Source organism: Parasteatoda tepidariorum, chromosome 3 (assembly GCF_043381705.1).
Source record: "Parasteatoda tepidariorum isolate YZ-2023 chromosome 3, CAS_Ptep_4.0, whole genome shotgun sequence".
NCBI classification, from domain to species: Eukaryota; Metazoa; Arthropoda; class Arachnida; order Araneae; family Theridiidae; genus Parasteatoda; species Parasteatoda tepidariorum.
In genome coordinates, this window is record NC_092206.1 from 78,143,405 (window position 1) to 78,374,196 (window position 230,792).

At 28.5% G+C, this 230,792-nt stretch overlaps 4 protein-coding genes and 1 long non-coding RNA gene across 9 annotated transcripts in view; 3 read left to right on the plus strand and 2 right to left on the minus strand.

The window, feature by feature from the left end:
• Positions 1-24,904: 24,904 nt before the first annotated feature.
• Positions 24,905-27,213, minus strand: LOC107443241 (probable E3 ubiquitin-protein ligase makorin-1). Its single transcript, XM_043057004.2, has one exon. It carries the CDS (start codon positions 26,986-26,988, stop codon positions 25,915-25,917), a length of 1,074 nt encoding a protein of 357 aa, XP_042912938.2. The 5' UTR covers positions 26,989-27,213; the 3' UTR covers positions 24,905-25,914.
• A 7,162-nt stretch (positions 27,214-34,375) lies between these two features.
• LOC110283501 (probable E3 ubiquitin-protein ligase makorin-1) lies at positions 34,376-35,325 on the plus strand. Its single transcript, XM_021148753.3, has one exon. The coding sequence runs from the start codon at positions 34,456-34,458 to the stop codon at positions 35,323-35,325; it is 870 nt and encodes a 289-aa protein (XP_021004412.2). The 5' UTR covers positions 34,376-34,455.
• A 14,527-nt stretch (positions 35,326-49,852) lies between these two features.
• On the plus strand, positions 49,853-177,270 carry LOC107441233 (uro-adherence factor A). Of its 5 annotated transcripts, XM_071178875.1 has the most exons (6): positions 49,932-50,086; positions 84,566-84,724; positions 98,679-98,802; positions 143,120-143,190; positions 155,932-156,040; positions 175,183-177,270. In XM_071178875.1, the coding sequence occupies exons 5-6, from the start codon at positions 155,945-155,947 to the stop codon at positions 177,217-177,219; spliced, it is 2,133 nt and encodes a 710-aa protein (XP_071034976.1). In that variant the 5' UTR covers positions 49,932-50,086; positions 84,566-84,724; positions 98,679-98,802; positions 143,120-143,190; positions 155,932-155,944; the 3' UTR covers positions 177,220-177,270. The 5 variants fall into 5 exon arrangements, with proteins under 5 accessions (XP_015909902.1, XP_071034976.1, XP_015909904.1 ...); XM_016054416.4 differs by lacking the exon at positions 84,566-84,724 and having other exon boundaries at positions 49,853-50,086; XM_016054418.4 differs by lacking the exons at positions 49,932-50,086; positions 84,566-84,724; positions 98,679-98,802 and adding an exon at positions 108,739-109,092.
• A 28,190-nt stretch (positions 177,271-205,460) lies between these two features.
• Positions 205,461-206,000, plus strand: LOC107441234 (uncharacterized). Its single transcript, XM_016054420.1, has one exon. It carries the CDS (start codon positions 205,461-205,463, stop codon positions 205,998-206,000), a length of 540 nt encoding a protein of 179 aa, XP_015909906.1.
• Positions 206,001-225,152: 19,152 nt separating this feature from the next.
• The window catches only part of LOC107446723 (uncharacterized), a 25,237-nt gene continuing 19,597 nt past the window's right edge, over positions 225,153-230,792 (minus strand). Inside the window, exons 6-8 of the long non-coding RNA XR_001584424.4 lie at positions 230,267-230,284; positions 226,480-226,527; positions 225,153-225,255 (exon numbers count right to left, since the gene is read on the minus strand). This is a non-coding gene — a long non-coding RNA (uncharacterized lncRNA). The remainder of the gene's footprint in view (positions 225,256-226,479; positions 226,528-230,266; positions 230,285-230,792) is intronic.

Below are 230,792 nucleotides of genomic sequence, written 5' to 3' on the forward strand. Positions count from 1 at the left end.
TTATTAAAAAAAAATTTAAACTGATAATGTCTACAAGTTTTATGTGCTTCATCGAGTTCACGAATGAGGAGCATGCTAATATTACATGCTAATTTCATCATACACAATGATCAAGCTTCAAAAGTTGAGCTATAAATTATATACCGATGTGAGAATGTGCGATTTCGTTCCTTTATTTCCTTCAAGAAAATGTTTTAATACGCTTCATTTTTTTTTCTAATGGAATTTATAAAATTATAACCGAAACTTATATTTTACGGATTATGTACTCTGTGTTTATTATTGTGAAATTAATAACTTTTTAAATGTTCTTAACTTGTAATACAGTTGATTCTCATGAAAACGCTCAATGTTTTTCATATGCCTTCCAAATTTAAAAAAAAAAAAAAAGAAAAAGAAAGGCGGAGTGCAGAAATATACAGCGAGTATTTATTCACAACAAAAATATTAGGCTAATTTCGGCAGCACTATGCTACATACTCGTGAAAATTTGAAAAGTATCAAAATTGATTTATAATTCAACTTGTATACGTGACGTAAATGTACCATAACATATACGCAAATGTACCATTTAAAAATATAATTCAGGAAGAATTCCTTGAAATTAATATTGCTGGTTTCGCGTAGCTATTTTCGTGAAAGCACATACTTTAGATAACAGCCAAGGTTACATGTTTTCTAAAAATGAACCATTCAAAAGGAATAATATTTGACAAAATGAGTAATAAAATTTTTAAACAAGAAGTATGATTGATGAACTTATTGTGCCCGTTGAAAAGAAAGTGTACAATTTTATGAATGCATTCTCTTAACCTATAGAATTCATAAACAACCGATTTCAGCTGAATGGTGGCAATACACGCTTTTACTGACTGATATGAAATAATCCATATTTCACTAACTTTTTAACACCAGATAACGATCACCTTGGATAAGAGTCTAATAAGCAGAAAGATTTTTTAATGAAGGGACTTTTGAGTGAATGAAGAACACCGCGATTCTAGGATATCATGTCATTCTTCTTTCATTCAAAAAAGAGTTTAATGTACTGTCACATTTAAGGAAATAAGATTTAAATAGTTTCTTTGAAACTTATAGTAAATCAAATGACTCATTGTTAATGGAAACATTCTCAATCCCATTTAAGTGTTCTAGAACCAAGCAAAATACTGCCTACAGTCGTAGTATTTTTATTTATTACCTGAGGTCTTATAAGAACTTAATCTAAATATCACTGATATTACATTTCTGGCCATCAGTACCTTTTTGGAAATCAGTAAATTGCATTATTGCTTTGTATTGAACAGCCATTTCTTTAATTTAAATTAGATTTTTTGAAGTATTAGATATAAAAATACGTTTGAAAATAATGTAGTTATATATCTTGAGACTTTAATAAAACCAATTATAAAGTATTGAAAATAAATTAAAAAATTCTAAAGAATAACTTGTTAGAAGGCAAAATTTTCTGTTATTTTCCCAGAGAGTCGACACTAACCCATTCTGCTGTGCTAGTGATACGTAAATACAATCGTGTTCCAGCTATCTCGGCACAAAACTTCTCCCCCTCTTCAGTGGGCGTAATCTTTAATCAATTTTCAACTGTCAAAATCAGAGAAGGAAAATCGGAGGGGTGAAGAACTAAGATGAAGCTTGGAGAGGGGTGCTGGAGGAGTATCCCTTATCGCCCACGCAGAGTTTTTTTTTTTTAATTGCAGAATAATTTTTAATTTATAAGTTATTTACTTAATATTTTAAAAAGTTATTCTTGATTTATGCAAAAATTATTTAATTTCAGACAATTTATCAAAAATTAAATGAAGGAATTCTATATGTAAACGGTGTTTTAAAACCCATAAATGCCTTTTAATTATAGCTTAATTTAGTTAATAATTTTAGTTAGAAGTTATTTACTTAAATTTATGTTATGTTATGAATGTTAAGTTATTAATTATTTATTAATTATTATAAATTTTTTATAAACATTGTGTCATGATTTTTAAAGAAATGTTTTCAGAGTGTGTAACTGGCATTATTTTTAGTATCATTTCAACTCATTTTTGTTTCATACTATTAAACGATTAAGTGCTTGTTTTGAACTCTAAGCTTATATTCTAATTTGCTAAAATTATAAATGTTTAATTAAAAATTTAATAAAATTATTTAATATACACTATAAATTGTTTAATATTCTTATGATTTTTAACTAATAAATTCTCGATGGTTTTAATGTTGGTTTACATTTTTAGTTTGATTTATGCGCATTTTAATTTTTCATTTTAACTTACGATAACAGTTCATTTTAATTTACGATACTCAAATTATACCAGCCAAAATACTACCTGTTCCAAAATAACAGCCTGTAATAAAATACTATCTGTTCCAAAATACTAACCTGTGACGAAATAACAGGCTGTTCCAAACTACTAGCCTGTGACAAAATACCAGCTGTTCCGAAATACTCGGCTGTGACAAAATAACAGGCTGTTCCGATGTAACATGCCTAAAATATTAGGTGATTTTTTATTAGTAATAGGTTGTTAAAACATAGAAATAGAGCCACAAAGGCAATAATAATTTTCAAAAATTTTAAACATTTTAATTTTTTTACTCTAGAAAGGCTATTTTTTATTGAGAAATTTAAGATACCTTATATGTATTTTAACGATATAATTGCATAATAATCATTTTCATACGTCTGAAATTTTAAAAAACCATTTAATGATTTAATTCGAACGCAGTCATTTAAACGAAACGAAATTTGAGTACTATTATGAATTTATAATTGGAATTAGCTATTAAATTGAAGTTTATGGAGCAACATTTGTTTTTATTGGAATTAAATTTTATAAATTTTATTACCGCTCTTTTATTTTTAGAACTATGAAAACACAGAAATTGAGACTTACCATAATTTCACATACGTTACAAAACTTATCATATCCCACTCAAGCGAGAAGTTTTTAGTTCCTGCTGATACAAGTAAACAGTTTTTTAAAATTCATGAATTTCTTTTAAGTTTAAGAGTATCATATTTTCATCAACAAGGAGGAAAAAGCAATTTTGAAAAAATTTTGTTCTCATGATCGGATTTTCACGTTTTTAGTTAATAAACTGAATTCTTCTACTAGACCGATAGTTTGTTCGATAAATTTGAATTATTTGTTTTTGTTTTTTTATGCTTGATAAATTTACTTTTTACGTATTTCTTGATATTTCGAAAATTTTTTAAGCGAATTAGAAAAGTTTTCATTCATAATTATAAAATTTGTTTAGCTAAAGGAAATGCAATGTAATATTATTTTTCATAATTTGTTATTAATTTATACTAATTTGTTTAATAATGATCAAAACAATTGTGAATACTAAGACGCATAAACTAATGTATAATTTTAAACTATGTGATTTTAAATAACACAATGCAAAATTCGAATGAAATCGGTTGAAGTGTTCTTGAGAAATGCAAATTTAAAAGTATGGCTTTTTGAAATTTTTTAACTCAACTGTGTAATCAATGATATTCAAATTTTGCAATTTAAAATGATGCAAAATTCACATATTTTACATTTTAGTCTTCTTCTAATTATAAATAACAAACAATAAGAGATAATCAATGAAAATTAATTTTTACACTCAGTGTTCTTTGGATAAACAAATTGTACAATTGTGTGAGATAATGTTTCCGATTAGATTTAAAATTTCTTGAAAAATGGCGAACAACTCAAAAGAAAAAGAATAATAATACTAACAAATGCTTAAAACGACCGCTTTCTTGCCTAAACTGTTGGGATCATACTTTCCAGATTGTGGCTAACCCCCCCTCCCCAAATCAAAATTTGTTAATGCCTGATTCTGTATAATATTTAATAGTTAATACCCGCTAATTATCATAATTAAGATTAACCTTCGGAATTATTAATATATATTCACTTATGTAATACTAGTGTAAATAATTAAGAGAATTTGCAGACTTGATCGATTATCTCTAGAACTACTGGACCGATTTTAATTAAATTTGATATGTACATACATTGATACAATACAAAATCGATAACCATTCAGCAATTGTAATACACACGTATGATCGTGCGTAACGCTCGTTTGAGTCGGAAGGTATGAAATTATTACAGAACAATTCAGGACAATTGAAACACGAAATGATAAACCTTATGCCTTATTTCAAGAATGCGTTATTATGTGTTATGAATGCCTTATTATGAATTATGAATGTCTTATTTCAAGTATAAAATCACGTTGCAAGGCCTGCATATCAGTAAGAGGGGACCATATCCCTTATTAACCCTTTTATTATTTTTTAGTTTATTCTGCAACCGCTGTTCATACCTTCCAACTCCAACGAGTATTACACATGATCACGCGTAGTATTTTAGAACAGGCCTTTGGAAGTAACCCGTTTTTTTTTATAACAGGTATGATTAAATAATAGGTACAAAATACCTAATACGTAATAGGTACAAAATATTAGCCATCTCTACCGCATTCTAACTTCTAACGTATCATCGTGCATGTAATACGTCGATGTATATGCTTCTATCTGCTTAGTTCTGCTTCGTCTGATAGTAATTAAAAATTTTGGCAAAATTTGTAAAATGGCTGAAAGCTCAAGAATAAATGCTGGAAACGTGGTGTGCCCTTTTTATTATTATTCTACTTGTCGAGATGGAATGAGTTGTAAATATATACTCGATGCCACGTGTGATAATATCGGAAATATTGCCTGTGAATACTTTTTGAAAGGCATCTGTAAAAATGGTGATGAATGCTTGTTTAATCATACAATAATTACAGAGGATGTTACATCGAAAAATGAGCAAACTTCTGAACCATCAGCTAAACTGGATATGGAATTGTGTCCGCATTTCTTTGACGGTGTGTGTCCATACGACGAATGTCCATGCCTTCATGGAGAAATCTGTGAACTGTGTCGCAAGTATTGTTTGAATCCGTTCGATGAGAAGCAACGGAGTCTTCATATCGAAGTCTGTGGACATGAGCAAAGCAAAAATCTTCGTGATTTTGATAAAACATGTGGTATATGTTTAGATGTTGTAATAGATAAAAATCCAGTTGCAGAGCGTCGCTTTGGTATTAGAATTGCAATCACCTGTTTTGCTTATCCTGTATCATAAAATGGAGAAAAGTGGGAATTTCTCGTCATGAAGAAGATTCAATAGATCCTGCTGTTACTCGTGCTTGTCCCGAATGTAGAGTGCCGTCTAGTTTTTACATACCCAGTAAGAATTGGGTTCATTCTAAAGAGGAGAAGGAGATATTAATTGCTGATTATAAAAAATCTCTGCTCACGAAACATTGTAAATATTTCAAAAATGGTAAAGGGATTTGTCCCTTTGGTGTTGAGTGTTTTCATCTTCACGCAATGCCTGTTGTTCCATCAGTAACTGCTCAGAGACATCACTTTAATAATAGAGTGTCATGGAACTCAAGCATATGGTAAAATTTTTTGATTCTGTAATGTGAAATCTAGATGATTAAATAAATGTGGTAAAATAATACTTCAAAGATATTTTGAAAATATTTCAAAAGTGATAGAGGTTGGCGTGTCCCTTTGTTGCAACATGCTTCTATCTTCATGCACTACCAGATAGTGTGAAAGTAAATTACAACATATTTAATTATAATACATACTCTCGCTTAAATATTTTAAAATTAACGTTTTAATGAGTACAGAGTTTAATACGAAGAAAAGCAAAAACGCATAATAACCTGTGTTTTAAACATTATCTAGCTTAATTATTTTGAAATTATTGTTCTAATGAGTGCAATTTTTAACGCATATTGTTCTGTGTTTAACATAAACACTCGCTTAAATAATTTTAAATTAAAGTTTTAATGGGTACAGTTTTTAACATGAAAAAAATTTATATAAAGCAGTGTTTATATACATCCCATCTAATCCAAAATAATATTCTCACTTAAATATTTTGAAATTAACGTTCTAATGAGTGCAATAAGTCTTTTTCTTAGTACAATTTTTTATTTAGGAGAAGCGTTATTAGAAATTTTGAAAAGCGGGCAGTTAGAGATAATTTTTAGCAGTTAAAATTCACACTTAATATAAAAACACGATGTTAAGAGCAAATAAAAACAGGGTTACGAAAAAGTCAGTCTTTTCTGAAAAAATATTTTATTCAGTAAAATAATGTAAGTAAAATATATTATTATATTAGTCTTTCATTCTCTTAAGGAAATTTATTCCATAAATAGATGAAATTATTAATTTGAATTAGCTAAAACTATTAATTTTGTTATTAATTTGAATGATGTTATTGTTGTTTCATATCCACTTCAAAACCAGACAATTTTTCACTGGAATTGTTCTAAGCCTATTTCAATCATGTTCTCATTCATCCTAATTGTGGTTTATAATTCGGAACAATTACTTTTAACATATGTAGTTCTAAATTTTCGATAAATTAGGTACTGATTATGGTTGGTTTTGGTATGGACTGATTATGGTATAAATTAGGTACTGTACATGATTTGATCGACATAATCATAATATTTTTTATGAGAAGTAGAACAAATAGTAATTACAGTTAATTTTGTATCATTTACGTGCCTATGCTGTGTTAAATAAGTTGATTTCTAATTGCTGTTCTAAGTAGTTTAAAATGGTTGTTCTTGAAGCTTCCAAGGTTAAGCCTATTGCTTCAAATAGTTTTGAAAGGGCTAAGTTGCTACTCCAAATTGTTTCTAACATACAATCTCATCAATGTAGTAATTAATTAAAAATTTTTATGACCATTTTATATTATTACAGTTCTTAAATTTTATTAGTTCTAATAAAAACTGGCTTTTTTTAATTTTAACCGGTCTTTTTTTATGTGGTTTATACCAAAAATATCCTTGTTTTTTTTTAGAGTGGTTAAAATCCGGTAACCCCTCTATAAACATAGGTAAAGACTAATATTGTAATATGTTATAAATAGTATTATACATAGTATACATAAATATTGCAAATAAAGTCAGTCGAAAACCATACTCCGATGGAAAAACTCTTAAGGGTAAAATTAAAATTATTATTATTTACTATTGGTTATAAAGAAAATATTCTTAACTTTTTAAAAAAGAAAATAACATTTAAGTAATAGCTAATAACAGTAATTTTATTTTATCAGAATGATAACATTTAAGTAGAGGAACATTAAAGCCGAATATTTAAATAAATAGTATAACTCATTAGGTTGAAATTACTTCTAGAATGGAAATATTTCAGTAATTGTTGCCTTTTCCAATTGACATTTCCCATGTAATTTGTAACTTCCTCTACCTGGTGGTCTAATTCTTATCTTAACTTTTTATAACGTGTTCTAGCAATCTCGCCACAAAACTTCTCCCCCTCTTCAGTGGGGCCAGCCACTAATTCATACTGAAAAGGTCAGCCACACCTGTTCAGTATACTGAGATCCGAATATATTTAACAATGCAAAAAAAGAACAGACTCATGCTTTTAAATGATTGTGGCTATCAATCAATTCTATTCTCTTTTTATCTAGATGTATTCTGATCTTGTTGTGACAGAGTGTAAATGAATTTGAAATAATCTCCCCCCCCCCTTCAAAAAATGAGATCATACTGTAACATTTTACTATCTTTCTAAGGAAAGTAAATGAAATCTTAGAACTTGGATTTGACTATCTCTATTTATGATGTAGTTTCAATTGTCGTGTACCACTAACTTATTTGTAATTTTTGTGGGTTATTCAGAAATTAAAAAAAAAGTTTATTTAATGATTGTATAAAATCAGTAAGGATACGTTGTTAATTGCGGAATCGATGAAATAGCCTTTACAATAATAAATGCATTTGCAATATCTAGCATTTACTTAAGACTGGGTAGCTAAACGAAACACTATCGTTTGGCAATTATCGTTGGGATGTTGCCGTAACATGAAAAGTATTGCAACAAAATTAAAGAACATTGCCTTTACACAGTGCAGATTTGCAACGAAGTAAAATATCTTGCTACAAAATAACATAATAAAGAAAATATAAAATTAACACGTGTTTAATGGATTTCATGAGTCAAATGATTAATATAGAGCAACATCAATTATTTAGCTATCTAACATAATATATTTTAATAAATTAAGAGCATTAAAGCAGTGTTTCCTAAATGTATGACTTTTGCGTACCCTTTCTAAATTTTTCGTAACGCTGTGTACCACTAATAAAAAATAAAAATAACATGTAGAAACAGNTTACTATAAAAAAATTGCACAAAATTTAAAAATCGCAACTGGCTGTTGACACCACTAATTATTAACTGTTAACTCTGCTAAAAATAGTCAATAGAAAAATACGTAATCGTAAATTTTCATGGCTAGCTTTGTTTTTAAATATTTTTCTTTTTGAAATTTTCGTTTGTTGCAAGATATTTTGAATCCCAGCTAATCTGTTGTACCCCTGGGGGTACGCGTACTACACCTTGGGAAACACTGCCTTAGAGAGTATTACGTATTTTTATCTGTTTCGTAAAGAAAAAAAAGGAGAAAAAAATCATAATAATAATAATTTTTAATAAAAACCAAAATATACAGTATTTAAGCCATTCATTTGGTAATTTTCCTTTCGTATGGTAATAGTTTACCGGCTATTCTAGTTTTTAAAATTATAGTTCTTGCCGCTTTGCCCCACGCTTAGTAAAAAATAGAAAAAACTGAAGTAAGTTAAATCGAGTAGATGGCTTGTATGCTATGCTCTAAGGCAGCATTCCCCAACCTTTTTATCACCACGGACCTGTCAACGTTTGATAATTTTACCTCGGCTCACTGGGGGGGAGGGGGNCCCGGGGGGGGGGGGGAGCGTTGATTGTTTATATTTTAGATTATAATTAATTATTAATTTTATTTAATTGTATTTGAACATGCGTCAAAATAAAATACAGTTACACCAAAAAATAAATATAAAGTGGTTTAACATTTACTTACTAAAACGTTAAATCAATGAGAACCCTGAGCTTGTTTCTTTGCAATGAGACGGTTCCATCTGGGGGTAATCGGAGACAATGATACATTACAAACTCCAAAAAGTTTATGTCACCACCTACGGGGGCCCCTTTTTTCTAAATAAATAAAATTTTAATGGAACACGGATATTTTTAATTTGGGGTATAAACCTAGGAATTTAAATTCGGTTTCAATGAAATGGACTGCCCGGTACAAATTTATCCATGGACCGGTACCGGTCCGCGGACCGGGGGTTGAGGAACACTGCTATCATGAAAGGTATCATGAAAAAGTATAAGGTATCATGAAAAAATAACCTTATTTTATCCCGTATTATAAAACCATATCACCGAGTTTTTTAGTGTTATACACGGTAAATTTTACCATTTTCTAGTTGCAGGTATTCTAGAAAACGAAAATTATCTGAACGCCCTAAATATTGAAAATGTTTTCCAATTAACTAATTCCCTCACGGATAGAAGTACAGCGAGTTTTATCTGGACTGAACATTAAAGTTTTTTGCTTGTCGAAAATTTTAACAAAGAATAAAATTATTTGATCACCTCTTAAAAGCACATGTCATGATAACTAATAACGTTTTATTCCACTACTTTTAGAATTATAATACTAAAAATTTTTCAACTTCGAACTCCACGCTGTTTTTTACCAAATAAGTAAATAAATAAAAAAGATAATAAAGAAAAATATAATTAAAAAAATAAATAAATAAATTAAGATAAGAAAAATAAAAATATAATTTTTTTTTAAAATAAAGAAGGAAAGTTTTCAACATTTGATATTTCGTACAGCAATATACTTAACCAGTGGTTTCTATGAAAATGCAATTAAATATTCATTTTAAATAAGAAATGATTTTTAAGAGTATTTCATCTCTAATTTTTGTTTATAAATAAATTTCAATATTAAATATTTTTAGTTTTTATACATTTCATACAGGAAAAGAGTAAATTAATTTCAGTATTTGCAAATTTTTGCTATGATATGAAATTATGAAAATATAAAATTTTCTTTTACTAAATGTGTGTGTGAGTGTTTTTTTTCTGTATTACGTTTTGGACAGGAAAATTAATACAGAAAAAAAAAATTTTTTTTTTAAATTTTGAAAATGATTTTTTTTATTTAACGTTTTGTTTAAGAGATATTTTAAACAAATATTTTAAACTAAGCGTTTGGAACCCAGGTTTTTATTAATCAATACTTTATCACAACAATAATGTGAACTGTCTCCTTTCCTTGACAGGGTTACTTTGTTAATAAAAATTAACAGTTATCTGTTACAAATAATATTTAATAAATAATTTAAGTAAAAAGCGCTATTGCATAATACCTAATTGATTCTTTTGATACTGTGTCATTATATGAAGTAAAATTTAATAATTATGTTAAACCATCGGTTCCCAATTTTTTTAGTTACAGAACCCTAAACGATCCAACTAATTTTGACTGAACCCTGATTGTTTAAAAGAAGTTCATGAAAAAGCGTGTATATGCTAGGCATTGTTCCATCATTAACTGTCCTAAAATTCATTTTTATGGTAGGCAGCTGAATTTTCAAGTCTACAGCGACTTTTAGTCGCCTAGTTATTCACATACGCATAAATTAAACTGAATAAAATAGAGTTATCGTTTCTGAAAAAAAAAACTCTTATTAACCTAATCAGTTATAGGAGAAAATAATTCTTTATTCTTGAAATAGGTTTTTATTTTGAATTTTAAAGTTCTATGAGAAGTACTGATGTAATCGTTTGTGAATACGCATCATTTTAGTAGTTCATTCAATTCTTATTGGTTAAAAAAAAAGGGAAAAAAAACTATTTTTAAATGTACTATTTCTTTCTTATAGGCATTTTGCTTAATTCATAAAATTTCATACAAATAGTATTATTTCATGATTAATTGCATCATAAAATTTCATAAAAATATCATAAATAATGAATGAAAAATCGATTATTGGTTGGATACAAAACTGTTGCAGTTTTTAAAAATAATTACCGATTGCTTTCAATTTTAAATCAAAAGGCTTGTCTTTGCCATATGAATTTTGTCACATGAATTCTTCAAATTAAGACTCTAGAACAGTGATTCTCAACTACTGGGCCACCAAATTCTTAAAATGTGCAGCCAAATATTAGAAATGATACAATAAAAATTATAATGCTTTTTTTTTATTATGAGTAAAGTTTAAATTAAAGAAAAGATATATATATATATATATATATATATATATTCTTTTTATAATTTTTCCACGCTGTAACAGCGTGAACATCTTTGTCGGCGAATGTATTGTCTCTGACAATCTTAAAAAAGATGGAAGTGTTTAAATTGTATATGATACACAATCTTAAAAAATGTTGTAAGAGCTAATCATTAAAGTAAGCTATGCAATTAATAAGCAATTAACAAAGGATAACTAACAAAAATTAAGCTAACAATTAATAATTTGCAAAAAAAACTAGTTAACAAGAAATCACAAAAAAATAATAGTTAATAACTATAGAAAACAGGCTAACAATTAATAACTAGCAAAAAAATAAATAACTGTTACTAGCTAATAAAAAATCGGTCGAAAGAAATAATTAATCCCTTAATAAATGTGCTTTTGTAGTACATATTATTTTATTTCACATTCAAAATTATTATCACAAACTATTTAGCACAGTGTAAAATAGGTAATTAAACAACTTTTAATATAATTTTTTTCAATGCGTGCGGTCAAATTTCGAAATCGTTGAAAGTGCTTGCAGCAACAAAAAAAAAAAAAAAAAAAAAAAAAAAAAAAAAAAAAAAAAAAANAAAAAAAAAAAAAAGGTAGAGGATCACTGCTCTAGAAGATGACGAGCCGTGCCTCTTTGCCTTTTCTTCCTAACATAAAAAAGGCTCTTTTTTTGTTGACAACATTGCACCTCTACAAACTTTCCCTTAGATAGAGTTTTATTTCTTGTACATGTACGCATACTCGATAAAAAGAAAGTACCTCTTTATCCTGGAAAAACAAAACGACATCTTTCTTACTTTTCGATAAATTAAAAATCGTCAGCATTTTTTTCCCCAATGTTTAAATGGGAGAAAAAATAATAAATTACCAAATCACACGGTTTGAATATGAAGCTTAAATGGAATCGAAAATAAAGGTATGTATGGTTACTCTTAGTTTGGCTACTTTTGGCTGGTGTTTTTGCATGATTTGGGTCGTTTTGAAAATCAAGTAGTACCAAGTTAAAGTAAATTGTTTTCTAAATTTTTTAAATATCTTTCTTTATGAATTTTTTTTATTTAGTTCTTTTAATTTTTATTACAATTGATTTCTCATTAAACTGAAATATAATTCAAGATTTTAGGCTGTAGATAGATTCTAACCGTGTAGATAAATAACTAAATATCAGCAAATAAATATCAATAACTAAATGTCTGTAACTAAGCAACTAAATTTAATGAGCAGACTAACACTTATTTTTTTTTTAAAATTACAGTTTTTGAATGTAATGATAATGATAATATTATTTCACAAGATACTCATTTTTAATAATAATTTTATATTAAAATTTTTCTTTTTTATTACCAATTAGTTATTATGTATAACTTTCTAAAACTATTTCTTAGAAACTGTATTTTAAATTTATAGTTTTGTTGTTCTATACGTGACTGTACAAATTATATTATCCATTATGATGGTTGTGCTGCCATCTATCAATAATAAAGAGAAGCACCGATTAAAAGAAAGTGAATATAAATTGGACTAATAAAGACTGACCTTCAATAAGTTATGACTGGGAATCATATTGCCATATTTCTAACAATCAGTTTCAAAGTTTTAAATTATAGTTTCTAATTCACTTCAAAAATATACTTTTTGTTCTTTCAAAATATTACATGTCCTACGTGCATTTTATGTTTTAAAAAAACACCTTTTTGAAAGTGAAGTAGTGACGAAATCTCTGAAGTAAATTTAGAACTATTCATTATTAACAAATTCAAATATTTTTTATTTTAACATGCTTTTTTTTTATAAATGGATTTTTTCTGAGATAATGGGAGGTATCAGATGGATTCACCCAAAATATAGGAGGCAGCCGATATCTAGGAAATATGGTCCTGATAGTTCGGTCATATATCTTGTAAGCTTTTTAAACGAATGGAAAAGCTCTAGTCATACTAGTTCTAGTTAATTGCCCCTGCCCGGTATACATTTGCCTGGTATACCAGACACTGATGTTTTTTTAAGGTCAAGTGTCACTGCCTGGTATACATTTGCCCGGTATGCCAGACACTGATGCTTTTTTAAGGTTAAGTGCCACTACCCGGTATACCCTACACTGATGTTTTTTTAAAGTCAAGTGCCATTGCCCGATATATATTAGCCCGATACTCCAAACACTGATGTTTCTTCTAATCTATCGTCAGTAAGTATTAAAATATGTAAAGGACTAATAATGGTAGAAAACAGCTGTTGAAAGCCATCCAATATTTTTTAGCATGTTTTGTTCGCATGGTAGGTAATAACATGCGAACAAAACATGCTTAAAAATAAAAACCTAGAGTAAATACATTTTATAATAAANATACTTTGCCGGTAACATATATAAGAAAACAAAAATAATCATAGTAGCAGTATTTGGTGGTAAATGTAGCTGTAATCGTATTTGAAGAATATGCTGTGCTACATTTTATGGTGAATTTGCGAATGTAAGTTTCAGAATGTATCGAAAGATGAGGATGGTATTTGCTAATCATCTTTATCCAAAGAAAGCCTTGTAACCTAAATATCTAGTAAAATGAAGCGATTTTTTAAACAATGAATTTTACAATACGCAATATATTATTTCAATATCTTATTCTTAAACATAACTTATTTCAGCGTTTTTAAAATACCACTAAACATTCAGCAATTCCTTGAGTTATAGAAAAAAGAAATATCGTAAATTATAGAAAACCTTGTGAATGCGCATTAGAATTACTATACAATATACATTTTATTTTTCAAGCACTTTTTTTCCTTCAAACTTTCTTGCCTAGAACACTCGATTAAAGCTGTAAAAATGATTATCCCTAAAAATTTTTATATAGCCATAATAAGTTATGTTAATTTGATTTTAGTATGAAATCCTCGAATTTTTATAAAAAAACAACATAATCTAAATAATATCAGATAAAAAGTTCATGTATTTAAATTCTAAAAACTTAGAAAATCATAAATAATTTATAAATCGATTCAAATTTTTTTTTTCAGAGGAGATTAAAATAAAATAAAAATTGCTTTTTGGACCGAAATTAGCTTAAAAATTTTCTATATCCTAGAAACTTTGAGATATTTCTATTAAACCTCTCCGAGCAATCACAGAGCATTATTTAAAAAAAAAAAATTTTACAGTCAGAAATTGGTTGCTTAGCAACCTAGGGAAATTAAGTCTTCTTCTTTTGAATTAGTCAATGGGTTACCTTAAAATATTAATTTGCGCTGGCGACTTTTTCTGGCGGCTTTCTGAACTATCGCCAAATGTATAAACCTTTATTGTGACCCAATTTAAGACCCAATTTTTTAAACTTTTATCTACCCCCCCCCCTAATTCAAGAGTCTGGATTCCAAATTTGTAAAAAAAAATACGTGTTTATTCAAAGAAAGTGCGTTTTTGTGTCTGATTTCGTAACTTAATTAATAATTAGCACAAATTAATTAGCATTTTGAGGTCACCCCCCGGAACCATTAAGATTGACACTTAGTTCGTGAAAATGCGATCATTAGAACGAAAGTTATTTAGGGTGATATCTTTTTTTTTTTTGCGAACTGTACAGTAATTTTTAGAGTGATATTTACCGTAAAATTACTGAATCACTCTAAATAAATATTACTGTTAAAATTGTGTTATAATATTTTACGGTAAAATGGTTTTTATGTATGACACAAGTGCTGGTATTTTATACTGTAATTTGGTCCGCAATTTTTTACAGTGTTGTACTTTTGTTTGAGCTTCTCATATTTATGAAGAACCTATTTAAGAATAAAATGAAAAGAAATGCTAGTTGAATGAAATAATCTTTCTATGAAACAAGAGTAGCATGCTTTAATTTTGGGAAGTCTTTCTAACAAACTTTTGATGATGAAACGTCATTAGACAGTTAGATTTAGCAGTTAGAATTCGCTTTGTTAGATTAACAAAACTAGCTCTTAATAATTTTCTAATTCTTCTATTCATTTTTCTCAAAATTGTGAAACAATAAACTTATGCGGTTTATGGTTATGAGTAAGTAAATTATAATTAGATATTTGTCGGTTTTTAAATTTTAATTTTGTTAGTTTAAATTTATGAAAGCGAGTTTGGATAATGCTTAATTTTTTTAACGTAAATTTCGTAAAAATAAATGTGTTTATCAAAAATCTAAAAATTTATAATACTGTTATTGTTGTTGCTTATCCCCCTTAGCTTAGTGAAACTAAACCAAATTCAAAAGACCATGTCGCACAATTAAATCCAAAATTACATCCCCATCATTCAACAGCTGCCTAACAGAGGTACCAGTGCAATCTAAGATATGAGAGGGAAAAGCGATGGCAGAACAGCATAACTCTTCTAGCTTCCGTTAAAAATTAGGCCTTTAATGTCACAGAAACATTTCTGTGACATCCCGTTTGAAATATTTCGAAGCAAGAACAATTCCGCAACTACTTTTCTTATAAGCTTCCTCTGTGCGTGTGCAACACGTAAAATGATGTCTTATCCCTCTTTTGGTAGGCAATAGGTGAAATGGGATGGAACTTAATTAAAAAACAAGGGCAATTAATTTCTTTTAATTCACTAGTTTGTAAATTTTTTACATTGAACTAGATTATATCAGAACTCAGTTGATAGTACTGATTATTTCGTAGTTAGAAGGATGTTATGCATTAAACAATCAAAAAGTTTATTGATTTGAAATTGAGAAAAATTCATTTAAATTTATTCACTACAATAAACTTCCAGGTAACTTCTAATATTAATTGCTGAAAAATTTCTATGTTTATCTAGGTCATCTTCAATTGTAAAATATAATATTTTTATTTAATTATTCACAAGTAAAAAGTTGCCTATCTTTAGATATAAAATTTTGCATATTTTTTTTTACTCTCTCCAATAATGTTTTTACTTATATTCTTTGAAAAGTTAAAGTCATTCCTTTAAATATTATCTGCTATTTAACAAGCATGAGTACAAAGGGATTTCAAATTCTTATTTTCTTGTTTAATCCTGCCTCTGTAACATGTAGATCAAGTAATTTTTAATAGTTTAGGTAGTCAATTGTCATTTTTGATGGATAATCCCATCAGGTTGCTCACCATGTGCTATTGATAACCTAAGAAAGAATGTTTGAGACTATTCATTATCTCCAACAATGCTTAAAAGTGTCACTTGACAATACTTGCCCAGAAGATAAGCAGCAATTCTCTTTTGAGTGACAAATTTTTTATTATCTATTGAGAAGTTATTATTAACATTTATAAATTTTCAAGGAATGAAAACACAATTCAAAAATATTCTATTAGACGTTCTGACATTTCTATTGAAAATCTTCTTTATTCTTCAAGAGATGTTATCACTTTCTGAGAACATCAGAACCCCATTCTTTATGCATCATTGATGATATAAGATTGAATACCCTTCAGAATCGAATATTTTCGCAAAAGCAGATTTTCAAGACCCCATTAGATGAATGCATCTGGTGAAATCTTAAGAGGATGCCACACCCCAAGGAAGAATCTTTTCGTTTTAAATTCTCTTTTACCTCTCTTTTACCTCTTCAGTACTTATTTAAAATTTAAAGGAACGAAAAAGTAAGTTCAGGCAAACCTAGAATAAGTCATGAAGTTTCAATAGCTGAAAAAAATACTTCAAAATATTAAAATGCAAACAAATTATTAGAAGAGAACTTCTCCGTTGCGTTATCCTTAGTTATCGTCTCATAATTTATTTTCACTTGCATATTTCAAAATTTTCTTTTCATTATTTGAAACTTAATGGTTTACTCTAGGTTTGTCTGAACTCAGTTTTTCTCATTTTAAATGAGTAATGAAGAAAAAATAGAATTTTCGACGACAATTTTCTTCCGAAAATTTTCTTTCCTTCTCTTAAGAGGATGCCACACCGAGGGTCAATCTTTTCGTTTCAAATTCTTTTTCACCTCCATTTAAAATTTTAAGCGCAGAAAAAGTGAGTTCAGACGAACTTAATGTGAGCTATAAAGTTTTAATTGCTGAAATTGTTTTAAAAAAATGTCAAGATGCAAACAAATTATTGAAGAAGAACTTCTCCATTGCGTAATCCTAAAATATCTTCTCATGATTTTCATTCTGATATCTTCAAAATTTCTTTTCAGTACTTGAAACTTCATGGCTTTACCTAGGTTTATCTGAACTCATTTTTCCATCGCTTTAATTTTAATTTAGTTATGAAGGTGAAAGAGAATTTAAGACGAAAAGTACTTGTAACTTCATGGCATTATCTAGGTTTGTCTGAACTCAATTTTTCCATCGCTTTAATTTTAATTTAGTTATGAAGGTGAAAGAGAATTTAAGACGAAAAGTTTCATCCAGAGTTAGGCGCCCTCATAAGTTCTCGCCCAATTTTAAATAAAACGGTACACATAATTTTTTTTCGAGCTAAGTATCACAAGCTTTAGTTTTTAAATGTTCTCTCTCGGAAATAACATTTTGATATAATTTATACTAAATTAGTATAATAGGAGTAAAAATTACTGCTTAGTAAAAAAATAAACAAGTTATTATAAAACGATTATCAAGTTATTTACACAGACGATTACTGATGCCTATTTATTAGATGGAGTAATATTATAAGAATGTATATAACAGCTAAAATGTTACCAAGAATTAATGGGATTTCTTTTAGAATAGAAGGCAAAAGGGTAAAGGGAACTCTCACATTATTTCGGAATTTCCTTCTTTTAAATATAGTATATATATACTTTTGCCATTTTTTTATTTTTTACATTTTTGCAGATGCTGGAGTAAAGGCACATTACCAAACTTTTTGTACAAAATAAACTTTTATTTAATAGATTAATGAAGAAAAGGATCTGATACTGACAATTGGATTTCTCAATGAGATAAATCTAGGAAAGTTTGCCCATAATTCAACAAAATAATTAAAAGAATAAACAATTAAAAATTACAAAAATTAAAAGCAATCTAAGAATTAATTTCTGCTAATTCAAGTCAAATCAAACACAATTCAACGGGAATAATAAGAATTTATTAGATTGTTAATGCACTTTGATTTTTTATTCTGCAGGAAAATTTTAATTTAACAAAATAGCTCAAATAAATCCAAGAAAGCTCTGTTGCTTAATTCTTCCCTACAGGGTAAAAAAGATAACGCTTATAAGGAGAGATTGATATTGGTAATGTCTACAATTACATCATAAGCAATGATAATTGCCATCAAGAGACAATGTTGAAATTTTTTTCGTAAACCGTAAACAAAGAGTATGCTCTTCAGCCTAAATCAAAGAATCAGGGAAATAAAGGAATTTTAATTATAGAAAGAAAGAAATGATCGCAGAAAGTATATTGCGCTGAAATTGAATGGTAATCCTTGATTGGAAGTCATGCTTTTGCCAGCCTATCTCTTTGTCTATTATCTTCTATGGAGAGAAATGAAGATGCATTAACCACCTGAGGAAGTTTTTTTTTTTTTTTTTTTTTTTTTTTTTTTTTTTTTTTTTTTTNTTTTTTTTTTAAATTTCTGAACTGAAAAGTTTATTTTTATTTAAACCATTTTTTGAAATTTGGCCCTATCTAAATTTGAAATACAATCGAAAGTTGTTTATGTGAGCATTCTTAATATGATATATGCTTTTTAAGGAAAACTTAAATGTAATTGCCTTTGAAATTTTTATTCTGTCAACATGAATGAAAAATTTATTTTAAAGCCGGTATGAAAGAAAACTGATGATTCACAATTTTATGTCAAGATGAATGGGTATTTCTAGAAAATATTCGACATCCTTTGTTGTAGTTTGGATTATTTCAGTCTCACATCTGTCGAGTGAAAGAGATAAATTGGAATCAGTTTGGTGCTATTAGTGGTAAGAAAAACTACATTAGTTTTTAGTTTACTACAACTACAACTAGGTTGCAAATGTAGTTACTTACAAACACAACTACTGTTTTTTAAATGCAGTGACTACAAACTACCATCAAAATGAAGTCATTACTTTAAGGAACCGATCATTGCTCTAGAATTTAATTTACACCAATGTTCAAAATGGTTTTGAATAAAAAATTGGCTCATGAAGAATTATTACATGAAGAACTAACAATTTAGAAATATTTATATTTACATGAGTTAGTTTGTTATTTTAAAACAGATTTTTTTGAATTTGTTCAGTTAATTCAACATTCAACTTTTTGTGCCCTTCTCGACAGCAAATATTAATTAAGGAAATGATAGGATCTTTGATGATCTTTTATTTCTTTTATGAAATTAAGTACCAATTCCTCCCCTTTTAGCATCACTTCATTTATAGCAATTTCCAACTGCTAATTAAGTTTTTATTTGCCATTTTAGCATTTATTTATTTTCTGAAAACATAGAAGGGATCTACACTACTGTAGATCGTGTCTTGAAGAAATTTAGTAGTCATTAAAAAAAAAAAAAAAAGATTGATCATTGTAAATTCGTCTCAAACTGATGTATACCTGAGACTTCTAAATATAGAAAATTCAAGGGAAAAGAACAGTGTAGAATAACTACTATTATTTTTAGCGGAGAAGTTTGACGGAGAGTTTTGAAATCTGAAGTATTTTTTTAAGGAACAAACCTGTAATATATCACCTGTAGAAAAAATATATTGCCTTTAAATAAAAAATTCAATTCTTCCCCTCAAATCACTCGCGGTTCCTTGAAAATAGGGAAAGCGTACGCAGGGACACTTTGAACTTATATTTTTAGAAGGGGAGAAGTTGTCATTTTGACGAATGGGATTCCAGGTTTGATCGAATCATAAATAAGCGACACTTATTCTTACATATAATAAAGAAACATCAAGAATGGCTCTAAAGTATGAGCTGAGTACAGCTTTGACACTTCATTTCTTATTTAATAAATTTGATACAAAATGTTCTTGCTTATCATTATACCTAATTATTTTAAACATAAACAATATGATAATCATTGATGTGGATTTAGGTGCTGATGAAGTTTCAGAAATTTCGGCTTACAGTTATAGTTGCAATTTTTATTTCACTATCTCAAAAAAAATTTTTAAAAAAAATTTCATGATATATATATATATATATATATAATACAAAAATTAAATACTTTCGTATTAATAAAAGCATTAAAACTTCATTCGTTTTCGTAAAATATCTTTGGTAAAGAATGAGGGTAGAAATTCTATTTTGGGACTTCAAGGCTAGAAACATGCCAATGAATAATAATTAGATTTATATTTCAAAAGAGAAGTTATTTAAAGATCTTTCACTTCCATATAAGGAAAGATTAAACGATTTGCTATGAGTAATAAATAATTTTGATGAGGCGTAAGAATACAGAAAAAGGCAATAATGACTGGCCTCCTCACAACTTTTACTCATCCTATAAAATGCAGGAGCAATGTTTTTGCGTGGCTTTTTGGTATTTCATGCTTACAAATTAAACTCAGTCAGATCTGACTGAAACTGTCCCTCTCCGGCTGGAGTGGGGTGAAACTGCTCTTTCACCATTGTTTAATAAAATAAAAGATTATGCCGAAACTGGACTCCTTAATCATGCTGTTTTGTCTACTAATTAACTAAAAATATCGGTGTGGATACACCGTTATTACACACACACACACATATATATATATTTCATATATAATTGTTTAAAATAAGGAACCCANACCGATATATATATATATATATATATATCATGATGTGATCTGATGAAGAGATTATATCTTTTCATTATTTTGCTTTCCAGCTTTTTAAATTTTCTTTAAATATTTTTAAAAAATATTTATTTTTACATTTTTCCTTCTTCACTTTTCATTAATCTTGCTTTCCCTTAACCATGTTATGTTATATATTTATTAACCTTTATATTTTTAACTTTTTTATGAGTTCTATACACTTGCAGATTATGCGCAGTAAGTAAAACTTATCAATTTTCTTCCCTTTTCTCTTTATTGTGGTATATATATATATACATACACTTTGGACATTTAGTTTATTCTGCACATTTAATCTATTTTTAATATTATGCAAATTTTTGAATATCCCTAAGGAAAGAGGTGGGCTGTTATAACAATATATAGTGCACCTGCTAAAAAAAAAAGCGGATCATCCAGAGTAATTTTTAATCTAGTGATCGATTCTTCACGTTTTAGGACTCAATATTAAAGGCTCGAGGATATGACTTCAAATTTGTTAATTTATTATTCACCCTATCTAACCTTTAAAATGAGTCCAACAATATGAATAACTCATCATTACATAAAAAGTTATTCAGGGAAATCCGTTTTTTATTTTGTTCATTGTGCATCTTGATATGCATTATGCTAATCTAATCTACCTAAAAACTATTGATGAAATTTTTCATTACATATAAAATTATACTATTTTATACCAAATTATACCATTTTATACCAAAATTATACCATTTTTTTTTCATTTTTATCATGATGTAAATTATACCATCATTTTCTATACCATTTTATATTGGTTTAAAAGGTAGACTTTGAGGTAGGAAAAAGATAGTAAATCTTACCTTGTAAAGGCGATGAGTACGATGAATGGCTGAAAATAAGTTCTTTGAAATTGATTAATTTGTGAATGAGTTAAACTAGCATCATTGAAGAATCATCCTCTTAAGCAATATAGAAATTTAATGATGCATTTTGACAAAACCTTTTTACAAGCAGTGAGGAAGGAAAAAGAATTCTCCCTCAGTTGACGATACACAAAGAGAAAGTGAGAACAGTGTTGCCAGAACTTAAGATTAAAAAGTAGCGAATGGGAGCTCCAAAAGTAGCGGATTCGAACATTTTGTAGCCCAAAAAACTACGTCATATATCTATATAATTATATATATATACTAAATTTAAAAAATAAGTTAAATTTCAATGCATTGCGTTAAAAATTTCGTCGAATTCAATAGTTCGTTTTAACTCAGATTAAAGGTCACGTGATTTTTTCAGAAGATAAACGATTAATAATGGTAGGAATTAAAGCTTTTTTCCCCATCATACTCGCCGTGCATTTTTCCATATATATCTTTGAAATTTTCACAAGTATATGACTTTAAGAATAGATATTGGAGAGATTTACACTCAGCGCAGCAAAACAAATCAAGAATCCAAAACTAAAGCTGATGAGTTTTCAGGAAGAAAAAAAAATTTTTTTTCATAAAAGATAAAGAAACTGCAGAATTTTCAGAATCATTTTATAATAGGAAAGGGAAAAAATTTTAAAAAAGTATTTCTGCAAGAAAAATATCATAAAATTCTGTAAGAAAGTAGCGCATTTTCAAGATTTGTAGCGTTTGAAAAATAATGAGTAGCCCAAATTCGATTTTGAGTAGCGTTGACTTTTACAAGTAGCCCAATTCGCTACTTGTAGCCCAATCTGGCAACACTGAGTGAGAACTGAAAATCAAAGAGTAATGAAACATTAAAATATAACATTAGTATTGAATTAATATTTAGACCTTGAAAAACATGCGATGAGAGGCACATGACTTAAAAGTTTCAGTTCCCAAAAAACTACACTTCCTGGTTGTAAATTTATAGCTTCAGAGATCATTTAATCCAACACTTTGAAGGTGTAAATTAATTACTATTTGCATGTAAATAAGTTAAGTAATCAAACACAAACACGTAGTTTTTTTGAATACTTAAAGCTCTTTTTTAATGGAGTGGGATTATTGACCACCAAAACATGGATGGTTACTGCAATCTGAAAAGCATGGCCTTGATAGTTTTGTCAGAAGAGCAGTCCAAAGTTCTTGTTCCTTATTGTTATTAATTTTTAATATTGGACTTTTCTTAGAAAATCACTAACTTTTTGCACATATCTAATTTGTTTATCAGAAAATATATCCATACAAAAAAGATAAATATTTATTTTTCACATTTTTTTCTTATAATTACCAATTTTGAATTAAAACATAAAAAAATTTTCTCATCATTTTAACTAACATAATATAAAGTAACAAAATGTGAACAAAATGTTTTTGAGAAATAAATAATTTAAAATATTTAACTCGGAATCTATACCATCAAATTTTGTCACTTAAAATTACGTTGATAAAAATGCTGTATTTTTTCTGTCCATTATTAAACTTCACTTCAGGAATAGTTATTAATTATGTTTAATATTTAAAATAAAAAATAATTTTGGCTATTAAAATTATTTTTTCTTGGAATCTTTAAATAAGTAAGTTCAATAACTGTCTATTGATATTGTTCAATTCTCATCGATAAGAGTTTTGCCTCTTAATGTTAATTTCACTATTGAAGTATTTATTAGAAAATTAACATTATTTTAGAAAATACATTTCGTATTTTCCAGATTCCTACTATCCATATTTTGGAGGAAAATTTTTTAATCAGTTGAAAAACATTTAAGGGTATGGGACGAAAATATGTTTTTTACTGATATTGCAACTTAACCTTACTTGGCACCATTTAAACTTTTTAAGAATAGTGTTCAGTACGAGAAAATTCGCTCATTAAACCAAGTTATTCAATGTTTTTTTTCTGCTCACTGTACAGGTGGTGCAATTTGGCCGAAAACAACTCCCTGAAACGCAACTTATAATATTTTTTCCGGAACTGTACTAATTGAATTTTAATCCATGTACACGAGTTAATTTAAGATGTTTTATTTATTGTCCATAATTCCTTTGAAAATGCAGTTAGTAAAGTGATTAAAATTAAAAAATATTTCTTAAAATATTTTTTGAAATGTTACCTGAATACATATTTATAAACCTGAATTTAATATTTATAAAAAATAATAAAATTATTTGCTAAAAATACTATGCATTGTTTTGATTATGAGAAAGAATTAGCATATTTTTATAAAATACATCGGAAAGTAATTATTAAAAATCAATGCATTTCTTAATGAAAATTAATTTAGCTTTTATTAAGAAAATTATTATACATATTCCTAAGTTTCATCTTTCTTTACAGAATAAAATAATATTTACTTTTTCAATTAATCATTTAAAAAAACGAGAATAATTCAGCTCTTAAACTGCAAAAAGTTAAGTGAAAAATACAAACATAAGAATTTTTGTAGTTATACCAATCTATATATATATTTTTTTGGCAAATTTTATTAATTGGTAAATGATATTTCAAACAATGTCTTAATGCAAATATCTTTTGCAAAATAGTATATTTTACAAACAAAAAATTAAGGATTTATTTAATGACCCATTTTTGAAAATCAAGATTTACGCTATATGACCGCTAAAGCTTTTCCATTATACAATTATTCTAATTAAATTAAATGATTCTAATTGAAACTGTTAATACGAAAGTAATTTTTTCAAGATCACGAATCTATCACATTATTATTGTGTGAAAATATTATCTAAACAAAATGAAAAAAATGCGTTTTATGAGGTGATAAAGTATGAAACTACTGCCCTGAAAAAAAAGGAGAAAAATTTCGCTATTAATGTTTGCATGCTAAGCTTAATCAAGCAAAATTCAAAAGAACTACAAAAAAATCGCTAAATTGTCTTGCTTTTTAGTTAACAGAACAGAAGCAGTACCATACTGTAACATCTCATAAAATTCTAACTTAAACATCATTACTTGACTTTACGAAACAAAATAAATGAAGGGTAATAAAAATTAAGACATTAACGCAAAATAGAAAAATGAGAACATACTTTATTTTTTAAAAAAAATCATCAAATATGGCTGCACTTTATTTTTTAAAAGCAAGTATATTTATAGATAACTAGAAATTCAAACCTACGGATTAGAGCAAAATATATACAGCTTCAAATATAATTCAAAAATTAGCATTCATCCATAGATTAACCATAACATTTATATATATATTTTAATCACGAAAACATATTTATAGAAAAACTTAAATTCAAAGCATGTGTTGTGGAATCGAAGAATAAGGTTGAAAAAAGGCATAATTGAAAAAAAATGTTGTTAATAACTCACATTAACAGTTATTAAATGCAATAAGCAGGAATTATATCATCACACTAATAGAGAATCTTAGCTGAACATAATAAAAAAATTCTTGCACAGTTAAAGCTAAACAAATATTGCACTTTTTACAAAAGCTTTGTCTGTAGTACATTAACATATATATTCATTTGTATGTCACATTGAAGATTCAAAAATTTTCATCATATACCATGTTTAATAATCCAGAAATTTTTTTTAGTTTTACTTTCATAAAAATATAATAATAATAAAATACTCAGAAATTTAATTATTACTTAATTAAAAGTTACACTTATATAACACTAAAATTTAAGTCTTTTAGAAACATATTGATAGAAAAAATTTTAGAAACTACTATTTAGGCTGAAATACGTCAAATTAATATAGATTATTTCCAAAATTAACTATTATCATTTATTAAATAAGACTCGCTTTAAGTTTTACACTCAAAATAACTTAAAAAAAGTATGTATAAAAAAAACATAAATTACAAATATGTGCAGTAGAATCGACGAATAAGATTAAAACAAAGGAAGCAATTTTAAAATAATTAAAAAAAAATCGCAGTTACCATTGTCAAATGCACTAAACATGAATAAAATCAGCACGCAGAACATAATAAAAAATTCTTGCATAATTAAATCTAAACAAATTGTGCACTTTCTACACACGCATTGTCAGTACTTTCATATACCATCATTTCGATGGCACATATTAGATTCGAAATTGTTCACCATCTTCTTGAGTTCCTAAACATTCGATTATTAAAGCGACGTTTCTGAGCAATTACTGATGGAATAACAGGCAATGCGTGAAGATGAAAACATTCCTCACCAAAGGGGCAAATTCCTTTACCGTTTTTGAAATATTTACAACGTTTCGTGCTCAAAGACTTTCTATAGTCAGCAATTAACATCTCCTTTTCCCCTTCAGAATGAACCCATTTCTTACTGGGTATGTAAAATCTAGACGGCACTCTACATTCAGGACAAGCACGAGTAACAGCAGGATCTATTAGATCTTCTTCATGAGAATTTCGCACACTTCTCCACTTAATGATGCAGGATAAACAAAACACGTGATTGCAATTCTCGAGAATACCAAATCGACGCTCTGCAACTTGATCTTTTTCCATTACGATATCCAAGCATATACCACAAGACAAATCACGTCGAATATCCGTATCTCGCTCATGCCTACAGACTTCAATATGAAGTCCTCGCTGCTTCTCATCAAAAGGATCCAAGCAATATCTTTGACACAGTTCGCATAACTCTCCATGGATGCATGGGCAATCGTCGAATGGGCAAACACCATCAAAGAAATGCGGGCAGAATTCCATATCCAACTTTTGTGGCTTTGAACTATCAACACCGTCATTTGAATTCGAAGCAGTGGCTAAATATTTGCTGCTTGTCGGCACGAATTCAGGTGCATTTATCCAGTCGTGTAAATCTGATTCACGACAAAGAGATGCCTCACCATTTAAACTAGTGTTGAAATTTTGAAAATTTCTTTCGGCGGGAAAAATATCCATATTCCCTGTCTGTTGCTGTAAATGACCAGTATTCTGCTCTTCACTGCAAGGTTGAGATATATAATAAACATCATCTTCAGCTTTTGGATGAGAATACCAACAGTTATCTCCAAACATGCAAATGCCTTTCAAAGAAAAACGGCAGACGATATTTTCACGAAATCTAGGCGTCTGTCTAAAATTGCACCTATTACCTTCTTGGCAAGAAGAATTTAAATAAAACGGGCCCACTAATTTCGTCATATCTAGTGGTGCGCTTTCAGCCATTTTATATAATACTTAATTCACTTTCACCTCTGCTAGTGATAACAACCAACTATGGAGTAATAAAGTATAGTGCACTGGGGGAGATAGTGTACAACAGAGGGCGTGTCGATTCTGATGAAGTGAATATAATCATTTCTGAGCAAGGCGTATGATTGGTTATCTACAAACTCTTCCACTTATGGTAGGAGGCCATCATTGCGCATGCGCAAAGTGAACCCTTTTCGATCGTCTCAGTTGCCATTTGTGAAATAAAAAAAATCTTGCTATCGTTTTAATTTTATTTAACCTTTTTTCTATTTTATTTAATGCTTATATTTCATACTTGGTTTATGCAAGTGCTAATATAAAAAGAAAAAATATTTTGAATTTTTGAATCAAAGCAAATTGCGCTTAATAAAATTCACATAAATATTATAAATAAGTAGTTTACATCATCTATAAAAGTGTTTTTTAAAGATGGCAATTTTGCCATTTTTTCTAAAAATATTTAAAATCTTTTTTTTTTTTTTTTTTTTGCTAATTGAATTCAAATGATCTATTATGAATAAACTGTCATTGATGTTGAAATAAAGCATAACCCATTTGTGCCAAGAGTCAATTTAAATCTGCTTTTTTATAAAATAGAAAGAAGTAGTAGCACAAATGATTCATTGCTAAGATTTATTTTGCGAAAACAAGGAAGTTTTGCCTACCACACTGTATAATATAATATAAACAGATCTGAAGTAAGCCACATTACTTTTTTTAAGTTAAAGTGGAAATCAACAGAAAGAAATATGCACTTAGTACAAACAAATATGCATTATTCCTTATTTCAGATAGTAGTTTTACTTACATTCATCGGTCTCCATAGGTTTTTCATACATAGTTTGCGCATAAATGGCTGAATTACTCACATTTGAAAGTATACACTTTAGCATTTGCAGACACTCACCAAGGAATTAGATAATTTTGATTAATATTTTATAAATAGGGAATAACCGTGCATTGTCTATAAAGACTTTAAGATCCTTTAAGTGATCCTTTGAGAAGTCTTTCTAACAAACTTTTGATGATAAAACGTCATTCGACAGTTATATTAACAGTTAGAATTCGCTTTGTTAGATTAGCAAAACCAACTCATAATAATTTTCTAATTCTTGTAGTGATTTTTCTCAAAATTGTGAAACAATAAAATTATGCGGTTTATGGTTATGAGTAAGTAAATTAAAATTACACACTTGTCTGTTTTCAGATTTTTTTTATTTTAATTTTATTAGTTTAAATTTATGAAAACCAGTTCGGATAATGCTTAATTTTTAATGTAAATTAATTAAAAATAAATATGTTTACCAAAAATCAAAAAATATATAATACTGTTATTGTTGTTGCTTATCCCCTTGGCCTAGACAAACTAAACCAAATTCAAAAGACCATGTCTCACAATTAAATCCAAAACTATATCCCCTCCATTCAACAGCTGCCCCACAGAGGTACCAATGCAGTCTTAGATATGAGAGGGAAAGGCGATGGCAGAGCAGCATAAGTCTTCTCATTTCCGTTAAAAATTAGGCTCTTAATGTGACTGACTAGTCCTTAATGTGACTGGACTAGATATAGTTTGTCTACGGTAAGAACACCCCCCCCTCCGAANTAAGAACCCCCCTCCCGAAACAAAGTTTGAGGCCGTCTGCTGCTATTGAAAAAAGAATAGCTCATTTTAGGGAGGGTACCTTCTCTTCATTCTATGACTAACATTATGGAACGAAGAAAGAGATTCCCTTTCTATCACAAACCCGAACCAAAGCCTCTAAAACGAGAGCCAAAGCGGTGGAGCTTTTTAACATTGTGTTAACCCGTACAGCATATGAACTCGCAGAAATGTAACAAATACATAACAGTTAGGAAGATACGTAGCGAAATTCTGAAAATGATAATAAACATGTTTCTGAAACATCGAGAATGAAATATTATAAAAAAGTGCTTAGAGAAACATTTCTGTGACATCCCGTTTGAAATATTTCGAAGCAAAAACAATTCCGCAACTACTTTTCTTATAAGCTTCCTCTGTGCGTGTGCAACACGTAAAATGATGTCTTATCCCTCTTTTGTTGGGCAATAAGTGACACAGGATGGAAAGGAACTTAATTAAAAACAAGGGCAATTAATTTCTTTTAATTCACTAGTTCGTAAATTTTTTACTTTGAACTAGAATATCAGAACTCAGTTGATAGTCCTGATTATTTCGTAGTTAGAAGGATGTTATACATAAAACAATCAAAAAGTTTATTGATTTGAAATTGTAAAAAAAAAAAAAAATTCATTTAGATTTATTCATTACATTAAACTTTCAGATTATTTCCAATATTAATTCCCGAACAATTTCTATGTTTAACAAGGTCATATTCAATTGTGAAATATAATATTTTTATTTTATTCTTCACAGTTAAAAAGTTACCTATCTTTAGGTTTATAATTTAGCAAAACATTTTTTTTTCTCCCACCAATGATACTGATACTCTTGGAAAAGTTAGTCGCTCATTAAAATATTTTCTGCTATTTAACAAGCATGGGTGATTTCAAATTCTTATTTTCTTGCTTAATCCTGTCTCTGTAACATGCAAATCAAGCAATTTTTAATAGTTTAGGTTGCCAATTGTCACTTTTGATGGATAATCCGATTAGGTTGTTCACCATGTGCTACTGATACCCTAAGAAAGAATTTTTGAGACTATTCATTATCTCCAACAATGCTTAAAAGTGTCACTTGACAATACTTCCCCAGAAGATAAGCAGCAAATTTCTTTTAAGTGACAAATTCTTTATTATCTATTGAAAAGTTATTATTAACAAATTTTCAAGGAATGAAAATACAATTCAAAAATATTCTATTAGACGTTCTGACATTTCTATTGAATGTCCTCTTTATTCTCTAAGAAATGTTATCACTTTCTGAGAACACCGATGGTACCAGTTTGAATACCCTTCAGAATTGAATATTTTCAAAAAAGCAGATTTTCAAGATCCCATTAGATGAAGGCATCCGGTGAAATCTTAAGAGGATGCCACACCCCACGGGAGAATCTTTTCATTTCAAATTATCTTTCACCTTCAGTACTTACTTAAAATTTAAAAGAACGAAAAAGTAAGTTCAGACAAACCTAGAGTAAGTCGTGAAGTTTCAATAGCTGAAAAAAATATATCAAAATATTAAAATGTAAACAAAATATTAGACGTGAGCTTCTCCGTTGCGTAATCTTTAGTTATCATCTCATAATTTATTTTCATTTGCATATTTTAAAATTTTCTTTTCAGTATTTGAAACTTCATGGTTTACTCTAGGTTTGTCTGAACTCACTTTTTTTACATTTTAAATTAGTAATGAAGTAGAAATAGAATTTGCGACGAAAATTTTCTTCTGAGATATGGCGTTCTCTTAAGAGGATGCCACATCGAAGGACAATCTTTTCGTTTCAAATTCCATTTCACCACCATTACTTATTTCAAGTGCAGAAAAAGTGAGTTCAGGCGAACCTAGAGTAAACCATGAAGTTTCTATTGCTAAAAATTTTTTTAAAAGAATATTAAAATGCAAACAAATTCTTGAAAGAGAACTTCTCCATTGCGTGGTCCTAAAATATCCTCATGATTTTCATTTTGATATCTTAAAAATTTCTTTTCAGTACTTGAAACTTCACGGCTTTATCTAGGTTTGTCTGAACTCACTTTTTCTATCGCTTTAATTTTAAATTAGTTATGAAGGTGAAAGAGAATTTAAGACGAAAAGTACTTGCAACTTCATGGCTGAACTCACTTTTTCTATTGCTTTAATTTTAAATTAGTTATGAACGTGAAAGAGAATTTAAGACGAAAAGTACTTGTAACTTAAGTTCTCTCTTGGAAATAACATAGGATATCGTGAATTTGATTATTGGCAAGCAGTCTTTTTTGTTTTCTGGGTTAGGTTTAAAATTAGAATGTTACAAACTTGAACATTGACTTGGTCGCTAATCCAATATAGATATACCGTTTACTGCGTTATTGATTTTTATAAGAATGCTTGAAGGAATATTACGATATTTATAAAAAAAAAATTTAAACTGATAATGTGTACAAATTTTATGTGCTTCCTCGAGTTCACGAATGAGGAGCATGCTGATATTACATGCTAATTTCATCATACACAATGATCAAGCTTCAAAAGTTGAGCTATAAGTTTTATACCGATGTGAGAATGTTCGATTTCATTCTATTTTTTGCTTCAGGAAAATGTTTTAATACGTTTCATTGTTTTTTTCTCTCTCTTTTTTTTTTTTTTTTTTTTTTTTTTTTTTTTTTTTTTTTTTTTTTNTTTTTTTTTTTTTTTTTTTGCTAACAGAATTTATAAGATTATAGCCGAAACTTATATTTTATGGACTCTGTACATATTATTATGAAATATTATTGTGAAGTTAATGACTTCTTAAATGTTCTTAATTTGCAATACAGTTGACGCTCGTGAAATCGCTCGTTTGCATTTGCTTTATCTGCCTTCGAATTTTTTTTAAGTATTTTAAAAAGATGGTAATATAAGTGCAAAAACACTGCGAATATTTACCCACAACAAAATTTTTGGCTAGTTTCGACAGCACTATGCTACATACTCTTGGAAATTTGAAAAGTAACATAATTGATTTATAATTCAACTTATTAATATATACGTAAAATATTCAAATCAAAATTAGGAAAAATATTTAAATGCTTCTTTGTATCACAGAAAGAAATAAAAATAAGGAAAATACAATTAGTATAAACAACCTGCTCCCCACCCCATATTCCCGAGAAGTTCCCGAGCATGAAAAGAGCAGAGGGACAGGTCTGCGCGCGCGAGGCATTCCCGCAAATAAACTTAACCTGCAAAATAGTAGGCAAGGCTGTCACAAAATTCTAGCCTATTCCTAAATACAAATTTGTTCAAAAATACTAACCTGTTTCACCTGTTCTAAAATACTAGCCTGTGACAAAATACCATCTGTTCCGAAATACTGAGCTGTGACAAAATAACAGGCTGTTCCAAAATACTAGCCTGTGATAAAATAACAGGCTGTTCCGATATAACATGTTTAAAATATTAGGTGATTGTTTTATTTGTAATAGGTTGTTAAGACATACAAGTAGAGCCACAAGAGGGGGAAGGGGCTAGCATCAATAATTTTCAAAAATTTTAAACATTTTAATGTTTTTTTTTACTCTAGAAAGGCTATTTTTTATTAAGAAATTTAAGATACTTTATATGCATTTTAACTTTATAATTGCATAATTATCATTTTCATAGGACTGAAATTTTAAAAAACGCATTTTAAGGAACGGAAATTTAAGTACTATTATTAATTTATAATTGGAATTAGTTATTAAATTTAAGTTTATGGAACAACATTTGTTTTTATTACAATTAAATTTAATAAGTTCTATTACCGCTCTTTTATTTTTAAAACTATGAAAACACAGAAAGTGAGACTTACCATAATTTCACGTACGTTACCAAACTTATCATATCCCACTCACGCGAGAAGTTTTTAGTTCTTGCTGATACGAGTAAACAGTTTTTTAAAATTCATGAATTGCTTTTAAGTTTAAAAGCATCATATTTTCACCAACAGGGAGAAGAAAAAACAATTTTGACAAAATTTGGTCTAATGATCGGATTTTCGCGTTTTAAGTGCCATCCTTAATAAATCGAATTCTTCGATCAAACCGATCGTTTTTTCGATGAATTTGGATTATTTGTTTTTATTTTTCCTATTAATTTATTTAGGCTTGATAATTTTGCTTTTTACGTATTTCATGCTATCTCGAAATTTTTTTAAGCGAATTAAGAAAGTTTTCATTTATTATTATAAGATTTGTTTAGCTAAAGGAAATGCAATGTAATATTATTTTTTATAATTTGTTACTAATTTATACTAATTTGTTTAATAATGATCAAAACAATTTCGAATACCAGGACAGATAAACTCATGCATCATTTTAAACTATGTAATTTTAAATGACACAATGCAAAATTCGAATGAATTTCTGTCGAATGAATCACAAACATTTTTAGGAAATAAGCTAGATAAAAACATTTGATTTTAGCAAAGTAGCTCGTTAAATTATTATTATTGATTGAATTATTAAAACAGCTCTAAAAAATTATGATAATGGAATAAAAACTTTATTTTGTCCATTTTTAGGAAATAAATTGAAAAAAAAACACATCTATTAGAATTATTTAAATAAAAATCTCACTAGTTTCAGAGCTATCTATTTTCTTAGAGATTTTGCGGAAATAGAAAACTTGTAGGGCCTCTCGCAATGTCTGGCGACGGCCCTGTGTCAATCAAGTAAATAAAACCTGATCTTTTCTTATTTTAATCGGTACAAAGATGGCTAAAAACAATTTAAACATTATAAAAAAAGGTAGAAAAATAAATTTTTTGAAGATAATTGAATTACAATTTCTGCCTAGTATTTTAGAGCAGGACTTTGGAAGTAACCTGTTATTTTAATAACAGGTATGAATAAATAATAGGTACAAAGTACCTAATACTGGGTACAAAATATTAGCCATCTCTGCCGCATTCTAACGTATCATCAGAAAAAGAATAATAATACTAACAAATGCTTAAAACGACCGCTTTCTTGCCTAAACTGTTGGGATCATACTTTCCAGATTGTGGCTAACCCCCCCTCCCCAAATCAAAATTTGTTAATGCCTGATTCTGTATAATATTTAATAGTTAATACCCGCTAATTATCATAATTAAGATTAACCTTCGGAATTATTAATATATATTCACTTATGTAATACTAGTGTAAATAATTAAGAGAATTTGCAGACTTGATCGATTATCTCTAGAACTACTGGACCGATTTTAATGAAGTTTGATATGTACATACATTGATACAATACAAAACAAATAACCATTCAATAATTGTAATACGCACGCATGATCGTGCGTAACACTCGTTTGAGTCGGAAGGTATGAAATTATTACAGAACAATTCAGGACAATTGAAACACGAAATGATAAACCTTATGCCTTATTTCAAGAATGCGCTATTATGTGTTATGAATGCCTTATTATGAATTATGAATGTCTTATTTCAAGTATAAAATCACGCTGCAAGGCCTGCATATCAGTAAGAGAGGACCATATCCCTTATTAACCCTTTTATTATTTCTTAGTTTATTCTGCAACCGCTGCTCATACCTTCCAACTCCAACGAGTATTACACATGATCACACGTAGTATTTTAGAACAGGCCTTTGGAAGTAACCCGTTATTTTTTATAACAGGTATGATTAAATAATAGGTACAAAATACCTAATACGTAATAGGTACAAAATATTAGCCATCTCTACCGCATTCTAACTTCTAGCGTATCATCGTGCATGTAATACGTCGACGTATATGCTTCTATCTGCTTAGTTCTGCTTCTTCTGATAGTAATTAAAAAATTTGTAAAATGGCTGAAAGCTCAAGAATAAATGCTGGAAATGCGGTGTGCCCTTTTTATTACTATTCTTCTTGTCGAGATGGAATAAATTGTAAATATATACATGATGCCACGTGTGATAATATCGGAAATATTGCCTGTGAATACTTTTTGAAAGGCATCTGTAAATATGGCGATGAATGCTTGTTTAATCATACAATAATTACAGAGGGTGTTACAGCAAAAGATGAGCAGACTTCTAAACCATCAGCTAAACTGGATATGGAATTGTGTCCGCATTTCTTTGACGGTGTGTGTCCATACGACGAATGTCCATGCTTTCATGGAGAGATATGTGAACTGTGTCGCAAGTATTGTTTGAATCCTTTTGATGAGAAGCAACGAAGTTTTCATATTGAAATCTGTGGACAGGAGCAAAGCAAAAATCTTCCTGATTTTGATAAAAAATGTGGTATATGTTTAGATGTTGTAATGGAAAAAAATCCAGTTGCAGAGCGTCGCTTTGGTATTCTTGAGAATTGCAACCACGTGTTTTGCTTATCCTGCATCATAAAATGGAGAAAAGTGGGAATTTCTCGTCATGAAGAAGATTCAATAGATCCTGCTGTTACTCGTGCTTGTCCCGAATGTAGAGTGCCGTCTAGTTTTTACATACCCAGTAAGAATTGGGTGCATTCAAAAGGAGAGAAAAAGATATTAATAGCTGATTATAAGAAATCTCTGCTGACGAAACATTGTAAATATTTCAAAAATGGTAAAGGGATTTGTCCCTTTGGTGTTGAGTGTTTTCATCTTCACGCAATGCCTGTTGTTCCATCAGTAACTGCTCAGAGACATCACTTTATTAATAGAGTGTCATGGAACTCAAGCATATGGTAAAATTTTTTGATTCTGTAATGTGAAATCTAGATGATTAAATAAATGTGGTAAAATAATACTTCAAAGATATTTTGAAAATATTTCAAAAGTGATAGAGGTTGGCGTGTCCCTTTATGGCAACATGCTTCTATCTTCATGCACTACCAGATGGTGTGAAAGTAAATTACAACATATTTAATTATTAAGTGTTTAATACATACTCTCGCTTAAATATTTTGAAATTAACGTTTTAATGAGTACAGAGTTTAACACGAAGAAAAGCAAAAACGCATAATAACCTGTGTTTTAAACATTATCTAGCTTAATTATTTTGAAATTAATGTTCTAATGAGTGCAATTTTTAACGCATATTGTTCTGTGTTTAACATAAACACTCGCTTAAGTATTTTTAAAGTAAAGTTTTAATGGGTACAGTTTTTAACATGAAAAAAATGTATATAAAGTAGTGTTTTTATACATCCCATCTAATCCAAAACAATATTCTCACGTAAATATTTTGAAATTAACGTTCTAATGAGTGCAATAAGTCTTTTTCTTAGTACAATTTATTATTTAGGAGAAGCGTTATTAGAAATTTTGAAAAGCGGGCAGTTAGAGATAATTTTTAGCAGTTAAAATTTACATTTAATATAAAAACACGATGTTAAGAGCAAATAAAAACAGGGTTACGAAAAAGCCAGTCTTTTCTGAAAAAATATTTTATTCAGTAAAATAATGTAAGTAAAATATATTATTATATTAGTCTTGCATTCTCTTAAGGAAATTTATTCCATAAATAGATAAAATTATTAATTTGAATTAGCTAAAACTATTAATTTTGTTATTAATTTGAATGATATGTTATTGTTGTTTCATATCTGCTTCAAAACCAGACAATTTTTCTCTGGAATTGTTCTAAGCCTATTTCAATCATGTTCTCATTCATCCAAATTGTGGTTTATAATTCGGAACAATTATTTTTAACATATGTAGCTCTAAATTTTCGATAAATTAGGTACTGTACATGATTTGATCGAAATAATCATAATATTTTTTATGAAAAGTAGAACAAATAGTAATAACAGTTAATTTTGTATCATTTACGTGCCTATGCTGTGTTAAATAAGTTGATTTCTAATTGCTGTTCTAAGTAGTTTAAAATGGTTGTTCTTGAAGCTTCCAAGGTTAAACCTGTTGCTTCAAATAGTTTTGAAAGGGCTAAGTTGCTACTGCAAATTGTTTCTAACATACAATCTCATCAATGTAGTAATTAACTAACAATTTTTATAACCATTTTATATTATTACAGTTCTTAAATTTTATTAGTTCTAATAAAAACCGGCTTTTTTTAATTTTAACCGGTCTTTTTTTATGTGGTTTATACCAAAAATATCCTTGTTTTTTTTAGAGTGGTTAAAATCCGGTAACCCCTCTATAAACATAGGTAAAGACTAATATTGTAATATGTTATAAATAGTATTATACATAGTATACATAAATATTGCAAATAAAGTCAGTCAAAAACCATACCCCGATGGAAAAACTCTTAAGGGTAAAATTAAAATTATTATTATTGGTATACTATTGGTTATAAAGAAAATATTCTTAACTTTTTAAAAAAGAAAATAACATTTAAGTAATAGCTAATAACTGTAATTTTATTTTTTCAGAATGATAACACTTAAGTAGAGGAACATTAAAGCCGAATATTTAAATAAATAGTATAACTCATTAGGTAGAAATTACTTCTAGAATGGAAATATTTCAGTAATTGTTGCCTTTTCCAATTGACATTTCCCATGTAATTTGTAACTTCCTCTACCTAGTGGTCTAATTCTTATCTTAACTTTTTATAACGTGTTCCAGCAATCTCGCCACAAAACTTCTCCCCCTCTTCAGTGGGGCCAGCCACTAATTCATACTGAAAAGGTCAGCCACACCTGTTCAGTATACAGAATATATTCGATCCGAATATATTTAACAATGCAAAGAAAGAACAGACTCATGCTTTTAAATGATTGTGGCTATCAATCAATTCTATTCTCTTTTTATCTAGATGTATTCTGATCTTGTTGTGACAGAGTGTAAATGAATTTGAAATACTCCCCCCCCCCTTCAAAAAATGAGATCATACTGTAACATTTTACTATCTTTCTAAGGAAAGTAAATGAAATCTTAGAACTTGGATTTGACTATCTCTATTTATGATGTGGTTTCAATTGTCGTGTACCACTAACTTATTTGTAATTTTTGTAGGTTATTCAGAAATTAAAAAAAAAAATTTATTTAATGATTGTATAAAATCAGTAAGGATACGTTGTTAATTGCGGAATCGATGAAATAGCTTTTACAATAATAAATGCATTTGCAATGTCTAGCATTTACTTAAGACTGGGTAGCTAAACAAAACACTATCGTTTGGCAATTATCGTTGGGATGTTACCGTAACATGAAAAGTATTGCAACAAAATTAAAGAATATTGCCTTTTCACTGTGCAGATTTGCAACGAAGTAAAATAGCTTGCTACAAAATAACATAATAAAGAAAATATAAAATTAACACGTGTTTAATGGATTTCATGAGTCAAATGATTAATATAGAGCAACATCAATTACTTAGCTATCTAAGATAATATATTTTAATAAATTAAGAGCATTAAAGCAGTGTTTCCTAAACTTATGACTTTTGCGTACCCTTTCTAAATTTTTCGTAACGCTGTGTATCACTAATAAAAAAATGAATGTATTTTTTACTATAAAAAAATTGCACAAAATTTAAAAATCGCAACTGACTGTTGACACCACTAATCATTAACTGTAAACTCTGCTAAAAATAGTCAATAGAAAAATACGTAATCGTAAATTTTCATGGCTAGCTTTGTTTTTAAATATTTTTTTTTTTTTGAAATTTTCGTTTGTTGCAAGATATTTTGCATAAGAACTCGCACCCAGCAAATCTGTTGTACCCCTGGGGGTACGCGTACTGCACCTTGGGAAACACTGCCTTAGAGAGTATTACCTATTTTTATCTGTTTCGTAAAAAGAAAGGGGGAAAAAATCATAATAATAATAATTTTTAATGAAAACCAAAATATACAATATTTAAGCCATTCATTTCCTTTCGTATGGTAATAGTTCACCGGCTATTCTAGTTTTTAAAATTATAGTTCTTGCCGCTTGCCCCACGCTTAGTAAAAAATAGAAAAAACTGAAGTAAGTTTAATGGAGTAGATGGTTTATAAGCTATGCTCTAAGGCAGCGGTTCTTAACCTATGGGTCGCAACCCAAAATTGGGTCGCGAAGCATTTTTCTTGGGTCGCGCTGAGTCGATTACTAATTGATAATAACTTGATAATTAGTTAAATTTTCCTTGGATCGAAAAGTACTTTTGTTTATTATTATTATTAAAAAAATAAATAAAAAATTTGTAAGTTAAAAAAAATCATGATCGTAGGATTGAAGATTTTTTAAAAATACGATCTAAAATAAAGCAATGAAAAAATTGTGACTTTTTTTTGGGTCGCGACATGAACATATTTCTCAAATTTGGGACGCAGCTTAAAAAGGTTAAGAACCACTGCTCTAAGGCAGCGTTCCCCAACCTTTTTATCACCACGGACCTGTCAACGTTTGATAATTTTACCTCGGACCACTGGGGGGGGAGCGTTGATTTTTTATATTTATGAACAGTCNAATTGTATTTGAACATGCGTCAAAATAAAATACAGTTACACCAAAAAATAAATATAAAGTGGTTTAACACTTACTTACTAAAACGTTAAATCAATGAGAACCCTGAGCTTGTTTCTTTGCAATGAGACGGTTCCATCTGGAGGTAATCGGAGACAATGATACATTAGAAACTCTAAAAAGTTTATGTTACCACCTACGGGGGCCCCTTTTTTTTAAATAAATAAAATTTTAATGGAACACGTATATTTTTAATTTGGGGTATAAATCTAGGAATTTAAAATCAGTTTCAATGAAATGGGCTGCCCGGTACCAATTTATCCATGGACCGGGGGTTGAGGAACACTGCTCTAAGGTATCATGAAAAAATAACCAAATTTTATCCCGTATTATAAAACCATATCACCGAGTTTTTTAGTGTTATACACGGTAAATTTTACCATTTTCTAGTTGCGGGTATTCTAGAAAACGAAAATTTCCTGAACGCCCTAAATATTGAAAATGTTTTCGAATAAACTAATTCTCTCACGGATAGAAGTACAGTGAGTTTTATCTGGACTGAACATTAAAGTTTTTTGCTTGTCGAAAATTTTAACAAAGAATAAAATTATTTGATCACCTCTTAAAAGCACATGTCATGATAATAAATAACGTTTTAATCCACTACTTTTAGAATTATAATACTAAAAATTTTTCAACTTCGAACTCCACGCTGTTTTTTACCAAATAAATAAATAAATAAAAAAGATAATAAAAAAATATAATTAAAAAAATAAATAAAGTAAGATAAGAAAAATAAAAATATAATTTTTTTTTTAAATAAAGAAGGAAAGTTTTCAACATTTGATACTTCGTACAGCAATATACTTAACCAGTGGTTTCCATGAAAATGCAATTAAATATTCATTTTAAATAAGAAATGATTTTTAGGAGTATTTCATCTCTAATTTTTGTTTATAAATAAATTTCAATATTAAATATTTTTAGTTTTTATACATTTCATACAGGAAAAATAGTAAATTAATTTCAGTATTTGCACATTTTTGCTCTGATATGAAATTATGAAAATATAAAATTTTTTTTTACTAAATATGTGTGAGTGTTTTTTTTCTCTCTGTATTACGTTTTGGACAGGAAAATTAATACAGAAAAAGTAAAATTTTTATTTTTTCGAATTTTGAAAATGATTTTTTTTTATTTAACGTTTTTTTTTAAAACATATTTTAAACAAATGTTTTAAACCAAGCGTTTGGAACCCAAGTTTTGGTTAATCAATACTTTATCACAACAATAATGTGAATTGTCTCCTTTCCTTGGCAGGGCTACTTTGTTAATAAAAATTAACAGTTATCTGTTACAAATAATATTTAATAAATAATTTAAGTAAAAAACATTATTGCATAATAGCTAATTGATTATTTAGATACTGTGTCATTATATGAAGTAAGATTTAATAATTACGTTAAACCATCGGTTCCCAATTTTTTTAGTTACAGAACCCTAAACGATCTAATTAATTTTGACTGAACTCTGATTGTTCAAAAGAAGTTCATGAAAAAGCGTGTATATGTCAGGCATAGTTTCACCAATAACTGCCCTAAAATTTGTTTTTATAGTAGGCAGTTGAATTCTCAAGTCTACAGCGGCTTTCAGTCGACTAGCTATACACATATGCATAAATTAAACTGAATAAAATAAGCTGAGGTATCGTTTCTGAAAAAGAACTCTTATTAACTTAATCGGCTATAAGAGAAAATAATTCTTCATTCTTGAAATTGGTTATTTTATTTGAATTTTACAGTTCGATGAGAAATACTGATATTATCGTTTCTGAATAGCATTTCAGTAGTTCTTTCAATTCTTATCGGTTAAAAAAGAAAAAAAAGAAAAAAGAAAAAAAAAAAAGACCTAACTATATAGAATATCCTAACTATAAGAAATAGCACATTTTCATATGTGCTATTTCTTTCTTATAGACATTTTACTTAATTCATAAAATTTCAAACAAATAGTATTATTTCATAATTAATTGCATCATAAAATTTTATAAAAATATCATAAATAATGAATGAAAAATAGATTATTGGTTAGATACAAAACTGCTGCAGTTTTCAAAAATAATTACCAATTGCCTTCAATTTTAAATCAAAAGGCTTGTCTTAACCATAGGATTTTTGCCACATGAATTCCTCAAGATAAGACTCCAGAAGATGACGAGCTGTGCCTCTTTGTTTTTAGTTCCTAAGTTAAATAAGGCTCTTTTTTTGTTGAGAACATTGCACCTCTACAAACTTTCCTTTAGATAGAGTTTTATTTCGTGTACATGTACGCATACTCAATAAAAAGGTAGTACCTCTTTATCCTGGAAAGATAAAATGGTATCTTCCTTACAGAAGTAAAAGAGATGCCGTTTTGTTAAATTAAAAATCATCAGAAAAATTTTTTCTTCAATGTTTAAATTGGAGAAAAATAATTAATTACCAAATCACACGGTTTGAATATGAAGCTTAAATGGAACCGAAAATAAAAGTATGTATGGTTACTTTTAGTTTGACTACTTTTGGCTGGTAATTTTACGTGATTTGGGTCTTCGTGAAAATCAAGTAGCACCAAGTTAAATAAAAATTTTTTAAATTTTAAATATCTTTCTTTATGAATTTTTTTATTATTTAGTTCTTTTAATTTTTATTACAATTGATTTTTCATTAAATGAAATATAATTCAAGATTTTAGGCTGCAGATAGATTCTTACCGTGTAGATAAATAACTAAATATCAATATCAAAGTATCAACAAATAGGTAACTAAATTTAATAAGCAGAGTAATAACTATTTTTTTTTTTTAATTGCAGTTTTTGAATTAATGAGTAACTTTAAAATGATAGTATTATTTCACAAAATACTCATCTTTCTTGCATTTTTATATTAAAATTTTTCTTTGCAATTACAAATTAGGTATTATGTATCACTTTCTAAAATTATTTCCTGGAAACTTTATTTTAAATTTCTCGTTTTCTTGTTCTATGCGTGACTGTTCAAATTAAATTATTCCTTATGCTGATTGTGCTGCCATCTATCAATAATAAAAAGAAGCACCGATAAAAAGAAAGTGAATATAAATTAGACTAATAAATACTGACTTTCAATAAGTAATGAGTGGAAATAATAGATTCAGATTGTCATATTTCTAACAATCAGCTTCAAAGTTTTAAATTAGAATTTCTAATTCACTTCAAAAATATACTTTTTGTTCTTTCAAAATATTACAAGTCCTACGTGCATTTTATGTTTTTAAAAAACACCATTTTGAAAGAGAAGTAGTGGTGACATCTCTGAAGTAAATTTAGAACTATTCATTATTAACATTTTTAATTTGTACAGAGGACGTTTTAAGTCATGAGATCAGACACAAAATAGCAGAAAGACGTACTTTCTTTCAATAAACATGCCTTTTTTTTAATAAATGGATTTGCTCTGGGAAAAGTATCAGATGGATTCACCCAAAATATCGGAGGCAGCTGCTATCTAGGAAATATGGTCCCGATAGTTTGGTCGTATATCTCGTAAACTTTTTAAACGAATGGAATTTCTTTTTTAACGTATAATAATAAAATTCCATTTTCCTAGGATAATTCTTTGAAAAAAATTTCTTTAATTTTTCTTTTATTATTTTATTTAATAAAAGTCGAAAAATTTGGATTGAAAAATTTACATTATTTTTACATCATTTTAGAATGTGGGAAAAAAAACCTGTCAGAATGAGATTTATGTTGCAAAATGCAAATTTGAGCGGTATGGGTCGAGTAGTTTCCGGAAAAATCGAATTGGAAATGTTTGTACAACTTTCATTAAAATTCAATTTCTCAGATACTATTCGAGCGATTTCGTTTAAATTTTGTAATTTGTTTCGTAAATTTAAATTTTTTTAAATTATGTAAAAATTTGAATGCCTTACAATGTGAACTTGCTTTCTGACTATTATTTAATAAAATAATGAAAAAAAATTCGAAAGTAATTTTTCAAAATTATTTTTTTTAAGAAATTATCTTTGGATAAAGTATTATTTGGATTATAGAATTTTATCTATTTTTTTACTGAGCACAAAAATTTTTTAATTCGCTTAATTTCGAGAGTCATAGCAAAATAAATAAAAAGTAAAATTGATGAGTTCCAAACTTAGAACAGCTCTTCTGATATTTCTCAAAATTGCTGCAACCCCCTATATTTTGAGGTCAAAAAATCCAAATCTATCGAAAAAAATATATTTGTTAATAGAGAGAAAGTACGGTTTTGTGTCAAATTTCGTAACTTAAAATATCGTCTTCACTAATTAATTAACAAATTTAAAGTTCATATTATGAAAAAAAACCAGATCAATACATCAAAAATCAGAGTGTTTTTTTTTTTTTTTTTTTTTGTTGTTTCTCTGTGCTCTGTACATTTATTTTTTGAAACTAGTGTGGTTTGTAATAATTTTTTTAAATTTTTTTTTTAAATATGATACATTAGTTTATACAAGAAACACCAAAGAACAAAATTATGACATAAGCGAGTTCATATTTATCATCGGTTTAAAGTTTAGCCAATCAGTGGATCTTTCAAATTCTGTTTTAGGAGAAGTTTCCAGGGAAGCATTGTAAAAATATTGTGTCATAATTTAATAATTAAGCATCAAATTTATTATTAATGTTTAAATGAATTAATGTTCTGAAATAATTTCAGAAGGAAGAGCCATAAATTATTATTTTAATCATCTGTTGATTGTTTGCTGTGCTTCATACTTTTTTTGTAGAGCAATGGACGGTTATAATTAAGGATTAAATTCTACATAAATCCACATTTTACCACACTAGTAATAATGATAAGACAAATAAAGCAAGTAAATTACAGCTTTCAGTTTTTCTTCTTCTTTTGTTTAGCAAAATAAAATAAGCAATCGACTGTACCAACTGACAACATTTTCATAGGCGCCTCAGGTATTCAATTTTTGACGGAAATGATATTAAAATACAAAAAATAATACAGCTTTCGAAATTTCACGCCTGAAGAAAAAAGTATTTTTTCTGCTAAATGTCTGAAAATTTTTTAAATCGATGAAATTTTTTTTCTTCATTTGTCTAAAATATTTAGAGGTGACTTCTTAAGATTTATAATTATTTTGGGAGACAATACTCACCGTCGCTCGTGCCAATGATGTCATGAATATTGTTACTCACATAAAATTACTAATTCTATGTAGTCATGCACAAAGAAGTTCTTTTTCTACATTTTTTTATGCTGTACTGTTGAATTATGACAGCATATTATATTAAAATTGAGAATAATAATAATAAAAATTATAAAACTATGATCGTTGTAACAGAAAAAGTATGACACAGCAGGTGTAGCCCTAATTGTCAAAATTAACTATTTTTATTCACTGTTGATTGGTTGTTGTTCTTGCTACAATTTGTATTGTTGTTTTCTGTAATAATTAGGGATTAATTTCTTAATACATTCCTATTTTACCACAATATTAATAATGAAAAGACTAACAGAAGAAAGAAATTACAATTTTCAGTTTTTTCTCCTTTGCTTACAAAAATTAAATAAGCAACCAACTATAATCAGCACACTACATTATCATAGGCCTTTCAGGTAAGGAAATGAAACTAAAATCTACATCTTCAGTTGCTTTTGAAATTTCACGCCTGAAAAAAAGTGTCTTTTTTCTGCTAAATATCTGAAAAAATTTTGAATCGGTGAAAGTTCTTTTCTTTTTCATTTCTTTTTCATTTGTCTAAAATATTTAGGGGTGACTTTTTAAGATTTATAATTATTGAGGGATATGTCATGAATATTCTTACTCACTTAAAATTACTGATTTGATGTAGTCATGCTGCTCAAAGAAGTTTTTTATTTTCATTTTTTTTTAACCCGTTACCGCTGAATTATGACAGCATATTATATTAAATTTGCAAATAATAATAATAAAAATAATAAACTTTGTGCGCGTTAAAAAAATAAAAAATAAAAACTATTCATGTTTTTATGTATTTGCAATCTTTAGATTGCAAACTTATATTTAAGTTAAAACAAAGTGAAAATGTTTACTAGCTTCAAACTTTGACCAACCATTAAGCCGTGATTAGTCATCGGTTTTTATGAGTCTAAGAATAAATGACTCACAAAAATGGATAGCCCCACTTCTTTGTTTATGTTTTCGAAGGGTTTTCCGATTTTTTGAGGCAGGGTTTAATTTATTAATGGCTTCTGTTCCTCCTCTTGGCGATTCAAATTCTAAAGTCAAGAATATCAGTGAAAATAAATTTAATTTTTCTGAAATCTCAATAATTAAGTTAATTTATTACTGGGCTCTAATATAACAAGTAATTATTTTACTAAAAATATATAGAATGATTAAAATTTTAACGAGTCTGCTGTATTTAATGAATAGTTATTCTTACTACTAATTTTTTTTTGATACACTGTGACCATAAAAGTTAAAACGAGGATCATTAAAAAAAAAAAAAAAAAAAAAAAATAAATTTGCTATGTGCANTTGTTTTTAGGCGTAGCATCGAGGGGGCACAAAGGGGCATCCTCCACCCAATATTTTGCGAATATACGAATTTTTCCGCAATTGATTGCAGAATTAAAAAACAACTTTTTTTTAAAAAATATCTGAGTAAAAATTAAGATTGTTACATCCACTTGCCCATTTCCCACTTAGTTAGGTTTATTCTAATGTGTTTGTTCATCAAAGATAAAAGGAAAAGGTCACACTTTTAAAAAGAGAAAAAGAATTTAAATTATTGATTTAATAATCGTCTGCTTCAAGAAACTATTTGAGTATTTTTGTTCCTCATGAGTGCTAGTAAAAGCAGATGTATCAAAAAGCAGGTGAAGTGAATATCGGTCTATTTTAGTAAAAGGGTAAAAAGGGTCGCTGGTTACTAATTAAGACTTAGGTAACGCACCTATTTTCTGGAATGTACTCGTCCATAAGTTTGGTCTTTTAAAACAAAATCGTTCGTTTAATTTAAAATTTGAATTTTAACGCTCGTAAGAAAAAGAAGTTCTTTTAAAAAGTTGCAATTTTTTTCTATTTTTTAAAAAAATTACATTTCTTTTGAGGTAAGTGAAATGTTTTAATTTTAAACTTACAGAAAATTATTTATTTAAATTGTATTAACTACATTAATATCTAGTAATAAAATATAATTTTATTTTGCAAATAAATTTAATAAAATATAATTTTGTATTACATACTTTATTCAAATGGTTCATATTTTTACATGCTTGGGAATTTTATGCATTCTGGTTTTAGCGTAAAAAATTGTGTTCAGTTTTAGTTGTTACTTTATTTAAGTTCTAAGACATTTTTAGTACTTTTCTTTTTACGAATTTTGCATAAGAAAAATTATTGTTCTAAAAGTTACATAAATATACATTGAGATTAAACTTTTTTTATTTGTCTTAGTTAACATGCTGCCATTTTTCTCCAGTAGGTACTCTAAATGTATTTTCAGTGTTTAATATAGGCAAAATTGACTTTATAATTCCTTTAAAACTCAGAATTTTCTTCGAATAAGACCTGAAATAACTCCCTTTATTTTTTTTACATACTTTATTCAAACGGTTAATATTATTATATGCTTGCGAATTTCATGCATTTTGGTTTCAGTGTAAATAATTGTGTTCACATATTGGCTACAGTTTTAGTTGTTACTTTCATTTAAGTTAAGATACATTTTCAGTAGTTTTTTTAAATGAGCTTTGCAGTAAGAAATAGTTTTGTTCTAAAAGTTCAGAAAATATACTTTAGATTAAATGTTTTTCATCTTAACTTTGTAAATATGTTTCTTTAATGCTGTCATTTCTCTATGTTTTTTAAATGCAGTAGAAGTTAAAAAGGCATGTTTAGAGTTTAATATTAACGAAATTAGTTTAATAATTCCTTTAAAATCTCACGATTTTTTTTCAAACGTGAACTGAAATAACTCCCTTCATTTCTTTTCTTTCACATACTTTATACAAACGGTTCGTATTTCTACATGCTTGGAAATTTTATGCATTTTGGTTTCCGTGCAATATATTAACTACAATTTTAATTGTTACTTTAATTCGAAGACATTTTTAGCAGTTTTTTTTCTCACGAAATTTGCAGTAAGAAATAGCTTTGCTCTAAAAAATAAATCAATATACATTTAGATTAAATGCATCAAATCATTGATTTTGTAAATATGTTTTGAAGTTTTGAAATCATTTCTTTCCGGTGAGTATTATAAATTTTATAATTTAATAGGTATAATACCTTCATTAAAAAAATTTAGGATATGCTGAATATTTGCTTAATTATCATATTTTCTGATTCATTATTTAATTCATAATAAAATTTTGATAAAAAAAAAAAAGAAAATGTTCAAGGTTTATTTTGTTTTTGAAGTTTTTTTTTCCTTCTTTTTATAAATTTATCATTGTGAAATAAAAATGTTATGGAAATCAAAAAGCGACCTATTAATATCAGCCCTTTTCTTTTCTTCGTTTTAAAAAAAAAAAAAATATATATATATAGCAGATTCCAAAAATGAATTCTCGTTTCCCTCAAAAAAAAATTTATTTTCTTCCGTCACGCTAAGCTTATGGTGGTGCGTCGAGAGTTAAAAAGCATAAATTTTAAATTAATTTTTATAGGCTGCAGGCTAAGTGAAATTTCAGGGTATAAAAGTAAAAGGGCAGAGTGTAGTAGAGGGAGTAGACGGAGGAACGGCGCACCCTACTGGTTTTTTAATCGAACTCCCCCCCCCCTTTTTTTTTAAATCAATTTTGTAGTTCTTTTCTAATTGTAAAATTTTTTCATTTTCTGTAAAGTTTGTTTATCACTGTTACTTTTTTTCAGTAAAAAAAAAAGAGAAATAATTTTTTTTCGTCAAATTTGGTTGGAAAGCAAAAATTCTGTGTAGGAAAAAATGCGGAATAAATAATAATCAATGGCTCAAAGAGTTAACTTCAACTTTGCTGATTAATTAGCTGATAAGGAAATAAGTAACGAAATCAGGCACAAAAAAGTAATTTGTCTGAATAAGCATTTCTTTTTTCCGAAGGATTTGGATTTTTGACGATCAAAACATGCAGTGCGGACCTATTAACTTTAATTTAACTTTTTGCGTATTTCGCAATCTAACGAGAACTTTTAAAGCGAATCAATACCTTTTTGCACATAATTATAAAAATCATTTATTTAAAAGTATCAGGAGGCAAAGGTAATTTTTAATAAGTGTTCATATATTTTTATTTTAATTTTTATTTACTGGTGGAAATTTTTTAAAACTGAAACACATGCTGATTTTTATGTTATTTTAAATTATGTAATTCTAAATGAAAAAAAATTAAAATTTCATCGAAATTAGCCATATAATTCTTGAGATATGATTTTTATTTTTTTAGAAAAGAAAATGGAAATTAAAGGAAAAAAGGACTTTTTTTGCAATTTTATAATTTATAAATTATTCCACCGATATTCAAATTTCGTATGTTGTCAAGCAAAATTACATAAATTAAATTTATGAAAAAATTTGCATAGGTTGCATTTTTTTACCATTATGAAATGAAGAATTAAAAAATAATAAACAAGGTTTTTTCATTGTTATTTATTTATTTTCTGCTTTCTGTTGGATGAAATTTTTTAAGACCTTGAATATCGATGATTTCAAACCTGCATTAAGTTTCTCGCTCCAAGCTAGTTTCTTTAATGATATTCTTAGTCTATTTTTTTTTGTTTTGTTGAAATGTACTAGTTTAAAAACGTTATACATAACATGGGGGTGCATAAATACTTCGACTGACTTCTAGGGGAGTCAAGCGCATCACCAGGATTAAAATTGATCAGGCATACACCCGGAAATGTCGCCATACGTGGCTTTATCTCTTATAAACTGCTGCTTTTTGTTTTTTCTGAACTGGGTCATAATAGGTATCATGTCGTCCTACGCGCCCCTAACGGCGTGCGTTGATATTTCCGGTCGTGAGTTCCTTTGAAACTTTAACTCTGATGATCTTCCCTAACTTAGTGAATAGTTTGCCTTAGCATTTATGTGTCCCTTTGTTACATACAACGTTTTTAAACTATGTGAACATTACGACAAAAATAGACTAAAAATGCCCGTTAAAAAAATCTGTTGCTTTAGGAGCAAAACTAATTTCAGATTTGAAACCCTCACACCCGAATCAGGTAAGATCAAAAATTTTTATGAATGCGACAAAAATTTGTTCCCCAGAAGAATTATTGAAAATTATTTGAATCTCTAGATAGACAAATTTTATAAGTGTGTGGAAAATTATTTCGCTTGATATCAGCTACCCTCATACTTTGATGGTCAGGAACCCAAATTCTTCATTAAAAAGGTAGGTTTATTTAGAAAAACTACGTTTTTATGTCTAATTCCGTAAATTGATTAACAGCTAGCATTACATAATTAACCTTTCTGTGATCAAACCCTAGAAACCATTAAGATCGGCGCTGAAAACTCTGCTCGTCAGAACAAAGTTATTCAAGGTGATATCTTATTTTTAATACTAATAACCATAATAAGTATTATGAGGTGATAAAAATGATCTCGTCGTTATCAGTAATTATTGTTGAGAAACGTCTTTTAACTCAACGATATGTATATTTAATACGCCAGAGAAACAAATTTATGAACGCTAAAATATAAGAGAAAATTTTAATATTGTTTCTATGAAGGAAAATAAATTAAATCGAACGAATAAACTAGATATAGCTTGTAGTCAGTACAATTCAAAATAGATGTCAGCATCATCGCCTTTGTCTCGATTGAGTAATAAAACTTTTGGACAAATGAGATAGAGGAAAGGGGGGGTGGGAGAACAGGAAACATAGACATACGGTCTGCACGCACAGCTGTTCTGACTCACGAATGGAAAAAAGTAAGGATAACAGTTGAACTCATGTCAGTCAAACGTGATAGACATATGGGGAATTTTCTCCTCACTTAAAAAGTGTGAACTATTCTTTTATTTTTGTGACTATAAGGATTTAAGTGTATATTTTATCAGTGGAATATGGGATACTAATTTTTTATTTTCTCATGGTAAGTGTTTATTTTTTCTATATTACTTGTTTATATTAATTAATAAATGGTATTAAAATGCTCTATCGCGCGTAAAAAAGCTATTTCCCGAAAATAAATGAAAAGCTAAAAATGCTTTAAAAACACATTAAATGGTTTATTGCTTATAATTTGATGCGTAACATACAATAATTTCATAAAGTAAATATTATTCATTATACTTAAAGTTTAAGAATGTAAATTAAATCAATAATGGAATAGTTTAATTTTAATTGCAGATATAATGAAATTTTATAAAAACAAGTTAAGACATGTAAAGAAAAGTGAAGGAAATGAATAATTATTTTTCGGAAAAATATTTATTATAATAATTATTTTAACAAGAAATTGTTTATTAATGTTGTTGAATTGTTTATTGATGTTGTTAGAATTGAATTATTTACAAGAAATTGTTCTACTTTTTTACCCTAAGGAGTACAGAAAAATATGACGTTTAGGTAAAATTGACAAGTCATAAGTGAGGACATTCAAAATGGAATTAAAAATACACATAATTTATAGTTATATTTAAAAATTATTATCTCGAATGTTTAAAAGTAATTTTTTTTCGCTTATAGTTTTTTTGATCTACACTTTTTTCCCATCTCAGATTTTTGTTTTCGAAAGTTTTTTAATACGCGTATTAAGTGTACCGTGCGCAAAGCAGATAAATAAATAACTCTTGATTTAGGGATTGGATTTCCATGTACTGAGATACAATCAGAATGCTTTGGAAGATAGAGGTAATCTTAAATAGTTTAATTAATTAGCGCAAACTATATTTTAAGTATAACACGGAGCAACAATACTCCGAATTAAGTTTCATTTTTCTTTATTCTCAGAATATGAGAATTAGTCGCAATCTGAAGGATATGTTACCCACACTTTATTCTAGATAGCGATCGAAAGTTTAGATTCTTTAATTTTCATTTCCCTTTTTAAGTATTTTAACATATTTATAGAAATCTCGGAAACTATTTTTTTTAACTTATGAAATGTAGAATTCATTAATAATTTTCGATCCAATAATCGAGTTTTCATGTACTAAGACGCCACTTTAATGATTTGAAAAGTTGATCTTAAATTTAAAATTGGTTAAATAATGATATCATTACGATGCTTTACGGTACGAAATTAGACATAAAAATATAGCTTTTATGTACATAGTAACCTTTTTTTCGATGGATTCGAATTTTCGTTCTTCAAAATAAGAGCGTAAAACAGGTGATAGGAAGTTTGTGTTCCTTTTTGAAAATCTGAGAGCGGAGCGAAAAATTTAGATATACAATTATAAAACTCTTCTTTTTTTAAGAAAAAATATCAATAATTCTTATAATTATTTGATTTGACAATGATCGGAAAAAATGAAATTTATGGTACATAAATTTCAAAATACTTTTAAATTAAATTTAATCCTAAATTAAATTAAGTTTGCACCCTTTATTAATTTGAGTGTTAGTATGTTAGCAATTATATATGCAAATAAAAAAAAAGTATTACCCTGAATTATAAGACACGCTTAACCAAAATTGTTAATGCAATAAATGATTTTTATGATAATTTATTATTTAATTTGATAATGATCGGAAAAATGAAATTTGTTATATAAAATCTTAAATAATTTTAAATTTAATTTAATCTTAAATCAAATTATGTTTGTATCCCTTCTTATTAGTTTTAGTGTTCGCGTAGTAATAATTATTCATGTGAATTAAATAAAAAAAGTATCTCTCAACTATAAAACTCGTTTGAAGAAACGTAATAAATGATTTTTATAATAATTAGTTATTTTTTATCATTTAATTTGATTATGATCTTAAAAAGCTGATCTTTAAATTTACATAACATTTAACATAATTTTAAATGACAAAATTTAAAATTTGAACAGAATCTTTCAAATAGTTTAAAAAAACAAAGCAAAAAAAAAAAAATTTTTTTTTTGTAAAGCTTACAGACTGTTAAAACAAAAATATAAGGGATTAAAAAGTAATAAAAAATTTAGTTTTGATTTAGTAATAACTTACAAAAACGTTTCAATTTGTTCCATTTACCTTAAACAAAAAACTTTAAACATCCAAATCCACAAGCACACCGAATTGTTTGTCCGAATGCTATATACAGGAGTTACCTTGTTTTCTGGATTGGGCTCAAAAATCATTGTTAGAAGTTTTTGTCGTAACAGTCAACCGACAAGCAACATCAAATCTTAAACATTAATTGTATCATAAACATTAATCATAATCATCATGTATCGTAAACATTAATTAATCGTAACATATATTTTCTCATATATCTGCATATATTTACATTTATATATTTTTACATTGTATTGTTTACATATTTACAATGCAAATATTTAAAAGTCAAAATTTTTTCTTCAGTCGCATTTGATGGGGGGGGGGGGTTACTAAAAGTAATTGATTAAAAAAACTTGTAATTCAAGAAATTATTAATTATTACACTTTTTATCATTATTTCTTACGGGATTATAACTTATAATAATTTATAAACTGTTCAATAGGCTAAATTAAAATATTGTGTATATTTTCTGCAACTTTATTATTACGACGCCAAATTGCATATCGTACAAATTAAATAATCTTCAACACAATTGCACCAAACTATGGCTTGAATTAAACAGGAGAATGATTTAATTTAAAACCTTAATAAAGTTTCAGTAAATTCCGTCGATATTACGATTCTAAGTTATTCTAATATGATTGAATAGCAAGCTAATTTTTTGAGAGGGTAGACTGACTTTCTTCTTAATTTTCATAATATTTTTTTCTTCTCATTATTCAAAAAATTACTGATAGTTAAATTTAAAACTGTTACTACTTATTACTGATTAACTTACCCACTTTTTTGAAATAATATAACTTTGTAACGATAGTTATCCGACAGCACTCTAGACTACTGGCGAGGGGAGTTTTTAGTTAGATAGACAGTACATTCTTAGAGGAGTAATTGGGGTTCTATTCCCTATTCCTACTCTAAGAGTACATTTCATTTACTGTTGATTATCAAAGTTTTTTTTTTCAGGCGTTTTCAAAAAATTACTATTTATTATTCTATTATTCCTTCGAATTATTACTCATGGTAAATCATAGAATGGATTTCAATTACTTGCTTCTCATTTATTCTTTTTATAAGTCATACTTTAAAATTATTTGTTCCGCATTTTATTTCATTGCCTGATTGAATTGTTTTCATTCAATATTGTTTATTTATTTTTTCAATTAAATAAAAATTACAGCTTTAAATAACGCTGATGATTTATTTGTGTAGTTCTAATGACATTCTAATTTATTGTTCTATTGTTCAATAAAAAATATCCAAACACCTTTTAATTGAACGTTACTGTTATCATTGTGAAAGAGTTTAAAAAAATATTTTTATTGCTCATACAATAAATGTTTAAATAGACTATTGTAGGATATAATAAATTATTGTACACTTGTATATTTTTATTGCACGCTTTTTAGTAACTCGCTTTCGAGTGTGAAAGGGTGGGATCTTGTAATCGAAATTCTGAACAATTTCCAACTAGCTTGGGGGCTCTAATTTCAACTGGAGCTCTATGCCTGATAAAAATGCAAGTTACAATTATGTTTTAAATATTGCAAGCCCAATATAAATTATCATCAGTCGAAATTTTGACAGATCTGCGACGGAAGCAAATTAATGGCCACAAAACTAAGAAGAAACACTAATTAAAGTAAAAAAATAAAATAAAACTAGTTTTTTTTTTAAAGTGGACTAAAAAGAAAACTATAATTTGATTTTTGTCACTTTTAAATCGAAAGCGTGAGGAATATCACCTCCGTAATAAACTTATTCTATCTCTGTCACAAATTATTCTTTAAAAGTACTGAGTCTTGAGTTTTTTTTTGTTTTAGAAGTCACAAAATTGGTCAACTTAAAAAACATAGTCCACAATAAAAAATGCCGTTTAAAAAACGTAGCCCGCTTAAAAAATTTACACTTAAAAGAGGCAGTTTTTAAAATTTTTGATTTACTTTATTTATAAACTAATTTAAAAATCTATCTCGACGAAGCTAATCTATATTACACTAAATTACTATCAGTGGTATCTCTAGATATTTTCCGAAAAAATTAAGGCTATTTTTGTTAGGCTTTGTAGTCATATAAAATAAGTAAGGATTTTTCATCAAATAAAAATTATCAAAACGATAGAATAATTTTTAATTTTTGAAACTTTTTAATTACTTTTATAATGTAAAATTTTTTTATTAAAAGTAATTTTTTAAATGTTGAAAAGTTTGATCACAAACGCTTTTTATTTTCACAAAACAGTGGATTTTCTTGATATTGCCATTTTCGGGCCATTTTTGAACTTCGCGTAGAGAGCTTTGGCTACAGATTGTCTAAACTTGACCATCAACGACTGTTGCAAACTTGCATCTGTTATAGAAGTATCTCTTTTGCGAATAGTGTAACATTTTTAAACTTGCAGCAGTTCTAAAAATATTTCTTTTGCGAAAAATATAACATTGTCATAACTGCAGTGAGTTTACAAACAGTTTTTCATGCATGGTCAAGTTTAGACAATATTTAGACAGAGCTCTCTACCTGAATTTTCAAAAATGGCAGTATCAAGAAAAGCCCCTGTATTGTAAAAATAAAAAGTGTTTGTGATCAAGATTTGTAGCATTTAAAAGTTATTCCAATGCTGCATTATTTGAGCTCATAAAAATTTAGAAAAATTGAAAATTATTCATCTAGGTGGAAAAATCTCGCCAAATCTGCGACTTTCAAAAATGTTTAAAAACTTTTAAAAAGCTTAAGTTATTTGTCCGGTCTAAGGCTTAAACAATTCTTTACGGCAAAGTGGTATATATAGCTTATAATTATAGCTTTGCCTCAAGTGTGGCACACTTAAACTGTGGCTTTTTTTTTTTCTTTGCGAAAGAGCTTTGAAAGACGTCTACGTTTGAAACGCCCTTTGACGCAAATGGGATATCGGTGCCCTTTTTGTACATATTTTTTCTGACGCTCTTACTAATAAAAATAAATTTTGGTATTTTTTAATGATTAAAAACAGTCAAAAAGTGACTAATAAAATCTATTAGATTATCGGAATTATATTTGTACTTATATATAAAATCCAAAAAAAGTAAAAAAATTTCATAATCAAAAAATCTATCAATGATCGATTTTGTAAATAAAAGAAGTTTCAATGATGAATAATTGTTTCTTTTAGATCTAAATAACTACGAACAAGTGCAACTTTGAAAAATTATTGCTCTGAAGTGATGCCGTGTTTGGAAGATTTTAACCTTTAAAGCAGAAAATACACAGGTGTTTCATGCTGTATTTCATAACCAGGGGTCAGTTTAGAAGAAATTTCGGTCCGTTAACGGACTCTTCACAAAATATCTTTTCATAAAAACCGACCCTTCCCAAAATGATTTTTCTTTTAATCGGACGCTTCACAAATTTGTTTATTTTCATAATTGTTTTGTTAATAGAATAAACCCTTCTCATTGGCGAAAACAAGAAAGACAGCTGTAAAAGAATTAAGTTTTGTCTTCGGCTGACGCTTCTTCCTTTATTCGTCCGATGAATATGAAATTCGTCCGATGAAAATGAATATTCTGCGCTCAGCAGTATAGGCTGTTGTATCTCTAATTATGAAGCAGCAATTGCTGTTTATTTTTTAAAATTTAATTTTTTTAATTATAATTTTACAGTGCTGAGCATAATCTTGTATCTATTTACAATTTAAAAACTCTTTGAAAAAGTGTTTTGCAATAAACGGACCCTATTTGCACAAATTCATAAAAGGTTCACCCTGGTTGAAAGAATGTAACTTAACGCTTATTTTATATCCACAAATTATGAGTAATTTTTTTTTACTATTTTTCAAAAACCGAACCTTTTACAAAATGCCTGGACGGACCCCTGATAACCATAGATTATTAAAACGCTAAATATAATATTTTCCCCATATTTTGACTTAATTGAATACAAAATAAGGAAGAAAAAAAAGTGTGAAAAACATGTTTAATAAAAATTCTGCGTCACAGGGTTAACGGTGAGGATTACAATAAGGTGTTACGCATTTATTTTGTTAATTTTTATAATTAAATTGTACCTCGTGAAAAAGCATATAATTTTTCTAATGGAAAGGGGGACAAGCATTCCCAATTGGGAGGGCAGGTGCCCTCTTCCTACCACTAGCGTCACCTACTTGAAGTTCATACTTAAAATTAAACATTCTTGCATTATCATTTTAATCGTGGGAATTTAATTGCATTTCTTTTTGCAAAAACCAACTGTAAAAGTCATTTCAATTTTAGTTTATTACATTGTTTTTCGTTTGTTACTTGATTGCTGAACAGTTTCAAGGTTGGCAAAATCTTTTTAAGCCATCTCCTTAACGACAATTTCTGTTTAATGTTTTTGGCAGAAATTGTTCTTAACTTTCTTGGCGGAACTAACTATCAAAGTAATGATTATTATCCAACTTGAAGATTGGGGTTCTTTTTTTAGTTTTATCAGATATCTTTGCTTGAATTACATAATCCTTCGGGTAATATATATTTATACTCCAGAGTAATGATTTCCCAAAGGACAAGTTTTTGGTAATTACTTTATCTTCTGTTATTTTTCAGTGAAAATTCTTAACATGCAGAAAGACTCTAAATATAAATTACTAAATATAAGTTCTAAATGTAATTAGACGTAATGTAGTATGTAATATACTGAGTTAGCAAGCTTATTTTAGTTTATTACTATTTAAGAAGGTCAAAACCAAATTAAAATCAATGATAATTGATTCTTTCAGGTCAGGAAATTAATGTAATATGACAGTTTTAGTTTAATAAATATTGCCCAAGACAAAAATATAATTTTCTAAACTTAATAAGGAACTGCTTTTTTTTTAATAGATCATTTTTTTAAAAAAACTTTTGATTGATTCACGTTTTAAGAACGATTTATCAAAAATTATTTCGTTGAAATTCAAATCAAATATTTTTATTTCGATTCAGCGATACAAGCAATTGATATGAAAATTATAGTTTCTGTATATTATTTTATTCATGGGTAATTTTCAGAAATTTTCTATGATTTCCAATTTGATGCACCACTAAGGAAACTGCTTGTCCAAGACAAAAATATAATTTTCTAAACTTAATAAGGAACTGCATTTTTTTTTTTAATATAACTGCTTTTTTTAAATAGAACAACTTTTTTTTAACATTTTATTAATTCACAATTAAGGAACAATTTATCAAAAATTATTTCGTTGAAATTCATATCAAATACTGTTATTTCGATTCAACGATACAATGCAATTGATATGAAAACCACCGTTTTTGTACCTTATTTTATTAATGGGTAATTTTCAAAAATATTCTATGATTTCCAACTTGATGCACCATTATAACGTTCAAGACAAAAAAATAATTTTTAAACTTAATAAGGAACTGCTTTTTATTTCAAATAGAAAAACTTTTCTTTTGACATTTGATTGATTCACATCTACACAAGTTTTGAAAATGGATGCATAATTTTTGAGAGCTTGAAACATGTCAACTGTTATTTCCAATTAGTAATTTTTTTGAAGCGATTGAAGTTTTTAATCAAGTAATATCTTACCACTTCAGTTTATTTGTTTAAATCTCTCCACATTCAAACACTTCTGGATTAATTTGTAATAACTTGAATTATTTCTAATAATTAAGTTCTCTGTAACTTGAAAATTTTTATGAATTTTTATGTTTTCAAGTAAATCTTCCTATAATAAATGCTCCTGAAAAAAACATTTTACATTTTTATTTTATTTTATTTTTTAAGTGACCTTTGTTTACGTTATAATTTGTAACAGATGAAATTTTTTCTTGTTCGTTAAGTTTTTGAGTTATTACTTAAATTTATTTCGTGCGCCACTTGCATTAGGATTACGAAGACATCCTTCATTGTTTATTTTTATCTGTTTTTTGGGGATAAACAAAGGTGATTTAGGATAGAAAAAAGTAAATTATGTAAAGCTTTAAAGCCGCGATTGTTTATTTGGACCGCCCTGTAAACAATGCTGTTATACAAACTCATCCACCATTGCCAACGGATATTGCAAAAAAGTTGTAGGTTGGCTGACGATAATTAGGGACACATAAAAATTTTGACTCTCTTTTTTTCCAAAGTTGATTCTTTTCAAAACTGTGACTTTGTTTTCACGGTTATAATTATAATGGTTTTCCTGTATTTGCTATGCTCCAATTTTTTTTTTCTATCTTTTTTTTGATGGTCTGTCTACCATGGAAGTTTTCTTTCGAAACAAATGAGTGATTGCCCCGTTGCCTTCCTTTTTGGAATTTTATTGTTGCAGAATTTTTGAATGCGTCGTGTGGTGAAACTATAGAGAACATATCCTCTATGGGCAGAGCTGAGACTATAGGACTGGACATGCAAATAAATTGGTATCCTCAATATGCAGAATTTTTGGAGCACGATTTTGAACGACCTATTTAAATTCTAATTGCTGATTGCTTTATTTAGACATAAACGTAATCCATTTATTTACTAATCGGCAGTTAGCTTAAGAAGATGTATAACGATGTGAATGAAAGGGGCACCATTTTGAATTTTTTAATGCATCGTTTAGTGAAACTATAAAGAACATATCTTCTACGTGAAGAATTGAGGGTATTAGGAATTGACATTGTGGTATTTCATTCAAATAATTTAGCATCACAAACATACAATGCTGGGGCATTTAAATGACCTATTTATATTTCATTAATTGCAGATAGTTTATTTTAGATATAAACGTAATCCATTCATTTACTAATCGGCAGTTAGCTTAAGAAGATGTATAAAGATGTGACTGAAAGGGGTGCCTTTTTGAATTTTTTAAGGCATCGTTTAGTGAAACTATAAAGAACATATCTTCTATGTGAAGAATTGAGAGTATTAGGACTATATATAGTGCTATTTCATTCGAATAATTTGGTATCGCAAACATACTATGTTGGGGCATTTAAATGACCTATTTATATTTCATTAATTGCAGATAGTTTATTTTAGATATAAACGTAATCCATTTATTTACTAATCGGCAGTTAGCTTAAGGAGATGTAGAAAGATGTGAAAGAAAGGGGCACCATTTTGAATTTTTGAATGCATCGTGTAGTGAAACTATAAAGAACATATCTTCTATACTGGCTACAATGCTGGATTAAGGCTACAGGACTGAAAATTGTGGCATTTTGACCTATTTAAATTCAAAATGAAAAAGATAATTTGTATATGCAAGTAATTTTTTTATTTACTAATCCGTAGTTAGCTAACAATGATGTACAACGGTATACCTGAAGGGATAGCCAAGATAAATTTTTGAATGCGTCGTGCGATATAACTATGAAAATAACTGTAAATATATATTCTGTATTGGTTGCTATGCTTTGGGGATAATTTACAATTGGAAATTGTAGTATTTTATACAAATAAAATGATATCGCAAACATGCAGTATTTTAGCAATTGAAGGACCTTTTTAAATTTGAATTGAAAATGATAATTCAAATATAAACGTAATTTTTTAATTTACTTACGTAACTACGTATTAGTAAATAAAAAATTACGTTTACGTAAAAAGTTATGTTACGTTTACTTTTTATTTACTAATACGTAACTACGTATTAGTAAATAAAAAGCTTACGATGAGGTAAAAAGACATACATAAAGAGATGCCATTTTGAATTTTTGAATGCGTTATGTGGTGCAACGATAAAATAATTATAAATATTCTATATTAATAATGCTGGGGTGAGACTTTATAAGTGGAAATTGTGGTACTTTATACATATAAATTAGAAAATACATACAAACAATTAAGAAATACATACAAACAATTAAAAGTCACAAATTTCATCAGTAAAATAAAAATTGTACTTTCTATCCATAAAAATTGTACTCTAAGCGATAAAATATTGAATGAATATTAATTGACAAAATAAAAAATTGCGCAATTTGTCATTTTCTTACTATCAACTAAAGTGTGGTTTAGGGGTCGGGTTTCCAAGCAAGAATTTTATCAAAATCTCCGTTCGCCGTTAAATGAAAAAACGCTTCATGAGCAAAGAAAAAAAAGATTTAAAAAAAAAATTAATAAATAGGAACACAGGGTTTGATTATGTGTCTAATGTTTGATTTTCTCGCCATTTGTTATTTAATTAGCATTAATTTAATATTAATTGGCAAAATATAGAATTTTTACAATTTATCGTTTTCATATTATCAGCTAAGGTGTAGTTTGTGGTGGATTGTATTTAAAAGTTCGAATTTTATCAGTTGGAATTCTATCAAAAGCTTCATTTGCCGTTATATAAAAAGTGTTTCACGAGTAAAGAGAAAAAAGATTAAGCAAAAATATAGGAACACAGGTTTTGATTATGTGCCTAATGTTCGATTTTCTCGTCATTTGTAAAGATATCAGATTGATTAGCTTTTTTCTCTACCGACCTGTAATCCACTTCCCGATCACACTTAAGTGTTGATTAGAGAGTGCTTTACTTTCGGTTGTATCTGTGCCAAGTTCGATTGTGTGATGGTTGGCTGCTTTCTTAATTTTCTTCTGATAACACGTACATGTGCGAAATTACTTTGCAGGTTTGATTTTCATTTAGAAAAGTGGTCTTTCTGACCGCCGAAGAAATGTTCATACTTTACTAACATGTTGTGAAAACACATAACCTACTGCAGAGATTTATCTGTATATATTGAATTGAAAAACATGCTAGAGACTAATAAATTTGTTGGCATCTACTAATGTTTTAATATAAAACCTTATTCTTTTTTTTTTTTTTTTTGCATTAATAGCATATTCATTACATTTTAATTTTTCAGTATCTGCATTCATTTCAAAATTGAAAATATTTTTTATGCATAGTTTGACGGAATTAAAAAAAAAAAGTTATTGAAATATCGAGTTTCAGAAAGGTAACACTACTTTTTTAAAATTTATATTGTGTTTTTTGTAGCTTGAAATCTTTATGTAATTCTCTGATTTTAAATAAATCTGTCCATATCTGAATACTGAGTTGATTTGTAATAACTTGAATGATTTGTACTAATCAAGTTGTTTCTGTTGCTTAAAATCGCTATGAAATTCTCTGATTTCGAATAAATGTGGCTACATTTGAGTTCTAAGTTGATTTCTTTTAACTTGAATGGAATGATTTGTAGTAATTAAGTTGTTTCTGTACCTTAAAATCTTCATGAAATTCTCCGATTTTTTTCAAATCTCTGCACAATAAATATGTATTTTATTTAACATGAAAATAAATTTATGAATCAGAGTATAAGTGAAAAGTTCAAATAGTACCAAATAATTTAAGAATTTTTTTCTTCTTTTGTCTCGACTTCCTTTAAAAACTTACAAGCATTTTAAATGAAACAAACATAACTTAATAAATCAAGTGAGTTACATAAATTCAGTTAAAAATAAAGTCAGAAAAATATAAAATTATCGTCCAATGAGTTGTTAAGTTTATTACCGCAGAGGGGCACTGCATACATTAAAGTAATGCTCCACAACCTTTTTATCGCTGCGGACCGGTCAAAGTTTGATAATTTTATTGCAACCCGCCGAGGGATTGCAGGGACGTTCATTATTTATATTTTAGATTGCTTTGATTTAATAAATTTAATTCAATTGTATTTAAATATGTTTTGAAAATAAAACACAATTACATGCGTGATATTGGTGTATCTTTAAGTGACATTTCTTGGCTCTCGGTTTACCTCTTGTTTATTGAAAGTGATACAAAACCAAAACATGGCGTATTTCCCATTATACGCCATGGGAAATAAAATGGAAATAATTTAATGTTTCATGAGTGGTCTGGTACTATTTGATCCACGGAACGGTACCAGTCCGCTACTTTACCACTATTTTAAAGCAATAAGATTTACCCTTTTCCCGCGCTTTGAAAAAAAGTTTTAATGTTTATTTGGTTTTACAGTGGAGTAGAAATTCTTTAATATCTCTTTGTGCTATCAAACATATAAAAATCAACCAGTATGTAATTGAATGACTTCTAAGATTCTGAATAAATTGAAAAAACTTTGTTCACATAATACATGAATGTATACTTCATATTTCTTCACTTCTGTGTTGTATAAATATCATATTTAACAACTATTTCGTTTTGGAATAAGAACATTTGTGAAATTCAGAACCATTTCGTATGCGAAGAATATTCTTTGAACACCTGAAACATTTCATTCTTTGTGTCGTCAGTTTGTTAGGAATAATTCTCATTTAAAAGAAACTGCTACGTGTAGCGGGAATTACATACTGTTAAACTTTAAGGAGCATGCATTAAAATTAAGGATACTATAAATCCATCATCGAAGCATAATTTCAATAACTCCTAGCTCTAATGAAAAATATTGCAAAAACTAATAACAGTAGTTTTTATTTACTGTTTGATGACTAACTTAGAAAAACTTACATTAAAAAAAAAAGAATTTTTTTTAATAATAATTTTTTTTTAATAATAAAAAAAAAAGAATTTTTTTTAATAAACTTATTGTGGTGTATTCTTTTAAGTTATTTTGCAGAAAATACTATAAAGTAAATCGATTTATTTATTGGAAAATAAGAAATGTATTTTCATTTAAAGACAATTTCGAAGTAACGCTTTTTACAATTTAAAGACCTTTAATGGTGTGAGTAGTAGATCTATCTGGAAAAAGGACTTTTTTGAAGGTCTTTTAAGCATTATTCATTGTATTATTATGATCATTCAAATCGCATTAAGTCACGTTAATCTTTAACTTCATTTATCATTCATCCCCTTGAACCCTGTAGATGAAAACATTGACCTCCAAAGTATATGAATAGTCATGTCTGTTATATTTTAGGTCATTAACGCATTTACCGTTTGGGAAATTATTATAAAAAGAAACAAAAACAGTAAAAGTATAAAATGTAACTCTTTCATACCTGTTTTTAGAAATAAGAAAAAGGCACTTTTTCTGTTTTGTTTAAGTAAAAAAGGGCAGGATATATTTTTTTTTACCCGATTTTTATTTCATACTTCTTTCTTTTTTTATTTTATATAATTACAAGAAGTTTTTTTTGTATTTTTAGACAATTTTTCTTTTATTTTTTTCATAAGTAAAGCAGGAAAAAAAAATCAACTCGACACAAAATATATAATAAATCAACGGATAAAACTAATACTTACCTTTCTTTTCTAATGAAGGAAAGAAATACTTGGTACATGTATGAATAAATCAAAAGAGCTTAAATAAAGCACAAATTAAGGCGCATCAATGAACATACTATAGTTTCAGTTTTGTAAACAAAAACCTTTCTTAACGTCGAAACTCAAAATGACAGGAGAAAGTAAGGAGACAAGCACGTTGCAACGCATTTGCCCTGTTATTTCCTTCTGCAGTTTTGTGTTTCGGGTTGGACACTAAGGAAAGTTCCTGATTATAGATTTGAAATAGTATGTCCATCTTTTGCGCCTTTATTTGTACTTTATACACTCACTTTCTGGCTTTGCTTACTAACTAAATTTTAAATATTAAACCTCCAAAATATTTTAGCTCGAAAACCAGAATAAAAATAATATTTGATAAAACAACAGTGTTACAACCCCTCTCTAACGAAAAATATTATCTTTCGAAGTAACTCGTGGTTAAAGAGTTTTAAGATGTCCCAGACATGTTTATGACTTTAACGGGATGCATATTTATGAATTTAACGGGAAAGATGAGTCACTGTGCGTACGTTTCTAGGGCAGTCTTATAATAAACAAGCGAATGTACACCATTTGCTGAGACACCAGATTTCTTGCCAATTATAAATACTGTAAAAGTGATATAAAATATCCAAAACAGAAATACAGGTTTTATCATAATGTTACTAATGCTGTAAATTACGTTGAACTACATTAAATACGTAATCTAAACTGACGTCACTTCACTTCACATACCTGTTCACTGGAAATCCATCAATGATCAACCAGTTACAGATGGACCAATAGAATACGTTTCTATTAAAGTGGGAATACGAATCGTCCTATAGGAATAGTGCAAACAACTACATTGTCGAAAATTCCTGCTCAAATTCCAGCAAAAAGTATCGGCACTCTCTGAATGTCGGTACTTTTTAACGTAAAATATCTTTCTTACTGGAACAAGTCACTGAACAAAGCAATCTGATTTTTCGCAATTTTTACAGTATTACCGCAAATCTCTCTCGAATTAAATATTACCGAATCACTCTAATTAAATAAATATTACTGTAAAAATTATAGCATATTATTTTACGTTGAAAGTTTATTTGGCGGTAAAATGCATTTTATGGATGATGCTTCCATAATACCGGTATTTTATACGTAATTTGATCTGGAAATTTTTATATCCATTCACAATCATTTTTTTTCTAAATATTTTTTTATAGCATTATGATTTTATATTAGAATAAAGGACTTAAAGCTGTTGTATTTCCAAAGTCTCAAATTTACAATTCGCATGCATGGAAATTGTTTGTTTCAAATGAAATTTCGAATTGATATTGAAATATATATATATAAATCACACTTTAATGATTGAAATATTTATAAATTAAAGGTTTCACAGAATCTATAGGTTGTATATTTTTAGAGCTTAATTTTAAAAAGCGCTAGACTAAAATTCAAAAGTATCTAATGAATAATCGAAGCAAATTTCGAATTAAGAACCTAAGTGCGGAAACAATTCGAGGGAGTTACCAGGTGCAGTTTGCAGGTGGTAGGGCCCCAAACTAAAAGCTGTTTCTTTTATAAACTAAAGGTTGCCTACAGACAGACAGAAAAGAAAATTAAAGAATAAATGAAAAATTCTTTTCCCCTATATAAACCTAAAGAGAATTACATGAGCGCAATTTTCTTACTTATTTCATTGTAAGCAATAATCATTTTTGTCTATTCCACCCAATTGCTAATCGATGTTCAAATTTTTGTAATTGATTTTGTTCAGTTTATTCTATCTGCATTAGAAATTTTATGTATAAGAATTTTTGTCCATTGCTTAATAAATGCCAGATTTTGTCGGAATTCTACGAGATTAGTTGTCCCCTCGTTGCTTTAAATTTAATCTAGTCATGAAATTTAATTTTCAGCTAGTTAAAGAACTTCACCGTTCCGTTAAACTAAAATTTTCCGCAAATAAAAAAAAAAGAGAAATTCAAAATTTTTACAGAATTTGAAACAAAATAAAATAAAAAACAGAAAGCCTGTTCTTGGATTTTTTTACAATTATAATAGATATTCTTGTTTTCCGAATTAAATTTATAAATCCATTATTTAAAAAAGAAAAAAAAAGGAAAAAAAACTAATTGAACAGGTTTTAATATTTTATGATTAAATCGTGAAATTTATTTTCTATTTTAACAAAATTTTACTCTAATTCTAATATTGTAGGGTTAATGTACGATATGTGATCAAAATTAGAAACCACACATGGCGTCTTAATTATTTCCCCTTTTATACTAACACCGACAATCATGTCTACTGACAGATATATTCTAAAATAACATTCTTTTCATTAGAACAACAGGAAGTGGGGTTTTCTCATCACATAGATAGTGCGAGAGGGGTGTGTGAAGAAGGCATAGCGTGTTCGATAGTGGGGGAGCGGTCGAGCGTTTCGAACACACGCACCTCTCAGAACTTTTGAAATTACCTTTACCTCTACAGCAAATTCGAAAACGTGCTGTGGGTGTATAAAATGGCCGGAGTTTTTTGTTACCGAAAGACCGGAACTTTTTTGGTCTATTGGTCAATCTCTAAGGTGCGTGATTTGTTTCATTTAATTCTTTACCTTCTTGCTCATTATGATCTTCTGGCTTGATATTTTTTTAGGAGTGCCAGTTATGAATTTAAAGGTACGTAAAGAATGAAAAATCCTGTACCTAATGCTCTAGTTTTTTCTGCGATAACGATTAAAAAGGTGCCCGCTAATTCTTCTTAAATTTTTTTCTCACGTTATAAACCGATTGCTCTTGATCTTAATCAGTTTCGAAGTCTAAAAGTACTATCTTACATAACATTATGTCAGGTGCACAAAATGTTAGTTAACAGAAATCGGTCAGAAACGGGAAAAATGCCTAAAAAGACAATTGATTTTGAAATTTAGGAAATAGTGCAGCACGTAATGCATTGGGAATGGTGATTTTTCTATCCTATCTCACGTCAGAGATGATAATAATTTAAAAATTCTTGTTCCAACTGTTCTGAAATGTCCCGAACTCATATTAATATATTTCCAATGGTTTGTGCGATTTAATGTCTGCCCGGCAGATTTTAAAGTATTACTGAAATTCATGAAAAACTTTGAAAAACTTTGACAATGTCTTGAAAATAGTTCAAAATTAATCAAATAAAATCAAAATATCTCTACGCTGGTAAAGCCGTAGGTAACAACTTGACAAGGAAAAAGTTTGGTTACTATATTGTTTAAAACTAGTTTAATGTGTTAGGATTAGAGGAGAGGTTGAGGAATATTGAAATACAGTACATTCGGCTTGGTAATCAGTGAAGATTCTATGCTGTACAAAATAATTTTGAAAGGTGACTAAGCTGGAGGCCAAAGGAGGCTAGCAATAACTTCTCCATCAATAAGAGGAAGCAGAACCTTTCTATTCAATCAAACAAATATCTATGAATGGTATCTACTCGTGAGAGTGATGTGTTTCAAATAATCTGAACACTTATATGGTTACTTGTGAAAGATTTTATTCATGGTTGGATTAGAACAAATGATCAGGATACCAAGTTAAGTTTCCAATATAGACATATTTGAAACTTGGTATCCTGATATTCTTGGTACGTCTTTTTCAGTGTTCTTTTCCAAAGATTAAATATCTTTAGAGCCCTAAGCAAGGTATGAGCCAAATCGATTAATAAATAATGCAATCCGTATAAAAAAAAGTAATACTTATGAGATGAGATGAATTTACTTATCTCTCTAATAGCATCTTATTCATGCATAAGAGGAAGCAGAACCTTTTTATTCAAACAAACAAATACCTGTTATTTTTACCTGAATGGTACTTACTCGTGAGATTGATATATTTCAAATAATCTGAACACACATCTGGTTACTTGAAATTTTTTTATTCATAGTTAGATTAAGAAAGAATGATCAGGATACCAAGTTTCCAATATAGACATATTGGAAACTTGGTATCCTGATATTCTTGGTACGTTTTTTTCAATGTTCTTTTCCAAAGATTAAATATCTTCACACCCCTAAGCAAGGTTTGAACCAAATCGATTAATAAATAATACAATCCGTATTAAAAAAAGTAATACTTATGAGATGAGATGAATTTACTTATCTCTCTAATAGCATCTTATTCATGCATAAGAGGAAGCAGAACCTTTTTATTCAAACAAACAAATACCTGTTATTTTTACCTGAATGGTACCTACTTGAAAGAACAATGGGTTCCCTTTTTTTTGGTCTCACACTTCCTCCTTGTGAGTTTATATGAGATAAATATATGAAGGGAGAACTTAAGATTCACGAACTCTTACGAGGCGTAATAGCTGTTACGACCCATTTTTTCTTGCTCTCCAAGAACTATCGAATTTACGAAGCTGGCCTTGATTTTATCAGCCGGTGTTTCGGAAATGCTTATTACTTGCTGCATTTGAAGGAGAGAGTTTTATTCTTTCTTAATCAAGTTGTATGCAATTTAATCTCTTTTATGCTGGAGGCTTTGTTGTAAATCATTTTGTTCTTTTTTTTTCGATTGAAAGGGAACACGGGTGGATTTATTTTTATTTCCAAAAGAGCTACTCTTTTTCTTCAAGTTATTCAGGAACAGATTTTTTTTTTATGAGAAATTTAATGCTTGCATAATTAAAGTTTACCTTTTCAAAGCTGTCTATATCCGAAACTATTAATTAGGAAACTATGAAATTTAGATTTTTAGTGCTTCTGTAAAATGTATTATATTTGCAAACGTAAATCATGTGATCGGATAAGATAGTTGTGTAGCTCATTCATAGACCACCCACAATCACGGTGAGAGACATTATTATTATTATTATTATTTTTTTGGAAATCGCTAGTGTTTTATTTATATAGTGCTTACATAGTTAAAGTTCACCTCTTCAAAGTTGCTTTTATCCGTAAATTTTTACCAGGAAGCTATAAAATTACGAAATTTAGGTTTTGAGAGCTTCTGTGAAATGTTTTATTTTTAGGAACGTTCATAAATCACGTGATTTAAAGGGAAAGATAGATTGTTGAAAGACCAAGTACAAGCATGATGATTGGTTTCAATTAAAAACCAGCACCACTGTTCTTTGTGTTATTCTTGCATCATCTAATCCCACCTATTTAAAGTTGCCAAGATCTGTAACTATTAATTTGGAAGATACGAAATTCAAACGATGAGTGCTTCTGCGAAATGTACTTAAAGGAGACGTTCATAAATCGTGTGATTAAATTGCGAAGTTGGATTATTTGTTAAAAAAATCACGCTCAATCACGGTAAGAGTAGTTTTCACTAAACAAAAAACCCGCACTTTTTTTGTACTGTTTACGTAAAACTTGAATAAATGTTATCATTTTTTAATTGTTTACATAGTAATTTATCAGAAAGCTATGGAATTTAGATTTTGAGTGCTTTTGCGAAATGTATTATTTTTGAGAACGTCCTTCAACCACGAAATTATATTTTATGACCTAGACTAGTTCGTTAATCAATCACGATGATTTTTATTAAGAATCACCGGAAGTTTTGTTTGTAGAATTCATATGATTCTTTTACAGGTAAATTCCACCTGTTTAGAGCTGTCTCAATTTATAATAATTTTTTGGAAGACTCTAAAACTCAGATGCTGAGTGCTTCTGCGAAATGCATTACATTTAAAGGACATTCATAAATCACTTAATCGGACTAATAATTACCACGTGACTTCATTCGAATCCTAGTGATGACTGATCGATACGAATTCTGTCGACATAAAATATTTATATCTGGTGCTAATACAGATTTGTTTCGAAATTTTTTCTAGGAAAACTTTTTCCCATATAGTAAAAGTCTGTTGTCAAATAAAACGGACCATCCTGAATAACGTTTGATCTAATGATCGGATCTTCAAGTTTTAGGACTCAATCTTAATGGTTGAAAAAGGTGAATTCAAATATGCTTATTAATTAGTGCGGACGATATTTTAGGTTACGAAATCAGACACAAAAACTTACTTTCTCCGAATAAAAATGCCTTTGCTCCAACGGTTTCGGATTTCTGACCCCCAAAACATAAGGGAGTAGCTGCAATCAGGGGAATATTGTCCCTATATTTTGATCAGGAGAGCGATCCGAGTTTGGACCTCTTATTGTTAATTTTAGTTTTTGCGTATTTCGCCAGCTCTCGAGAAATTTTTAAGCGAATTGAAAAATTTTTGCACAGGATTATAAAAGTCGTATATCCAAAGATAATTCCATGCAAAATAAATAAATTTTAGTATATTTCGAAGTATTTATTATTTTGTATTATTTTAGTCAATAATAGTTTAAGAAATTTTGAAGTGTAAGGTATGCATTTTTTACATTATGCTAAAGAAGGTAATTTTACAATGGCAAAATACAAAATTTGAGCAAAATCAGTTGAATAGTTCTTGAGAAATTGAATTTTAAATATACAACTTATTTAAAATTCGAATTCTCAGGATCTATTCGACCGCTTGCGCTGAAATTTTGTATTTTGTCATGTAAATTTATATACTTTAAACTGAGGCAAAAATTTTGCATACCTTACAATTCGAAATTATTCCGACTATTATTAAGTAAAATAATAAATATTTACTAAAATAATAAATATTTACTAAAATTTATTTTTTGCAAGGAATTATATTTGATAAACAAATTTTATAATTGTGTGCAAAAGTGTTTAAATTTGCTTAAAAAGTTCTTGAAATATGGTGAAATAAGTTAAAAGTAAATTTAACATTAAGGGGTTCAAAATTTTTCTCCTGATCAAACTATGGAGACCATATTTCCAAAATTGCGGCTACCCCTTATATTTTGGGAACCAAAAGTCCGAATTCGTTAAAAAAAAAAGGTATGTTTGTTCAAAGAAAGTACGTTTTTGTGTCTGATTTTGTAGCTTAAAATATAGTCAGCTCTAGTTAATTAACATAATTGAGGTCACCTCTTCGAACCTTTAAAATCGACCCCTAGAACAAGAAGATCCGATCAGTAAATCAAACGTTTTTCAGGGTTGTCTTTTTTTGCGCATTGTACGTTTAAATGCCAAAAAAGTCGATTTTCATCTTCTTTTTTTTTCAAATAGTCGCTATTTAGGGGAAAAAAAAGGACTTTTTTTTATTATCACTCGTACATAGTTGTTAATGTTCGGTCTCTTGTGTTTTAGATTCTATCAAAATAAGGCTTGCTTAGTCATCTTCGCTCTCATTTTTATAAGTTACTTCACAAATTTTTCGATCTAGAAAAAAATAAAAATTTATCAGAGGGGAACGAATTAAAGCCCTGAAATCATTATATAACTTATCCTTTCAATTCATTGGAGAAAAAAAAAAGTTAATAATGAGCTTAAATCGGTGTTCTAGACCAGAAACCCCTTAAAAAGATTATCAAAAATTGAAATTAAAATTTAGTCAAGATCTAGCTTGAGAACTAGAACTTAAGCAACACATCAACTTAAACAATGTGCAGTTATTTCACTTAAGAAAATAATTTATTCCTTAACAACTACATTAGCATAGAAATGTAAATACTAGACTCTTTCAAGGAAAAATAATTTTCATTCAGTTGTTTATTTTATTTTAGAAGTAAACCAAGCAAATCGTTTTGCTTTCCTGAATCAGCTTATTTTGATTGATTTCAAGCTAGATATAGTACGTAATTAAGCGTATAATCGGATTTAGGAAGAAATTGAAATTAAACTTTATATTTCTTTTATTCAATAATTAGATTTATTTCATTTAAATGAGCTAAATTCTTGTGAAAGTAAACAGATATGCAGATTTAATCACACATGATAGGCTTCTTTATTATTTATTGAGTTTCATCTATTGGTATAAGGTTCTTAAAAACGGATTTTGCTATTTATCAGCATTAAAAGGAGAATAAGAATATGACTTTCGTTAGTAAGTCACGGGAAAAACGAAATCAAATAAAGGCTTAACTGTTGAAGTAACATTTTAATAAATTTGAGAAAATTAGTTTTGAAATATATAGAAACGTCAGAAAACTATGTACTAATATGAAAACTTGTATAACTAATATAAAAACTTGACTGAATTAGTTAATTTTCTTTATTTTTAAAAATTACCTGTTTCCGAAGGGACATGCAGCAAAATTATTTTAAAACGGAAGTTATGTTCACATATTTTTTCAAAAATAACGCGCATTTGTAATTTAATCTATAAGTGTGCTTTCCGCAATTGTTTGAGCTTAGATTGATATTTGGTTCTTGATAGAGGATTATACGATTTATCAACATTCAGATGAAAGTTTTTGCTAAAAAAAAATCGTATTTTTTGGAGGAAAGTTATATATATGCTTTGTTAGTTAGAAGTGAGAAAAGCAACAATAAATAAGGCTTTTGTAAAAATAATAACAGTTTAATGTATTTAAGAAAACTAGTTTTGGAATGTATAGGAACTTGTTTATATAAAAAACAGTTAAATTGTTATTACTTTTTTTCTGAATATTTCTACTAAAATTTTTAATAATAATATATATATATATATAAATTAGAATTTTGGAAATCTATTTGCATCCGAAAGGGTATGCAGCCAATTTATTGAAAAACGAAGTTGTGTTATGCGTTTTTTCATAAATAACATGTGTATGAATATGGTTTCATGTGATATGTTTTTTTATTATTTTTCTATATTTCATTTGTTGGTATTCAGTTCTTGATAGTGGATTACGTGATATATCGACAATGAAAGGAATGTTTTTGCAAAAAAAAATATCGTATTTTTGTGAAAAATTGTGAAGTTTAGAGTCTAAAAACCTGTTATACTCAGTTGTAGGTATTGAATTTAATTTTTTTTATGAAAAAAATATGTTTCATAAACTGTCTCTAGCTTTTGCAATATTTTCATGTTCTTAATTTCACAAATACACTGAAGTACCTCTCGATTGACAATTCTATGGAAATTGTGTTGCACTGACCATCATTCATGCATAAGTAAGGGCGCTTTGGTATATGCAATTACAGGTAGTACTGTTGGTTGTTAATCAGTCGATTCAACTGCTTGTATGGATAACGTTTCTGATATTGGTACTTTCGACCGATGGCCAATAGCAGGCGCTGATTCCATGGATTAATTTAATTACAAGCGTCAGAGAATTCTGGATTTTTATGTTTGACTGTATCAAGAATATACCGAAAATACTTGGGCTGTGAGGAAAAAGAACTAGTGATTTGGATTAGTCTTGAACGAGCTTGGTGTGAGATGGCTCAACCATATAATAGGTAGCCAGCAAAGTTAGCCGAAACTACTATCCCTTTATTAACAACCACAGTACTAATTATATAAGCAGTTACTACAGCTCCATAACGTGTGCATAAATAAAGCTCAGTTACATAGCACAATTGCAAATAATTTGACACAATTTACACAGCATTGTTCATCCCTAATTCAATGGCACTTCAGTGTATGCCTCTTTAAACGTTTGGCAGATACGAACGAGTTTTGTATGGGATAGCTCAACCATATCGTAATTAGCCACCAAAGTCTATGTCAGTTGAAACTACTACCCATGTATCCATTTATTAATAACCACAATATATATGCAGTTACTGCAGCACCATTACGTGCTTTTAAATTCCGCACAATTGCATAAAATTTTACTCAATTTGCATAGCATTGTTTATCTTTAACTCAATGGCACTTCCGTGTATGTCCCAATGAATCTTCATCATCTAAGCTCTTAAGAGTTTTTAGTGCAGCTGGGATTCAAGCTGACAGTATATGTTTGGAAATCTTGGTTTGAAAAGGAGTTACTCATACTTTTAGGTGTTCGTGGTTTTTGCCAAAATAAGATGTTTTTTTCTGTGTTATAAATATAGCAAGTCAAGCATATAAATCAGCAAAATGTCTTTCAAATTTTTTTTATTACTTGATTCAAAAAATATTTTTTAAGGAAAAGTTAATTTCGAATTTTTGGATTTCAAAAGTGAAATTAATATTAGCAATGGTACTCTGCACTTTTCAAACATCTTTTACTAAAGCGGTAAATGATTTAGATTGTAAAATTCATGATCGTGACGAGACATTTCTGTGGGATACGGTAAATCATTTTACTTGTTATATCTACATACATAATATTCTTTCTTCAAAGATCACTATTTAAAATTTTTTTTTGTCTGATTGTTATTTTTGTGAAAAAACTCTTTTATATCATTTTCCAACGTATCAATTTTTTCAGTATTTCTCACGAATCTCGAGATATCAGTGAAACTTCATGGTCATTTTCTATTTCTTTTAATTTTACCATCAACTTTTCCTTTGTTCCCACACAAGCAGATTCACGCTTTCACCTTATTTCTTGAATAAATAAACAGAAGCAAACGGAACAAATCGTCATAAAATACAGTCAAAGTAACATTTCTACATACGCATCACATAAACACAATGATTAATATACCTCAACGAGTTCTATTCTTACATCTCTGTTTGAATCTTTAATTTCAGTGACCTTTATTTTAAGCAACTTTCGCCACTTTATCATTCCCCTAAACAAGACACTGTTATCATTACCTTTTCAGTCCATTTGTTATCTCAATATCACTATAAAAACACTACCATATGGGTGTGGTGGCTTATCACATGGAGTCGATAGCTATGACTTTCACCCTTCATTAAAAAAGAAGATATCACCTTTCTTTTGGCCTATAAAAGAATTTGCGCATTGTTTTAATGAGTTAGTGTTGCACCTTCGTTTGCTGGGTAACGATTTTGTGCTATATATAGTTACTGGGAGTCTTATTTTTATAGTTGAAGGAAATACGAAGTTCACGAGTTGCTAGGGCCAGTAAGAAATGAGTGGTCATAGTAGAATTTGTGATGATCCTTGTTGGGTTTTATTGGATTGTAAAAATAGTTTTCACAGTGAGTTACTCTATAAAAGTTGAAGAATTCGTATTTGATGTGGGTGATAAATATTGATTTTCGATATTTCGTATTTATAATTATGCTCAGGTTTATGTTATTATAATTTTCTGTTTTGTTTTAGTTTATAAGTATGATAAGTAAAGTTAGGAAAACAGAACTCTTTTTGTTGCCTCAAAAATTGAATTAATCTAGGCTATACTAAAATATAGGAATTAAATTTACTGAAATAAATCAAGTTGAATTATATTTCATTCCTTAGTTGAATCGTATGTCATATTTTTATTTATAAATGCTTGAAATTATGAATTAAAATAAAATGATTTGTTTTTTAGAACTGAAGTGAGTTGGATAGGGAGAAGATTGATTTTATTTTGCTCAATCTGTTCCTTTATGTACAATTCCATTCAATTTAGTGTCATTCAATAATAATTGGTTAATTTCATTTGTCCGTTCCTTTATTAATTTTTCATTTAACTCTGTTCTGTTTCACGTGGTTTGATATTCCATCCCCTATTCTATTTGGTTGTTTTCTATGGTTCAAATCCATTATTTTGGGTTGAACCTATTCAATTTAGTTCGGTATTATTCCAATTTATTCACTTCCATTTTCTTATATTTGGTTTTGTATCATTTCATTGCATTATATTTGAATCCATTCAATTCTAATCTATTTCATTCGAAACGCAAGGGAATGAAGAAGAAATCAGTTTGATAACTCATTTGCCTTCTACCCGAAAATATAAGTGAAACGCGGGCTACCTGGTCTCCCAAAGGAGCTTGCTTGTTTAAAATAAATTGATTGCGCAAAATGTTAAGGAATCGTTATTGTTATAAAATTATTATTTACAGTTCATTTAGTTCACGTGCGTCTCATTATCTTGATGTATTATCTTATGACTGATTTTTTTAAATCGAAATTGTGCAAACGATTTAATTTTGTTACCGTTCAGACGATTTTTTACTTATCGTGCAAAACATTTTCTATCATTTTCTTTTTATAAAAATCACGCTGACGATTTTGTATGATAATTGCACTTCTATTCTATTCTCTTTGCTCAGCAAAAACAAAACATATCTAATTTTAAACCTTTATTCCCTGTTAAGTAATAGTTAAATTCCTATTTTTTCTCTTTACATCGAGACTTTAAATAAGTGTAAGTGAAGCACAGAAAATCCGCAAACCGGATAATTCTTACGTGAATAATCGAGAGTAGACTGTGTGTCTTTTCGTCAGGCGACTTTTTTTTCTTTTCTTCCCATTAAGAAACGCATCAGCAGCATCCTGAATGAATCAATATTATTCATAAATATAACTAGATAATTAATATAAATAAGAACTCATCATTTTACATTGAAAACAAAAGCTTCCATGTAATTTGATATCCCGGAGTTTAATGACCTCCAATGATATATCAATTCCGTATCATTTTGAGGTTCATTATTTTCTGATGTTGCATAGATTTATGTGGCCTACTTTTATTGAGATTTCAGTGGGCATTCACAATGATCACTTTATTTTGCGAAATGGAGCAAAACTTTGAGAATTCCGTTTTAATAGAGATGTTAGGGAGATACTTTTTATAGCATTTTTAAAACTTGAGTTTGTATTTTAATGTGGAAAAAAGTTACATCAGTACTGTTCTAACTTACATTAAAATATTTCCGCGGGAAAGTATTTTGTGAGAGATCCGTTTTTTATTTTAAAGCTTTTTTTTAGACTCTACATAAAAGTTATTTAAACAAGTATAATACTGCAGTTCATAGCGTTAAGTAAAGAATAGCATTAAGAAATTTGAAGAATTAAATTTTCCGGAAAAATGAAGTATTTTAAAGGTAATATACAGCAAATGTTTCTCAGGCTATTGGAAAGTTGTAATTTCTTCATTACATTAAAAAAAACTTTGTAATGTTTTTAGAGTTATCTGCGTTCAATGAGTTCTGTGCGCCTACCTTTTAACAAAATAAACGCATAGGCCAGAACTAGTTAATAATCGTTCTCAAACTAATTTTGGTAATCTTAAATAATTATACGACATTTTTAAAATGATTGTTTTGAACAAATAAATATTGTTCTAAGTTATTGTTCAATGATATAAATATGAACTCCTTACGAACCTCAAAAGATTAACTTATTTTTCTTGTAACCATCCGAAAAAATATTATAGAGCCATATTTTAGATATTAAAATATCTCCTCTAAACGTGAATTGAATTTGTATTGATTCTGAGCGTATTTTGACAATTTTAAAAGAATGTTTATACCTGTTTATATTACACAGCGATATAAATTCTGGTAAAATTAGTGCTTTGCATGTAATGACATTTCTGGTAAAAAAAAAAAACACTCAATTTTGGTTAATAAAATTAAAATATACCGTATTTCATCAATTCATTTGGTAATTTTTCCGTTCATATGGTTACGCTTTACCGGAAATTCTGGTCTTCATATTATTGTTCCTATTACCATACATGTAGTAAGGAACACAAAAGTGAAAAGTATATCGAACCGAAGAAATGGTATCGCGGTGAAATTACCAAAATTCACCACACTTATCAAAGTTTATCACAAATTATAAAACTATATTTTATTTTTAATTTTACAAAAATCATCACCATCATTAATCATCACGTTTCGGTAAAAATAATCAAGAAACACGATGCATTTTAACATATTTTGGCAGTTTTGTTAATACTTTTTTTTCTCAGCATAAGTAGTTTGCTTGTGGCTGGGTGGCGCAGTTGGTTTGTCGTCGGCCTTCTGAGCCCAAGTCTGCGGGTTCGATCCCCCGGCCCAGACACCGGATTTTCGGGATGCAGAAAATCCTCAGCGGCCATGTCGTATGATTATGCGGCATGTAAAAGATCCCTGGAGTGCCTCATTGGCTCTTGGCATTTCCGGCAAAATTAAATTCCTAGTGCACTTTAGCATCCAAATAGAGTCTCGGTGCTGCCATCTAGTGTGGCAGAAACTAGACGTCCAAATTAACATGACCAACGGTATCTCACCCATTGTGGTGGTCCTGAAAGAGTGGATACCAACTCTGGAGAACGCACTAGGTCTGCTCATCGGCAAGACCAATTGCGCAGCTCATTGGAAATAAAAAAAAAGTAGTTTGCAAAGTTTACGTTTACTTTTGTAAAATTTGTTGTTGTTATTATTAGGCATTTTTAAATTATACTCCACAAATATCAGTTGAAAAAAAGGATCCGTGAAATATTTATAAAAATACCTATTTCGACCACACACAAAAAAGGGTTTTCTTAGAAAAAATTTTTTTAGTCACAATTTCTCAAAATTTTTTATTTTTTTGAAAAATCAATGCAACGAATAATGTAAATATTCTTTTAACCGGCACTGTACGCATTTAAAATTACTTTTCTTTCTTCTATTTTAAATTTTTACATGAATAAGAGTTAATATAAAGAATAACGCTGCTATTTAGAAATATGAAGTGAAGCTGATTAACAGATAATAGGTTTTCTTATGACTGCAATGAGCTTGTAACAGTTTTTTAAAGCTGTTATATTCTGCCCATTTCTAACAATAGTGTCCTCTGATCTGATCAACAATTCTCGCTGATGGAGAAAAGCTGCAGTTTAATGAAAATAAAAAGAGTATGTGACCTAATGTTTTTTTTAATATTTCAAATATTAATCCAACACTTTGATTTTAAGTTTAAAAATATACAAAAAATCACACAAATTATGCTTTAATTTTTAATGATTTTTATTTTGGCTGAAAAATCTCCCTGAACTAACGATAATAAATTTAAAATAGTCCGTTTTAAAGGCCAGGCAATTATTTTATACAAAAATTCTATAAATAAGTTCACTAAGAAAAAAAAATTAATCAAAACTATCTGAACATGGCAAAATGTACCGTTTTTCTGCCTCTATGAGAACTTCAAAAAACGCCGTAATTTTTGCCGAAGCGCTTTAGGAATGATTATGATAAAATAAAAAATAAAATATGGTTTTATAATATGAGATAAAATTTGGTAAATGAAGTTAAATTTGCTAATTTAATCATCAAATCTTACAGCATGGCGTTATAACCATCAGTTTGATTCAGTTTACTTTTCAATTTTGTATTTCATAGCAAATATATGGTAATATGAACTACAGTTTTGAATACCAGAATTCCCGGTAAATACTTACCAAATGAATGGTTTAAATACCGTATTATTTTGTTTAAATACCTTATATTTTGTTTAAATACCTTATATTTTGTTTAAATACCTTATATTTTATTTTTATTATCAGAATTCTTTTGTCATTAGCATACAGTACGGTAATTTTACCAGAATTCTTTTCTGCGTGTTTGAGGTTAAAGCTTAACTTCGAGCTTAAGGCTCTAAAACTGTGTTTTATTTATTTGCTTTATTTTTTCTTTCTTTATTATCTTTTACGAAAGACACCTTTGGAAGGATAAGTTCGATTTCGAGAATTTAAATAAACACATATACACCAGCTTAATTTACGTTTAGTGTTACAAAAAATGACATATTTATTTGGTTTGGCTAGTTAAGAATTTTTATAAGCTTACTTCACTTATTTACATTCAAATATATTCTTTGCTTGTAAAATAATATTGTAATTGGCGGTTGTCTCATTTCTGAAGAAGTTATATTGCATCATTTGGCAATAGGGATTTTTTTTTTACTGGCTGCAGTAAGTTAAACGAGGTTATTGTACAAAGCCAAAGGGTGCTGCTATCCTTAATAAGCTTTTTTTTTCATTGGTGGGTGTGTGGTACAAAACAATACTTCCGCCTAGCAATAAGAACATTATTTCTAAGTCAGTATACAATTTGCATAATTGCTTTCTTTCTTTTATAAATATTTGAATAGAAAGAGTAATTTCTGATTTAAAAGAAAAGAATGATTTGAATGCTGGGAGAAAAAGTGATGCAAAAAAAGTGAGCGTGAATCATTCTAGTTTTAAAGAAAGCCGCCTAATAGCCTCAGCTGACCTATTTAGATAAGTAAAACTTAGTAGAATGGTAAGAATTCTAAATTAGGAAAACTCACCTTAAAACCGAATAAAGATAATTCTTTGTGAGAAATTGTTAAATAATGTTTTAAGTTGCATTTTTATTTGTATTTCTAAAAGTTTTTGTATTATTTAAAACCTTTACTTTCCTCAATTCACAGTAATGTTATTTTTTGTTCCTTAAATAAAAGGTCTGCAAGTTTTCATAATTAAATTTTAAACCTGAAAAGTATATTTTTTCCTCTCAAATAATTGATTTCGAGATATTATAGAAACAGGACCTTTCACTTTCTGTGGTAAAAGTACATTAATCCAATATTATACTATTTTTAAAGTTCAAAAAATACTAACCCTACGTGAAAGTATAGCAGCTCTAGGCTACTGATTCTAATGTAATCATAACAGAATACCTACTGCAAAGGCTACAATGGTCCCCTGGACTTAGTTTAGTTTGTCTAAGCCAAAAGTAATAAACAACCACAACAACAACAAAAAAATTATGACAAGTAATTAGATGTTGCGTAACGATTAAATCAAAATAGTAAATTAGTTTAAATATAGTAAAAACAGACTGCAGAGCTCAAAAATAAAGGAAGATTGCTAAATCGACCAACAGTCAATAACTTTTTGAGTTTGTTTGTTCAAATACTGATCCTAAATCCGAAGTTCTGATAGTAAAATTAGGACAAATAGCTAGATAATTTCAATTCGTAAATTTTTTAAGAAAGGAATTTTATTTGATGTATTTATTAGTAATATCAAAATAATAGTTTGATATTAATTAGTAAATCGTTTTACAAAAACCTAATTAAGTTTAAAATAATAAAAAGGTACAAAGCAGCAAGTTTATAAAAAATAATTTAAAAATTTTAATATGCTACATATTTTTAAGTGTATATTAGTTTTTATGTTCTTTATTGCTATTGCTTTATTCAAATTTATAAAAAGTTATCATAGTTTATAGACACAGTCTGATATTTATTCATACAGTGCTCGCAGAAAAAAAAAATTGATGAAGGACTTAGTGTATACAACTACAAGTGTAAATATTTTGTGCTGGCACAAGAAAATCTTGATGAAGTGTATACAACCACAAGTATTAAAGTGTGAAACTCTTATGTTGGAAAAAAAGTAAAGAAAGAAAGAGAAATCTTGAAAAGGTCAAAACAGCAACGATTAAACATTTTTTTTTTTTGCCAGTAGTGTGAATATTTTATAAAAAATGACAAAAGAGCATAAAAAAGGATGAATAGTTTCTGAGAAAAAATGTAGAATTTTAAAATGTACAATGTAAATAATGGCAGTTTTTTTTTCTTATCATGGGGAAATTATAAAATATTATGGCAAAATTATAAAATATTATGGCAAAATTATAAAATATTATAAAGGGTGAAACTATAAAATATTATGAATGGTGAAATTATAAAATATTATAATTGGTAAAATTGTAAAATATTATAAATGGTGAAATTATAAAGTATTATTATAAATGGTGAAATTAAAAAATATAAATGGTGAAATTTTAAAATATTATAATATAAAATATTATAAATGGTGAAAATATAAAATATTAAAAATGGTGAAATTTTAAAATATTATAAATGGTGAAATTATAAAATATTATAAATGGGGAAATTATAAAATATTATAAATGATGAAATTATAAAATATTATTCATTCATAAAACATTCATTTAAGCATTTTGGCACAGCTTTCACTCGATATTATCGATAAAGACAATTTTATGAAAACAGAAGGGCGTTTTCTCTAATCAAAGGTTTCAAGAGCAAGGTTTTCTTAATTACTAAACGTAAATCTCTCCAATAATAGCTGTCGGTAAATAGGAACTATGCTCGTTGCCGCATCAAAAATTTATAAAGAGAGCCAAACCTTTTCGATCTGCGAAGCTTTCGATCTATAAATAAATCCCACCACACCCAAGATGTAAGGTGGTTATTTGTGGGAGGATGATCGTTTCGTAGTGGGCGATAGTTCACAGTAAAAGGTCAATTTTGTTTGGGAACTTCTGAACTTAGTTTTCATCTGAAAACGTGTGTGGGCTTTGAATCGATTTAGAAGAAAAAATATTCTTTTCATTCCGTTTCCTCGAATTCTAAAAATTGATCTTACTTTTTGATATCTGTTTTGGTTTTCATCTTTTATATTAGAATGTGGGAAGGTTTTATTTCTTTTTTTTTAAATGGCTGCTATATTTAGATCGTATTAAAAGATTAGAAATTGTATTAATAAGTTTAAAATATTTTTCTACTTCTTCAAATATTAATTCTTTAAAATATAATTCGATATTCTATTAATTTTTGCTAAAATGATTTTTTAAAATTTTTTTTAACATTTTTTTACATTACACCTTAAAGAATTAGGTTACAATTAGCAAATTGTTCCTGCAAACTTGGTATAAAGTAAAAATTGTTTTATAATATGGAAAACAAGATGTTCTCTAATCAGATCTTTAACCATATATTTGTAGAATCTTATGAATTTAAAATCAGAAAAAATTCAAAGAAGGGTTTAAAAGCTAATTTTAATAATGGGTTTAAAAATGGAATAATGTTTGCAAAAAATCAGATTGAATTAAGATTCCAGCCAATTAAAACTTCCCTTCATATTTTCAACCAGAAAAAAAAATTATTATGGTTTTCGTTTATCGTAATACTAAACAATCAATTAGCTGATGCAAAATTTGTTACATGTATTAACTTATTTATTGTCAAGTTCATTGACTTATTGACAATTTGTATTATAATAGTTATAAGATTTCCAATAAAGGTTTAAAAAAGCAATAACTTTTTTTATCTGTGCTATATTTCTTAAATATCTAATAGCGGAAAACTGATATTTTATTATTCTGTTCTATACAGGGTGATTAGAAAATAAGTGTGCAATGATACTTTTTCCTGGAAAGTATACTGTTTAATAGCACGAAATAAAATATGTTTAGGTGCTATAGAGCATGTGCTTAAAAATACAGTAAAAAACGATTACTCACTTTTCACGGTTACAAAATAATGAAATTTTCAAATAACAGAAACGTAATACTCCTAATAAAAGTATTAAAATGTAGTTGGAATGGTATGTTTCCCATAAAAAAGGGCAACGGTTGGCAGAGTTGAAAAAAATAATATTTTATAAATTTCTCTGCGTGAAACTGATTCATCTCTATGATAAAAGAAGGAAAAACGCATATTGATTTGCCTGATTCATCTTGCTCTCTTCATTTATGTCTAGTCTCGCTACTATTAGTGCTAATATTATAGTTCCAACACCATTTTAAAAATTCTTACTGTGAGAATCACGTTTCAATTTAGAAAAAAAAAGCTTTGTCAATTAAAAATTTCGGAACACTGCAACTAAAACCGTGAGAGCTGAACTCTTGTTTTTGAGTTATTTTTGTGTGGTCATTTTAAAATACCTTCTACACAAAANTATTATAAACAAACTTATTGCTGGTCCAAAAACACTAATTTACTTGAATATTAATAGTATTATATTTTTTCACATTTAAAATTTATATGTAACCTGTATCGGCTAAAATACACGTAACATTGGTTTAGACAAACAAAGCAATAGGATTAAAGAAATAGCTAGCATAATTATATAAATATTCAGTCAATCAAGTATAACAAATATTCTGTTACGAATGTATTTATAAATTAAAAAATATTAGTCTTAAAAAAGACTTTTTATAAATAAAAATTTAGTAAAAACACAACTTTAGAACGCATCCATCAAACACCGAACATAAATAAACAACAATGCTTCTAGAAGTGAAAGTGAAATTTGATAACTTTTGGAGAAAGTGAAAATTAATAATCATCGAAATAAAATAAGTCTTTTTTTGAAAAAAAAAGTTTTAAAATTAGATTTAAAAGAAAACGAAACTAACCACGCCCCCTCGCTTGTCAAATTGTGAGTCTGACACAACTCGGAAAAATCCTAATATCTCTAAAACTAATTAGATCTCAGATGCAAAATTTTTCAATTTGCTTCCCAACCACATTAGCCACCCAAAAATGCAAAAATATTTTTTTGCATATTTTTGCGAATTTTAGGGTACTGTGTAGCCTTAATAAGTTTAAAATATTTTTCTACTTCTTCAAATATTAATTCTTTAAAATATATTTCGATATTCTATGAATTCTTGCTGAAAAGATTTTTTTTATTTGTTTTTAATTTTTTTATATTACACCTTCAAGAATTAGGTTACAATTAGCAAATTGTTCATGCAAACTCGGTATAAAATAAAAATTGTTTTATAATATGGAAAACAAGATGTTTTATTATCAGATCTTTAACCTTATATTTGTAGAATCTTATGAATTTAAAATTACAAAAAATTCGAAACAGGGTTTAAAAACTAATTTTTATAATGGATTTAAAAATGGAATAATGTTTACAAAAAATCATATTGAATTAAGATTCCAGCCAGTTAAAACTTCCCTTCTTATTTTCAACCCAAAAAAATTATAATGGTTTCGTTCATCTAAATACTAAACAATCAATAAGCTGATTCAAAATTTGTTACATCTATTAGCTTATTGACTGCTAAGTTCAATAACATTTTGTATTACAATAGTAATAAGATTTTCAATAAAAGTTTAAAAAAGCAATAACTTTTTTTATAACAACTCTGTGCCATATATCTCAAATACCTGAATATCACAATAATAAAACATCAGCGAAAAACTGATATTTTATTATTGTGTTCCATACAGGGTAATTAGAAAATAAGTTAGCAATGATATTTTTTCTTGGAAAGTATACTGTTCAATAGCACGAAATAAAATATGTTTAGGTTCTATAAAGCATGTGCTCAAAAATACAGTAAAAAACGATTACTCACTTTTCACGGTTACAACATTTCGAAATTTTCAAATAACTTTTCTTTGGAAACGTAATCCTCCCTATAAAAACATTAAAATGGAGTTTGAATGGCATGTTTAGCACAAAAAATGGCAACGCTTGGCAGAGTTGAAAAAGAAGAATATTTTATAAATTTCTCTGTGTGAAAAATGATTCATCTCTACTGGCGATAAAAGATAGAAAACCGCACTTTGATTTGCTTGATTCTTCTTGCTCTCTTCATTCATGTCTAGTCTCGCTACTATTAGTTCCAATATTATAGTTCCAGCACCATTTTAAAACTTTTTACTGTGAGAATCACGTTTCAATTTAGAAAAAAAAAAAAAGCTTTGTCAATTAAAAATTTTGAAACACTGCAACTAAAACCGTGAGAGCTGAACTCTTGTTTTTGAGTTATTTTTGTGTGGTCATTTTAAAATACCTTCTACACAAAAATTTTATTCCTTTTTCTAGAGCGGTTTCTGGCCAGTTGTTCATAGGTTGAATTAGCAAACCAAGCTCCCAATGAGGTCACCCACGTTTTATACGAATTCCTCACTCGGATCACACGGACCACAGTGGACATAAAATATCCTCAGAGATAGACATATCTTGGGTTAGAGTCTCCTTGAGGTAAGCCTAACCGTAGGGAGATCTTAATGGTTTTCGTCTCCATGTAACGCAAATGCGGGTTAGTTCCATCAAAAAGTCGAGCACAAAGGCGAATTTCTCCTAATACATGATCCAGGAGTTCTCTTGGCTTCTGGATAGGGTTCAAAATTACAAGGCTACGGAGTAGTCGTAGACTTAAAATTGGGTCAGCTGCTCAACGATGGTCTTAAAAAAATAAAAAAATAAAAAAAAATATTAAAAACAATCCCGCAACCTAATCGCACTGACCACAATGCTGACGTAAAATGACCTCAATGGCAGACGAGATAATGGGTTAGAGTTCCCTTGCAGTCAGGCTAACCTTGGAAGGTTCTCGTAGATTTTCCTCGTCGTGTAACTCAAATGTTGGTCAGTTTCATTAAAAAAAGTCCTCCACGAAGGTAAATATCTCCCAATACTTGATCTAAGAGTTCCCTTGTCTGCTGGATTGTGTTCAAAATTGTAAAGTTATGGAGTTGAACATTGGCAGTCTTTAACTCATAATTGGGTCTGCTGTTCATTGAAGGTGATCGATAAATAAATAAATATAACAAAGCCGAATATAGTTGAGGTTACTCAATGGTCCTCTTCTTAATTTGTAACGGTTAAAAAAGGAGAACAGTTAAAAATATCACGTTCTTAATTATCTTTTAATGCAAGAAATAATTGATCCAATCCCCTAAATTTAAGACTATTTTGCAATATAAGTACGAAGATATATTTTGTAAATATATTTATTTAATGTAGATGCTGATTTATATCTTTAAATGTAGAACAACTTTTTTTCGTGAAGCATTGTCTCATTGTTTATTTGTACCAATCACTAATTAGTAAGAGTTTCTAAAACATATCATTTAGAATAATATCTATATTTTATATTAGATGTATTATTTGATTGCATTTGCGGTTTATTCCAACATATTTCTTAAAACAAATAAGTATTATATGTTGCCAAAGATAAGCGGATGTTATTTCAAAAATATTGCTGTAAAAAGATAATGATATGAAACTTTAAAATTAGTTTGAACGATTGTTCGATAAGAATAATTTAAGTATTACGATATAAGTGAGTAAATGTCAGATAATTATTTTTTATTGCAATAATTTTTAAAATTTTATTAGAAAACTATTTTTAAGTATTTTTAAACATAAGAGCTTTTATCCTATTAATTATGATTATTACTAGCTTTAGAACGATGCGAAAGTTATGAAAAATAAAATTGCCCCCTTTAAAAATAATTGCCCCTCTTTTTAGAATTATTGAGTTGAAAATATTTAACAGTTCAACTAAATACATTTTTCCTTAATCATCATTAAATAAAAAGGAAATTATTGTTAAACGTAGAGAATAAACTATTTTTTAGCTAAGTATTTTATCATTGGATATTATTTTGCTGGTAGAAAAAAAATTACACATGCAGTTATAATTGACTTGTAAGGATTGTTTTCTTTCTATTTTCTTATATACCTAAGTTTTTACAAACTTAAAAAATATTTACATTTGTAGTTGTATTGGGGGGATTGTTTTAACTACTATAAAAATTATTTTAAATTCTAATTACACTTTTGTATTGATCTTATTATTTTTTTTTCTCACTATAAAATTTATTTACGATTGTAATTGTATTGACCTATTCATGATTTATCCGTCAGCAAAAAAAAAAAAAAAAAAAAAAAAAAAAAAAAAAAAAAAAAAAAAAAAAAAAAAAAAAAANAAAAAAAAAAAAAAAAGAAGAAGAAAAAAATTTCAATTTAGTTGCATTGGCTTAGCCGAATTTCTTGTCTTTCTTTCCATTTTTTTTATGTCGCTATAAAATACTTTTACACTTGTTATTGTGTAGAATTTGGGCAAGAATTTTTTACATACATAAAAATTAAATATTTTTACTTGCCCTTATAAATTTGATCTTATATAATAGTTGAATTTCTAATTTTTTTTTGCTAGTCTTCGGTTCATCCTCAGGGATGTTTCCCAGACAGTCGCCAATAGCCCATTGTGCAGCTCTAGTGCGACGTAAATGAACTACAACAACAACAGCCAGGTAGAAAAGTATTTATTTTTGTCTCTGTTTTAATCACATACAAAAATAAATATTTTTTATGTGATTATTTGAGCGCATATAATCACATTTCTGAATAATCTTAAGTTTTTTGTAATAGTTGTTAAAATTATATGCATTTAAAATCTGTATTAAATTTATAAAAGTTATTAATAATTGATTATTTAACAAAAAGGATTAAACAATAAATAAAGTGATAACACCATTAAATTCGACTTTGAGTTTCTCTGTTTTTTAAGTTAATTTTTTTAAGCATTTGTTTCAAGGTTGAGTTATGCTGCAACAATATCGGAAATAAAATACTCAAAAATGAAACAGAAGAATAATTTGGTCATTTATATCGCAAGTCCATCAATACTTCACCGCATTCCATCTGATGTTTTATGAAAAATTCTTCAACTGAAAAAGATACAAACTAAATCAGACAATGCAAAAATAGAAATTGAGTGGGAATTAGTTGACCGAATATTTCTCACAGCAAACCCTTCAAATTGCGAGCCTATTATCTTGTTTGATTTGTTGTTTCACGGCTACTGATTCCAATTTTAACTGAAAAGAAAGATGTGGGGGTGCTGACTGTTATTCAATTTGGCCAGCCACCGAATCTGAATATTAAGGAATGTGAAGCCCCGTGTTCTCTTGAGTTTTTAAGATCGTATTTAATCTCACGGTTTTCTTTTTTTTGTTTTGACACACATCACCGAGTTTGTATGGTTTCTTGTGACATTTAATCTTTAGGGTTGCGTCATTTAATAATCTAATATGGAATCAAAAACATGTGTTTAGGAGTTATAAAATTATTCGCAAAATCTTATGAAATTTTGTAAAAGTGTTGAAATGTGTTATATCTGTGCCATTATGAGTACACTGGAAAAAATTCCGAATCAAATTACATTACAAGGTACTGGCATTTTGGGTGCATCATCCGTCGGCATATTTTACCGTAAAATCCGTTTTTGCTGTGAAATATAATATCGTAATTTTTACTGTAATATTTTTTAAGATAGCGATTCGGTTATTTTATAGTAATTATTGCTGTAAAAATTACGGTATAGCAGATTTTTTTTGTTCCGTAACATGTTCCGGTAAAAATAGATTTTACAGTATGAAGTATAGACCGACACCCTGAGTGCCGGTGCCTTTTACCGGAATTTAACCTGAAGTGTTTACAGTATACAAAATTCCGAATCAAATTACGTTACAAGGTACTGGCATTTTGGGTGCATCATCCGTTCGCGTATTTTACCGTAAAATCAGTTTTTGCTGCAAAATATCATATCGTAATTTTTACTGTAATATTTTTTAAGGTAGTGATTCAGTGATTTTACAGTAATTATTACTGTAAAAATTACGGTATAGCAGATTTTTTTTTTGTTCCGTAACATGTTGAGTGTCGGTGCCTTTTACCGTAATTTAACCTGAAGTTTTTACAGTGTACTCATAATGGCAATACCAGAAGTATTTAATTAAACATTACTAGCGTTAATAATTGTTTGACGATTTTTTACGACTTTCGAAATATGTATCGGTATTAGTTCGTTCGTCAAAAATGATTATAAAGATATTAAATGTCATTACTAATTATTTTCGAAAATGACAATTAACTAATTTCGGTAATAGGTACAAATTGAAATAAAAAAAAATCAGTATTAAAATGATAATTTAACGGAGGAAAGGTATTTATTTTTTTCGTGCATATAAACCATAAAAAAGTACAATAGTATTATTGACGCCAATGACTTCTTAATTAATTTTGGTGATAAGTACAAATTGAATTAAAAAATAAGTTTTATTCTAAAAAGTTAAATTATTGGAGAAAAGGTGTTTCTTTATCTAGAAAAACCGCAAAAAATTCTTTATTATTGGCGCCAATGATGCTTAATTAATTTTAGTAATGGGCATACGTATGTATTAATTGTTTTTTTTTTAATAATTACTATGTACACTAATATTGGTAATAGCAATATAACGAAATAGCATTAAACAAATTATTTTTAATCATTAGAAATGACTGAAAAATATTTTCTTGAGTTTTCATGGTCATTTTTAATTTATTGTTTCATTTGGATATAATGGACAGTTAAATAGTACTATGTTATATACAATGCAAAACAGTATTGTATCTATGTATGATATGCGTCTTAATTTATTTTAAAGGATGTGTATAGTTCTGCTTTTTTCATTCTAATTTTCATTTTTGTAATATGACATATCATATATTTTCTCAACACCTTGTCTTTCATTTAAATGACGTTTTCCAAATGCGCAGTTGCTTTTTGTACTAAATCACAGAACAATGGTTGGATTGATTTTTTTTACTTATTATGTTTCGCAATTCCTTTTACAATAGATTCAAATACATTGTTTTTTCCTAATATGATTAAACCAACTTAAATGAACACATCATTTTATAGAATATAAGTTTATTTTTCTTGTCTAAATGAAGGTTTGTCACGTTTTTAAAACTATTGATATATTTTGTTAAAACATATAATTATTTTTCTTCTATTCAATAACAAATAACAATAGTGTTAAAATGACTCACATTAAAGTTAGTTAAAATGTAACTAGTATTACTTTATAAAAATAAACCGATTTAAATAACCATTTGTGGAAAATTAAATTGAGTTGCTACTGGCATTACAAGTCAAGGCTTATCGCATGTTTAAAATAACAAATATTTAGTCGTAAATAATGTTATGTAGCAACCGCATAACTAAGCTACAACAGCGCCACCATGTACAAGGCAGTGAATGCTCAGACTTCGAACTGAATGGACCTTATACTTATTTCTCCTTTTCTTAATTAATTAAATTTATATTTGTTTGTCCGTGTGCTATATGTATATTAATAAAATATTTGGCACTAAGCTTTTTCCCTTATTTTAAACCCCCCGAGATCTAGCAAGGGCCACAGTTATTTTTTTCCCTATTCAGTAGCAATAAAAATTCGTGTATGATTTGCGTTCTTATAGCAAATTTATTGAGTAAGGTATTTAAGAAGAATAGCTTATTTCGCAAAAATTAAATTGATTTGATGATGGTAGAAGAAATCAAATTTAATCATGTATTTCAAATGTTAGGCATTTAATCCTGTAATATGTGGTTATTTTCAATCTTTCAACAGCATGAAAAGAATAGCTTAAAATGATACGTGTTATTTTTAATTAACGAGTTAATATTTACTGGAAGGTTCGTATTTAATTTTATTCTATCTGGTAATTGACTTGGCTATTTTACTTAGGAATACTGTCATTATTTTCTATCGTATTCATTATTAATATGAAGTCCAAATGACTCGTATTCTTAAAAAACAGCAAGTTATCGATAATTTATAAAACAATACAATTGAATTAATCATGTTTTTTAAAAGTTAATAAATTATTTCCTGGTTGTCCTATGAAAACAATGTTCATATTTCTGGTTAAAATGTATCTGATGATATTTATACTTTTAACAAACTGAAGATCTTCCTTGATGTAATGTTTATATTTTTTATTCGTGAGCATGTTACATAGCATTACAGTCTACTAACTGATTAGATAGTCATTTGCAAAGTTTGGCAATTAAATTATATTTTACCTAAATTGTTTTTTTAAGATTATAACTTAATGAGTAAAACTTTTTCTAAATTATTTTAAATTGATTTAATGGAACAATGCGCTTAACATGTACAAAATATTATGATATGGGGATAGGATTATGTTAGTCTTAATAATGAATTATTATAATATTTATTAAATATAATAAATATTAACGATAATAATTATTACAAAAGTGATTTGAAATATACAAAGCAAAGTTGCCTACGAAAAATGGAAAAATGAAGGAGATTATTTTGTTTTCCATTTTTCGTTGGCAGCTTTGCGTTTTATATTTCAAATCATTTTTGTTTCTTCTCATGTCCAAAGAATGAGAACCTATTTTCGAGCGCTTGAAACATATCGACTTTTATTTCCATCTGCATATTTTTGAAACCAATATCGTTTTTTAATAAATAATATCTCACCTCTTCATTTTCTTGGGATTATTCATTTAATACCTAAACCGTCATTTACATTTACAACTGATTTTTATGAAAATGTGAAATTGAAATAAAGTATTTTCTTTTAATTTTTTTATTATTGAAAAACCTGCCCAATATTTTTGTTATCTGAAGTCTTCTTGATAAATAAATATTCTAAGAAACGAGAAAAAGAGAAAAGAAATAGGATTTGAGAATTATGAAACAAGAATTTGTAGCTAGAAGACATTTTGTGATAGATACATCAATTCGAAATGCATCCGTAATAGTAAAATGTATAAAATAAAACGGAAAATAATGATTGATTGAGAAAACTACTGAATCGCAAGTCATCTCTTCAGGTAAATTTATAGAGCGGATCAGTATCCTCTCACCTGTTAGTAGACATATGAAAGTTTATTTTCTTATCAATCTTCATTAACGGTTTCATCATTTTCTCTTTAAATCAGCGAAGTTAAAGTTCCTTTTTTGTTATGTTTGGTGGAAGAAAAAAAAAAAAGCAAAATCACTATTTTCAGTATTTAAAGTTAGTTATACTCGATAATATATTTGTATTTATTTATATTTTTTTAGTTTCAAAATGAAAATTTCTAACTTTTTTTTAATTCTGTTTTGCGAAATGTCACATTACATTAGCGTTAAAATGAGTAAATTTGATGTCAACATTCTGTATTACAACATGGCCCAATATCTCACCTTAATATTGACTCATAATATTCAAATTGGACCACGTATTATGTTACCGGCTACTGGTCTACCAGAGGAAATAACTATAGGCCTTATAGGGGGCCCACAATGTGGCCCTATTTTTTACTATGTATGTATATATACAATAGCGATAAAATGAGGACATTCGCTGTCATTATTATGTATTACAACATGGCCCAATATCTCTATAAAGAAAATTAATAAGTTTTAATTACTGCGCATAAGCTGCAAGTATATAGAACTCATAAAATAAATTCAAAATCTAGAAAAAACGTGGAAGAAATTACAGAATGGCGAAAAGAGAAGAAGAAAAGTATTGAAATAATATAAAATAAAATAACATAATAAATAAAAAAAATGTGGATAAAATTTTTGCGGATATAATCGTGTGAGCTGATAAATAGATTATATCTTCTTTTTTTTTCCTGAATTTTTATTGAAATTTGCTTATAATTTTTTTTGTTTTATTTATAATGTTATTTTATTTTAATAATTTTCTTCTTCTATTTTCATTATTCTGTAAGTAATTTTTTCCGTGTTTTCTCTATATTTTGAACTTTAATGACAGAAAAAATAATATTGAAAAAGTATTGAATGTTTCTGGTTATAAAATGGTTAAGAACCACTGGCTTATATTCCGTCGTCAGAAAGCATACTGTGACCATAATTCTGGGAATTTTAGAGGAAACCTTTATATCCGCTGCAGTGCTATTCAGAGCTAAAGATATCCGTAAATAACTGTGAGAATTTAGGTTTACCTTCTATTTTTTACTAGTAGGTGTATAAAGTCAATGTAAGTAACCATGCGTGAATTTTTTGGAAAGTTGTCTGATTAAAGTGACCTTTGTTTTAAGATGTTTTATGAGTATTAATTTTTTTAGTTGTAAACTTTTTCTTGAGAAAAGTTTACTATAGTAAAAAATAAAGATAAAGTTCATATATGAGATGCATCATGTGAACCGGTTTTCTCAACGAACTTTTTTCGGTTTCAGGCGAAACCTTTGATATTTTTGAAATTTTTTTTCAGAAATTACAGCGAAAGCAACTCTTTTCCCGTTTTTCACTTTACTCTTTATTATTTTTTTAAAAATCATATCATTGCTTATAGTCTTTAAAGTATTCTATTATTCAAAAAATAAATTGATACAAAAATAAAGAAAAATAAAAATTTCTAAGATATTTGAAATATTTTCTTAAATTGTTTGCAATTTTGAAAAAAATACAGATCATCATGTTTACAAGTAAAGTAATAAGCGTTATTGGTTTTTCCTTTCAAAATGATCAAAATTGCTAGATAATCTTTTTGAAACGAGTGATAATCTTAATAAACAATTTTCCCAAAATCAAATGCCAGATTAAAATTTATTTTTTATTTTCGAATCTTTTTAAATTAAATAAAGATGGATTTGGTTTCGTATTCTCATTTATCATTTTCACTTTTTCCTCCCTTCTCTCTCTGCTAATTCTATTATAATAAAATTTCCCACCATTTTTTTAGGCTCGTAATCCATAATTATGTATTATGAACTATAATGAACAAGTAGTTTATTAAATAATTATTTATTTTAAGTTATCACACACTACAAAAGATTTTACTTACTATATTTTTATTAATGCCATTTAATAAGGTTCAACGCTCTTTCTATCAAAAAACCCACACAAGAAGTCAAATCATAAACTGTATAGGTGGGTGGACTTATAATTTAGACTCCACGTGGGAATACTTTTTCGGAGAAAGCAAATAAGACTTTCATTAAATTTTTTAATAAGTCTTATTAATTAGGGTGCTAAAATAAATAATGTAATGCAGTAAATATTTATTGACATTAATTCAGGATTATGCTTCAACGACTGACTGACATTTTAATGAAAACCTTTTCTTTTTTGGGGGGATTTTTTTAGGCACTTAAATTTTTTTAGTTGAGTGTGGGCATAACATTGAGTAGGTGCATGCTACACGTGTAAATTTAAATATAAGTGTATAAAAAACTTTAACACACCTGATTAATATTTTGAAAGAGTTGAATATCCCTTCTTCTATTTGTCGGAAATATTCAAAAATTCAAACAAAAAACTATGCGTGAACACCAGAGGCCTGATATCAGAAAATGTTGTTGTTTCTAATTACGCTTTGACAAGCAGCCATTATCCTTTTACGATTTAAGTCTGGAAGGTGCGCCTTTCGTTTAACGAGAGAGCACCGCGAGGGTGAAAGTACGTCTAAGCACAGAACACCAACGCATGTACTCGGTGGATCTTAGTGCAGTCGAGGATCAGAAGCCCGATTCAGAAAATGTTTATCTGTTATGTGAGATTATTTAAATCGGAGAATAAGCATATTTCACTAAAAATATATTTAAATGTGGGACAGTTTTAAAATATATTTTTACTGAAATACGCTTATTCTCCGATTAAATTATCTTAAATTAATTCGGTGAAAATTGATAATTTTTTTCTATGGTCTCAATTGTGTTTATGTGGTACGTTCTATTAAATAAAATGACGCTGAAAAAAAGTATTATTGAAACGTTAATGAGTATAACCCAGATAAAATGCATTTTTAATCAAAATAAACGAGCAACTAAAATAAAAATAGAAATGTATATTATCGTATATGCGCAGTAAGAAAAGTATATACTGAGTTTAGAGATTTCTGTACTGGTTATCATAAATAAAACAGCATCGCTGATTTTGGTGACCAATTTGACGATAATCAAAGGGACACTTCAAATTATAGTCTTACCCCCATTTCACCTGTACACGAAGATTAAGAAGTCATAAAAATAATTCATTTCTATAGTTCAATTATATGAACGTTTATTGGCCAATTTATCAAATATTTATAGTAAGATGCAGTAGTGATAATTTAATTAAAGGACAGCGTTTTTCTGATGAATTGTGAAATTATAAAAATGCTAATGAAAAATACATTATATATTTCTCATAACCTTAATTTATAGCAACAAGAATATGTAGTAAAAAATACATTTATTGTTTTGTTTTTATATTGAAAATAATTTATTTTCAAAGTATCTGATATTTTACTTCAAATATCTATAAGGCTAAGAACAGGGAACAGAAGTGATAATTTTCACATTCATTTTGATCTGTTACGAATAATATTTATGAAGTAAGAAATGTGTTGCTTTTATAAAATGTAATTGGAAGGTTTTAATATTTAACTCGTCTGTAAAAGGCTATTTCCAATTGTTCTATATGACAGGTAATCTAGAAACCACAGGCTCACCCTCACAAAACCAAATGTGGTTTAACAAAGGATATCCGCTTGCCCTCGAGGAGGAAAAAAAAACATAATTGCGGGACAATTATGAGCTACCCGACATCTTAGTGTTTTAACGAGAACATTAAGTCTTTTCTATAAATTAAAGGAGATTTAATATTTTAATGGAATTCTTGTTGATAAATTTCGGAATTAAGGATAATTTTGAAAAAAAAACTATATGAAAAGAAATTTGTTACAAATACATTTTTTTTTAAAAAAAAAAGAAATTAATCATTATAACTTTTAATAGGTAGCAGGGCCCGCTCTCAGGGTTTCTAATTATTAGCCAGTAAATTAGCCAAATATCAAAAGTATTCGCCAATTTTCGAAAGTCTTCGCCAAATTCAAATCTTAAAATTTTTTTATGATTAATTTTTTTCTCCATTGAAAACTATTCTCCGGTAGTTTCTTTCAGGCTTATATTATTTGGATTCAATTCTAATAGGTTATGAGGCGCATCTACCGAAAATTACTCTACTCGAATAAAAAAAAAATACCGATATGTTCAGAAAAATTCATTTTGATGTAATTTTGAGGATCGAGTTAAATATATTTTTCTTTCCTCTGTAAAAATTCTTTCGCCAAGAACGCAATTTTATTCCCTAAATTTACAATTTTATCGAATCTGGTGAGATGGCGAACGCTTAGTGCGGGTCCTGTATAAGCAGATAATAGAAACACAGGATTTTTTTAAATCGATTTTTCGATTTTTTTTTTTATTTACGAATGTATTTTTAAAGAATAAAAATCAATGAATAAAATATTAGAAGTGCATCGAAAAATTAACTAATTAGTTGCAATAATAAAGTTTTTCTAGGAAATTCAAAACAAAATTAATTTTTTAAATTTAAAAAAAATTAAATCATTTCGAATTTGATTGTTAAGTACATTCAACTCTAGCGAAATGAAAATCGATAGCAAAGCAAATATCCTGTTTCAGGGTTCATTTAGATTTGCTAAAAGTTTGTTGCAGTGCAAAAGTTGGAGAAAACACAGACGCAGGTGAAATAATAGTTCCCATTAAATGAATGGAATGAAATGGATCATTAACCCCTAACGCCTATGATGGAAGACCGAACAAGACATCCAATAAAATTTCTAACTATGTTGGCTTTATTATAGAATTTTTTTCTTCTAACTATTAACACTGTGTTTCCTCTGCTTCTGATTCCATTTTAGCATTGAAGCATAAAATATCGTTCTTTATTTTTACAATTAAAGACTTACATGCGACATTGTTTTAGTTTGTACAACTTTTTTTACGCATGAAGCATATGGCATCGTTACTTATTTTACAAATAAAAACTTAATTGCGAAATACTTGTTTTAATTTGTATAATTTTTCTTACAACAAGCATATAATAGTATCGTTATATATAATATCGTTACCTAATTTTATAAATAAAAACTTACACGCGTCATTAGTTTGTATAACTTTTCTCACACATGAAGGGTACACTACCGTTCCTTATTTTTTACAAATAAAGACTTAGATGTGTCATTGTTTTATTAGTTCGTATAACTTTTCTTACACACGATTTACTAGCAGAAAATTAGCTCAGTGTTGAAAAATACCGTAATTGAACAATTGATTTTGTGCATATTTTATCAAACTTCTAAAAAGTTATTGATTGAAGCATGTTTATATTTAAATTTAACCACATAATTGTTTTTTTATTTATTTTTTATGTAACCGTGGTTGAACATCCGACCCAATTTTATGAGTTTACCGACTACTAATGTTCAACTCCACAACCTTGTAATTTTGAACTCAACCCAGAAGACAAGGGAACTCCTGGATCGAATCTTGGAAGAAATTTGCCTTCGTGGAGACCTTTTTATGGAGTTAATCCGCATTTGCGTTACATGGAGAGGAAGAACCTCCCACGGTTAGCCTGATGGCAAGGGGACTTTAACCCATGATCCGTCTACCACTGAGGATATTTCACGTCAGCACTGTGGTCGGTGCAAGCCGGATGCGGAAATCGTATCGACTGAGATTCGAACCCAGTTCGCCTCATGGAGGGCTAGCGCTCTGTCCCCTGAGCCATTGCGGCTCACAGAATCGTTTTATAAAAATAAAATAAAAATATTAAGTAGTTCGGGAATCTGGTTCATTGAGCTATCATTCTGAAAGATTGGTGATCAATACTGGCGGCTTGAAGCTACGTATCCATGGAAAGTATGAGCAACGTAAATAATATTGTCACAATCATGCCATTAGTCACGAAATTGTGAAACCGTAACCTCCATAACCTCTCTGGTCCATAGCGGGCTGTTGCGGGAATGCTTTTTTTTTTGTTACTTTAATACAGTTCGAAAAGTTGCAGCAAAGTTGACTGGTTTATGCATAATAAATGTATTCCAACCCATTAAACCATGGTTCTACGTGCTTTAACATTTTAACAGTGAGCAGTGGTGTCCTAGGGTAGTACCTCTCCATATAACGCTGGTTGGTTTCATCAATAAGTCCTTCCCGAGGGTAAATTTCTTCCAATACTTGATCCAAGAATTACCTTGTCTTCTGGATTGGGTTCAAAATTACAAGGCTACAGAGATGAACATTGGTAGTTGTAAACTCAAAATTGGGTCGACTGTTCAACGACGGCTATAAAATATTTAAAAAAAAAATTAGTGTAGTCTAAAAGTAAAATATTGGTTACAAAAAAAGACCAGCTCTTAAAAAAATCAAGTGATTGAATTCACAGATTTCTCATGGTAATGTGATTGGATACTTGTACTTTCGATCGGCAAGTTAAAAAAAAAAAGTAAATTTGTTTTGGGTGTTGAGGTTTTGTACTTTAAACACAGGTTGCGTCTACATTTTCGCGGTTTTGAAGCAATTCGGAACAATAATTTTCTATTGGAGTGCATTTATGAGCACAATACCTTGAAAACGCTTCCGAAAAATAAATTTCCTCGACTATTTCATTACTGTGAAGTAATTAATTTGCATTATCTGAAAGATACTAGAAACCAATAATTTTAAGTTGCATGAAAGACGTTTGGGAGTACGAAGAGCATATGTTATTTCTGTAACTGTCAAAACGGAATATAAAAATTGCAAATTATGGTTGAGTTTTATAATTGCTCTTTTTGTTTAAAAAGTTATTAAATTCATTGATATTTATTACACGTACTTCATGGTGAATTATTTGGTTCTATTTACTATTGCTAGTAATATAAATAATAAACCGGTTATGGGTCTTGGATGTTAAGGCTCTACAATGTCATGACTAATGGTATGATTGAATTAATATTTCAGTATTAAGTACAAACCACCTTCAATTCTCTTACAAGCTCTTTGATCTGAAGCTGATAAAGCTTCAAGCTGCCGCCAGAAATCGAATAAGTATGGTCTTATCAGCTCTTTTAAACGCTGAGCAATTTGGGGTATTTTAAAGTGATTCAAATTGTGATGTAAGCATCATCTATTACTTTTTCAGACATTAAAGTGATCACTTCGATTGATTCTGTATCTATTTTAATAAAAAATAACTAATTTGTTTGAAATAGAATTTAAAAAATTTTATTTTAACTTGTGTGTCACCGAAAAATCAATAAATTGTTTTTTTTTTTTTTTTTTTTTTACAAAACAAGCAAATTTAAACTAAAACAAAATCAAACAATGTTTACGGCAGAATAAATATGTAAGTGGAAACTTCGACGAAGTTTTAGATTTGGAGGTTTACTCCTATTAAACCATTTCTTTATTAAGGAAATATTTACATTGTATTGACCTATTACGTGTTCTTAAAACTGTCCAGTAGACTAATAACTAATATTTTTTTATAAAATTATGTATATTACCTTTTTGATGATTTCCTTAATTTAATAAAGTAATTCTTTCTTTTCATTTCAGGTGCGAAACTTTCATCTTGTTTTGCGCATTTAACCAATAGTAGTGTTGTCGTATTGTTTTAATAAGGAAAAACAACTCAAAATGTGGGCTAATACCTGCTTTAAAAGAAGAAACAATAGACACGGTAAGTGAAATATTTTACTCAATGGCCTTGTACAAGGGTATAAAATATAAGCTTTATTGTCAACTACAATTCCCACTGACGAATATTGTATTGCCCAGTAATGAGACCAAGTCCTGAATTAATTTGTAATTTGAGACTGTTGCCATATTCGTTTTATTAATAGGTAATTTTATTCCTTTTAGCTGGTGGGCTGTGTTTGAAAGCGAGAAAAAAAAATGAAAGTCTTTCTGTTATTGTTTAAAAATGAGGAAGTTGTTAAAGTCATATATGAAAAAATCTCAATTCGGTTATTATTAGTGTTTTTTTTTAACTTTTATTTAGTTTTTTTTTTTATAATACTTAAATTAAGACTCCACATTGCTGGAAATATTGTTACGCATTGAACCATACTATAGTTCAAATTTGCAACATCTTTTATGCTTGCAATATCAATTAAAATCTTAAATGAAAGCATCATTTGTTAAAACAAATCAAAGTTTCTTAGCTCAATAATAAAAGTTTTTAATTATCAAGCTTGTTTTGCAAAATATAATAATGCTACGTCGAGATTAACTTTTATATCAATCGGTCGTCATTGTAATGCTTGTCATGCCATGTCAACGTTTCATTCTTGACTAAAAGATATTAAGTGATAGTCATTTAAGTCCCAATTAACGCTTCCCAGTCTTACATATGTTTAAAAACAAACGTAAAAAATTTGATTCGCTGAATTGAAAATTTGCTTGACTTCGTTGCATTCTGTACAGCTACAATCTGCTAACATTCAAAATTGAATTGTTCAACACTCAACATATATTCATTAAGTGTATTTTACAAATAGATTCTGAGAAATATCCAAATTTTTCCTCTGACCGCATTTGTTAAAAAAATAATTAAAAGTAATTGGTAATAGAAATTGATTAAAAGTACTTAATACAAAATTAATTAAAAGTAATTGATAAAAATTAATGAAAAATAATTGATAAAAAATTAAATAAAAGTAATTAATTAAAAGTAATTGATAAAAAAAATAATTAAAAGTAATTGATAAAAAAATTGAATAAAAGTAGTTGATAAAAAATAATTAAAAATGATTGATAAAAAATTAATTAAAAGTATTTGAGAAAAAATTAACCGTGATTTAAGATATTACTGCTTATTACTTTTTATGATTATTACTTCTTACTCATTGTAACTCATAATGAATCATAAACTGTTTAAAATTCTGTCCGGAGTGTATTTTATCATGATATCGTTCGAGTTTGCTGTCAAGTTTAACCATGTTATCGTGCAAATTAATCCTACATGAACTTGATTACAGATACATTAAAAGCATACCCGTAACTATTATTTTAACACCTTATCAACAGCTTGTTGACTTTTGGAAGAAAATATGGTTCAAAAAACGAATATTATGATTCGAGGTTAAACCAATTGTTTTGAGACTGTATTGTTGCAATGCGTGAAAAAAGAGCCTCTGTGTCTCAGGCAATAGAGCCCTCGGTACTCAATGATGTATCCTAGTGATCCTAAGCGATGTATCCTAGCGAATGTTCGTATCCTAGCGATCTTCGAATCAACTAAAAAAAATTTTTTTAAATTCAAAAAAAATTTCTGAATTAAGTTTGAAATAGTTAATTTTTAATTTAAAAATTACATTATATACAAACCTTAATGTTCTCTCTAAATATATCTAGGAATGATCTTTAGTAATGAAGTAAATTACTGAGAGATTTATAAAATAAAAGATATATATATTTTTAAAATTATTCAACAATTTGTCTATTTTTTATTTTAATTTAATAAATAAACACTTATATGGTAAAAGGAAGTAATTTTAAATGAGTTGTCAAAACTATTACCTTTTTTTCATTGATCAAAAAATGAGTCACAATTAGGACTGGGCGATATTAGAAATTATATATCGTGATACATCGTCAGTTTTGCATCGCGATATAGCGATGTATCGCGATATAGTATTTTNATGGGTTCGAAGTTTCTTGTGACCAAACCTAAGTTTTGTATATTTTGGCTTCTTATTTTACTGAATTAAATTTCTGTATTGAATTATTAACGACCTAATTTAATGTATTTTTATCCACAAACATTTCTTTTTTAGAAAATTTTTTTTTAACAATTTATTTTTCTTTGATTTCCCTATTAATAGTAATAATCTAGTGGTTGATCCCAATAATAGTGAGTTTTTTAATGGTAACTAGTATATAAGCATTTAATTATGCATTAAAAGTATCGATTTAATAATTTCAGCTTCATTAATTTCTGGAACTATAAATGTCTTAGTATTTTTTCGCTTTAATACTCAGTATTGTCTTTTCATTATTTTTTTTAAATTGATAAATAAACTTTTATATGGTAAAAGGAAGTAATTTTAAATGATTTTTTACTTTTAGTTCTTATTTCACTGAATTAAATTTCTTGTATTGAATTATGAACGACCTAATTTATTGTATTTTTATCCACAAACATTTTATTTCTAGAAAAGACTCATTTATTTTTATTTTATTTACTTTCCCGATAAATAGTGGCTGATTACAAAACTTTTTAATGGTAACTAATATATAAGCATTTCATTATGCATTAAAAGTATTGATTTAATAATTTTCGGTTATCACAACAGTATCAAATTCACTATTTGTGGATAGATATTCTGTCGTTCTAATTTTCCTTTCTTTCTTTTTTTATAAAAATAAAAGAAGCTTTGTTGCTTATTTAGGTTATATTAAGGTAGTTCGGGAACAATTTTTTAAAGTGGGTAATTAGGTGAATAATTTTATAAGAATTTTAATCATGTTGAATTTTTCCTTATAAACAACCAAACATTTAATTCGTATTTCAGCATTGTTCAGAACATTTCAGAATTTTTTTTGTCATTTAAAAAGAATTGAAGATGTCAAAGATTGCAATATATTATTTTGCAATTACTTTTTAACTTCTTTAGTTTCTAGAACTCTAAATATCCTACATTTTTTCCTCACAATATGACTCATTATTGTCTTTCCATTGTAAGACTTTTCATGAGTGCTTTTATAAAAACTCATTACCGAATTTTAAAATCATAACGTAGCATTTGGTAATAATATATAATGTAACATTCATTAAAAAGGTTTCGCGACACTATAATTTATCATTAATGAAAAAAGCATGGGCGATAATATATAAATTACCCTGAGGAACAAATTTTCTGTTGCATTTATACAAATACTTGATGTTGCCTAATTGGGTGTGAGGATTTTAAATCTGAAATTAGTTTTATACCTAAAGTTACATATTATTTTAGACGACATACAAGCTACATATTATTATACGACATTTTCAGTCGATTTTTTGTCGAAACAAGTTTTAAAACGTCATATGTAACAGGAGGTCACGTGAATGTTGTGATAAACTTCTAGGGGAGTAAGGGAACATTATCAGGATTGAAAATGCACTGTAATCCATGCACGGAAATGTCGTCGTACGCATATAGGGGGCTCTTGTCTATCGCAATATGCTCCGAGGCACACGACGAAACAGTTCAAAGTAGAAGTTTGTCACGCATTTATGCGACCTTCTGTTATATATAACGTTTTTAAACTTGTACGGTTCGCAAAAAATTGACCAGAAATGGCATTAAAAAAAAAAAAACAGTAGCTTGGAGAGGGAAACCGATTGCAGATTTGCAATCAGTGATGAAGAAATATCAAAGACTCGTTGAAAATTCTCATGCAATGAAAAAAATATTGTTTCCCAATATTATCAATTACAAAGAAGCTCTGGTAACAATGCCTAACTTCTTAAATCAACATTGGTAACAAGTATAACTAATTCATAATGAGGAATTAACGACAATATAAAACCTATTATTAATAAAGAGGAATCAGTTACAACGTATAACTTATTACTTCCTCGAAATCATTGACACCAAAGTATAACTTATCATTACATTAACCAAATGACTGATTTCTTCAGCAAAAACAAAAGTTGAGAGTTCTAGGTAACTTCTGAAGTTTTATTGTTTTTTTAAATAAAGATTTATGTTGTCGTGCTTCGCTTTTTTTTATTTTTTCTTATCATAGTCACGAAATAGAGGATTGAGCTAGTAAGGTCGCCCACCCTCTGTTTGAACCATCCCACATATGATGAGAGAAAAGAATTAAATAACAAATGACTTTTTCTTGCATTAATAACTTTTCAAAACTTTTAAAATTGTGAAAAATGTTTTAGTTTCTTTCTGCTTAAAATATCCGTGAATTCATTTAAAAACAGCACTTTTTTTTAAAAAAAAATGGTAATCCTTTTTGCATAAATTTCAATATATTTTCTTGAATTCGATTATTTTTTTTTTATGATAGTGTAATTTTTTAATCTTTCTTAATTGTAATATAAAGATCAAAGAAGTACAAACATATTCTATAAATCAATAAAATATGTAACTATTGACTGATTTTAAAGGTATATGTATCCCTCACAATATTTTCTTATGCCTTAGCTGTATTTCTGTATTGTAAAAATTTCAATGGTTAATTTAAATGAGAACTAACGTAGCAAAAATTAAATAAATAAATTACTTTAAATTTAGGTTAATGCATTTCTATTACTCTTACATTTATCCTTATTGGAGTTAAGCAAATCTTTAAAAAAAGTCTTACGAACTAGTAATGAAACTTAGTTAAGTTTTCTTATCCTAGAATTCACTTTATTTTATTAAAGTAGATAAAAAAGGATTTTGATTTTAGTGTTTATTCTTAACGTTATCGTCAAGTTGCGGTAGTCACGAATGTGTTATTAAACCTTGAAATAGACTATTAACAAAACATATACACTATCATTTTCACTTTTTATGAGTATTTCTGCTCAATCGCTTGTAGATTAAATTGTTTTCAATAAAAAAAAAACATTTATGCAATGAATTTATTGCATTAACTTCATTGGCTTTAAAGTTATTGTCCTAAATAGCTCAAATAATTTTTTTTTAAGTAGCTCAAATAAAGTATCAAAATTAAGCTGTAAAAAAAAACCTTTATAAATCAATGCAACCTTTATCTCTTCGACTTTGTATGGATTTTGAAATAGTATTCCTACTTAAAACAATTTTTCTTTTGCAAAAAGTAAATAAATAAATTTACGAAATAAAAGAATAATTGTAAAAGTAAGAAAGGAAGACTTACATCATTTAGTAGTTAAAAATAATAGTATTGATTGGTTTTTCTGTAAAATAATTTTTTTATTTTCCCTACATTTTGCTGTTGATTAAAATATTTATTAACATAATATTTTTATACTGTGAGTACTTTACAAATTAATTTTGTGAAAATTATTTTCATCAATGCAATTTAACATTTTTATAAACCTTTTATCCAGAAGAATTCTGTTATCGATAGTAAGTATTAATTATTTGTATTTATGTATTAACTACTTCCGATATTTTTTTTTTAATAAAATCCTTTATCAATTGCCAGTCCCTTAGTGCAGTGCTCCCCAACCTTTTTATCACCACGGACCTGTCAACGTTTGATAATTTTACCGCGGCCCGCTTGGGGGGGGGACGTTGATTGTTTGTATTTTAAATTATTTCGATTTATTAATTTTAATTTAATTTTATTTAAACATGCCTTCAAAATAAAATACAGTTACATTAAAAAATAAATTTAGAGTGATTTAACATTTTAACTAACAAGAACGATGAGAACCCTGAACTTGTTTCTTTGTAATAAGACGGTTCCATCTGGGGTAATCGTTTTAAAACGTTAAAAAATTTATGTCACTACCTTCGGGAGCCCCTTTTTTTAAATAAATAAAATTTTAATGGAACACAGTTATTTTTAATTTTTGATATAAACCTAGGAATTTAAATTCAGTTTCAATGAAATGGGCGGCCCGGTACCATTTGATTCACGGACCGGTACCGGTCCACGGACCTGGGGTTGGGGAACACTGCCTTAGTGGACTAATCGCCAGTTTCGACTTCCAGTAGATCACCAAAGTTAAGTATCACTGACAGCGGCCAGTGAGCATGCGGATGATCATTTTGATCATCCTGCGAAGTGACCGAGGATGCGCGATATTGACCTTCGTTCTATAATTGAGTGCACAAATTCGCGAAAAGATCGTAAAGCTACCAAACCGAGGGAGCCATCCCCTCTGCCGAGCACCCAAATTTTGATTGCATTTCTTCGGTTTACTCTCATTGTTGTTTCCCAGACCGTTGCCAATAGCGCTTTGTGCAGCTCTAATGCGACATAAATAAAATACTACTACTATTTCAACTACGAATACTTCAAAATCTCTATATAAAGAACTTAATCATAATAACATGTTTATGTTATAATCTTATGAATGGCAAAATTATATTATTCTTATTGCCTTTTTAAGCAATTTCAAATGTCTCAAAGTGATGTAAAATGCGTTTTTCTATTAAAATTGATTTCGGAAGGCTGCGTCGTAATACAAAATGATGTTTTTTTCTTTGAATAATATGCTATTTTTATAACTGCTGTGAATCTGCAACTGTTACTCATGATTGTTAGGTTAAGTTTAGCCTATCTAAATCCAGAGTTGTCTACGCTTATTTGGAAAATGGCGCAAAACGTCAATATTGAGAAAAGCCACAGTTGCGTAAAAACAAATTTCGTTTGTGTTCTAATTTTTTAACATTTAAGAACTTATTACAGTGCTGTATTTCTTGAGCTCATAAAAATTTGCAAAAACTGTAGATAAGGCAGTGATTTTGATAATTTTTATCCAGGTGAAAAAATTGGCGATTTTTAAAAAAGTTTATTAACTTTTAAAATATTTAAGTTATTTGTCTCTTATAAAGCTCAGATAATTTTTCACTGCAAGATTATATATCTAGTTTTAAATCATCGCATTGCTTCAAGTGAAAGGCACTTAAACTAAAGCTTTTTTTTTATATTCCTTGGCGACAGAGCATCGAAAAACAGGATAAAAAAAACTACAAAAAATTAGGAAGTAAAGAAGAAGATATTACCAATTTGCTTTAAAAATTGTATTCGTTGCTTTTCTTCCAAAACAAACCATGCTTCCCTTTTTCTTTTTGCTAGAACTGTATTTAACGTATTTATTTTAGCATTTTCACTAATTATCTTTTGTAAAATTAATTAGTCAATTTCTATTTTTGTAAAAATATTTTTCATTTGCGCACTTAATTCATGAAGTATTATGTTAAAAAAAGTTTGTCTATCAAATTGGATTTATGTCTTAAAGTTACTGTCAATAATTTTAATTCAATTCATTCCAAAGCGATTGCAAATATCGAAAAAGCTCTATAATGAGTGTAGAATGAGATTTCCATTGAAAGTATTTAAGTGACGTATTCCGTTCCACGTGCGAAAACAAAAAGATTAACACTCGTGTAAAAATAGTATTGATTACTTTTTCTTCTATCTGTAAAAAAAGCGATATTGATTATTTTCCTATTCATCTTTGTTTTTAACATCACCTGGATATTGATCTTTACATAATGAACTCGAAAAGTATCTTCCTTTATTTATAATCATATTTGCAAAATGATAAATAAAGCTACACTACAGCAACTGTGTTAGATGGCAATGATATTGGAGACACCAATTATGGTTGTCATAGCAACTCAACTTCGTGGTTTAAAAAACACAATTATTCTGGACCTAAAGTACCGTTACGGTTGCTTTAGTATTCTATGCCTTTTTCCCCCCATCTATTTACCAGTGTTATGCTAGTGTTTTATTTCTTACAGTTTATTGTTAATATGTTATAAAATACTTTGTGCGAATCAAATCAGGATGATGTTTAATTATTTTAGATGTTGTTCATATTTTAAACAGCACGAGTTAACGATTTTTTCTTTCTTTTTGAAAATCTGTAGCCTAATGAAAATTGAATTGGATGCCTGCAAGTGACGTCATCGTATGTAAATCATTAAATCTGATTTAAATAACATGGTTAGGCATAGTTACTTCACTTCTGCATGTACCTAGTTGTCTCATTTTTTTGATTTAATTAAATTTAAAGGAGAATTAAAAATTATTCTAAAAAACACTGCTATCATTGAAATAAATTTGCTTTCTGAATTAAAAAATAATAATTTAGTGTGTTTTCTAATTTAAAAGAGTTTTCAAATAAAACTTTATTTTTTTTAATTCATTTTCATTTATACTAATTTTTTAGTATGAAGTCACAGATAATTGTAATTAATTAATATCGTTTTCGTTAAATTTGTTAAAATACACATAAAAGTCTTTGACTAAACAACACACAATGTATACTATAGAACTTGCATATACATTGCGCACTCTACAACGTACAAACTTATATTGTTAGAAATTTTAAAACGTGTTTAAGCATATATCGTTTATGCTAAGTACAACTTTAATACGGAGCTGAGTTGTACTACACTATAGTGCAAATTAATCGTTCTTGAATTAATAACACTTGTTTAACTTGAAGTAGATATAAGATTACGATATCTTCTTTGTAGAAAAAGACAAGTATTTTTTTTAGATGACTCACATATTAGTTTCTTTAATTTTTATGCAGCATTTTAGTGTTAATTCTTATAATGAAAAGGTTCTTCAATCAGGATGTTGGGCTTTGGCCATTAGGGTCGCAGTTCTACACGCAATAACGTGATGCAAATGTCACACATTTTCGGTGAATGAAAAGGAATCGGTTGTCAGATTTTCTTTTATGTAATTGAATCGATCTTTTATGAATCATAAGGTAAAATTTAAACAACTTGATTCTTTTTAACAGATGACGCCATATAGACTCCAGAGTACTTTTGGGTTTTTCTTAATAAGTATATTCCCAAGAATGTTTATCTGTTAACTTCAGAAAATAATCTTAATTGGAATTTTGAATTTCAATGGATCTTTGTGAAAAACCGATTTATGTCTTTGTCTAAAATTCTTAAAATTATCAAGGGAATCCATTATAAGCTATGACTTTCATTTTAATTACATTATATTTTGAGCAACAATTTAAACTTTCTCAATTTCTACATTTGTGTATAGTTTCCACATTAAAGAGAGAGAGACAGTTCGTCACAAATTTTACTGGGGAAATTTTAATCAAATTCCTTCAAAAATTCTTTGATTTTTCTCGTCGATATCTGATTTTCATGTTTTATGGAAATTGTTTTTGAGATTCAAGGTTCTGTAATAATTTTCCCGACAGATGGTAGAGTGTTTCTTTTTTTTAGTTTCAATCTTAACAGCTTTCAATTTCCGCAAGATGCTTTCTACTTCAATTAAACGGATTTCACTATCTCGATTTGGTTAGAAACTTTTTCCTCCTCTTTTTAAAAAAAAATTTAATTTTACGTCAAAGTTGGTTTATAATGGCATTAAATTTATATATCTTCAGCATAATATCATGCACAGCGAAACCGTTCTTTACTTTTGTACCATTGAACTTTTACATTTAATTCAATTCAATGATAGGTCTTGATGTCTATCTTCGAATTTGCCATACTGATAATTATTTTACTTATTATTTGCTTATTACTACTCATTATTTTACTTATTATTTGCTTATTACTACTTATTATTTTACTTATTATTTGCTTATTACTACTTATTATTTTACTTATAATTATCTTTAAAGTATTTTTTATACATTCTTCTTTATATTTCTCAGTTAAATTTGTTAGTTTACAATTTTCAATTATTTAGTTAAATTTTACTGCGCATTTATATTCGCGTATCTCGTAATCCGAACTAACAAAAGAAATGAACTGAGTGAAAATTTCGAACTTGGAGGCTACCTGACCTTTCCGAAAATAACACAAGATTTGAACGCACGTTTCAACTTTCGTTTTTCACAATCACCGACCGGCCCATCACGTAATATCTTTTCAAAACGGACTTTCGGTATAAGACGTTTTAAGGCAGGTGGTAAGGATTTTAGATGGAGCTATAATTATATCTAAAAAGCTGGGACGCACCAAACAATGAAAAATCCAATGCAGCGGAAGTTCTTGGAATCTTCTGTTTTCAGTTATGCATGAAGACGTGTTTTGAAAATCCTTTTACGGTATTGTCGATGTTTATGTGCGTGTGGTTTTTTGTGCTTTTGAGAGCAAGAATGTGTTTATTCTTACGATTGAAGGTTCATTAGAGGCGTGATGAATCGAATTTGGGCAAATAACTTTGTGATGAATATCTGGAAATATTGCCATAGGCCACAATAGAAGTTGATTTTGGAAGAAATCAACGAATATTGAGGCTCTGTGTTATTGGTATGGGAGAAAATGCTGTCTTTTAACTTGTGTGGATTTTAATTCACTTGTAATCTTACACTAGGATTTATTTAAAGGTAAGACTCATTAACGAAGTTTTATAATTAATTAGTGTGCGATTGTTGTAAAATTTTTAAAGCATCCTTGCTTGTCAATTCTTTTTTTTTTTTTTTGTAAACATAAATTGAAGGCCGTAGGTATAATGTCATCTCTGAAGGGATTACTTTAACCACATTAAATAGCAAAAAAATTTGATACTGTAAACTTTGATGAAGATATTATAAAATCAAGGTGATAATGAAGCATTTTACTATTGCAAAGCACAGTGTCTTAATAATTTAACTAATTATTGTGGACAAGGAAGATGTTTTTTTTCTTTAATTAAATAAATAAATTTAGTTGTGGGTTGTGAAAACAATTTTCCCCTTAAATATAAAATGGGGAAGATATGGTAATTAAATACTTATTTCCTTATTCAGTAGTTTATGGTTTGAAAATTTATTGTAAATTATAATATTACGCTTAATATTGCATGAAGGAATAATACGAAATAATACAGATTTAAAAAAGAAACTGCATTAGATAATTTATTTGCACAGTAATATTTCTTCCTAGTACTGCTCATGCATGTAAACGTTTCGTTTAAAAAGTAACATGCAAAATTAAAAACGCTTAAGAGCTAAAGTTTCGAGTAAGAAGTACAGATTTTGTTAAGTAACAAATAATAAGTAGTATTAAAAAAATCATTTTTAAGTGCTTTCATTAAAGAACATTAAAAATTAAAACTAAAATAAAAAATTAAAACTAAAAACCTGAAATTTGTTTTAGATATTATTAAAGAGTGTTATTTTTTTTTTTTTGAAAAGTAATTGCATTTTAAACGCTGTGCTATTTAGGTTGCCAAGCGAGCGTATGAGTTTGTGACACGAGAAAAACAGGAGTACTAGATGGCAGAGTAGAATTATAATCGATGTATATAAATATTTAATCATTAAATAGCCATGTAAAATTTTTATGATTTCGATGTTAACATTAGTGCTGGTATTTGCTCTAGTAGTTCAGTGGCTTCCAAAATCAATAAATGTAAAAATTTAATGAGAATTATTCATAAAAATAGTTTGGCTTAATTTTCAAAAAAAGTAATAGATTCTTTCAAAATTATTGTTGTAAGTTGTAATTTTTTCTTAAACAGTAACGAAAATGCATGTAAAAATAGTAAAATGTTAGTTGCCATGTATATACCCATAGACAATATTTATCGGATATATTATTTGACTATGTCTAAAATTATTTCATTAATAATTTATTAATAATTAAAATGACTATGTCTAAAAATATTATTTGACTATATCTAAAAGTTCATGAATAGCGTAAAAATTTTATCCATTTTTTAAAAGTATTTTATGAGTCTTAATTTTTTGTTATTTCGTTAAATAAATAAATGGAAAAATAATAAATAAATGAACAAATGAAAAATGATAAATGAATAAAGAATAAAAATAAACCAAGAATTAATAAAACCCAATTCATTATATACTAAAAACATTCTCTTCATGAGTTTTAATATTTGTAAGAATAAATGTTCCGTGAGAACAAAGTGCTGATATTCTTGAAGCTTTTATCTCTGACTCGTCAGTAAATAGACCCGTCACATTTTCATTTCCTGTCAAAAGACAGAAATAGAAATGATTATAATCTAAAAATAATCTAAATCGATTTTGACAGTAAATGTGTTGGGAAACAGTTTTCATTCCAATTTAATTGACAAACCTGGCATTACGAGTAGCCGATGTTAATTATTTTGTTGTAAGATGGTTGCAAAACAACATGCACAAATGAAACCTCTCTATTGCTTTCCGCCATTGTTGGTGTAATATGTTCCATCATACAAACCTAAATCACGAAAAAAGTTGTAATTCAAATGTGTCCCATTTCTTTTCTTTATGATATTCTGGTGGGAACAATCAGATACGATATCTAAATCCGTTGGTGTGAATCAGAAACGGACAACATAATATCAGATGCGTGTTATGAATGAAAAAAAGGTACGGAAATCATTGAATATTTACTTTTTACGCCAACTTTTTACTGTTGATGATTTGTTAAAGCGTGTGATAACTTCGAAAAGCTTTGGTGAGCAAAGGTTTTAAAGATCATTTGGCGACAATGAGGAAGTGTTAATGGAAGTTGAATGAACGTTTTGTTACTATAACCGTCGATTTTCGATTACTGCTATTCTTGGGATCATTGAAAAAAGCAGATCTTTTGGCGAAATCTTTTGAGAGAATTTTTTTGTTCTCTTCTAATCTAAACCGAGTACCCGTAGACAAAAATTACTTAAGCAAAGAAAGCCTTTTAAAGCATTAGATTCCGTCGAGCTGTGTTCTTTAATGACAGGGTTGTAAAAGCTTTTTGCCGTCTTTAGTAACGTGACCTACCCAAGTTATTAAAATCAAAATAATATTTAAAAACTATAAGGCGAGGCCACGTGTAAGAAATAATTTTAAATATGGGCAATCTTATATTACTTTTATCAATTTTCATTGATTGTAAAAAGAAAATAGTAATTTTATGAGATTATTTTCGACAAGGTTTGTAGAACTTTTTTCAATCTACATTCAATTACAAAAAAATATATCGTGTTGTAGTTGTTTAAATGAAACTCATGAGACAATGACAGGATATGGTTTTATGATATGTGTGATAAAATTTATGATATGTGTGATAAAATTGCTTTTAAGTTTGCATAGCAGTTTTAAGTATTGCAGCTAACTGTGTTCAGGATTCATTTTAATTTTCAATTATATTCAAGGACTTTTCCAAGCATGTTTACATAGACTTTTTGTGATTGATTTTGCTTTTGTATTTAATAAGAAAAGACAGTTCCTCTTTTTTTTAAAAAAAAGAAAACTTAATTTTATCGAAACTTTTTTCGATTTTTTTTAGTTATTTATTTTTGGCGTATGACTGCATTGTAAACAATTCCTAATCAAATTATGGTAAAAAGTTCCGGCACTCGGGGTGTCTGTACTTTTATATCGGGAAATCCATTTTTACCGAAACATGTAACAAAACAAAAAATCTGATTTATAGTGATTTTTACGGAAATAATTACAGTAAAATCACTAGATCACTATTTAAATAAATATTACTACAAAAATTACGGTAAAAGGAATTTTTAAGAATGAAATATTTTTATGAATTTTTCAGGATGCACCTTAAGTTCCGGTACAATATAATTAATTTATTCCGAAATTTATTAGTGTGGTTTTTGAAAAATAATTTTGGAAATCATTTTTTTTTTTTTGCAAATGAACTTAGAACGAGACCAAATAAAGAATTAAACATTAAAATAACTTTTTATATTGTCAGATTGATCGAGTATTCTTTTTCAGTAAAGTTTCTTCAACGTTCGTATTTTGGTGTCCTTTAAATTTTTTTTTAAAAATACAATACATTGCGGTTCTAATTTTAAAAACGAATATTAATTTCATGTATTTCAGTAAAAATTTAAACAACTGTTAACTTTTTTAGTTAATATTTCATTGTATCCATTTAATAACGGCTTCTTGAAGTAACAATTTATAACATTTGTAAAACATGGTTTTCTATTGACTTTTACAAGTATTGTCTAGTCACAGTTATTAAGAACTATTAAAATAACTGATTTGAAAATATTTTCATGATACCTACTTGCCCTTTGTTTGGAAGAAAGTTTTTTTTAGAACAGCAATGAGCGATATTCATTTTATGGAGTGAAGTTTGATTAAAAAATTTTTTCTAATCATTTTTTTAAATGTCCATTTAATTTTTTTAGTGCATTTTCAACAGCACCTTTTCATTTTTGCGGAAATATTTAGAATTGACAAACATTTAACTCGTGAACTTCATGTTTACACACTTTCAATTTCTTTTAACTCAATTCCAAGTGACAGTTTTAAGCTTAAGAGCAGTAGCGAATTTTTTTCCGTCATTTTAAATCAGAACAGTATTTTTAGAAAGGGAAATTTATATCTGCAGTAAATTAAGCAATGTTTTGAAAATTCCAAATATTTTATTTTCGAACATGCAAGCGATTGTGTAAATAAATATCAATACAATGTTTAAATATTTCATTATCTTTTTTTTTTTTTAAGTGACTGTTTTATATATATGAACCAAAGTGTATTTAAAATAAATGGGATAAGCTTGAGTTCATAAAAAATGCTCAAATAGATTTTTTAATAGCTTAAATGTGTTAACCTCGAAATTTAAGGTGACAAAAAAAGATGAATAACTCGTTGCCAAAAAACAAGCTGCTTTGCTGTTTTTTGTACAATTTTTGATTCATAATTCTTAATAAATGGTATAAATTTTACAAGTTAGCTTTCTGATAATAAAAGGTCAATAATTATAGTGTTTTATTTAAAGACACATTTTAGACGTCCCTATAATTTAATTTGTCTTAATCAAAAATGCGCAGATTAATTTTTGATTTTCTAATTCAGTTTGAATAATAATTTTTTTGTTTTTAGCATATCAAACTGTAAAAATAATTATCGTTTCCTGAGTTTATAAAATTATTTGTTTAAGTACTTTTGTCTGTATTTGTTTAAGCAATTTATTTGAGCCTTAAAAATTTCAATAATTTACAAGTTTTTTTTTATTATTCCTACATTAAATGAAAAACTTATTTGTGCTTTCAAATTTTAATAGTTTTTTGTTTCTAAACTGAGTTATTAGTCGATATTCCATACAATGACAACTGTTGACCAAACGGAAATAGATGCAGCAACTTATGACTGCAATGCAGAGAAATATTTTAAATATTTACTCATAACTTATAAATATGGGATTAACTTTTGAAAAATTATATGCAATAACCTCTTTCGACTATCAATAATGTAAAGTTATCCATATTTAATCAATAAGACTTTGATCTAATGTCGCACCCACAATCACTTGTGATAAAATCTTCGACACTCGTGCGTCTTCCATCATTCAAAAGAAATTCAAGATACATAATTATTTTAATGTACAGCAGTATCCAAAGAAATAATTGAAACAAATATTTCTTTGAAACTTTTGCTACCAATTGACTCATTATTAATGGAAGTAAAAATTTTGTTTTTAAAAATGTAAAAAAAAATAAATAATTAAAAATTAAAAAATAATAATTAAAAATTGAAAAAATAATTTAAAAAAATTGGCTTTTTTATTAAAATGAATGGATTAGATTATGGAAATTATTATTGTGCATTAAAATAACTATGAATATATGGAGTAGACAATAGGTCATTGAGTATCGGTCCCTATGATGAGATGGTCGCTGTAATAGAAGTCCGTACTAAAGAGCGTTGGTTTGGGTTTAGATTTCAATATTGGAATGAGCGCTTCAGATTTTAAGTTGTAATGGGAGTTAAAATAATATTTTATCTATATAATAGCAAAAATAACATTCTTTATAGGTTGTTATAATGGAAAGGTTGCTATAGTGGTGGATTTTACTAAATAGCTTTCGTTGTTTTTTTGAGCTAGGACGTTAATTTGGAATGATCGGATAGATCAGACGTTGTAACGGGCTTTAAAATAACATTGAATTTCTGGAATAGCAGCGGAAAAATTAGCGGACATTATAATCGAACTGTCGCTGTAATAGAGAGAATCATACGAAAATGGTAGTTTGTTTGAGTTTTCTAATTTTAATAATTTACTAATTTTTTTTCTTTCTGGCTTTATAATAGCTGCTTCTTGTCAGTGGCAGATAAAGCAGCTCTTGACCTGGGTTGACACTTCCCTTTTCGCGTGAATTTAACAGAGGGTGACGCCTGCAGGGTTCACGCTCTAATTCACGAAAAACTCACGTCACGAAATTTTGCTATGCAATAACTCTTTCTCTCTTCCTTATGCTTAAAAAATTATGATTTTTTTGACAATTATGAATTAAAATAATTGATTTAAATGCTATAGTTGTTTTACCTTATAATTGGAAAGTACCTTTGTTTAAGGACTCTTAAGCTTGTAGTTTCATCCTTGCAATAAATTATCACTTGATTTTATTGTCTCTGGAATTGAAAAACATAGAATATATAGATAGTATATAACAAATAATACATATAAATAATATACTATAAATAATATATTAAAAATAATATATATAATGTGCACTCATGTCCATAAATTAAGGCTAATGTCAGCTCCGGCAAGTAAAGGTTCAGAAAAAGAAAAACGTGACTTATTCATGAAGTTCATTTATTAAGCATAAAATAATGATTAAAAAGGTGGCATATGAAAGGTATCATTCATAAAAATTACGATTTTTTCTCCCTGGAGCAATCATAAAAAATAGCACTTTCACAAAATGGTTGGTATATTTATTAATACATTGTAAGTCTCCAATACGATGAAATGCAGTCCGTGCAAGGCCTAGGTATTCTGAATATCAAATTATCGAGCTCATCTTGCGGAAGATTACTCCACTCAACAAATAATGCCCTCCGAAGTTCCAGTACACACGTAAGATGTGGACGATGGGCTGCCAAGCACTCTCGGTCAAGTATGTCCTACTCATGCTCTATCGGATTCAAGTCAAGTGAGAATGCTGGCCATTTCATACGGATGATATCCTTAGATTGAAGATATTTGTTTTCTATGTTTTCTCGGTGAGGACCGGCATTGTCATCCACAAACACTAATTCTGTGCCCATGAAAGACCTAATGTACATGTTCCAGAATAATGTCCCGATAAATTTGGTCTGTCATGGTTCTGATTTGAACATGCAGATCTGTTCTGGAGCCCAGTGTAATTCAACCCCAATCGATCAATCTTGCACCACCGCAACAGTTTCGTTCAATAAAGCTGTCTTGGTGCTAACGAGAACCTGGCCTTCTCCATACGAAGGACGTGAATCAGATAGTAAGTTAAACCTGGACTCGCTGGAAAACATCGCACAAATCCACTGTAACGATGTCCACATTGTATATAATCTCTGTTCCAGGTCAATCGCTGGTGACAGTGAGTTGCCGTGAGTGGAACACTCTCTGACAGGCACATCGATCAATATTTCCCAAAAGTCTGTACGCAGTTTGTACTGAAACTGTAGTATCCGTGTCTATACAGATAACTGTCGAGACGGGTTGGATGCTGTGCTCTGTTTGCTTGTAGTTACTGCCTAATACCGGTCTTCATTGGACTTAGAAACTCGGATGCGACCTGTACTGTAAAGTATCGCCATTTCTATCGTCTTGGACTCGTTGCTAAGTCTAGAGATGACTTGCTGGAAAAATCAAACTTCCTCGGATTCTTCCATTTGAGTATGCCCACATTCCAGACGACTGATGGTTCTACCTTGTAAAAAATATCACCAGCATGAGTTCTCTGTGTCATAACTATTCGACTAAGGCACTGAGTGGCTAACAGAACACTTGCGAGCAATTTTATTTCTTTGCAACCTTTTTCTACAATACCCCTATCTTACATTTTCATTATTGTGGCAATTATCGGCGTCATCTAGTGGCTTGGCTTCGTGTAGTGAATGAAAAAATATTTTGACCTTAAATATTGACTTAGTTATATCATTTCAACAAAAAAATATTTCTTCACAGTTTTTATTTTAGAAAAAAATTGTATAATTCTTAGAAAATTGGTTCTATGTTCTTAGAACCTTTTATCGTGATGTTGATCCCCATGAATAAAAGAATGCCTTGTCCTAAATTCTTGGCTCGTTAAAAGCTCAAATCTATATTAGATTGTCATTTGCTTATTATTTCATCGTTTTTTTTTCTATTACACAGATAAGTACTTTTTCTACTCATTTTAAATTTTAAAAAAAATTTATTTCGAGGAAAACTGTATCTGTTTTTATCCATATCTGTCATATCGAATAATAAAATCGATCAATTTATACTAACTTGATTGAAATAAATGAAAAGTATGTAAGTTTTTCAAACTTAACAACACACTATCACAAATGATTAGTAATAAGTTAAGTATGTTAATAAAACATTCGATTTTGAGGTAAAATCTCACAGTTAGAGACAAAATATCAAATTCTGTATCTTTATGATCGTCAACATCGACTAAAAATTGTTTTTAATTAATCTAAAAAAATGTTTCCCAGGGCTGGGATATTGCAAGATTTTTTTTAAAGAAATAAAATAAAGAGTTATATTTGGAAATAGTTTATATCGGTAGAATTTTTATTATTTTAATTTTAGGAAATAAAAAGAAATGTAAAGGTCTCTCGTGTTTTTTAAGTTTCATTATTAGTTATTAAAAGTATTTATTTTTTGGGTTTTAAAATAACTGAAGGAAATAAACACAAATATTCGCATAGGAAGAAAAAGCGGGAAAAGAAGAAGACCACCTACAATGTAGTTCTACTTCCTATTTCAAACGTGTTCAGCTGTAAAAAAAGAGCTATTAAACTCAAAATATATTGTTAAATGTTTAGAAAAAGCTGAATTGTTGACATTTATGGAGAAAAAAATTCGGATTTAGAATAAAGTATCCACATGGTTGTTCTAACTGAGTCTTTTGGACTTTTTTTATATTCCTTTTTTATTATTTGTGTCATTTTGAAAATCAGATTTATAGGTTTAATACATAAGTCATTTGGTAAATTCTGTCTCTTTCGACCTATTTTTTTCCAACAATTTTAAAAAATGGATATTCAAATTTGACGAAACTTACTTCGTTTTTGAAGAAACCATTTCCTGGTATATGCTCCGAATGAATAGTTTGTCAAAGTAACTATCGTCACTTTTTCGAGGAAATGAATTTCGTCCTAAGTTAAGAAATATCTCGTCATTCTATTAAAAGTTTCAAAAAAAGAAAACTATCTAACGGTCGGTAAGAACATAACGCAGAAGATAAATAAATCTATGCCCGTACCGGAATTCGAACCCGGTATCTTTCTAGTATGACGCCAACTCCTTGACTACCATACAGTCCGGTCAGTTTAAGTCGTCAGTCTAGTTCGATCGACTAGTCTTCATTCTAGTTTCATCATTATAGTTAACTATCTCCTGCAATGCATTGCAATGAGGTTCCGAGTTGAGTAAATACTTTCGTCATTTATTTGAGAGTTCGCATTTCGTCACTAAGTACGTAATTTCGTAACGAAATGATTCTCAAAATTAACGAAATACAGCTCCAGGATTGCTGAATCGTCAGAAGTGAGAGTTATCTTTCCGAGAGTGCAAATAGTTTTTATTATAGATCGTGACCTAAGCACTTTTTCTTATGCTCAAATCTCTCCATTCCTATTATCGTTAGTCTTCTATAGAATATCAAATATATTTGCTACTTCGCACAACATTCATTTGATCTCTCGCTTTTTGAAGGAGGGAGAGTTTTAGATATCTTATTAAATCAAATATTGGAATAAATTGATTCCAATAAGTTCGTCCCAATATCCGTGATATGCACCAGTAATATTAACTAGTAGTTTTGTTAGCGTAAATTCGAATGAAATTTGTTCTATTCTGAGATTAATTCAAACAAATGATTCTAAATTTGATTTAAATCAGTTGGATCATCATTCTGGATTCATGCTTCTCATTTGCATTACTCAAGTAAACTGATGAGCTTGATTCCGATAATTTTGATTACTTATATTTTTAAACATAAATAACAAAAATGTTATTTTATTATTTACTCATTTTAATCAAAGCATTACAGCAACATTCCCGTTTCAACAAAAGCATTCCCATTGTGACCTAGGGGGCCACGGAGAGTAAGGATCGACAACTTCATAACCATTGGCAAGATTGTGGCCTAGCGGTCAGTAATGTGCACAAACCACTTTCTAGACAATTGCAAGTTAAAACATTTATCAATTAAAAGTTTTAATAATTTAATTGGTTTAATTTTTAATAGTTCTGTCATTTTTCCTTTGTTGTTTACTACAAAAAATTCTTTCGATTTGATTGAAAGAAAACATGTTCTTAATGTTCCCATAAAGTAATATTTAAATTTGAATTTTTTATATGACACCGTAAGCATGATTTCAAATGAGTACATGTCTTGATTTGATAAATTTTATTACCTATTGTATTGAACTAAATATTTTCACCGTTATTAATATTTTTCAGAAAAAAAAACTTAAAGTAAACGTTTTTAAAAATTGACATTGAAAAAAAGATAATTGATACTGTTCGATAATCGATAGCCTGACCGCAAAGCCAATAGTCGCGGGTTCGAATCCCGCTCAGAGCCTAGATGTCTCGTCCTCTGTTTTGTGGTGTGTGAAACTACTCACTCCATTAGCGGTTGCGTGTGGCAATATGGCAAGGTTAATTCTGCTCGCCCATGTGACTGGGGGACGGTGGGGGTAAATGTAAATTAGTGTTCCTGCATTTTTTCGGTCAATTTTCATTTAATATTAATTTTTTATGTCTTGTAAATTTTTTTACTTCTGTAATTTTAAAATACTAATTATATTTAAACAACGAAAAAAAAATTTTTTTTTTCATTTTAAGGTGGCATTTTGTTTCAGTTGTAAATTTAATCCTGATTGCGAGATCTCAAATTTAATCCCGGTATAACTTATTGGCTTTATATATTTCGATGTATTATTCTTGGAACGATATATAGAAAACTTATCACCAATGTAGTGCTTGATTTTCATAAACTGCACCCCTCAGGTGTCAATGAGAAGAGAGACCCTTCTAGAAGCGCAATCCGCATATTGTTAGGAGTGGAGGTTATAATTGAGGCAATTACTGAGCGCAGTTCCCCCCTGTCCGGAAAAAAAATTTTCTGTGGTTTCTGAATACTAAGCCATCGACATTCCGTCTGCTTTTCTTAAAAATTTTAAAAGAGATTTTGGCAACATATTTTAAAACAGACTTCATGCGTAAAATTAACATAATGCTTGGAAAATTAACTGAGACTATATCAAATATCTAGATTCTTATAATTTTAACCCTAATATTTTATTTTTTACTTTTTCATGCAGAACCATAGAAAATCGTTTTCCTATTGAAATTATTTTATTTAGTCATTAAAATATTTATTTGACAGAATCGTAAAATACCAATAATTGTATGTTATTGCTTGTTTCCCATGCTCCCAACTATTCATTCTAAAGAAATTTATAAATTATTCCTTTAGGATTACCGAGAAAAAGATATATTCAGGATATGCCTCATAAAACTTAGAAAGGAAAATACTTCCGTGTGCATTTCTGTAATTCTTTGATTCGTTGGATTTGCCGCGCAGAACTGAATTACGAGAATTTCGGTACACTTAATAGTTGCACATTTATTTGACGATAAACATTTAAATACCGCTTTAGGAACTAAAGTAGATACTTATTATGGTGCGCGTAAGTTATTTAAAAAAAAGGAGCTCTCAGTGCCTCTAAACTGTAGAATTTAATCGGCACATTTGGCAAGTGATTGGCATATGGAACTAAATATGTCAAGCATTTAAACTAGATATAAACATTTGCGTGAAACGTTGATTGCTTAATTGTTTATTTGATTTTAATTTTCTTCAATACTTAGTTGGATATTATTAGGATAGTTCAACGCCTAAATTATTAAACTCAATAATCAATAGAAGCATTGAGAACGTTTTTAATAACATATTGGTGATTATTTTTGGCATCAATATTTGACTTGCGTTTGAAAATGAAGCTGTCTCGCCTCCTGAAAAGCGTAACGCTCCAATTAATGCTTTTAATTTATAGCTGTTGTGAAATTGGTCTCGTTTTTAAAATTTCGCAACTTACTAACTATTTATTTAACTATTTTCTTTTAAATCTGAAAGTGTGTTAATTTTGCTTCACTGTATTGTAAAAAAAGTACATGAATTAAAACTTAGATATTTAAAATTTATTTAAAGTATTTATATTTTATAATACATGAAATAAACGTTAAGCCTTTTAACTAATAATGACTTAACTCTAGCTATTGATTTAATAATATTAACTTGCTAATATTATATATTTATTAAAAAAATGACAAAAAAATTGTATTTAACTTTCCATGTTTATATAAAAGCGATGCTTTAAAATTAATTTTGTACAGTGTCTCCATAGCAAATGTAAGCTTCGAAAATAATTATGACAAATTAAAGAACAGATTAATGAAATTGTGCGAAATGTGCAGTTTAAGGCGAATAAAAATGAGATTTCATCGAAGCTTAACTTTCTAACATGAACATTGTTTCCAATAAAATATTTTAAATACACGTTCAAAAAAATCAGTTCAACCTTGAGCCATTATACAGTGCAAATTATCTGTAACTTTTATAGGGTTTCAAACTGAACCATGTATATTTTCAAGTTGAACCCCAATATCATGTAATCAATTTTTAGATGGTTTAGTTGGATCCATAATATACTTCAATGCACCATACTACGGTTACAGCACATTTGTATGATAATGCGGTTTAATGGTTCAATAATATGGTTTGTATTAAAATGTGAACCAAAATTTTATTTCGTACTTTGTAGTTTTAATTGTTTTGAAGTTTAAAAATCATAAAAAGTACTGCTATACAACAATTTAGATATCTTACACAACATTTTCATTATTACCAAATCTCCACTTCTGTTTTTCGGGTATAAGTTCAAGTTAATTATGCAATTAAGAGCGATGTAAATTTCTGCTCACGTTTTCTTTTCTCAATTTTAAAATTGCATAATTATCTTGTGAAACTTCTGAGCTGGGAGACAAGTAGATCCACTTTACGAAAATTAGTGGCACGATTACTTCTATTGAGTGAGAAACGTATTTCTCGTGTCAATATTCTTGTGAAACTTATCGATTTTAATATCAAAATCAAGGTTGGTAAATGCAAGAAAAAATTACTACAATTTATTACTATTATTATATAAAAGCAAATTGTATCTTGAGTACTGTTAACATTCGACTTATGATCATATCGGCACTCCCCTTTTTCAAGTACAAGTTCACACAATTTAGAAAATTTGAATAGAAATTTTGAGGCATTTTTTTCAGAATTGTTAAAAAAAATAAATAATAAAAAATCAGTATAATTTTTATTTAAATCGTATAATTTTCATCCGAAACTTCTGAGTAGGGATACAAGCAGATACACTTTATGAAATACTACTATTTACAGATGTACCATCAGATCCAATATGGAGCATCTACATTTTAATGATTATCATATGCCAACTTACGCTTTCCGGGTATGAATTCACACAATTTAAACTATTTAAAAAAGATTTAAATGCATTTATTTCAGTGTGAAAATTGTTACTTATTATACTCGTATACAAGCTTATCTTGAATACCATTAACATTCTACTTATAATCAAATCTGCACTCCCTTTTTTCGAGTACAAGTTCGCACAATTCAAAAAAATTTTAATAGAAATTTCGAGGCAGTTTCCTTCAGAACTGTTAAAAAACCGTATAATTTTCATTTAAACCGTATCTTCATGCAAAACTTCTGAGTGGAGATACAAGCAGATATACTTTATAATATACCACTATTTACAGTTGCACCATGATCCTATTAGGAGCATTTGCATTTTAATAATTATCATATGTTAACTTACGTTTCCCGGATATAAACTCATACAATTTTAACAAATATTTAAATACATTTATTTCAGTGTGAAAATTGTTACTCATTATACTCGTATACAAGCTTATCTTGAGTACATTAACATTCTACTTATAATCACATAAGAATATATCGAACATTCTACTTATAACTACACTCCCATTTTCAAATACAAGTTCGCACAATTTCGACGATTTTAATAGAAATTTCGAGGCATATCCTTCAGAACTGTTAAAAAAACCGTATAATTTTCATTTAAACCGTATAATTTGCATGCGAAACTTCTGAGTAGGAATACAAAGCAGATACGTTTTTTGAAAGTGTTAAAATGTATTCCTCATGTCAATACATCAATTCATGTTCATATCATATGCCATTCACGTCAAATTTATAAGTTTTAATCACAAATCAAACTTGAAAATTTGTAGAAAAGATTACTGCTATTTAGAAATATACCACCAGATCCAATCTGGATCATCTACATTTGAATTATTATCATATGTCGACTTTCGTTTTCCGGATGTAAGTTCACACAATTTAACAGTGAGTAAAATGCATTTATTTTAGTATGAAAATTGTTACTCATTCACGGCATTTAGTTTTGAAGTCATATAATTTTTGAGCAAAAATTCTGAGTACGATACAAGAAGTTACGCTTTACATATTTTAAATAATTTCCTCTTTTGTTTTCAAATTGTAGAAGACTTACTATTTGATACAGATGTACTAGCAGATCGAATCTTCACATGCCATCTAATTTACTATCGACTTCCGTTTTCCGCGTATAATTTCACACAATTTAGAAAAAAACTTAAGAGAGATTTGGACTCATTTTCTGCAGAATGAAAATTATTGCTCATTCGCGTCATTCAGTTTTAAAATCGTATAATTTTCATGTGAAATTTCTGAGCAGGGAATACAAGCAAAATACGATTTACGGAAATGAGTGGCAAGATTACTGCTATTGAGTAAGAAATGTATTTCTCATGTCAATTTTCATGTCAAACATAAAGATTTTAATGACATCCTTTGTCTTTCGTTTCAAATAATGTGACAGCGTTGTGAACCGTAAAAAAAAATACTTTTCGTTTATCATTAACTTGGTGTTGAGAAGAATTATTTCCAATTCTTACTGGAATTGAAAATAAACAATTTCGGTGTCTGAGTTTTCAGTACTTATTTATTGTTATGTCTCGCAATTTTTTTAATAGTCTAAGTGCTTCAGTTGCATAATCGACTTAACGATGCGTTAAAAATGCATTTATATTAGTGCTTTATAGTTGAACTACCGACGTACAGGAATGTCGTACAGTCCCTATACAATTTTAATTTATAAAACACTAATTATAATATAATTTCCCAATGTAGCTATTAATTTTTAAATTCGGGCTAAACAGGGTAAATAAATTATCATACGAAAACTTTTTTAAGATAGGCTCGTATCACGTTTTGCAAAATTTAACAATTCTTAATTACAAATGTTAGAATCATGATAAAAAAAGAAGGAAAAATAGCTAAGAGTCAATTTAAAAAATTTTAATTTTAGAAATAGTGAAATAATTGCAATACTAATTCTTTTAATAAGAAAAGGAGGTATACATCTAATCATAATATTTTATTTCATAACTGGCATTGAACAACTGATTGAGTTCTGATTTTACAGCTATCAATGTTCACGGTTGTAGCCTTGCAATTTTGAACCCTACCCAGAGGACAAGGAAACTTCTGGGTTAATTATTTGGACTCGCGTAAGACTTTTTTAATAGAACTAGCCAGCATAAAGAGGAAAACTACAAAAATCTCATACAGTTAACCTGACGGCAAGGGGATTTTAACCCATGATCCGTCTACCACTGAAGGTATTTTATGTTTGCACTGAGGTCGGATAATTTTTGTGTTAATTATATATGTTGTACTTTTTTTTACACAAAAGTCTTATGAGTGTACTCTAGATTTGGCGCCCGATACTTTTAATCCTATTTCTCAGAAAGTTTGCTACTGTATACTCGTATCTAACAAAAAGAAACTAAAATAAAAAGAAGTCGCTCTTGAATTTTTTTTTTATTTATCTTTCGAAAAATTACCATAATTTATTTTTCATTTCTTACACAATTTTAGATATAATGTCTGCTAAGGAATTTGATGCAATTTTCAAAATTCCAATGGCAACAAAAAACTTGTATGAAATTTGTAATATTGGGATTTATGTAATAACCGTAATAATGTGTGAATGTTACCTCTCCAATAAGCTATATATGAACTAAAACAAAATAAAGAAATAAATTAAAAACGCGAATAAAATACAAATGAAAGTATAGAAAATTCTATATCGTTTTTAGAAGCCATATGTAAGGTAATATCCATAGAATGTTATAATCCATATAATCAATGCTGCAAATGACTAACTTTGCTCGTTAAATGTCATAATGTAATTTTTGTAATCGACAGATAAGAAAATTGATTGCTATAACTTAAAAGATCTCAAACCAGTATCATCTTAGTATAATCAATGCTGCAAATGACAAACTTAGCTTGTTAAATGTCATAATGTAAGTTTTATAATCAACAGATGAAAAAAAATAATTGCTGTAACTTAAAAGATCTCAAACCAGTATCATCTTTGTGTAATCAATGCTGCAAATGACAAACTTTCCTCGTTAAATGTCATAATGTATGTTTGGTAATTGACAGATAAAAATATTAATTGTTGCTTTTTAAAATAACCCAATAATTCCTTTTTTGAATCTCTACTTTCTTCTGAAAAGAAGCAATTGCGTCTTAAAATGTGAAAATTTTAAACTAAGCCTACGAAGTTGATGAATGAGGATTATCAAGCCACGTTGTGACATCGCCATAATCGAAAAAGAACTTTTTATTTCAAAATTTTTTCTTCTTCTTAAACTCAAGAAGGGACGCCATTGGGTAACGGATTAAATCTCCCTCTCAATAATCCTCAAAATCTCAACTACCCCTACTTAAAAAATCTTCCATGCATTGCAATCCACCAGATATATTAGCGGCTATATTATTAACTGTTCTTACGGACTTCGAGCATGACTTTAAATTGGTATTTTTTCACAGTCGGCTTCCAATTGTTGCGCCTCATGTGATACCTCAGAGTTTGTCACCTTCGGGGGTATATTGATGATACCTTCTGCAAGGAAGATTTTGCACCGATATTTCTTTATCTGAACGAGAAAACGGTGATGTTAGTGTATGTTCCAAATCACCATTATTTTCTCAATAATGACGTAACAATGTAGATTATTGGCGTGAATATTGTGAGAGAATAGCGTAAATTTCCCTCATAAGAATTCATGGGATTAGTGTTGTTGATAATGGTTTGTTTTCTCAAGTTTGAAGAGATTATAACATTTTTTTAACATCCACAAAGCTGTTTCGTTTCTAACCTTTTCGTGTCGAGTTCTTTCAACTCTTGTTTTTTGTCGCACTCGAGTAGATTTAATGGGCAATAAAATGTTTTATAAACCGAAATTTATTAAATATTCATTTGATGTTTTGGAAACATTCTCGCTTGTTTCATAAATTATTCATCGATAAATGGTTTTGAAAAGTTTTGGAATATTATAAACATAAGAAAATGTTGAAATAAAATTCAAATTTCTGAGCATAAGATTATTGAGTCTTATCTGGTCTTATCTACTGTGACATTAGTTATTTTAGAAATATTTATATTCATGTCTTTCATAGAAAATTAGCTATGCTTTAGTCATGGGTCTCAGATGTTGTCACAGATCATCTTTCTTCTCTTTTACGATTTTCTGGATTCGAAAAAAATCTTCCTAAAATTGCCATAAATTGAATCATATCTTATTTATTATTTTATTTAATAACCGTCGTTGAACAGCCGACACAATTTTCGGGTTTACGACTACTAATGTTCAACTAACGTAGCCTTGTAATTTTGAACCCAATCCAGAAGACAAGAGGACTCCTGGATCAAGTATTGGGAAAAATTTGCCTTCGTGGAGGACTTTTTGAAGAAACTAACCCGCATTTGCGTTACACGGAGAGAAAGACCACAAGAACCTCCCACGGTTAACCTGACTGCAAACAGATTCAAACCCATGTCTAACTGAGGATATTTCACGTTAGTACTCTGGTCGGTACAGGCCGGATACGAAATTCGTATCGACCAACCATCGCTAGGATTCACCTGATTGGACCGCTTCACCTGATTGGAAAGCGATTGCTCTATCCTTTAAGCCATCGCGGGCATTATAAGTTATACTAATAAATCAAATCTTATCGTAATTTATTAGTTTAACTTATAATGCATTTACTGAATCGAAATTTTAAGTAATAAATAACCTTAAATTTGATCAAAAATTATTGCAATTAATTATTATAAAATTATTGGCTATCATACGGATTTTATGTGGGGAGAAACTTTAAAACTGAGAGTGAAATTTTAAATTTAACAATTTTTAAAGTGTCTGTTTTGTTACCCAACTTTTCCTTCTTTTAATGATTTTCTAGAGCAAACTCAATCTTCATACCGAAGAATGCATTTTGTTTGTTCGAAATTCATAATTACCATAAATGGAATCAAAGTGTATCTTAATAATTTACTTTAAATTGAATCGAATTTAAAGAAATTAGTTACCATAAATTGAATCGAAATTCATAGCAATTAGTTAACATAAATTAAATCAGAATTTATGGTAATTCTGAAAGAAAATTCTATATTTTTATAATAATTTTAAATGTTTGAGATTTACAATTATTTCAGCATAATTTATAATCGGTTTCTAATAGCATGATGTATTTTTATGAAATTTGAATTTCTTGATTTTGATGCTTTTGAAATTAATGAAACAAATAATTTTTGATAAATAACACTGAGGGAAATTTTTTTTCTTCTGTTACCGTGAGATTTTTTAAAAACAGATCTTAGATATTTTTTGCATCGCTGATTTCAACTTTTCAATCAATTTCTTTTTCCAAGCTGCAGTTTTTTAAACTAACATTTTTAGTCTATTTTTTGTTGAAACGTGCAAGTTTAAAAACATCATACATAACAGAGGGTCGCCTAATTGTTGCAACGGTTAGGATACATCATCGGGGTTAAAATTGTATAGAAACCCATGCCCGGATGTCACCACATGCCGCTAGGGACATTTCTCTGTTATGAACAGTTTCTTCGTGTGTTTCTGAATCTTTCTTTACCTAATTTATCTTAATTTTATGTTTTCTAATAATTATTGTCTAAAATTACGTTTTAAGCGCAATATTAATTATTTTATTGAAACTCAATGATTCGACAAGATAGCCAAGTTAGTTAATTTAATGATTTGACGAGATCGTCAAGTTAGTCGCTAAATCATTACGATTAAATAGTTCATACTAAATTTTTAAATGTAATTTAAATGAAAAAAAAATATTTAAATGTAATTTTTGACAATAATTGTTAGGAAATATAGAATTACGATAAATTAGTTAACTGAAAGTACCTGTTTAGATACACTTGAAGAAAGAGTTTATAACAGGGAAGGGAAGCACAGCTAGCTGCAAACAGACATTCCCTGGTTGAATCCAGTTTTAATCCTGATGACGCTCCCTAACTCCGCTAGAAGTTTGTCTCAATTTTTCACAATCCCTTTTTATATATAATGGTTTTAAACTTGCCCATTTCGACAAAAAATAGACTAAAAATGAGATTAAAAAACTAGCTTTAGATGTAAAACTAATTTCAGATATGATATCCCCACACCCAAATTAGGCAAAATCAAGAAGTATTTGTATAAATACAAAAAAATATTTGCTCCCAATACAATTAATAAAAATTAAAATCTATAAAATGAAAAGCAAGTATCTGTGAAGGGTTATCAACTCTCGATTGATAATGCCCTACCATTCAAATTCATAATCATGTGACACAACTTACTATTATAATTTATTTATGCAGTACACCCTATACTTAGTTCTAAGATTTGTTTTTCGAAACACATAGCTGCATATTATTTATTTCTCCCGCAAGTTTCGATGTCGAAATGCATGCGATTATTACTGAGCACTAGGTGGTTACTTGGAGTATTTTTTTTATCCTACCCAATTAGTTTAAGGCACGCCAAAACTAAAACACATTAAGTGATTAACTTGATTATATTTTACGTTTTCATTTTAATTTTATTGTCTCGTTTCTTTTTTTACCGATTAATATTATTATTCATTTGTATTTCTATAAACTATTTAAATGTTAAAAATATTCCATTTTTTACATAAATTAATTCAGTACTTAGTCAATTATTACATGAGAGATATAATTGGAATATAATCGTGCAAGTAATCCCAGATTCTTGGTTCCAATATTCGGTAACAATTATTTGTGCTATTTGACTTAATTCTTACCATATTTTTTAGTTGTAAGATTCCAAAACACTGATTGTATGTTATGCTTTCTCTATACATATATGTATATACAAATATAATATAATCTATCTCTGTATACCAATTAAAGCAGTTGTAAAAAATAATTATTAAAACATTTCTCTCTTAAAGAAATTAAATTTAGTTTATGATTTTTACAGTTCAAAGTTCAAATATATCATTATAAAATGAATTTTTGTAGCAATCATATTAATCCAAGCCATAGGACAAATTTTTTTAAAGTTTATTATTAATAAAGAGAGTTTATTATTAATAAGGGTAATTTTTAATTAATTTCTATAGAGAATTTTAAGTTGCGAAGTTCATTATTAAATTAGAAATAAAATATGTTTAAAAAATAGTTAGAAAATAGGTAGGAAAAAACTCTTTTATTTATTAATGTAATATTAAATTTAAATAATGATGACTTTGATATTGGAATAGCAATCCATAGACGTACCGCCAGATTTTAATAAAAATCGCAAATTTTGAGTTGCAGGTTATTAAATTAGGAAATTTTTCTCAACCTCATTTAGATATGTAATGCCCATTATTTGAATATAGTATTACTTTGCATAATTTATCACTGTGTAAAACATTCTGGTGTCTTTGTTCCTTCATGCAAATTAAGAGTGTTTGCAACCGTATAAATTATGAATGAAACTAGTTGGAGAGATGATAAAGATGATTTATTCTTTAGATCAGGCTGAACGATAAAGAAGAGGTCATTGCTAGTTCAGTTGGTGTAACTTACGTTACCCTGCAATTGTTTTATTCTCGCTGTTTGCTAGCGAGAAATAGCGCAAATGTTAAATGATACGAAGCGAAGATAACACACTTGTTTGTTTAATTACTATCTCCTTTTTAATTTGTACTCGTGTACTTTTTGTTTGAAGACATCAGAAATATTTTTCTGAAGAACGCTCTCTAGTTGAATAATCATCAAAAGAAAGTCACATTATGATTTTTTTTAAAAACATATCCTAATTAGGACTGTGTTGTACAAATCTTAAACTGTCTCCTCCCTCTCGATCAAACTCAACTGTCAAAGGAGTGAAGGCGAGGAGAATTATTCTAAATATGCTTTTAATCATTCTAGTTCGCTTTTTAACTAAATAATTTTATGATATGTAATCTACTCTGCCGTAAGTTTCAAATCATGTTAAATACAAGGTTGCCACCCAAATAGAATGTGAGAAATATAGCTGTCGTTATTAAAAAATTTTCGTAGTATTATAAGTATAGTACATGGTGAGTAGCGTTTTTAAAAAGTGCTTATTTTATCTTTTCGTTTTTTAAAAGCCCTTAACAGTGCTTTTTTTATTAGGTGTTTTTAAAAAGTGCCAATTTTCCATCTTCGAAAATAGGAAAATTAGATTTTCGCCACGTATTATGGAAAAGCATGGTTTTCACATTGTTCTATTCGACGCTTTCACAATTCATTCAAACGAATTGCGGCGTACTGGCTGTCCGTAGCATATGAAAGTGCCAATCATTTCACATGTTTGTTGAAATACTTGTGGTCTGCATGTGTTACTGAGCAAGGTTCCGTGAGATTCTTCCTCTCTCATGTGAAATTCTGCCGCATTTTGCAAGGCATTCTCAATTTCCGGCTTCATTTTCCACCCATCTTTTTATGATGGCTAATATAATTAAGAAAATAGTTCTTTGTCAGAAACTAGTTATTTTATCATGGTCATGTAAAGTTTTAGAATATTATTTTGCATTTTATTAAAAATATAATGTGCTTAAAAAGTACTTAAAAGTTGCCCATTTTTTGTTATTAGACTTGGCTACGCACCCTGTAGTACTTTACGTCGCTCTAAAGTTGCACAATTTGGTATTGGCGACAGTCTGAAAACATCCCTGAGGATGATCGGAAGATATGTCATTGCAAGTTTGATTCTCATCAGAGGGGATAGCTTCAAGCTTTGGTAGCCAGAAGAGCTTACCCACCCGTTCACTGACCACCCGTCCACTGACTGATGACCCGTTCACAGTTTAAATGACTCATTAAAATGTTAAATAATCGAAACGAAAGACGAGGAAATTAAAATGAAACATAAAAAAATAAATAAATAAAAAAACAAGTCGAGAGAAATTAAAGTTTAGTTCACTTTCAAATTTAATTCGAATTAAAACAGTTATGCATTTTATTGCTCTGTTATTCAGTTTTCAGAGGTTAATTCTCATGTTTATTTCTGATGGATAGTAATTTTAAAGCAAAAATTTGTAATTCATGTATGTTGGCAGTACAAAGTGGTTTTATTTTTAAACTTACGTCAATATTTCTTTCGAAGGCCATTCTAAAGCTAAAATCGCAAGGTATGTGTGACAAGGTTAAGATTTAAGTCTGGTAGTACGTCTGTAACCCTTTCTTGTATGATTAACAAGCTTGTGATTTTATCAGTTTAAATGCGTTATCAAGATTCGTACAAGTTCTTCAAGTCCTTAGAAAGATTTCAGTTATTTAAAGTGTAGTATATATTTACATACACATACATGTTCCTTTTCAATCCGAATCGGAATATAGGGCTTCGATCATAGCTCTCTCCATCTCACTCTATTTGTGGCCTGATATTTTGCCTCTCTCCATGTTTTTCCTAATATTTTCAATTCATTTACCATCGTCCTGCACCAAGTATTTTTAGGTCTTCCTCTTCTGTTGCCCCAAGGGTTCCAATCAGAAACTTGCTTTGCTTTAAATTTTTCAGGTTTACGTAGAACATACCCAATCCATTTCCATTAACTTTTTTTAATTTAAATTTATTATAAGGGCCATTAAAAATTATTATTTTTCATTTATAATTTTTTCTTACAAACTTCCAGAAATCTTCTATTTTCGGTTTTTAATTTTATTTCTTACAAAGGACATTAAGGTCTTATAAGACAGTTACTTTTATTGGCGACTTACATTAGAACTAATATCTTCTATTGTAGGCATGTTGATATAACGTCATTAAATTTTTTAAATTTTTTTTATAATTTTTTTTTTCATTTGACCCGAGCTAAGATTTTTCTTTGATGAATAATAACGTTCATTTAAAATTCTTGATAAATATTTTAAAATATTTCTTTTTGAAAATTACTACATATTTTAACCATTATATATACTCCCAAAATGAAAGCAATCATATTTATATTTTTCAAATTTAAAGTGGTTTAATATAAACCACGTAATTTAAAAGTTAAACACTTTTACGATTTTAGTGCGTTATATTATTGCCAAAAATAAATTTGACAGTTATCATACCACTGTTTCTGAAAGGGTCAAGTGCAAAGGATTAGATAATATAAGTTTTAACAAATTCTGTCCACTTTATGGTACTGGACAGTAATAGGCAGGGATCACTTGCTCCGATGTAGGACACACTGAGTTCTCAAGGCAAGAGAACTTTCAGGGCAATCACTTCTGTCATGTTTTCTCATCTCATGTACATACTTTTGTTTTTTCATCTTTTTGAATATTAGTACTTTTTGCCTTGCCATTGAAAATTGAAAGTTTCAACAAATTAAATTAGATGCGTGTGTTCTATTTCATTTATAAACAAAATAAAGCGGAACATTAATTTCATTAAAACCTTTATCACATACTTTTCAAATTGATATGATCAGCTAATTAGCATTATTTGTATCACTCTCACATTACTTAAAGCTTAATTTCATCAAGCTCTTCGTTTGATGTGCTCACAATAATCAAACAATAGAATTTCACAGTCAAAATTTATTAATGTCAGACACAATGCAAAGAAAACACGTTTTGCATACGTTTCTAACCTGAGGTGTTCAACCTTGACAATGTTAAGTTCAAAGGTATAACCTTTTGGTATCTCTGCGACATGATATTGTTCATTGTTGCGAAATGAATATAACCGGGTATTATTTGAATGGCACTTTACATTGAAGAAAGTCCAACGACTGAGAAAGTATCATTTCATCAGAATTCTTTCTTTATTTTCAATGAATTGGATGTTTTTTCTTTTCTTTTCTTGAATGTCATAAATCGATATAAATGTTACAATATTTCTGTATAATGTGCCATTGTGGAAATATTATTTCGATGGGGTTTTGACCTTTATCTTCGATTCTTACATATTGTTAAAAATGTGTCTAAACTATTTCTGAGTTTCTCAGAAAGGGAAGGTGACATAAAATAGATTGTTAAATATTGTAAAGAGAAAAATACAGTTCATCAGATCTTTTCAGACATGATTGAAAATTATCCTGTAAAAAATTCATAATTGTTAAATAAAAAATATTTTTTATGTTTACTAAAAGTGAAAACCAATTTTATTTTTGTCTAAACTGAGTCGAAAAAAAGGGTTTTTTGGTTAAGTGATATCCATCCTTTGGGAGATTCGTCGTTTAGATCACTCCGAATGATGACAAGGACTTTGCATAATATTATTTACAGAGTTATTTGCATAATATTATTTACAATTATTTACAGAGTATACATATACTAAATAAAATAAAAATTCTGGAACTCCATTGTTCCTATCTGCATCTATACTCTCTCCGCATGCAGTCTATACTGAAGATCTTTTTTCAGGAAAAAGTCCTCCTCTTCCACTCTTTCCATCCCCACTCTAGGTGAGCGACACTTCCCGTGTCCCTCACCCTCTGACCCTCAGGTCAGGGGTCATTCAAATGCGTGGGAGAGGAATCAGAATCCTGACCGGTAATGATGAAAGTTAATTTCGAAAGTGGTGCACCTCAGATTTTTCGGTTTAATTTAACACGGAAATAAGATTATTCTCAGTTGACATAGTTTTTAAACGCTCTTTATGTATCTCTTGTTTCTTTAATTTAGTTTTGTTTCTGTTATTCGCGACACGATAAATAACTTTGACGACAAAATATGGGCTTGCGTAGCGCTTAAAAAAAAAAAAAAAAAAAAAAAAAAAAAAAAAAAAAAAAAAAAATTCAACCACAATTCAACATGTATTTGTCATACACCACACAGCTCCAGTTAATTTAAGCACCTTTCTGGTAAGAAAAATGGATTAAAATATCGATCGATAATAATTTACAACAGCGATAACTGAGAAAAATTTTAGCGGAAAACAAATAATTTTATTATTTATTTGTTCAGTTGAATAAACTAGCTAATCGGAAAATGTTCTTTATTTTGATTGGCGAAAAGCTTAATTGGGTGACAAATTATGCTTCTTAAAGTTAGAAAATGACAAAACTTGTTTTTTCTTCCTGCGTAAAAGTCGAGTTGAAATTTGAGCACTCTGTTTAGTGAAAAAGTGGATGAAATTTCATGAAGATCCCACCTTCGCACGCAGGAAAACTATTTACTTGAAAGTTGATAAATAATTGTAAGAAAAGAATAGGGTTTATTTAAGTTTTAAATACCTCTTCAGTCAAAAACTATGAAAATATAATATTCAATTACGAATTTCATTTTTTAAAACCAATACACATTTATTTAAAATACAAGAGTTTGAATGAAACAAATTAGTAAACGATGCCTGTAATAAAATTAAAATTTTTTTTCCTAAAAAAATCCACAAAAAAAAAGAAGAAAAGAAATCCACATAGGATTATATGGGGGATCTGATTAAACGAGGAATCAAACTTACAAAATTTCTATTTTAACTTTTTTTTTGTTAACAGAACAAAAAGAACAATCCGGTCGTAACAAATTTACAGTTACCGGTGAAAGAAATGTCGAAACATTGTTTTAAATTCCATGTAATTGGTGTCATTTGATGTAAATTGTTTCATTAACATCTAAATTTATATAAAAAAGTAACTATTGACATTCTGTAAATAATAATCCACGTAACAAAAATGGAACTTTTCTGGACTTTTAAATAACACTGTATACATGATAGTTCTGTGAGCAAAATCTTTTGACATTTTCATTTACGTTTCGTTAACCGTTGCCATTTTTCTTTCAACAATTCAAACTGTTTCACTTGAAAGGCATGTAAATTGAACATCAAGAAGACATCAATTTTAATATGGCGTAACACGCGCATTTAAATGTTCAACTTCAAACGATTCAATCTAAGATTTAAATTACTTCTTCTTTTGTCTTGATGGTATTTATTCCGTGCTGGCGTGATTTAGTCCAATTTAACTTGGTTTGGCTTTGTCACTGGAAATTATAGCCGTGCATCGTTGCTTTTGTGAAAGTTCCGCCGACATATGAACCTTTTTTTTTATATATCAGAACGAGAAAGCTTGATTGCATCAGGTCAAATTAAACGTTCATTTGGCTGTTGTCTAAAAAATTGCCACCACGAGTCAATGACTTTGACTTTCCGCGTCCGATTCAATCAACCATGAATTGTTTAACTCCCACATCAATGAGGAAATTGACTTTAAAGGTTTCACTGGTCTACCTTGCCATTGTGTTGTATGTTTTTTAAGGAATATTTTTAATAAATATATTGATTTTTGATGGGTTTTAAATTCTTAACAATCGGTGTGAATTGAGTTGTGATTAAGGCGGGATTTTTTTTTGCACGCTTCATTTATGATGAAAATTAAAAATTTAATGATTGCCTTGTTTTTTACTGATGACTTTTATTTTTTAATTTAGTTATATGTTACCTCTACTGAAAAAAGTGGTGGAAAAAACAATGCTTTTGATAATTAAATAAATTTGATATTAAACTGAAGGAGGAATAATATTAACTTTGCATTTTAATCAGGTATGTTTAATGTAAGTTTTTTTTTTGTTTTTTTTTTTGTTACGGTATTATAATAGTTTAACATCCTTGAAACAAACACTTTCTTAACAGTTTAATATCCTTAAAATAAAAATTTTCTTAACAGTTTAGTATCCTTAAAATAAACACTTTCTTAATGTATATTAAACAAACGCTGAAATTTAGCTGAAAAAAAAATTAAATAAAATAGAAATAACTGAATAAATTTACAATGCTTACAGAAATAATCTTTATTCGATTATAATAGATTTTGTTTCACATTTTCCTGACCATACCAAAAATATTTTTTAAAATAATTCCCAGAACATCTGTAATAAATCGTATGTGTTATCAAAATTTGGAAAATTTGAAGTTGTTAAAAAATAGCTTCATTAAGGACATATTTAGTTACATAACTAATTACATTCATATTTAATTACGTAATTAATTACATTCATATTTAATTACATAATTAATTACATTCATATTTAATTACATACTTAATTACATTCACCAAAGTGTTTTAATATCTCATGAATTTCCAATATTTTTTTAATTAAACACTGGTAATTAAGGTATCGTGTATAGGTAGGGGAGAGTGGGGTCAATTGTAACAGGGTACGATTATAACAGAGCAAAAATTTCGTGTGTCGGGTTCTAGATTTGGCTCCTAGGTGGCGCACAAGGTGTATTTAATAAATCTACATGTACACCCCTGATGGCAACCATTTTTATGTNGCTGTTGTCTAAAAAATTGCCACCACGAGTCAATGACTTTGACTTTCCGCGTCCGATTCAATCAACCATGAATTGTTTAACTCCCACATCAATGAGGAAATTGACTTTAAAGGTTTCACTGGTCTACCTTGCCATTGTGTTGTATGTTTTTTAAGGAATATTTTTAATAAATATATTGATTTTTGATGGGTTTTAAATTCTTAACAATCGGTGTGAAATGAGTTGTGATTAAGGCGGGATTTTTTTTGCACACTTCATTTATGATGAAAATTAAAAATTTAATGATTGCCTTGTTTTTTAGTGATAGCTTTTATTTTTTAATTTATTTATATGTTACCTCTACTGAAAAAAAGTGGTGGAAAAAAAACAATGCTTTTGATAATTAAATAAATTTGATATTAAAATGAAGGAAGAATAATATTAACTTTGCATTTTAATCAGGTATGTTTAATTTAAGCTTTTTTTTGTTACGGTATCATAACAGTTTAACATCCTTAAAACAAACACTTTCTTAACAGTTTAACATCCTTAAAATAAACATTTTTTTTAACAGTTTAGTATCCTTAAAATAAACATTTTCTTAATGTATATTAAACAAACGCTGAAATTTAGCTGAAAAAAATTAAATAAAATAGAAATAACTGAATAAATTTACAATGCTTGCAAAAATAATCTTTATTCGATTATAATAGATTTTGTTTCACATTTTCCTGACCATGTCAAAATATATTTTTTAAAACATTTAACAGAACATCTGTAATAAATCGTATGTGTTATAAAAATTTGGAAAATTTGAAATTGTTAAAAAATAGCTTCATTAAGGGCATATTTAATTACATAATTAATTACATTCATATTAAATTACATATTTAATTACATTCACAAAAGTGTTTTAATATCTCATGAATTTCCAATATTTTTTAAATTAAACTTTGGTAATTAAGGTATCGTGTACAGGTAGGGGAGAGTGGGGTCAATTGTAACAGGGTACGATTGTAACAAAGCAAAAATTTCGAGTGTCGGGTTCTAGATTTGGCTCCTAGGTGGCACACAAGGTGTATTTAATAAATCTACATGTACACCCCTGCTGGCAACCATTTTTATGTACTTTTGAAAGAGTTACATCACAAAAGATATTTTCACGCTACGTAAGTACTTTTTTTGGTATTAGAATATTATATTGTAACAAAGTAATTTTGTTTAAGCAGATAAAAATTATTAACCGAATATGTTAGTGGACACCTTCATTAACATTTCAAAAAAAATATTAGTTTTGTTAATTAACTAGCATTGTTTTTAACAAATGAAGCTGAAATGGGGTCTTGGGGACGATTGTAACAATAAGTAAAGGGACGATATTAACAGTTGAAAATAAATAATCTTTTGTTTACAAACCATTACTTAACTCTTTAAGAACCACCAATAGTTTCCTATATCATTTATATTATGTTGCATGTGCATTATTTTATTTGTCTCCTTTCACAGCATAAATCAAAATTTTTTAACCCCTTAAAGTTAAAAGTTTAACCCTTTAGGTTTCTGCTCCTTATTACTTTTACTCCTAAAATATCACTACTATTTTGATCAATAAAAAAATATATCACAACTATGATAATATGTACACTTAACTATGCTTTAGTTGAATTTATGAACTGTTACAAATGACCCCGTAAGTGGGGACAATTGTAACAAGTGCACGACTGTCAAAAATTGTTAATAACTAATATAATAACATTTAAAATAAGTTTCCTTTTTTCTAGTAGAGGATAGTCTACTTTACTCGTCTGTCAATTAATACTAATAATATATTGGATTTTTTGTTGGTTAAAAATAGTTAAGTAAAAATGTTACAATTGATCCCACTCTCCACTTCATTATTTAAAACTTGTAAAAAACATTTATTAAGGGCTATTACGTACAAGATATTTAATAAATTAATCAAATATTAAAAAACTCCATCTAAACGAGAGCAGAGTTAAGTTTAATGCAACTATTATTAATTTATGAAATCCGCGACAACCTTGTAAAAAGAATTGCTGACTTTTTTCAAAAAAGGCTTTACTGAAAAAATTTGTTAAGTGATCAATTGAAATAAATGACATGACATTACGAACTTATTTGGATCCATTAGTTTATCTCCCTATATTAAAAAATCGTCATCTTAACGTTGTCTTTTGTTTTACTGCACAAAAACGGTAAGCCTTCCATGGGGATAAAGCGTTCGCCTTCCAATAAAGTGAACCGGGTTCGAATCCCAGCGATGGTTGGTCAAAAGAAATTCAGGACCCGGCTCGCACCGACCACTGTGCTTACGTAAAATATCCTCAGTAGTAGACGGATCATGGGTTAGGTTCCCCTGCCGTCAGGCAAAGGCGAATTTCTCCCAATACTTGATCCAAAAGTTCCCTTGTCTTCTGGATTGGGTTCAAAATTGCAAGGCTACAGATTTGAACATTTATTAGCCGTAAACGCAAAATTAGGTCGGCTGTTCAACGACAGTAATAAAATAAAATAAGAAAAAATAAGGCTTATAGAAATGTTTGACGGGATAAGGATGGAAAAAAAATTAACATTCGATGTTCGGTTCGAGAATTATTAACTGTTAAACTTATAATAAAAATTACCAAACAGGCCGCTACGAGCTGTGGGAATGCAACTAGGCAATTGAAATTTGGTATTCTCAAAGAGCCATAATTTTTATGAATTTAACCCGGGTTTTTTTTTCTTCTTCGAAACTTTAACATGCCCGAAAGTTATCGTAATTTTCAAAATCTGTAACATTTAGAAAGTTGAAATTACGAAGGTATGTAGAAAAAAGTAGCGGGGTATTTAAGTGAAAAAATGTAAGATTCGTCAAATAATTCGAGAATTCCGCTAAACTTCTAGGGAAAAATACCATCCTTGTTCGCTGTGTTGCCAGCTAAAATGCAACCACGGGATTAAAATTTGCCTTGCTTAGAGAGTCATTTTTATTTGTGAACTAAATGCGAATTTTGTTTTGAAATTCCATTTTGTTACTGGAATTGCAAACTTAAGTTATTGGGATTAAAAGTATTTTCGTGATTTTTTTTCCTGTTTTTTTCTTTGAATGTCGACTAATCATTCATAGTTGTATAATATTTATTTTCCCCACACCTGATTTTTATTCCTTTATGGTACAAGCTCGTTCTTTAGTCGACTTTAATTAAAGGAACAAAAAGGAAAAGAAAACAGAGAAAAAACGACTACATTAGTCACACAATCAGTATTTTTTAGGTTAATTTTTTCAGATGATTATTTTTCAAATCTAGGTAATCGTCTATTTCATTACGATTAGCATGTTATCAAAATGTACTTACATAAAGCTGTATTTAGTATAATTTGATAATTTAACAATATGTTCTGTGCTTTGTGGAAAATCTTGACGTTTAAGGGGAAAAAAGTAACGATGAATAAGAAGCAATTACGTGGGTAGGTGAGCGGAGCGAGCCGGGGTAGAGCTTCTTAGTGAGAGTAAAAAGTCTGAATCTCTCGGGGGAAAAATGTTTCCTTAGAGAAAGTGCATTTTTATGCCTGATTTTGAAACTTAAACAATGTCTGTACTAACTGGTCTACCTCCTAGCCCCTAAGGACCCTCTACAAATGATGTTATTTTTCGAGAGGGCTTGATGAAATTGTGAAGAGAGGGATAGAGGGGCTAACAAGAAGTGTCACAACACATATTTTTTGTTCAGATAAAAACATTTAAAATCATCAGTTATATATTTTTTTACATATTTTCATACTATTTTTCATCAACATAAGAAAACAAATGCAATCATTAATATAGCTATGCTTAAAAGCGTCAGTAAAATACATAGTTAAAAGTTAACAAACAATTAAAATATGATCTATAGCAAGTGGTTTAAGCCTGAACTTCTAGTATATATTTAAATATATGACATGTGAGAAGGAACGGTAAAGTGGGAGGGCTAATTGTGACACCTAGTCAAAAATATTTAGAAAAAAAAAAAGCGTGACACCTATTAGGTGCGGTCCTCTGGTACGTTAATGTGCTTAGATCCGATTGTTAAATTTTAAATTATCCAAGGTGCTCCGTTTTTATTTTTCGTGGGCAGAAAATTGTACCAAACTCGCGTATTGCTTTTTTCTTCCTTTCTAAAGTGATACTACGCTGTTAGAATTTTCATGCGGCCCTTTAGTACGGCCGTATGAAACTTCTAACTTGTTTTTTTAGTGCGATAATTTAGTGCGGTCCTTTAATATGTGTTAGATCCGATTATTAAATTTTAAATTATCCGGAATGTTCCTTTTTTTATTCTTCGTGGACAGAAAATGGTACTAAACAAGCTTATTACTTTTTTTTAAATTTTTTAAATTTTTTTTTAAAAGTTATACCACTCTGTTAAAATTTTCATTCTGAAGTTACGGTAAAATAACCGACAACAGACTGTCCATCTGATTAACCATAATGTTCACGGTTAGGAACATTTCTTCAACTTAACGGTTTTGAAACTATTTACAACTGCTACGGTTAAAAAATCGTGAATGCAAAACTATACAGTTTTGTAACAATTTACAACAAGCATAATTTCTAAACCATAAAAATAAAACCTGAACGGACATTGGAGCTTTGTGTGAGCGCCATTTATGCGTGGATGATAGTTTCACATTTTAATAGTGAAGTCACTGACTGGTGAGTGTAGGATACTAGAAACTATTCATGTATCGAAGGAATAAAAAAAATATTGTAGTATCAACTCTAGGATTCGAACCCCTGTTCAGCCAGTCATGAGATTGACCAATTCGCCCTCTACAGTATATACTCCGCTGCACGGACAAAATGGCTTCATAAAGTGGGCCTAGTTGGCGAGGATAGAGCACAGTGTTAGGTAAAAACAATTAATAAACGTTTTTAAACTGTATAGGTAAAAACAATCAGTACACGTTTTCCCCACTCTTAACAGTTTAAATATTATCTTTTTTTATAGTTATTTGACCGTTTTAGTAGAATATGGTATAATAACAATTAAATAAGTTGCTATTTAATAATTTTTACCGAGAAATTTGTAATAGTGTAGTGAATTATCTCATTTTAATTTTTACCCAATTATTAAAACACCTCAGACTACATTTTCATTCCAAAACAATATTTTCTTATGTCGAAGAATTTAGCTCCCTAAACCCAACTGAAGTCAATTTTCATGGAAGTTTAAAGTGTTTTATAAAAAAGAATGACCTTTCGTGCTGATCGGATTCTTTTCATGACTTGCATCATAGTTACGTGACTATACGTTACATCTGCTACATGCACCTTTTTGTTCTGGTAAAAATAGTTTGAAGTCATGGATTGTTAAGTTCAGGGTCTTACAGCGGTCTCATTATTCCATTTTATTTTTATCAGGAAGTAGAAGCCTTGAAATTAATCATCGTTATGAATAAAACTATGAGTAACATTAATGTACCATGGGTATGCTAACAATTTTATTAATATTTTAATTTGACTATGTATTTATTAATGACTGTTTTGTAATAGATATCTCAGCTCTCATAATTGATATCTGTCTCATATAATTCCCACTATTTACTTAACTTGGGAATTAAACTACTTTTAACGCTTTCATTCGAAAAATTTATCCGCTTGTGTATAAATCTTATGGTGTCTGAATCGTTTTTTAAAGTTCCCTCAAGTTTTTATTATTGCATAAAATGTATATTGCTGTAACATAACAGTATGCAAATATTTTAATAATATTCAGCAACTGTTTAAAAAGCGCAATTCATCAGCTGTTAAATTTCTGCGTATATCAATCACACGTTATATTTTTGTACCTGTGTTTCAGCAAATTTGTTTTTTTGACTGAATGCTTAGGATATTTAGTGCAGCATATTTTACTACAATTTTATTATATAATTTTAAAACCCAGATTTTCCGTTTATTTTTTGAGTGAGCATTTTTAATAAGTATATAAACTTTTGAGTGTTATTTAAAAATTAATATTTTTTAAAAATATTTTTTGTTTACAACTGGGTACTTGCAACTCAAGAAAAAGACGATCACTGATACCCAGACACGTGACTTATGATCTCAGCGCAAGCTGATTGTATATAAACAAGATGGCGTGTTAAGTCCAGCTAAGTTTCTCTACATAAGTTAGATTGTTAATTAACGTGAAGTTAACTAAATACAACGCCGTGACGCGCATCGAGTTTGTTAATATATATTTCTTTCTCATCTACGTCATTTACTTAATTTAGATTTATTATTTGTTTAAGTATTTTATCGTAACTGTGATATATTGTAGTTTGTGTACCTGGCAACTTCAATACATAATTAGTTTGTTTATGTTCTACAATTTCTACAAGGCTTCTTTGTGTGCCTGTCTTTGTGTTAAGAAAAAGATTGGAAAATAATTGAAATTTTTGTGAAAGCAATTAGAATGTGTCACTTAGGAGAATTTATACTTGTCGGGCGTGGCTTACTCGAAATAGAATTGGAAGAACAGCTGATAACATAAACAACTGCCACGTTTCATCAACCAATCAGGATCGAGATACCCACACTACGTCACTTGCTGGTATCCAATTTCCATACGTACACCGAGAGAGTATGATTTTTTTTATTTTTGTTGCTAGCGTAACTTAAGAATAATTTGGATTATTTTGCATTTAATAACTAGTTTGAAATCAAATTAAAAATCAAACTAAAATCCAAATACATAAAACGTTCTTAGGATTTCAAGTGTATCAATTTAGCATTTTTATAGTTAATGTTTCTCAACATTGCATATCTTTTTTTTGCAGATAAAAAGTGCTGGAAAAAGTGTTTGCGATGACATGAAAATGCTTATTATCAAGTGCGATATTCTTTAAAGGTAAGATTTTTCGTTTTATTTTCGTATTCCTCAAAAAAATTTGTTTCTGAAATCATGTCTTTTACTAGAAGAAATTAGTGAGACTTTTTTCTCAACGGTTTGTTAAAATATTTCTTACTGGAAAAAAGTGATCCATCTATTGATAAACCTAGATACTGGATGGTAAATTAAATTTTAAAAATTTATTCCACGAAGAACTTGATAAATTTGTGAGTAACCCGTCAATGTAATAGGTAAATTTTTTCTGTGGATCATTGGTGAAGAATGATTAAATGCAAGATTCACGGTTAGTTCACCCGTTTCTAAAATTCCTATTGCTAATTTCGATCTATCCATACTAATTTCGATTTATTCATTTTTAAACAATGCTTCGATTAAATTACTATTATGATAACAGTGTTTACTTATTACTGTGATAGTTACTGGGATCGTTACTGTGATAGTTTAATATCACCATTAAATTCAAAAATCAAAGCCCCAAATAATTATTTTCATTGTTACTGCGATAATGTGCTTAAACAACAAATATGACAGTATGCTTATCAGGTAGTTTTAATTATGTTAGACATTGTTTCGCATTATGGTTACTTTAATTCGAGTGTCAAAAAATATTAAAAACTCTTAAAAGATAGCCGTCCCTATTTTGGGGGTTTACTTTAATTTTGCATTTTGTTTTACTGCGCGAAAACTGTAAAACTAGAAAAAAAACTGTAAAACAAATATACTCTAAATTACTTAGGTGTTTAGGAAAGTGTGTAGGGATTAAGATGGAATAAAAAAACGAACATTCGAATAATTTATTAACTGCTAAACTTGTCTGGAAAAAATATCATATAGGTTGCTCTACAGACCGCAGAAATGCAATTTCAGAGTTTAACTTGCATGCTGAATGGGTCCATATTTGTTTATAAATCTAATTCATATTTTTTTTCTTCCTGGAAATTAAAATTTGTTCAAATGGTACCGTTAATTTATCCGTATACCGTAATTTTTTTTTTAAATGTTACCGATTATTTTCGCTGTTATTTTTGTTTTACGCAGAGAGGATTGTGCAACTGAAAAAAATCCGGATTTTCCGCTAACCGCCATCCGGAAATCCAAAGTCCAGAAGTTTCAAGAAATCATCGATCACATTTATGTATAAAAATTCTTACATATTTTATTTAAAAATATTAGAACTAGAATTTGCAGTTGGCATCTCATTCATTTGTAAATAGTTTTTCTGGTAGAATAATAAGGGTTATTCGAGATAAAAATAAACTTATATATAATTATTAATTTAAAATATGCTGCTTTTAATTTAATTAGAATTTCATGTTGTGAAAATATCAATGCTTTAAATTTATAAAGACATTAATTATTTGATATCCCTCATTAATGATTGTACTTAAGAAATTTTCAGGATTTTTGAGTTGGGCTCACAATCACCCCTGTTTTACGTTAAATTTTGATTTGCTGCTCAAAATTTAAGATTTAAAAACTTGTAATTACAGTGTGTTGAGAAAGATTCTAGGATTTAATAATAAAAGAAAAATTGGATTGGCAATTCAACCGTGGTAATAAAAAATAATATTTGACGTAGATCCGTCGTAACTCGGTATGGCACCTCCCAAGAGGTGATCCACGTTCCTATCCCAGCGACAGTTGGTTAATATGAGTTCTACTCCCAGCTTGCACCAACCAAAGTGATGTAAAATATCCTCAGCGACACACCGATCAGGGTTACAATTTCCTTGCCATCGGGCTAACCACAGTAAGTTTTCGTGGTTTTCTTCTCCATGTAACACAAACCCCAGCTAGTCCTAAGAGAACCAAAAAAGTCTTTTACAAAGGCTAGTTTTCCCTATTATTTGATCCAAGAGTTCCCTTGTCTTCTGGATTGGGTTGAAAATTACAGAGTTACGGAGTTGACCATTGAAGTCCAGGGTGCGTAACGTTTTTAAAAAGCTCTTAAATATACTTATTTTCGATTTTCGTTTTTTAAAAGTCACTTTTTTCATTGGGTGTTTTTAAAAATTGCTTAATTTTCTTTTTTTCAAACTGAGATTTTTCCTTCACCATGTTGATTTTCACTACAAATTATGTAAAAAGACACAGTTCACATTCAACGTTTTCACAATGAATTCAAACCCAATAAATCTACTTCTGCGTATTGTCAGTCCGTAGCGTATGAAAACGCCATTCGTTTAAATGATTTAAAATTTCATGATTTTTGACAATTGTCAAAAACAATGCCAAAATGTTTTTTTTTCTCGACATGACGGTTAAAACAAGATAAAACCGTCATTTGTCAAAAACTTTCCAACCTTGTCTAATTATGATATTTTTTTAAAGTGCTTAAAACTATTTTTTGAGTGCTTGGAAAGTGCTTAAAAGGTGCTTATTTTTTGTTGAATTATTTGGCTACGCACCCTGTAGTCGTAAACTCGAAAATTGAGTCGGCTGTTCGACGAAGGTTATAAAATAAAATAAAATACAATCTCGTCAAAAACGTGAAAGTACTTATAAAAAATTCTTTTGATTTTCAGTTCATAAACATCCTGTGTGAAACATTAAGTACAAACAAAAAATGGGTTGATTTTCCTTATCACGGTACTCTGTAATGCATTATATCATATATTCTCACATTCTCATTCTATTATTTAACAAAATCGTTATGTTATATTTAACATTTTGTTTCTTCCTAAATCATAAATGAATTATTCTATATACTAATTTCACAGTGAACACATAGACAATAAAATAATGTTACAATGTGAGTAATTGCATGCCATTCAATTTATTATCATTGCTAAAATAAATAAGCAAGTAAAAATTTAACGTAACGGATGAAGAATATAATTAAACGGAAATACGTTTTATCCATCACCGGAAATGAATTGAATGAGATTATTTCTGAGAGGAAAATTATTATTGTTTTTTATTATGTTACATTATTCCGAAGTCGAGTTACAAAATTGTTGTTTTGCAAAAGAGACAAAAAATACTTATTTGCGTATTTAATTCTTTTTTTGTGGATTTATATCTGATACTTTATAAGCTTTATCAAAGGCAAAATATATCTTTTGTATTTGTAAATATTTCTCACAGAGCATACCATTCACTTAGTTTTTTTTTCTATTAACAAATCGTTAAAAAGTTATTTTTGTTGATTTGTTTCAGATACGTAATAAACTTGATCAGGGCAAAATATATATGTTATAATGGTGATTAATTTTTATAGAGCATAACTTAAAACTCACTTTGATTTGTTCTTAAAATTAACAAATTGTTAAAAAGGTATTTTTGTTGATTTGTTTCTGATACGTAATAAACTTGATCAGGGCAAAATATATATGTTATAATAGTGATTAATTTTTATAGAGCATAACTTAAAACTCACTTTGATTTATTCTTAAAACTAACAAATCGTTAAAAAGGTACTTTTCATTAAATAAATAGTTTATTCTTTCAAAAAATTAACAAATAAATAAATTAGTTTGTTTTTTCAATAGTACATAAATAAATAAATTAATTAATTAATTAAATTTATATTTGTTTGNCAAACTTTAATGAGCGTAGAACAAGTATTGCATTGCTTTATATCTTTTAAATGACTCATAATAATTTTAAAGAGCAAAACATTTTTTTAATTCAATATTTTTACTTTATTTAAGGCATTTTTTGCGCAATTTTTGCATTTTTAAGGGCATTTTTTGCTCTTTTTAAGGGAATTTTTTGCACTTTTTAAGGGCATTTTTTGCACTTTTTAAGGGCATTAGTTGAGATTTTTTAGGTCATCAAAATCCGGGCTCTAGTTATAATGGTGATTAATTTTTATAGAGCATAACTTAAAACTCACTTTGATTTATTCTTAAAATTAACAAATCGTTAAAAAGGTACTTTTCATTAAATAAACAGTTTATTCTTTCAAAACATTAACAAATAAATAAATTAGTTTGTTTTTTCAAAAGTAAATAAATAAATAAATTAGTTTATTAATAAATAACTGTTAAAACGTCTTTAAACTAATGTTTTTGAAAAAAATTTCAATAGCCAAGCTGTAGGCGGTAATGCACACTTAATTACTTATTCAAATTTTTAAATGCCTTGTTAAAACGAGTGTAAGACAATCCGAGCGTAAGACAGTACAGACAAAACATCAATCAAAACAAGTAATCATTCATTGGATCTTGGAGGATAATTTTCGAATTAATCTGAATTAAACGAGTTTTTGGTATATCGGAAATAATCAATTGTTCTAAATGTAAAGTTTTTAGAAAAAAATCTTTTAAATTAAACAAAGGCAGATGCTGATGTGTAAATTAGAGTATGAAGGTACGAAAAGAAGGTAGAAAAAAATAACCTTGTGCATTATTTTTTTTCACCGTTATTCATTCCGCAATTTACTGGCGTGCACTGCATTATTATATAAAAAAAGCAAAATGTTCTCTATTACTTTACATATTATGAATATTTAGTGACTATGTAAATATATAAGGATAAATAAGATAGCTCAGGGGATAGAGCGTTCGCCTCCCAATGAGGTGAACCTTGTTCGAATCCCAGTGATGGTTGGTCGATACGAATTCCGCACCTGGCTCGTACCGACCACAGTGCCGACGTAAAATATCCTCAGTGGTAGAAGGATCATGGGTTAGAGTCCCCTTATCCTCATATTTTCTATCTTGAATTTTTCATTTAATACTAATTTAATCCACTAAATAGTATTTAAAATTTTTATGAATTTTTGTTATTTTTTTCTTTTTAAATAATATATAAATTTCTTTTTTTATTAAGAAGTCTTTTAAAATTTTCAGTTACTTTAAAGGCAAATAGAAATAAGAGATTTTATTCTTCAATAGCTCAAATAGTATTTTTATAATTACACCTACCTACAAGTGAAGGAGGGCAAAACAATATGTAATTCATATAAAAATATAATTATAAATATATATTCAACGAAGTTCATAAGAACTTCTGAAACTAGATAAAAACGTCCCAGAACTGAAATAATATTGTAAAATAATTGAATTATTGAAACTAGTTATGCTATAATCATACTTTCGCTTTTAGGACAATGTTACTGTTTTTAATTTAGGTTTTTTTTTTAGCAATCAAAGTAAATTTTTTATATTTTTTATTTTACTTATTTATTTATATATATTTTTAGTCAGAATTTTGAGTTCGATTTATTTTACGAACAGAGATTTCTAATTTCCAGGTTTTTAGCCGGAAATAACACAGACGATCAAAAAAATTTATTTAAGTATCTCAGCTTGTCTTTTGTTCGTAAAAAAGGATATGTCACAAAAATAGTGTAACCCTGTAAACGGTTAACCTAGATTTTTCTCATTTTTCAGCTGTCAACAAAGTTTAGGGACATTTAAACTGATTCACGCCATTCTAAAGAAATAGACATTTCAACAAATATTTTTTTATCAATTGAACAAGATTTTGTTTGCAATTCCAGAAAAAAACCTTTGTGAAATAGTTCAAATGCATTCTCGTAGTTTAGGCATATAATGAATAATATACTCCGTTCCGTAGTTTTTGCTTATAATGTAGGTTAAAAAGCAAATAAACCGGAGTAGGAAAATTCTATATTCTATAAAAGTCTTTATATAAAAATGGTAATAACACAAAATTTTAAAAATATTAATCACTTTATGTATTGTTGTAAGAATGAAACAATAATCATACTATGTAATCCTACTAGTAACTGTATCATGTTATATTTTACTGTGTATAACAATATGTTCTTATGGTTTATGATTATGTATGTAACGCCAGGATGAAAGATAATTTTTTCTTTTCCAGTAAAATTTATGGAAATTTAACAGACTTGAAACTAAAACGAAATAATAGCATAACAAAATAAAAATTAGAAAAATTCTCAAATTATCTAAAAAGGAGAAATTTATGACAAAATTAAAAACTGCAAAATCGTGTTAAAACTGACAAATTATCATCCAGTTCCGAGCTTCAGACAGAATTTTAGTGCTCTAGTTAATCTTAAAGATGTCCCTATTTCTATTAGCGATAAATTCAGATTGGCAGTAACATGTCATCAAAATAAATAAATTAATTAATGAATTAATTTATTTATTTTGATGATAATTACTGATCCATTAATAACTGAAATAAATTAGCTAGTTTTAAAGTGGTTGAAATTCCAACCACTTTGAGCTTAAGTCAGTCTTAAAGTGGTTAGAATTTTGATAACCACTTTAAGGCTAGCTAGAGCACTTTGGCAATAATATTGCGGTACTGTTTTTAGCAGTCAAACTGCATTCGGTCTAACATGAGGCTGTAGTAGTTTGGATGCACCATCCGTAAAATGTTGGGTAATTTTTACAGTAATATTTATTTAATTAGATTTATTTAGTGATTTTACTGTAATTATTATTTTAAAAATTACGGTTTATCAGATTCTTTTTTCGTAAAATATTTCGGTTAAAATGGATTTTATGATAAGAGTACCCTGAGTGCCGGTACTTTATGGGGTAATTTCATCTAAAAATTTTTACAGTGTAGTCGAAAAGTGCTCTATATTTTTGTTTTGGGATTCGGTTGTCTCAAACGTATAACCGAATTCATTAAAACACAGTGGAATAAAAATAAGTCGGGAGAGTTTCTGAACTTAATTCCTCAATTGTTACATGCAAATTAAAACCCTACATGCTTCTTTATAGGGCACTAATATATGTAATTGTAGAAACATAACGTCTTTAGAAGTATAATCTTAAGCACAATTTAGGGAAAAATACTTAATTAAATGTTGCTACTGTTGTTTAAATTGTTTCATTGTTGAAAGAACTATTACAGTTTGTCTTTAGACATTATAGCAGAGCCTACATGGATTTTTCAATAGAAGAATATTTAATGAGGCCTCATTTGTTAAAAGTCTTACCTATATGTCTTGTACGACCTAAATGATAACTTAATGAACTGTAATAGTGATCAATGTTTGTTCTCGGAAATACTAACTGTTCGACAATGTTTAAAATATGATATCTAAATAGTTTATGATTTATTTATACTTTTGTTAAAAAAAATTCAGTTTTAGAAATCTCTTTTATTTTCCTATTTTCAAGGAATAATTGATTTAAAAGGCGTGCGTTTTAATCTAAGTATCTGTTTACATAAAATTATTATTATTACAAATATCATTAAAAATTAAATATTATATGAAAAAGTAATATTATATTATTATATTAGAAAAAAATATATTATATTACAAATATTGTATAAAAAATTAAATATTATTTACAGGTGTATACCTTAAAATGAAGTTGTTTTTAAATTCTACTGCTATTTGTAATTTACCTAGTATATTTACAATTATAAATAGACTCCGAATACGGATAAAATTTGCCTTGAATGTTAATCTACCGAAAATTAGAATACAATTTTCCTATTAAATTTACTAATTAATGTTTCGAAATACTTTTTGTTTCATTTTTAATTCATTAAAGTTTATTTTATAGAACTTAATCACCAAGTTTTGCTTTCAAAAATCCTAAGAATTTTTATGGGTTTTGAAAATTTATTAAAACAATTATATTTGAATTTATTTTATAATCATCGTTGAACAGCCTATCCAATTTCGGGTTGGGTTTACGACTACTAATGCTCTACTCCGTACTCTTGTATTTTTGAACCAAATCCAGAAGACAATGGAACTCTTGGATCAAGAATTGGGAGAAACTTACCTTCGTGGAAGACTTTTTGATGGAGCTAACCCGCATTTGCGTTACATGGAGAAGAACGGTCCTCCTACGGTTAGCCTGACGGCAACGGGACTTTAACCCATAATCCGTCTACTACTCAGGATATTTTACGTTAGCACTGTGGTCGGTGCAAGCCAGATGCGGAATCCGTATCGACCGGCCATCGCTGGGATTTGAACCCGGTTCACCTCATTGGAAGGCTAATGATCTATCCCCTGAGCCATCAATAGCTAATATATTGCTATCCATGTAATTCTCCATATATTATCGTTGGAAAAAACGAAAATAGAATCTGAAAACAGATTACCTCGGTATAAAAACTTCATTCATATTTTTATTAAGCTATATTGATTTTGGAAATCTCAAAATTTGCGTATTTTAAAACGTGTTGCTAAAGAATAATTTTCTACTTAATAAAATGTCTTAAAATTAACTTTTAAAATTTACTCAATACGAAATCTAACATTTAAAAAATATACCAATTAGTTAAGCGTTTTAAAGTTTGGTTTAAAAATTTGCACTGTGTATATATATATGTATATATTATAGATCCATTACTAGTAGAATAAATTACTATTCAAAAAAGTATCGCCAATTGTGCTTTCAAAATTCACGCAACATAAAAATCTATTGCTGTCGAATAATTTGTTATCAAATAATTCGTTCTTATAAGGCTATTGGTTTAATTTTTTCTAATAAGAACTAAAAGATTAAGGAAAACGACATTGTATTTGACTACTTTTTGAAATCGTTTTCAGATTTGCGACTTTTTTTTGTTGCATAAAATATACGTAATTCAGGTTATGATTACCAGAAATTCAAGAGACAGAAAGAATATATTTTTATTTTTTCCGTCGAAAAAGTACTTTTACCCAGATATCTAATAGTTAGGTTAAAAGTAATAAAACTTAAGTTATGGTGGTAACCATAGCAACGCATCACAAATAATAGTCTTCCACTTTTTTTTTATTACCGATCAAAGATTGTTTATTACCGATCAAGATTTCCACCTTTACTAAATATGAATTTAAGTGTTAATTTCAATGCCAGTATCTTTTTTTCTTCTTTGTTCCTATCTCTGTAAGTTACTACTATCGAAGGATATATAAAGGTTTTTCACTCTAATTCTAGAGCTTGTAAAAAAGTGACGCGTATTTCTTTTCAAAGCGTGAAAATTGTTTAACTTTCTGACTCAAATGACTTCAGCGTACCGATACGGCAAAAAGCTTTACTACATGTCTTAGAAGATGGGTTTAGCGTTTACTTTCATTATTTTTTATGCAATTTATGAAAATCGATTTAATCTTAATTATTTATTTTGGGTAATAAAGTCAAATTACTTTTTGCCGTAACACCTAAAGTAAATTACAATTCGATTTGAATATTTTGAATTCTCTCTATATTTCTTGTTCTTAACCTTATTTGCATGTTGAATAAACTACATACTAATTTGATCGACATACATAATTAATTAATTTAAACTAGTTGAATAAATATGGATAAGCCTTATTATAATTTATAGCAGTATTCACCATAACAGCAAAACAAGTTTGATTCAATAATTTCTATTGAAATGAGGTTAAATCAAATCACATCTCGGAATTATAACTCAAAGAAAAAAAAAAAAATTATTCAGCTCGTTTGATGAAAAATGACCCATGAGAGAAACTGAAGAACGAGTTTTTCATGTCGCGAAAAGTGCCAAGTAAGCAAAATTTAAAAATTATCATTTACTTCACAAAATCGTTTATTAAGCGAGAAACAATATTTGAAAAAATATATTACACACGTGAGCTCTTTTAGTAAAAATGACCAATGAAAGAAACTGAAGAACGAGTTTTTTATGTCGTGAAAAGTGCCAAGTAAGCAAAATTTAAAAAGTATAATTTATTTCACAAAATCGTTTATTAAGCAAGGAACAATATTAGAAAAATACATTACACAGGTGAAAATCTTCTAATTAACTAATCTCTCCTATCTAACAAAAGAAAATCATCAACAACAAATCGCCAAGAAACCATACAAATCTTATCTTAAATATAACACTAATCCGTACAATAAACAATCAGAAAACAAGCATAATGCGTAAAAGAAATACTGTAAATCAATAGTTTAAATTGATTTTTAATTTATTTTGAAATGTCCGGAATAAGCCTTATAGCAAAATAAACACCGCCTTTTATCAAAACATATAAAAAACACTTAAATCATCTTTATAAGGGTGAGTCACTTTCTTCTCTTTCTCTGTTTCCTAGGTTTACCGAATTTATTGTTTCTGAGTCACCGAAAATTTTTTTTTAGACTTCGAGAGGGAAAAATTAGTTTTATCGATTTCAGATTAGTTAAAAGTTAAATACTAATAGGTTAAAAAAAAATTTTTGATCTTATGAGATCTTAAGAGAAATATTTACCATTTTATTAAAAAAAATATTACTCTAATGAATATTTGGACAATGCTGAAATTATATCTAGATTAATTTGTTACATCAACATCTTTTATTTTTCTTTCTTTAATTGAGTTATAGAATTAAGTATAGAAAACCATAGCGATGTCTAAGCTGACGTCACTTACGTATCCACTGAAAATCCATCAATGATCAATCAGTTAAAAAATGCAACAATAGGAAAACTTTTCTGTCGGAATAGGAATACCAATCGTTTAATAAGAACGGTGCGAACGGAAATTGATAGACTGATAGTGGAACACTGATCTAGTTCAGCCTCTCACATCTATTCAAACAATTGAAAAAGCTATTTTAATAAAAATTATTGTTACAAAATTATCTTTTGATTCAAAAATTCTAAAACAAAATTTATTTTTTAAGTTTCAAAATGAATTTAAAAGATTTTGCAAATGAATTTTATGTAACATTAATAGTAATTGTTTCGTAATTCCTAGATATACACTTAAGTACATTCTTATTAGATATTTACGTAAGGGCGAGGATCTATGCTTCTGACAACGATACTTCCTCTATATTATATTTATCTTCCAACTTCCTCTTATCTTACGGTTTGAAAAATTTCCCCATTTAAAAAAAAATTTTTTGTAAGTTCTTTCAGTTGTTATGTTATAATAGATAGTGTAGTTTCAAATAAAATAGTTTTTAAACCGAATTGTACTTTTAAATAACGAAAAAAATTGATGTGAAATTAACACACACGCAGTTAGGGTGGCAATACTTTGCTCGAATTTCGTGAAAATTTAGTATCAGTCTGAGTTATAAAAATCCAGAGTTGGAGTTAGAGTTCAACATTACGACTACCGACTTCACAACCTTGTCTCGAACTTCGGTCTTCCGAATATGTGGTCTTGCAAGAACTATAATTATGATAGACTTGAATTTAATTTAGTAAAAACCATAATAATTTATTTTCTCTTATTTTCCTTGAAATTATCCAAATTACTATCCACAATTAGTTGAAGATGAATTTTAAAGTTAAGTAAATAATTTAACTACCCTAATTTTTCTAAAAAACGAACGTTTTTACTTGTTCCAAATTACTCCAATCTATCATTGTAACTTCTACTTATTAATTTGATTTATCGGGATAAAACATGTAGCGAAGCAAAAAAATCTGAAATAGCGTGATTTTTACAGTATTAATTACCGTAAAATCACTGAATCACTCTAATTAAATAAATATTACTTTAAAAATTACGGTATTATATTTTACGGAAAAAATGGATTTTACGGATGATACACCCAAAGCACCGGTACTTTATACAGTAATTTTACATGGAATTTTTTACAGTATGTCCAGAAATGGTTGCTCAGTAAGAAATTACACTAACTTTTGTTCTTATTTTCATATGCCGAAAACTAATCTAATATTTCAAAGAGGTTGACTTCAAATAGACTAACTAATTAGTGGTAACTATTAATTAAGTTACAACATATATTTTATCCGACGTATTCTGATTTTTGACCACTGAAATATCAGTGGTAGCTGCAATCTGAAAAATATGGTCTCAATAGTTTAGCTATAAGAGCGAACGAAAGTTTTGACCACTTAATGTTAATTTAACTTTTTGTGTGTTATGTTATATCTCTTTAACTCTTTATGCGAATTGAACTGTTTTTTTCACACTATTATAAAGTATACTATATTATAAATTTTATAACACCCAACCTATACATTGATTTTTATCCTTTGAAATTGCTTGGTTCAAAACGATGTAAAACTTTTTATATCTTAAAATTTAAAAAATATTCGACTATTAATAAAAAAAATTCTTTAAATGGAATTATCTTTGGATAAACGAATTTTATAAGTGTTAGCTAAAATGTTTTGATTCTTTTAAATAGTTCTAGAGATATACAACGCGCGATAAGTGAAATTAATATTAAGTGATCAAAACTTTCAAACGTTGTCCTAACTTTACTATTGGGACCATATTTTCTTTACTGGTTGGTTTCCCATATATTTTGATTGTAAAAAATACGTTGGAAAAAATATGTTTATTCAGAGAAAGTAACCTGAAATACCGTCTGTCCTTATTAATTAGCATATTTAAAGCTATACTCTATTACCTGTTCTCTTTTTTTCACACTTTAAATCCCTTATTTATTAAAAAAGTAATAAATAAAGTAAAACTAATTATTTGTATTAATTTGTACTTCTTTGTTAGAACTGTTCCCAAAAATAGTAAAAAATATCAAATGGTTAATAAATGAGAAAACAATCGTGTATTAAATTTCGTATTTCGCTTTTATTCTTCCCTTTGCAAATTCTATTTTGTTTACATTAATCTATTCAAATGATATTAGATTATTTAAACGTTAAATAAGCTCGGGGATGTATTCAAATAAAAAATAAATTTTTGTAATCCCTCAAATATAAGCTTATAGTACTGATAATTTATTTTTACATGTAATGTAAATATCGAAAGTTGAATACTTTAGAAATACGAATTATTAAAATCTCGTAAAATCTCAATTTTCCATCAATAATTCTTTATTTTTACAAGACACTACGTTATATAATGTATTATTGCTTCTAATGTCAATTTTACGTGCTTTTTTAGATTAGATGATACCATGACGTCATCGACGAGTAAGGATGTCAAAATGGCGATTAATGGGCCTATCTTCTTTCTCATTCAAGAACAAGCTAAGTCCGTTGTTGCCATACAGGTGAGTGAAACTTCTGCCTCTGTTACTTATTTATCAGCTTCTTATTTCAAAACAATGAATCTTTATTGTTTGATCTGTTTGGTTTCTATACGTGTTTAGAAATTTTGGCGCGGGTTGAGTAAAAATAAAAATTCAAAATGACGTTCCCAATTCCAATAACGTTCTAAATTGCTGCAATTTTAATACGCTGCTCAGTTGAACCATATCATTGTAGTACATTATTAAACTTGATTTTACGGATATAATGCTTCAAGAAACCATGTCTCAATTATTGAAGCTGCGGCAAAGTTGAACGGTATTGTGGTTTGAGTTACCGATATTGTGGTTCAATATTGAACCGATTTTTTTAAAGAATTGATTGAACTGATTCACGTTATTAACTAAAATAAAGTTATTAATTATTTCGAAGGCATTCTATGTACTCTTAGAAATTTTGGAGTGTATTGAATCATAATAACGTTCAAAATCGCTGCAACTTTATGCAGTCAAGTTGAACTATTTTATTGTAATACTTTTTAACCGTGATTACTAGGGTATTATAATTCACCTTGCATGAAAGCATGGTTCAATTTAATACCTTATTGAGATTTCAGTAAGGAGTTTATGGTGAAAAACATCGATATTGTGGTTTAGTATTAAAATGATTTTTCTAAGAACTGATTGAACTGATTTAAATTATTATTTAAGCTAATTAATTGTTCATTAATTAGAAATTAATTATTTATTAATTTTTAATTAATTATTCCGTTTAGAGCATAGATTATTTAAAGGTGTAATTTGCTTTAGCGAAGTAGTAAGTATACCAAAATGTAGATATTTTTAAATTTCAAATCATTAGTAAAATTTTAAAAGCAGAACTCTAATTTTTTCACAACATAGAGGAATAGTTGTGTTCCATATTTTTTCTGAAATATTTTATTTACGCTAAGTCTCTAAAAGTAGAGATGATAGAGAAGAACTGTTTACACATATGGAATCAGCCTTTTAGATTCACTAAGTTATCTAGAATCTAATAAAGATATTACGCATATGAAACAAGCATAGATATTTCAATACATTTGTAACCACCACTAAAGATTATTTTTAAAGGAAATATATCTGGTTACTATGACCGATCTCTAAGCCACAAAGTAGTATCTTAAAAGAGGAAATTCTTATAAGCATTAACGCAAATTTACTACCACTATTACAAATTTCTCAGATCTAAAAAATTTTAATATAGATAAAATCTATTTAAAAACTATAGGTACCAATTTGCACATTGCCCTGTGTTGTGCTTCATGTTACTTAAAGAATAGCAATGCTCTTTAGTGTATTTTTCGTAACACTATTTTGTAAAACACTTGTCGCCTGCAGCAACTAGCTGGTTCGCCTATACGAACTCACCGCTTCGTGGTTCCACATAGTTTACCGCTTACACGCACTCATCTCTTCGCTGCTCCACATTGATCCTGTTACATTTTACAGCATTGTTCTGATTCTATGGCATTGATATTTTAGAAACGAATTAAAGGGATAGCTTGAAAATCAAACGCGAACTCAACACCTTGCGGTTCTTTCTTTATGTTCACTTGTACAAACTCATCGCCTCTAGATTCCGCATAGTTACCGCTTTCACTCCGTTGCATTCGACAACATTTTCTGATTCTATGACATTGGTATTTTAGAAACAATTTAATGGGATCGGTTGAAAATCATGCACGGACTCGTGGTCTTGGGGTTCCTTCTTTATATTCGCCTACACGAACTCACAGCTTCGAGGTTTTTCATTGATCCTGCTGCCTTCGGCAGCATTTACATTTGTATTTCAGTTGATACATTTATGTAAACAGAAAGTTGTAAGAATTTTTTTAAAGGTTAATTAAATTTCTACATGAGCGTCTTTTGCTTTAAAATGAGCATCAAACAAACACGGTTATCAAGGGGAGGTACAAGCTGAAACATATTCTCCACGACTCTCTAAAGTACAATTTCAGCTTAAAAAACCAAAATATTTTTCTTTTCACTCTGAATAAATGGTGCCATAATTAACATCTGCTGCGGAAAAAGAAATCTAACTTGATATCATATTCGGTCACCGCAGGTGGCCAGCCGACACGCGTAACGGGTTTACAACTTTGAGATTGCTCCTATGTAAAATCACTAGCCCCCAACTACAAAGCTCCAAAGAATTCAGGCCCATGGAACAGGGAAACCACCAGCTGCCACCCCGAAGCCATGCGTGCACCATAGTGCCCAACAACTCTACGGATCCACTAAAGCTTGTCTGTCTAGGCTTTCTATAAGGTGCCTAAAATAGGCAAACTCTCTTACTTGAAACAGAGAGTATACTCAAAATTCGCAATTTATGTGGAATTATTGTTTTGTCGTCGTTTGGAATTATCTCACCGATATGTAAAAAGCGTCTTTTACAAAGAGAAGAATAATACCGCATATTTCTCGGTAATAATTTTGGGAGTAGAAAAATACAGCCTATTACTTCTTCCCTAAAGATTTTTAATTAAATTTTTATTGCAATTTTTGAGTGTTGTGGTCAAGAAATCATATAATTATTTTATTTCCTACTGATTAGTGCGATTCAAACTAAAAATAATCTTTAATTTAAAAGTTTTTGTTAATAATTTAGTTAAAAAATTTTCCCGTTTTGAAATTTATTATATTTTTATAACCCTAAGCCTTTATAAACTTGTCGTTTTCAAAAATAATGGTTGATAACTAAAATAATGGTTGGCATAAAAAAGACAGTCCAGCTCAAAATATTGCACGCAAATATTGCAGCTCAAAATATTGCATGCACTACAGTAACCACTTTTTTCAAAATTATAGAAAGCGACATAAAAAGTGTTCTTTTTGCTCGAGTAAAAAATATATTTCTGTAAAAAAGTTACAATTACGATTTTCGGAAAAGTATATACTTTCCGCTGCATTGTTCCCTCTATTATGCTACAGAATTCCTTCGTGAATCAATTAAACGTAATTAACATATTTTTAGTGCCTACAGTAAACCCACAATTCGGTATGCAGACATACACAGCACATATAGATTTAATAAAAGATTTGATGGTTTATCAGAAATGGACTGAATAAAATATGAATCATTCAACTTTTCCGTAGATGGCTTTTAAAATTTCGACAAAATAGGTGCTAACCAATAAAAGTGACCTAATTCAATATTCAGTTTTGGATTATTGGAAATAAATCAGAATACCGTCGCCTCATTTTTCTCAATGACTACTATATCTGCATCCGGTGGGAAAGGTATTTTTAGGCCAAATATATCGTCAAAATCTGCTTGCTGAAATTTTGAATGAAGTTTTATAACGATAATGTCAAATATTTATCAGACTCGCCTACTGTATCCGCTCAGAATGCAAAGCTGTGAACTCAGTAAATAAAACATCCTAGTTGGAGAAAAACCTTTGTTGTCTCGATTATTGAAATGTTCCTATTGTTTATACAGACTGTTTGTTTTATAGAATTTGGATGGAATCAAGGTTACTGACGTTTATTAAAATTATACTTCCCATTTTTTTTAGTAAAATATAACTTAAGTTGCTATAAAAGATCTACTTTTCGCTGTAAGTATATGTTTTAAAGGACAAATAGCTATTGAAGAGCATAGTAATAATGATTAATGATTAAAATTATGAAAACAAATATCAGATTTCGGATAGTTCGTTTAAGAAATTTTAATGTTTGGACCTATTTAAGTTGAAATGCAAAAATAATTTTAAAATAAATATTTTTTAACTATATCTTAAAGCTGCATTATAATCTAATTTTAAGAACTATAACAATTGTGAAATTGAGAGTGACTTACAGTTGTCCAAAAAGTACATAACGTGTTTTTTTCTACTTGGAATTATTTTATAATATTATTTATTATTAATTAAAATTAAATTATTAATTTTAATTAATTAATTAATTAATAATTTATTAGTTATCATTTTTAATTATTTATTTTTAATTTTATTGTTTATTATTAGTTAAGATAACGATGTGTTATATCTGGCGTAAGTTAATTGGAAATTCCGCCTCCTCGCAACATGCCATGCTAATTTAAAATCTACAGTAGTTTTTAATCATCCTGAAACTTTCTTAGACTTATAACAATCAGCCCACCTTCTTTTTTGCTGATTAGTAATGTGTATATTTTTCATTGCTTCAAGAGCCTGATTTACGAAAACTGTTGATAACTATTTTTGTCAGACTACGACTGCTATTTTTGATAAAGTTGGGCATACTTACACATATATACTATAGCGAAACACAGGATATATTAAAAAAGCCTTACACAAAAATGTTGTTAATTAAATTTGAAATTTTCAAAAAAATACTAAAGAAAAATGAAATAAATGCTTAGTTGATACTTCTGTTTAGTATTTCAGATTATTCTAACTATTGAATCAAATCAGATCATCTCAGATTCAAAACTAGAAGAGAAGCGGCATTTTAAAATTTAAATAAGAAATTTAATTTCTTTAAAAAATATATAATTAAATATTTTTTCTTTCTTTTTTAAAATTTTAAATGCTTTTTCAACCCTTATGAATAATATTTTAGTGAATAAAATTGTACTAGAACCCATAGTCAATATTTTTAAGGAAAGTTTCTGCAACTGCGCTATTCTTAGCACATTTCAAAAATTGGGTAGTCCTATCGCTCTTAACCCTTAAATGCATGACTTTATTTTTAAGGAATAATGCTTTAAATATTGGAAATCAACCGAGATTCAGGTACGTTTAATGGGCTAAACACAAAAGAATTAAAAAAAGAACACTTTGATGTGTTTCTACATTATTATGAACAATCGCTCCTATAGTTCGACAAATCCACTTCGTGCAATAACATCTTATTTCAAACACAAAATTTTTATACAAATAATCGTAATTCGTAACACCCCTCGAAATGAAACTGTACTCAGATAGCGTGCCAACAATGAGAATTGTCACAGATAAAGATATAAACTGGCAAATATTCTAGTTACGTTCGGAAACGGTAAAATAGTTTCGGTAAAATTAAATAAATAAAAAAAAACTACGCAAAGGTATCTACGTGAAGAGATAAAAGGTTTTAAACATACGATACAAATACTACGATGTTTTTCACTATCAAATGAATACGATGGCACACTACGATGTTTTTCAGTATCAAATGAACAAAAAAGAAAAATCTTTACGCTTGATTTCTAATTTTTTCGCCAAATTTATTTACTTTAAAAAAATAAAATAAATAAAATTTAAAAAAACGCACGTTTCAACATTTCAACACACATTTAAAAAAACGCAAATGAAAAACAAAGGTGCGACTTTATTAAGTTATGAGAAAGATTTGAAATAATTCTTTATGGTTTTAATGTTTTTTTTCTTCTTTTCTTTCAAAAGATTTTTTCGGTGTGATAATTTAATGCGTGATAATTTGAGCTCACACTGCCGTGCTGGTGGTTTTCTGACACTGAGATCATGCTTAATAAATAAATTAGAACATAATATTAATTTTATGTATATTATAAATTTTTTGTGTTTTGTATATAACATTTTTTGTATATTTTGTATATTATTTTTTGTATATATGGATTTAAGGATGACCGCTTAGTGTTAATTTTTTTCTACTCAATAAAATGTTACAATTCAAGTAAAAGTATCTTTTTTTTTTGTCACGAGTTCATAGTGAACAATTTGTAGCCGAATAATGTTACATAGAAACTGCGTCGTGCAACTAGCTATTATTATGTAGTTGAATATGGAAGTAAAGTAAAATAATCTAAACATTGATTTCATGCCTAAACGTTATTGGCTGATCACGAGTTAGTCAACAACGACATTGCAAGTGCAATGACGAGTTAGATCAGATCATCAATCTGTCAACATCGTTTGGGCATAAAGAAACGAGCTAGCTCGTCAACGATCAACAATTTGTTAGTAATTAAATGATTGAATACTGTTTATTTAGTCACATCAAGAAATATGAATGTAATTAATTAATGGGATATTTTTCCGCAATAAGTTTTATAATATAGCACACCTTTGTAGGTTAACCGAAATTCATGTGAACTCATAAATCGTTCATTTAGAAGTGGAAGTTTATAGGTGGAAAATTTAAAGATTTCTAGTTTCAGAGCACACCCGATGTATATCAATAAGAAAAGGATGATTCACTGTAACTTAATAAGTTGGATATTGGTTAACTTTTGTGTAATTTATATGCTATAAAACGAATACATGGGCGTTTTTCCTCATAAAACCTGACTCTTGGTGCTTTTGGCACCTACGCTCTACGACGTTGTTTTGGGTTTTGTTCCTTTTCCGAGTAATATTAATAAAATGTACTCTCAACGTAATGACAATGTAAGGACAATGTAATGTCAATGACTTGTAAGAGGTTGAAATCTTCAAAATTAAAAAGAAAATTTAAATATTAAAGTGGTGTCACGTATACCTCTAAAAAGGCCTCTTACCTACTCCGAATTTCCATTTTCGAATAATATAAAATGTACTGTCAATGACTGACAATGCCAATGACAAGTAGGTGGTTAAAATTTTCAAAATTTAAAAAAAAAAAAAAAAAAAAAAAAAAAAAAAAAAACTAAATATTAAAGTTGTGTCACGTATACACCTAAAGAGGCCTCTTACGTGGCCATCTTGGGCTTTAGATTAAAATTTTCATAGTCTTTTTCCTGAGGTTTTTTTTCTTCTTTTAGATAATTTTTGATAACAGTTATCACTTTCCTACCCTTTACTTAAAAAATAATGAAAAACAAAGGCGTAACGTTATTGAGTTATAAGAAATAATTCTTGATAATTTTAATGTTTTTTTTTTTCTTCCGGAAATGTGAAACAAAAAAAATTATGCAATTAGTAATTTCGAATAGGTAATTTAAAATGATTTTTAATACTTTCGATTCTTTTTTCTAAAATGTGAAGCAACAAAATGATGCAGTTATTAGTATCGAATTTAATGCTGTACATTTGTCTATTTTTAAATAAATTTTTTGTTAAGTAATGTTTTGAAATTTATTTTAATAATGTTTCAGTTTACTTTTAATAGAATTCTAAATTAAAACATTATATTGCCTTTCAAATAAATGGAATTTCTAAATTAAAACATTAAATTGCCTCTCAAAAAAATGATGATTACAGAATTGTACTGATATAATTTTGTCAGGAAAAAATCAATTTAAGTTGTAGAATAACAAAGCTTTATTGTGTCATTTTAATTAGTTTATGAGCATGCAGTTTACGTGTTTCGAAAGATACTGCAAGTATAGTAATTATGTATCATCAGTTTATTTGTAAAAATTAAGTAAAGATGGTTAAATCATATTTAAAATTTTCCCTTTCTCCCCTGAAGTGAGATTGAGTTCAGTCTGGAGGAAAGTGACCTTTAAGACTTCTGTAGCCTGTTTTATGTATTTTATTATATGCAGCCAGCTATTTATTTATGTAGATATATAATTTGAAATTATGAAGTTTATGTCTAAAACAATACAAAAAGAATGATAAGAGATGCATTTTATTCCCGATATGCACACGCGAATAATCGTTTAGAGAATTATACAAAAAGTTGACTACTTGACCGGAACAAAGATTTTGGTTTCAAAAACAAATAAATTTTTTTGAGAAAAATTGTCGATCAAGGTAGTTGAGTATGTGTTTTAAAATTTGGATCGTATTTTAAGAAAAAATATTTTTTTTTTCTAAGTTAAAACATGCATCGTATTTATTGGGAAACTATGTATAAAATACATTAAGTAAAGCTGAATTTTAAATGAAGTTATGAAATTAAAACTATAATATAACAAAAATTTATATTAAATATGCTAATATTTCTGAGATATTAAATGCCCTACTGACAGAAGCATATTTGCAAAAGAGTCGAAGTTACTTACTTTGCTACTAGATGGCAGCATCACAATAAAACGAATTTTCGCAATGTCGTTTTCCTGGATCTTTTTTTATTGTTTTTTTTCTTTCTTTCTTTTCTTGTTTATTTACTTACTTTTTTTAAAAATTTCCTATTACAATATTTACTTTTATTTCTTAACTTTTGTTTTGCTTTTTGGTTAAATATACACATTTATTGAAATGGTTATATAATTGCAATTATAGCAAAGTATTGTTTGATATTTGTTTATTAACATAATTTATTTGCTGGGAAAAAATGTGTATATTTTTGAATTCTTTTTTACTGCAATAAGCGATATCAGAAAGCAGTTTCTTATGTTATTAGTTCAAGAAAGTATTTTTGTTCTATTATTTCTGAAATTTAAAATATTTAAAATTTAAAATATAAATGTTAGTACTTTTTTTTTTTCAATTTCTGAAATAAAGCGCTGTTAACCAAACTAAAGACATAAATGTTTAATACCATTTGTAATTTATCTGAATAAAACGAATAAAAATTTTGAAAACAATGCAATTAATAAAAGATAAATGATTTTTGGCTTTATGATTATTGTAATGTAAATAAAAGGGAAAAAACAAAACTGATTACGGATGTTTTTATTTATAAAATCTAGCCTGACAACTAAACCCATGTAGTCCTTATTTTTACAAATATTTATGTTTAACAAAGATATATGGATTCTCCTTGTTTGTTAATGAGCATGAGGTAAAAACTCAGGCCGCCGCTAGGGAAAAGAAATCGCCATTCTCCCGAAATTGAAAATCTTTTTTAAAAAAATTCTTTACATTTTGGAAAGATCATTTTACAATGAATTAAATTTTTTTGATGTACTGCCGCATTTTTATAACTTTTTTCATCATCATCTCATAGATGGGATGTTTTAAAAATTAGTATTAAGCCTGAGGATTTTACTTTAAAGTGCTTGAAGGACCCAAGATGGGTTAGTAATAATTAATGCTTTAAATGATGATGTGACGTCACGCGTGGGAAAATCTAGCAAATAAACAAACAAACAAAATAAATAAATAAAATAAAAATAACAAAATAAATCATCAACATATCAAGTCAATGACATTTGCCAAAATAATACGAAATAAAAAAAGATAAAATAAATGTCAAGTCAATTTCATCTTCTAAAACATATCCTAGTTAAAAACGAAATAAATAAATAAAAACAAAATCTAAAATATTAAAAAGTAGGATAGTAAGTTATTAATAAATGCTTTAATAAATTATTGGATAAAATAAAATAAATATTTAAATTAATATGCAAAAAAAATTAGTAAAACGCTACCCTTAGAATATGAAAAGCCCAGCAACATAAAATATATCAATCCATCACTGTTATCAAGAAAATATTAAAAAAAGAAACGAATCTTAACTAAAAATAAATAAATAAAAACGAAATCTAAAATATTAAAAAGTAGGATAGTAAGTTATTGATAAATGCTTTAATAAATTATTAGATAAAATAAGAAAATATTTAAATAAATATACAAAAAAAAATTAGTAAAACGCGACCCTTAGAATATGAATAGCCCAGCAACATAAAAGATATCAGTCCATTACTGTTATCAAGAAAATATTAAAAAAAGAAACGAATCTTGACTGAAAACACGTCATTCGTTAAAAATAAATAAATGAAGTGAAAGATTTTAATATGTAGTCTTAAAAACCTACATTTTTCAATTATGCAAAGTCGTTTATACACCTACGTTATTTCACCAACTTCACGGTTGACTCCGATGAACGAGGACATACATAATTGACTGTTGCCAACAACGAAAGTAAAATTCGTTCTCTTTTTTTTCTTCGTTTTCTACTTAAAACACATTTTCCCCTTATTTCATCTATTTTTTTTATTTTATTTTTTTTATCGAAAATACGGAATCGGCGAATTCAGTCAATTACAAATTGTTTCTCTGTGATGCATGACGCATGGCATGGTTTTTTTTTTTTTTTTTTTGCGCCTTGTTTGAGGTAATGCCGTTATCCTTGCGCTGTTTGCTAAGTTGTTTGTGTGCTGTGCTTGCGTATTACTAAATGAGCGAAAAAGACATTTGGATTTTATTTTTCTGTTGGAATAATATACTCATTTGATTGTTATGAGGTAAGAAAATATTATTTGTGCTTTAAATTTCTTTTAAAAAAAAAGTCTAAATATTTCTTAATGATCCACTCCTTTAACATTATGCATTGTGTTTTTAAAAAGTGCTTAAAGGTGCTTATTTTTGATTTTTGTTAAGGTGCTTTTTTCATTGGCGCTTAATTTTCCCTTTCCAAAAATGAGATTTTTTTTTCTTCGTTTCCATGCCGATTTCATGCCATGTATTATGCAAAAGCGTGCTTTTCACATTGTTCTATTCAACGTTTTCACAATTCACTTCGGCGTACCGTCGGTCTATAGCGTCTGAAAGCTCCAATTATTTTACGTGTTTGATGAAATACTTGCGAGCCCGTATGTGCGTCTACTGAGCTAGGATCGGTGAGATTATTGACTTCTCATGTGCAACTCTGCTGCGTTTTACAAGATATTATCAATTTCAGACTTCATTTTCCACCCTCTGATATCGAACCGAAATAATAAATCTCTCGATCATTTTATGACTGCTAATATAATCAAGAAAATAGTTCTTTGTAAGAAGCTAGTTATTTTATCATGATCATCTAAAGTCTTTGAAAATTAATTTGCATTTTGTTATTGTATATAGTGCTTAAAAATATTTTTAGTGCTTAAAAAGTACTTAAAAGGTGCTTATTTTTTTTGTTGAAAGATTTGGCTACGCACCCTGTTTAAAATCGTCAGTAATGTGCAGTTTATGCTCGGAAAAAATTCACCAATGCTGTATCACTTTCAATTCCTTTAAAAAAATAGCATTATACATCCTATAGATAGAACTTTTTCTTATAAAAACGTATTCCAACCTTTAAAATAAAATTATATAACGTAATATAACGTACTTTCACTCCATCTAAATGTTTGCAAACATAAATATTTCACGAACTTCTCCTTCCTTATAACTTTGGCAAATTGTTTTTTAAAATGTAATATTTTCCCTCTAATTTTAATTGTTTTCGCATTTTATGGTGGTTTTTCTTTCGATTAAGCGCATACAGTGTCTTACGTAAGCATTGTTCCTTCTCCTCCATCCCTCACCTCTTCGGCAAAAATTAGCAAATCACAAATCTCCATCCATTTAAGTGGCTTACATAATGAATGTTTGATTACATTCATGCTAAAAGTCATAAAATTCTAAAGACTTACGAAACTTTTTCAAGGATGAAGTTCTGTAAAAAGAATTGAAGAACATCGTTCAACTGAAGTTCGATATCTCTATAGATTTGGCTCTTAATGTAACATTAAATAACATTATAAAAGAGTTATCAATTGTGCGAGTAACCAAAACTTCGTAAATTTTAAAACAACTAATTTTTTTAAATTTTTTTTAAACAATTCATTCAAAGATGTAAGTTCTAAATAAAACGAAATAAGGGATACCTTGTCACTGAGGTTCTACAGAAGCCAAAAATAATAAGTCGCCATATAATATTTTTTTAAAAATTAATTGGAATGTTTATGGGTGTTATATAACGATCACTTTTAATATACATTTTTAAAAATTCTTTTTAAAAATCGAGTAACAAAAGCTAGGCTCATTAGAGGTCACAAATAGTAATGCTGTAAGAAACGTTTCCAATTTCTAACTAATCATTATTAATGTCGAGAAGAGCAAAAGTAGGATTGAAATCCTCAAAACCTAGTTATATTGCCTACTAGGATTGGAATGCATTGAATAAACTGAATTTAAATTATTTTAATCCATCCTTTGTTCTAATGAATCTCAATAGTGATAAGTTAGTTTTACAACTTTTTATTATTTATAACTTATACAATTTATAAGTGCCTAGTCTTTCGATTACCCTTCTTTATTTACACGATTCCAAAAAGTATGAAATAAGAGCGGTCACTAAAGAATACTCTTTATAAAGATTTAATAATGTAACGAATGCAAATTTTCATTAATGTAAATTTTTTGTGAAACTCTCAAAACATGAACGGACAACTGTGGCACACGTGCCGCAGAATAACTCAGCGGATTTTTAAAAGTAACACACAAAAACTTAAAAAAATAAAAAATAAAAAGGCAAATTAAAAAAATAATTATATTGCTTTCAGGAACGGAATTAAACTTCTTAAATTTTCTTATATATAATCAATTCTCTAAATTTACGCGATTTTTAAGTAAGATATTATTGTAAATTTGGATTAACTATTAATTGAGGACAAAAGTTTTCTATTTTGAACATGAAACTAAAATATTGTTTAAAGTTACCTGATATCCATCTAAAAGAGCCAATTTCATTAGCATCTTTAAAGATTAATCATTTTAAAAGATGATATGGCTAAAAAAAACTGCTTATTTGAATTACGCATAATTAAATAGAATTAAATGTCTCAGGTTATTCATTTTTATTTTATGCACTAACAAACTAAACTTTTAAAAATGACTTTTAACAATGAAACCTAAATTATTATTGTATTCATTATGCTAATTTATTAAATTTCACTTCACAGACTAACATGCACTGTAAAAATTTCTCAAAATTGAGAAGAAAAAAACTTAAAATAGCCCTGAAACAAATAATAGCAGGCCTGCCAAGTACGCTTTTTGCAAAACATTTTATTGAGTGGTAGGCATTTAAAAATCAAAGCTTTCAAAAGTTTTGGTAATTTTGCCAACATTTTAAAAGCCTTGCCACGAAAGAGCTGAAACAAAGAGGCGTTGCACATGAACTTTTATTTATATTCAGTGGAGGGGAAAATAAGTTTAAATGAATGAAAAATAATACATTTAAACACAGCTACCACTAGAATGAAAATTTTAAAAAACCTAGAAAGTTGTCTGACCTGTAATAGTTGAATTTGAAAGCACCTCGTATTCGAAATTTGGAACAGCATATACCGATTTTTGAGCGAAATGCTTAGTTTCAAAATTTATGTAAAAAGAGAAATGTGTGTGTAAAAGATGTTCTTTGGTTGCCGGCAGGATTCGAACCATGGACCTACCGGATTGTAGTAGGTTGCTCTAACTCCCACAGTTGTACATCCAATTTCAAGGTAAGTTAAGAAACTTTATATAGTGGCATCATGACATGCTAATTGAAGCCACTATATGAATACCACTATATGAAGCTTCCTCACTCACCTTTGGCTTGAGTTTACAACTATGGTGGTTAGAGCGTCCTTCAACGAATCCGGTGATTTTTGGTTTGAATCCTGCTAGCGACCAACGAACTATTTCTCTCTCGCATTTCTCCCTGCGAATGCATTTTGCTCAAAAATAAGGACATGCTGTTTCACGACTGTTATTTGTTTCGGAGCTATTTTTGGCACATTTTGGCTTAATTTTTTTACAGTGTGAGTAAAAAACGTTGTTTGCATAAAAATTCCATAAACAACTTACAAATAACAGTTTTTGCCTCCTTTATATATATTTTAGTTTGTTTGTAAAGTTAGAATTGGCACGCGTAGTTTTTTTTTCTTCTGAAAGTGTCACTTATATCAAATAGGTTGACCATCCCTTTCTTGAAATTTAAGAAAATGTATAAGAGAGACGCAATAATTTTTTTATTCATGGTCTGTAAAAAATGTAAAATAATGTTTCAGTTTTATCTTTTAAATGTTTAGCAATGATTATTCAAGTGGCCTTTCCAATTTAGTAAGGAGATTTACGAATCTCACAAATAACAAAAACTTAGGTAATCCTTAAAAAAATTCTAATTCACATGAACTTCTATAAATTTTAAACGGAAAGTGATTTTTTTATATCAATATATTGAGAAACAAACTAGCTTTTAAAAATGTTATTTATTTTTAAATGACAATGAGTTGTGTAGAAGTATATTATTAATATACAACTTCGAATCGAGCAATGGGATATAGGGCTGATTTTCCTGTAGTTTTCTCTTTTCTTTCTCTGCTTATTTGGTGGCTAGTCTGTCCTTTAAATATACATTTGAATCAAAGTCGTGCTAGCTTAAAATATATCAGATATTAAAAGCTTGAAATCGGTCATCGTCATTTTCTGACGTCATTTATTCTTCCATAGCGAAATTCAACTTACTGACATCATCGCTTCACCTTTTGGTGTAATTTATTATTGTCGGCCTTTTTCAAGTAAACTTCATTTACAAACTCTGTTTCTTTGTGCATTACATATTTTTGGATTGTGCGCCGCAATTAAATCAGGAGTGCGATTTTTCTTATTGAATTTTGTTTTATTTATTTAAATCCGGGTAGGGTATTAAAGGGTGAGTTTATATCAAAAACCATGTAGTAAATTGTCATTTAAAAAAAATATTTGTCATGAAAAAAATATATTTTCAGGTTAATAGTGATTCTATTATTAAAGCTTAGCATTATGTCTTAGGAGGCAATTAATGTTTCTTTGACATTATTCTATAATGTAATATTTTGTAAGCAATTTAAAATCTTTCAATAAACTAATAGTCTTTGATATTTTAAACAATTATTGTCTAATGGTCCCATCCAGCTTTTATTCTTATTATATTAAAATAAATAAGAGATATTTTAATGGCTTTTATTTTATAATCATTTTTATGTGATCATGCGTAAAGGATAATTCCGATATTTTTTTAGTTTATTGTAAAAAAGTTCAGAATTTTAGCGACTAAAAATATTTGTATAAATATATTTTTAAAAATATATTCGAAAAGCTAGCATCAAAGCTTCAAATCATTAGCAGAAAATAGCAAAATTCTATTTAAACTGTATTTGAATGTTTTAAAAATATTTTTATAAGGGATTTATTTCGTGATAATGGCACAAAGTAAGTTTCATAACCAAAAAATAAGAACTAATTATTGTTTTTTTAAAGATTTAATTAAAATATGTTAATTAAATAATGCATGCGATAAATTAATTCCCAAAACCAGGTACAACAACGTACTTTCTGTGAATAAATTATCTTCCCTCTCCCATAGTGTTATGACTTTTGACCCCCAAAATAATGAATGTAGCCGTAATCTAGAAACATGGTCAATAATTTATTCAGGACACCGGTTCAAAATTTTGATTCCTTAATACCATAATAACTTTTCGTATTTTTGGAACTTATTTTACGAATCTAAAAAGATTTTGCGTATGTTTATAAAAGTCATTTAAATGAAGTTAATTTTATACAAATAATCTGTAAAATATGAAAACTTTAACACATTTGTTCTGCTAAATTGTGTAGTTTTAAGTCATAAAATCCAAAATTTAAATAAATTTGAATCAGCATTTTTGAAATATACTCATATAAGAGAATCGTATTTTTTAATTTTAATTTTTTCTCTGGAACTACCTAACAAACTTTAATGAAATTTTAGATTTTGTTATTAAAATTTTTAGGTGGAAAATACTTAATTTAACATGCATTCATTGCCATGAAATACTTAATTTAACATTTTCCCCACAAACTCATTAATATTTTTAAAAAAAATTAAACTGAACTTTATTTTTTTTTATTATTATAAAATAAATAATACCTCAACTGCGATCAACTTTAAATTTGCAACGAAAAATCTATTGCTTTCAAGTTTTTGGCGGATTTGTAGAGTTTATTTATGGTGCTTAAATTAATTTTCATTATTTTTTTCAATAAAAATTCAAATATCTATAGTGGGTAAAAATATTTAGGCATGATACTTATTATAATTTAGGGTATATAACTTAACCTCCATATATTTTCTTCGGAAAACTGCTTCTAAAGTTATGACCGCTTTCAATATTTTTTTATCATTAAAATTAAACTGCGCCCAACTTTAAAATTTGTAGCGAAAAATTTATTATTTCTAAGTTTTCAGCGGGTTTGTAGAATTCTCTTATGGTGCTTTAATTCATTTTCATTATTTTTTTTCAATAAAAATTCAATTACCTCTACTGGGTAAAATTATTTAGGTATATTACTTATTATAACTTAGGGTATACAACTTAACCATCGGATATTTTCTTTGGAAAACTGCTTCTAAAGTTATGACTGCACAATGCTTACTTTGCTGAGAGTCAATTAAGAAGAAAAGAAAAATACTCGAGAAAAACTGAAGAAAAATTTCATTTGTATTTTTTTTTCTTCATAAAATTTTTTCATTCATTAGGGTTCAATTTATTTGACTGATTGTTGTAAAATTTTAGTTGATTCCGAATAATTCAAAAATAATGAAAGCACACGTACCAAACACGTATAAAAACGTATCATAAAACTGTCGAACTACGCTAAAGTGAACTCTCTGCGGGCCCAGTTAAAACAACTTTAAGCAGTGGTTCACTTTGTCCAAATTATTGAAAATTATTTTTTAAGCTACAATTATTCATTTTTTTCTTTCCAATTACTGAAAATTATTCTTTGTCTAAATTATTGAAAATTATTTACTACGTTTCAAACCAAGTATAATTAAAAGAAAAGAAAATGAAAAAATATTGCTGCTCATCAAATAGTGTATAAAGATTGTGTGAACAAGAAATGAATCAAATACATACTGTAGAATTAAATAATTTTCTCCTGTTTGATTATCTTTATAAAAGTATTTATTTCTAAACATATAAAGTTTCAAAATCATTTTTAACTGCGAAACAAGTGCAAAGAAAAGAAAACTATTACGAATAGTTAAAAAAAATTAAATTGATAATTCTGCAACGGCATATTCTTAATCTAAAGGGAATAATTCGATTGAAAAAAAAAATTAGAAAAAGAATGCATGACAGTTTTTTTTAAAAAAATAAACTCTAATTAATTTTCTACTTTTTGCACTAGGTTTAAAACGTGTCTAAATCATTTTATGTCATCATTAAAATCTTTTTAATCATCAACCACCTATAAAAACATTTCCTTTAAGCAATGTTTTCGAATACTAAATTACCTTTCTAGAAACAATTTAAATCACTTGAACTATTAATTTAAAACACTCCTTCCTGATTACTGGAAGATTAACAGGAAACTTTCAAATACATCCGATTTACTTTTCAAACACCCAACCGATTTAATATGCCAATATATGCCAAAATTAGGCGAAGTAATTCAGCTAGTTACAGTATTCAGTATTTTTCCTTTCAAAATATCTTGGCATCTAAATCTTTAAGTCTAAAGAAGAATTCACGTTTTAGATGCCAATTTTGTGCTTCACTTCGCCACAATTGAGTTGAATTCCCAGATTAAGTTGTTCTTTCGCCTAATTTATGTCTATCTGGAATTTCAGATTATGAGCTGCAGCGCAGGTCCCCGACTGATCAGTATTTTTTAATTGCAACTGTTTGAAAGATGTTCGATCCTCTGTTTCCTTGTACGCTTTGATTTTGAAAAAAGGTAGTCCTCAACGTAATCTTTGTCCTTCTCAATTCGAGCGTAACGAGGAATGTCGAAGTAGGACTAATCACTTCTTGATTTGTTCGAAAAACAGCGTGTTCCTTGTTTGGGGATGGGTTATGGATAGGTTTTGGTATTTATAGTTGAAAATCCTGTTTATGAGTTAATGTGTTTATTCTTTTTTTTTTCCTGTTGGCATTGCATTGTTTATATATTAAGAAATAAAAAAAGTAGATGTTTGTATTTTGAAATATAATCAATTGTATGGTAAATTAAACCCCAAAAAAAACTTCGTTTTATTTTAATTTTTTTTCATTCATAAGTTTACTTGATGATAATTTAAGCAATTTTAGATGAATTTAAGGTTGAAAATTCAAACGAAAAATACTACATAATTTAGGTGTAAGTGCAAGGACTCTAAGACGTTTAAGAGGAAATTTCTTCCAGAATAGTTTATTTTCTAGCAGCAACGGCAAAAAAGTCTGATATCAAAGAGAAAATTTAAAAATTTCTAACTATTTTGTACCATTTCTAGAAAGAATTTTCTTTACAATAGGTTATTTGAAACATTTCTCCCTAAACACCACACAGTGTTCTTTAGGGTAGATTTCTTTTCATTCAGATTCGTTCTTTAGCAACTATAGGTAAAATTCTGGTATTGACCGGAAAAATTGGGGAATTTTATCTAATTCTCAATTACAGCGTAACGGAGTAATATTCTCTAAAATATTCTTGAGCAGTGAGTTTTATTTGACTAATTTCATTTATTTATTTGACGAATTACTTTCCCTATGGTTATTTGGATTACGGTAATTTCGAGTTATTCGACCAATTTGTATTTAAAAAACTTTTCCGAGGCAGTGTCTCAAAGTAAGAGTTAAGGTACTATTTTTCACTTTTTTTTATCTACTTATTTTTAACTACTTTAAAGAAAATGCAGATCTGATTGTGTACCTTTTCTTTTGAGATTTTGGAGGAAAAAAACTGAAACTATTTAAATATTGCCACAAACTTCCATAGTTTTATGGCAGTATTCATTTATTAATGCATGTTTCAAAATCCTTATACATTTCAAACGTTATTATTAAATTTCTAAACTAAATTACATGCTGGTAGTGTATATCCACTTTGTGAGCCACTTTTTATCCTTACTCAGTGTATAACAGACATGCTAGATATAAAATGAATTTCAATTAAAAATTCATAAAACTGGTTTTTCTGTGGTAAAAGCTTACTGACCGAATTTCGTATTTTAATGTTTTATTTGCAACTAATATGGATATAATAGAGTATGCTTTTAAAATATGATAAGTAAAAAATATGGTTTTTGCTGCATTTCTTACAAAAAATAAACTTACATAATCTTATTAATTAATTCTCTGAAACATTATTATTTTAAATTAAATCTTTAAAACAATATTATTTTAACGTACAAAACGTTTTATGAAAGAGATAATTCAAAACTAAGGTATGGGAGCATGCCTGACTTCACAGCTTATATCAATGTAATAAAATGCTGTAATAATGTTTTAAACATTTGAACACGAATCATTGATTTTTTTCGTTGCATATATCACCCAAATCAGCTGCAAGTTGTGGAAGAGGGAGTGTAAACGATGCATATAATCATTACTGAAAAACATAGATCTATCTAAGATATATTCATTTCATTGGAAGTCAATATTAGAAAAGAACGAATTCGTAATTAAAATTTATTATTAAAAAAGGTTTTCAATGTTGAACGTAAATTTTTTTAAAAATAAATGTCAATATTTAACTCATCACAAAAACAAGTAAAGTTATAAATTTCAACGAATCTCTATTTTTTGTTAAGCTATATTTTGAAATACTTAAGTTCCATTTCTTTTTTAGGCCCTACAAACTCGAATGGCTGTGCTTGAAAGTCTCCAAGAACGTTTAATGCTGGCCATCGAAGATGTGAATCATCATTTAGCATCCCCCAGTGGAGCTGAAAGCCAAACCAGGTCGAAGACTGCTGGTCAGTCTCGTCTACAGAAGTCTGTATCTGATAGTACTGGAAGCGAAAAGAAACTTAGGTTTGCAGGCAATGCAGACAGTACTCATTCCAAGTCTGAGAACTATGGCTTAAAGACAGAACTTTCAAAAAGTGACAGTTTAAATAAGGACAGTGGTATAGGCGCCAGCGATAGTAGTTTATCTACAACAGACCACGCCGCCATTAGGAACGAAGAGGAAGACGAACTGTTGCAATTGCTTGATTTGATTGACCAGAAGAGTTTAGTCCTTCTGAAGGAAGTTGAAAACGCCAGTTCTCTTGACCATAACAAACCTACGAGTCAAATGGGTGACGGTTCGAGTGCAAGATTACTCGACAATCTTTTGTTTGAAAAGGTGGACACCCAAAGGCAACTATCCCAAGTGAAAGCTGAAAGAGATGACCTTAGTCGACGGTTAGCTAAGCTGGAACTTGCAACCGAAGCAGTGACCAAACAAAAAATCAAAGTCCAACAGCAGCTTAACGTAACTCTTCTTGAAAATCAATCACTGCAGCAAAGGATACAATCTAGTGATGTTAAATCAAAAGCTGAGTCCCTAGGGTACTTGGCGGATATTGAGCGATCAAATATCCGTAGAAAATACTTACAATATAGTGAAAAAAGCCGTAAAAAAGTATCCAGTATCTTGAAAGAAGGTAATGTGTTAGAGTTACAGAAACAACTTTTGACTTATGTTATGGAAAATGATGTTCTAAGAGCGAAACTTCAACAGGATGACTCTTCCAAATCTGCAACATGGTTGAAAATTGAGTCTCAGCTAAGAAAAGATTTAAAAGAAGCAAATGAGGAAAATCAGAGGCTACAAGAGTTGATGCAGTCAAAAGATTTAGAGATTGCTTCACTGAAAGACAAAATTAGGTGCTTAGAAGAAGGATCTGAAGCTGATTCCTGCGTCAGGAACTTTGGCATGGCTAGTACGGAAGACTGGAGAGAACCTGGCATTCAAAATGCTTACAATAAACGTTCAAATCTCAATGCCATTTCGCCATTTTCTCCTTTGGGCTATGGTGATTTTTCAAAGACTCAAAGTCTTCCTGCCATGCAGTTAGATGCGAGGGCAAAATTAAAAGAGCAGGAGGCTTCTCGCAATAATTATTGTCATGCTTATGATACCAGCAGCTTCACAGAAGTCCCTCTCGACCATAGCTTTCAATCCAGCCATCCAAATGACCCACCCAGTCACACTAGCGTTAAGAAATCAGACTTGGTTGATCTCACAAACCCTGCTGAACCAAATTTTTCTTCAACTTCCACTTTGGTGCAATCCCCATACATGTACCAGCCATCACTGCAATCAGGACTTTCAGCGCCAAACCTGAGTGGCCTCTGTAAACATGAGACCTTCCAGAATTGGGGATTCTCCACCCGTAAATCTTCAGCTCCAGAGGCCACTAAGAATAACGGTGGTAGTAGGTTGGTGAACGGCCATCTTTGCTGGAAAGGTGCAAACAGACTGTCAACATCACAAGACATTTCCAGTATTTGTACTGAATTCGATCCACTAACTGAGGACACGCCTTCTTGTGAAAATTTTGTAGACTCTTTAAATCTTTCCATACCATTAAAGCCAACTCCGGCAGCTATACCGCAGTTATCTTCCATTGGAGATAGTTTACATAGCGCGAGCCTTGAGATGGGCTGTTCGTCCAGTCCTGTTATGTACCAGGACACACCACGTAAAATTCTAAATGCAAGATCAGTTGATGGTATTAGAGACCTTTTAGTTGACAATGTTTATTGTAAAAGGCCACATTCTTCGCAATATGGTCGCACTAGTGTGGCACCTGCCTTATTCTCCAAACAAGCAAGACGATTGCCTGTTAATATAATGAACTGTATGCATGAGACATCAGATTATTCTTTAATGTGAAAGTTGAATGTGGACCAAAATTTAGATTTTATTAAAATATTTTATATAGTTTTTGGTGTTATTCTTTAAAAAATATTGCAATGTAAAGAGTGTTCACTAATATTAATTTATTAAATAAAATTTGGGAAAATAAGTGACTTAATAATGATAACAACAGGGTGACATTATTTACCGTCAGAAAAACAGATATATATATTNATATATCTATATATATATTCTCAGATTTTTGTAATTAGTCCAAAAACTTTTCAAAAGATAGTGCTGAGTTTCTTTTACTGCTTGTTCAGTTGCATTAACTGATTTCATCCTCCGATAATAACGAGTGATAGCGGCTAAAGATGGGAATTTCGAAACAATTGAAATTCATTTTCAAAATTGAAAGATCTTGAAACATTTTGATGTAATTTTTAATGAGATTTCTTTAATTGCATTGTTTATTATCTACAGCGTCATATGTTGGGAAAATTTTAATCAAAATTAACTGAGAAAATAAAATTAATTCCCGGTCACATGAATTAGCTGCTAGAAAGTTTTTTTCTTAACTTTTTTAAAAATTTTTTAAAACAATTAGGTAAATTTTGAGCCCCCGGTATTGATTCAAGTTTTACGAACAACATTTCAAATAACATTGTAATGCAATTAACTCAAATATGTAGAAATGTTTCGCTGTAGACTAGTTTCTATCAAATTCATAAAATTCAATATGATTAAGAAACCAAAGAATTTTCATGAGTTAATCGCTCCATAATGTTACACTAAATAATTGTTAATTATTTTTTGTGTTTATATATCTCAAGCATGTGGTTTGTGATAAATTTCGAGGTACGAATCTTTTTCAGTAGTTCGGGTGAAGACAAAATTCACTGTTGAATTTGTAAATAGTTCGTAATATATGTTAGAACTTTTCTAAATACTATCTATTGCATCGTGTCTGATATTTCATGCACGAATATAATATAAAGTATACATAAAGATCTCTATTTACTCTTGAGATTGAATCTTTATTGGAGGTCACGGGAGGGCACGTGTATCATCCGTTTAAAGGTCACCTGTTCAAAACCAATAATTGATATGATTATCTTAGCTTATTATTCTTTGTTAGAGATTTATCTCAATTTACTAAATCATTATAGTATATAGAAAAAATCTAGTTCCCAAAATGGAAACAGATGAACTAAGAGAATCTTAATTTCTCGTTAATTGAGCTTCCACAACTAAGAACTGCATGTCCGGTGGACTCATGACTGCTTGGACATGGGCCCAACGCCCTACCAACCAGACTATCTCGGCCTTTCAGAAACTTTTCATCCCAAATTTTGTTTCACTTCCATTTTTAAGTTAAGGTATAGAAAAAAGGAATTCAGGTAAGCCTAAAGTATGAAGTTTCAATTGCTGAAAAATAATATCAAAATGCAAATAATTTATTGGAAGAAAATTTTCCCGTTATGTAATCCTAAGTTATCCTCTCATAATTTGTTTTACTTTTGATATTGTGAAAGTTTTGTTTTCAGTGTTTGAAACTTCATAACTTACACTAGGTTTGCCTGAGCTTACTTTTTCTATACTTTAAATTTTAAATTACTTATGGAGGTGACAGAGAAATCGGGATGAAAAGTTTCTCTCCTGATATAGCATCCTTTTAACTTGTCGGACAAAGAAGTGTCTTCCACAGTAGGAGTCTTTTAAATGACTAATTAGCGCTTTTTTATATGTGAGCACGAAAAAAATTCTGTTTGCTTTTTTTTGGTGAAAGAAAAAGTGATGCTCACGAAAGATAAGTTGTCTTGGGGGGGGGGGGAAATGCCTTTTTAAATTTACAAAATTATATGAATTCAAGTCAAAAATTACATTAAAATTTTTTTTTCAAGTATGACTTGCTCTTTTCTCTTGACAGTTTGCACAGTGGGCCAGCATCCAAGGTTTCGTGGCCAAAATTAGTATTTCGATAAAATTTGTTTCAAAATTTGGGGGTTTTTATGTGCAGGTAAATTGAATTCATAGCAGAAATTTTGATATACACTAAAAATTCCGAAAAACAAACAAAGTGGCGGCTGAAATATGGCGAGCAAAAATAAAGTAAAAATAATATAGCACGTTTAAAAAATTAAATATAGCAATGAAAATAGAATAATTTTCGTAATTTTATATTAAAGATGAAAAGCAAATTATATTTCTGAAGTAATATTACAAAATAGCGTTAATTAATTACAAATTAAAGCGAAAACATGAAAAAAAACATAATTTTTGTTTTTTGGTATATTTAGTTCACCTTTGCAATATGGGCAAAATGGGGCAGGTTTTTTCGAAAGAAGAAACATCAAAGAAGACAACAAAAAAAAGTTTAGCTAATTACCTCGTGGAACTTTTTGGAGATAAGTTTCGAAAGTGATTCAAACATTGTAAAATGTCAAATGATAAGATATAAACTATAAATTTGTCTAGAGTATTACCTAATCCAACAAATTGAAAAATTGTACAGTAATTTCAGACTAATTACTCTTATAAAAATGCAACAGTAAGGTGAAATTCCTATATATATTTCCGAAATATAAATTTAAGAGTTACATTTAAAAAAAATGTTTTTAACATATCTTTCACTACATTGTACTCTCGTTGGTACAAAAAGTAAATTATAATGTTTGGAATGATTATGAATACTTAATTTGGGCGATATTTAAACTGCCTAGACATACTAACTGAAAATTTAATTTTGACTTTTAGCCAAAGATCATGGTCTTCTGCCCCACTGTGGTTTGGTGCAAAATCTCCAAAGTATGGGATGAGACAGTGATTAAGGCACTGATCTGTCATTGTATTGGGATTCTGTTTCTGAGACTTGAAATAAAACCTCCTAGAAGAGAGAAGGCCTTCGCACGAGTTAATATAAACGAGAAATCCGATTCTTAAATAGTTCGAACCTATCTTTTGTATTTTGTCCCACTGCGCAATTTAGTAGTCCGAACGTAGTGACATCTATCTTATCGCCCTCACTGCACAGTTTATGTCCGTTACGTCAGATTACTTAATTGATTCATGCAGAGGCCTTCTGTCTTCTAGGACGTGTTGCTTGAAGCCCACCCATTGTCAGTTCGATGGATAAATCGTGAATCAAAAAGATAAATCGTGATTACAGAATGATACACGAAATTTTGAAACGAATAAAATATTTAAATATGAAAAAAAAAAATTGGATGGCAAAAATACGTCTATTAAAAAAATAGATCGAACTGGTGACCATAGGCAGAGTCAGGAGGTTGTATAGTACAGCAATTGGTATGAAATGATGTGGTATGTCAAATAGTATCGAGCCATGCCATAAAGTATCATGACATGACATAAAAGATGTACTCGGTTCCTTGACTGTATTATACACTATTAATACTATTTATATTACGTCAATTATGGAGTACAACTTTAATTAAAAAGCACTTGGGATCGGTATTAAACACTGAATTTATTTGATATATTAAAAACCGCTTGTCACGTTGATAGAGTTTTGACCTACATTATCCCACTGGTCACTTGCAAGAATTATTTTATTTTATTCTTTTTTATTGAATAAGCTTTATGTTAAATAAACATTGGAAACTACATATGCAAAGCTGATGAATATATTAAGGTTAAAATATTAATCTCTCTATTTTAAAAAAAATCGTGTTTTGGATGTTTACCTTAACGTCTTGCGTCTTGTCTTACTGCGCAAAAACAATGACTTAGAAACTTAAAAGTACTAAGATGTATAGAAAAATGTGCAGGGATTAAGATGAAATAAAAAAAAATAAACATTCGACAATAACTGTTAAACTTGATCAAAAAAATATCATACGGGCACTCTACAGGCCGCAAAAATGCAACTACAGGTTGAAATTTGGCAGGCTGAAAGAGTCATATTTTTTAAGAACTTAATGCAGAGTTATTTCTGAAATTCAGGATTGTTCGAAAGTTTTTAAATTTTTTAAGAGATTTTTCTCAATTATCTTTGCTTTACGTTACGTCTTGCTGTGCTGCTCAAAACCTATAAGACTTAAAATTACGAATGTGTATAGAAAAATTTGCAAGGAATTCGATAAAATAAAATAAAAATTCTATGCAATTTTTATTTCTAGAATTATTAACTGTGAAACGTGTAGATAAAAGAAACCATGTTGGTCGTCGTACTGATCACTGAAATGTAACTATAGCGTCGGAATTTGAAACGCTGATAAGACTATTTTTAACTATAACTTTAACGAGAGTTTTTTTCACGAAATTCATATTTGTTCGAAAGTTAATACAATTTTAAGTGTTTTTTTTTGCAATTTTTTCTTTAAATAATAATAATTTATCCACTGTTGTCGAAAAATGTATCTCTCCGCAATCTTCATTTTATAAGATCGCTTTTCGGATCACAAATAACAACAAAAATATGAATGAATAAAAAAACAAGTGCGAGATTCGATTTTGCTCTGATACAAATACAAAAGTTTATTTCAAAAATTTTAAAATGTTTCTTATGCGAACTGTCTTATGATATAAGGTTATCGTTATATATTGTTAACAAGTAAAATTACTTCTCATCTATTTCCGCTAATTGTGCAACATGTTCTGTATTCCTAAGTTTCAATTACATTTGAATATTTTTCAAATACAGTTATCCCTTCATTTCGTTACGATTAACATATTAATAAAATGTACTTACATAAAACTACAGTAATTCTATATTTTCTAAACAAAATTATCTTTTCATAAGGATTTTGAAGAACAAAAAAACTTTAAAGAAGATTATAGAAGAGACGGTTTATGTCCATTAAGGCTGATTCTAAGAAAAAAATAAATTTGTGCACTGACAGGGACAGTTTTTCTACAGCACCACCCAACTTCACTAGGTAATAACTCTCGGAGAGTGGGTACCTATTCTTCATGTTACTGATTCCATAAGATTTAGTCATCCTCAAAATGCAATAGATAGCAATCTAGTCATAAATTTTGTAAAAAAATGGACATAAACTATTCTTTTTTTTTTTATTTTTATCTTTCATAATAAATGAAAAACAACCTCAAAAGTTGATGAGCGAAGTGAACAGAGAAGGGAACCTAGTACATAACTAAATCGGAAATAACTAAAATCGCACTTTTCTGTAAATAAAAAGGATTAAATATTTTATGTAAAACAAATAACAAATCTTTCTATTTTCCCAAGACTGAGAAAAAAGAAAATCTGAAATTTATAAATCGAATTTCCTAATCTTTTCTAAATATATACATGAAATATTTTTTTTGTCTGAGAATTTGTATATCCTTTTCACTGTAACCATTTTATGAATGGTAATTTTAAGTAAGTTGAATTTCAAATCTACCAAAATAATCGCCTAAGGTGAAAGATTATACTTTATAAAAGTAGATTAATAAGTCACAGAGACAAAGTACTTAAAAATAGAAACGAACTTAATTAAATGAATTCTTATGAAAGCGCATGCATTTCTTGCTTAGAATTTTAATAAGCTGTAAAACACAAGTGAGGCGTTTAGCACCAAAATCCTTTAGATCTGCTGCCATTTTTTTAAAACCTTTGTCTTAATATCCAAACCAAATTTTTTTCAACTTTTTTTCCATGACTTAAATGCTCTGCAGATCGCTTGTTTTGTCTTTTGCTCCTTGTTATAACCATAAATATAGAAGAGGCGAATTTTTGTACATAAATCTTACCGAAACGTTTGAGGAGATTGATTATGAGTAAAATTTCGTGATGTGAGCTTTGTTCCTGTATACAAGCAATTTCTACCCTGATATAATCTCAAAATAAAGCTAAAAATTCGAATAAAAATTTTGAAATCAATCGCCATGTCAAAATGATTAAATCTTATGTAACTAGAATTCAGACAGCCAAAATAATTAACATTTACTAAACTATTTTTTAAAAATAAAAAACCTATATTTTAATAATTTATTTAAGAAAATAAATAAATAATAAAACATATAATTACAAAGAAAAGTTCTTATGTAAATGAGACATTGCTCTATTCTGTCAGCATTCAATTCATAAATAGAATGAAAACAAAATTTATAGAATAAATAAAAATTTATTGAACAATTTCTGCTCCAAAATATTACACTGATAATTTTTTAGAGCAATCTCTATTTTAGGATATTTTTTTTAACAAATTTTATAAGAATGATTCTCATCAATAAATTTATATGTTAGAAAGGCTCAAGATTTGGAAATACTTTACTTTTTATAATAATCAACTAAAAAATGAAAGGTATATTTATTTTTGAAATTAATAAATACTATTTTAAACCTTTACAATCTTAAAGATCGAAATACTTTGCCAAATTACTTATAATTTATTTATTATTATTACTGCATAATTATTACTTAGCAAAATTATTTTTTCCGATATTAATATTATATGAGTCATTTATTTGTGAATAATTGCAGTGTTTATGTTTAGATTATTTCCACTTGGAATTTAAATGCATATCATGCGATTCAAAAATGATTCTTTAGAACCTAATTTAAAATAAAAATTTAATTAAAATAAAATGAATGTGCCAATAAAATTATTATTTCCTTATTTGTCTCTTTTCTGCCATGATATAACATATTTTTATTTGTCTTGTATTCGTTTCCTTATTATAATGCATCATTTCTCATTTTCAAATGCATGATTAAATCTAATATTTGATTACATATTAGAAAATTATAAATTATACACTTAAATAAGGTTTATTCTTTTGATATTAAAAATAGTTATGATGAATCAAGATGTGAAATTTAAAGAGAAAAAAAAATCTCATTAAATCATTTTCTTTCATGAAATACACATAATATTCCTCCTACATGTTCATTTAATTGAGTTATAACGCAATAAATAACATTGATTCTAATAAAAAGCTAAAAATTCACCACCTAAAAATATTTAAGTGCTATTAAATTAGCTAAAGCAAAAATATTTTACGTCGCTCAAAAGTTTGAACTATTTATTATAGTTTTCACTTAATACAAATCTGAATACGCGTTATATTATGTTTCGCTAACACTTCCGATGATCATGTTAAAAATTTACTGAGAGGCTTTTACGCTCTGTGGCTATGATTCCATTCATTTAACTCATCACTAAGTGGTTTTACATTCTACATACAGTATAGCACTTCTTTAATTTCTCATTAGCACTTGTCGAATTTAAAATCAGAAAGTAGAAAAATCGCAGGAAGTAAAGAAGTGCTACTGAGGCAATCGTACCCACTATATCCACGCTACTGAGTATTTTGCGGAAGAACAAGGAACACACATTAACCACAGTGACTCTTGCGTATTTTTATTGATTCATGTATGAATTAACGAGGCAGCAAAAAAATTGCCGAAGGAAAAATGAGGGTGGCAGTTAAGGAAATGAACCATACTGAAGAAAATAGTTTTCTGAATTTAAAATATCTGGTTCTGAAATCAAATTCACAAATATTTAAATTAAAATTGCATAAGTGCAATTCACAACTAACAATCGAAAACTTACTATGCTACCAGACATTTCCAACAGAACTCGTGTCTGAAATTGCGTGCTTTTTATGGAAAACTAGCCAGCAACCCAGTTTATTTATTTATTTATTTTTCAATAATTTAAAGTCATGAAAATTATTTGAGCATGAATGACCTATTGAATCTGCCTTTAATGAATTAAAAAGGATAAAAAATGAGGTCAATAGTAGGAAAAAACTAAATTTTTAGTTTTGAAAAGTTTAAATGTGAAACTTTAATATAGAGGGCAGCACTATAATTTCTGTATTGCTCCCAGAAAAATTACTATTTTAAAATTGATTTCAAAATATTACAGCAGCGTATGTTTCAGAGAATGGAATGGGAAAGAGGGTTTACTTGTTGGAGAAAATAAAGTAAAATTAAACATTTGAGTGCCTACTGAACTAGGGGGTCCATTGCAGCCGGTGTCACAACATTTATTTTAAGTTAGTAAATATGGATTTTTTTTATGTCCTAAAAATCTTTTTGATATCTTAAAAAAGTCGTGTAAAGTTTATGATTTAAAATTAGCAATATGTTCTTATGTTAGATAAGTACTCTATTTGGGAGGTTTTTATAAATAACTTTTTTATCGAAATGAAATTAAAAGTAAATGTTACAGTGACGCTTCTGTCAAATTTAAAAAGCATATTACAAAAAAAAAATATGCAGCAAAAATGTCCTTAAAATTTTTTTTGAAACACTTTATGAATTATAATATGTATATATTTCCTGTTATTTATTATAGTTATAGGAATTAATATGTTTATTAAAAAAAATGCATTAGCAATATTAATAAAACTATAACAATAAGAAAATTATAAATTATTTTATAATTTCAAAGCCAAAATTTGGAAAATGTGATCCAAATAATTTAGTCAGGAAAGCAGTTTGAAGTTGAGACCCTTTTGTAATAATTTCTCTTCTAGCGTATTTTACCACAGTTCTGAAAATTGCTGAAGATATCTGAAAACTTTTTCAGCATAATTACAAAATTCTCTTATTAGTAGGAAAATCAGGCTTTGTAAAAAAAAAAAAAAAACGGTTTTAAATATTTATTTATTATTTTCAAGCCTTTCAATCAGTTATGTTCGAAACAAATTTAATTTGTAAGGCTGCAATAATTTTTCAATCATTTCAAATATGTAAAATTAAATGACAGAAAACAATATTTCAACAAAATCTGTCAAATAATTTTTGAGTTAGAATGTTTCAAAAGAGCTGTATCTTTTAATTTTTAAAAAACCATTATGCCGACGTGATTCAAAATCTATATTTTGTCATATACAAGTTTTAAAAAGATACATAGATATAGATATATAGATAATATAGAGATAATATAGATATATATATATAGATATATAGATAATATATGTTTTAAAAAGATATATAGGTTTTTACACATCATTTGAGGTGCTCTTACTTCCCCTGAGATTAAAAAATTCTTAATTTAATCAATTATAAGGTATAAGAAACGAGATCAATCGTTGAAAAAGAACAAATTTCTAGCATCGTTTAAATTACTTGCAAATATTTAACATAGATGGCAGCACTACAGTTTCCATTTCTTATTTTTGTGAGAGCTATTACTATTCCCGAAATTATTTGAATCAAACCATTCAAAATACTGCGGAGTGTGTTCTCACNGAAAGTGGAGGATGTTAAAAATATGACAGGGATATTTAAGGGCTGTGTGCAGTCCGTACTGAATTTGGGGTATCTCGATCACCTAGTTTCAAATATGTATGTATTTTCCCCTTTTAGAAAGAAAAAAAAGATCAACACTATTTAAATATTATTGATCCAAACGTTTTAAAAATTAGGAGTAGTCGGTGGACCCCCAAAATATGACCCATGGACCCCTAAGGGGTCCATGAACCACATGTTAAGAAACACTGATTTAGAGGAACTGTGCCTGATTCCGTAACCTAATCAATAGTCAGAACTAATTAATTAACATATTTAAGGTCAAACTATTGACCATAAAATTTGGTAATTAGATTATCAATCGAACTGAACATTTTAAATAAGCCCATTTTCATCAAGTGTATATGAAAAGGATTATTAAAAAGAGAAACTAAACAATTCGAATTTACCCTCGTTTTAGAAATATATTTCAAAAGTAAATTTAGAATGACATTTATTTTAAATGAGAACAAAATATTTTTAATTTGCCAAATTTCTTCAAATAAATTTTAAAACACAATGATTGAATTCTGATTAAGATGCATCAGTTGCATACGTTTAAGGCAATTTAAGTATATAGCAATATTTAAAAAAAATTTAAAAGGACAATTTAAAATTTTATGAGCTTCTCCAAAATTTACTTGATAATTCAGTATCTTTGATTCATAATTTAACTATTGTAATATTTTTTTATTAATTAATTTTATTCAAAGAACAGTTTTACTTAGAAATTTTATAAGATTTGCGAAAACCTACATGAACATTTATAGTGCACATATTTATTTTATTTGGTCATACATGTTTATTTGAAAGCATGCTGCATTGCTATTTAAAGTCTTTCAAATTCAATAAAATGCCGTCTTTTTTTCAAAATTTTAAATTACCCGCAGTTTTACAATCCAAGTACATACAAATTATACAAATACCAAGTTATACAAATCCATATACATATAATGTTAGAAACACGGAAATAAATCTAAAAAAATGTTATTAATTACAATTCAGTCTTCCTAAAATAAAATAAATAAATCAAATCTCATAAATTGTTATAATAAAAAATAAAATAAAAAAGAGAGAAAATTGAAATGGCAAGAAATGGAGCTAAATACCTTCATGCTTAGAACGGTGAAACTGAGCACAAGAACATTGTAATTCTAAAAACTTTTGAAAGTATATTTTTGACTGTGAACAGTACACAATACGTATTTCAAGGCCATAAATTATATTTTTTGGCATAATATCAAATTCATTATCACTAGGGCTGGATCATCTTTCTATTTATAAATAATAAAATTTTAATACAAATATATATTTATTATTATGAATAATATATATTATCATATAAAATATATATTATATATGATAATATATATTAGTATTGAAAATATTATTTTTATTGCTAATTAATATATAATATTTAATTACTATTGAAAAATTTTCTCAAAACTTTTAATAAAATTTCCATGAAAGTTCTGTTATAAAACTTTTAAAATTCTCATTGAACACTAAAATCAATTGCTCTATCAACGTTTTAAATTTAAATCTTTACCATGATGCTCACCATGACACACGAGCGCAATAACTTATCATGTTTAAAACAATCTTTATATACAAATATATTCAAGCAAGACTTCAGCGTCTGAATGATATAACTTTATTTCAAACACCTTCATCGCCTTGCCCAGGACTCGAGCCTCGGCTACTGTGGCCACAACTTAATTTATTAACAACTGTACGATCACGACATATACTAACGAAACGTTCAAACTCGAACTTCATCACGGCAATAATTACATACTAAAAAGTTAATTAAACATGTTAAAAAAATTATTGTCTTGCGAAATTTTGAATATAGATAGCAGCACTACATGAATGTTTCATTTAATAGCTCCTATTAAATCAAAAATTAGTATAGTGCTCCAAATTGAAATCCATTCAACAACAAAGCACGGTATTATAATTGTGTTATAAAAATAATACGTTTACTCCAGAAATAAGGAAATGTTTATTTACTGATTTAAAAGAATTATTACTAAATATTTGTTTAAAAGGAGCAAATTTTAAAATATTTCTTTAAAAATAGCCAAGTTTTCTTTTTTGTCAGCAATTCAAAAAAAATATAATTGAGAATTTCTATCGATTATCGTTAAGAAAACATAAAAAAAGCATTTAAATGTAATGCTTACGTTAACTATAGCTTTCTGTTACGACATGTTACAATATTATTAAAAAAAAAAAAAAAGTAAATATCACTAACATATAAATATTTTAATTTCATATTTAAATATCACTAATATTTAAATGTTTTTATATATTGACTTCATGATCAAAATACCATTTTTAAAAGAAAAAGTATGAAAATTAAAATTTTTTTAAGCGTCAAGTCTCATAAAAATATTTTTAACAAATCAACAAATCTTACAGATCGCTTCGAATGTTTAGCTTCTTTGAAAAAAATGCGGGATTTTAAAGTTTAAAAGAATTCTATAATTTGCTTGCTGGAAAATTTTCATCTTTCATTAGATTATTCAACTAAGCAGTGACTATTTTTTCGCAATTGTTTTAGCTCCCCAAATTGAAAAACTTGATGCATCAGCGTCGAAGACAAGTTAAAGTCAGTAATATTTTTTTATCAGAAAAATTAGAAGGACTAATTTAAATTGTATGAGTTTTTGGAAAATTTACTTGCTAATTTAGCATCTTTTAAACAGAATTTATCTGTTCAAAATTTTTTATTAATTGATTTTATTCAAAGGACGTTTATAAATATAAATTTTACAAGCTTTACGAAAACCAGCATGAAAATTAATAATGCACATATTTATTCCATTTGTTTGTACATTTTTATTTGAAAACAAGCTGCATTGCTATTTTTAAGCCCTTCAAATTGTATTAAATTTCGTCTTTTTTTCAAGATTTTAATTTATCCACAATTCTACAAAGCAAGTACATGCAAATCATACAATTACCAAGTTATAAAAATCCATATACATATAAAATTAGAGACGTGAAAATATATCTTAAAAAAATTTATAAATTACAATTCAGTCATCTGAAAATAATAAAATGATAGCGTTAAAATTGTGTTCTCATTGCGTATGGTGGTTAGCGAATTTGACTACCAGAAACAAAGCTAAGAGATGGGGCCGTAGAAGCGTTTATGTATACTAGAGAGATACATTGCGTAAGGTGGTTAGCGAATTTGACTACCAGAAACAAAGGTAAGAGATGGGGCCGTAGAAGCGTTTATGTATACTAGAGAGATATATGAGAAGATGAGAGAATATGGGAGAAGTGCATAAAAGATCAAAGAATAGGAATAATTAATTGATGTTTCTGTATTTCGTGGCATTTCGTAATTCCCAATTTATTATTATATATTTCGCAGTTATAAAGAGAAATCTTGTCTTTCGATGATTCAAGCAATTACTACCAAAGATGCTGATAAATCGTCCATTCCTTGAAATAAGAAATGGTTTAAGTAAAAATATATGTAAGAAAAGAAAGAAAAAAGGTTTCTGTAAAAAATATAAAAAATAATAAATAAACTAAAATCTCATGCATTTTTTTATGTATTGTTATAATAAAGAAGGTAAAAAAGAGGAAAAATAAAAATGGCAAGAATTCGAGTTAACCGCTTTCCTGTTTTGAACGGTAGAGTTGAGCACAAGAACATTGTAATTCTAAAAGCTTAGAAATGGTTTAAGAAAAAAAAATCTGTGCCAAAGATATATATAAAAAAAAAATCAATCAAAATCCTATGCATTATTTCTGAATTACAAAGAGTTTTTATTTGAAAACATACTTCAATGCTGTTTTTAAAGCCCTGTAAACTAGATTAAATGTCGTCTTTTTTTTTTTCTCTAGATCTTAAATAATCCACAGTTATTCATTTTTAGTATATACAAATTAAACAAATACCAAGTTATAGAAATCTTTTAGATGCAAAATTAAGATAACAAGAACATTTCTAAGAAAATGTTACAAAACACAATTTTGTCTTCTGAAAAAATATATAATCAGCGTGTAAAAAATTATAAAAGTGCTTGCTGTGTATGGTGGTTTGCGTACTTGTCTTCCAAGAAGAAGGATAAGAGTTCGATTCCCGAAAGTTCCTTTATGTATTTTTAAATTTCATTCATTTTTGAAAAAAAACAAACAATTTTTGTATAAAAATTTATATATAAAAATTTATATTTATAAAAAAAGAAACGATGGAATGTATGAAGAAGGGAAATAAAAGAAATAAAAAAATAAAAATCTCATACATTATTTCTGAATTATAAAGAATTATTACCGCTGAAATCCCTTGTAGAAGGGATAAATGTGGAGAAAAGGTGTTACAATTAAAAAAGAGAAGAAATTTTAATGTAAAAAAGAGAGATAGTAAAAAAATTTATATTTATTATAATGGAAAACGAGTGTGTTTTGTACAAAAAGATGCGTTTAAGGTTCCTAAAATTAACGTAGACATTTAATTTACGTAGACATTTAATTTAAACGTAGACATTTAATTTAATTTAATTTTCTATTAGATGTAAATCCTCTTGCAGCTTTTTGGTATTATTCATCAAAATAAAAATAACAAGAAATATTTATTTATATGCGTTTAGATTGAATTTTCTTAAGGTTGACATAGCAGTTAAATGAAGTTTAATATGACATACTGTTTTAAATTGATGGTTGATTTGAAAAATAAATTTAAAAAAAGGGGGAAGGGATTGAGAAAATTTACTACGATTTGCAGTGTTCCTCTTAGTAAATGAAAACGCTTAATAAACCGAGTGTTAATATTTGTTCCGAATTTTAGAGACGGTAACATTTTGATGTTATTTTAGTTAGTTAAGTTATATGCTTCGTGAACGGATATCGCAGCTAACGAAAAGATTTTAAAACTATTTTCTGTAGATTTTGCACTCGTACTGTGCCACGTATTTGAGGAAATGGTGATTATTTAGAAACATTGTGTTGTGACTTTCCTTCATCGTTTATGAAACGGCATTGTGTCTTGAACTATCTCTGCTTTCTCTCAACATTATCTATTCCCTCTATATTCAGATAACAAGCTATTTATCTCTTGATCATTGATTTTATTTTTAAGTATGAGGGAGTTTTCCAAAAAAAAAAATAATAATAATAATAATTATGATTATTAAATAGATAAAAAAAATTTCCTTCAATTGCCTGTTTGTCAAAATTTTTTACAATGTCACTAAGTAAAAAAAAAATTTAAAAATTATTTGCAGAAAAAAATGTACTGGAAATGCATGAAAGTTAAAAAGCATTTTTTTTTCATGTTTATACTGTATTCTTCAGTAGAATTAGGAAATTTTGTGATCTTGGGACTCACATTTGTCTGAATCGGTACATGTACGATGCATGCTATAATTTAAATCGGGAAGAATATATCATGTGGAAGGAACATTTTATCTCTTAGCGTGTACCACGTTATACCACACAATTATAACTTCTGTTCTATTTCAAACCATCTCCACTACAATTTTCTCTAAATGCTGTCAACTGTTTATCGTATTTATTTTTTTTAATAAACTTCATGATGCAGTCCAATTTTTTCCAATGTACTATTTCCATTTTTGTCAACAGAGTACAAAATCCGGCTACCTCTATTTATTTTAATGGAAAACATTCCCTTCAACTTTCCGCTCTTTTTAGTGCCACCATTTCTCCCGCTTTCAAAATAGTTTTTTCTGAGACTCTCTTCTATTTCCGAAACCTTTCCTTCAAAATGTGGGTATTTTTTCAGAAACCTTTTACGCATTTTATTGTATACAGGGCTCACCTCAGACATGATAATAAATGATCAAATATTCTCAATAGTTTTATTTGTCTTTTTTATATTAAAAATTCTTTCATTATTTAACACTTTTTCTGCACATTCCTTTCTACGATAGGGAAAGGGCTTTTCAGGGAGAACTAATTCTTTATAATTTAGAAATAATATATGAGGTTTTTTTTTTTTTTTCTNATATTCTCAATAGTTTTATTTGTCTTTTTTATATTAAAAATTCTTTTATTATTTAACACTTTTTCTGCACATTCCTTTCTACGATAAGGGCTTTTCAGGGAGTACTAATTCTTTATAATTTAGAAATAATATATGAGGTTTTTTTTTTTATTTCTTTTATACAAACATTCTTTTTTATATAAATATATTTTTCCTAAAATCAGTTTCTATCTCAAAAAAAGAGAGGATTTCAAATAAACATAAAAGCATCTTCGGGAATCGAACTCTTACCCTTCTTGTTGGAAATCAAAGACGCTAACCACCATACACAGTGAGCGTACGTGGATTGCACGCTATTGATAAATTGTTTTCAGAAAACTGAATTGTGTTTTATAAAATTTTCTAAGAAATATTCTTGTTATCTTAATTTTTAATCGAAATGATTAATATAACTTGGTAATTGCTTAATTTGTATGTACTAAATATTTGTATAACTGTGAATTATTTAAAATATTTAAAATATTTAAAAAAAAAAAGAAAAAAAAAAAAACACACCATTTGATCTAATTTGCAAGGATTTGAAATAATGCAGTATGTTTTCAAATAAAAACGCTTTATTGTTTAAAAACAATGTATGAGATTTTGAATAATTTATTATTATTATATCTTTTGGACACGCATTTTTGTTTTAACTTTTATTTTCTTTAAAAGCATTTTTTAAGTTTTTAGAATTGCAATGTTCTTGTGCTCAATTCTACCGTTCTAAGCAGGAAAGAGGGTAATTCGAATCCTTACCTTTTTAATTTTTCCTCTTTTTTACCTTCCTTATTATTATTATAATAATACATAAAACAAATGTATGAGATTTTGATTTATTTATTATTTTTTTTATCTTTTTTACACGCACATTTGTTCTTTTTTTTTACATTTATTTTTATTGAAATCATTTTTTATTTCAAGGAGTGAACGATTTATCAGCGTCTTTGGTAGCAATTTCTTGAATCATCGAAGACAAGATCGTTCTTTATTACTGTGAAAGATCTATTAAAGTGGAATTGCAAAATGCCATGAAATACAGAAGCATCAATTAATTTTTCCCATTCTAGGAGCTTTTGAGAATTCTTAAGAAATTGTTTACATAATTTACATACTATTAATTTATTAGTTTCAGAAGATTGAATTGTAATTTATAAAGTTTTTTAAGATATATTTTAGTGTTTTTTCAATTTGGGAAAATAAAACAATGGCGAAAATAAGAAAATACAGTTATTCTTTAATTGGATAATTTAATGAAAAAAATTTTTTTTCCAGCAAATAAATTATAAAATTCTTTTAAACATTCAGCTTTCAAATCCCGCATTTTTATCAACAAAAAAAAAGCTAAACATTCGATGCGTTATGTTTGATTTGATTATTTTTTAAATATATTTTGATGATACTTGACCCTTTAAAAGTTTTTAATTATGTATCTTTCTTCTTTCAGAAATGTTATTTTGATCATCGAAGTCAATATATAAAAACATTTAAGTATTAGTGATATTCAATTTTTTAAAAAAAATATTGTGACATGTCGTATTAGAAAACATAGTTAACGTAAGCATGATATTTATTTGTTTTTTTCTTCTGTTGTTTTATCGATAATAGGTAGAGATTTCTCAATTATGAATGGGTTTTATTGATCACAAAATAACTTGACTATTTTTATAGAAATGTTTTAAAATTTGCTCCTTTTAAATAAATATTTAGCAATAATTCTTTTAAAGCAGTTCGATTAAAAATTTCTCCTTTGCTGCAGTAGAATTATCAATTTGATAACACAATTATGATATCGTGCTTTGCTGTTGAAGGGATTTCGAGCGTATTAAATCAAAAATTTATATAGTGCTGCGATCTATATTCAAAATCTAGAAATACAACATTTTTTCAGCATTGTTCCATTGATGTTTTAGCATGTATTATTGCCGTGACGAAGTTCGAGTTCAAACTTTACGTTAGTATATGTCATGATCGAATTGTTGTTAATAAATTACGTTATGACCACAATAAATCAGGTTCGTGTCCGGGGCACTGTAATAAAAGTTTTTGAAATAAAGATAAATCATTTAGATACGCTGAAGTCTTGTGTGAATATATTTGGAAAAAAAGATTATTTTAAACATGAGAAGTTATTGCTCTCATGGTGAACATCATGATAAAGATTTGAATTTACAGCGTTGAAAGTACGATTGATTTTAGCGTACAATGAGAATTTTGAAAGTTTTAAAACCGAACTTCCCTGGAAATTTAAATAAAAGTTTTGAGAAAATTTTTCAATGGTAATTGAATATTATATATTAATTAGTAATAAAAATTATAAATTCATTACTAATATATATTATCATATATAATATATATTTTATATAATAATAATATTTCATATAATAATATATTTTTTTATTTAAATATTATTTATAAACTGAAAAATTATCCAACCTCAGTGATGATGAAAAAGCATTTGACCTTATGCAAAAAAAAATTGAAATTATGGCACTGAAATAAGTATTGTATACTGTCCATAGTCAAAATTGCTTTAAAAAGTTTTTAGAATATCAATGTTCTTGTGTTCAATTCTATTGTTCTAAGCAGGAAGGTAATAAATGTAAATTCTTGACATTTCAATTTTCCTCTTTATTACTTTCTCTTTCATTATAATAATGCTAAATGCTGTGGGAGTTTAAGTTTAACACTCTAGGTACATCGCTGATCATTTTAAAATGGTTTTAAACTTAATGGAGGGAATGAGACTTTTTTTTTTTATCATTTCTTTTATCAAGTTTTTCTTACGTATAAACATGCTTTTTGTGTTATTTACATATTTCTTATTAAATATTGAGTTAATTATATATTTTTTATTATATTCACGAAATTATAAGTAAATGGCATCAAGTTTGTTTTTTAAGCATGACTCTAAAATTTGATTCAGAATACATTTCTTAAGCAATGTGATTATTTGCAGAGTGATATACAACGTGTTATATAAATTAAATATTTAAAAGAGGAAGTTAGAGAATTAAGAGGATGTTCAATTTTCTCTAAGGATTATCAACTATTTTTCTTATTAATTTTTTCAACAAACTTCATTATGAGTTCCAATTTTTTCAAGGTGAATCTCACTTTCGGATATACTGAGCAAAATTTGACAATTCCGATTTATCTTAATCGAATAAGGTCAATTAATTTTCCCTCTTTTTTTACTGCAATCGTCAAAGTTCTTTTTTTCTACACTTTCCTCAATTTTAATCACCTTGCTTTCAAGTTGTGGAAATTTTTACAGAAAACGTTTTCTCATCTTTGCGTATATTGTTGTCTTGGTTGCCATGATAATTAATAACCAAATTTTCTGCTTATCTCTCTTTTTAATACTAAAATTTCCTTTTTTTTATTGTAACACATTTTCTCCATATTTATTCCTCCTACTGAAGAATAAGTAGGGCTTTTTGGCTGGTAATAATTCTTTATAATTTGGAAATAATGTATAAGGTTTTTATTTATTTAATTTCATTGCACGTTTATTTTATGTTTGCTCACATTTAATCCTTTCTTTTTTTTACATATATTTTTTTGAAATAATTTTTAATTTCAAAATATTGACGATTTTTAAAAAAAGCGCCTCCGAGGTTTGAACTCTCATCATTCTTGTCGGTCGGTAAGCAAGTCGGTCGGTTCCAAGCTTGTTTACGTGCTATCGACATACTGTTTACAGATAAATAATTGTGTTTTAGAGCCTTTTCTGAGAAATTTTTATCTAATTGGTTATTAGATTTTGTTATTTTAAATTTGTATCTAATTGGATTTATATAACTTGGTATTCATATAATTTACTTGGATTGTTTAACTGTGGATTATTTAAAGTTTTGAAAAAAAAAGACGACATTTGATCGAATTTGCAAGGCTTTAAAATAGTATTGTAATATGTTTTCAAATAAAAGAAACACCTTATAATTTAAAAATAATGTATGAGATTTTGATTTATTTATTATTTTTATTAATATCTTTTGCACACACTTTTTTTTAAAAAACTTTTTTTTAAAAAAAACCATTTTTAAGTTTTTAGAATTACAATGTTCTTGTGTCCAATTCTACCGCTCTAAGTAGGAATGCAGATAACTCGAATTCTTACCGTTTAAATTTTTCCTCTTTTTTACCTTCGTTATTAATATAATAATTCATAAAAAATATTTAGGATATTTTTATTTATTTATTTTTTTTTCAAAATCTTTTTTACACAAATATTTGTTCTTTCTTTTTTTACACATATTTTTACCGAAACCATTTTTTATTTCAAGGAATGGATGATTTATCAGAATCTTTTTTTAATAATTGCTTGAATCATCGAATGACAAAATGTCTCTTTATTACTGTGAAATATCTATTAAATTGGGAATTGAAAAATGCCACGAAATACAGAAGCACCAGTTAATTTTCTTTAACTATATTAATATAATTTTTATTACTAATTGATACATAATGTTTAATTACCATTGAAAAACTTTCTCAATACTTTTATTAATATTTCCATGGAAATTCGGTTTTAAAACTTTAAAAATTCTCATTGAACTCTAAAATCAATTATACTTTCAAGGTTTTAAATTTAAATCTTTACCATGATGCTCACAATGATACACGAGCACAATAACTTCTCATGTGTAAAAAATCTTTATATCCAAATGTATTCAAACAAGACTTCAGCGTCTGAATGATTAAACTTTGTTTCAAAATCCTTCATTGCCGTGCCCAGGACTCGAATCTGGGTTACTGGGGCCACAATTTAATTTATTAACAACTATACGATCACGACATATACTAACGAAACGTTTAAACTCGAACTTCATCACGGCAATAATTACATGCTAAAAAGTTTATGGAATATGTTAAAAAAAATTATTGTCTTTCTAAATTTTGAATATAGATCGCAGCACTATATAAGTTTTTGATTTAATAGCACCTATTAAAGAAAAATTAATATAGTGCTCCAAATTGAAATTCATTCAACAACAGAGTACGGTATTATAATTGTGTTATAAAAATAATACGTTTACTTCAGAAAAGGGGAAATTTTTATTTGAACTGCTTTAAATGAATTATTACTAAATATTTGTTTAAAAGGAGCTAATTTTAAAATATTTCTATAAAAATAGTCAATTTTTTTGTCAGCAATAAAAACCAAATTTATTTGAGAATTTCTATCGATTATCGTTAAGAAAACATAAAAAAATCATTTAAATGTAATGCTTACCTTAACTATAGTTTTCTATTACAACATGTTACAATATTATTTTAAAATAATAAATATTACTAATATTTAAACATTTTTATTTAATATTCAAATATCACTAATATTTAAATGTTTTTATATATTGACTTCAATGATCAAACTACATTTTTAAAAGAAAAAAGATGCATAATTAAAATTTTTTAAGCGTCAAGTCTCATCAAAATATTTTTAACAAATCTTGCATAACGCTTTGAATGTTAAGCTTTTTTTTCTTTTGAAAAAAATGCGGGATTTTAAAGCTGAATGATTAAAAGAATTTTATAATTTGTTTGCTGGAAAATTTTCATCTTTCATTAGATTATCTAACTAAACAATAACTATTTTTTCGCCATTGCTTTAGTTCCCCAAATTGAAAAAATTGTTGCATCAGCGTCGAAGGCAATTTAAATACAGTAATATTTAAGAAAAATTAGAAGGACTATTTTAAATTGTATGAGTTTCTGGAAAATTTGCTTGATAATTTAGCATCTTTCAGACAGAATTTATCTGCTTTAAATTTTCTATGAAATATTCTAGAGACGTTTTTAAAAATAAATTTTATAAGTTTTACGAAAACCAGCATGAACATTAATAATGCACATATTTATTCTATTTGTTGATACATTTTTATTTGAAAACAAGCTGCATTGCTATATTTAAGCCTTTCAAATTGTATTAAATGTCGTCTTTTTTTTCAAGATTTTAATTTACCCACAGGTCTACGATGCAAGTTCATGCAAATCATACAATTACCAAGTTATAAAAATCCAAATGCATAAAAAATTTGAAACACGAAAATATATCTAAAAAAATTTATAAATTACAATTCAGTCTTCTAAAAGTAATAAAATTTAACCGTGTAAATTGAGTAATCATATTCTTAAGAATTCTCACTGTGTAAGGTGGTTAGTGTACTTGTCTATAAGGAAGAAGGGTAAGAGTTCGATTCCCGAAGGCTCTTTAATGTAAATTCCATTCATTTTTTGAAATAAACATGATTTAATATATATATATATATATATAAAGAAAAGATCAAATGCGTGATTAAAAGAAATAAAAAAAATCAAAATCTCATATATTATTTCTAAACTTTAAAGAATTATTGCCTGTGAAATCCCTTGTAGAAGGGATAAATATGGAGAAAAGGTGTTACAATAAAAGAAGAAAAGAAATTTTAACATAAAAAAGAGAGATAACAAGAAAATTTATATTGATTATAATGGAAAAAGAGAATGCAATGTACAAAAAGATGCGCTTAAGGTTCCTAAAATAATATCCACAACCGACCAACAAGAAAACAATATAGAAGAACCAAAATAGAAGAAGGTTTTAGGAAAAACAATTTAGGAAGCATGAGCAATGGTGCCAATAAAAAGCGCAGGAAAAAGGAGGTATTATCTTCAATTAAGATAAATCGTTGAAGTAGAATACTGTACTCAGTTGATGAGAAAAATAAAATAATTAAATTGTAAAAAATTGGACTACATGATGAAGTCTATTAAAAAGAATAAATAAGAAAAACAGTTCACAACATTTAAAAAAAATTGTAGGGGCGAAGGTTTGAAATGGAACAGAAGTTGTTATGCTGTGGTAGGACGTGGTGCAGGCTAAGAGATGAAATGTGCAGGCCACACGCCTGTATTCTCCACGATTTAACACAGCATGCATACATGTACCGTTTTAGACAAATATATGTCCCAAGCCAGCCAAAGTTCATGAATCTATTGAACAATACACAATAAACAAAACAAAGCTTTTTGACTTATATACTTTTCTAGTATACAGGGTGATTCTAAAAATTGGGCAACATTTTAGGAAGTGATAGTACACACCCAAGCAAACAATTTTTATCAAAGAATGCATGGTCGAAAACAAAATGCAAAGGTGCTGGCGCATTTGGAAAGTTGTTAGATGCAAACGTGAAAGCTTCATTCCTGTTGCGAGTTACTGCGCTGCTATACTTGTCGGCAAGCTTTCGGCCGCTGCAGGGAACGTTCGTGATATGCCTGGTGTGTTTCAGAATGTTCGCCTTTCTTCGCCGTTGTACTGCGTGCATAGCCGCCCACTGTTTTGAACACTTATTGTAATCACATGCCATTAAATTTGCTTTTATAACTTAACTTCATCGTTCTATGTGTGTTTTTGCCTCATATAAGAACATAAATTTTGACACCCTCTAGCCGTTTTGCATTTTGTTTCCGACCATGCATTCTTTAATAAAAATTGTTTGCTTGGGTGTGTACTATCACTTCGCCCATCTTTTTAGAATCACCCTGAATTTTATCAGCAAATAATTTTTAATTTATTACTTGGAAGAAACATTGCAAGAAAGTTTAAAAAACAGACAATTGAAGGAAATTTATTTATTCAATACATTTACTATTAATCTTTTCTTTTTTTGTTGGAAAAATTTTACACAGTTAAAAATAAAATCAATGACCAAGACATAAATAGCTCGCTATCTGAATATAAGGGAAACAGATAGAGAATTGTGAGAAATCAAAGATAGTTCAAGACATTATGCCGTTTCATAATTGTGATTGCACGTGCAGACTTTGTACTAATTTGTTCATTAAAGCCGACGCAAATTTAGTCTACCTCTGTTTATATATCTATACATTAAAAGAACTGTCATTTGATAATAATTTTAAAAAACGCTCATTTCAAAAAAAAAAAAAAAAAAAAAAAAAAAAAAAAAAAACAGTTTTCTGATATTAAAAGATATCACTGTTGCTTAATAATAATTCGTACATGTTTCACGAGACACTAAAAGTTATAAAAATTGTTTATTTTTTTAAAACTTTAAAGCAAAATTCATTTAGGATATCAAAATTATAAATGTTAAGCATAATATGAATTCAATAATGAATTTATAATATATATTTACAAAATTGAAAATTGAATTAAAACTATTGAAAATTGAATTGCCTTTGGTCCCATTTAACTTTTCTGCACTTGTCAAACAACAACAACAAAATTGAAATAAATTTTATTTAATTTCTCTAACTACATTTAGCAACGCAGACATTTAATTTTCTATTAGATGTAAATCCTCTTTCAACTTTTTGGTATTATTCATCAAAATTAAAATAACAATAAATATTTATTGATGAGCGTTTAGATTAAATTTTCTTAATGTTGACATAGTAGTTAAGTGAAGTTTGATATGACGTGCTGTTTTAAAAATGATTTGTGATTTAAAAAAATAAATTTTAAAGAAAGGGGGGGAAGGGAAAAAGAAAATTTTCTATGATTTGCCGTGCTCTCCTTAGTAAATCATAGTAAAACGAGTGTTAAAATTTGTTTCGATATTCAGAAACGGTGCCATTTTAATGTTATTTTAGTTAGTTAAGCTATGTGTTTCGTTACCGGACATCACAGCTAACGAAAAGATTTTAAAACTATTTTCTGTAGATTTTGCACTCGTAATGTGCCACGTTTTCGAGGAAATGGTGATTATTTAGAAACCTAGTGTTATGACTTTCCTTAATCGTTAATCATCACTAAATAATTAATTCTAAAACTTGGCTAATTAATTCTAATATGTTTAATACATAAAAATATATATATTTTTTATAATTTATGATTTGAACAAATTTGTGCCTGAAGCTGCTTACATCTTTGATTCAATTACTATATGTTGCCAAAGATCAGAGATTATTTGAAATTTTGGATATTCTATTTTGGGACTTCAATGCTAAAAACATGCCAATGAATAATAATTAGATTTATGTTTCAAAAGAGAAGTTATTTTAAGATCTTTCACTTCCATATAAGGAAAGATTAAAAGATTTGCTATGAGTAATAAATAATTTTGATGAGGCGTAAGAATACAGAAAAGGCAATATGACTGGCCTCTTCACACTTTTTAATAATCCTATAAAACGCAGGACCCAATGTTTTTGCGCGGTTTTTCGCTGTTTATAATGCCTAACTAAACCATGTTAGTTTAGACGGGATATGGTTCTCCCCCTCTCCAGCTTGGAGGGGGCTGAGATGTATGCTTTCACCATCGTTAGTAAATAAAAAGAATTATGCAGAAAAGGACTTCATTTTTCCTGTGATGTGGACAATTAATCAAATAAATATCGGGGTTGTTGCCCTGTTATTTCATGTATATATATATATCATATTCTTAAGTAATTTCCTGAAAAATAAACACGTCTAAATTTTAAATTAAACTTGATTTTCATTGAATAATACGCGTACTTATTAAAATGTTAAAATTTAAAATATATGCAAAAGTATAAAAAAAACATATTTTTTGTATTTTTTCCTTTATAAATGATCTTATTTTTGTTTGAATATTTTTTTATGAAATATACTTAGAGTAATCAAGGGAAAAATATTTTGCTACACCCATCTTATCATTTTGCATAATACTTTATTTGCATTTAATAGAAATGCACAAGAAAATTGCACAAGAAGAACTTCAAAAACAAAAAACAATTTTTCTCTGTCTTGGCAAAACTGTATAAAGATAATTGAAGCATGTCTCTAATGAAAGTTATACTAAAAAGTTTAATTATAAAAAAAATCAGCTAAACAAATTTGCTGCTGCAATTTTTAAGCTAACTATTTACTCTTCTAATCAAGTTCTTTTATTAAAATGATTTATTTTCTTTTTCAAAAATAAATTCATAAAATTATAAACAATTATAAATTGTAAGCATTTTATTAAATAAACTTGGAAAATGTTTTTTTTTGTTATTATAGTATCGGTTTGTTTTATAGTATTTTTACATCTTTTCTTGAAGAAAAAAAATTAATGATTATAGTAATATAAATAACATAGATACCATGAGCAGTTTTTTTAATATTTTATAGCCAGTAGCAATCCAACCGAAAAGAAGACAATTTCATTGCAAGCAAAAATAAAAATAAATGCATGCAATAAAAAACTGTTGTAAGTTGTTAACATTTTATGAAAAAGGCAATTGAACCTATTTAGAATGTTTTGGCATATGAGGTATTTTCAAACAACGATCTTTGCAATTACAGTATTTATTAAAGACAAATTTAAAAATCATATTAATAACAATATGAGGGTGATCTAATCGATTATGTTTTTCGATTTACATTTCGTGGCCATTATAGCGACCCCCTGCCCTCCGAATAAGTAACCCAAGAATAATAAAGTAGAATTATAAAAAAGGTGACAAAAATGACTTAAAAATTAATGGCTAATAGATTTTTTTAAAAATTAATTAATTAACATTAAGAATACTTAAAGAAAAATTTCATTGTAAGTAGTGATTCATCAAAATAATAATAATAATAATAATAAAATTATAAAAATATCCTTGAGACGACAAAAATTGAATGCTAAAGGTAAAGCTAAAGGTTGTAGCTAAAGGTAAAATTTTTAAAATATCTTTTGATTTATGTAATCGCAATTACAATCTAAGTTTTCTTCAGTAATATTCAGTAAGAGGGATTTAATTAAAACACATATTTTTGTTTGGCTCCCATAAATGTGTGATAAGGAATATTGCAGAGGCTAATGGTTGCGACAGCAGAGATAGCATGAAAAGCCGAGGTAGAAGAATCGAGGATTGGATCGAAGACCGAAGGTAAGAGGACGAACCGGAATAGTTCCTGCTCGGATGAATACCGGCGGAGGAGCACAACCGGCGGTCAAGGCAGGGTGTGAAGAGGCTGCTGTCCAGTACTTAAGGAGATGACAGTTTGCCTTCGAGAGGCAAACTGTCATCTCCTTAATATCTCAAAATAACTTAAAATATCTCAAAGAATTCGGACTTCTCCCGGAAAAGAGTGCAGCTCAGGCGAAGAAGAGGGGAGGAGCTTAGGCCCCTCCCACTTTTCCTCATCATCTAATGGGATTCAGGCAATAGCCGAAATATCTACAACATTAGATCTATCCTAGAGAGACCAGTTCAGATCGAGCGTTTCATAGGCGGCAGATTTCAAGTACAATGCTACAAATGCCAGAAATTTGGACACGCTCAGCGCAGTTGTACAGCCACTGTTCCCGCCTGCATGAAATGTGCTAAAGATCACTTCTCGTACGAATGTACAAAACCACCCACAGAGCCAGCGACCTGCGTCAACTGTAACGGTGAGCACCCAGCCTGTTTTTCGGGCTGCGGTGCAAGACACAGGAAGCTCCCTAAAGAAAGGAAACCCAAGAATGCCACAGACTCTGCTTCCAAATTTCTATGACTCTTCCAAGAAATGAAAGAACTACTAAAAGATGAAGAGCTTGTGAAGCTGCTTCGCTCCCTCCTCCCTGAGCCACAGAACTAGTGTTTCACTGCCTACAAGTTATCCTCTCATATGACTTTCACAGCTTTAGGCTGTGATGATGAACTTTTTCATATATTTCTTTATGAAATTTATGTCTATTCAACTTAGGACTTTTTAATTTAGATGAATCAGTTAGCGGCGCTTCGCGCCGAATACTGAGATACAGAACATTTTCAGCATTCCATCGAGAGGGTTGTTGCGCAGCGTCTAAGACTTCGTATCGATATTCCGTTTCTACCCGGTGACGCCCACCTGCAGTATGAGATGTTTACAATCGAAAGTTTAAGTTTTAATTGTTCTTTTAATGACAACTTGTAAATGTTTTTAAAGAATAACCTGTTAATTGGATTTTGTGAGTTTCTTGATGGTTTGTTTTCTTTTACTATTAAAGAGGATGTTTCATTTGACGTCTTACATTCCCATCACCGAAACTTATACAATTGGTGACCTGTGAACGAATACGTATATTTCTGTTTCTGAAAACTGCATTTGGGAAATTCTACTAGTTGATGGATTAGGGAGAAATGCTGGTACGTTTCAAGTTTTAAAATTTTTGGCAAGTCGTGAGTACAAATTGATTCTATTGTTGGACTTATACATTTCGGATTAATGCATAAAATGCCAGAATCTACTGAAATTGCTGATCAACAAATTGCTCGTGTCACTGTAATGCCACCACCTTTTTGGAGAGCTAATCTAGAATTGTGGTTCAGACAAATTGAAAGTCAGTTCACTCTTGCTGGAGTAAGTACAGAGTCAACGAAATTTCACCACGCAGTTTCTGCTCTACAACCGGAGGAACTGGCGATTATCAGCGATATTATTAGCAGTCCACTTGTGGATGAGACTTTCACCACACTTAAAAAAAGATTGTGAGCTCAAACTGCTGAATCTGAAGCTCAACGTTTAAGGGATTTGATTTCGGGGTTGCAACTTGGCGACCGCCGTCCTTCAAGACTGCTTCTGGAAACGCGGAATAAAGCCGGCGCGAGAATTAACAATGAACTTCTTGAATCTTTACTTTTGCACAGGTTGCCTACTAATGTTCAACAGATTTTGGCGAGTTCCAACGATAAACTGGACAAGCTGGTGGAGATGGCGGATGGTATTATGGCTACGACAACTAACGCACAGTCAGTCAGCGTAGTTGCTGGTTCGACGGATCAGACGGATTTACGGTCTTTATTGACAGAGATCACAGCTCGTCTCTCACGGTTGGAAGCCCGTACAAGTGGCAGGTCAAGAAGTACTAGTTAGAAACGCTCTACTAGCCGAAGCCGACACTCTGCAAATGCACAGTATTGCTGGTATCATAAAATATTCAAGCAACGAGCGACAAAATGCCGACCTCCATGTTCGTCCCAACCGGAAAACTGCTCAGGGCGTCATCCAGTAAAAAAGGTGACGGCGAAGTGATGATTCAGGGGCTTTATCTGGCGGACAAGTCTACATCCTCACGTTAACTCATCGATACGGGAGCTGATGTTTCTGTGATACCTCGTGCTGCCTATGCATCTAGAGACCATTCTTCACAGATGAAATTGTTCGCCGCAAACGGTACGACCATTCCAACGTTTGGCCAACGCCTGTTGAAATTAGAACTCCAACTCAGAAGAGAGTTCAGCTGGCCTTTTATCATCGCTGTCGTGCCTCATCCAATTATCGGAGCTGACTTCTTACGCAGTTTTGGTTTATTAGTCGACGTCAAAAATGCTGCAGTAATTGATCCTTTGTCCAAGTTGCAAACAAGAGGTACCCGGTATGCTGGGATTGCTTCAACGGTAAAGGTAATTTTAGAGAACTATAAATTCCACAATTTGTTGTCAGAATTTTCTGCCCTGATTAGATCAGCTGTCACGCCAAGAAAAGTTAAGCATGGAGTAGAACATTGGATACAGACAAAAGGACCTCCTATTTTTTCGAAACCTCGACGTTTATCGCCAGATAAGTTGAAAGATGCAAAACAAGAGTTTGAATCTCGTAGCATCAGGGGTTTGCCAGCCTTTCAAAAGCTGTTGGGCAAGTCCGTTACACATGGTTCTAAAAAAGAATGGCGACTGGCGACCGTATGGTGATTTTCGTCGTCTTAATGGTGTGACCGTGCCAGATAGGTACCCTGTTCCCCCACATGCAAGACTGTTTTCTGGTTTTGGAAGGTAAAAGGATATTTTCTACCTTGGACCTGGAAAAAGCGTATTATCAGATTCCAGTGCGCGGGGAAGACGTGCCAAACACCGCGGTAACAACCCCGTTTGGATTGTTCGAGTTTTTGTATATTCCGTTTGAATTATCAAATGCAGCCCCAACTTTCCAACGCTTCATTCATTAAGTCTTAGGTGAGTTTGAATTTTGTGTACCTTATTTTGATGACGTATTAGTATCGTTGAAGAACGAAGAAGAACATTTAATGCATTTAAAAAGGGTTTTTCACTGTTTTGCTCAATATGGTGTAACTCTCAACGTAAGCAAATGTGTCTTGGGACAGTCTTCAGTAGAATTCCTAGGGCATTGTGTAACGGAAAAGGGTATTACTCCGCTTCCTGATAAAGTTTCTGCAATTGCTAATTTTCCTCAACCAGTTACAATAAGAGAGCTGCGTCGATTTCTTGCGGTCTTGAATTTTTATAGAAGATTCATACCTAGAGCTGCCCACACTCAAGCAATTTTAAACGAATATTTAAAAGGTGCTAAGAAAAATGATAAAAGCGCGATCAAGTGGTCGGAGGAAGCAGTTACTGCCTTTGAGAAGAGCAAGAAAGAATTGGCGAATTCAACCACGCTGTACCATCCTGTCATGAATGCACAGTTGGCGATGGTGGTAGACGCTTCAGATACTGCGATGGGTGCTGCTTTGCATCAGCAGATCGAGAAAGANGAAAAATCATTTGACCTTATGCAAAAAAAATTGAAATTATGGCACTGAAATAAGTATTGTATACTGTCCATAGTCAAAATTGCTTTAAAAAGTTTTTAGAATATCAATGTTCTTGTGTTCAATTCTACCGTTCTAAGCAGGAAGGTAATAAATGTAAATTCTTGACATTTCAATTTTCCTCTTTATTACTTTCTCTTTCATTATAATAATGCTAAATGCTGTGGGAGTTTAAGTTTAACACTCTACGTACATCGCTGGTCATTTTAAAATGGTTTTAAACTTAATGGAGGGAATGAGACTTTTTTATATCATTTCTTTTATCAAGTTTTTCTTACGTATAAACATGCTTTTTGTGTTATTTGCATATTTCTTATTAAATATTGAGTTAATTATATATTTTTTATTATATTCACGAAATTATAAGTAAATGGCATCAAGTTTGTTTTTTAAGCATGACTCTAAAATTTGATTCAGAATACATTTCTTAAGCAATGTGATTATTTGCAGAGTGATATACAACGTGTTATATAAATTAAATATTTAAAAGAGGAAGTTAGAGAATTAAGAGGATGTTCAATTTTCTCTAAGGATTATCAACTATTTTTCTTATTAATTTTTTCAACAAACTTCATTATGAGTTCCAATTTTTTCAAGGTGAATCTCACTTTCGGATATACTGAGCAAAATTTGACAATTCCGATTTATCTTAATCGAATAAGGTCAATTAATTTTCCCTCTTTTTTTACTGCAATCGTCAAAGTTCTTTTTTTCTACACTTTCCTCAATTTTAATCACCTTGCTTTCAAGTTGTGGAAATTTTTACAGAAAACGTTTTCTCATCTTTGCGTATATTGTTGTCTTGGTTGCCATGATAATTAATAACCAAATTTTCTGCTTATCTCTCTTTTTAATACTAAAATTTCCTTTTTTTTATTGTAACACATTTTCTCCATATTTATTCCTCCTACTGAAGAATAAGTAGGGCTTTTTGGCTGGTAATAATTCTTTATAATTTGGAAATAATGTATAAGGTTTTTATTTATTTAATTTCATTGCACGTTTATTTTATGTTTGCTCACATTTAATCCTTTCTTTTTTTTACATATATTTTTTTGAAATAATTTTTAATTTCAAAATATTGACGATTTTTAAAAAAAGCGCCTCCGAGGTTTGAACTCTCATCATTCTTGTCGGTCGGTAAGCAAGTCGGTCGGTTCCAAGCTTGTTTACGTGCTATCGACATACTGTTTACAGATAAATAATTGTGTTTTAGAGCCTTTTCTGAGAAATTTTTATCTAATTGGTTATTAGATTTTGTTATTTTAAATTTGTATCTAATTGGATTTATATAACTTGGTATTCATATAATTTACTTGGATTGTTTAACTGTGGATTATTTAAAGTTTTGAAAAAAAAAGACGACATTTGATCGAATTTGCAAGGCTTTAAAATAGTATTGTAATATGTTTTCAAATAAAAGAAACACCTTATAATTTAAAAATAATGTATGAGATTTTGATTTATTTATTATTTTTATTAATATCTTTTGCACACACTTTTTTTTAAAAAACTTTTTTTTAAAAAAAACCATTTTTAAGTTTTTAGAATTACAATGTTCTTGTGTCCAATTCTACCGCTCTAAGTAGGAATGCAGATAACTCGAATTCTTACCGTTTAAATTTTTCCTCTTTTTTACCTTCGTTATTAATATAATAATTCATAAAAAATATTTAGGATATTTTTATTTATTTATTTTTTTTTCAAAATCTTTTTTACACAAATATTTGTTCTTTCTTTTTTTACACATATTTTTACCGAAACCATTTTTTATTTCAAGGAATGGATGATTTATCAGAATCTTTTTTTAATAATTGCTTGAATCATCGAATGACAAAATGTCTCTTTATTACTGTGAAATATCTATTAAATTGGGAATTGAAAAATGCCACGAAATACAGAAGCACCAGTTAATTTTCTTTAACTATATTAATATAATTTTTATTACTAATTGATACATAATGTTTAATTACCATTGAAAAACTTTCTCAATACTTTTATTAATATTTCCATGGAAATTCGGTTTTAAAACTTTAAAAATTCTCATTGAACTCTAAAATCAATTATACTTTCAAGGTTTTAAATTTAAATCTTTACCATGATGCTCACAATGATACACGAGCACAATAACTTCTCATGTGTAAAAAATCTTTATATCCAAATGTATTCAAACAAGACTTCAGCGTCTGAATGATTAAACTTTGTTTCAAAATCCTTCATTGCCGTGCCCAGGACTCGAATCTGGGTTACTGGGGCCACAATTTAATTTATTAACAACTATACGATCACGACATATACTAACGAAACGTTTAAACTCGAACTTCATCACGGTAATAATTACATGCTGAAAAATTTATGGAATATGTTAAAAAAATTATTGTCTTTCTAAATTTTAAATATAGATCGCAGCACTATATAAATTTTTGATTTATTTGCCCCTATTAAACCTAAATTTAATATAGTGCTCCAAATTGAAATCCATTCAACATCAAAGCACGGTATTATAATTGTGTTATAAAAATAATACGTTTACTTCAGAAAAGGGGAAATTTTTATTTGAACTGCTTTAAATGAATTATTACTAAATATTTGTTTAAAAGGAGCTAATTTTAAAATATTTCTATAAAAATAGTCAATTTTTTTGTCAGCAATAAAAACCAAATTTATTTGAGAATTTCTATCGATTATCGTTAAGAAAACATAAAAAAATCATTTAAATGTAATGCTTACCTTAACTATAGTTTTCTATTACAACATGTTACAATATTATTTTAAAATAATAAATATTACTAATATTTAAACATTTTTATTTAATATTCAAATATCACTAATATTTAAATGTTTTTATATATTGACTTCAATGATCAAACTACATTTTTAAAAGAAAAAAGATGCATAATTAAAATTTTTTAAGCGTCAAGTCTCATCAAAATATTTTTAACAAATCTTGCATAACGCTTTGAATGTTAAGCTTTTTTTTCTTTTGAAAAAAATGCGGGATTTTAAAGCTGAATGATTAAAAGAATTTTATAATTTGTTTGCTGGAAAATTTTCATCTTTCTCCAGATTATCCAACTTAACAATAACTAATTTTTCGCCATTGCTTTAGTTCCCCAATTTGAAAAAATTGTTGCATCAACGTCGAGGGCAATTTAAATACAGTAATATTTAAAAAAAAATTTATTTTAAATTGTATGAGTTTCTGGAAAATTTGCTTAATAATTTAGCATCTTTCAGACAGAATTTATCTGCTCTAAATTTTCTATGAAGTATTCAAAGAACGTTTTTAAAAATAAATCTTATAAGCTTTACGAAAACCAGCATGAACATTAATAGTGCACATATTTATTCTATTTGTTTGTGCATTTTTATTTCAAAACAATCTGCATTGCTATATTTAAGCCTTTCAAATTAAATTTCAATTAAATGTCTTCTTTTTTTCAAGATTTTAATTTACCCACAGTTCTACAATGCAAGTACCTGCAAACCATAGAATTACCAAGTTATAAAAATCCATATACATAAAAAAATTGAAACACGAAAATATATCTAAAAAACGTTATAAATTACAATTCAGTCTTCCAAAAATAATAAAATTTTAGCGTGTAAATTGTGTAATCATATTCTTAAGAATTTTCACTGTGTATGGTGGTTAATGTACTTGACTACCAAAATCAACTATAAGAGAAGGAGCCGTAGTAGCGTTTATGTATAACAATGAGAGAAGTGTATAAGAGATCTAAGAATAGGAAAAATTAATTGGTGCTTCTGTATTTCGTGGCATTTTGCAATTCTCAATTTAATAGATATTTCACAATAAGAAAGAGAGATCTTGTCATTCGATGATTCAAGAAATTACTACCAAAGATGCTGATAAATCGTCCATTCTTTGGAAAAAAAATTGCTTCAGTAAAAATATATGCAAAAAATAGAAAGAAAAAATTTTTGTGAGAAAAAGATAAAAAACAATAAAAAAACCAAAATCTCATAAACTTTTTTATATATCGTTACAATAATAACGAAGGTAAAAAATAGGAAAAATTGAAATGGCAAGAATTCGAGTTAACTGCTTTCCTGCTTAGAACGGTAGAATTGAGCACAAGAACATTCTAAGTCTCTAAAAGCTTAAAAATGGATTAAGAAAAAAAATGTGCGCAAAATATATAAAAAAATAAATAAAACAAAACATCATGCATTATTTCTAAACTATAAAGAAGTTTTATGTGAAAAGATACTGCAATGCTGTTTTGAAAGCTCTGCAAATTCAATGAAATGTCGTCTTTTTTATCTAGATTTTAAATAATCCACAGTTATACCATTTTGGTATAAACAAATTAAACAAATACCAAGTTATAAAAATCATTTAGATTCAAAAGTAAGATAACAAGAACATTTTTAAGAAAATGTTATAAAACGCAATTCTGGCTTCTGAAAAAATATATAATCAGCGCGTAAACGAATATTTTAAGGTGCTTTCTGTGTATGGTGGTTAGCGTACTTGTCTATGAAGAAGAATGGTAAGAGTTCGATTCCCGAAGGCTCTTTTATGTAAATTCCATTAATTTTTTGAAATAAACATTATTTAAAATGTATATATATATAAAAAAAGCAAAGATCAAATGCGTGATTAAAAGAAATAAAAAAAATCAAAATCTCATATATTATTTCTAAACTTTAAAGAATTATTGCCTGTGAAATCCCTTGTAGAAGGGATAAATATGGAGAAAAGGTGTTACAATAAAAGAAGAAAAGAAATTTTAACATAAAAAAGAGAGATAATAAGAAAATTTATATTGGTTATAATGGAAAACGAGAATGCTATGTACAAAAAGATGCGCTTAAGGTTCCTAAAATAATATCCACAACTGACCAACAAGAAAACAATATAGAAGAACCAAAATAGAAGAAGGTTTTAGGAAAAACAATTTAGGAAGCATGAGAAATGGTGCCAATAAAAAGCGCGGGAAGCTGGTGGTATTATCTTCGATTAAGATAAATCGTTGAAGTAGAATATTGTACTCAGTTGATGAGAAAAATAAAATAATTAAATTGGAAAAAATTGGACTACATGATGAAGTCTATTGAAAAAATAAATAAGAAAAACAGTTGTCAGCATTTAAAAAAAAATTGTAGGGGCGATGGTTTGAAATGGTACAGAAGTTGTTATGCTGTGGTAGGATGTGGTGCAGGCTAAGGGATGAAATGTGCAGGCCACATGCCTGTATTCTCCGAGATTTAACACAGCATGCATACATGTACCGTTTTAGACAAATATATGTCCCAAGCCAGTCAAATTTCATGAATCTTTTGAAGAATACACAATAAACATAAAAAAAAAACGTTTTTTGACTTATATACTTTTCTAGTATACAGGGTGATTCTAAAAAGATGGGCAAAATTTCAGGAAGTGATGGTACACACCCAAGCAAACAATTTTTATCAAAGAATGCATGGCCGAAAACAAAATGCAAAGGTGCTGGCGCATTTGGAAAATTGTTTGATGCAAACGTGAAAGCTCCATTCCTGTTGCGAGTTACTGCGCTGCGTTACTTGTCAGCAAGCTTTAGGCCGCTGCAGGGAAATTTCGTGATATGCCTGGTGTGTTTTAGAATGTTCGCCTATCTTTTCTTCACCGTTGTACTGCGTGCATAGCCGCTGTTGGGCACTGTTTTGAACACTTATTGTAATCACATGCCATTAAATTTGCTTTTATAACTTAACTTCATCGTTCTTTCTGTGTTTTTGCCTCATATAAGAACATAAGCTTTGACACCCTCTAGCGGTTTTGCATTTTGTTTTCGACCATGCATTCTTTGATAAAAATTGTTTGCTTGGGTGTGTACTATCACTTCTTAAAATTTTGCCCATCTTTTTAGAATCACCCTGTATTTTATCAGCAAATAATTTTTAATTTTTTTACTTGGAAGAAACATTGTAAGAAATTTTGAAAAACATACAATTGAAGGAAATTTATTTATTCAATACATTTACTATTATTATTTTCTTTTTTTTTTTTGTTGGAAAAATTCTACACAGTTAAAAGTAAAATCAATGATCAAGACATAAATAGCTCGTTATCTGAATATAAAGGAAATAGATAGAGAATTGTGACAAATCAAAGATGTTCAAGACACTATGCTGTTTCATAATTGTGATTGCGCGCGCAGACTTTGTATTAATTTGTTCATTAAAGTCGACACAAATTTAGTCTACCTCTGTTTATATATCTATACATTAAAAGAACTGTCCTTTGATAATAATTTTAAAAAACGCTTATTTCAAAAAAATAGTTATCTGACATTAAAAGATATCACTGTTGCCTAATATTAATTCGTACATGTTTCTTGAGACAATAAAAAGTCATAAAAATTGTTTAAATAAATTAATATAATTTTTTAAAAATTTAAAACAAAATTCATTTAGGATATCAAATCTATAAATGTTAAGCATAATATGAATTCAATAATGAATTTATAATATATATTTACAAAATTGAATTATAACTATTGAAAATTGAATTGCCTTTGGTCCCATTTAACTTTTCTGCACTTGTCAAACGACAAGAACAACAACAAAATTGAAAGGAATTTTATTTAATTTCTCTTACTACATTTAGCAACGCAGACATTTAATTTTCTATTAGATGTAAATCCTCTTTCAGCTTTTTGGTATTATTCATCAAACATAAAATTACAATAAATATTTATTTATGAGCGTTTAGATTAAATTTTCTTTATGTTGACATAGTAGTTAAGTGAAGTTTCATATGACGTGCTGTTTCAAAAATAATTTGTGATTTGAAAAAAAGGGGGAGGGGAAGGGAAAAAGAAAGTTTTCTACGATTTGCCGTGCTCTCCTTAGTAAAACGAGTGTTAAAATTTGTTTCGATATTCAGAGACGGTGCCATTTTAATTTTATTTTAGTTAAGTTATGCGTTTCGTTACCGGACATCGCAGCTAACGAAAAGATTTTAAAACTGTTTTCTGTAGATTTCGCACTCGTAATATGCCACGTTTTCGAGGAAATGGTGATTATTTAGAAGCCTAGTGTTATGAAGTTATAAGCGAAGTTTATAGTATTATGAGCGAAGTTTTGTTTTGAGATACGAGCGACATTTAATATACGAGGCTCGTCCTCGACAATGCTCCTGCTGACCCACCGAACCTCGAACATGAATGACATCCTCAGAATATTGACACCACGCAGTGAATTTCAAGGACTTATCCAATCTTTTTGATTTGTTGTAAAGGTGGAAAGTTCCCTTTCCACCTACTCTGACTTTTATAATTAAAATATAGGACACATTGTGTATGGAATTAACATTTCATCTGAACTTAAACAATTGGGGGTAGCATTTTTGGGGAAGGAACGGATTAATGGCATTTCAATTAATTTCAATGGAGAAAATTGCTTTGAGATACGAGCAAATTGACATACGAGCAAGGTTACGGAACGAATTAAACTCGTATCTCGAGGTATCACTGTATATGTTGCCAAAGATCAGAGATTATTTGAAATTTTGTATTTTGGTTACTCATTAATGACAAAAAAGCAACTACTTTTCAACATAAAATAAGAAATATAAATAAGAAAATATATATATGTANAGACACAGGATTTTAATGAAATCAGATGTATTTTATTTAGATCATGTTCTTATGGAAGACCAGCGAAAAGTGATGTTAACTCCATTCAGGATCAGTCTTTCTGGTAGGGAAAATCTTGCAAAAATCCGAAAATGTCTCGATTTAGGGAAATCTTAGAAATTACTATTGGTTAATTAGCTTGCTCGAGTGATTCCCACGGCTTAAAAGAGAAAAAAGATCTTTATATAAATTTATGCATAGTTGGGCCAAAAATAGAATTAGAAACAGGATGTAGCTATTAAAAGTGTGAGAAAGCAATTCGATTTGAATAATTAATTAGTAATAAAGTAGGAGTAGTTTTATAGCAAAGAAACTAACATAATAAGATTAATAGAAGCTTTTTATATTACATCCCCCCCTCGCCGAAAAATTTTAACTAATATCTAAAAATTTTTAAATTTATCCCTTTGCAAAACTTTCCCTATGATGACACAATTAAAATAAAAAGAATCAAATTGCAATTTTAATAAGATATAAAGAAACATTAAGTTTAAAAAATACACATTAGTACACAAAGTAAAAAAAATTTTTTTTTTTTTTTTTTTTAAAGTGTTCGAGGAAGGAAAAAAATTTTAAAGTAACGCTACCCTCAAATTGAAGTGTTAGATCTTCATTTTCAATAGATTTTTCAGTCCTTCTTGACAATCACAGTAAATAAAGTTATGCCTCATACTAACACAATTAAAATAAACTTTTCACTTAAGACAAGAAAATCTATAAAAATTTTCTATAAGATGTAAATATTCATATTCAACAACATGAGAGATAAAGAATATGAAAATGCAAGTGATATGAAATATAAAAATACAAATTGACACTTTTTATCAAAAAAAATTTCAATATAAAATGTAAAAAAAAATTGACACAATGGTCTTTAATCTGAAGTTTAAGACTTCAGTGTTATTAGGGGAAATTTTTTTTTTGCTGGATTAGGGGCTGTATTCCCCAGAAAGAGGAAAACAGTCCCTAGTCTCAACAATGATGTGCTGGAAGATCCTTGTTTCAACAGATGCTTAAGTATTCATTTTTTTTTTTCGTTTTCACCACAGAGAAAATTACCATCGCCCCATATCTTTCTAGATTGGGTAAACGTTGAACTTGAAGAAAATTTGAAAGGTCGGATCTTCTAGAAAAAAAAAAGGAACCACATGTTCCATTGAACTATGTGTAATGTTGTCATATTCGGTGTTTTTAATTTTATTTTAAGAATGAAAAATCATTAAATTTAATGATATAAAAAATATATATTATTAATTCTATTATTTAAACTATTACAGGTTTTTATTCGTGACATAATTTCAGTTTGTCAGGTGGGTGGTACCTTCGCAATTTTGATATATGAACTATTTCTGTATTTTCTTTATTATGAATATTCCTTTTATTTATTTTATAATTAACATCAGAAATTTTTTCAAGAATTATACATGGACCGGAAAAAGCTGGGGTAAGTTTCCTAGTATTGGGGTAGTTAAAATCTTCATACATTACAGTATCATTAGGGGAAAATTCAATATGGGTAAATCTTGCATCATAATAAATTTTATTTTTCTCATGATATTGTTTAGTTCTTTCAACTGCAATTTTTCTTGCTTCTTCTACTGGTGGATAAATTTCTTCGGATAAAGGATGATTAAATGGGACTGTGCCAAACATTAAAAAAGCTGGGGGAAATTTAGTTACTGAATGTGGAGTTAAATTATATTCTTCGGTAACTTCTTTTAATAATTTAGGCCAAGGAATTTTTTCAGAAGAATCATTAATTTTACATTTAAAACGTGTTACAATGGTTTGTCCTAAACGTTCAACTTTTCCATTAGTTTCGGGTCTATGGGTTGTAGTTAATAATTGATTGATTTTGCTATGTTTAAGAAATTTTTTAAAATGGGAAGAAGTAAAAGCGGCATTTCTATCACTCAAAATATTTTTAGGGGTTTGAATTTGAAAAATTTGGTGCAAAAAATTAACATAAGTTTCCGTAGTTATTTATTTAGATGCAAAAGACCACATATATCGAGTGTGATGATCAATTACTAAAGTTAAATATTTTTTGGTAGAATTGTAATAATTAAAACCACCTAACACTATCGATTGCAATTATTTCAAAAGGTTTGTCAACTGGGGGCATTACCTGAAGTAACCCAAATCTTTTCTGTCTAGGTTTTTTATTAATTTGACACATGTGACAATGTTTGTTAAAATTTGAAATGTCCAAAGTAATATTTTCCCAATAGTAAACAGGAGTAAGTAAATTAATAGTTTTTTGAATTCCTGGATGGCCAAATTTTTAATGAGTAATTTCAAGTAATTTATGCCTTAAAGAAAATGGAACAACAATTTTGATAAAACCCTTTTTCCGTAAACACAAAACATTATCTATTTCAATAAAATTTCCAGTTAAATTATCATTTTGTAGGGCTTCGCGAATTTCATCTAATTGCAAAAGATGTGAAAAATGGCTTACATTATTTAAATCAACATTACTATTGTGTTCAATATTGTCAGGAATATCTCGGGATAACATGTCAGCTTCAAAGTTCAAGGTGACTTTTTGTGTATTTTATATCATAATCATACATACTTAATAGTAAAGACCAGCGGAACACTCTACCTTTCAGATTTTTAACATTTTTTAACCAAACTAAAGCCGCATGATCTGTATGTATGGTAAATTTATTTCCAAATAAATAATGATAAAATTTGTTTAATGCATCAACAATAGCAAGACATTCCAGTTCTGTGATAGCATAATTTTTCTCATAGTCTCTAAGAGAACGAGAATGGAATGCTATTGGATGTAAGACACCTGAAACATCTGGCTGTTTCAAAATTGCTCCAACACCACTTTGACTTGCGTCAACAAAAATATGACATGGTAATTTAGGATTAAATATTTTCAAAATTGGTTTACAAACTAAAGCATTTTTTAAAATTTCGAATGCTTCTTGACATTTGGGAGTCCAACACCAGGGTGTATTTTTCTTTAAGAGATTATTTAAAGGTGCTCTAACTTTAGCATAATTGTTCATAAATTTATTATACACATTTATTGAACCTAAAAATCGTTGAAGAGACTTAACATTAGTTGGAGATTTTAAGTTTTTAATTGCTTCAATGTTGTTGCTATCAGGAGTTACTATACCATTACATATTTCATAGCCCAAAAATTGAATTTTAGTTTGCAAAAAAGAACATTTAGAAGCTTTTAATTTTAAGTTTTCAAATCTACATATTTCAAAAATTTCCTTTAGATGATTTAAATGTTCTTCAAAACTATTAGAATAAATTATGATATCGTCAAAATAATTAGCTGCAAATGAAACTTTATGTTTAGTGAGTATTCTACGTATTGTTCTTTGTAAAATACTAGGAGCATTCTTCCACCCAAATGGCAATCTTAACCATTCGTATAACCCACTGTTGGTGACAAAAGCAAGTTTTTCAGTGTCCTCAGGGTTGATTGGAATTTGCCAATAACCACTTACCATATCGAGTCTACTAAAATATACACTATCACCTAATTTATCTATAAGAGTTTCCATAAGAGGTAATGGTTCTGCATCCGATTTAGTGATTTGATTTAATTTTTTAAAGTCTATACACTATCTACTTTTCTTATTTTCATCTTTTTTATAAGCTAAAGTTACTGAAGCAGAATAGGAGAAGAGATTTCTTTAATTATATTATGCTTTAACAATTCCTCAATTTGTTTATTTATTTCCTCTTGTTGTTTTGGGGAAGTTTTGTATGCTCGTAAGGATATTGGTAAGTCAGATGTTAATCTTACCCTTTGAGGTTCAATTCTTATTGTCCCTACATCATATTTATCTTTAGCAAAAATATCTGAAAAATCTTCTAAAATGTCCTGAAGTTGGAAATTATTTTCATCATCTTGAATTTGCATAATTCCGTCAACATGATTTTGATAATGTTGGCCACCATTATCACATTTAGTCTCAAGAACATTTGAAAATTCAAGATTATTTTCAGTTTTGCTGTTTAAATCTTTATTTTTAAGTCTATTTTTTATTTTATTCTTCTTTAAATTCTCTTTGTTTACATTTTTATTTTTGTTTACTTTCATGTCCAAAATTTTATTTTCCATAATCATTTCATTTTGTTTATTTTTAATTGATTTAACATTCTTTCTTTTGTTCCTACATTCCTTATTTTTATTCTTAGCTTTATTTTCGTTATTGGTATTTTTGTTGCAATCATTAACCTGGATTTCAGGAGAAATGTGTAAAGACAAGTTGCTTTTATAATCCGAAAAAGCTATCAGCTTTCTCTGATTTTACATTACAATTCGTTCAACACAATCTATCACTAATTTAAACCCATTACATTCCTTTAAACCCAGTATGGCATAAGGTAGATCAGTATTTAAAATATAAAATTCCACTGACCTAGCTATATCTCCAATTTTTAAATTTAAAGTACAAGTGTGGTTAAGTTGCAAAATACCTTTTGTTTGTTTTACATTAACAAAGTCTTTTCTTTCTTTTAGGGCATTGAGTTTTTCAGAAAGCTTAGCCGGAATTATATTTAAAGTACTTCCTGTATCAATGTTTAACAGGATAGTTTTATTTGTCAAAATTGGGTTTTTGTCACTTATATTGTTTTATTTTTTATTTTGTACATATCCAGTTACTATTAATTGACAATTTTGTTGTTGGTCACTTTCTTGTTTAGGCTGAGTTTGATTCTCAGGCCTGAAAATATTTGGTTTGTTTATACAATTTTGGCCCCAATGATAAGCATTGGTTATACCAAGCTTATCGCAGTATTTACATGGCTTAGGAGGCAACTCCTGGGAAGCCTGGGCGAAATGACTTGTTTGTTGTTCATTTATATGAAACTTTTCATTTTGAATAATAGGTCTAAATTGGGATTGTTGGTTATAACATTGACTTGGCTGGGGAAAATTTTGATTTTGTCGAGGGTTATAATTTGGATTACATGAGTTATTAATGAATTGCCACCTTGGTGCCCAGCCTTGATATTGAGGTCTATACCCATCAAAATTGGATTCTGGTAATTTTTGTTTAGTTTCAGTTTGGAGTAAGACCGTAGGTACATCATGTATTATTTTTGAAACAATTGTGAGCCATTCAATCGGGGTTTTAGGTTCTTTTAAAACCAAAAGTGTTTTAATTTGGGGAGGCAAATCTATAGATAGACCCTCAGTTATATGATCATTACTTGAATTTATTTTTAGACCTAACTCTACCTTTTCAGTAAAATATGAATTTAGGTCTTTAGCTTGACTAGAAAATTTTAAATTTTGAAAATCGTTTAAGCCAAAGGGAGGTGAAAAATAATGTTCTTGAAAAATTTCAACTATTTCCTGATATGAATTACAATTAAGCATCTGTTGAAACTAGGATCTTCCAGCACATCATTGTCGAGACTAGAGACTGTTTTCCTCGTTTTGGGGAATACAGCCCTTAATCCAGCAAAAATTTCCCCTAATAACACTGAAGTCTTAAACTTCGGATTAAAGAACATCGTGTCGAATTTTTTTTACATTTTATTTTCAAAATATACAAATTTCAGAATGAAATATTTTTGACAAAAGTGTCAATTTGTATTTGTATATCTCATATCACTTGTATTTTCATGTTTTTTAATATTTGCATTTTTAGAAAATTTTTATAGATTTTCTTATTTAAGTGAAAAGTTTGCTTAAATTGTGATTGTAGGAGGAATAACTTTATTTATTGTGATTTTCAAAGACTGGAAAAACTTGAATCACAAAAACTATTGAAAATGAAGATCTAACACTTCAAATTGATGGTAGCTACTTCAAATTTTTTTTCCCTCATGAAAATTTATTTTTCATTGTTTACTAATGTATATTTTTCTTAAAAATTCATGTTACGTTATATTTTGTTAAAATTGCAATTTATTCTTTTTATTTTAATTGTGATGTCATTGAGAAAGTTTTGCAAAGGGATAAAACATATTTCATTTTTTCTTTCTGTTTAGTTGACTTAACAGATAAATTGTATTATTATGTTTTTCTTGTTGTTACTGTAAATTATATTTTTCACATAAATGGAAAAATGTTCTTTATAGCAGGAAAGAGGACAGTCGTACCAACATAAACTTCAAAAATTAATAATATTCTAAATTTTATTATAATTTTTTTGGCTTACCAAAAAAATTTTTTTTTGGGGGGGGGGGGATGTAATACGAAAGTTATAAAAATACTTTTGTATTAATAACGCATTAAAACTTTTTCGTGTTCATAAAATGCAGATATTCTATTTTGGGACTTCAAGGCTGAAAACATGCCAATGAATTATAATTAGATTTATGTTTCAAAAGAGGAGTTATTTTAAGATCTTTCACTTCCATATAAGGAAAGATTAAACGATTTTCTATGAGTAAATAATTTTAATGAGGCGTAGGAATACAATTAATGCAATATGACTGCCCTGTTTACACATTGTAAGTATCGTATAAAACCGAGGAGCAATGCTTTTTGCGTGTCTTTTTGTGTTATATGTTTACCATCTAAACTCCGTCTGTTTTGACGGGAAATCTGTCTTTCCCCCTCCGGCTGGAGAGTGGGTGAGATTTCTGTTTACATCATACTCCAGTAAATAAAGCCTGTTAAAATCTATCGACTTATTATTTCTACAATTGTAATTTAAGAACAATAACCAAATATCGGGGTTTGTTACCCTGATATGATATATATATATATATCCAAAATGTATAGTATTACATTATGTTCGTGTTTGTACTATACAAAGGATATATGCCATGCATGTGAAAGTGTGTTCTTTGGGAAAAAACGTCGTTGAACTCATCAAAAATAAAATGTACACATGATGCATTGATTGTAATTTTTTTTATATCAACCAACAATATATATATCAGTTTTTATGTATTTTATAGAATTTGCAGTAAGTTGATACTTTCATTAATATAGTAACTATATGGTTGATTATTTTTTATTTCTACCCTGTATTAGAATATTTAACATAAAAAAAAACAAGGTTACTAATTTTATGATAGTTGCAATGCATTATTCTATTTTTTACAGATAGTGCTAATGAGTGTTTAAAAGTTAATTTGTAAATGTATTTTATTGTTTCTTTAAATATTTCTTTGATATTATTGATAATTAAGTATTATGTTCTACCTTTAATTTTATAAACAAAGCAATCTCATTTTGTATGTAATAAACTCATTTTAAATAGAATATAATTTCATATTCAATTCTGAGATTTTAAAAAAGTCTACACTTGTCTATGGATGGTGTTTTCAGTAAAAATGTAAACAATGACAATCTCGAGCTGTATGCCTGCTCTAGTTCCGGTTAGAAAGTTTGCAGCTGCTTACTACATATTATTCTGCAAGGCAATATTTTTAAACTGATAATTTTGTTTTCAATAAAAGAAATAAATTAGATGATTTCTGAGCTCAAATCTGCCGTATTTCATAGTGTGTTATTNAGAGAATCCATAAATTGCCTGTTTTGCAAATAATTTTAGCCGCGGATTTGCACGATATGGACTAGCACATAGAAAAATTATTTAAATTATCAAAGAATAAAAATTAAATCGTGGATAGAATAATAATAATCGTGGCATAATAATAATAATAATCGTCAAAGAATAATAATCGTGGCTAAAATTATCTACTAAAATTTTTTCTTTGTTTATTTTTCCAAGTGCAAATCCATTTCGGGCAAATCTGTGTTAAAATTTTCCATTAAATTTTTTTTCTTCTTTCTGTCTTTGATGAAACAGTCTGAATTTTAGCCCGCAACAAAGTTTTCTTTCGACAAATTGTTTCCACAGCGAATTATGGCAACAACGAATTATTGCCGTTACGAATTGTCAGTACGACGAGTTACGCCCACGTCGAATCATCCCCACGATGAATTGATACTGTGGCGAACTAATTTTCAAATTAAACTATTTTTTTTTAAGTGTGTCATGCGATTTTATACAGAACTTGACTTTATAACTCGATCTCTTATTAAAGCAAATATCGTTGGGTTTTGGTACTTCTATTACAAAAAAAAAGAAAAGAAAAAATAAATAAAAAAGGAAGAAAAAGAGAAAAAACATGGAAAAAAAAATAAGGACTGTTGCATTCGAGTACTACTAAACGTTGTATTTGGGATTCAATTATAGAAATTTTATACTATTAAGAAAATATAGTTAACTTTTTTTAAATATTACTTCAAATGCAAATTTCAATAAAGAACTTCTACAACTTGTGCCTAGTTTAAAATAATATGAAATAGTAATTTTAAATTATATGAAAAATAATAGACTAAAATCAGATGCTAATCTAATGACTATATTTCTTTAATTTTAAAAAATATATTTCATATTCTAGCTTATTACGTAGTAAAAATACATTTTTAAATGATGAAAAGTTAGTATAAAATTGTTTTTATCAATTGTTATATGTAATGGCTACAAATGTTAAATTTGCATTTTAATGAAATGTAGTTTTCTACTGCGTTTCTATTTGCTATTAGTACTGTTAGTATCATTGGTATTATGTTGTTTCCAATAGTTGCCAAATATACTACTAAAAGTTCTAGTGTAGGTATTGAGGTGAAAGAGTTTATATGCAAATTAAAGAATGAAGAAAATTATTTGATTGTGGTATGTTATAATCATTTCTCAGCTAGCAATAGTATCATGCCTAATAATGAGGATTAGAGTTGATAATTATTTTGACAGAATAATCTTTATAAAAACTTTTTTGCTTAGCTTAATTATGTAAATGTATCGGTAAAAGCAATAAATAAAGTAATATTTTGCTTTATTTTACTGTTCTCAAATCGAGGATTACTACCAGTACCAAATTTGCAAAGATGAGAAAAGTTTTGAAAAACATAATGCTAAATTCCTTTATTTTATTATTTAATTATATATTATTTTGAAGGTTTTTAAAGAATCTTAGATAAAAATGAATGAAATAAAATTATTTAATTTAAAAAAAACTTTTCCATAGCTCCGCACAAAGAATTAACAAACCAAATATTGCCAAATATTAACAAACCAAATGCTGTATGTAATTAACTAGGATGGAGTTGTTAACTCAGTCAATTTTCCAATTCCTTTCACTCAAATTTTATCTAGCATTTTAAATTCATCTTTCACTCAGATATACCGCTCAACGAGTTAGCTCTACCGTTGCTGCCTTAGTGGGCTGGATGAAAACGCTGTTTTAGTAACAATCCATTCTAGAATTTTTTTTATGTACATTGTCTGATTTGCAACAATTGAATCAGAGAGCTAGTTCAGTCTTTGCAGAAGAAAAACTTTAAATTATGTACGATATTACTTAACCCCTTCCTTCTCGCTCCCGTGAAAATGACGGGCTGGAGTGTTTAGTAGTAACGCTCCAATAAGAATAAAACTAATTCATTTCTTTTGCCCAGAAAACATTTAATTTCTCATTTTACGCTTCTGATGGCAGTACCAGGATATTTTTAAGGTAATTGTAGATAGTTAGTTTATTTTAAACTAGTTGCAGCACTAATCAAATACGTAATACAAATACAAAAGCCTGAAATATAGGCACTTTTATGACCGTTTTCTTGAAAATTAACCGATCTTTAAGGGGTTAAAGACGATCCACTCTTACATCATCGCAACGCTTTTCTAAAATATTTTGCAGGCCTGACGGGTCCCTTTGAATTCTAACAACAACTAATTAATTTAGTTGAATAGGTTAAACAAGAACTAATTAATGTAGGCAAATTAATATAGTAGATTTCAAAAATTATTTTCATATTTTCGTTACAGCCTCTGTCTTGTCTTCATAAAAGTTATTGAATAAAGATATGTTTGCGCAAATTGATAGTAGGGTTACGAAATGTATCCATAATGTGTGTATTTATGTTGAAACATGAAATGTTCGATTCAGTTTCAAATCTTAAATTTCAACTTTGTTAGGTGTGGAAAATTTTATTTTTATTTACTTCTATTTAATTCTATCATAAAATAAATTGTATTATAAAGAGAAGAAAGAGAAAATCTGAATGACCAGTGTTTTGGAGAATTATTTCTCTGGTTGAAAAGAGTAATTGCGCTTTTCATTCCTACAAAAATATATTTTATTCAAAACTGAAATTAATGTAAGAAAAATGGTGGGAATATATTATAACACCCCACATCCTTAAAAAATTATGCTATCTAAATATTTTTAGAAACCAGCTTCAACAGATAACCAAACGATTCCCAACAACTTCGCAAATTCAGTTGAAAATGATATAAGGATACGATAAACTCATCTATCTAACTAGTAGTTATCATCTGCCTTGCTTCTTTCTCACAGCGTGGTGCTGAAACCATTTTGGGCATTTGCAATTTTACCACGCGTTGTATAAAAAATGATTCGCTTTTATATATGCTCTAACATTAAAGTGGAAGCTCATTACATTTTTCCATGTGTTTTAAATTCGTTAATTATGAGAAAAGTATTTAACAATAATCAATAAAATCTTCTTTTATATTAGTAATATTTAGTTGGCACCTAAATGCCCTTTTAAATTATATTATTTTGATAAAAAATTAAATATTATAATAACTTTAAAATATTTCTGAAAAATTATGCAAATAAAAATATGATTTACGCAAGTCTCGAAAATTTAAGTAAGCAAAAAAATTCAATCCAAAGGCAAACTACAGATTTTTATTTGCAATAACACATGAGAAGGATTGATAGACATACAGATGCAGTTGAAGCTAGCTCATTGTAAGGGATCGCCTCAACCTATAGAAAGTAGAAAATGAAATTGTTGTAGAAAAAAATAATGTTTTTAAACAAATCAGATTTATTTTCATAACATTGTTGAAAGAAGAATTTCTAATTTTTGACCAAAAATAATACAACGGAGTAAAATAATAAATAATAATCGAACTCTATTGATATAAACCATTGAGGGTCATATTGTGTGCTAGGTGACACAATATGGAGTAACTGAGTTCAACAATGATACATGTGAACTTTCTTGAATTTTCAAAAGGGAAAAACGAGCTTTAATGCAATTTCTGCATTCAGTAGAAAACTCCCACTACTCAAGAAATGTTTAAATTTAGAATTTTGTTTTCCTAACTTACAGAATTTGACTGCCAGATGATAATTTTACTTTTTGCGTATTTTGTCTTATCTCAAGAATTTTTTTAATTGTGATGTATAAAAATTTTTACATCTTTTTGAGGAACGTAATATTATGTGTCAAATTCAAAATTTGAACAAAATAACTCGATATAATTTAAAATATACGATTCTTTTAAATTTTTCTATTTTGCCATTTAAATAACATTCTTTAAAATTGTATTTTTTTGTATTAGACAAAAAAAAAATGCAAAACGTTTCTAGCTATTAATAAGTAAAATATCAAAAAATATTAAATTGTTACTAAAATTAATTTTGCCTGGAATTATATTTGGATAAATAAATTTTTTTAATAGGTAAAAGTAATATACGATTTTCTAAAAAACAATCTGGTTGCGAGGTACGGTGAAATGCGCAAAAAAGAAATTAACATTAAAGGGTCCAAACATTTGACCACTCTATCCTATCCAAACTATTAGGATCAAATTTCCAAACTTGTGGCAACTCCCTATATTGTGAGAGTCGGAAAAACATATTCGTCATAAATATAATCAGTGAAGGTATGTTTTCGTGGTTTGTTTGATTTCGGAACTTGAATTATGATCTGAATTAATTAATTAGCAAGTTAGAGATCTACCCTGCGAACTATTGAGAATAAGTCTTAATATTTGAAGATCCGATAATCAGAACAAAAGTTATTCAGAACGTTTTTTTTTCCTTTTTAGCACTGTATGTCATATTCCGTTTATTATATTTACTAATTCAAAAATAATTCCAGAGTAATTTTTTTTTATACTAGAATATTACAAAGTTAGCCGGTATTTTTATTGTTTTGATTAATCAGCATAATTTATACAGTAACAGAATTATTTAACTTACCATTTGCATCTGAAATAAATTCTACGATACTTCATTAAAGTACCCCATCTGTATTGAAAACAAAAATAATGCTTTAAATTTCTTTCTAAAACAAAAATTTTAAATGCCTGTAAAAATATTTATTTACTCTTAAATTTCTTTTTGCGATTTTTTTTTCTTCTACTAAACTATATCAATTACCGTATTTGATGTTTTTCAGATCATTAACGAGCGTCTGTAAGATGTGTCTAGTGGCAATGGGCTTTCAAAAAACGGTAAAATTAGTCATTTTTTTAGTAGAAAAGTTTTCGGGGTTCGTTTATTCTATGATTTATTTTTCATCTATACATTGGAGAATGTTGCATTTTATGTAACAAAAGTTTATATTTTAATTATTTTTGCTTCTTTTTTTTCCTCTTTTAATTTTAAAGAAAAGTTTTGGTTTTAATCAATTTAGTTTTTAAGTCACAGTGGTTGGTTTTTATCATTACTAGATCTGAATTTTATCGCGATCGCTGCTAGTGATTTTTTTCAAATAACTATTTTTTGATAATTTGCAAGATTCTTTTACAAATGAACAGAATTATGTTAAGCTTATACATCTAAAAATTTCCAATATTCTCATTAAAATTTAACGAATCTATTTTTTCACTAATCAAATATATTTCAACATCTTCAAAATACAATTGTTTTTAGAAAATTACAGCTTAATCCATCAACTCCTTGTCATTAATCGCGAAATTGTTAATTTTTGAGGAACCATCCCTCTAACCGTGCGTGCGACTACGCACATCTCTGGGATTAAGTAGTCATAAAAAGTGCAAAACAGATGTGTACAAGCAAAAATTTTAAATGTAATTTATATGAATAATAAGGAGTAAGAAATGAATATTTATACATTTTTATAAGCTAGAATAACTAAAAAAATCAATCTCTTAGATTCTCAGATAAATCACGTCAACAATGAATCATTATATCGGTACCTTTGACCTTAATCCTTTATAGTAGAATTTTAGGTTAAGTAAGCGAAAATTTTTAAATTTAGCATTTTAATAATTTATGGTAATGAAATACAGTTAGAAACATCGGAATCTTTATTATAGCAAACGGTAACATTTATCAAATACGGCTCACTTCAAAGTATTAACTTTCCTAATTTGCACTTATTTGCAGTTTTTTAGAGCAATGAAAAATAGTTATTTTTCATTGAAATTACTAGGGTAAACTAACCAGTGAAGGAACACTTAAGCTTCGCTTGCATTTTTAAAAATCATAATAATTTTAAAATTCATAATTTTAGTTAAATGACAGTGTCAACATATACGTTACTAATTTCAAATTATGCAAAAAAATTGTAGAGAACTTACATAATATTGTTTTAAAGCTTTGGAGGTTCAAATAACAAGTAGTAAGGAGACCAAGTGAAGGAGCTGTTCTTACCAGTGAATGAACACAAAATTTCCCAGTAAAGGAACACTTAATTTTGGTTATTTTTTAATGCTCTTTATGAATTTATAAGCCATACAAATATCTAAAAACAAGACTATTCTTGAAATTATAACATACAAATACTTGGAAAATGTTAAAATTTTTTTATAATTATGAATTGGAAAGTAAAGTGTCAACATATTAGCACATACTGTTCTAATTTAGATATTCAAACAAATATTAAAGCAGGAAAAAATGATAAAATAGAATATATGTGGGTTTGTAAGACAGCACTTCTTCAGGTGACGCACTGTCTAGAAACACACAGGAGCCTTTCTGTTGTCAGTGGAAAAACCAAAACTGACAGTACCCCGAGGCCCCATAATGGATAGACAAATAAGGAAATTATTACCAAAATTGAAAAGCATTGAAAAATAATGAACCAGCAAACACAAAGTAAGACTTAAAAATGAAACGCCACTTAAATCAAAATATAAATATAGTAACAGCTACAGTTAGATTAACCAAATCAAAATAGCATAAAATAAAATTAAATTGCCGAATCAGTAAGGAAATATTAAGTGCTGACACCTGGTGTAAAATCTTGAACAACGAAACGAAAATATCCAATGAGAAAAAAATTCCTCTAGTGCTGCCATCTACTTTCAAAAAGAAATCCTTAATTTTCACCGCATAGGCCTATTTAAGCGGGCTTCAATATCGGCCAAACCATTTTAATGTATTTAAAATATTTTGAATTAAAACATTAAAACTATAGTAATTGAAAGGAAAATTATTATTCATTAAGGTGATCCAGAAAGTCCCAATAGCTAACAGAAAATCTGTTCTATTATTACAAATAAATTTAAATAAAAATAAAACTCCTAAGGGGACAGTGTGTCCCCTGAAGAAGTGCTGTCTTACAGACACATATATATTCTATTTTATTATTTTTTCCTGCTTTAATGCTTGTTTGAATATCTAAATTAAGATAAAGCAAATTTGGTTTTAGCTGGTTTAGGCACTTTTCCATTTTGATTTCATATTTTAATAGTTAATTTACTTCTTGGTCTCTTTTTTGCTTTTGTAAATTGGATTCATTTTCTGATTAGATTACACATACTGTTCATTCACTGGAAAATCTATGCCCAGTAAAGGAACATGCCTGTTCCCTCACTCGATAGAAGTTTTTTGTATTTTTAACATACTTTTGATGCGTAACATTACTAAAGGTACAAGAAAATTAAAGTTTTAATTTTATTTCCATTAACTTAGAAGAAACCTAGTAAAGGAACACTTGTTCCTTCACTGGTCTCTCATCGTTTGATCTTTGCTTTGGGCAGTAGGGGGGCGGTGAACTTGTTTAGGGCTGTAGGGGGGCGATGAGTATGTTTTTTCATTCAAATTTAATATTAAAACTCCCAAATAAAATTATTAAATTAAGGTTATTTTAATAAATAAAATTAATCTAAAATTAATATTAAAAAAATAATAAATTATTATAATAAATTTATCCGATTCACCATTTGTATCAGCAATAAAACGAACTTATTCGACATTTATTCTCCAATTCGAACCAGTGCATCGCATGAGTGAGTTGTTTTTGCCCCAGACTCATTCAAGCCATTTGGCGAAAATTGAAATGCATGTACTTTCAGTATGAATGTTTGATTTGAACGATGTTTCTTAAGATGGTTTTCGTTCACTTCCTTTTAGTTTGCCCCCTTAGTTTCGATTCAATTTAAGTATTTATTTGACCAGGAACGTCAGCGAATTAGTTCTTTATCGCAAATTATTTATTAATTATGAGAAATAGTTGATTTTCTTTCATTGTTTACGTTGGCCAACAATGTCGATTAGCAAAAAGAAGTGCCGTCCAAACAGTGTCACGTGCTTGAAGTTCGGATTTTCTTAAATCGCCGTCGAACTCTTAACTACGCATGTGTTTAATTTGTAACAAAGTTTTATCTAATAAGGCAATGAAATCTTCCCGTTTTGCATGAGTATTTGCAAAAAATGGCAGCAATGAGCAATTGGCGATGGTGTGAGAAACATCCCTGAGGATGATCAGAAAACGCGCCATCACAATTTTGGATGGCACCCCCGCTTTGGTATCCCGATGACTTGCACGCGAAGTCGAGCACTTTACTGTAGAACAGTTTAACGAGGACCAATACCGCATACACTCGGTCCCTACGCAGCCTGATCCAAGTGGTCATCTCCCGCACAATGACCACAGCCAGTGTTGCTTGACTTCGGTGATCTGCTGGGAACCGAGTCTTAACGATCAGTCCACAGCAGGACAAGGATAATTAATGACTAAACGAAAAAGTAAATTGCTATAAATGAAACATATGCAATTCAAATCATTGTTACTTACCCTGTACGACGGTGTCAACTACAAATATATTTGGTTGAAGAAAATATCGATGAAATCAAAGAAACAAATTGTTATTTTTGTAAGAAGTAGGAGTTAATTTAAATTAAACATAACGGGAGGAATATATATATATATATATATATGTTACGCTTTGAAAGCCTAAACATTGTAAGTTCGTAGTGTGGCCGGTGCTTCTTGAAAAAGATACAGGAAAATACGGTAATCATAATCTAATTTTATTAACGTAAGGGCCAGAGCCCCAGAATGACAACATTACATGCTGGTGGATAGGTATAGAATAGCACATTTGACCTTGGAAAGAGGGTTTTTATATCTTTCTGGACAATATATTTAAATGTTAATAGGTCTCAGTAGCGTGGGACTGATCAATTTCCCAAGCTGCTAAAGCCACATCATCACATTTTTTGAGATAATTAGATCAATATTATTACTTTCTTGTGGGAAAGGTTTTTAAACGTTTGCGCGTTGGATAAATGCTCTATTTATGGATTATATTTAAAAGAGG

What these genes read in the sequence shown, in the direction of transcription:
- LOC107441233 (XM_016054416.4), top strand. Translation starts at nt 155,945, where the DNA reads ATGACGTCATCGACGAGTAAGGATGTCAAAATGGCGATTAATGGGCCT. An exon ending in AGTCCGTTGTTGCCATACAG is followed by an intron (nt 156,041 to 175,182) that starts GTGAGTGAAACT and finishes TTTCTTTTTTAG; the next exon opens with GCCCTACAAACTCGAATGGC.
- LOC110283501 (XM_021148753.3), top strand. Translation starts at nt 34,456, where the DNA reads ATGGCTGAAAGCTCAAGAATAAATGCTGGAAATGCGGTGTGCCCTTTT.
- LOC107441234 (XM_016054420.1), top strand. Translation starts at nt 205,461, where the DNA reads ATGAAATTGTTCGCCGCAAACGGTACGACCATTCCAACGTTTGGCCAA.
- LOC107443241 (XM_043057004.2), bottom strand. Translation starts at nt 26,988, where the DNA reads ATGGCTGAAAGCGCACCACTAGATATGACGAAATTAGTGGGCCCGTTT.